The 288,358-nt window shown below is 39.8% G+C and overlaps 5 protein-coding genes across 7 annotated transcripts in view; 2 read left to right on the top strand and 3 right to left on the bottom strand.

Annotated features, from left to right (window-relative positions):
* The window catches only part of PLEKHA8 (pleckstrin homology domain containing A8), a 23,329-nt gene extending 16,752 nt beyond the window's left edge, over positions 1–6,577 (top strand). The window contains exon 14 of the mRNA XM_050890918.1: positions 632–6,577. Within this exon, the coding sequence (XP_050746875.1) occupies positions 632–829 (198 nt within the window). The 3' untranslated portion in view covers positions 830–6,577. The remainder of the gene's footprint in view (positions 1–631) is intronic.
* Positions 6,578–19,394: 12,817 nt separating this feature from the next.
* COLQ (collagen like tail subunit of asymmetric acetylcholinesterase) lies at positions 19,395–61,382 on the bottom strand. Its single transcript, XM_050892222.1, has 17 exons — positions 61,277–61,382; positions 47,789–47,901; positions 45,862–45,966; positions 42,536–42,580; positions 41,797–41,823; positions 40,051–40,122; positions 38,327–38,389; positions 37,265–37,291; positions 36,577–36,621; positions 35,768–35,803; positions 34,771–34,851; positions 30,143–30,239; positions 28,202–28,341; positions 24,637–24,756; positions 23,909–24,029; positions 21,472–21,574; positions 19,395–19,464 (listed from the first exon to the last, which is right to left on the bottom strand). The coding sequence occupies exons 1-17, from the start codon at positions 61,380–61,382 to the stop codon at positions 19,395–19,397; spliced, it is 1,371 nt and encodes a 456-aa protein (XP_050748179.1).
* An 11,518-nt stretch (positions 61,383–72,900) lies between these two features.
* HACL1 (2-hydroxyacyl-CoA lyase 1) lies at positions 72,901–97,607 on the bottom strand. The gene is made up of 17 exons (XM_050892626.1): positions 97,533–97,607; positions 96,316–96,420; positions 90,916–90,956; positions 89,514–89,594; positions 86,471–86,543; positions 85,868–85,945; positions 84,775–84,869; positions 84,181–84,293; positions 82,368–82,503; positions 81,107–81,212; positions 79,619–79,702; positions 79,211–79,312; positions 78,112–78,266; positions 76,532–76,690; positions 76,123–76,230; positions 75,327–75,513; positions 72,901–74,906 (listed from the first exon to the last, which is right to left on the bottom strand). The coding sequence occupies exons 1-17, from the start codon at positions 97,605–97,607 to the stop codon at positions 74,874–74,876; spliced, it is 1,731 nt and encodes a 576-aa protein (XP_050748583.1). The 3' UTR covers positions 72,901–74,873.
* Positions 97,608–97,699: 92 nt separating this feature from the next.
* Positions 97,700–107,599, top strand: BTD (biotinidase). Of its 2 annotated transcripts, none has more exons than XM_050891809.1 (4): positions 97,700–97,785; positions 102,751–102,985; positions 104,524–104,673; positions 106,112–107,599. In XM_050891809.1, exons 1-4 carry the CDS (start codon positions 97,724–97,726, stop codon positions 107,294–107,296), a joined length of 1,632 nt encoding a protein of 543 aa, XP_050747766.1. In that variant the 5' UTR covers positions 97,700–97,723; the 3' UTR covers positions 107,297–107,599. The 2 variants fall into 2 exon arrangements, with proteins under 2 accessions (XP_050747766.1, XP_050747765.1); XM_050891808.1 differs by lacking the exon at positions 97,700–97,785 and adding an exon at positions 97,947–97,993.
* Positions 107,600–117,273: 9,674 nt separating this feature from the next.
* Positions 117,274–196,733, bottom strand: ANKRD28 (ankyrin repeat domain 28). 2 transcript variants are annotated; one of them, XM_050890718.1, is made up of 28 exons: positions 196,473–196,733; positions 195,292–195,375; positions 173,997–174,075; positions 162,862–162,932; positions 159,737–159,937; positions 158,874–158,961; positions 153,831–153,973; positions 152,482–152,694; positions 145,996–146,074; positions 145,425–145,539; positions 144,916–144,998; positions 142,440–142,503; positions 141,064–141,132; positions 139,331–139,471; positions 134,979–135,090; positions 134,306–134,332; positions 133,284–133,358; positions 131,748–131,949; positions 130,212–130,299; positions 129,632–129,749; positions 128,817–129,036; positions 127,343–127,430; positions 127,163–127,246; positions 126,502–126,647; positions 126,243–126,325; positions 126,017–126,099; positions 123,643–123,734; positions 117,274–117,793 (listed from the first exon to the last, which is right to left on the bottom strand). In XM_050890718.1, exons 1-28 carry the CDS (start codon positions 196,596–196,598, stop codon positions 117,507–117,509), a joined length of 3,261 nt encoding a protein of 1,086 aa, XP_050746675.1. In that variant the 5' UTR covers positions 196,599–196,733; the 3' UTR covers positions 117,274–117,506. The 2 variants fall into 2 exon arrangements, with proteins under 2 accessions (XP_050746675.1, XP_050746674.1); XM_050890717.1 differs by having other exon boundaries at positions 196,482–196,733.
* Positions 196,734–288,358: the final 91,625 nt, after the last annotated feature.

The following is a 288,358-nucleotide window of genomic DNA, read 5'->3' as shown; positions in this document are numbered from 1 at the left end:
TTTCAGCACAGTCTTGCAGGGCTATTAAATGAAGAAATGAGGGTTTGAAGTTGCTTTTTTGAGGATTGATCTGTCTTTGGATGTGAGCATTCAAGAAGGGTTAGTGCAGAATGTGTCAGGGAGTTGAAGGAGAATATGTTGGCTAGAGGAAATGGTTTATTTTTGTCCAGTCTGGCAGCTCCCCCTCGTGTCTGTCACTGGAAATTATCACTGAAATTATAAAAGAAAAAAAGAAGAGCCTCATCCAGGCAATCATGACAGAGACTTTGACTGGGAGAAAGAGAAATGTTGGGAAAAGCTTTCTAAAGACTGTTTGGAGAAGGGGACTTCAATGTTGAAGTGTGTGAGACTGGGTTGGGAGCTCCCCTAACAAACTGTACTTTATTTGGGGTTTGTAAGATGTCTTAAACTGGGTATCTATGTAGAGATAATTAAAAAAAAATATATATATATTAGCCTCCCTGTCAGTTAAAAATCTTAACATATGCATGTACACATAAATACATTAAAGCTATGCAATCTAAGTGCAAAGAGGCATGTCTTAGAATGTCTTAGAATTTTTTCGTGGCTTTAGTTAAGTTTCTTTTCCTGTTCTGTTTTGCCAATCTAAAAGCTTTGGTTCCTCTCCCAGTTAGCTTTAAGGGCAGCTCCAACGTACGAAGACTTTGTGGCAGCTCTGTCTGTAGAGGAGTGTGATCCTCAGGAAGAAACATTTTACAAAGGAATGCAGAGGGACCTCAACATTTACTTACCAGCCATGGAAAAGCAGCTAAATATCTTGGACACTCTCTATGAAGTACATGGTTTGGAGTCAGATGAGGTGGTATGACTACAGCAAGACCATGTCTTAAAACTTCAGGGACTGTATCTGTTAACAAAGATTTCTTTCATTTTGGGATTTTTTGGACATCGTTTCTGTTCATTGTATCTTTTCAGGTGGGAAGGGTGTTGTGAGTGTTTTTGGGGGAGGGTATGTATGATTTTTATTTTTTTGTTAACGCTTGTTTTGTGTTTAAATGCAGAGGTACTGTTTCTCTTTGGGTCATAACTATGTCCCTGATGAATGTTCTTGACTGTTTCTGCCCTGCCTGTGCACGTCCCCTTCTCTTCACCTCATAAAAGTGACAGAGCAGAATTTGGCCTTTGCTCCCGTACCTTAGGAGAGAGCCGTGCGTGTAGCGGAGCCATTGGGACATCAACATGGTGCCCAGGCAGGCGCTGCTGGCTCTGGCTCTCCCATGCCCTGTGCCCACTCCCTGCGACGATGTAGGAGGACAGAGGTACTGAGAGTTATTGTTACCCTGGTAGCAGAAGAGAAGGGCAGCTAAATGCCAGCTTATAAGGTACGCAGTGAGTTTATCCCTTAATTTGGGTTGAAGCTTTTTAATGCAGCACCTCCCCAAATATTTTAGAGATCTTCACCACAGGCGTATGTGGGTGATGGTCTGAGCTTCCCCAGGAACCAGCCTTTGAAAGTGGGTGTTGTGTTCCCTGACCAGCTCCCAGGATGTGCCACGTTCTCCCTGTCAGCTCCTGCCAGTGGACCACAAGAAATTTGCTGGCACAGACTGGCAGAGCCCAGCTAATTTCAACAGTGCTTTACACAAGCAATTGAAGATCATGTCCATCCTCCTGGTTTATTAAGGTTTTGGTGGGTTTTTCTATTTTGGGTTTAGGGTTTTCTTAAATCAAATTCAAACAAAAATGTAATACTTGCTTTTAAATTGAATACAGCTAGCAGTTTAAAAAGCAGATTTCATTAAAATCCTTCCTAGGCTGCCATTCTGGGCAGAGACGTCATGAAAGTGGACATGAAATGAGTAAAGCATAGGGGAAGCTAGAATTTGTCACAGAGCCATTACACATTGGGCCAATTACAAACCTTAAAATCTGATGTAGAAGTGACTGGAAATTAAGAAAGTAAGATTTGCCCTTTTTCCCATTTTGCTGATACAGATAAAAATGTGCTCCTTAACACTGCTGCTACTAAAGAGAATAAAGAAGTCCTTTTAGATAGTGACATGGTTAAGGACAAAATTCCTAGTTGTGTTGATGACTAGAAGGCTGCCTGTGTATTATTGACTGCCCATTCAAGGCATAAGCGGGTCTCTCAGTGGTGACCTGGGGCTTCAGGTGGCTTTGTGCAAAGAGTTGAGTTTAAATCATGTGCAGGAGGAGAGAAGACTGTGCTAATGAGGTACTTAGAGTTAGTAAATCTTCATAAATATAGGAGAAGTCAGTGTTGCCGTACTCACAGGAGAAGTACTGGCTTTTGCTAGGCTAAAAACCATGTTGTCAGTAAAATGAATGTACTGCAGGCCTGCTGCCGTGCATTGCTCTGTGACGGGAGCTGCTCTGCATACCGAATACTTGATCCTTTCTAAAGAGCCTAGCATTGTGAGCTTTAAGAAGAGCATATGATGCTTGAAGAAAAGACCAAACATCACACTTGGTGTATAAAGCAAGATACCAGGACTCTAATTTGGCATTTAAACAGTGTGACTTCCTTGTTCCTGTCATCCTCTCTGAGTTGTGCCTATCTGTAGTTCCTACATACTCCAAGAGGAATCAGAAGGATGTGGGGGTTTTAGTTTTTTGGATTTTCTTAAATTAAGTAGTATATGTTTATGTTTGAGTGCAAAGTCAAAACTTTTGACCAAAGCTCCATTCAATTATTTCACTACTTGCAGTGCTAAGAATGAAGCAGACAGCCTTTGGGATTCGGCTGTCTGCTTCTTTTAAGCATGAATGCAAAGAAACCACTCCTGTAGGAGAACAACCAACTCTCAACCCTGTGTGGTTTCCTCAAGGTTTTCAGCTGTTATGTGGGAAACTTTGCTGTAATAGTTTTTAGCTGAATGCTCTGGGAAGGTAATGGAGACCACATTTCCACAAAATATCAGCTGGGGTATGGAGAGAGCAGGAAGAGATCCCTCTTCTCTAGAAATTAACTGTCGGATCATGATGAAAATTGACTTCCCTTTTTGGTCTAAGCTTTTCCAGTAGCAGGAAAGCATATTCAGCACTTAAAGTCTTGGAGGTATTTTGGAGTTTTCTGTTTGTTTGGTTTGGTTTTGTTTTGTTTTTTTAAGTAGCGGGAGAACCACTAGTTTGTTAGTAGTGCATCAGACCCAGTGTTTGATGCAGAAAGTCAGGAGGCTTTATTTCGTAGGCAGAGAACTTAACAGCTTCATTGGGCCATTAGCTTCAGCAATTACTAGCTTCTACCGTTCTTCCTTCTTCTAACAAATAGAGAGTGGTCCACATTGCATACCCTTGAATCAGCATGGCATCATGCCTCAGAGCAGGCTTTCTCTTCTTGCTCTTCTGTGCAAAGTTGGTCTTTCTGAACTCTGGAATTGGTGCTTGAGAACGTTGTTAGGAGACTGCAGCTTCAGGAGACCCCTTTGTGCTTGTTGTTAAACAGGGGACATGTAGAGAAGGAATTGAGCAAGATCTCCTTGCCTTCACGACTTGTACTTCACCATGCACTGCTCTTGCAGGGTGTTGAGCACTTCTAAGACTTACAAATGCTATCTTTCTAGTCAAACCACCACTGAGAAAGAAACCCATGCAGCATGTTGCAGAGCTGAACTCCAAGTTACACGTGTAAGGATGCAACAGACTAGATGACCAAGTGGAAGCAAATACACTGCTAGACAATTCACTTCTTTCTTTTCCTGTGATGTCAGTTTAGCAAGCAGAGAGGATTGCTTTTGATTTTAGTAATTGTAGAGAGCAAGCAACTAACTTTTGGCCTTCAAATTTAGAATTGGAGAGAAGGTCGGTGTTTTCTGTTTGATTTGTTTGGCTCGTTGATTGGTTAGGGTTGGTTGTTTTTGGTTTTTGTTTTTGTTTTTTTTTTTAAATGGCTGACATTTATGAACAACTGACCTGCATACTGGTAGAGGTCCACGTGACTCTCAGATAACAGCACCCTTGCTCTGTATACTTTACATGAACTGCTTTGGTTTCTTAAACTGCACTAGTCTGAAGTTTTGCATCCCGTTCCTTTAGAAATGCTTTCGGCTGTTTCCTTCAATGTCTAACAGTTGCATATTCTCAGGGATTTTACTTAGCCATGGCAAAATAAGAGTAATCACAGCCTTATCCTAGGAGAGTAAGGCTGCATTTTGTGAAATTAGTATAGCTGAGCGTAGAACTGTGATACAGCATATGACACTGACAGTGTCTATCCAGTGCGCATCCTTGCTGAGACGTGGTAAATCCCAAAGCAATCTGATAGAAGTGCTATCTAATACTGAATAATGGCAGTCAGCATATTTGAATAGAGATCATACACACATCTTTGTAATATAGTGCCATTGGCATTAGAGCAGAGCTCTGAAATAATTTCAGTCAAGTTCTGCTTAGCAATGGGAGGCTTTTATTTATTTTATTTATTTTGTTGTTATTTTTTTTTAAATAAACTATGTTCTGGAGCCCCCTCTGCTATTTTAAGACACCATACTCAGTTGCATATTGAAGTTCTGTGACATTACAATTGTAGAATATGAACTGGATACTCAAGTGCTTTAGTGTAAACTTGAGGAGTCATTGAAACATCCCATCTTGACACTGTTGTAATATGGGTCTCCTTTTAACAGATGCACTTAAAGTTAAGGGCCATATACCTTCGCTTACAAGCTTTTTGTAAAGCATCATCAGGGTTTAGGTTACAGCTATTTGCTTTAAAAATGTTTCATAGTTTGAAAAGTGTCACTTGGTTGGATGGATGTATAAAAAGTATGCCCAAAATGTGCTCCAGTTGTTTGCAGCGTGCTTTGGCAAAGGGGTGCGGACCGTTACAGAAAACAGGGTTACATATATATATATATCTGTACACTGGACCTTCTAACCCTTTCTTTTCATTATCACTTCGGCTTTTGTGAAAAACTTTAGGGAACCTTAAACTGCCCTTCAGACACCAGAAAAGATCATTAGCCTGTTCCTACCTGGGTATCTTCCCCTCTCTCCTCACCTGGTCCCCACCTGGTCCCCACCCCTTCCTTTCCTTCCATTGTCATCTGCTTTGCTACCAGAGCTGTTGCTGTTAAGTGGAAGCATCTCTCCATAGGAGCGCAAAGCAGGAAGTTTTGTAAGTGATACAAATGTAAACTTGGAAAATCAGACCTGAATTCTTTGGCAGGCAACCAAACACACAGTCAGATGGAGAATGTGCTGCTCTTCTCTGAAGTTTCTTCCTGGTTTGACCTATTTCACCAGGAAAACCACACCACTTCAAACTTTTAATTTCACCGATGAAATTTAAATTGGGACACTTCAGACTTGGCAGTTCTACCTCTTATGAGTGAAAACACAGGGATTATTTTTTTTTTAATTGATTCATTTCTCTTCTCTTGCCTGCATAGTACAGATAACAAAACAAAAAGAGAAGTGGGGGGGGAATAACTAAATTCATGCCTCGGCTACCTTCTGTAGCCCCTTGGTGAACAAACCCTGCAAACTACTGCATGCTCCAAGCAATATAAAATCACCCTCGTGCAGAAGGGATATCATAGCACACTTCCTGGCTCTGAGCAAGCCCAGGCAGTAGCTGGTCCTGCTCACAGTTCACATAAGGATTTAAGCACTTGCTTTGAAGTTAGAACACAGGCATATGCTTCCCTTAAACACACATGCACCCTCCTACTGGCACTCAGTTCTTCAAAATGTGGTCTTTCGCTATCATGTTTAATATTCCTTTCTTGGTATAGGATTTCTCCCCCCAGATACTCCAGATGTGCTAGAGGTGGATTTAGGGGTTTTTTAATGTATGAAACTTCCTTGTTTTCATATCCTGATTTCTGCTTAACACTAAGTTTGTTAACTTTATTTTGCATTGCAGCATTCAGGGGGTCCAAAACTTAGTAATTCCTTTATTTAAAGCCATCTTGAAAGTTTGAGATTTGTGTCTACTTGAAACTAAACAAGTAAATTGCATTCCAGAATATGGTGACTAAACTGAAAACCAAAGCAGCTTGCTTTTGTGGTTTCCTTTCCTATTTTCTTTTTTCAAGCCAGTTTTGGGCATACATTTTATCTATGTCAAGCTGAGCTTACTGCAAGCCTTACTTATAAAATACATTTAAAGATGAAGAGAAGGTATATTGCCTCACACTTTAAATTTACTTAATTGTAAGGGCTTGTTCATGCCCCCAAAATCACCTCTTCCAGTGTAAGCATTGCACAAATTGTGCTGTCATAAGCAGTTCAGTCTGAAATACTTTGGAGTTTCCAGTCTGCATCATTTCTCAAATCATACAGCATCTGTCTCTTCTTTTGGAGCATTGTTAAGACCTTTGTCGTCAGACTTTTATATTATTTCATTATAATAAACTTATTTTAAATAAGCATGTTTTAAAATCTTGCTTTCTCCTTGCATGGATTTTGTTTCTTTTATTACAATAGAGGGCCTAAAGTGCTCTTCAGGACTGCATCTGTTCTAGGTACTGTGTGAACAGTCGAAAACAGTATGTTTCTGGTTCACAGAAACTACCTGTATGTATCTTTGTACGAAGAATGTTAACACACATGGAACCTGTTTTGATTACAAGAATAAAAGCTGTGTCTGGCGTATGGTTGTGGGTCCTTGGCCAGTGTAAATATGTGAAGGCTGTAGTTACAAAAGCCAGCCTGGCAGTGTGAGAGGAATTTGTATTTTAAAATTGCATGTGTTATTTGTCCTTCTTTTGCCTGGACTTGAATCTCTTCCGTAGAGATTTCAAAGACTTCAGAAACTCCTGTGTGGTCATCTTGAGATGCAGATGAAGACTAGTGCTCCTTAATTAATGTGGGTGCAACATCTCCCTTCCCCCCCCGCCCCCCAACACAGCATGGAGGTGAGAGCAGATCTATGATACCCGATTGTCTCTCTCTAGCAGGGGCAAGTCCCTCTGTTAAATGGCAACATCCAGGCGGAGATCTGTGAAGTGGCGGAGGCATTTTCTCAACGGGAGAAGAGCAGATGAGACTGAGCCCCTGCCTGTGCCTAACCAGCCCTGTGGCGGGGGGGGGAGGATGCATGTGTCCTGTGGCAGCAACAGCAGCACTGCTCAGCTAGAGCTGGCTGTCTCCTGCGGGATGCAGGAGACTCTGAACCCTTCTAATTGCAGTAGGCCCCAGAGCATCAGCTCTGCAAAGGCTGAAAGCTGCATTTGCTTCAGCGAGGGCTGAGCTCTGTCTCACCTGCTGGGGCTGAGCTGGTGGATAGCTGGCAGCTCAGTGAGGGACAAATAGTTTAGAAGGCCTTTCAGGGCAGAGATCACATCCCTCTTTCACCGCTCCAGGGTTTCGTTCATCTTCTCTCCTTCCGAAGGAAATGAGCAGGTTATCAGTCATGAGACCCTGGCAGTTCCAGCTCAATAGCAACAGTTGTGTCACTAATGCTTTTAGAGGTCCCCCTAAGACACAGCCTTGTTCCTGTTCCGTGGGCATGTGGAAATAACTTGGCACGTGGGTGAGCCTGGGTGCCCCTGGCACGAGCTGTCATTGCAGCCGTGGTGCGGATTGCTTTGGTGGTTCTGAAGTGTCAGCTGTGCCACAACGAACCGCTGAGCCCACTTCACTGTATTACCTGGCAGCTCCTCCGAAGCCATCCTGCTACGTGTCACGGTTAGACAGGGCTGCTGCTGGGGCAGAGCTTTGTCCTACGCAGAGTTGGCACTTCTGGTGTTGCTATCTATACTGTGTTATGCTGTACTAGACAACTGTAGCTCTTCACACCGAAACAAAGAGGATGTATGCAGAGGCAGACATTGAAAGCGGTGCAGTCTATCAAAACTTCACTCACGTGCAGCATTATAATGAAGTGTTTCCTTTTCTCGTTTGAAATCACAAGGTGCTGTTCTAGCAGAAAGATGAGGTTTCAGCCTTCCATCCAGGCATGCAGTAAACAAATTGAACAAATGTCCATTTTCACCGGAGAAGTAGCGACTTGCAGCTTGCTGCAGCCATGCAGACAACTTCTTTCCATCGGCATTTTTCGACTGGAGGAGGAAGAGGAGGGATCTAATGGGGTCCATCATGCATCACAGTGTCTACAGACCTGCCCCATAACTGTCAGTACTTTGGCAAAACCCACAATCTGATGCCTCGAAGCCCAGCTTCTAACCATGAGCTGCAATACTGATTTGCCAACCAGCACTGCAGTGTTGTATTTTACAGCTGAAATGTGTCCACAAATAAAGGAGAGCAGAACGTGGTGGCTGTGGCAAGGAGGTCTGTGGCTGTGCAGACGGGCTGTCTGCTAGCATGAGTTGTTAGTTACCTCTGTAAAATGCTCTGCTCTCCTAAGTAGCCGAACACAGACCAGCAGCACTGCACAGATGTGTTCTTACAGAAATCCCATGCACAAAAAGATACCTCCCAGGCAAGTGTCTCCTCACTACAACTTCCACTTGTTAAAAAAAGCAAATCTGTTGCCATTACAGGATCCCAGATAAACTGCAGAAAGAGCCCCAGCTAAAGCTTTGACAGAGTTTGTGATGTTTGTTAGTAAATGTCATGGGCTGTGATAGTGCCTGCTAAATTCCTGTCCCCACAGGAATCTAGATCCATGGTCCCTGCTAAATTCCTGTCCCCAGAGGAATCTAGATCCATGGTCCAAAATAAAAAACGGTGTGCTGAACACGTAGGGTTCATAGGAACACACAGGTGCTGCTGTTGAAATGGGAAGCTCAAAGAGGATGCATTGAAGATTCAGCAATGACCAAAATATCCATAAATATTTTTTTCTTAGGGTTCTCCTATATGGAAAAAGGCTATGTTTTCTGAATGTAAGGGGGAAAGGCAATGCAAGCTCGTAGCACCAAAACTTTGACCAATGCAGCCAGGCAGAGTGAAACCTTTACTGGGTTGGTTTCTTTTTAGCCCAGCTGGAAGCCCTGCTATGCTGGGGGCAGTGTGGGGCTGGTGTGCAGTTTTGCTGCCCTATAGAAATATAAAGCTATTAAAATGCAGAATATGGGACCATAATTCAGTGCTACAGCCTGGATGGAGCACAGGTTTTGAACACCAGTTTAATGTGTTTATGCAAAGCTGTTCCCTGAATCGGAGCCACGAGGAGAAAAGTTTATCATTTGGGAACTGCTAGAGTAAGTGTCAAGCACAAGTGCTAGGACTGAGAAAAGGAAGTGCAGGAGATGCTGCAGTATGCCAGACACTTCCAGACATTGGTGCAACCAAGCTAAGTGTCTGTCTGTCCATCTGGAAGATTTCGTCCCAGATGTTACCATGTATTTTTTCCTAGTATTTCAATACATTGACCCAAATATATTTCTTGATTAACAGATATTTATTCCTCTCCTTCTGTGTCTAACACAGATTTTAGATTTTTTTCTTGTGTGTTATCATTAAAAAAACACATCAGCCTTAGAAAGGTTCCAGCTTCCCTTCCCTGCCCCGTGAGGGAAAGGTTCCCAGAGAAGCTGCAGTGACGGCAGTGCAGGCTCAACCCCTGACTTTGGGGATTAGGGAAAAAGGCTTTTCCAAGTTCCGTTGTGGTCTTGCATTCCCCTAACCTTCACCTTTTACCAGCCTGTATTACTTTGCTGGTGTTCCAGCTTGGAAGGTCTGGTAAAATTTCTCCAGGATCTTTCGCCGTTTACCCACCGCTTTAGCAAGGCGTCATCATTAGTGCAGGAGTTTCGCCTGCAGCAGGAGGAGCTGGAACTGGTGATCCTCATGTCCTTCCAGAGCTGTCAATCAAGGAGCCACTGAGATGCTGCTTCCCTGTCAGGGCCCCCAACAGGTCCTGGTGCCAACCGGCAGCATTTGGCCACTTTCTAAGTGTGTACCTTACTGCTTTCAGCAAGATGCACTGTTGTGTGGCCTGTGCAAAGTCCTGCAGCGATGCCAAAGAGAGAACATGTGACTGTTTTCTCAAAATCAAACAGATCTGAGACTTCAAAATGCATTTTGCATCGATTTGTCTTCATACCAGGGCTCCTGCTCCAGCTATGGCTTTCCGCCAAAATAATTTCCAATCAATTTAGCATCTGTTTCCAGTGTTGGTATTGCCAGCTCATCTGTAGTCTTCAGAGACCAGACGTGCCTCACATAGTTTCCTATAGGTCATAGTTTTCCACTTGCTTTCTTGCTTAGCAGCTGGTACCCAACCTCCTTCCTGCAAGCAAGAAGAAGCTGTGTGCCGTGCAGCCTGTGCCGCCTCTGCCGTGTTGCCACTGCTCGCCTACCCCGCTTTCTCCCTAACGTGACATATGAGCCGTGGTCTCAGGTATTTGACACTCGCTGAGCCCAACGCTCCACGTCCCACGCGTTGAGCAGCAATCAGCTTTCCCAAAACCAATGGAACAAGAAGCTTTGCCCCACGGGCAGGACACACCTGCGTGTGCAGCGGGGTGCTGCGGATGTCTCTGTGAAACCTGTGCCCCTCCGAGCACTGTGGCGGCTGGGAGAGCTTTCTTGCCAAAAACATGGTGGGAGACCCTCGTCAAGAGCAAGAGGCACGCTCTCCCACACAGAGCTTCGTTCTGTTGCCCATGGCCCTTGTGTTGAGGCACCACCAGTCCTGCCTCAGCAGATGCACCAGCCAGGCACAGGGACCTTCTTGCAGGCACTTGTCTGTAAGGAGTCATCCCCCTGTTGGGAACATGCTGAACGTCCCAGTCACACATTGGATCCTGCCAGGACATTTCACAATTTATTTTCTTCAATCCAGCTTATTAAATTCCCCTTCCCCTGCAGTCTTTTCAGGATTCGTATTCTCTCACCCTTAATTTACAGCACACTGTCAGTGTATAAATAGTCACTGCTACTTTTACCCGCCTCACACTTCATCAGTCACCTTGAGCAGGCTGCTCTCCCTGGGGGCTCGAACCAGCCCCTGGGTGGAAGCTGAGGAAAACCCCAGACTATTTCGAAGAACTTGGACATGCTTCTTGTCAGCCAGCCCAAAAGTTTCTTCATGTGGCACTTTCTTTTCTTGTATCGGTCTTTACTTGTGTGGAGAGTTCATACATCCAGGCTACGCTCCTTCTGAAATAGACTCTCTTCAGTCAAAGCTCTCCTGCTTTCGATAAAGTAATTAAATATTAATTTACATTTTCTTAAGCCTGTATCATGAGGCTATCAAGTCATTTTCGTATATTCTCTGAACAGCCTGTGAGTACGTAGCTGTTCTCAGCACGGGGAGAGGATTCATCTGTCCACAGTCATCTTTTTTTGTGCACAGACCATCTCAAAAGGAGCTTTGCTTTCAGCTACTAGAAGAGTAAAGCTTTTTGATACAGATGCTTAGAAACATATGCAAGCAGGATATTCCTGCAAGCATGTAACTTTTCAAAAAAACTATTTGTTATTACCTTTTTCATTAAAAAAGAAAGAAGCAAGGAAATAATCAGTGCTCTGCTGAGGGAGCAGAACTGGGTCTGTGTGGCTGAGGTATCCAGCTGCACACCACAAAATCCAAGCCACTTTCATAGCCATTGCGAGGACATGTCTGCAAGTAAAAAAAATCCTCAAAGCATGCTTCGTAATCAACAGCAAAATGGGCTGTTCATAACCAGAAACAGAACAAATCACTTCCCGGTGATTTCTGTAGGCAAATAATTCAGCACCCACTGCTGGGAGTGCTGCCGCTGTGCCCTTCCGGAGACATAAACAGCGCAGACCTGCCTTAAAGGACTTTTCTTGTGGGGTACAAAGTTTGGTGAAACCAAGAGAGGGTCTGGAAAACTGCCTTAGTTTATATTCCTAAATAAAAGTCAGACAGATCTGATCATTTCTGTAAATCAGAGCTGTCGAGCATGTGTCCCTCAGCCTCAGTGACAACCTTCAGTTGAGCCATAGGTGGGGAGGGTGCGGAGGGGAATTGCGCTCCCAAATGCTGATGCAGTGCCTTGGCCATTGATGCAATAGAAATTGAGAAGTCTTCAATCTTCACATGCAGACCTGCTTACCAAACAGACCACCCTGCTGTGAAACCTGGGCATGGGTGTTGCAGGCAAGGAGAGAAATCCAAGCCACCTGGCATCGCCCGCAGCCGTGCTGCATGGCACTGCAGAAACCCCACTGCTGAGACATCGCTAACCGCCTTTTGGGTGGTTTTGCATTTCGAGGGAAGCTTTGCCTCTCTTTACTCTCCACCTAGAGCCCTGCCGTCCTCAAGGCTGCAAAATACAGGGGCAGTATGGCTAAAGAGAGCATGGGTTTCCCCTTACAAATGGCCTGTCTAACAGATACTTGACTGCTGAATGCAGGAGGAATAATCAAGTTATTTGTATGTCCTTAGGGCTCAGTTCTTCCTTGCCTATACCCGGTACAAACTCTCTTATGTCAACTTATTTGCCCCAAGGGCCAGTCACAGCAGTTCAGTCCTCCCTGCCATGTGGTTACTCCCTGGCAAACCTACAGGACATTATCACTCATCAAATAATAGGATAGTGTAGAGTGGAGAACAAATATTTAACGTCTTTAGATTAGCATAACAGGTTGGTCTCAGACAGCTTAAAGCGGAGCCTGTTGACCCCAGGCAGCAACAGGTATAGCTCCCTGGCTTTATTTAGAAGCTGTAATCCTGCAGCATTTCACACCAGATGTTGTCTTGCTCAAAAAGTCCTGGCACAGATCAAGCCTCTCTGCCCTTCCCTACATCCACTAAGACCAGCGAGATTACCAGCTTCACCCCATTCGTCCCACACTGCTGTTTTGGGGTTACTGCTGGGTTTGAAAACTAGGCTCTGGTCAAATGACAGCGCAACAGTAACTTGCCACTACAGCCACCAGATGGTTTATAATGGTTTATCTGCATGCACTGGAGCATCACAGCTTAAATCTGGCTTTTTATTGTACCTCATGACCAACCTCCCTGTGCTTTTTGGCCCATAATATACACATTTCCACAGGACACTTCGGGACAGTTCAGTTGCCTGAACTATTCTCTGTTTCTTACCTCTAATCAGTCATCCTCCCCTTTAAATCTGGTAACAACTCAAAACCTAAGCAGTCCTCAATATTATCTTGCTTGGTACATCCTGTCCTCAGAGCAGTAGTGCCAGGTAGGTAAGATGGCAGTCCAAATGGAAATGGATAAAAGAAATTATATTGCTATAAAGTGTCAGGGTTGCCATGTTCCCCTATACGTTTGTCCATCAAATAACCTCCGAGAGGAAGGCATGGGAAGCACCAAACATAACCTGCCCCAAATGTCTGACTGGCTCAGTGCAGCCTCCCCCATCTCCTGCATGGATGGTGAGTTTCATGGGGGAATGTGGCCGATGGAAATGAGAAGGGCAGGGAGCAATGGGAGCTCTTCTCTTCCAAACAAAATTCATCGCTAAAAAGTTTCTGGGCCTCCGCAATGGGGCTGGGGAATGGTATGGGGTCCCCAAGCTATTACCTCCTTGCTCCACCAAATTAGAGACACTCTGGTTAAGAGGGCAAAGGAAAATAAGCCTTACATGCCTGTATTTCCACGTCTTAAGTCAGCACTCAGTAGTGGTTCAGTGGGAAATGCCACGGGGTGCCTCTTCCTTCTGGGAGGGTGACAGTGAATAACTGTCATCCCCCCCTGCTCACCCCATGCAGGGGATGCTGAGGACCCTGCAGGTCTCTGTCTCCTCTCCAAGATGAATCCTGAAAGCTTCCTCCCCTGCCTGGCACAAAGGTCAAACACATACATCTTGCCACGGGCTTGGATTTAATGCTGATATCTGTTTGTTCACTTATTAAACAGTGACACTTTAGACTGGCTGAGAGAGGGTCATCAGTTGCCAAGTTTCTAAATATACTAAACGCGCTGCTGTGTGAGGAGGTTAATGTTACCTCCTCTTCCTCCTGGCTGATTTACTGTGCCGTTACCTCAGATTCCTGCTCTGTCGAGGCTCTGCGTTTGTGTTGTCGCACACTAGCCGGGCAGGCTCCCAGTCGCACCTGCAAAACAGCTCGGGGAGTGCTTTGTCCTTCCCTGTGTCCTGCAGGAGATGCCACCCGGTAGCATTGGCCCTGGGGACAGCCCAGCAGACGGCTTTTCCTGAAGAGCGTGAGATGCTCCGATGCACATGTGGCATGAGGCCCCTTCCTGCCCGGAGCACAACGGCCAGAGAGGCTCCGGCTCCCCGCGGTGCCCTGCAGCACCGCTTGGCTTTGCTATGGGAGGCTTTGATGGGTTCAGCTCCATGGTTCTCCTTCCCCCTCCTTTCCCAAAGAAAATGCTGAGCAGCACCCTGTGCAGGGAGGGCTACTTGTTCAGTAGTGGGTGGGAAGGCTGCAGCAAAACCCAGCTGTTTAAACCCTATTCTCTCTCACTCGGGAAGATTATGCATCCAAACCGGACGCTCCATCATATGCACAGGAAACTGTCAGAGTGAATTAAAAGCCCTAAAAGGCCAGGGCTATAACTCAGTGCTTTTTAAGTGCCAAGATTTTGTTGGGGGCGGAGGGAGGGAAGTAGTCACTAATGTAATTTCCATCAGGAGTACACTCCTCTAATATAATTTGGCCTGGCTACCCTTTCAAACGCAGCCTTTCCTTGGCTGGGCTGGTTCAGGGCCATCCTCCTAAATGCCCCAGTAATTACTGGTGCAATGAAAGCATGTGCCCAGGCTTTGCTCTGGCCTCTTCAGACTTGGAGTGACACCAGGCTTCAGCACAGAGGACCCCAGTTTGCAGCAAAGAGCACGTTGCCGGGCATGTAACTTAATGCATTAATACAGTGGGTTTTTTTCACTGACCATGTTCAATAAAGACACAAAATGGCTCATTTGCTTACACTTTGTTCCTTTTCTCTCTTTGATTAAGGTTTGGCAGCACTCAGATGGTCTGCAAGTTGCATGGTCCCTTACCAGATCAATAAGCATCTGTTGTTACTCTGAACCGAATTCCTGATGCCAATTTTACATTCACTAGTTGCCTGCTTTAGTTTGTCTTTCTGCCAGCACCTTACATTGCCTGTAGCAGAGTTCAATAGCCCATTACTCTGTGCTTTCCATGCAAGAGAATGGTTTTCAGGGAAGCAACACTTGCTTTGCCTTATCCATCTCCTTAGGCAAAAGCTATTAGAGGAAGAACTTGAAAGTCTATCACAAAGTGCCCTCTGTTGCCTCACCCTTTGTGAATTAAAACATGTTTTTTCCAACAACTCTTTAAAGATCTTTTTGCAGCATTGCCTTGCCTGCATGATACACTTGAGTATCATCAAAGAATTACAGTACAGCACTGGTTTACTTCTCTTGGGTTTATTTTGGTCTTCTTTTTTTAATACAAGCCCTGACTGTATGTGGCAGCAGAGTGCCAAAGCTATTGAGTTGTTCCCAAAAGCAGCTAACTGGGGACTTATTACTGTTATTACTCATAAACAGCTGGTGCTCAAGGACAGTGCCTCTTCTGGGGGACCGCCAGTTTAAAGATAACCACCAATCCCCTCTCCCCTTGTCCAAATCAGTGGGACTGAAATGGGAATTGCACCGCACCATTTTTAGACATTGAGGTTAGCTTCTCTAAGAAGCCATCCTTTAAGAAGGTAAGAACCATGGGGCTTTGCTGTGACATTTGTGGGGCTGCGACTTGCAGAAGATGTTAGAAAAGGGATGATGTGAGAGGCTGAAAAAGAAGCCAATGAAACCCAGTGCCTGCAGAGCAGCGAGGGCGTTGCAGGGTTTTGGAGGGGCTACAAAGGATATGAACTTTGGTGCCGTTAAAGGAAACCATAAGAACAAAGAAAGGAGGAGATGAGCTGCATAGCCAGATTTATGGGCAAGGACAGGGTTGGCAGCTACAATTTTGAATGATTTGAGGTGAAGAGAGAATGACGTAGGCATTTGGGAAGCCAGAGAGGTGAGTGTCACAGAAGTTGAGCTTTTAGAAAGGACAGGCAGAAAATATACCACCCCAAAGACTCATTCATTCTCTGGCTGTCAATACACTTCCATTTCCCCTGGGGACAGACAGCACTGCCCTTCTCTGTGCCCCGTTGTACACAAAAGCCTTGGGAGGACAGACTTGCCGGCTGCTACTGCAAGGCAGGAGCCTCCTCCTGAAGCCTGGGTGCCGGCTGCTGGGAGCGACCGAACCCTAGGTGCCAACATCGCTGTGCAGATGTCCATCAGCACCCCATGCCATTGCTTTCTGGTTTGCAGCCATCAGCTCAGCCTCTGGTAGGAGTTACAAACCAGCCAGTACATTATGAGGTAGCAGGAGGAGATAATCCCCCAAACGGCAGCCCAAAGCCTTATTGAAAGTAGTCCATGTGACACTGACTACAACCAGAAATCAATGAAAGTGGAGCGGTTCTGCACATGGCGTGTTGCACGGGTCAGTTTGGGGCTGAGGCAGCAGCGAGACCGGGTGCGGGGATGCACAGTCGCACTCCCGGGCTGTGCACGCTGGTGCGCCCGCACAGAGCCGGGTCCAGCGGCAGGCAGGGAGAGGCAGCAGGCGTGGGAGAGGAGGCACTGGTTTTTTTCCCTCCCCAGCATCTTAAACTAGGTAATTATATTTAAAAACTGTGTTGTTAAACCCAAAATGAAATAAGTGAAAGTAAGGATGTAGCACAGCTAAGGTAGCATGATTTATTGACATGAGCTGCTAATACATGCAGTAGGTAACTACATATATTTAATTATATACTAAGTGCAAGCTGGATTTTTGGTATACATTTAATACAGTGCATGGCGTAAGATCATACTGTTTTTCTATTTGTCTACAGTTGCGTTCTAATCATTAGAAAACTCTCCCACAGGCATTTGCTGCTACAAAAGGCCAAGGAACTGAAATACCCCAATTAACTTTTGAACCAGTCTTGGCACAATGTGTTAAGAAACTCAGAGAAGGAGGGAAGATAATTCATAGCATACCAGGCACCATCCAGCTGAAGAATCCCGAAGTAACGATAAAGCAGGTATGTCAGAAATAAGGAGGAAGGATTTCTTTTGTGGCCTTTTAAATAATAAATACTTAACACCTTCCCAGATGTCTTTCTCATGCTTTATCATCTGAGAGGAACAAGACAGTAACGGTAGTAAGAAACTTGTTTCATGTCTTTTTGGGTTTTTTCCTTATACCTTACATTGCTTTCTTTCTGTTAAAATGCTGAATTGTTTGTGCTGTATTAATAAAGTCCATTTAAAATCCATGCTTTGCAAATGTTTTCTGACCAGACTGATACGCCCCTTCCTGAACATGTGCAGCACAGTACGATTCTACCTATGCGATCACATCTCCTGTTTACATTTCCTACCCTCTGTGCACGTAGCTTTGCAACTTCAACGTCCTTTGGAGGCAGGAGCTTTTAAAAATGATGCAACTTAAAACTGAAGGTGAAAGGCCACTGGGATTACCAAATTTCTCAAAGACTCCAGCCTGTTGGGGAGTAGAGGTGAACTCCTTGGAGAAGGTGAGGAGTTCAGATGAAGTGTCTCCAAGCCCAGGATGGTAACATCTGGCAGATGCTGCCAGAGGTTCAGCCGGAGGGTTGGCCAGCAGGACATGCTGCTGGGAGCGTGGCCATCCTCAGGAGCCTCCCGCCGGGATACGTGCTCCCGTGTGGTGTGATGCTGCTGGAACCCATTGCTTGCACAAGCACAGGAAATTAAAAGGCAGCTGTGCTAGTGCCCAGATTTCCAGAGCTTATGGCAAGTTCCTTGCCCCAGTGGTTCCTTGACCTTTTATTAAGACCTCTGTTTAAAAAAAAAAAGGGCAACAAGATGAAAAATTTTGGACTACTGAACAGGGCTACAAATGCTAGTGGCTTGGCTTCATAGCAACATAAATAGCCCAGGTGATAGCCACAAAGAGTACACTAATTTGGTTTTGTTTTTTTTTTAATGGGTGATTTCCAGTATCACTTTTGACATGCAGAGTTAAAGTCTTCTATACAGGTGGTAAAAGCTGTATGCATTTCTTGATTGCTTTAATGCATTATCATTGTAACACAACATCCGCCTTTATTTAACGTTTACAGAAATACCAGTGTAAGTGCAGCTGTTGCAGTGCTGTCACTGGTACAGATAACTCACGCATTTCAAACAGTCGTGTACAGCATTTATCATGAAGCAGAAAAGAGTGGTTTGTATGAAAATAACACCTTGATTTGAGGCTTTTAGTCCTGAATCCTGCACATCCTTTGTTTAATTTTCTTCTGTTATAGACTCTTTTTCACATAACATTTAATATGCTTCCCATGTGAAATTTGCTTTTTAATGCTTGCTAATAAATAAGTATATAATTACTCTGACTCCTATCAGAGCTAATATAGCTGAACAAACTTTCTGAAAGACAAAAATGAATGTACATTACACAGCATGAATGAGCATCCATAAACACCCTACTCCAAGATCTGATTTACAGTGATGATACAAAAGTGAGAACGTACACTGGGGAGTACCCCAGACACAATGGTGGAAACAGCGAGCGGGAGAGAGGGGGGGAGAGGACAAGGTACAACCGGTAATTGAATGATGATGGTCGGGTGGACAAGGGGATGAAAACGAAAGGACCTTCCAGTGTAGAAACCAGAGTGAAGGCAATGTGTATGTGGCACGCTGTGGTTTCAGGCAGGCAACCAACGCTGTCCCAGCCCCTTCGGGGTCACGCGAAGCCCAGCCAGCTTGGCAGAGGTGAAAAATACGGAAATATGCTCCTTCTTTATCTTCCCTCCTTGTCTGATTTTCTCCTGGGAGAGAGCTCCTTGGCTATTTCACAGTTTATTTGTCCAGTTTGGCCTTTGTGGTCTGCAGTTTCAGGCCTCCTGTGACTGCTTGCATTTCCATGCATGCACACAGACACACACAGCCAAGCGTCTTAGCCTGAAGGTGAAGTTAACCAGCTTTTTTGGCTGATTTGCTGATCTTGAAAGCACTTGCTAAAGGGTCTCTGCTCCTTTGACCCACGAAGGTGTATACTTAACCTTAATGTCACTGAAGTCATCACTCGTGGATACAACACTTGCAAAGTTCACATTGTAATAAAAGAGAAAGTCTCTATAAACACCGCATCCAAGGTATGCTTTGTGTTTATGCTGAGAAGGTTTAAAGACAAAAACCCTGAAGAGCTTACATGTAGGTTTAACAGTGCTAAGTTGAGGTAATAGTTACACAATACTCCTGGTTAGTGAAACTCAGTTTCCAGTAGCTTAATGTTGCATTTGTGATGGAGAGCAAGTTGCCATCCACAGCCACATGAAAGTCTTACTGGCAAACAGTGTTTGACATTTCTCTATTAAGACAGGATGCAGTGGTCCTATTTTTTCCCAATCTGACTTAATTTAAAAAAAAAAGGAAAACATCTCAAAATGGCCATCAGCAGCATGACTTCTCTTTGTTTATTTTCACACAGAGGTGGGTGGGGTTTTTTTTTGTACCCGTCCTTCTTGGATAGATGATAGCGTAGCACCTAGCACCCTGCTACATGTGGGATGCTACCCACCTCCGCTCCCCTCATGTGAAGTATCGGCACTGTGTAGAGTCAATGTAGCAGTAAGAAGTGCATCGCAATTTTCCATAAGACCTAAAATAAAAGAGAATATCTCAGTTTCAAAGTGTGCTATAGTTCACATTATATGGTTTCTGGATGTAACTCTCTGTAGGGGTGAAGAACATACTGGAAAATGCCATGTGCAGCAACATATGGGAACCAAAATAAGAAGGTAATTTCCATCAGGGCTCCACTGTGCTCCCCCTTGTCAGCAAAATAACGGTCCAGGAGAAACTATGAGTGATGACTTAATTCCCAGTAATGTCAATTAAAAAAAAATAAAATCCCCACTGGCAGTGGGACTTGAGCGTTTTGCGGGGGTGGGTGCAGGAGGCCTTGGCGCTCATCCACGGGAACTGTGTAATGAAATATCTGAGGCTCTGAGTTAAGTGTTTTTCCAATTACTTCCAATAGCTCCAGCAGGCGTGACTGTGCCTGTCCTTTAACTTATTTTTCATGTACCTGAAATAATGATAGTGACACATGCCCACCTTTGAAATAAAAAAAAAGTAAATGGAAGAGTCCTTGCAAAATAAGAAGAAACAGTGATTTTGTCTTTCTACTGACTTAAACTGAGCTGCAGTGACTCTGCCTACTAAAGACCTGACCAGAGATGTCAATAAAATAAGCATTTTGATGAGTTTTTATTGCTAGCATATGTCTAAGTGAATAAACCATCCATCAGATAATCCACAAGCTGTGGATTAAGCACCCATTAAGCAGGTCCTTAAAACTTTGTCCTTGGATAACCCACATTCTCAGAAAACCAACATAAAATCTGAAGTGAAGGTGTGTGAAATATGAGGAGGGATTTGGGGGCTGGCAAGAGTAGAAAATGGGAAAATCAGTTGCAGCAGAGCTCTTGGAGGAAAGGGTGCTTTGGAACGAAACTCCCATAGGAGAGCCATGCTCACATACTTACCCATTTTACTCATGATTCACAGCTTTTTCTTTAGTTTAGCAGATAATTTGCAGACTGCACACACAAAAATAAAGGATCTCAGTTGCTCTTCACAACCTGATTATGCATGGAAACTGAAATTTCTCAAGCTTTTGTGATGCTATTTTTGGCACCAAACTTCAGACTCTCAGAAGGGAATATTTTTCACAGTAGAAAACAGCTCCACACTGTCTGAAGATGAGATCTCTGTAAAATGTTTCAGGTTGTCAGGTTTGCTGGTCTCGATTTTAGTAATCTCTTACACCAGGAGTGCTCCAACAATTGCAGTGGAAGGATTAGCACAGCATTTGACTTACAAAGACATCCTGTGGTTTCTTATTCCTGTCAATTAGCACGTTATTCTTCCATGAATGATGAGGGCTCTGCACATAATTTCATTTGCAAATTAAATGTTTCCTGTTAGCCAGTAACAATACCTGACAGTTAAATAGAGGTACTGCTGTTGGAGGCAAAATGCTGACCAGAGGAAGCTGCTTAAACAAAGGCAGAGAAGGCAAGTCAACAATAAACAGATGTTTTAAATGAAGGACATCATTGCCAAGCAGATGCATAGCTTTGCATCTGCTATTGAGTGAATTTCCTGGCCTTTGGAAAGGCTGACAGATGACCGGTTGATTCAGGAACAAAGATACCCCTAGAGTACCCATTAACAGTAAGGGCAACAGGAGGTTGTTTGGAGGTTGTGGTTTGGGTTTTTTCTTTTTTCCTTCAGTGTGATCATTTCCTTCTCATGGTCTTTCCTACTCTTGGTATGTTATGGGTGAACGTTAATGCAACGATAATGTCACCAAATGAGGAAATCTTTGCAAGCAATGGGCAAACATATGTCTATGTGACCTTCATTCATTTTGTACAGCAAGAGGCATGTGCTTATTACTGAGAGATGAGATTTCGCCCTTAAAGTCTATGAAACGCAGAAATAATCTGATAGACTCTTTCTGCCCCACTACCTGCAGTGGTCCCAGTGGAACAAGGTTTAAGTGGGTAATACTTTTCTGTTTTAAAGCTGGCAAAGAGAAAAAAGAAAAAGAAAAACAACAAAAAACCTCCGAACCACAGTGGAGACAGCTCATACATACCCAGGGAGATATGTTTTACATGTCAAATATCCAAAATCCTTCCCATCACAGTCTTCAACCCCCTCGTGTCTGTAGCCATCTCCGCAGTAAGCACGGTGGCATCCTAGTGAAAAACACAGAAAGAAATACCTTCAAGGCACTTCAGATGTAAAAGAGGCAGGTGAGGTAAGTGGAGCTAGATTTTTAAGGGTAAAGTATAAAACAAGGCATTTTGGGGAGGGCATCCGGTAAGGACTGTCTTAGGAGGAGCAATATTCTTCACTACAAAGATTATGCTTTTTTTAGCCTAATTTCAATGACCAAGGGAAAGAGTGGATAACTACTAAAAATAATTACTACAGAAACACTAATTAGAACAGCATTTATTCTAATAATTATTATTACCATAGACAATTACTATCAAAACAAAGTAAAGGAAGCATAAAATACAGTTAACATAAATGATGTGGAGAGGTCACAATTTCAAAAAAGCACTCTGAGGTCATTAAGTGGTTTGAAAATCCCAACCTAGACCTTTACCCAATATTGCACAGTATCTGCGTGTGTCTACTGCAAGTGAGTTCCCACTTACGAACAGAATTATGCAGACCTATTGCCTGTCTATCAAAAAAAAAAAAAAAAAAAAAGCCATGATTGCCAAAAAGGTGTTTTTCCCACTGCTGACTCCTACTGACTTGAGCATGAGTGGGCCTTGTGACATTTTTTCATGGTGAACTGGCATGTAGGCTGCAGTAATTTGTGGGTTTGTTTGCTATTTTAAGCAACTGGACTTTGCTTTTGATGTCTTCAACTTTTTGAGTATGACTTTACAACATGAACAAATTAATTTAGCTAAAATCCCTTTGACATCTTCTCAGAGACACTATTAAGCAACTGATTAAAAGGACATGAAAGAATAGGGAGTTTATAAGAGTTGAAGTGAGTTATTTACAAATAGAAATTATTAATTAATTGCACCAAGGATCTGTTTGTTAGAAATTGATGCTTCTAAGAACTACGAGCCTACTTTACAATTAAATCCACTTAGCATTTGGTTAACCTTTTTCTTTTGGTTCAGTCACAAGAGCAGAATGATGACAATGTGCTCATTTCCAAGTAACTCAATGATAACTCTTTGGGCCACATCAGTGTCAGAAGTCTATGTATTGCAAGGCCTTGATCAACCTGAAGCTTTGCCCAGTGTATAGCACAAAGTAACGTGATGTGCCTCCAGGCACACAATGTACAATTTTGCAGGCACTAGAACTAATGAACACTATTTTCCTGCATGCTTGTTCCCTACAGTTGATTGCAAATTCTAATTGAATCATCTTCTCATGCTTGGAGCCTGGAGAGCTCATGCTCTCTCACTGGATTGCTCTGCAGTCAGGCAAGCTTAGAGGGGCAGTTATTTATATGTCTCCCTATACCTGTTGCAACTGAATTGCCTTTGAAATCTCTTTCCTGTTGTCATTGAGAAATTGGCTGGGATTCCTAAGTTATAAGGGGAAGGGTGGTGACGGACAGGTAGATGGGCAAAGTCACATAGAGCGTGGCTGCATACCCCTCATTTTCAAAAAGTCAGGCTAAAAAATGGAGGGCAATATAAATGAAAAAGAAAAATTGCATCTTTCAGTGTTGGCTGATACCTGTTCTGAAATGTGAAGAAGCATCTGTTCTGAAAAGTGAAGAAGCATCCCTTTGCTAGAACCAACAGAGTACCAGACCTGCTGTGTGTCAGCTGTAGATGGTGTAGAGTGCTGCGCTCTGGGGAAGGAATCAAGCGGTAAAAGTAACTGAAAGGTAGAAGTGAAGGTTGCCACAGCTGCTTGTACGCTTGTACGCTCTTCGCTATCCACAACCAGCAAAATGAAAGGAAGCTTGACTACACAGGGATCAGATGTTGTATAAACCTAATTAATAGTGAAGGTAGGGGGCTGACACCTTCCCTATGCAAGTGAATAACAAAATCCAAAGTGGTTTTACTGGACCCAGGATCTAGCTTACTATTACAAACAGCCAGCTTGTGTCTATCCTAAGGGGTTTTGTGCTGCATTGCAAAGGTATGCTACATCTTTTGGCCAGAAAGCCAGCAACCCCTGGGGAAGGTGTGTATGTAAACCAGCTGCTGGATTTGGCCCCTGAACCGCAGTGGTTTTGCACTGACTGCGGACACCTCTGCTCAGTGAGGTACACGGTCCTCAATGAGGATGTATGAGAATTACTTGGCATCACCTCTGTCTTGTGCTGGTGTGTGGCATCCACACGCACGAAGGATCTCAGTTTTCACACTATGGCCATTGTGCATCCCTCTCCCCGTGCCTGCACTCAATCCAGAAACCATGCAAGCTCCCCTGAGTGAAACACTTGTGTGATTTACACAGTAGTGTACGCTGTGGAAACAACTAATGCACCTTCCCTGGTAGAAAGAGGCTGCTCTTGATGCGCCGTAACTTACTTATACAGTCATCCGTCACAACCGCATTGCCATCGTCGCACTCTTCCCCATCCTGTACGATCCCATCTCCACAGGTACCGCCATCCTCGAAGCGGTAATCCACGGGATAGAAAGGGGTGAGCTGGCCAAACAAACACACAGCGGTTACTGAACCAGACCACAAGCAGCCTGGCTAGCAAGCAGAGGTGAAGGGCTGCGGGAGGCAGATCCCGCAACCAGGTTTTCATATCCCGCTATTTGGTGGTTCACAGGGTTTATACAGAATCTGATTCAAAGTCCAGTGGACACAAGAAGGATCCTGCTAATGATTTCAGCAGGACCTAGCTTAGCTCCTTGAAGCAATAACAAAATACATGGTTTTGGTTTGCAGGGTTTGTGATTTTCCACAGCTTCGTACCCTGGTGAGTCTTGCCTTATTTGGTATTAAATAAAAAATGCTCTTTATTATCATAATTCCCTGAACTCAGCCCCAGTTTGTTCACCAGTGAAGCCTGGTTCACAGGCAGGTTAGCAAAACCTGCAACACTGACAAGTTAACGCCTCAGTAATTAAGACTCCTGTGAACAAAAATCACGGCATTATGTACAGTTGTGGCAGTGCTCAAAAATGAGTTTTTTCTCCATTTGCTTCATTGATTCTGTATGACACCTTAAGTACAGAAGTATGTTCCGTATTTAAAAATGAAACATACACTCACGAGTTTTCTGAGACCACAGTCATATTTTCACCTGGACTGGGAGCCATCCAAAGGTATCCTTGAAATATAAAGATCTCTGATCTCTTCTAAAAGCTAAGGCATTTTCGGTGTTTAACCGGTCCAATTCTTCTTGATTATTCACCACAAAAATCTGGAGTGCAGAAAAAGAGGTGATTGGTAACCCTCTCAAGAAGTATTTTGGATTGTCACAGAATCTAGTTTTGCCGACTGACATACGTATCTGCAAATAGGTAAATAATTACACAGAAAAATGGCTTGGTTGTTTTCAGAAACAGAACGGTGTGAGAACTTACAGCCATGGACTGCCAGACCATAAGAGGCTGCTTTGTGACTGGTAAGAAAAGAACTGAGTTTCCAAAGGAGAATGGTCTTTCCTGAGCACCCAGCTATGGCTCCAATGGCCCCTATTTCAAAATGCATATCCACAGGTAATGATCACGCAAATACTCGTGCACAATCATTGCTGAGAAAAACTGTCAGATGCTCTAATGGTTAGATGCTGGAACAATTGTAAAATCTATATGGGCATAAGTGCTTTTTGTGGGTTTGTCTATAATTTTTTAGGCATGCTCATGGCTACAAAATAAATAATGCATTGCTCAATGCAACCTTCACTTATCTTTTACTACTTTGTACAGATTTAATTGGCATTGAAATGCATGTTTCTTTATATGCATATACTTCAGTCTAAAGCCAAGTCTTCAATTAAACAGAAAAAAATTAGTTCAAAATGGAAAAAATAGGACAAGCTGCTCTCTTACCAACTTTTAATGTCTCAGTTACTGAAATTGGCTGTAAGGGGCATTAGGAAATAATCTCTTCCTTCAGCAGCTTAATCAAATTAATTTTAGCAAGATTCAAACCATTTTTAAATTAAGAAAATGCAAATGGAGTGCTTCTGAGCAAAATGCATTCAGGACGGAGCCTGATTCCCACCAGCATAAACAGAATTGGCTCTTTTTAAAACAAATTACCCTGAAATTTTTACATAGCAGAATATTCCCATAGCCCTTGACCAAGGCCAATTTCATTAAAGAAGCATTGAATAAAAATGCCTTCAGCTTGAATGAAAGAAAGCAAAGAAATAGAAAGCCAGCAAAGAACTGATTCTGTAATTGTGTTCAGGACCTCAAGTCTCAGCCCCAGAGCTCTAATTTCTCTTGAAATCAATAGGAGATCTGTGCTCTCTGAATCATTCTGTTACAGATACTGGCCTCTGAAATTGCAAAAGGTTTAAAAACCGGAATGAATCTTAGCCAGTGACAGAAAACCAGCGCTTTGTTTCCTAGCCTCTCCCGTCCTCTAGTAGCCTTGGCACTGGAGGAGTTGACGGGCGAGTGGGTGATTGCACTGGGGATGTGCTGCAGTAGGATGCTGCTCTGGCAAACCATGCGACACCGGGACTGGGGGCCCAGAGCACCACCTCTGGGTCTTTTCCATGTTCAGCTATAGAAATCCTGACAATAGTTTTCAAGTGGTACAAGGCAGGCTTCAAAGCTGCTACATGGGGATCTGAACAGAATAAATAATAGCAATGTTTAAGATCCTGCTCTTGACACTCGAGGGAATAAAACAAATGGGGCAGGCAAACAGGGAGTGCTGCTCTGCAAGTTCTCCACTTCCAGAGCCAAGGCTTGCTTCTTTGCCATCCCGCATTTCTGAGAATGAAATGGCACTTGATCATCACCAAATGAGGGTTTATAGCAATAGTGCAGGGTACTTTTATATTTTAGGTAGTTACACTCTCATTACCATCTTTTAAGACCTAATATGAAACTGTGCCTGATGGAGAAGGAGAGTGATAAGACCTACATAGAATATTGCGAGCCTTATACCTTTTCCTATGAGTTCTCCATGCTGTGAAGTACCTGATAGTTTTTTTGCAATAGCATGCAGTGTGATGTGATATGCGCCTTCATTTCATGCACTTCGTCCTCTCACCATTACGTTTTAAAAACAACGGGGCTTTTTCGTAAAGCAACACAGACAGGGATGAGCGAGCAGCTGACAAGACTTGCAGCACACTGATGCAAAAGATTGAGTTCAATGACCCAGTTTAATGGACAGGGTTGTGTGTATGTCCCTTTCACACGCTGTAACAGCCTTCTGACAACGTGACAGATGGGAAAGTTAACAAAGCTAATTGCTGCTTATTGTCGTTCAGAGACGACCAGACACTGCGCAATATCCACTTCCATGAGTAGAGTGGCTGGGCTATGCTGGTACACAGCAGCAAGGTAGCATTTTCGTTGCTGATTAAGTGCTACAATGCACAGAATAATAAGGCAGGGCTCAGCAGAAGGAAAAGTCCAGAAATAGTATTTACAAAGCCCAAAGGAATCAGAGATGAAAAACTGCTGGGTCACTTTCTACCAATGACTTGTCCTTTGAAGCAGTTTGTCTGATTTGCTCGTAAAAACGCTTTCAAGAAGGCTAGAGATTGAAATTAGCTATATAAAGTGTATGTCTATGGACAGGAGCTCAGAAGTCTGACTCCAGTGGTTTGTGGAGACTCCATTCTGGTTCAAGGTAGAGGGTCTGTGCTTTGGGAGAAAGTTCTATCGTATATGTGAAATGCTTGACCCCAATATTCAATTCTGAAATAACTGTCTTTGCAGAAGAAGATACAAAAAATAAGCAAGAAAGAGATCCTTACTTCACTGACCAATCTGAAATATATTTCAATTTACTGAAATAAAAAGAACAGATTATATATGTACAGTAGGAGATGGAAGAGAACATCCTCAGGCTTGGAAAAAGGTTTCTAAACACTGATACCTTAGGCCAGAAGCTTTATTTTAATGCCAAAGACAAAGCAGAAAAGATTATGTTGGTTAAGTATCGCAGAAGCGGTCGTGAAATGCCTGAAACAATGAAATACTAGAAACAATGGGGCCATTAAGATAGGAACGATGGGAGACCTGAAGCATCAGTGATTAGGTTATCTCGACCTAGGAGAAGTTGCTCAAGATTTGGCAAGCGAGCACAAGGATTACCAAATAAGGAATAAAAGACCAAGAGTTCACCCAGAACACAACCATGAAAATACCGGCAAGGGTCTCCACGACCCCCAGAGACCACCGAAGGAGACCCTTACCAACCCAACATGCACGCATAATAACTATGTGACTATGGTAACCAGTTCCGGGAAATTTGATGAATATGTATGTGATAGGGTAATATAAGCTTTAGCTGATGAAACACAGAGCATGCACGTTGGGTGGAGCGATCCCCCATGCATCTGGCGCTGTAATAAAGAACGCCTGCCTTCTAAAACTTCAAATTAAGTCTTAGAGGGTTCTTTTGTGACCGAATTTATGGTAACAACATGTGCCACGTTACTGATGGTTTGAAACAGCTGCCTTTCAGCACCTCAATCACACAACCCTCAGACTAGTTATGAGACCAAACTCTTCTGCACCGACTGGATCTCGGAGGTTTTGGATACTAGAAATCACACATTGCCCACGTACAGACATCTTCCCTGTTAAATCCAAAATATTAGTGAGTACACCACCTCTTACAATAAAAGTACTTCAGAACCACTCGCATCCTCTCCCAGAAAATCTGCTTACCGCAGGGACTTTTGGATAATTGTGTCCAAACACAGATTCCTCATATGGCGGGTTATTCACATGTTGTGGGGATCTGCAGAGACATCTCCCTGGAGGCCCTGGAAGTCCTCTTTCCCCTTTTGGTCCTATTGCAAATTGCCCTAGGAAGCAAAATACCGGGGGGTTGCCTTGTTAGGAAGTTAATTAATATACAAAACACAAATGCAGCCTTAGTGGAAAAAGTACAGGTCAGGTGGGTATACGCATTTACCTAAGTTTTCAGATACGCGCATCTCCCACCAAATCCACCGGGAACTGAGGGAAGAGATTACCAGAACCACCAATTCCAGCACTTCAGGAAAAAGACCCGAGTTTGTACCACAGTCATATTAGTTCAGATCACTTTTTAAATTTTTCTACCAACTTTACAGAGAAAGAGAGAGACTATTTGCTTAGAATAAATGTCAGCCTGTTTGAAGATACAGAAATTCAGGACATGATGAACACACAGATCACTCTACATCACCTATGCACCAAGTTTAGTAGAGTCAGTCTCTGTATACATCCACAACACATTGTACTTGTGCATTTGTGCAACCACTTGGGCAATGCCGTTTTAGAGGTTTCTGTACAGGAAAACCCAACTAGAAATACAGGACTGCTACAAATAAAAATTTAAAAAAATACTGCTTTTTGACTTTCAAACTTTGGCAAGGATGCATTACTCTGCAGAATTAGACTATGAACCAACATGTTCATAGTGCAAGCAGTGACATCATTGCAGAAAGGTCTTTTAGGATCAGAATTTATATTCTAGAGGAAAAAGATTAACAAGCCTGACACATAAACTTTCTGTGGATGGAATAAAGCCTTTAAAAAGCAATGTCAAGATCCTGGCGGCCTTCCCATTGGCATGGTGAAAATTCTGCCCTCTGAAAACTTCCAGCTAATTTACTCAAGACAAAGATGTTTCGTAATGGGAGACATGAGATACGTGAAGATTTTGAAGCAGATCCCAGCTTCACAGATGTACCATTTCCACCCCACCACGAGACCTCCTGCCCACTGATGTAAGCAAGGGAAGAAAAAGGAAAAGCAAAATGGAAAAGGACATTGAACAGATTGGCTGCAGTACAAGCAGCTATGGTCCATTTGAAGCAACAGTGGCTTCCAGCTGGTTTTGCTTTTCTTTTCAGGTACTTCAGTATATATCCGGGTTGAGAAAACCCTACCTGAGGGCTCACTGTCACTGAACATTGTGGGTTGTGTGCTGTCCTCATGTCTATGCTTGGTCTCACAAGCTGCCCAGAGTTCATGTGCGTGCATAGCTTTGAAGCTGTACAATTATCAGTTACAAGATTTTTCTCGTGATTTCTACAACACACACAGTTGCAGCGAACATAGATCTCCAGCACTTAATTAAAAAGAGAGTTCTTCTCCACTGCCCTTTTTTTCCCTCTGACTCTATCCCTTTCCTTCTCTTCCCTTCTTTCCTCAATGCCATTGTGACTTGAGTCTCATCTGTTTTTCTTTTACAGAGCTGCACAGGGTGAGTATGTCCTGGCTGATTAGAAATCACAGTCTTTCATTGTAAACCAGGATATCTGGAGAAGCAGCAGACCCTTGATGATGGAGATTAACTAGTCCCTCCAAGGCTGCCAGATGGCTTTTCATCATTCCTATCTACCAAAGTCCCACAGGAACCACATAGGCCATGTTTTTAGTTTTATTTGAAACATCAGAAGCCATAAGGTAGGCTTTAAAGTAAGGTATAGGGTCCTTATAATGGACAAGGATGGCATGACTTGCCTTCAGGAGAAATCCTCTCCTTGCTGTCAGTGGAGAAGCAAATGAAGCCCTGCAGCACTTTTTGTAAAGGCGCCTATGTAGGCGTATATGATGAGTCAGGAGGGGCTGGGGAGCAGGGACACTGTTTAGCAGACTACCTGATCTCCTGCTTACCTGATCCTGAAGGTCCAGGGGGGCCTGGCTGGCCAGAAGGACCAGGCCTTCCAGGTGGACCCATGATACCCACAGGTCCAATGTCTCCCTTTAGTCCCTAGGAGAGAGGAGACATCCATTTATTTGCTAAACTGTTAATAATACACAACCTCTTCCAGCCAGCACTGGCTTCCCTTTCAAGAAAGCCAAGACATTTGCCAATAGAAGCATGCAGCATCAGCTTCATAGTCACCACCCCAGGGAAGACGTGCTGTCCTCTTCTATGTGGAGACAGAAAAGCATGTCCAGGCAGGAATTCTGCTCGTAAATGTGAATGGTCCCAGAGATCTGCCCTGTGTGGAGTCAGGAATCACCCTGCTCTGACTTCAATCATTTGATAACCTTTCTTTAAGGATGCCTTTTTACTCCTGATAGCTCTCTAGGAGTCAGTGCAGCTCAGAAAGAAAGGGCTGGTGGAGCTGAAATAGCTGACCCTGAAAATCCTTAGTTACTGCACTAATACACACCAGGGAAAAAAAGAGAAAATTCACTACGGAGTTGGCAAGGGCTTCCACAGTGACATTTCCCAGTCTTAGCGTGTAGTCTTTCAGAAGCATACTGCTGACTTTGAGGCCCACACTGTTTTGTGGGCCTTGACTTTCACTATGGGTATAGCTATGTTAACAAATCATCGCAAGGCAAGCAAGTGCTTGGCTTTACAAAGTGCAAGCTGGTGTGTGGCAACACCATGCTGACAAATGGTGCCCCTCTGGTACCTTATCACTCAGTCAAAATGATGTAAAATTACCTATGGGAGACACGAGCTTACACACAGTTACCATACAGTAGCTAATATTCCGTAAAATCAGCCCTAATTTGCCTCATGGGAGCTTGTTTGTGCAGCCATACCCTCAGGCATTTGGAAGTTTCACCCTAGAACTGTTCAACACCTTCCTATTTTTGCTCCTGAATTTAATATGGTGACACTTATTAGAAATAACTGTATTTATCTTCCTGCTCATATACTCTGCAAGGCTTGGATTTCTCAGCTTTATATTTCAGAAGTGTATTACATAGTTTAAATAGCTGATTTGATTTTTATGTAACAGCATACATTATTTAGTACAACAAAAACGATGTGTACTATGTAAGCTTTCTTTTAATGACAAAGGAGATGGATTCCTTGAAGATGGTGTAATTCCAGGTTAATATGTGCATTCACAGGCGCAGGATGAGCGGTTGCATGTCTAATTTCAGAGTAATGAAGCATATATAGTAATATATGCTAAAATAATTTGTTGTTATATAATATGTTGTATCCCATGCATACGTTTGAATGTCACTTGCACCATTTCAACAGAGGAAGGTTGATTTTGCCATGGCTCATAAAGAACAAATTGAATATTTGCTTTGTTTAATCCTATTAGGTAAGCTCTGTGCCATCAAAATATGCTAGGATTTATGTGAACGTCAGCGATGCTGATCCCTAATTAGTTCTTACATTACGCAACACAGAACTAGCAGACCAGGATTTTGTAGGCCCAAAGAAGTCTGTGGGAAATCTCTTTCCCACACACAATAGCAATCTGGCAGAGGCAAGCCAGCGCCAGTTGGACATGTACTGCCTGAAAACAAGCTGTCTTCTGTGTCTCCTGCTTTGGAGGAATGATTGCTTAATGCTCTCTTGTTTAGCACAGATAGATTAAATAATAATGGCAGAGATTTATATTAAATATTTTTGCCTTGTTTCTTTTCACATGCACCCATGGCATTCAGAGAAGCTTTTCCCATGGACTATATTTCTATTCCTCTCCTCTCTTTCAAAGTAACATTATCATCTAAAGCCCTAAGTCATTCCTCCTTATGAAGACTGAAACCCTAAACTTGCTCCTTAGGGTCAATTCCCAAGTCACAAAGCTTTGGGTGTTATATCTCAGTTAGAGGGCAGCGAGGCTGTGACTTGTGACTCCCACCTCCTGGCCACCTTTTAGGAAGAGCCTGCCCCAGAGGCAGGGGAGAGCTGAAGAAGTCAGTGAGCTGATCAAGACGTATCTCAAAATGGAAGGGGAAGTGACACCTTCCTAATTTAGCTGCTTTTATTTAGGGATGTCAGCTGGATCAAGAGACAGGAAACGGCCCCATGTTGATGGAAACTATCCTCTCAGCTGAACAAACAACAGCCAAACAACTACAGCACTTAAAGGCAGCAGCCAGACCCACAGAGCCTTAAAATGCCACTCTCAAGTTTTTTCAAAGGATTAGAAAAGAAGAAAGGAAACAGCTAGGTCACCAATTACAGAAAGGGAAACCCAGTTTTCATGCAGAAGGTCAATGGTGAAATTGCTTTCAGGGCACCAGAAAGGGGTTTGTGTATTGAGCCTTGGGCCTGGAAATCCTAATTTAGGGCCAGACTGTAGTTCTTTTAGTCACACTGATTGTTGCCTTAAATTATGACATGCCTTATGTCACCACTTTTTGATTAAGACACTGTGTAATGTGACAAAATGTCTAAGGTTAAGTAAGGAGTGCACTGTGTTCAAGCTGATCTGCAGGCGCTGTGTCTTCTCTTTGCCTTGTGCTATGGAAAAATATTCTGTGCGTATCACTTTGCAAGACAGATGAGCACAATTTACAAAAACAACCCAGCAAAGAGCACACATCAGCTTTTAAAACCTGACAAATCAAGGACAAAAAAATATTTCTTGTGGGTCATCTAGCAGACTCACATTGCACATACCTTCCTTACTTGGTGACCTAGTATTCCCTCCCTAACACCCAACTTTTTAATTTTTCCCCACCCTGGCTATTCTTTCACTTCAGATACTAGCTGATGGCATCAGAGCAACAGTGAAGCAGGCATGTGCCTCTGTTTGCAATGCTGGGCATAACCAGACTGCATATAAAATACTTTCAGCTAAGCCCATTAACCACCGCATCTACAAGCTCCTGTATCTGAGCAGATGTACGTTAACACCAGCAACGGTGTAGCAAGAACAGATTCCCTTCCCTGTTAGTCAGCGGAAAGAAACAGGCTCTGCAGGTGGCAATTCAGAGCACCAGGAACTGGTCTCCTTTGTACCCCCAATATCATTGCTTAAAAGAAATACAAAAGGAAATGTGCATTCAAAGAGGCCCATTTGATGACTTGAACAGGTAACTATACCAATATTGCTACCTCCTCCTTGGAAAATGCTACAGTGGAGGAGTCAGTACCAAATTTACACACAATCCTTGGTCTTTACAATTCATCTGAAAGTCTGAAAAAATAGTTCCGCCAGCATAATTATTTTGAGCTCTAAATAAGGACCATTTGTCAACCATCCCATTCCTGAACAGCTTCCATACAAGATTACCATCCCTTAAGGTCACTATGTGTCTTCCTGACCTTTCTCAGAGCAGAAGAATCTGTCCCTGGCATGCAGTACTATGGCAAGAACCGCCATAAAAATATCCAGTCTAACAAATCAATCTTGGTTTAGTGTTAACAGAGGGAATGGGAGAAACAGAGAGGGTGTTTTAGTGCTTTGGTTTTTTGCACTGTGTGTCGGACATCTCCAAGGCCTTGTGGCTCTGCAAGCTGATCTGTGTTGACCAACACTTGGGCCTGGGCAAAGCCTGACTCAAACAAATTGGATGGTGTGGACAGAAAGCATCCTCCAGGCGGGCCCGGCAGCAAGGGCGGAGCCTGAATGGGACACTGGATGCACACTTAGTGCACGTGCTAGAAACCAAGAGGGTATTACAGTGTAATACAGGACTGAGGTTTGGATGTATAGACCAGTGGTTTTCACTGGCACAGACCACATACCAGTTTAATCCATTACAGCATACCATTCTTAGTGTACAGGCAGCTACTGCCAGCGCACACAAGCAGTGTTTTCGCTAGCAGCAGTGTAGCTCTTTGCACTGGTGAGCCAGGGAGAAAATCCGTGGACAGGCAATGGGACCTCCCTTGCAAGATGCTGATGCTGCCTCTCTGCCCAGAGCTGAGGTGAGGGGGAACTAGTTTTTGTAGCATCCACAGCAATCCCTCCCTCATTCAGAGACCCAGAAAGTCAGTGTTTCCCTACAAACCTTCCTTTGCTCATCCCAGGAACCTGTTTTTGCGAGGGGCAGAGGATGGCACCTGGGCAGGCTGAAATGTGTTGAATTTTGGATATATCCCATTTGCCATTGCAGCCTGCCTGTAAATCGAGCAGCCCTGCTCCCTAAGTTAGCTTCAGGGTTGGGATCTACAAAGTGTAGGGCACCACGGCATTACAACCCATGCTGTCTGAGACCTGGACCTCGTGCCAACTCTCTAGCCATCAGATGGGGCTGGGACCATAGCTCTGTGTTGCTTAGGATTCAAAGGAGGGGTTCAAGGTCTGCTCAAGTTGTATTCAACAAGTTCGTTACCAAGGCAGGAAAAATACATCTTCCCCCATGCTGCATGGCCAGGGAGCTGAATGCTACAGATAAGGGTCCAGCCCTAAAGCTGAGACTTTAACTCCTGTGTAGCCCATGCATGCATGTGAGGTGTTTCAGGGCTTCTGTCCACTCCCTGTGTGATAAAGTGCATGGTACCACAAAAGCACAGACTGCACGGTCGTACACCATGACCACATAGTTTCCATGAGTCATGGGAAGAGGAAACACCATGGTCCTACTTGTTTGCCTCGTTTGCCGGGTCTTCCTATAGGTCCTCTGTGTCCTGGTACTCCAGATTGTCCCTTCGGGCCCATCTCTCCCTTGGTGGGTGCAGAGGGAAGGAAGCAGGATATAAGTACATGGTTGTACCTGCCTTATACAAGACAGCAGATGGACAGTGCTTTCATTCACATGATTCCTCTAGATAATGCTGGCACTGTTTCTTTCTCAGAAATCCAAAATTATAATAAAATATTTTAAAACAAGCATAAAGTAAAAAACATCTCTTACAATTTACCCACATTTCCCTGAAAAATCCTTTCCTAAAGAGGAGGCCAAATGAAGAGATCAGAAACATCCTCAGAGACTTGGAGAGGTAAAGGCTAGCAAAACTCTCGGACCGTATCTTGTTTTGCTGTTAAGATGCAAGTGTAATAAAATCACTCAGGGAAAGGGAGGTGAATTCACTCATCTTCTAGCCTCCTTAGAAGCAATCATTATTTTCTTATCCTAATTTCAGAGATACGAAGTGATTATATCATAAAATTATCCTCCTTTAAGCTTTCTATCTATAAGCCAACATCTGAATTTTGATTGTTTTTCAAGTACAGAATAACGATGACATAAAAACTGGTCAGGGTTATCACTGCTATTTATAGTAGTGCCATTTCGATTCAGAGTATCAAGAAGGAAATATTTATTAGCCTCAAGTGAATAAAACCCAAACAATTAGGGCAGTTATGAATCTATAATCAAGAGTTTGAATATGTTAAACAGGAGGAAGATTATCACTAAACCAATGTTCTGGGGAAAAAAGAGAAACAACAACAAACAGTTGAATCTCAGAGTTTTCTCCTAAGATAAAAAGCCTAAAGAATTTGATCAAGTCCAAGAAGTGTTGGTCATTGAGTCAAGCAAGAACTTCAATATCCTATACTTTCCAGGATGTCCCTGAAGACACTCATTGACCCAATGTCAGCACTTAACAGAACTCCCCAACACATCACGCCCACTTACTTTTTGTCCCAGCATTCCAGGGAAGCCTATTTCTCCCTACAAAGTAAAAGGAGAAAAATCATCAAAAAATGTGGCGTGATCTTTGGCAAAGCAGCACTGTCCTTGGAAGGAAGAAAAACAAGTGCCATGTACCGATGTCGATTAGAAAACCCCACACTGTGATTCAGCACTGCAGGTGGTGCAGTAGGTGGAGAATTATAAGCAAAATATTACTGTAAAGCCCCTTGTACGGTAACATGACTCCTCTGTCTTATCCTCTGTCCTGTCCTCTGCTGCCTGCTTCCTCTCCTCCGGCAAAAACATCCCAATTGTGCTTTTGTCTACAGGCAACCGTGCTACCTGGACAACTCCCAAAGCCTGCGTTTGGGAATGGCGTTTCTCCATTTACATCAAAAGCAGTTTACTTTTCCTTTCTTAGTTAAAAGAACCCCCCAAGCCACGAATCTCACTTGTTTTTTCCCCCCTCCCTCACAGCATTATCATATCACCAGCTAAAAGCACTTTGGCAAGCTGTTGTGGGTTCTGGACTGCATAGGCCAGAACAGACTGAGGTTACCTCCAGGGAAATCCCCCTCTGACTCATCAGTCCTGCTATGCGCTGGGGCTGGGGGGCACATGGACACGGAGGCTGCCCCACCGCCCTCCCATCAGGTAGGACCACTGCCTTCCCTTGCCACTCTTGCTCTCCCAGGAAGATGCCTCCAGGCTCCCTTCCTCCATACCGCTCCTGTTTTTTGCTATTCAGAAATATGTTAGTCTTCATGTGCACGTTCAGCTAAAGCTCACAGCCATTCGGAAAAGAAAATTACCTGGTCTCCTTTGGCTCCTTTGTCACCCCTGTCACCTCTGGATCCCTGGAAAGAGATAACAGGGTGACAACAGCTAAATTACTACCATTTCACAAGGAAACAAAAAATTTTTCTCCTACACGAGGCGTTATTTGGAGTCACGCAGAATACAGTAATATCTTCAGAGTGAGGTATATGGTAGATACCCTAAAATGTTTCCTTATTACTTTCATTGATATTATAACAGAATTAAAAGAAAGGCTTGTAGGAAAAGGGACTCATTGTCCCCAGATAATTACTTTAAATACGTGCTTTCCTGGACATAATACTTCCAAACTTGATTTTTTTCCCCAGTTGGCTTCATCCAAGTTCAGGTCCCACTGTAAGGTCTTACAGTAAAAACTGTCTCTGTGCCAAAGTGTGTATAGCCTAAATAAACCAGACCAACAATTAAGGATTATTATACCCATTCTAAAGATGGGCAAACTGTAGTGAGGTGCACTGTAGTAACTTGTTCACAAGAAGCTGGGGTGTAAAACTCACTTTTTCAGCATCCCAAGACTGTGCTCCTTCTTGATGCTCGTTTTCATTTCTCAGTGGGACCTTTAGACTACACTCCATCAAAATTCAATCTCATTTCTACAGTTACTTTTTTTTACATAACCGTTTCCAATTGTTAAATTATACTTTATTCTATTGTCACACTGACCTTTTCTCCTCTAGTTCCAGGAAAACCCTAAAGGGAATGATAGATATTTTAATGCTTCTTGCTTTCAAGATCACCCAAGAAGCCGGACTTTCAAACTTTAAAGTGAAGAAAAAGAACGAAGCACAAATAATTAATTGCATCAACTTGTAAATGCAAATGAATATTTATAGCTTCTAAAATTGCACTGAAACAGAACTATGAAATATGAATTAAAGGCAAGACAACTCAGCCCAAAAGCCAATGTGAAAAAGCCAGGTAAAGTCAGCAGGTTTGATATTGCTTTAAAGTTGAAACAAGGGAAATGAAATGTAACTGAAAGTGAATAAAGCCTTAGATGCCACAATTAATAATCTAAAATAATTTTAGCAATAATCTTCCTCTTCTGGTTTTGTGGGTTTTTTTTTAGTCCCCCCTCCTGTGGAACATCCTTAAATTATACTTAAGTAATCTTCTAGTGAGAAGATTACTATAAAACTGAGTTTCTCTTTAAGAAACATACAATAAATAACGGTGTTCAGTTCTTCTTTCTAGTCCTTTATTTGAATAAACTGATCACATAATTTTTTCAAGTACCTTAAAATGTTGTGGCTTAAATTTATAAAGACAGAGGCTATGCTATAGACAATGATGTGCAGATACTAGAACATCCAGGCCAAATTATGCTTGCTATCCAACTGTCAATACATATGCATAGTTTTAGTAGAGGACCAAAATTATCTCCACAGTCTTAGGAGGTGGGTGGAAAATATCGCAGAAATGATTTAGTGCTGCAGATATACTTAAGAACTCCAGTTTTCTAGTGGGATACAATTATATATGAGTTTTGTTTTTAAAAGAAATCTTTGCATTACAATAATTTATACCAAAGCATTTTTACGAAAAGCCGAAAACACAGCCAAGCCCAACCAGACAACATAACCTTGCCTGAAGGAGAACATATCTTTTTAGCTGTATTAGAAAGATATATCTTGATAAATGCTTTCGAGCAAATTCATGAGGGAAGCAGCTGTCAGCAGAGCGTTAGAAACCAATGTCTGAAAATGCAGCATTTGGTTAACAAACCTTGGAGCCCATTGGTCCTCTTGTACCTGGCAATCCCATCACACCCAACTCTCCCTTTTCACCCTAAAGGGGTCAATAAAGAGAGTTATTGATTGTGGCTCTCTGATGAGGTCATATTTGAATGTCTGACAGTTTAGCGGTTCAGGTTTTATGTCAAATAGTTGAGACAAGCCTGACCTTGGTGTAGCATTGTAGTCAGAGATCTATATTGCAATCGTATTCTGCCTGAGTCCTCATATGTTATCTTATTCTTCTGTTTTGCATATTCTTGGGTGTGTAACTTGTGCTTCAGTTTTGCCAGATGCTTTTAAAGGACACGCAAGCAAATTAGCAGCAGCAGTGCACCCTTTTTCTGCATGAAGGTGCATTGTCTCTACCCAGCATCACTTCCACCGAGTTGCAGAAAAGAAAGGTATTTTGCTGCAAGCCTTTATGGCTTGGGGAGGCATAGTGACTACTTTTATTGTAGTTCTGAGACATTATGTGCTTTACAGTGGTTTGGAGCCAGTAAATCATGAAAAGGCTTTACAACAACTTCTCTGGCTGCTGTGAGCTAATTATATCTAGCGTGAAATACGAAGTAGTCCCCGCAGACATACAGCAGCGTTACCAGCAGAATACAGTTGGCTCTCATTCTCCTTTGACTTTCACTGTCCTAGAAATGGAGAGGATTTTCACATTGGCTGCTGCCCCGGCAGAAGTTCAGAAAAGACTTGAAAAAACAAAGTAGGAGAAATAAACATTGGACCAAGTCTGTGTCAAAGAAAGAGGAGACAAGTAAGGAGACCCAGCTGAAGAAACAGAAGGCACAGAGATGGGCATGAGTAAAAAACCCAAACAGCAGCTTACTAGAGATTTACAGCAAGAAGAGGATGCAGCAAATGCATCACATCCTCTGAGGTGGGGGCACCACTCTTCATGGAGCAAATGAAGAGTCAAAGATTTACTGGAAAATGCAGCTTCGAACTAAACATTGTGTGCAGTCCTTTTGCCTGATGCATACTGGATTGAAGAAAAGCAAGTTATCTCAAAAGTCCCAGTAGAAACTCCATATACTGTGGCTCCTATGAAGAGCTGTATACCTTTTGCATAAGATAATACTCAGTAAAGGACTGTCCTGCAGCTTTTTTATAATAAATGCAGATGAAACAACCGCTCTGCAGTAGCAAAGCATGTCCTGCCATTTCTTTGGCTGTTGGTTATTAAAAATCACAGGAATGAATGTCTGTTTGTATGGAAATGAACTTCCAAGATGTGATCAGCAATCCTCATGGTTTGTGATCTCTTTCTCCTGATACCAGAGGGGTATTCTCCCTCTGATCGCGTAGGCACACAGTTATGCTGCCAAGAACTACACATCCAGGCAAAGACATCATCATAATGAACAGTCATAAAGATGATCAGTTTTGAAACACTGATTCGTGTGACTGTGAGACACCAGTGGTTATCAATGAGTCTTCATTAGATTGATTTTCAATTTCCCTTTGACATATTTTAATCAACCTAAGAAGTGCTACAGGGGCTAGGCTGAAGGTGGAATAACCTAACCCTAGACTGGGCAGGTCTTTGCAGAGCAGCGTAAGAAACGAGACGAGCACAGAGTGTCCTTGCACTGCTGCAGCTTCCCAGCCTCCAGCAGATAGTGGTTTAGAGACTTCCCGAGACAACTGTTCTGTTCAGATCATGGTGTTGAACAGGTTATTCCATGTGAATTTTAGTCTTACCTTCGGTCCCACAGGTCCAGGCCATCCTACTGGTCCTGGCATCCCAGGGACGCCCGGGGCACCTGGTCTACCCTTGAACGGAAAACATGGATTACAATGATTCATGTAACATCATTCCTACACACAGGCCTCCACTGCAGACAGGAGATATGGAGGAATAAAGTCTTTTCAGGAAAAGACTTGCAAATGCTTCTTTACCTTGTTTTTAATACAAAAAATACTATATTATATTCATAATACAGTTTGTGTTGATGCTGCTGGAGGAAGTGTGGGCTCACAGAAATACCAGGTTGTACTGATTCAAATAAGTAGATCAGCTACAGAGTAAATCTACATGCAGTCAAAATAATCATCCTAAAACCCCAGTATCAATAACTTAAATCCTCTTTTAATTTAATAATATGATGTAAATGAAAAAGACCCACATGTAATTATACCAGTATGAATCCAATTTATGTTAAGAACAGAACCAAATCTTTAACTAAGGTACTCCTATTTATATTTACTATTATTCTTATTCTGAATATTCTCATATTACTAGCTATAATTGCTCTTTATTAGCCACTAATATGACCAGCAGTAACTGCATACATACAGTTATTTATCTATTTTAATTACTGCCTGTAAATCACTCTTTCAGTATCTCCTAAAATGCTGCAGATTAGTGCTATTCCACTGCTTTACGTCACTTGACAATATGATCTTAGAAATGTCACCGTGCTTTTAGCAAGAGTTACACTGTTTTATTTCCAACCTGAGCAACTTCTCTTTTGGGACCTACTAGTTTTTGTCAGAAGAGTAAGTACTGATGTACTGTGTTTAAGGTTTGCACTTTGTTGTAGGTTGGTGGGTGACTGTCTCTGAGACGTTACTGTTTTGAACACTTGAATTTATATAAGTAATATTTTTGTTTACTGTAGAGCATTTGCAATTTAGATTAAAGAAAAAGACCTTTTGTTTATGTGTTTCGTATTTATTTGAATTACTGATTGGTAGCTGGTGTTAAAATCCTTTGCATATTATTAGAAGGGTGTTAAAATCCTTGGTATATTATTAGAAGGGTACTTCTTTTCCTGGTTAGTGATTACCCTCTGCATATCTCTGATTTCATCCTGCATTTCTGTCTTCTTTTAAAGTTAATTACATTAAATGGAGGTACTTACTTAGCAACTGAGATAACGTATTCTGTTTCATCACATGTAGGGGCACATATTTTTGACAATGTATCATGGCTCGTATGTCACCAAGCATAGGATTGTAGTCAGCATATTGCATTGGTGCCAAAACTCTGTAAGTGTAATCATTAATGGTTATTCCTCCTTCGGGGGTATTTGGCCGAGCCTCGTTTAGACTTTGGAGGAGTAAAAAGTTTGATTTTGCTTTGGGCTTTTTTTAATACACCTTTTATGATAGCTCCCATACTCTGCTTCCCCTGTCCACAGAGACATAGTTCAGGTAATTTCCCACTCTGTTTTAATTGTCTGGCCAGAGCTGCATGCTTTTTACTGAGGGAATTTGTCGAATTCAAACCAGCTGGGACAGCTCTCCAAGCCAGAGGGCCCAGCTCTCCAGTCCTGCACCCAGAGCTCCCTACCACCCACCCTGGGTACCAGGGGAAGCAGCACAAACAAGTTAAACAACTTCAACATTTGCTAATTTTTATTTAGCTATTGTCTGCACCCCTCTCTGACAGCTGCTATGTGTCAAGTATTAGATGGGTTTCTGAAACAGCACCTCTGTTCATACCTTTCTTCCTGGCCTGCCAATCTCCCCCTGCCAGAGAAAGGAATATGTTAGTCTCACAGGCACCACACGAAGCACAGTGGCTCATTAGTCATTGCATTTATGTTAAAAAAATAAATAAATATTGGGAATATCTTTGTGTTCAAGACTTTGCTTCCAGAGGTAAAATGAGAAGAATTATTTTAACAGAGCTCCTTGGTCTTTCCTGTGTTCTCAGCCCTAAATCTACAGTCATCTCCTTGTATAACAAAGCACGTAATGACATGCCCAGCTTCAGGTATAAGGCTCTTTAAGCATCATCATGGAGCAAATGCTTTGCAGATCTGAAGCCATAACTTAACATATAGGCCAGTTTTAATATCTGAGCTGACCCATACAATTAACACTGCATGGGAGAGCTCTGCTTCTCAAGTCCTCCCAGAGGCACAGGGCGTTCAAAGGCTTTTGGATCAGCAAGATCGCTGACTTGTGCACCTGAGCTGCTTTCTTAACGCATACTCTAGACAGAGGTAGCTATCATGAGAAGCCATAAAAAATATTTCAAGACTGAAAATGAACACTGAAAGACGAAGCTTTAAATTATAGCTTCAAACCAATTCACAGCTTTACATTCAAACTAAAGCAAATCCCCACATCCATAAGGCCCACCATTCACTAAACAGACAAGGAAAAAAGTGAACACCTCCCCCTCCTTTCTTGGCCCCTCAAAGACATACCAAACTCCATAATGACAGACACTTACTTTCTCCCCTTTTGGTCCCATTATACCAGGAATTCCTTGTGGACCCTAGGGAGAAAAGTGAATGCAATTATTAAACTGCATTAGTAAGGGGGCACTGGTGGTTGTCTTCCCTCAACCCTTGACCCTGTAGGTGTCTCCTGGAAACAGTGTGAACCCACAAGGTTGGGGTGTTGGATGTGGTGTTTGAACGTGGCCTCTAAATGCCAGGTCTGTGCCACTGCTGAATGGCAGGCGGGAGAGTTGGACTGACATGAGAAGTGCAGAGGTATCTTCTTGATGAAGAAACCCAGCAAGAAAAAAGGCCTGGGGCAAAGGAAAGACGAGAAGTTATTGGAGTCCTGAAGAATTAGCAACAACGAGGACAGGGAGACACCGTGTCAGCTGGCAAAGGAGGTCAGCCAAAGGGGTGGTAAGGGAAGTGCCATAAAACATGTGGGATGGGCTCTGCAGTGTGGTATGGACATGGAGGATTGCCACCGCTTCTGAATCCTGAAGATATTTCTCTCTCTCAAATGAGGTTGATTCTCCTTTCAGGAGACTTCTTAATCTAGGGAAACCTTGAACCCCATCTCAGAAAAAAAATCAGAAAAACAGTTTTGTTTCTAGAATGCTTCAGTTCACAGACCACCTTTTATTTTTTAATGACTAAGGAAAAAAATACCATGAGCCTGCATCAGAGCAGCATTAGATTCACCATACAAATAATTCACTCCAGGTTTGGATCCTGGCTGTCTTATACTGTCCAAAACATGATGCAAATTGTACATGAATAGGAGCAAAGTATACCCTCAAATGCAGATTACTCCAACTATTTTCATCAGCAGAGTTATTTTAGGTTTTCAATAGTGTAAATCAGAATGCACCCTATTAGAGTCAGAGCCAAACTTTATCTTATTTCTTTCATTTTACCTTAGGTTACACATGGGAGGAATTATGCTCTGAGTTATATCATTACAAATCTAATTCTCCTTCTTATGAAAAAGTGTTAAAATTCAGCTCTGAGTAAGTCAACAGTATGAGTTTTTACAACTCCTTTGAAAGCCATGCAAGCTACAGCAGAAAAGAATTCAGAAGTACTTCTTAGCTATTTTTTTGTAACAGTAGCATTTCTTTTCAGGTGACCATTGTCATAAAGTATTGCCCAGAGGACTGCTGGCTCTAACATTGTCCCGTTACAAGACACAGTCCCATAATTTATAATTAAAAATTCTGAAATCATGTTATACCCACCCTACTGTCTGTCATTGTGATAAAATCTGTGTCCTGGTTTCGGCTGGGATAGAGTTAATTTTCTTCTTAGTAGCTGGTACAGTGCTGTGTTTTGGATTTAGTGTGAGAATAATGTTGATAACACACTGATGTTTTAGTTGTTGCTAACTAGCGCTTATCTTAAGCCAAGGATTTTGCAGTTTTCCATGCTCTGCTAGCAAGCAGGTGTGCAAGAAGCTGGGAGGGAGCAGAGCCAGGACGGCTGACCCGAAATAGCCAAAGGGATATTCCATACCGTAGAACGTCATGCTCACCATATAAACTGGGGGGAGTTGGCTGGGAGGCGCGGATCGCTGCTCGGGCATTGGTCAGTGGGTGGTGAGCAATTGCATTGTGCATCACTGGGGTTTTTTTCTCCCCCCCCCTCCTTTTTTTGTTATATTCCTTTTCATTACTATTATTATAATATTTCATTATTGTTATTGTTAGTATTATATTTTACTTTAGCTATTAAACCGTTCTTATCTCAACCTACGAGTTTTACCTTCTTTCCCGATTCTCCTCCCCATCCCACTGGGAGTGGGGTGGGGAGTGAGGGAGCGGCTGCGTGGTACTTAGCTGCTCGCTGGGGTTAAACCATGACAATCTGCCAGCCTACTCTATTTAAAAATGTTCTTGGAGGGATTGTAGACCATTTGGTTGCAAGATTAATATTATTTATAGCAATGGACCTTGTAGAACAATAGAATTAATATTACTGTTCTTCCAATTTAAGTCAGAGAGAGTATTAAGAAGATTTTTTTAAAAAAAGACAGTCTAGCGAAGGACGAAATAACAACTGCTTCTTTCACATGTACTGCAACTCTGGATCGTGGCCAACCACACTGCAGGGCTGTTTCATAATGCAGAGAAGACTTCTCAATACAGGACAGGACAAATGCTTCCCATCGCCTCTCTCCACACCTCATCATTCACAGGCTAAATGAATCTACCTCATCCGTCTCAGCAAAGACAAAATGGCAGAACAATAAAGCCAAGGTTCATAAAACAAGACTTCGTGGCTTTTACATTGCAACTTCTAGACTATTTACAAATACCTTCTGAAGTATTGACTTCTAAATAATTAAAGCTAAGCTTTTCGCCACATAACTGAACCTTGACTGTGATGTACTGTCCATACTTTTTAAATAGTGTTCGGGCTTGTTAACTTCTCAGGCTGCCAAAGCCTCAGTCGCAGCTTTGCTGCAGCAAAGCTCCCATGCCATGTCTGCTATTAGCTGTATTGTAATAAAACCGGCACCCAGGGGCCTCGAGGAAGATCATTGTCCCAAAGCACCAGGCACAGCACATAGATTGGGGTCACCTGGGCCCCAGGAGAAACTGGAAGTACCTCTCCATGAAAAGTTTCATTTTTCTTTGGAAGGAATGAACTGAAGTGGAAAGGCAGATGGGTGATCTTCTCCACACTACAGAGATGTTCACAAAAACCTTCCTGCTAGAGGTGAACAATTTCCTCAGAAGATTTCTGAATGTACAAATTGTAGAAAATGAAATGGGAGGTCAAAAAGCCTGGCCCAAGGCTACCCAGCAAGTCAGAGGCAGAGATGTTGCAAGTCAAGCTAGGAGATCCCACATCTCCTGAATCCCATCCCACTGCCCACCTGAAGCCCCTCCTTGTCTCCGATGTTTACTGTAGGTGTTTGCCTTCTCAGGGATGTACTCCACTAACATTCAAGTTTATTGCACCTCTTGTGCATCCACTTCACAGGCTCTTTCCCTCACGTAAAGGATAACAGAGTCTAAAGCAAAGAAAAAACTAACAAAGAGCCTCTGAAGGAAGTGATGGCACCTCTGGGATTTTTGATGGGTGCTATCTACTGTAAAACTCCACAAAAATGAAGGGTGAACTTGAAACCGACTGGAGTATGCAAGGCAGGGATGAGAACATAGGGTAAAAAGCCCGCATGATTTATGCATAGTCATATCAAAATGAAATTAAGCCAGAGCTTGGTATGCTTATTAAGTGGTAAAAAGCATTTGCAGATGTTTTACAGCTTTGTAAGGACCTTGGAGCAAGTGAGAGAACGATGTGGTTTAATCACAAATGCATCACTCACCTGGGGGCCAGGAGGCCCTGCAGGGCAATGCAATTCGGGCAGAGAGGAAGCCTGTATTATCTGGAGCTCCTGACACAACTCTTTCATATCCAGGGCAAGCAGCTTCTACGTAACATAAAACATATGAGTGAACATGCAGCCATACGTAGCCTGCCAGAGAAATGCATAAAAAACCAGCCACCAAACTCTACAGCCTCCGGAGAGTTTATTCCCTCCCTTAGGGAGAAACCTAGTGTTTGTCACAAGGTTATCTTCACGGACGCTTGAACATTAGCACTTCAGCATAGCGTCCTGCCCCACACTTCCTCCTCCTCCTCCTCTCCCAGAGGCACATCGCAGCTGGGCTGCCGCACGCCCCTCGGAGCCAGCGTGGGACCCTGGCCTATTCTTAGACCTGATCCTGCTCTCTCCGTCCCACTTTACAAGTAGCAGCTCCTCTCCAAAAATAGTGTCTTTGCTCTAATAATAGTGACTACGCTCAGCGAGGATATAGGCAGCGTGAACTTCGCTCCACAAGATACTAACCTGTAGGCATTCATTCACTGCAGACCAGAGCTGATGCCTTTAATGATCAATGAATGTCTAATCTTTTGACTTCAAAATTAGGCTTGCATGAGCAAACTGGCTTATTTATGTCCTGTGACAAAAGCAACCTCCCCTGGAAATGCAGGTGAACACTGAGCCAGAAACACTGGGTTAACACAACTGATCTTCAAGTGAAAAGCCATTTTCCAGAAAAGTTCCAACTAGAGACTCCAAAGCACAAACTGCTTGTAATGAATTCACGTGGCTCCCACCCTCCTAGTAACTACTTAGTTTTATTTCGGGTTTTTATGGGGGAGATGGTGTGCAGGGTGATTTTATGCTCAGATTACTCTCTAGGCTGCTTGGGGGAATCTCAGGGACCTTGGTCCCAACCTCATCCTCACTGAAGGAGTACACCACATTCCTAAAGAGATCTTGTCTCTGGGTCTCCTTTCTGTGGAAATCAAGGCACAGGGAGGGGAGGGGATGAGGAAGAGGGAGGCAGCTAGATTTTGGTTTGGGGGAATAGCACCCTGAGCTCAATCCTGATCTTTTTGAAGACAATGGAGGATTTTATACTGTATTTTTTCTTAGGTTAGTTCTTGTCAGACATCTTACTAATCATTATTTACATAACACTAGCAATAATTGCAGTATTTGTATATGGTAAATTAATAGTAGAATTAAGAAATAGGAATTACTGAGTAGGTAGAAATGTTCTTAACGTTGGGATGGAAAATATATTGGAGTTACCAGACCCTGGCAATAAGAGTAATTGGGCGAACTGCTATATCATATACCCATTGTATCCTGTATGTTGCATATGTTAACATAAGTGTATGGATACATATCACATAGAGCAGGTACGTGCATAGGTGGGTGAGTGAAAACTCCATACCAGCAACTCAAACACGTCTGTCTTTCTGCAAAATGAAATGGTGGGAATAGATTCCATATGAGTATTTCGGGACCTTCATTTCACCTACTGGGTAAGGCAAATGTGATGCAAAACAGGACACATACATAATGTACACTCTGAAATCATTGTGCAGAGCGGAAAATTGCCTTTCTGTCCTTACTTGGTTTATTGCATTGCCATTTCCTTTAGTTCAGGATTGCCTTACTCTAAGAAAGTTCCTAAAACAGAGTAAGGAGAATATTTTAAGTTAATTGAATTAACTGCCTGAACAAACCCAGTCTCGTTTCATTCCTTGATCTATTTGAAATTTACTTCAAGCCCCAGTCTGGGATGTTGAATGACTGTCCTAACAGAGCCATATCAACACAGCCAGACGGGTTTGCTGAGCGACGCCATGAAGCAGTGCTTGAGAGGATGCTTCAGTCTTTGTCATACATAAAAAGTCATGTAAAAAGAAAAGAAAAGGTCCCGGGCCACACTTACAGTGCTCCAGCCATGCCTGAAGTACGGTGGCGGAAACAGGGGCGGTGGAGGAGGGCCGAGGAGGCAGCACGCTCTGGGGTTGAGCTGTTTCTTCTGTTCCAAACAAGGGAGATCTGTTCAATACAAACACTCATCTGTTGTCTTGAACACCACAAACATTTCTTACAGAATAAAAGGAGTTTCCATTCTCCAGGATTTTCCTACATCCTGTGTGCATTGATTGTAACACTGTAATCCAAGCAGACATTGAAGAAACCAGGTGGTCCCTTAAGTCTGTAAGTTCCTTCTTGTACTGGCTATGCATAGTTTCAAGCTCTTAATGTGGCTGTGACACAGGCTGATTTTGGAAAATTTCAGACAGGCAACATTAGAAAATAGACTGAAACATTTCTCGCTTTCTCTCCCCTCTGTTCCAAAAGTTATTAGAAATAGCATCTTCTGGTTCCCGTTACAGCCCGTGTGCCACCAGGAAGCACTCCGTGCTGTTGCCCACCAACCTTCCCTGTGGACCGAATTGCTTCAGGCACTTCTGTGATAACAGAGTGGGAAGCTCTTCCACAGCACATTTGCTTATATTTCCCCTGGGACTGAAACCAAGTTGCCTTATTTCTGATTCGTGCATCATCCCTAAGAATAAATACTCTGCAACCCAGATTTAGCTGATAGCTTTGTCACAGACTGACTGGTAAGGCAGGATCTCCGTTGTGCTTGGCAATGTATTTAACCTTTTCTAAAAAGTAATCTTCCATCAACAATACAAGAAGCTGTGACCAAAGATTCACAGAGAAAGGATGTGAAGACGATGCATTTATACTGTGGGTTTTTTTCTGAATCTATTTACTCCTTGGGAAACACATCTCTAATCAGGGTGGGGGCCTTCTGCAAAGGTTTTGCCAAGGACAGCAAATATTTATTTATGTCTGTTGGTTTCTTCCTCTGGCTAGTGGCAGATGGAATGGGTGTCTGTGAACTGAAGGGTGGCAGGGAGCCAAATACAGTAGGAAGAAAAGCCTATGGTGAAGTATCTGGTATTAATAGCAAATCTCTAAATTAAGTTTCTAGGAGGACAAACCCAACAAAATTGCTAGATTTGTGTGCAAATCAATCGCAGGCTGGATATTAGTCACATCTCAAAGTAAGGCAAATTTTCTAAGGGACAGAGATACTTCTAGTTTTTTAAATGTCTCAGAAAATGTATTATACCTGTTCCACCATCCTACATTAATGGGACAGCATTTTCTCAGTCCTGATGCACAGAAAAGAGCTGCCCAAAGGAGTGTAATTCAGCAGCATTCAGGAGTAGTTTATGTTATCCAGATTTTTTTCTCTATCAAAACACTATTTGCGATGATACCTTTGAGAAAGGATGCAATGAAAGTCTGAAAGGGTCCATAATGAAGACTCTTTCTCAACTTTTCCTGACAAGCTTGAAGCTCAACGAAAAACTTCAATTTAAGAGAAAGGCAGCAGATTTATAATAAAAAATAGAGATATAGTGTTTCATTTAAAGATTTAAATACATACTAAAAATGCCAACGCCCTTTAAAAAGTAGCAAAGGTTTGAGTTCACCTGTCTCCAGTTCTCACAAGCAATACAATACAAAGATATGTAGAGTTAAGTTCTGTATTGGCTTATCCTGAATTCAGCCACTCTTATGCAGGTGTAATTAAAGTCTTCAATTTTTACCAACCACACATACTTCTGTGATTGTCTTAATTTCAGGATTGTATTTGAACATATTGCATTGGGACTAAATTGCATATTATTAAATCAATGGACAGCTTATAATTTAACAGGGTATAAAATGTGATTATTATTTTATTTTAGGCCACATTCCAACATCATCACTTTCTCTTAGTATTACCTTATTCCATGATCTAGCTACATTTCAATAGGATTATTATCATTCAACAAGAATAAGAATGTCAAAGCTGGCCTGATGTGGCTTAGTTGCTAAGAGATCACTACCAGGCACTGTAGAAAAAGGTTTGCATTACTGCAGTTATACTGCTACTTTAAAAAAAAAAAAAAAAACCAAAACAGTGAGAAGATTAAAGTGTTGTTCTTTAAATATTTTGCAAAGATAAGATTAAATATAGATGCACATCTATAGCTTTAATAGGATGCTTAGCATGTCCTCATGAGTAAAGTCTAGTCCTGGGTTATAAAATATTGGGATTTTCCTTTTTAGCAGCAAAGTCTGAAATTCTGTGGAACAGGTTTTATTGTGAAAAAAACCATAGCTAACCAAGTTGGTAGCAAAATAGCCACTGATTTCAGTCTTTATATTCTTATTCTAATACTACTGTACCACAAGTTAGGTTGAAACCCAATTTAGGTTTGCTGGTATAAATGGTAATAGCATGTACTGATCTCAATGCGGAAACAAGAAAAAATGTATCTAATTACTATTACTATTATATAGGATAGATACCAATTATATAATGATGCAGGTAGTTAATATTTCAGGGGCTCCATCATTAACCATGTCTATGTTCTGGAAGGTGTATTTGTAAAGCAAATATTTAAGAAAAGGCTGGTCCTGGACCCCAGGACCTCCCACACTCAGGTATGGCAGGTGATACAACAGCAGAGGGAGCAAAAAAATGAGTGAGTCACAGAGCAGCTACAGGTATGACTGCTATAATTTGATCTTCCAATAAGCACTGCATTTCATTGGTATGGATTTTGTAACTGTGATAGGTCCAAGATGTACAGCCATTACAGTATTGGCTTGTTTTATATCACAAAAGGGTTACCTTGACAGGCTTACAGGCTCTCTGCAAATGCAATGTATATTTTTAGGCTCCAGGTTAGCTTTGTTGGCTAAACACAGCTTCAGAATACTCCAGTCCCCATCAGTGGAAAAAATCTCAGCCCAAGAATAGGACTGTCATAGATTTCTGTGAAATATGAAGACCCTGCCTACACAGAGCGTGCATTTACATACCTCATATGGAAACTGCTCTTTCAACAGCTTCAATATCAAAGAACGTATTCAATAAGAGAAGGAAGACAAAATGAAAAACTCCTTCTAGGACTTGTCTAAGTGGCAGTTGTTTTCAGAGAACATAAAACTTATAACAGTCAGCTTTAAAATAGAAAGTCTTTACCATTTTCAAACTCAAATTATTTTTGTGGTCCGGACTATATGTTAATCTAGTTCAAGAAAGTGACTATATAAATCTATGGGTATACTGGCAATGGTTGCTTCAGAAAATAACATATTTTAGATAAGCTGTTGCAACGTTTCATTTTGCTCCTGCAGACTGCTTGCTTCTGACCATAGCTGGAATTTGGGAACTCTTATCCGAGATGGTCCAACGCAGAGCCAGAGAAAGGCCTTCACCCAGGCTGAGTCCCCTGGAGCGGGGCTCATATGAGGTCTCTGAGCCCTCGTAGAGCTGATCCTAGAGCTGACCTTCAACCCTACGAACCCCCACAGCTGCAACGGAGGTACCAGAGAAGTGCTGTCCTGGGCTCAAGTTAGACTTACAGGATTTCACTGAAAAAACTCGTAAGTAAACCATGAAAGTGACTTTTATCCTAAAATCACAAAGCTGTAGGCCAGCTATCGGGAGGAAAGGACAAGGAAGAAGATACTTAACATGTGTTTCCCTTCCTATTTGTGACCACAGTCATCCAGCAAGCCCTGACAGGAAGCCGAGCTGCTATCCAAAGGCTTGTCACCCCGACAGCAGCGCTGGTGGCCTGCCCAGCTTGTGACGGGCAGGACTCTGCTAGACGGAGACCTCTGATGGCTGACGCCCCATCACAGGTGCTTCTCCCACTTGGATGGCGCTCAGAATTAATAATAAACGAGCTGGGCAGACTAGTCAGTTAATGAATGTGGGCTTGTCCAGTTGAAACTGAGACTTTCATCTGCTTTGTTGTCGTTCATTCAGGCTCCTCTTTACTGTCCTTGCAAGGAGGGCAGCGCGCCACGGGCCGCAGCCAGCCGGTACCATTCTGTACATCTATTGCAAGGTGACTAAGGCACTTTTAAGTTAGGAAAGTTTAAGAGCTTGTCAAAGGTGCCTTTTGAGAGCCATACAGGTCAAAATCCTTTATTTACAGAGCAGATGCAGGTATTAAGCTCTCCTTTAAAACCCCAAAGACATGCGTCAGCGTTAACAATACATACTTCTTTAAAATGTGTTTTACAAGGCTTTGTGACCCAAAATGTGCCTTATGGACATACAAGACGAGCTGGGAATACAGCTTTTGTCTGGAGCCGGGTCGGACAGTCAGGTTGGTGAATGGTCTGCATCTCTCAGTACTCTTTTGAACTTAGACCTTATAGTTGATGGCCTAAATATATCTTTTCCTATAAACCAGCTAATATAAATATGCCAAAGAAATATAGCAAGCCCTACAGCTTAGGTAATGGTGTCTGTGTGGAGAAGGCAGTGACCCATGAAGCTCCTGTGGGAGTTACAGAATGAGACGTGGGGCTGCAGGTCTCCCCCACTTCTAGTTTCCTCTTGCTTGAAATGGGGCTTCAGAGTCTTTAAGGGACAGAGAAAAGCTGATCAGAAATGAATTCCCCATCCTTCTGACAGAAAATGAAAAAATCCAGCTGAAACCTTGCAAGTTTCTTTTCAGCCAAGAAAAACTCATAAAAATTTGGAAATACTCTGTTTTCAATCCCCAGAGTGGTTACGGGCTGTGGCAGCACTAATGTGTACTTTACCAGCTGGCGCACGCTCAGAAGCTGTCATAATAAATAAATAAATAAATAAATAAAAGTATTTAAAACCAGTTGACATTCAAAAAGCTTGACAATAGCACGAACCCTGGCACGCTGCCTGGATGGCGGATCTCGGTATTCACCCGGCCGGAGAGGCAAGGACTTTCTGTCCTCTGTCCCCACCTAATATTCAGCCCGCGTCCCCCAGCACCTCCTGGTACCTCCTGCATGCTCACAGGCAGCGAGGCCCCAGGTAAGCCCTTCGCAGCCCGGCTGGCGAGCGGTAGGTGGCTGCGTCTTTGCAGGTCAGCCTTAGAAAACACTGCAGAAATGGCAAGATGCAGGAAACCAAAGGGGCATGTGAGATCTTTAAGCGAGGGAAGGGCCTTTTGCTCCCTATAAGCAAATACTTCAGACATTTAATCTGTGCGTATGTGCATGTATGAGGGCAAGGCATATGCCAAAAGATCATATACTTTTCTTTCAGATGGATTGCAGAAGGAAAATTCTGAGATCAGTACAGAGAGAGGAGCATTTGCTTGCGTTGGCTCTGCGCTCCAGTTTCACAAGAACATGAAAATCCCAATAAAATCTGAAGGGTGGAACACTTCAGTGGGTTATAATATGGGTTTATAAAATAAACCCATGGCTTATAAATCCCAATAACCACAACACGGCTATTTTGTGCGATTCTCCTTCTATTGCCTTCTATTTGCAGAGGTCCAGAGCTCTAGACACTGCTAAATCATGTTGACAGATCTATGTGCCCCCCTTCAGTGCATGAGAAACTGAGGCACAGAGAAGTTAAGCAAGTCCCCCAAAGCCATGGATGACTCAATTACAATACCAGAAACAGAGTTCCAGTCTGGTAAATCACAGTATTTCATCTCAGTCATTTTATGAACAGGATTATAAAACTCAACTGCTTGTCACACCAGAACAATATTAGAAATACTCTGAGTATTAAAGCCTAAGAACCTACTACAACCCATAGAAGAGCCTGAAACCCTGAAGATTAATGCAAGATGACTGCTGCGTCAGCCCCGAAAGACTTCTGCGTATCATTCACTGCCACACAATCCTCTCCCACTTTGTCTGTGAGATCAGTAGCAACAAAGCAGAGAGACACGAGTGCTGTCCTTCCACAACTGCAAGATCATAATCTGTCAGTGCTGGCATGGATCAAAAGCGTACTTGACTTTGATGCTGCTCCACCGTATGCTCAGACAGTGCCAGACAAGCCCTACGAGACTGTGGGTGTTGCCGTACGCTCAGAAAGACTTCAGAGAAACGCCTTCAAATTCCTGTTCGAAACTTTGCTACCATGGACTAAATTAATTCCTCGTGACTCCCTCGCTGCAACAGATTCACAGCCCAGCTGACTTTATTCTCCTGCCTTTCACAAAAAATAACTCTGTATTGACTTGGTACTGTAAAAAGCCGTTACCTTTGTAGTTTCAAGAAGCTAAAAAAAAATCCATCAACACTTTTCCCTGGGTAGAAGAAAACTGAAATTGTAGCACTGCCTTTTTTAGACAAAGCATCTCCCTTTACTTGTGTGCATTCCCCAGGCGCATGCATTTATGCATACACTCTTGCCTGTTCCTGGGAGAAACGGTTAACAGCTTCTTTTCTCTTTCACCCACTGTCTCAGCCCTCTTCTGCATTCTTCCTATATCCATCTTCTTATCCCAAAGGCCCTTTTACTGTTACAGTCCTGTGATTACCGAAAGCATCCCTCCAATCTCCTTTTCATTAAAGTGGTGATCCCTTGGAGAGGAGAAAGGAAGAAACAGAACATCTAGGTTGGGGTCTGTTAATTCCTGTGGGTTTTTTTCTCTCTCTCCTATTTCCCCCTACAACTGATGGGCTTTCCCAGTTATCTTCTACCTATTAAGCTGCAATAGGAAATAGGTCTCCTGGACGTGTCCTGGGTGAGTCTTGTGTTGCATTACAGCTGAATGTGCCCCCTGATTTTGCAATCACACGGTATCCTAGCACCAAGAGTTAAAGACTGCAGGGATGCACGGCCTATCCCGACAAAAAACTTCCCTCTATATAAACACAAATGATATTTTTCTGTAGTTTTAACCAGGACTAGCAGTTTCTCTTGCTGCAATCATGCTGCTGGTGCTCCTGTGCCAATACAGCTCATCCATGGGAAGCCTCTGTGTTCCAGATGAACAGGCTTTAAAAACCAAGCAGGCTAAAATGCAAAGTCACAGGTTGTTTCCTCCCTGTGCAGGGGTTTGATAATATTGACAAACACACAAATAAACTGTCTGTAATAGGAGCAGAGGCCTACAAGCACTGTCTGTCTACTAGTACATAGGGAAGAAGCTGATTCTACAGCACTTTGGATTACTTGTCGGTGGAGTTCCCATACTTTCACTGGAAACACCTGATTTTTAGGCAGCTTGCATTGGTGTGCTGGAATTTAAGCCTCCACCACCCAGTCTGGTCACAATAAAAACCTAGTATTCACCAGCATGTCCAATACCTATGGACTACAGATAGTGTTATGCTCAGTCACAGCAATCATACAGCATGGACAAGCTTGCTCAAACCAGTTGGGATCTCCATGCCAGCTGCATCATTGCTTTTAGCTGACGTTCCCTTTTGGACTGGTTGCTGCCTGTCAGAAACATTCACAGGTTATAGAAAAACCTTCAGCTTGGTTACTGCTTCCTTCGCTAGAAAGCCAAGCAAGCGCTGCCTCAGCTCTGTCCCTGGCGGCAGGAGCACTTGTTCACCACAAAATGACTACCTGAAAAATACTGGCTTTGCTTGGGTTGCATCTCCAGAGGAGCTTCCACAGCCCAAAGTTGGACACCTGCCTTATTTCTAACACAAATGTTGCCCCAGAAAAAACATGTGAACTGGCCACAGGTGTAGTCCCAGCTTCCTGCACTTCAGGAGCCCAGGTATCAAACCCGGCTTCTGTATTTCAGGATGCCTCTGCCCCCATCAGCTCACCACATGAAGCCAAATGAGTTGACCTTTATATTAAACCAGGGGGAAGAGGGGAACACAGGGGGGACCACGTGGTCCTTTGACATGAATTTTCTTGAGCGAATGAATGTTCATGATACTCACCTTAAGCAGCATTTAACTGAACCCTTTCCCTTCATTTGCACTATAGTCACTGAACCTTTTTTGTCAAGCCGAGTGCCTTGTCATCCAGTAATGCCACAAGCAGGTCAGAAGCCTCCTTCCCCTCCTGCATGCAAGACCCAGAGCTGTACTTAAGGAGCCTTGTCGCAACCATCTTCCAGCTTCCTCACTAGTGGCTGTGTCCTCTCCTGATTTTTATTTACTGCTGCAAGGCAAATGCCACAACCTCCTGAACTGCCTCTGATGTCCTTTCCTTGTCCCTCACCCACAGGATCAAGTGGGCTTCTACTCATTTGTCTACTGCTAATTTCACAGGACCTCCTGGGGGTCCTTTGCTATTGCGGCTTGCATTGGTCTTCCCCTTGCCCTTCCCGACACGAAGCTGGGTGCAGGCACGAAGTCGTGGACAGGCTGTGCACCAGTGTGGCTGCTCTGCTCTCACCTGACTCAGCACAAGCGTTGCACCATATGCCACCAGAGAAGGGTCTATGAATCCTAAGGTAATTTCATCCCTGAGTATTATCCACAAGCAGGAAACCCCATTTGGGATTCTCACGGGTTGTATCTACCAGGGGAGAAACTACACATAAAGTCAAATCAGGTGCTTCTTTAATCTAACTGTGTTTATTTTAAAGACCCATTTACTTAAAGCAACAGTAACCACACGATACTAGACTGTTATTTTGCTACCAGTCCAAGCCTTTCCCCAGAGGCTGTTCAGGAACTTCCTTCTTTATCAGCTTAGAAGGGTAACCACTACACAACCCTTCTTTTGGCTTATCTTTCTAGCCGCTTATTTGGGCTCTCAAGTGCAAATGGCCAATCCCAAGGTTATTTTTTTCTCTCAAGACGAAGCAATATTCTATTGAAAGAATCTGTTGCCTCCCTTTCAGGCTTCTGTGAGTCACAAACAAGACAGAAAGCTTTTAAATGCCCAGCCAAGTCCAGCCCCAAGACCTTTGCCCAGCTAGATCCACAGCCAGGCGACTGCCTTCTGTTATGGCCAATGATACTTTGTTTTCCTTCTCCTAATGAAGCTGTAGCCTTTCCCAGTGGCTCATTTCCATCAGGAATTTTAATCTAACCAAAGCTTTCCTGCTCATGTGTGTTCCATGAGAAACCCCTTGACCAACGGCGTCAAGATGCTGGGCAGCTCCTGGGTCCATGCTGACTTTCCAGAGCAGAGCCAAGTTTCCAGAGCAGAGCCAGGCTTCCTTCCCTGGATTGATATTTTTGCCCCTCAAAGATTCACCTCTGCTTGCTAGTCACCCTCTGGGCTGTTTTCCCAGTAGGCTCTGGCTGCTGCCTTTGAGAGTCTTCCGGCTTTTACTGTTGGTCTTACTTTAAATTCCTTCTGCATCTTTCTTACTCCTGCAAGCACTCTGATAATTTCTTTCCTTGTGATTTTACATAAATAAATATTTATGATTACTCTCCTTAGAAACAAAAACCATCCACCTGACATCTCTGCTGTCTGTTTTGACAATATTTAGGGTTCCTGCAGGTTGTTTCATTAGAGGAAAAAAAAAAACCCCATGATGGGGTCAGGTATTCCTTTTACAGAAAGGCAGCCAGGATCCCAACTCCCTCAATGTCAGGAATCACCATTTGTTTTCGCGTTTTCTCTCTCCCACTGTTTCTCTCACAAATGCACAACGCCCTCCCGCCCCAGAGCAGCAACTCAGGGGGTACCAAGGTCCCCTCCCTGCGCTGCCCAGCCAAGGCTGCCGCCCTGCACAGCTCCTGTTCCCAACTCGACTTGCCCATCACCGCGGCTCTTACTGCTCCAACAGTGTCGGTCCACAAGAAAGCTGAACTGTTTTCTGCAGCTATCCCACATGAGGTCTGGTTGCAGGTTAATATTCCACCTTCCTGATTCAAAGAGGGGGTGCCACCCGCCCAGTGAGATGTGGTGTTCCTTTTCTTTGGGAAAACAATGGGAAAAAGGCAAAGAAAGCGTGAGGAACACTGCCAGTAGTGCTCAGATGTTACCATCCCATTTCGTTCCTTTAAATTAATCAACCATATTCTTTTTATAGGGCTGTGTATCAATATTGATTGTAGGAGAAAATTCAATCAGGGGATATATTTGTGGCATGTGTAAAAGGCAGTTTGGGTCAGAAGCAGCATTGAGATACTGTTTTTCTTCTCCAGCTGTTGCTGGTAATTTAAATACTTTCCCATCTTTATGCAAAACCTCAGGAAAAAAACCTTCAGCCTCGATGACTAGAATAGAGGAGGAGAAGGAATGAGGGGGAGAGGAAGAGAGCCTTTCTACTACCTGAATTTGGAAGGTGGCTTCCTTCAGGCTCGTTCTTACAAGGTGCAGACCGGTTCACGTAACCCTACCAAAAATGAGTATGAAATTCACGCCTAGTTTTCATCACGTGAGTGCAACCTCCTCAAGTGCACTGTGCAGGAACCTCAGTAGAACAGAGCTCTGAAAAATGGTTATAAAGGACACCATAAACACAGTGGCGTAAGGGTGGGATGCGACAGGTTACCCTGAAAAGAAACCTGTTGTCTCCAGGAGGGTTGAGCTACCCACCCCTTGGGGTCTTTACTGCCACGTGGAACCACAGCCACATGCTTGAGCGTGTCGTATCTAATATTATTCCCTGAAGCATTTCCTCCAGAAACGATGCTTCAGCACCAGGAGACTCAACACTTTGGAGCTGACATGACATTCAAAATACTTCCAGAAACAAGGATGCACTCTTGTTTGAGGCTGATGGGACTATAAGGTGGAGTTGGCAGCAAAACAGACAAAGATCCAGATTATTCTTCTTTCCCCAATTATTCTACACTTTTCCCCCCTACTGGTTGTTTATCTCCGCTTTCCAGTTACTGCTTTGTGACCTGTAAACCTTTTTATTTGTGACCTGTTGCTATGCAAAGATGTGTGAGGACAGAAATAAAAGTACATTTAGCCCAAAAGTTTTCAGACATACCTGGAAAATACCCAAATGCTTTTTCCCAATTATAGGAAAGACAAGTTGTCGCTTAAGAACATCCTCACTGTTAAATGTGATTAGTTCTAGAATTTCCAAGTACGGTGCTGAAATCCATTCTTTAAACTTGAAATTACATCCTGGTGCCAGATACAAGTAATTGACTCAGCTGAGAGTCACAGAACATTTGAGAAACAATTAAAATAACTGAGAATTTAAATGGAATTAATTCACCTTCTGTATCCACTGTGAGATTTCTACCAGAAAATAGAGAACTTTTTGCTTTTTTCTTACGAGATGTTTCTCAAGACGCAGATGCAATCAAAGCACCAAAGGAAGTTTTTATTATGTCATTATTCATACCATATAGCCCCAATTAGCAAGTAATAATGGCGCACAGGTATGTAACAGCTCCCCAAAGTATGGCTCTTAATCCAGCCCTGCGGTTGTGGGATTATGACTGAATCATCTGCCAGACGTTATTTTTTCCACATATTATCAAGTAAACATTCACAATACATTTGTGACAGAAACCTTGCTAAGAGCTTGCTGGGTATAGAGGTGATTTTCAGCGGCTTGGCCAGAAGAGCACAGCGCGGGGCTTCCCCGCGGAGCGGTGCATGGGGTGGCGATTTGCCCAGAGTGCCGCACTGGGAACCAGATTTCCCGATCGGGTTCACACCTTCTCCGAGCCTGAAACCAGAAGCTGTTGGCCTGTGGGAATGGAGGAGGAAGGGGCCGTGGCCAGCTGCAGTCTCTGCCCGGGAGCTGCCCCGGGGTCTCCTGCAGGCAAGTCTCTGGGGCTGCGCTATGGAAAATATTCTACTGCGAAGAGCAGAGTCTGGCATTTTCCTTCATATTTGCCTCTTCTACCACATTTTCAGCAGAGATGATAAGTCTTTCCTCTTCTAAGGGGAAAGTTATTTGTTGAACTGTTATTTTTCAAGAGGACAGTTTAAATGGCTTCTCTAGACACATAAGTGTGTGCCATAGGAGAAAGGCCAGGCCATACAGGTGATGGAAACATGAAATTCTTGTCTGGGTGGCATCTACAAGTGTCAAATAAATGTAAAGCTCTTCAAAACAATTTTTGAGGTCTAATAATTACGTGTTATTGCAAAGCAATTTGGAATGTATCAGAGAAAATAAATCTTGATGATTCCTGTACCTCAGCGTTAACTAATCTCAACATAATGGAAAAAGCATACCCAATTGAACAGAAATGATAACAAATGTAAATGCTTTTTAGCACCCTACAGAGCTTAGTAGAAAAAATTATTAGCTCCTAAAGGTTCGAAAGAATGGATTAAATCGTTTTTCAAAGGATGTACTTCTTCGAACATTAGGCTTCTCTAGATGTTATCATAAAAGCTATCTATCTGAAATGACTACAGAACTATAACGGCTGCGTTATTAAATGCTATAGGGCTTTTCCCCAAAGGATATCTGCATTACTCTTGTGGCCCTCAGCATCTTATTATTTGAATATCTTTAAATGAGTGGACTGTTCAAACCGTTGGGAGTGAAATACAGTGTACTAGCTCTGCACATTTTAAAAGATTTTTTAAAAAACCCGTAGAAGAAATCATGCATACTGTTATTGTTATTTAGTGCAGAAATCTATCGTCTCATCCAAGCTACCCTCCTGATCACCCTTCTCTCTTAAATGCCTTGAATGTAAACCATCTGGCTCTGTGGTCACACCAGACACATTAGAGAGAGAGAGAAAGGCCATGTGTCTTTACATTCATGTCTAAGGTTGATTTTATGTACAGTCTTAAAATGTGCACCCTTTTGGTCACTGTCTTCGTCTGAAAGACACGGGGAGAATCTGTAGGTACAGCTGACCTTGACCTACAAATCTCAGTTGAACCATCTCAAATTTGACACTGAAGGAATCCAGGATGTTAGTTAGAAGCATCTCTATTGACAGATACAGAATAACAGACAGAAAGTGGGAGATAGCAATTTGCCATAAGTTGGTGAAAGTTTCTCAAAGGAGAGATGGAATCAGAGCTCTTGCCAACTTTCCCCTTCCTTTGCACAGAACGTGGCTAAAGGAAAGTCTTGCTGATGAAACTGTAAAATCTATTAAGTGGGATTTCCAGTGCCCTGGCTCAGCTGACAACTATTTTGTTTTGCCTTTGCCTAGCAGGGATTTTCCATGCAGTAGACCCTTGTTTGCTATGTAAGTCATCCGAGTATTTGTTAGTGTCATAGCCAGAGCCAGATGATGTTTATTCTGCTAACACCCAGTCAGACTCCGGCAGCGCTCATTGAGGTCAGGGCTTTATTTATAGAAGCAGATATACATTGAGATTCATTTTCTTTCCCTTGCTGTAATCTACCTAAGCTCATCCAAAATAGAAAGAAACATGCAGACATGCAAGTAATATACTAATTGGGCCAGATCCATGAATTAGCACAGCACCACAGAAGCCAATGGAAAAAAAACATTTTAGAGCAGCTGAGGATCTTGTCTATTATTTCTCAGGGGGAAGGGAAGGGAGGGGTTTAAAACCAGAAATTATAAAACAAAAAGCAAAAACAACCAAGCAACAAAATGTCCCGGCATGTGGCAGAACAGGTCTGCAATGCAAAATCCCTCCACCGAGATCTGCAATTTGAAGTATTTATTTTTTTCTCCTGTGTTCCCAATCACCGGAGAGTGCAAGAATCAGAGTACAGAGAGCTCCAAGCAAGGAAAAGTAACAAGACTTAAAGCAATTTACCTGCTGAAACTGAGAAGACATTGTCAACGTACGCAGTCTGAGATAAAGCAAAGCAGAAGAAAAGCTGCAGGTAAGATCCCCAGACAAGCAGGCTGAGGACCAACATGCTGGCTGCGCCCTGGCAGACTCCAGCTCAGAGGCGCAGGGCTGCTTTGGGGATCTCTCTCTCTCTCTCTCCCCTCGCTCCCTCTCTGCTTTGCCTGCTCTCTGCCTCTTCCCTTGCTGTGGGATGCGTGTGTGTGTCTGTGTGTGTACGTCTCCCCCCCCCCCCCTCCCGCCCCGTGCTTAGGAAGAAAGAATGCCAACCATTTCCCATTAAATCTTCTCCTTACACTAGACATGGTTATATTTAACTCCTGCGCTGGATCAGTTGCCCCTACTGTGGACATTAGCTGCTAAAACTGGGGCATGGGGGATTCTGGTTTTGCTAACAGAAGCAAAAAGGCACTTTGGATAATAATAATGATGAGCAGGAAAGGGAGAAATTATGAACTGGACTATAAACAGCATCCTTGGGTGCAGGCAACCAGACACCGACGTCGAGATGGATAAAATCCATGATTGATCATCTTCTACAGGTCACTAATTGCCTTAATGAGAGAGATGAGCAGTGACCTAACATCTGCTTATCACTGGTAGTTACAAGCGTAGCGTACAAACATTTACAGAGTACATCTCAGGCTGAGGGATGCCACAAAAGCTTCACAAGCCACAGAACAGATTATTATTTAGGATTTAAGTGAAAATGACAGTATCGCTGATAGTGCCAGACATCGTAGGACCGCAAAGAGTTTACTGACAGGGTGCAACAGGTGGAAGAAACAATACATGTGCCATGATGGGGTGAGTGAAACGCTATCAGCTCCGGGGGTGGTGACCATCAACACATCACACAGCACTGTGGGAAGAAAGCAAACCTCTGACTCTCTGAAAAGCAGCGTGTGCCATTGTTACCTGTACAAAAGCTTGGTGTTTCTGTGCCTTATTGCAACTGGCAGGGCTTTGCAAATAGATTTCTGTCCTCTGAATAACTAGCAAAGGGATCCTCCTGTCTGCCTGGAATCTGACAGTGGTTTCCATGAAAAGCAGAGGTACTCCTTCGCTGTGAAAACCGTCATTACTCCCTCTCTTCCAGATGGAGATGGTTTTCTTTGCCCACTGTTTCTTGTTCCTCCCAAGAAAAACATGGAAATCTTTTGGATTAATTATGGAATTGATTTTTTTTTTTCATTTGAGAAAATTACTCATTGACAGAAACAATGACAAGTCCCCCTGGGCATCAACTCCTAGTGAGAATACCACTAAAGGGCAAAGTGATGTATTTCCACAATTCCAGTTAAACAGTCTTGGCTCTTACTTTCAAGACATTGCAAACGTACTAACAAAATATTTCTAGATGTAATGGTTTGATTGGAACAATCACATCTGCCTTATATATTTCTATCCTTAAAGGACATGCTTAATATAACCATTTTGCTTTCTAAAATCTCTTTCCAGTACTGCAACACTTCGGATAACTGAATTTATTTTTTAATTTAATCTACTTTATTCCACTGTCTGTTACTTTTTAGTATTTGGCTATTTTTAGTGAAGATAGCAGTTGGGCCTCTTTCTTCTTTGACCAAGATGATCATAGATTAAGTAAGTGCCATTAGTTCTCTTGGCGTGCTGCATCTCAGAGGGAAAGGCATAGCTCCTGCAAAGTTTATCATGACAAGCCCTAAGTATGTAAGATAAATGTCCAGCTGCCTGATTATAAAGGTAAGCAGTGGACAATCCCCATGCTAGAAGCCTGCATGGATGCTGGAAAAAATTGCTAAAAAGTTAAAATGTCAAGATTTTATCAAAAGATTCACCTCTGAAAACATTTGACCAACTCAATAGCTAGTCAAAGAAACAATTGAGTAATTTCAAATCCTCCTGAAATCCTCCTGTAGTCTTTTAGCAATAGAAAATTTGGTAGAAATTCATAGTATAAAATATGTCCTATTTGACAAGGAAATTAATTAATCCAATAATACCACAAAGAACTAAGATAACACAGTAGGACCCATATCTTTCCCCTCCTCCATCACCCCCTTACCAATTTCAGTTCTTGGTTCTTCAGCCTAGAACAGAAACACACGTTCAGGTAAAAATACAACAACATCTTGCCTGAAGAATATTGCAAGGAATTCTATCATAAACTACATCCACCCTCCGATCTGCTCTAAAGAAGATAGGAACAAGGAATATACCTTTTCGTCGCAAGAGTGAGTGCTATACTGGAGGTGGCCAGAAGTGATACAGAAAGCCAGGGCTGCTTCAGAGTTAAAAACCCCCACATACAGTTAGCTTTGCAGTCAATTCTTAGGTAGAGATATTTTATTCACTTTTTTCAGTGGAGAACCCTGATTAAAATTTGATGGTTTGTCAACATTCTCCTTTCTTTTGACATAGCATCTCCATCACTCTGAAGTCTGAGCCTGTTTGATCTGAACTGGCTCTCAGCCAACGTGAGAGGAAAGCTCTGTAGGCAGATACTCTGCTGTGGAAAACACGCCATCTTCCACAAAAGACTTGAAAGGAGATGTTTGGACTTACATTTGAAGAGACTGCTTCATCATGATGTAGCAGTAGTTCACCAACTCGTTAGTTTTTAGTGGGACCACCATTAGGTCAACATAAAGGAGAGCTCTCGTTACAAGGCAGCAAGCCAGGCCATGTCAAGGTGCAAGCAGTGCGTTTTGTTTCCTCTAATTTTAAGGTATTGGCCTTACCAGCTGAAACTGCTGGCAAGGTTGCTAATGGTTTCAGCGGAAGAAGAAGGAAGTCTGTTGGAAATAAAATGGACAATAGCTGTGGGCTTTTGGCTTTTGACTTAGTCAGGTGACAGTGCACAAGACTGACACTCCATGCTAACTGGCGCTCCACGCTAGATGACAAGGATGTACACCTGGGTACACAGCTTGTTTCTGACCTCCGTGGCATTGGTGCACGTGATAGAGACAATCCTGAGGTGGGAAAGTGTCACGTAGCAGAGTGAGTCTTACACAGTGCAAGAAACTTGACAGACATGTGCTTTCCAGGCCCCTGAGCTATCTATCATCTCTGAACTTCCTCAGTCGAGCAGTGCATTCCTCCAGCTATTCCCATGGGCTCACGAAGCCAATGGAAAGCTTTTGCTCTCTTCAGAGAGCTCTGCACCAGGTAGATAAGGCCAATGCTCTGAGATTAGAGATAAGTCCTTGTCTCTATCATCCAAACAGCAATCAATAACAAAGGATTTTTTTTCCTTTCTTCCGTATTCACTGCAGCTGCTGTTGCTGGTGTAGTGAAAACCCACATTAATTCGACTTCATGGTGCAACCACTGGAGAAGATCCCATAAATATTTGGGAATAAAAATATTTAATTTTTGGGGGAATAAATTAAAAAAAAAAACCCTTAAAATTTTTATATGAAATCATGCTGTTGCTAGAAACTGAAGTAATATATACTGCATAATTCTTACTCTTGTCTCCCCTAGAATTGCTACTTTGATACCAGGAGTAGCATCCATCAAATGGAAATACAATCGCTTCAGCAGTATTTCTATTTCAGATGACAGTAGCTTAAGAAAGAAACACAGCAAAGTTTTCACACTGCAGTTTCTGAGTCTTATAAGATACCCCAATGGTCTAAGTGAGAACAAGGGGTTTTGAGGACTTGACTTTAAAAAATTGTTCCACAGTAAGAACACAAGAAACCGAAATGTCATCTGCAGTTTAGTGCTCAAAGATAAAGACCCCCACAGTTTTATCATAGGGAATCAACTGCAGTTTAAAAAAATCCTATTTTGAGTAGATGCCATAGCAACTAAAAATGTCAAAAGCCAACCAACACATAATGAAAAAACAAGGTCTGCACAGTTTACCTGCTCAGGTAGATGTTGCTTGACCTTTTCAGCCCAGACCTGAGCTCTCAGAAGTGGGTGGAAGAATCTGCTGATGACTCTACCATGTAAACAGAATTTATGAACCTTTTCTATGCAAGAATTAATGAACACCTGTTAAAAAGAAGGCTTCTTCCCAGTCCTATCCACTTCTGGTTGGCAGGTACTCCATCAACAAGCCAAGGGAAAATGAATGGAGTTAAAATATCACCAATCTCAAGGTCCTGTATGAACACAGCTCTAGTTAGAAGGACAAAGATAATCATAGAATCATGGAATAGTTTGTGTTGGAAGGGACCTTTAAAGGTCATCTAGTCCAACCCCCCTACAGTGAGCAGGGACATCTTCAGCTAGATCAGGTTGCTCAGAGCCCTGTCCAGCCTGAGCTTGAATGCTTCCAGGGATGGAGCACCTGCCACCTCTCTAGGCAACCTGTTCCAGTGTTTCACCACCCTCATCGTAAAACATTTCTTCCTTACATCTAGTCTAAATCTACCCTCTTTTAGTTTAAAACCATTATCCCTTGTCCTATTGAGATATTCGATATATAATTGAGACTTTCTAGTTCAAAAGTCTGAAAGCTCTTCTGCTGAGTGGGGCAAAGGTAAAACAGCAACCCAGTGCTAATGCAATAATTCAATAACAGCTTATATCTGCAAAGTAGTACAGAAGAATTCTGTTCGTTCAATTAGTGCGGGAGATGGAAAAGATTCTTTATAATTATGTTTTCCTTGTTAGTTATTTAGCAACAATTGTTTTTCACAATAAAAATACCTGTTCAAGTTTGCACACCTGAATCAGTTATGCCTAACATTTAGATTTAATACTTTGACAACATAGCTAACGTTACTTTGGAAGATGGTATTATCTAAAGTATAAAGGCAGCCGCTGAAGTAAAAAAGATAGTAAGTGCAGAAAAACAACAAATGGCTTCACCAGTTCCTTGCTGGTTTATTTAAATTTAATTCAGAAGCGTGTGTAGGAAGAGACCCACTAACTGTGCGATGAAGTCAATTCAACCACACGATGAAGTTCTGGCTTACTCCACAGCTCCACCCATGTCAGTCACCCAGCCGGGTATCAGGTCACAGGGCAGGTGGCCAGTTAAAGGCAAGCCAGCGCTAGGGAGTCTTCAGATTACCCACTGGATGAACAGGGTGAAGGCAGGACACTGACATCCTGCTGAAGGCAGGACATTGACGTCTACCAACTTCCAAAAGCAACCCCTTTTTGCAAATTAGCCACTTAACGGATGTTTTACTTTGCACAACAAGCCGTGGCCTTCTGGCCTCCTCTTTTCTCTATACTCTGTGTTCGCAGAATGCAAAACTGGCTAAGGCATCTGATTTATTTTTACACCCTTCAGAGGTTATTTGTTTCCAGAGCAGCCCAGCTCTCACTCCGTTTTTAGAATGTTCAGCTCGAAACTCTAACTTTGCACTTTTAGACCTATTTCAAAGGCTCAGTCCTTTACTTTTTTTTCCTCCTATGAGTAATCCCCGTGCATACATTTCTTTTTCTATTGATGATAATGGAACGAACTACAGAACAAGAGAGTTATGGACATCATTAAAGATTATGCGATAATGCCAAGTGACTTCCATCAAAGCGATCAGAAGAATCCCACTGTGGCCTTGTAATGTTGGAAGGCACAACAAAGTAGAACAATTTTAAAACAATAATTCAGCTGCTGACCTTCATAATGTTACTCTTCCTCCCCTTTCCTGTTTCATCTGTCTTTTAGACCTTGCCTTTCAAAGTGCAAATCATTTAGCATTCGCTGTGGGATTGTATAAAATCTTGCACAATGGCATGGCTGCCAGTCACAGCTGAAATATGTCTATATACATAACGTGGTAGACATGCAGAAAGCCTATGCTTCCCTACAATGCATGCACGTGCTGTAAAAATCTATATAGGCAAGAATCCCATGGACTTGCTGAATGTGTTGATCAAATGTGCAGAAAGTTTGATGGCTCCTCCAGATGTTCAGGTACTAGATGGTTATTTGGTGCACACATAGTATGCCAAACACGTTCCCATTGTGCTGTCTCTACTGCACAGGAGCAGACCACCATGCAGAACATGTGATGCTTCTTGGATGAGATGCACTCATCACACATGCTCACAAGTCTGCATAGAATCAAGAGACACATCCAGGATTGCCAGATATTTGGAAATCCTGGACAAACACGCAACATCCTAGAATTATTCATAGAAAAATGTTCCATAGCAAAAAGAAGATGCCCACAGAAATCTATGTGTACAATGGCCTTGACAATGGGAGTCCTGGCCAACTGAGATCTACAGTTACTAGTATGTAAGTAGGTAAATAGCCTTTAACATCCTAGCGCGGTGAATCACACACAAGTTACAGCTATAACCCAGTCTGTTCTTGATATTTACATCTAGAGGAGATGGAAATAGTCTTCAGGGTAATTCTTTCATCTTATTTTCATTTGGATTGTCTACTGCTGTTATTTACTTCTATTAGTAAAGGTCTGCAGAACTCGCCACCTGTACTAGTATCACTGCAGTGTTGCTGGAGGCACAGAACAGAAGAATATCTGGCAGTAATTGGCTCTCATGACTCCTAATTTAAGTGATTTATCATCTAGCTTGCCAAAAAGCCCAATCAATTAAACATCACAACGCACAATCTTCTTTTTTCTCTGTTAACGTTCTTACAGGAAAAAAATATTAACGTTATTGTTTTAATGCTCACACTAGTCTCAAGACTTTTAATTCCCGAGAGCTTCAGGGATGCTGGCAATGCAGCATCCTGTTCCCGATTTTCATACTGCACTACAGCCCATTACACCACCAAGATGTAAGCAAACATGGATCCAAACACCAGTGCATGCACACCTAGGAGAATGCCCCCTCACATAGGCACTGCAGCCTTCTGTAGAGGAACCCCATCAGATCAGTGACCAGAGCACCACCGATTCAGGAAAAGACTTAATCATGAGTGTAACCTCAGGCATGCAAGTGAAGTCAATGAAGCTGCTCCTGAAATGAAGCATGTGCACAGGTGCCTTGCCAAATCAGGGCCTGAAAAAGATTCAGAGACCTTGTCTTCAAAATAGCATGATGCCTCATTTTCCCATGGCTGGTTTTCCTCTCCTCACATGGATACCTCTGGGCACTAAATATTTAGGGATCCTGTGCCTTGCAGAATGCAAAACGAGGAGCAGAGCTGCCCAACCCACTTGGGGAGCAGCAGTAGAGGACAACACTCACGGGTTTATCCAAAGGCCTGACAAAAGAAACAAGATTATAAAGCTGAGGATGGGTAAAGAAATAGGTCACAGTAGAACAGTAGGAAGAAGTAGGAGTATGTTGCCAAATTTGCTTGCCTTTTTTTTTTTTTTTTTTTTTTTTAAGCAAACAGATGGCCACAAGTGCTGACCATGACACTACAGCAAGCAGAACTCAATGACATTGGCACCATACCTCTGGGCTGTTGGGCAGCGCACATCGACGTTTTAAAACTGCTGTGTTTTTGTAAGCTGATGGCAAATTTCATGCTGATTTCAAGGGGTGCTGGGTCAGGCTACGGGTCAAGAGGCTTTGCCTCTCTACAGTGCTTCAAATTTTGAAGTGCAGGCCTCACTCTTACTGCGGTAGCATACAAAATAGCTGGGCACTGCACGTTGCCCAGTCATTCCGGTATGCCAGGGTTGTCGTCTTCCAAACACAGGATAACAGCTGAGCCTAATCAAACTAGACAAAGGCATTTTCCCAGCTCCCTTTGCAGAATCAGGGAGCCATAATTAAGACTGCATTAGCATTTCCATTATAAAGTCCTACTTTTGAAGCTTCAATCATTTGTATTTGAGACATCCTTACCAAGTGGCAATTTGGCACACAGGGATGAAAACTTTGAGAAAAAACAGCTCTTACGCTAAATTCAGTGATAAAGGTCTCACTGATTTCAACTATGTAGAACGAGGCTGTCCTGGTTTCGGCTGGGACAGAGTTAACTTTCTTTTTAGTAGCTGGTACAGTGCTGTGTTTTGGATTTAGTGTGAGAATAATGTTGATAACACGCTGATATTTTAGTTGTTGCTAAGTAGCGCTTATCTTCAGCCAAGGACTTTTCAGTTTCCCATGCTCTGCCAGCAAGCAGGTGTGCAAGAAGCTGGGAGGGAGCAGAGCCGGGGCAGCTGACCTGAACTAGCCAAAGGGGTATTCCATACCATGGAACGTCATGCCCAGTATATAAACAGGGGGGAGTTGGCCGGGAGGCGCGGATCGCGGCTCGGGAACTAACTGGGCATCGGTCAGCGGGTGGTGAGCAATTGCATTGTGCATCACTGGTGTTTTTTTGGTTTTTTGGTTTTTTTTTCCCTTCCTCCCCTCCTTTTTTGTTATATTCCTTTTCATTACTATTATTATTATTATATTTCATTATTACTATTGTTAGTATTATATTTTACTTTAGTTATTAAACTGTTCTTATCTCAACCCACGAGTTTTACTTTTTTTTTTTCCCCTCTTTCCTCCTCCTCACCCCACTGGGAGGGGGAAGGGGGAAGCGGCTGCGTGGTGCTTAGTTGCTGGCTGGTGTTAAACCACGACAGAGGCCCAGCATTAGCTGCTTATCTGAGGTAGCTTAAAATCCCTGGTAGGGCTGAAATATTAATTTTTCCTAACATAATTTTTACTAATTTTCTGAGCACTTGAATGATATCCCTGTTTTTGCAGAGCAAGGAGGAGGTTTATGGCCTGGCTAATGAGGCCTTCACACCTAAATCCCAGCAGCCATGTCTCCTTGCTGTAAGTAGGATACACTGCTTTGGCTGGAACTTGAGGTGTGCCTGCAAGTCCCCCAGTATTGATACCAGCAACTCCCAGCGCCAAGGTCTATAAAATGCCATAGGTGCACATTACCTTAATGACAGTGCCAAGGAGACAGATGACAAGTTCTTCAAACACTTCAAAAAAGTGCCAGCTTTTTTTTTTTTATACTTCTAATGTGCTGATTTCATTAGAGAGGGACTTGTCTCCAGACACTGTGGAGCTCTAGCTTGGATGAGTGCCTGAGGGTATGTTGACACTGCAGTCACCACTGCAGCTGCAAGGTGATGCAGAGGTATGCAAACCCGCTGTAGCTACCATAAGGAGAGCCCAAGGGCCTCTCTGCCCAACAATTTTGTTCTCAGGTAGGCTTGCAGGTTATGCTAAGTTTCATGCTGCAACAGCTACAGGTAGTCACTGCACAAAATTCATGCCCAGGAGTAGTGATTGCTTTCTGGAAGCAAGAGCCACAAAAACTTACGCTGCTGTGCAGACTGGAGGTGTAAGAAGGCTTATATGAGTCTTCCACTATCCTCTGGTGGTAGCTTTATCAACACTAAGTACTAGAGGAAATGTCCCATCAGCTATGTGCAAAGATGTTCTAAGCTGCCAACATTCATGTGTCCATGGTTATTTACACAACCCTAGATGGGTTGCTAATCCATTTCTTCAGCTCCAAAATACAGCAATTCAAATCCTGTCTTCAAAAGCATCCCTTCTCTGCATCCAGTTTAGAATTTGACCCAAGGCATTACACAACTAATTGCTAGTTGGATTTCTCAGACATCCTGTAGCTGACAAAAAGTAAAAAAATTTTGGATTAAACTACTCTATGCAACATTTTCAGTAGTGTGCTTCCTTATCTCCTCTATCACCCCCTTGAAAATATTGATAAAACCAAAAATTTCTTAGAGTATTGACTCAAGCAAGCAAATTGTCATTCTATTAATTTCTCTTACTTATTTCTGCACTATTTCAGGCAGCCTAGAGATTCCTGGAAAGAACAGACACTGAAATAATTCTCATTTATATTAGTGTGTGCCATAATTAGCTGGAAGGGTCTGCTTTACTGAGGGCCTCTTTAAACCTTGTCCATCTGGTTTCAATCAAATCATCAAAAGAAACAGCAAATATCTCCTTCAGAATAGCTGTTTCTTACTCATTACAATATTCAATTTTAAGTAAATAAATTGGCAGAAGTCACATTGCCTGTATGTCATAAAGTCGATCAGCTCTGATACCTGGTCTGACCTCAGAACATCACTAAGTAGGGGAGTGCCAAGCACTCTTTTCTCTACTAAGCACAGCCATCAAGCTCTTTAAATAGCATAAAGAGAACTGCAATGGGGATTTTGATTACAACATATAAAGGAATGACGCAGTCTGGGCAGAAGTCACTCACATTTCTTAATGGGACTTTTACTATAGCTTACAGTGTGTGCTAGTTTCTTAGGTACGGAGTGGCAGGCGTGAAGATGCATTGCTGCTTGTTTTAAGTGTACTTGGGATTTTGCATGTGTGCTTAAAAACAAATCTAGCCAGACCAAGTATACATCTGATGCCTCATCAAAATGGATATATGCTATACTGCCATAACATCTGAAGGCAAGCATACATGACATACACCCAAATGCTCACAGGGCAGACAGTCTACAGAATTCACTGCAGCCTAAAGGTGAAACATAATTATTAAAAAGTTGGTAATTACTGCAAACTAAACCTGTTAGCAAGCTGAGCATACCAAGAGGCGGCAGGAACACATACTCAACACCTTAAGCTATCTCATGAGGTGCTGAGACAGTAACAAACCTTACTTCTTATTCCTTATACCTGGCCATATTGTTGTGGCTGCTGATGGTTTCACCTGCGGTCCCATAGTTAAATTACCTGCTGGGTTTTGGACATCTCTGCAATACCTTTCCTGAGCCACTTGTTGGTCCCAAGTTCCAACCCTTTCATGCATGCCGATATCCTCTCTGAAGAGGACAAGTGCTGCTGGCCTGAACTTCTGGGTTTCCCAACCACATGAACTGAGCAGGCCCCTGTAAGAAAAGTTTTCACAGGAACCAACAAATGATGGAGGTCACCCGTAACAGGTACAGCAAAATTTCAAATATTCTTTATTTATCTGAAAGCCATGATAAGAAAGACTCTAAACACTATCTTCTCCTGGTATGTCTCAGTAAATTACACTCAGTACCTGTTCCACAGCATCTTCTCTCTGCTGAGGCCCAGGCATTTTCTTCCTCTTGAGTCTGTTCAATACCTTTAATTCCATGTTCTGGCCTTGAAGAAAAATTTCCAGTTGGCTAAAGTCAAATGGGTCAGCATTCCCCAAACTTACGACATCTGTAGTTTTTTGCTCCTTTTAATAAAATTGGGACATTTCGGAGATAACTTGTTTCTGTCTCATTTCTGAAACTGTTTTGTCTTTCACACAGTTTCATCTGCCTAACACCCCACTTAGATGCAACTCCATAGTGTGAAACATAGTATCAAGCAGGTAAGCTATATAAACAAAGGAGTACAGACTGCAGTCTCCTTGGTTTTATATGGAAATTGTGCACTCTCTTTTCTCGAAAAACCCTAATTAATAACAACCTAAGAATTTTTATTATATCATGGTATTAGTCTGTTTTATAGCTATAAGAAATGCAGTGTTAATTCTTTTTTGAACTTTTTAAAAGCCCAGGGAAATCCAAACTGATGTTATCAATTACATTACTGCCTCCTCACAGTTTCAAATTCTTTGCTTCCCATTTTCAAGGTGTCTTGACTTATTGAAATGAATTGTGCATGTTATTGTGGTTATTCAAGAACTTTTCTAAAAATCCAACTTAAGCTGATTTCCAACAGCTGACACAAAATGCTGACATCATTCAAATACTCTCATTAAAGGAGAAACAGCATGAAAATCACCTTTTATTAATTTTCAAATATAAACCAAGAATGTCTGCATTTGCTTATCCAATGCAAATGATCTCCCCTGTGGTCAGTCCCAGCATTATCTCTTACAGATATTTTACATCATCACAATGGATTGTGTTTAATCACTGCAACATATTAAAGTCAATTTCTGAGAGTTAAAAAGAAGAATGAAACAAAATCTGTCACAAGATCCAATGTTGCTCCACACTCCTTGCAGAATACCCCAGAGAACATAGCCACTCTGCTGTCTCAGCAGCCTTACACTCATTCATGAGTTCTATCCATTCTATGGATTTTATCTTTTTGCACTTCTTAGCCCTCCTGTGGGTACTACCTTTATTGACTCAAGCATTCATAGTGCCACATGGCTATTCCCACACACATAGCAAGCAGTGATACCTCTAGTCAGACTGTGGTACCCTTGCTTATGTCAGATATGATCTTTCTGCACGAGTGTGCAGAGACATTCCTCTGCCTAACAGTAACCCATGGCCTCGTGCCAGACCGGGGCTGAAGTGCAAAAGCTTGGCTTATTAGTTCTTGCAACAAACCTAACTGTAGGTCAGGATCCCCTGCCTGCCCAGTCCTCCTCTTCCTTGGGTCATCCAAGTGCCTTCCATGAGTTAACTAACACTTAATGTCAATGGAATAATAGACAATAAAGCAATCAATACCCAAATCAGAGCCAGAATTTTCCCTTTTACATATGTAACAACAAAGAACTCCCAGGGCATTTAAGAACAGACGTAAATATAAAGTAACCTGCTTAGTAGTATACTGAACAGTAGTTGCTGTAGACCATGATAGAAGCATAAAGAACTACTTCACTTTTAAAGTCTGAGCTCTAAGTCAGATTGTCAGATGCAACAACAGATGAAAACACAGTAGATACAACCTCAGGTAGGCCAATTATCTGCTTTAAATGTTATCTCTGCATCACAGTCAGTGCGAGTTGGGCACTAAGTTTCTATACAGTAAGTACATTATATGAAGAACCTTTGTTGCACAATTAGCCAGCCACAGCATGAATGCTGGTGGTTGTTTTGTGATGCCAGCCAAACTGAACATTAAGCTCCAGCCTAAGACTTTGTTGTTGTTGTTGTTCTGATGAGGCGGTTTTCTGGTTTTGTTTTGGTTTTTTTTTCTTTTGTTGTTGTTGTGGTTTTTTAAATGCTTCTGATTATAAATATTTACGCTCTATTAATCCTGGAAATCTCACTAATAAATCCAGTCCTGTTTTCAGCCTACAGGGATGATAGTGCCTTTGCAAAGAGCAAAGCTTCAAACAAAAATCTAACATTCTTTTTTTCCTGCAAGAACCGTAAGTCCCAGTTAACAAAAACAAATGCAACAGACAGAAACTCAGCCCTTGAGTAAGTCTGCATTTTTAATACACTACTTCTACCTGCAGCAGAAGCTGAAAAAGCAACCTGTAAAATTATGAAGCAACTATCAACCCAATGGGCTTCAATGCATAACGAGGCCAATCAGCACTTTTTCACAACAAGATGCTTTGTTTTGGTCCTTACAGGACAGTCTCCAACAAGCAGCATGCTGGCGGTCGGTTAAAAACAAAGCTACTATAATTGCAGACTGCCAAAGACTTCTATGTTTCAGTCAGCATAAAACCCTCAGCTTACTCCCTTCGTCCAGAACATCCAAGATTTTAATTCACAAATCTTGATGGGTATGACTCTGAGTAAAAGAAAAAGTATATAATTTTATCATCAGTGTTTCTGTACAATCTGCTAGAAGGCCTGATATACATTCATATGTGTCTTTTTCATTTTACAATTACTTAATTTCAGCATGCAAAGATTCCTCTAGTAGCAGTTCTAAAATCCCACTTTGTTCCAATGCTTATGTAAAATAGAGTTGTACCAGTTCCACTTCTGGAAACCAATTTAGTTTTGCTTAACGCATTGCCTTGCACCACCATTATCTTCATCTTCTACTACAGGTTAGAACGAGTCAGCCAGGGAAATTCCTGGAAGCAAAAAAAACCCAGAATAAAAAAAACATATCAGAATGGACAAACAGTACGAGGAACAGGATACAAATATGTATTAACTACCAGATGGAATCCACAGGAAATAAAGACTGCTCAAAAACGTTTCATCTCATTTTGTCAGGAATGAAAAGGAACAACCATAAATTCTGGAAACAGTCATTAAAGACACTATGCATTAATAATAGCCAACAGAAAAAAAAAACAAACCCCAAACCAAAAGACAAGAAAAGCAGACGGCACAGTGTAAAAGCACCCACTCCTATCTTCCAAATCAAAAGACAATCTTTCTGCCTTGCAACTACCTCTGCCTTCCCTGCAGTTTAAGTGATACTTCCTGAGGATTTCAGAGGCTTGTCCACATGAAACTTGCAGAAAAAAAGGAAAACATACACATACCTGTTTCTTTCTCTCAGACTGTGGATCAATCATTACATTTATAAGAGCAGGTGTTTGCTTGTCAGTCATGCTTGCTTTCAGAGCACTCTGCAATTCTTCTGGCGTTTTAACAAAGTATCCTTTACCTCCAAAGGCAGACATAATTTCCTCATAGTGTGAATTTGGCAGGAGAGAAACAGGAGGTACACTATAATGAAATGGAAAACCTCTGATTAATGGGAGGGAAGAATTGCCAGACTGACCAATTTAATTACTACAGCACTGACTTTAAAGTGTAAGATGATTATTGTGCTGGCCTGATTAATTCTTCTGGGTTGGAAGAACTATGTTTCCTATACCACTTAAGCTATGTTTATAGAGTAGCATACTCATTTTCATCTTCTGGAGACATTCTTGAGCAAAGCTTTAGCCTAGTTCTCTTCGTACAGAGATCTCAGCTCCAGAAGCAGAAGCCCAGTGTAAACTCAGAACACAAGTCTCAGGTAATTTTGGAGATAATCATGATTTTGGAGGTTAGCCCACTATGAACTCTGTACTGTGTGGCCTGAACTGCTGCAGGAACCTGAGACAACTAATAGAGAGTCATCTCTCTGCTGCACTGTTGTGTAAACAGTAGTCTGGAACTAGGTTGGTTGCTTGCTTTTGGTAACTGGTTCTTACTTATACGAACTTAGCCTAGGACTAAGTTCACTTTATGAAAAATCTCAATCTGGATCACAAAGCATTAAAAGTGAAGAGAATGACCATTTTGGTCACTTCTTCCTTAATTAACAGGACATACTTTGAAGATGCTCACCATGTAGCAGGATCTCCAAACTTTAACATTTCCTTCCAGGTATCTGCATCCAAACCAGTGTAAATCCCATTGTTGTTTACTATGATAATCAGGATTGGCAAGTTGTACCTACAAAAAGACGCATTTGGAAGAATTCTGAAATACTCGCACCTTTCTGTAAGATGTTAAAAGTGTTACTTTTCCTTAAAAGGAAAATAAATTAAAAAAAAAAATCACTTCCACCTGAAACATGATCTACTCATCACTGGTAACACATTATGTCACAACAGCATAAAAAAGACCATGTATATTTTTTGGCTTATTTTCACGTGCTGAGGAGTACCCCATCTAACAGCAGCATCCTTGGCCTTCTAGTTAAATTGATGCTGGCAATATATGAAGAGGGTGTTCTTGAGCAAAAAACAGTTACCTGCAAATAGTCTCCACCTCCATCCCAGAAAATCCGAAAGCACTATCTCCTTCTATGCAGATGACTTGCTTTTCAGGTGTTCGGTCTTTAGCTACCATTGCAGCTGCTATAGCAAAACCCAGTCCGACTCCCATTGTTCCAAAAGTACCCGCATCAAGCCTAAAGGGGAGAATACAGAATTACTATCCCTTTATTTCTACTCAAACTGTTAAGTTAATCCATGCCGACTTACCTTCACTTTTAATAATTTGCCGTGTACTATTCAAATACTGTTTCATAAACAATTGCTATAAAGAGATACCAGGTGTATAGATTATTATATTCGGTCAAACATTTGATAAGACTGCAAATGTTTTAAGTGATATAAACATACTGGAACTCTAATTAAAATCAAGAACTCTTATATACTAGTTGTACTACAATAAAGAACTATTCTTGTATGCTTTTAGCTTGCATAGTAACAATATTTCAAAAACATTCAATTACTGTAGAGATAGGCAGACTACAAGAAATCTTTCTATACTTAATTCCTTGAAAATATAACTAGAAGTCTGAAAGCCATTGGTTAAATACTGCTGTTCAAATTTTAATCTTCTGTTCAACTTTTGAAATCTAACTGAAGGCTGTAATTAAGTTAGATCATTTCAGTCAGAAGCACATAATGGATACAAAAGTACATAAAGAACTAGATTATTCTAGCGTTAACTTTTCAAATTTGCTTTCAGATATGTGCAATGCAACCTGAAAAGACAACCATTAACGTTACTGTGCCCTTATTTTAAATAAGGGGGAAAAAAATAAAAAATCTTCCCCCTACTTTACTGGAAGTATGTTTTTGTTGGTTGGTTGGTTTTCTGTTCACAAAGAAGTATTTGGGTTCATTTAGGACTTTAGGGCTACTTTCAAAAGAAGGCACAAGCTTCACAGCCAGATCAGAAGTTTCACCTACCAGACAGAACTCAGTTTTCCCCCCCATTCAAGAAACAGCACTCAATTCCTACTTACATTAAAACTAGACTACACATAATGATTAGAGTGACTTACCAACACTCCCAAATTTGAGTGCCTGCATTTTAGGCATGCAGGTTTACATGAAAGTGTGCCCAATATATAATCCAATTTTCAAAATGAGCTGATTCTTCTTAAGTTTTCCCTGTTTTCAAGTGTGCTTCAAAGAAAAACTCTTTGTACGAATTCTTTTCAGCATGAGAATCCCAACGATTATTTTTATTTTAAATCAATATTTACCACAGACTCTGAGCACAGAAATAAACATCTAGGTCAGGGAATTCAACATGATGCTCCTCACTCACTTCCCACAAAAGAGTGAGAAACTATCACCATTCTGTTGCAGAGCACACAGACAAGTCACAGAGAATTGTTAAACTCTATGACAGGACATCAGTATATGAGTGGAAAACTTCCCTTAACCCCTCTCCCAACATACTAAACTTCTATTTTTTATTTAGAACCTTTAAAAAGGATTACAAAAATTCTGGACCATCATACTTCTCGGCTAAATGAAAACATTTACACATAGATCTAGCCTGTTGAGTCAGCACAACAAAAAAATACCACACCTTTGACGGGGATAGTAATTTGGAAGCATAGTTCGTCCAATGTCCATGGTGTTTGCTCCCTCACTTACTAAGATGCAGTCCTTGGGTATCAGTTCTCTGATGTGATGAAAGACTGTGTAATAATTCATAGGCAGGGATTTCTGTAATGCTAAACCCTTAAAAATAAGAGATATTAGTAACTCCTACGGATAGAATTTATAATAAGGTGCAGAACTGACACAGGTAATAACGACGGAAATAAAACTGCACTCTGCTAGGTAAGGCTGAAGTATTTGGTCTTCCATGCACTACATCAAGGTCACTCCTTCTGTACCTGTCCTGGTGACACAACGTATTTATGAGAGGCTCACTCAGCTCAGCCACCCTTGGACGGCCTATCATTAACAGGAAGCTATTAAAACTCAGTTTAACCTGAGAGGCATGTGAAATTTTTCTGCACATAGGTTTGACTATTGATAACCTTAAGTAAGCTGTCATCTGTGTGCTGGGAGGTAGTTCAGAAGAGTGATCTGCTAGAATGAATTTATTTTAGATCCCAATCTTGAAAAGATGCATCTGAACTTGCAGAATATGAGTTGCATGAAGTTTGGCATATGCCAAGCATCTGTGGTCTTTTGGCCTTACCAGCTACTTGCTTTTAACTTAGATTATACTTCCACCAGCATTGCTAAACAGCTAAACAGCACAATTACAGAAGAAAACTAAGAACGCTTACGCTTCACATAAGCTAGCTTCCCCTTGGAGTACCTGGAGGACCTGTGCATTGCTTAGAAGTCACCGCCCATAATACAGCAGCTCTGGCTGTGGTCTTCTACTACTGGCTTTAAGAACCCAATCCCAAAGTTCAATGACTTCCACACAGTTTGAATTTATACAAAACCTAGAATACTTAACGTACGGTTAAGTATTAAGACTTAACTTACAGTTCATAAGCCTGACAGGAGTAAGCCTGTACCAGAATGGTATAAATTTTCAAAGTCTGGGTGACATGACTGTCAGAAGTAATTGAGGAGCTTGGATATAGACCCGTGACAAAACTGACTATGCATCGGTACCTGTTAAGGCGAGAAACCTCCTCTTTTCTTTAATATAACACTACCTTTGATCTTTCCTCATTGGTCATTATTTTCTCTCTTAGCTTCTTCCACCACTCTGAATTAGAAGGGTATTTCAATGGTCTTTTGCTGAATTCTTCTAAGAGCTGGAACAACATTGAAATGTTGCAGAGATTTCTTTCAACACATTTACAAAAACACCACGAGCATCAAGAATAATGTTATCAAGAAAGATCCCAGCACAATCACAGTAACACTAATCAGAATCTTTAACATTTAATTTAGGAATAGACTGGATGCACAGCATGAATACGTTGCCTGACAAATGGTTTTCCTTGAACAGGTGTTTTTTTTGTTGTTTTTTTTTTTTTTCTTTTTTTAACTGGTAACTTACTTTACATAAATCAGAGGAAATTAAGGTCAAAATAGGAGGACACCTGACATTACGTTACCTGCTTAGTCACGGCGTTTATGTCACCTAATAAAATTGCAGCTGGCCTTACATTATTCCCCAGCTCTTCTGCACAAATATCAATCTATATTTCAAAAAGAAAGACCACCATTAACTCAAGGATATTAAAGAGAATTTTTTTTCAGTTCAAGTGAGGAACATTGTCTAACAATGTCTTCATACCTTGTTTTGGCTGTACAGATAATTTCCTCTGCCTTTCATTGAATGACATCAGGAAATCCTTTATTCAAAGTAAAATCCTATGGTACATACCCATTTTAATAAAAGTTCATATATATACTGTTAAAATTGACTGCTTGCTTCTTTCAAGCTCTTGCAGACAGTATAGAACTTTATTAGAACATTAAAGAGAAGAAGGTGGTGATCTGAGTGATAATTATATGAGAACTAAAAATCTAGGCTTAGGTATACCCTTAGAGTCTATACAAAGCAGTGATTTCCTTACTGACAAAAGTTTGTCTATGCTACTTGGCAGTAAAAATTTGGCTAGTACGAAGAACCTGAAAAGTAAATTGCAACCACTGAAGAAACTTCCCCACTTTCTTTATCAGTGATGTATAAGACCTCTAAAGTTACATGGACTACTAGCTTATGACCAGGTCACACAGACTATGAACTGAATTAGTATAACTAATACTAACCCTTGACAGTGAAAAAAATTATTTTAAGTGAGATGAAAAAATATTTTTCTTTACATTCTTTAGAAAAAGGAAATGTAAAAGATGTATTATTTCACAAGTCAAAAGGAATTCTAGCTTAAAAATTTATGTTATTTCTCTGGAAAAGATGCAGTTTGGAACCTGAGATTATGTTCCAGATCACTGAAGGCAGGCCATTCAGCACACTGAATCAACTACTACTTTTTGATCACAGACTCTAAGGGAGGAGATTTTAAGGACATAAACAATTGAACAACTTGTCTTTCTAGGAGCTGGTAAATTGCCAAATACATTAATTAGTTAAATAGCCTTTCTTCCTCTTTTCTTATTAACATTTCTGAGTGACTGAGCTCTCATAATGACTGACTGGATCTGAAAGTAATTCTATTTCAAAAAAATCCAGCTGAGAGAGTAGTCAAACAGTATGAAAGGTTTCACAATTTCAAGACAATTTGCTTTCAATCACGGAAATTCCAGTGCTCCAAAGATCACAAAAGTATCATGACTTTAATCCTGGATTAGTTGACTACATAGAAGTGTCTGCCCTCCTCATTACAGCAGCACCAAGTTCTTGATAGCTGGAACAACGCTGTAACGATTTTTAGAAAAAAATAAGGAAGTAAAAAAAATAATTAAAGAAATCAGAAGTATTTCTGGAGAACTACCATAACTATATGCACTGTACTGGACTGTCCACAGGGCAGTATTTGCCACATGAAGTACACTACCAAAATAATTTACAATAATTGCTCTAGGCAATGCTGGAACACAGAGGACCTCCTTCACGTAATAATAATTTTCCTGCTTACCTGAATAACCTTTACATCTTGTCGAAACCTTGGTGGAAGACCAAAATGCAAAATCCAATTCAACCTTGCACCAAGCAAGATGATTACATCAGCATCCTGTAATGCCCTAATAAAGGGAAATAAGAGAATCAGATAAGGAGAAATTATTATTAAATTTAATAGTGTGTTCAAAATTAGAAGTAATTCTAACCACCACAGCAAACCCCAGAATATACATATAATCTTTCCTTCCTCTAAGTTGCTTGCTTAGCCCCAAAACCCTGTGTGCTCTTACACAGCCAATCATGAAGCCATTCTTGAGTTCAGGAACTCAAGAAGAAAATTAATTACTGTTTTCCTAATACACTGTGTTTGGGAAAGGAATCGTTACACTAGGAGACTAAAAAGATGCTATAATGATGCTGAGGTTAAAGCAAAAGACTCACTAATGTGACACTGGCAACAGCGGGTGCCAAAATTAAGATTGTTGTGCACCTCTCAGTTTAGACTCCTGTTAATTTACCTTTCAGCTGGGTAGACAATATTTGGTATATTCTTTTATTCTCCATTTTTCTTAACAGCGTGCTTAACAGTGATAAAGCTAAGATGCTCAACAACGGACAGTATTTTAATCTCACAGTATATAAATGCTCCATCTGCAAGCTGACTCTGTGCATATTCATACCTAGTAGGGTTCTTCTAGTCCATTCACATTAATTTTGCCAAAAGCCAAAAAAAGCTCTTATAAATGACTTTAAACATAGTTCTTCAGTGTAGTTTGGAATACCTTATTTATCTTTTTAAATAAAGTGCAACTTAGTGACGGTGTATTGCAAACACCATGCAGAGACAGCACATAGCAAAACTTCAACTGCACTGTGTGCATCTTAAGCTTCTCTTTATGGTGTTAAAATAAAAAGCTATTAGTTTGTCTAGTGCAGTAAGTTAAATGTTTAACATAAACTGTTTGCCAGTTTCATTTTATGTTATGAAATACATACTAACAGCATTGATACATCTACTTGCCATAGGTTTCATAGTTACAGAGTATTAGCTCTCAGATAAAGTATCTTCCTGGCCAGCATTCTAAGCATTGTCAAAAGTGATCCACCTAAATCTGTCGTCTCTTTCCAAGCAAGATCTTCAGTGCTCTAAAATGAGGTGCAAAATGTGGTTGAAAAATTTTTGTTGTATGCATTTTGTCTTCCCTGGCATCTGTAGACCACCACAATTCCTACTTGTTTCTCAGATGTTAGGATTAGAAGCCTTGCTTTATATTTACGTTGATCTTGCTGCAGCTACACAATTTGGATGGTTATCAGGAACTACTCCTTTTGCCATTGGTGTAGGCAAAAAAGGCAGTCCACAAAGGTCCACCAACTTTCTGATGTTGTTTTCAGCATGTGAATAAGCAGCACCTGAATGAAATGAAAGAGACTGCTTAATACTACAGAAACCTACCGTATTCGCTTGAACTTCACTTAACTTGATTACATTAGTGGCAGAAAGAGCACTATTTCCCATTATGAAAGCTGCTTGTTATTTTTCTTTCTGGATAACTCAAAACATAACATGCCAAACTACAGGTATTTGGGTTCAAATTTCCCATATTTTTGACAAAAGCTTTTTTTTTTTAAGACTTCAGCTGAACTATTTAGCTATTTCTGTGAAGCAGGGCAGGGAAAAATCGAGATTTTGTTTATCTAAAATGACAATTTTGAGTGGGTGAAGTTTCGTATTATGGGGCAGAGACTTCCGCAACAGCAACAGGAGAGGACCTTTGTGTTGTGTCACGTCATTTTTTGCTTGCCCCCTGCATGCTGTTGTACCACATGCTCTACAACAATCTGCCCAAACAGGTCTACCATAAGCCTTTAATGAAAAAAGGGAAGCTCAAAGACCTTGTAAAGATATGTGTTTGTGCATACACTTACTGTGATGCTACATTTGGTACCTGGCTGCCAAATTAAGGTTGCCCAGGCAATCTAGAATAACTGACTGGTCCTTGTGCAATGGCTTAAGTCCATGAGTCTTAAATTCTGAAGAATAAACTTCTGTATTTCTTCCAAAAATTCTGCTAACAACAATATACAGCAGGAAGTCCGGATACATTTGTTAAGTAGATACTCAATTGTTGACATCAACAAAACACATATCTATGTATTTTCGAGTTTTCTACCTTTCACTTTCAAAGAACACTCTTTTGTTCATGTGTATCAAGCCAGAGAGAGGAAAAAAACCCTCTCCTGATCTACCTTCTGTCTACTATTTCATTACCTAATCAATGCTAAGATCCATCTCATCTCAATCATTTCACTCCCTGATTAAACATAGAACCTCTCTCCAAGATTGTTGATCTTGGAGAATGATTGTTCCCACATCTGCAGGAAAACAGCCTGGGTGAAACAAGTTGGTTATTTCAATTCTGTTCCTAGCAGACCTGTATCTCCAACAGAAACACCAGTGCAGTGACTAACATTCCACAAGGAGGGACAAAATAAGCGAACCAGCAGAGAGAATAATTATCCTCTATCTTTAGGGACACCTCTATTTCAGGAATGAAATATGCTGGCAGAGTACAATGGAAAGTCTGTAAAACAGCAATAAGAGCAACACCTGCTGTGTTGCTTCATGTCTCCACACAGGTAGGCTGGCACTTTCAGTAAGTCCAAATGGAAAAATGACCTTTGGTTATTCTGATTCTTGCTATATATGCCAGAGCATCAGACAGAGAATATCACTTCTGTATTCCAACAGAATTTGTTTGGAATTTTGGAAGTGATCCCTTGCTATTGGCTCTAGGCTTAAGACAACGGTTATCCGATTTTTTTTCTACTTGTATTTTATCAATTGACTTTTCTCTTAAACTAGATGAAAAAGACAACAGTTACAACAGAATAAAAATATTCTAAAAACAGAGCAGTTTTTAACATCAAATTGCAAAGAGGTTTGTGTTTTTCGGTTTGTTTTTTTGTTTGTTTGTTTAATATGAGAGTGAAAAGGAGATGGCTAACACTTATGGGGAAAAGAAATCACTTTGGTTGCTGTTCTTGTCCCAAACTCATACAGTTCAAAGCTACATCAAAGCACACTACCTTTGCCAATGATTAGCAGAGGCTGCTTGGAATGAGCAATGATAGATGCTGCTTTGGATACAGCAGAGTGTTCAGCTGTGCTGATGGCAGGTGGCAGGCAGCACTCCACGTGCCTGAAAGTCAAGCAAAACAAAAGAGGCTCTTCAAAAAAATTCAAAACAAGAAATGTTGAAAGATAAAACCTATTGTTCAGCATAAAACCACAGTTGCTACACACCGTGTTACTCACGGCATTTATCAGAACAGGATGTATTTTTTTAAAAACAGGCTTTGAAGTTTTTCTTGCATGTTTCTTTAATCTTACAGGTAGTGTTGTTCCAGAGATTTACAAAGTGATGTGATTGTATTACCATCATATTAATTCATTCCTTTTTGCACATTTCATGACAAACTATAAGCTACATCACATTATGACGGAACATTACTTTTAGAGGCTGGATTTTTAGTATCATTTCAACCTTGTGGCAAATTATTTAATCTATTGCTTTTGTTTATCTTTTTCTTGTTCTAAGAAAAGAAAATATAAAAGTAAGTTAAAACTAAAATTTCTTTTATTCAGTGACTTGAAAAACAATGAATATAATCTTTACGCACTTGACAGAGCTCTTATTCACCTGAAGATTCACAAAATCCCCAGGTATGTCAATATAGCAGGAACCTGGACGACCATATATGCTGGTTCTTACAGCCTAGAAAACAGATAATCACTGTTTTAACCACTGTTTGAAAGGATTCTAAAAATCTTTATGTGTAAAAAACAACAAAACCCTTCTGTAGGCAGAGAAGGAACATGCTGTTTCATATTGCTGAACCACTACAGGGAAAGTTCCCATGGATTGATTTATACCAATAAATTCAAGTTTTGATAGCTATTTACATTTTCACCTATATGCCAGCTGAAGCCTTTTAGTAGATGCACAGTATTAGACCGTAAATTCTTTGTTTAATTTCCAATAAGACAACTGCATTATCAGCTGTTGTGTTTGGAAATACTAAATTATTTCATGCTGAATTCTACTTAAAGTAGCACAAACAGAGAATAACCAAGACAACCCATGCCTCCATTTTCTGTTAGTTTTTATTCCAGTTCTTCTATTACAGGTAGATTCTCTGCTGAATTTGCACTTCTGGAAACAGTATCATTGTATGCAGAATTTAGGCTGACATGGCTGAAGTGTTGCTACAGTGCTAGCAAGAGACTTTTGTAACCCTTTCTGAAGCATTGAGATAAGGATGTGTTTTCTCTCACTCTCTCAAAAAAACCACCAAACCAACAACCAAATTCAAAACCCAAACGCAACCATCTCCACCGCCCCCCCTCCAAATCTCCTTCACATCATGAGAGTGCTGAAAGAGCTAACGTTTGTAGTATTACATTTCTAGTTATTGCACCTGTCCCTAAAAGCATTTCTTTCATAAAAATTTTCCAGCTCTGACTGAAGCTAACAAAAAATGCTGCAGGGATCAGTAAGCACCAGATTGGACCAGAATCTACTTCTAATATGTGCCATAGCATTGTTCATAGGAAAAACCTCCCTGGTTGTTAATTTACTCCATCAACCATCACCTAGCATCTGCAGGATCAAACTATTTACAGTAACAACTATTCAAAAAATAAACCCTCAAAACTTATACAGGAGGAGACAGTTACTTGATGTTCTGTTGCTAATCTAGTATTTTTTCATACCTTTTCAATAACAGCAGGAATAACTTCTAGACTGCTTGGGCGGACAGACAGTTTGTTGTACAGCCTACCAGCTTCAACCTGAATAAATGCATATAACCATTATACTGATTTATCAAAGTGATTTGCTCATTTCCGTCTCATTTCAACATGAATAAAATGGAAGAAATGCCAAATGGAAAGCAATAAGCTGAAAACTCCCACACAGAAAAATGCAGCTCCTCAGCTGGTGGAAACTGTCAAAAGCCATACTCATTCCCCTGAGTGCTTAAGGTTTGTTTTTTTTTTTCCCCAGAAAGTGGTGCTTCTTCTCTTGGAAAGTTTATTTTGCTTTCTTCCATCTCAGAACAGACAGACAAAGGCAATTTATACCAGCTGAGAACGTAAAACAGAGCATGAATTCTAACATGAGTATGGACAAAGACATTCCAGATAATCTGCTGTATTTACACAATGTCAATTTTAAACCAGTAGATGGAGCAAATCAACAGCAGTATAAGATCTGTTAGGAAATGTTAATGTTTGGGATTGCTATTCCTACTAATGAAGAAACAACATTAATTATTTAACTGAAACCTATCTGTAAAAAGTTGTATGTCTGTGTACCTGTGGGAATTCTTGGAAAGCTCCCATGGTTTCTTGATTTCTGTCAGAAGAGCCTCCAATAACAATCAAAGGCCTAGAAAAGTATATTAAAAAAAACAAAACACATCCTTAAGCATACATACATTTTTTGCAACTGCAATCACATCTGTAAACTCTCCTTACTTGACTCTCCGGTCAAATCCTACTGCTCTTGGGATGTTATGCACCTTCAGCATCCACAGATCACAACAGGAATAGAAAGTAACCAGCACAATACAGGAGTGGATTCTAAATATCAGCATGTCAGCTGGTAGACTTCCTAGCAGCTTTTGGGTCACTAGTTTTAGGACAGTCTAGCCATATTAAGTGATCTGGATCTAGCATAAAAATTCTAAAACCAAGTCATACTGCTAGCAATTTTCATTTAAATTTGATAACATGGGTGACAAGGTGGTTTGAGAGGAATGACAACAGCTAATCTAAAAAGCTAAAAAGAAGTGATTGATCTAAAAAGTATTAAGATGTCTGTTTGTAAGAGGTATTGTAACATGCACAAACACTAGAACTAAGAAACACAGCAGGAAACAATCTTTTCAGAAAGATTAGATTTTCTTTGTATACAATTTGGAACACAGCAGAAGTTAGCTGACTATCCAACAGCACTTCTCCCTGCATTCAGTTTTTAGTAAAAAACCCCAAAGACCAAAGAGATGAATAAAAAATTAACATGCCTATAAGCAGTCCTGTTCTTAAATTAGTTCATGACTATGGGTTACACATTCCACAGGAGCACATTTTTATTATCATTTCCACAAAACACAATTAATTATTTTCCTACAGTGAATGAAAAGTGGTCTTTTATTCAGTTTGTATTCAGTTTTATTTCAGTTCAGGTCAAACTCCTTAAAATGCTAAATGCTGAGTCAATAAAAGAAAGCTGTCTTATTAATCTGCTTATTCATCCACACTAAATTGAAATATTGGGTCAACAGCTTTCTAGGTGTTTTCTCCTAATTTCTCTTCAGATACAGCCTTTCCTTTGACTGCATTTATCTATACAATGTATTAAGCTGAAACATTTACAGTGTGCTCAATGTATAATCCTAAATTTAATCACCCATAAGATCTGGGGATGTGTGTAGCTAGATCCAAGCTTCATAACCAGGCCATTTCTCTGCCACAAATCAAAAATCACGTTAACAATGCCAGATGTCATGTCATGGAATGGCATGACACCTGGGAGATACCGATGAGGGCTAACCTTGCCCTACAAATTGGTCTCCTCAAGCCACTTCCTTGCAGGGGATGGTATAGAGCAGGAGACTTAACACCTTGTTGCCACAGAAAGGGGAAGACCTCTCTAACTTCTGTTCCCAGCTGCATAATCCACTCCCTCCCTCGCCTAGGTGCTTGATGCTTGCCTGACTGCAGAGTGAGCCGATTTAGATCACTTATCTAACATGACATTACTTATTTTTGCTGGGTTGGCTTTTTGCCAGAATAATGAACTGAATGTGATTGTTGGGGCAGACAAGTGCCAGAGCTGTCAAGAGGGCAAGCAGCAGGAGTACATGGCCAGGAGAAAGGTGTGGAGATGATATGGGCCTACGTCCCTTTTTGCGGCAGGCTGTATTAGATCAGTGTAACCAAACCCCTCAATGTGTATTGTATTTTCATCTCCTTTGTTTTGCTTGGGCTACTCCTGCTCTTCCCTTGCAACACTCCTTCTCTGTAGTGCCTGCCCAAGTACTCATGCTGCTGTCTACTGAAACAGACTAGAAAGCTGATTAGTTAACTCAACAGAAAAATCCCTAGTCTTCCTCTCCAAAGCATAGCACCCTTTCTTATAATGGTAATGCCAGCCAAAAGTAAATGTGAAAGCATGTCTGGGATTCTCAAACACTCAATGGAGGTGCCTACTAATGAAGGAGCCAAGGAAAATTAGTTTCATTAGGCTAAATTCAGCATTTACAAATGCTTACTTCTGTCCTTTTGGCACACGGTGGGCAAAAGGCAAGCCTGATGTGACCAATGAAAAAAAATCATTGGGCAAACACTGTGGTTTGGTCAGTGAAAATGAATCTTCTTACTGTATTGTCAAGTCTTCTGCCAAACTAGATAAGTCACTCCCTTCACCTTTTCCCAGGAGTACAGGTTTATGCAAGATCAAGTCAGGTAAACAGACCTTATCTCAGACACAAATAAGTTTGTGAGAAAACAGAAATGTCTCCTGCAAATCCATAAGCAAGTGCCATGAATGTTTCTTTCTTATAACCAAATCCATGACTGTTCAAAAGCAAGGTTTTCATATGATCTTTTTTTTAATCTAAGGTCACTTCAATCAATAACTCATTTTTTAAAAAAGAATTTTAACTCTACAGGTCTTTTTTTCAAAGTGTCAGAGACTTGATTTGTTAGCGTTCCCATTATCGAGCTTTCCTTGTCCATCAGCCACTGCTAATCTAATGCTCCAGATCATGTGCGCTTGGTATTACCAGAGCTTCTACCCAAAATATCTCATACAGCTTTCTGAACAGCATTCAGTGGCAGACCAGCTAAAGTTGCCATGTCTCAGTGAAGACTTGCGGGAGTAAATGCTATCACTCTGTACATCATTTAATTCAATACTTAATTACTGCTCTAAATGTCCACGTGGGGAGCAAATACGGATTTTAACAATGCAGTTGTCAATTTGTTCACATATGAAATACAATAATTCAAAGGCAACGCGGATTTAAATTTAGAAAAAACCTCTAAGACTCTCCACAATCAATAAAGCATTACAGGTTGAATATCGACTTCACTTTCAAATGTATCCATACAATCAGGTATACTGATAGATTTTCCAATATATGCATAATGGGGTAGGACAAAAAGGAGAATTTTATCCGTAAGAATACAAAAAATGGAACTAAATTACTTTTAGGGTTGATAAATGAAGAATCCCCTTCTCATTACCCACAAGAAAAAGAAGTCCTACACTAAATACTGTGGAGCTCAACATCTGCAACAAATAACAGCAAACAATTATTAGAATTGTAAAGGGAAAACGTAGTTAAATTACCAGCAGTTCATGGTTGCATTCGCCATTCCACCAAGGGCATGTAAAAAACCGGGACCAGACACTACAAGACATACTCCTGGTCTAGAGAAAAAAAGGAAAAAAAAAAAAAAAAAGAAAAAAAAAGGAGGAAAAAAAAAAGGAGATAGAGAGAAAAGGAAAGTGAGCACAGTGAACACTGAATAAATCACCAACAAAAATTAGTACGATGCTGAAATATAAAATACTAAAGTTTTACTCATGTCATCAAAATACATGAACGGCAAGGATTTGTATGAAGGACTAAAGATAGACATGGGAATCAGAAATCATTTAGCAGTATCAACTCAATTGAAAAGGCAAGTGAACAGTTGTTGTGTGCCACCCACATAGAGGTCTGCAACATACGCAGGCTTATCGTAACACAGCTCCTTACTTCTTTTATCACATTTACTCCATCATCTAGCATTTACATGAAATTTGGTAAGCCACTTATGTTTGCAGTTTTCTCAACTTCACTTTAGCACTAGATATCAATGAAGAAAGCTCACAATGGAAGAAGTGCATCTGATTCAAAACATTTTATTACAGTTTAATTCAGGCAGAGGCACTTGTTATTCCAGGTGATGAGATAAAAATGATCATTCTTAACTACTGAGCATTCCTTAGTAGCTTTACAGACTCTTTACATATCCCCCCCCCAAAAAAATCAGCTTACTTCCAGAGGATTATTCAAAGGAAGAAAAACTACAAAACTGTGTAACACAGGTGTCACGCTTGCAGACAGAATAAGGAATGATCACATGCATCATCAGGTCTACATTTGTGAGCAAGCAGACACTAGATGTTTACTTTAGAAAAGGATCCATGGGATACCCAAGAAGCACACCTCAAGTCACAGGCCACAGAATGCTTCCCAACAACATTAAGAGCAAAATGCAGTAAAAGATGAAAAGCTAGTACTTCATGTCAGGAGAAGCATGAGGGAGACTGGAAAGCACATGATCAGTCTCTGTATTGATAAGGTATTTGTTGAACAATACACCCAGATGATGAGATTGAGGTATAGCAGGTCCACCAAGTTGCAACAAACAATGGTGGCATGATTTCTGCCCCTCATACTAATGGTGTTAAGCTACTATTCAGATTAAAGGGGAAAAAAATAAAGCAAGTTGTAACATGGACAATATTATATGAGCTTAAGGACCTCCTTGCTCCTGCCCTGAATCATAGCAACAGAAATATTGATAACTGTTATTTACAGTTATTTAAAAATTCATGTTCCATTTTAACTGCCCTACATCTGCACACACTAAAAACACCCAGCTCCAAAGCAGAAAAATGTTCCTAGCTTCTAACTGTTGAGTCTAACACAGTTAATACTATAAATTATATTATTATAAATATTAATAAATATGGAATGTACCTGCCAGTCAAATATCCAACAGCAGATGCAGCATAACAGGCCTATTGAAAATATTGGAGTTAATTATTATATATACATTTCATGGTATCTTGTACATAACTTTCAACAAAAATACTGAAAATAAGCAGGAACAGATTTCTCCCTGATCATCAGAGCTTAAATGTAAGTAAAAGCACCCCTTCATCCTCCCCATTATAAGGTGTGTTCATGAAGGTTTATGTGAAAAATCTCAAGACTCCTCTCCACATTTCAGGCTCCTGTTGTTCCAGGATATTACATTAGGAGTATCTGGGATTCAAAAAAGAAAAAACAACCACATAAAAGAAAAGCCCTAAAAGCAGGGAAGCAAAATGAATAGAACAACATAAGAAACTTCTGTCTTCCACTGCCTTTTGGACTAACACTGAAGAGGGATTTGCAAGAGAAAGGCAACAAACAGACATCCAGCCATCACTGGAATGACTCATTGTATTTCAGAAATTAAGCAAAAGGTTGAAATCACACGCTGGAGAGATTCATTAGAAGATTAGCGATTGTCTTTTACAAGCTGAGCTGCTGAAGTACTTCTCACTCCATTTCTGGTACCGCATAGCTTTAGCTGCTTTGATATTTTAAAGAAAAATTGTGTTTTGAATAATTTTTACAAAAGTGACACCTATAGCATGTGTTAGCATAGCTTATCAGCACTATTATTACAGAGTATGTTTTTATGCTATTCCTGTAGTAATATTAAACACTCAGATACGAATTTCACCTGGTAACAAGACAATATGTGATCAAGTAGAAACAGAAGCTTACCGGTGACCCAGGAACTCCAAAGGATTCACACGTGAAATTGTCAACTCCCTCATATTCTCATGCTTTTGTCTTGAATTCAGCAAGTTCTAACACTTAATTGAAAAAACTAATTTTGCATTTTTTTTTTAAATTATTTTTTTAAAGTAAGCTCCTGGCCTTATAGCCTGCCTCTTCCATTTTTAAACAGAGAGTTGAGATTTTGTTTTTTAGTTTTATTTGAGTACTACTGTGGTAAGATGAATAAGTAACACAAAAGCTGCTTCTAAAAGTTTACAAAGCTACTAAATATTTTCCTCAAACCTATGAATAATTCTAGGTAACACAGCATGCTAGCAATCTCAGCTTAAATGAGTGAAAACACAGACTTATAAGCTTTTACACAGAAGGAGAAACTGTCTTTGATATCCTCATGCTCCTACAGATACAGACCAACTGTCTGAGCAAAAGTGTGGAGCTTAGTAGAGGAATAATAAGAAACCCTCATTTTCTTTGCCGCATTGGGATAGGGAATTGCTGAAAAAAAAGTACATTGGCAAGAAGAATCTCTAATTTTTATACACCTCTGACATGGAGAAGAAAAACGTCACTAATGTTCAAGAATCAGATAACAATTTGATGACATATCTGTGTGCAAAAGTTTAGAAATATTTGGAGTAGGTATTACTAAAAATCTTATTAATGGAGCTCGAAGCATGGTGTTGAGTTTCCATGGCAATCATGTTTTAGTACTGAGTGGTAAAATAAAGCAGCACATAGAATTTGGGTTCATGTACAGTCACTGCCACTAAAACTTTTACTGCTTCATTCTGCAAGGAAGCAATGTGACTAAAGCTATCTGTATTTAGAGGAGAGGACATTGTAAATAATTTTGAAGGTATACTTAAAAATTTTTTTTGTGTGAACAGGAAGAGCGAAAACCCATTTTACTGATGAACCTTGCACCCTCACCGCTAAAATGTGAGTAACGGCACTCGTTACCTGTTAAGGTCACAACACAGTTGATCAGCTGAAACCAGATCCTTACATTCCTCAGACAGGCAAGAAGGGCGTAGGCATATAAAATGCCATTGCCCACCAAAACTACAATCAACATTAGGAAGAAATGTAGGAAGTCTAGATGTGGGCACTGAACTGAAAGCTTGCAACCACCCATGAGCGCTGCGTTTGAACTGTAGCCAAAGCAGAGGCCTGGTCCTCCCATACACGTAGAAGCACACTAAGCAGGGTTTAATTAGTCTGTTTTCAACTCAAACACAAGCAAACTAATACAACGTAGTGAGTAAACAATGGTTAAGCATTTTTGTACCCAGTGGCCCAGTTAAAACAGTACTGCCATGCCTCGGAGCAGGTCTGAGGCCCTTATGTTAACTGTACCTAATGCTCAATGTTCCAGGACTAGCCTGTAGGGCTTGTGATCAGCTTATGAGAACTTGCTTCATGAACCTGAACTCGGTACACGGTGTCTTTTGCTACCACATACAACTTAAGTGCAGGCCTTGGAGATAAGGACACAGGTTGAAAGCAGTGCTCCCAGAATAATGAACAATTTGCTAATGGCCAGTTACTGGTCACTGAAAAAGTGCAACTTTGAGATCTGGGAAGACACTGTTTTTGCTTTACGTAAAGCAGCAATGGCTACACAAGGGGAAAAACCAAAACAGAACGAAAAAACCCAACAGATGTGCAACAGGATAAGGCACCTGTCTTGGCCTGTGAAAGCACCATCCAGCACCGCACAGTCCATAGTCCAGGCACGGAGGTCAAGGGGTAAGATCTGTTTGGAGACCAAAACGTCTTACAAGAAGAGACCTTGAATCTAAGGAGTGGAGAAAAAATATGCCCACTTTGGCTCCAGCTGCCCTTACTGAAGGGTTCTCGAGCCTGATTCCCTTGACAGCTAGCACCACCAGCGCTAACTACGCTGCACCAGCTCCAGCATATTGTATACTCACGACTAACTTAGGATATGATTATCAAGAAGAGATTGCTTCGAATATGTAGTGATAATTATTATTAAAGATTAAGAACTCAACATTAGCAGTGTGTGTTGTTAATGAATAACAATCTAGAAAAGGGTTTTTTTGAACTTTAAAACCGACCTGGGTTATCAGTCTTCTAAATAATCACAGCGATCTCTAATTACCCAGGGACAGATACACAAAACACACGCCCCTATTGAGTTGCAACACAACTATTCAGTGTTCAAGGGGCATACGGGACACAGGTTAAACTGCTTCTAGCAAACTTATGCCATATTACAGGCCACAGGAGATTAGCTAACGGATACTGGTAGTACTACTTAGCCTTTAACTTCATGCTTTAATCTGGTCTTTCTAGTCAAACAGTTTATTCTGCAGTTTTATGGGCTTTTGCTACATCTGGCCAAGAAATGAGGCAGAAATTCAACCCCTGGAAAAAAACCCTTTGTTTTCCATATATCTCAGATCCTATACAGCTGCCTTCATCAATAAAGGAAGCGGCCGTATACACATCCTCCACAGCCAGACCACACAACTAATAAACTTAATATTTACACATGTCATAGTTCTAATTGTCTAAGTGTATCTTGAATATACTGTGTATAACCTTTTACCGTCTCCTCTGCCAAGCAATTACTCTATGTCTTCACTGAGGACAAAGAACAAAACAAAACCCACTACAAGATATATCTTTGTTCATCCTTTTCCACTCCCCAGAGAAAAGAAACCCTGATATTTTGATGTTAAAACAAGTCTTCATGTTATTGTTATTCCCCCAAGCAAAAGTATCTCACCACTTATACAGCAGAATGTTGCTTGTCTTCTTCACTCTAATAGAAAAGAGTCTAGTAAAGAGTGATAAATAGGACAGCATCTCATTTGGAAGCGCAAAGCAATCTTCTCTGTTAATTACAGACACACGAGGAAATTAATTTTAATCAGGTTAATAACCAAGGCTAAAACTAGAATACTTGCTAAACGGCCTACAGGAATATAAAGACTGTGTTGAATTCCCAGTCCTTCAAAGGAATCAAATACACCTTTTAAACATGTTTGTATGTTTGCCTCTCTCACATGTTACAGATTTTCCACAGAGACATGCATTCCTCTATAAATTCTCACATTCCAATATAAGGATGCAAGGATTAGACAGCAAAAAAATACAGCTCGTGACCACCTGATTTAGGAGAACTACTATTATAATACTTTGTTGATGGCTGGGACAATCCACGAAGGCTAGGAACTACATGGCAGAAAACAGAAAAAGAACACTGCTGCAAAACACAGGCACCTGAACACTGTGCAGGTCCAGAATATTAGGAGTTCCTTGTAAAAGTGGAAAAATTCTAATTAAGTGTTCATAGAGAGACAGGACCCACAAACAAGTTAAAACACAAGAAAAATCTCATGATAAGATAATAATCAAGCAATTTATTTATTTGTTGGCATCAGTTATAGAAAATTGACAAATGTAGCAGAGCAACTCTGAGTATGGAAAGCTGATGGTCCATTTGCTAGCAGTCCAATAGCTAGCAGCTAGCTAGCCAGCTTGTGTAGCTATCCTTGAAAATGAGGTAGAAACCTGAGGTTATTATATTCAACCTCAGCCCACCTAAGAAACTCCTGAATGCTTAAAGAGTTACTACTGGGGAAAACCAAACAAATCCAGAACTAGTGTCATAACATCAAAATGCTAATGAGCTTGAATCTAATTTCTGATACCTAGATAACGAAGTTGAAATATATACAATTAAGAGAGTCTAAGTGTATGCTTGTGCTTGATTTTGAGCATTCAGAAGCATTATAACTTTCTATGGTTTGCTGTTCGGTGAGCTTTTAAAACACAGTTAAGGAAAAAAAGTTATCACAATTATTGAAAACAGTCAGGACAAGTTTATCAGCAGGAAAACCTTCCTCTCTGGGCACTGCAAGAACAGAACAGAGACAAGGAAAAAAATCTAGCTTTTTAGGCCTGTAGGAAATAACTGCTAAGTAAAATATCCTTCTAAGCAAAAAGGAAAGAAGTAGCTAAGAAAGTCCTAAAAAAGCAATTAAAATACTACCAATTAGAGAGAGAGAATAATAATATTGTCCTAATTTGGAAGGGAAGACATCAGCAAAAGAAAATGACAGTAGAAGAATTTAAGGGAAAAGTATATTGGAAAGTCTATAGAAAGCTACAGAAAAACAAAAAACCTGGATGAGCCTCCCAAAAAGCAGCAGACAAAATCTGACAATGTATTACTTGAAGGAGACAAAATTGATCATTTTTTCTTTCTGTATCAGAATGCTCTGTTCAAATTCTGTTTCTCCCTATTTTCATCCTATCTTCTCTCCCTTATTGGAGAAAGACATCTAAAAATGAAAAAAGCTACAATTCCGTTATTAGAAAAGGAGGGGGCACTTAAAAATGGAAGTGGGGAAAGAAGGGCAAAAAGAAGCATCCAACCCAATGCACCAATGCTCTCCCTTATTCCAGAATGACAGTAACTGCGTCTCTACAGGTTCTTTAAAGGAACACTCAGAAACCACATCCTTTCTAGTAAGAAAACGTAAATTGGATTTCATTCCATTGTCAAACAGTTAAAAGAAATGATTGGTCCTACTATAGATATATACTTACAGCTTGTTCATTTCTCATTCCTACATATTTTATTCCAACTGCTTGGGCTGCAATTGCGATTTCAGTGACTGGAATACCAACAATGCCAAACATGTATTCAATATTCTAAAAAGAAAAATGTTAAAAGAAATCAGAATTGTTTCCAAAAGATAGCTTTAATAAGCACATGCCAAAGAGTCATACTAACTACACAGGCAGTCTAAAAATAATTTGTAACAACATATATATTCACATAGAAGTTCACAGGCCACTGTGGAAACATATACAATGCCAGCTGGCATTTACAGCTCAGTCCTCTGTAGTTGTGAAAGCACTGGATTTTGGAGGCCTACAAGCAGAGGAACAATGGTTCAGCCCAGCTCCTTGGTCAACATGTTTAGCGCTTTTTACTGACTACTTCTTACTTGGGACGCCTCTGCTACATCACTTTGCTGTTTCTCAGTATGTCAACTTCACCTGCTCTGAAAATTCTTTGTAGTGTTTCATGTTTCTATGCTTTCACAGAAAATTAACACCAAAAAGGCCCCAAGAAACAACTGGGATAGCACCGTGCCCAAAGAAACTTACAAATAAAAGACTATGCTTATTTTTATTACAACTGAACTACCTTTTCGCCTGTCACACGCCGAACACAAAGTCTCCTGTTAAGACCAGTGTCAGTTCAGCACCATCTCAAGTTTAGAGACAACACAGAGTTTTGATACATGTAAAGGAGGAGCAGGAGGCGCATAAAGTTGCCACAGGAATAGCCGCGGCAAGGGCGGTCGGCGTTGCTTGATGGTAACGGAGGTATCGGGCGAGCTCGGGAAGGGGCAAGCTCGTAAGAAGGAAGGAATAAGTGAAGGGCTGGGGAAAGCCGCACAGGGGTCACCACCTCACGCCTGCCCACGGCGGCACAGGGACCTGGCGGGGCCGGGCCGCTGCCGGGCGGGGCCCGCTCACTGGGCTGCCGCGGCGGGACCTCCCTCCTTCCCACAGAGCGACAGGGCAAGCCCTTCTCGCCCGCTTTGCCCGCCCCCGGCAGAACAGCAGCAGCACCCAGGGTGAGTCCGGCCGCGCACACTCGCTTCTCTCCAGCCCCGCGGGCACCAGTGGCCTGACCCGGCCCGGCCCGGCCCGGCCCAGCCGCCCCCCGCGCCGCGGGGCTGGCGGGAACTGTCCCTGCCCGCTCGCCGTAGGGAAGGTGCTTTGCGGTCCCCCCGCCCCCGTGCTCTTACTTGAGCCTTGAGGGACTCAACGATGAGCTGGGCCCCGCTGACAGCCTCCCCCTCCGCACCGCTCCCGGAGGCCATTCCGGCTCCGCGCAGCCCCGGCCCCCGCACAGGCCGGAGCCGCCCACCGGGGAAGAGGACGGAACAGGACCCCCAGCCGAAGGTCGGGTGCAACTGACTGGCACGCCGCCCGGCCAATGAAACAGCGGAGGGGGCGGGCCCGAGGGCCGCAAATATCCACCCCTGACCCCGCTGGCAGGTCTGGGCGAAGGCTGGGGAAGCCTCCTATTGGCTAAAACGGGCACCCAATCAGAGGCCGGGAGGCGCCTGCCCTCCCTGCGGCCCCACGCAGCCGTAGGCCCGTGGCGGTGCCGAGCGCGGAGCAGCCGCCAGGGGGCGGCGGCGGCTCATCTCGGCTCGGCTCGGCTCGGCTCGGCTCGGTCCGGCGCGTCGCGCGGCGGCGCAGCGTGAGGCTCGTGGCGCGGTGGTGCGCGGGGGGCGGCCGTTAAAGCGGCGGCGGAGCCAACCGCCGGGGCGGCGCGTGCGGAGCCTGGCTCTGAGCGGTTGGGGCGGGGGGCGAGCGGGGCGGCAGGGAGCCGTACGGGCCTGCCTGGCTCCTGTGGGGCGCGGGGGACGTGCGGGCAGCGCTCCCAGCCTCGCCGAGCGATCGGCCTCAAACCGGGGTAGGCGGGAGCGGGTGGTCGGGTTCACTGCCCGGCGCAGGCTCCCGTAAGGCCGCGCTGGGCGTGTGGCAGCTCGACCTCGAAGGCCTGTGGGAGCCGCAGGGCGAACCGCGTTTGTAACTGGGGCGGCCGACCCCGCAGCGTAACACTCCAGCTTTGTGGAGTTGATCAGAGATTGCTGCCACAGAGCAGGGCAAAGTACGGGGTTGTTTGAGATGAAGATACCCGACGCCAGCATTCATGAGGAGGAGCGGGAATGTAGTGTCAGACGGTTCTCCAAAATCCTCACCAAAGGATGGTGCACACCATTTTACCTGGCGCTGCCCATCTTGGCCGCGCCAAGCTTGCATGTGTCCAAGAAGTGACACAGTTAACGATATGTTCTGCCCCACCCTCTGTCTTGTCCGTTGTGCTACCATCTTGAGTTGTTCGAGCTGAACCGCTAATAATGGCAGCATTCAGTTCATCCTCGCGCTGTCAGTAAGATAACATAGATCTTTTAATTATGAGACAAAGTATATTTCAGGAATGCTGTGAAATGTATAAAACTTTTTGCAAAACATGGGATTAGAATGGGCAGCATTCTTTGAAAATAGATTGCGCCTCTGGATAAAAGCCAGGAAACTAGAGCAATGTTATATAATGCATTGCGCGCAAAAGAAAGGTTTTTCAGAAATGGGAATGCAAGATACCTGTTAACATTGAGCTATGATTGCGTTGCTAAAAAACCTTCATAAAAACCTATATAGTGAAATACTGTATAAAATACAGTGCAGCGTATAAAAGCAGTAGACGGGAGGGATCAGTGGAAAAAACTTGAATTTCCCTATATTTTCACATCTATGTAGGGGCTGTTCTGTTATATATTCTATATATTAGAACAGCAGCAACATCACAATTCATGGATATCACTCAATGTAAAAAAGACTTTTAATTATTTTTTGTAGCAAATTTAATATTTTTCCTAGTAATGGTTACTGTTTATGTTACTATAGCTTAACAGGCGTTTGCTAGTAATCACTTAAGAGGTCCCAGACTAGTGCTGTGCTACTTGTTTTTTATAGTCTGCTGGATTCTTCTGAGTATAAAAGTGCTAATAAGCAGGGTATGTATTGCCTTTCTCTGTGTATATATTTATGTGTGGTGAGAGTTGACAAACTTCTAAGTTTCCCAAGCTGTTGAAAAGTGGGTGACTGGATGCTTTACTTCACAATGTACTGAGATAAGATGGTTCTGAAAAACTGAAAAGGAAAACAGTCTGCACTGTGACTGGGGAAAAAAACTTGTATGAATCGGCATCCAAACTTAAACACCAGTCTTTTTACCTTTTATATAGAACTATAACTAGAACACTATGACTGCATGACAGTAATACTGCTATGAAATACTTATATTTGGGTGAGATGATCCTACTGAAGCATATCTGCCAGGCAAAAGACCACATAAATCACAGGAAAAGGCCAGAAAAAGAGATTAAATTATAAAGCATTTCAGTTCATGAAAATTTCTTTTAAAGTCATGGCTCAGGTGAAGTGACAGGTCTGTACACCCTAAACAAATTAACTTCTCTTCAAGGAAAGGATTTATTAGATGGTGTAGCACTTCCCATTAGGGAAAAAAACCCAGAATGTGGCTGAGACTTATTTGGAGTCTCAACAGCCTAAGGGCTGAGTAAACCCTGATGGTATCCTTATTTTGGCTGGAAAGGTTACTATCCCCAAGCCCAGCCCTGGGCCTTGTCACACCTCTCCTTGTGGGAAGCAACCCATTAGATATAGCAGGGTTCTGTTGTTTAAGCTGTCAAATAGGGGAAAGGCATTAGGGAGCACTCACATAAGTGCTCAGCCATCGTCTGTGGGACTAGCAGTAATCACAATCAAGGGTAAGGACTCAGAGGAGTTATTTTAGTTATTAAATTTAGTTGGCCCAGGTTCAGCCAGATGGGATTGTGTAGTTGGATGTTCAGTGCTAAACCTCTTGTGCATCTGAACGAGGAAGGGATTCAGGTTAGTACTTTGAGTGTTTCTGACCACCAGAAAATAAACTGTAGCAGAAAAATGATAATTCTCCAAGCATGTCTGTAAAATACAACATTTTGTAGAAGCCTGTTACCTGTTAATTTTTTTATGTTAGTGTGGTTGGCTTAGAAGGCAAAAAGGCTATTTTTCTAACGCATAGCAATTCCATCCCGTGATCTGAAACTCTCCAACTTTTTCCATCACTAGTAATGATGAATCCTAATTACATCGTAGTTGACAACTTTATGGAGGAATGGCTGACTAGAACCCATTCCTGTCCTAAATAGGCGTTTTGGCTCTGAAGGGATGACAGAAATAGAAAAGACAGTTTTGTCAGTGAAGTGCTGCAACACAGTATGTTTATTTTCAGTGGCTTCCTTAACTGTGAGAGGCTTCCCACTTCTCCTCTCCCTCCCCCTGCAACGGCTTTATATCTTCATGTGTACCTTGGTATTTCATTTGCAAAGCTGAGCTGCATAGGACAAAGTAGGATCCTCTATTCCTCATTCGTGATACACATTGCCAAATCACCCCCCCATAAATACCGAGTGTTTTGCTCAAGATGCAGAATAGCAAGGGTAGCTTATTGTACATCACTTCTCAAAACTGTTTATATAAATGGAGTATCTTTAATACAGCTGTTTACAGAGATGCCAAGGCTTTATTCTGTTTCCATTGTGCTTTAGGTAACTTAAATTTACCTTTGAAGGCATGTATATATGGACATATTGGCAAATTAAAGCTCAAGAGAATATGGATATGTAGTTGAACTTAGCAGCATCTAATAGCTAAGTTACTCCTGGACCCTATAAGTGTTACTACATATTAAAACTTTTTGGTTGAGTGAACAAGTCTTCTGCCTACCATGGGCACTAAGGTTATTATTTTCCTGTCCCACACAGGATTGTGTTGCTATCAAACCAGTGTTGCAAGTAGTGTGTAGAGCTCATTGAAGCAAACAAGTCACCTAAACTAAGATACTAAATGCTTTTTGAATAGCTTTCCTCACACTTCAATTTGGTCATTATTAGATACTAAACCAGTTGGTGTTTCGGGGGGGTGGGGGGGGGAAGCAAGCAGTATTGAGGATTGCTTATTAGCTGCTTTTCATTCTGGAATTTAAGAAAAGAGATATTTTAAGTTAGCTTGCCATAGACTTTTAGGTACAAAACTACATTTAACATAACAAATAAAAATAAAAATGGGTTTAGTTTAAAATTGATCTTTTTTTCCTGCTGAACTCCTAACGAGAACTAGAGAAGGCTCTTCGTGCATGTGTCTTTCAGTCTGTATTTGATTTGGAAAAATTCAGGCAGTTGTGGATCACAAAGATTGAAAGGCACCAAGAGTGTTTTGGAACATTTTTACTCCTTGGATAAGAGTTACCGAAGAGCAAATACAATTTAAAAGTCAGTAACTGAACTTGAAGACTGTGGGCTATCAATATATAGCATCAGTGCATCTCTCCTGCATGTTCTTTCAGCCTCACTGATATTCAAGATTTAATTCCTTAACGATACTAGTAACACTGTGGTGACAAATACAGAATTCTCATATTGTGAGAATAATTCTGAATAACATGGCATTTCTATAGTATTTCTTAAGCATTGCACAGCCATTGACTGTGTCAGTCAGTCCTTGTTCTGTATGAGTATTTTCCCAGCTTGGGAAGTCAAAAGGCTAAATGGGAAGCCCATATTGGAGAGAGTGTCCCAGCCTTCCAGTCTCATCTAATTCTTAATGTCTTTCTAAGAAAAGCTCAGTAATGCAAATTTTCTGCATTTTGTATGGATTTTTGCTTTATTGTTATTACTGTGAAAGCATTTTTAACCTTACCTATCTGCATTGTATAGGAGGAATGCAGATCTGAATTGTGCTCAGCATTTTTATAGATGTTGAAAAAAGCTGCACTGTATGAGACAAATTAGTCTATTAAATTACACATGTGGAGTTGGAATAGAGTGAATCCGTAATCCATCAGGAGAGGCATTTTCATGATGGAAAGATAGATAAATGCAGAAGTAGTGTCTAGTGTAATTCTTTTGGCAATTATCTGTTTCTGAGTTGATAAAATAAGTTCTATTTCTACTTGACTACTAAATATAGTGTCCAAGTAATTTTAGGAAATGCTACTTTTAAATACATCCACCATCACAAAATGGGGGAGAAACTGCAAATTTGCGAGCTGCTTTTAACTTTTCCCAAAGATGTTTTGATATATGGTGCAATAACCTATAAATGAATGCTGAAGTTAAAGGGAGACCAAGCAAGGAGATCAGTAGAACTATATATGAAGCTAAAATGCTTTTAAACAGGACACAGTTATTTAAAGCACCAACGTAGACAGATTTAAGGTTTAAAAACAATATGCACGCAGTCGTTGCATCGGAATTTGAAAACAACGCACTCAGTTCAAACACTGCTAAGAGCCTCAGTTACAGTCCATATTTAAGCGTAAATTTAAATTCCTGGCATGATTTGTTGCTCAGGCTCCCCTCACCCCACCTGGTTTCTTTGCTCTAGATTTATGGCATACACCATGGTGGATCTGTGCTGGAAGCTGTCCGTCTGCTTTTTTTGCTATCAAGTTGTCTCAGGAGGAGTTAAGAGGGAGGGGCATTATGTTGCTGCCGTGTATGAACACGAGTCCATACTGAGTCCTAACCCGACAGCCCTGGTTGATCGACAGTCTGCACTGGAACTCATGGGCAGAAACCTAGACATCTATGAAGAGCAAGTAGTGGCTGCTGCAAGACAGGTATGCCACAGCTTAGTAGCAGTTGCATGTGTCCTATGTATATCTAGAGTAAGTGCTATTTGAGGATAATCTTTCACATTTGTGTTCCCAGGCAACTAAAGCCATATTTATATACGTAACTATGGTCTGGTTTTTCAGACGTTCAGACCGGCCAGCGGCTCTGAAAAAAAATCAGGCCAATTAGCAGCTCGCCTGACTTGAGTTATTCCAAGCTTGGAAGAACACGGCTATAGTTATTTAGTATAGGGAAATTAATTTTCTGTTTTGATCTGAATAGCTAGCTCCTTTCTGTTTTCTTAAATGGAATGTTTTTATTGAAAGATTGTTTTACAGGCAGCTGTCTTTGGGTTTGATTTTATTCCAGTGCCCTCAATGGAAATTCCTGAATGTTTCTAAAAACTAAGGAGGTTAAATGCTTTGGAAATAAATGTTCCACCATTAACATCTTTGTGGAAGTAAAGTTTTCCATTCCTTTCTCCTGCCCTCCATGGAATGGTTCTCAGTCTAAATATATTTAGAGGAGAGAGACTAGTATTTCTGGCTGTTCTTAGGCACAGCCTCCTTTCCTTCCCTTCCCAAGAAAACCCAAAGCTGGTTCTAGTCAGAGGAAGGAGGCATTACTGTCCCTATGCAGAGAAGAATTGACTTGCAAGTTTCACAAATCTGTTGTTCTGGAACAGCAGAATTACTATTTTTATATAATTTGAAAAGATGAATTTTTTTTTTCCCCCCAGACGTTCAGATGACTGGGCATCACAGTCCAGAAGCATAATAGCTATTTTTATGCATTACTGCATCCAAGACACATAAATTATCCCAAAGTCATAGCGTAGATAACACGTTTGAACTGACTTTTGAAAAGTCACAGGAATTTGAGTGACTGATGCTGTGTCTGATTTAAAGGGAATCCACCCCATTTTTAGGAACAGTTCAGACCTCCCTGAACTTCAGGCAGAGCCAGCCTAGCTCTGACATGGCTACATTTCTACCAGAATATGCATTGCTTCCACAGTCAAGCTGTGTCTGAAAACAAGACTCCCAGTACCCTATCCAACCCTATATACCTAATCGAGGTATATAGCCCGGACTAAGTGATGCTGCACCTTTGATGCAGGTACAGCACCTTTGACAAAGTTCATCTGCAAATAGCATAATTCTGAAAAAAAATTAAGACAAATTTTAACATCACCAGTCTTTAAACTGAATGATGTCTTTCTCATGACTCATGTGAATGGAGAATACTTTTGGTAAGAATTTGGATGAAGTCTGCTCTTATTTGCACGCCCTTAAAATAATGGCAAATAGGTTATTTTTTAAGCTAAAGGTATGCATCAGGTTAAATAAACTTTTTTTACACACATAGTTACATCTGCTGTAAAGTCAAAGAAAAGGTATTTTCACACTACATTCTTGTCAAAACATACTTGGGTTATCCTTAACTGTTTTTAGCTCTTTTTACCCATGAGATTCCCTTTTTTCCTTTCATATTTAGGTTGGTTTTGCTTTGCCTACAAAACATGTCGTTGTTTTGCATGCAGGGGGCACAGATCATTGTTTTTCCTGAAGATGGAATCCATGGCTTCAACTTCACCAGAAGGTCCATTTATCCTTACTTAGATTTTGTTCTGCATTCACACTCTGTGAAGTGGAATCCATGCAGAGAGCCGTATTTGTTCAATGACACAGAGGTAAATGTAGGAATGATTTTTGCAAAGAGGTGGAATAACTGAATGCTAGATTTGTGCTCCAAGTGGGAAACTAGCTCTAGTAGTTTTTCTTAGGGAAGTAAGCAAGAAGTTTAACAACTCATAGTACTAGATTCTGTTTTCATGGACTCTCAGTTTATGCTGGTTTCATTCTTAGCAGAGGAGGGTTTTAGATACATACATGCAAGAAGATTAGCTTGTTTATGAGTTGTCTGGATTTGTCATCTCCTCCTCCTCAACCTATGAAATGGTAATTACTCTCTAATAAGATACATTGTGTGTGACTTTATTTTGAACAACATTGTTTTATATAAAATAACATAGCGGTATCTTCACTTCTGATGCATTCTCGTGACTCAGTTTTAATGACTTAATGACATGAGAACATTCTGACTCATGATTGTGTGTAAAATGATTAGCACAAGTAACAGGACTTGACCTGCTGTAATGTAATAGAAGTCACAACTTAGCACAGACCAAGTGTGATTACAGAAGATGTGACTTGCAGATTACAAAAGTAGTATTTTCATCGACTGTTCTGAACCCAAAGTGAAAATAACCATGCTCAGTAGTACAAACTATTTGTTCTTATTAACGTTACAGTAGTCAATATAATGAAAGTAATCATGTATGTGCCTACTAAGCAGAATTTGTGTGCAAACATGAATCACAGTTGTAAATGGTGACCTACTTTGGCCTGTGAATCTTTACTACCAATGATGATGGGCAAGCAAGCAAGAACTTAGTTTGCCATTCAGATCCTATTTGGAGATTGCAGTACTGGCAGTCTTTGGTACAGCTCTCTGTGGTGTGGAAGAAACATCCCAGTAATACTGTAGTCTGTAACTTCTTGTATTTCTTTTCTGTAACTATGCAAAGTCTATCTGCTTACATCTCTGCTTCTCTAAGTTGTAGCTACTAATCACTTTTTTTAAAATTTAGAGTAAATTTAGTTGCAGGAACAAGCCATTGCAGGTGCAAATGATCATTATTAGACATTTGCTGTTCTAAAGGCACACACAGATCAGTTATGCTGCCTTGTCAAAGCTTTCAGTTGACCTATGGTGTTTTAAAGCCATTGGTGCTCCTGCAACAGTCAGAAGTTTCTGAAAATTAACACCCTTGAAATAGAGAGATGTATTTATTTGCTTACTTCTCAGGAAATAAAACCCAGATAATTTTTTTTCAGTGCTATTTTGAAATTGATATCTGAAATACTTTTCAGTCTAGAAGGCTACTGGTTCCAGTAGCTTTCGTCACAAAATCATCAGTATTTTAAAATTTTACAGATATGGTAAAATGTGTTCAATTTCCAGTTGAAAATAATAATTTGAAAAGTATTAAGTAAGTCATAGCTGCTTAAGTAAAACTTACTCCTCCATATTCTGAAGCACTTACATTCCCCCATACTGTTCTCCAGGTTCTTCAGCGTCTGAGCTGCATGGCACTGAAGAACAAAATATTCCTTGTGGCAAACTTAGGAACTAAGCAACCCTGTGAACACACCGATCCTCACTGTCCGTCTGATGGAAGATACCAGTTCAATACCAACGTGGCATTCAACGATGATGGTATGCTGGTAGCCACATATCGCAAACACAATCTGTATTTTGAATACGCTTTTGATACCCCTCGAGAGCCTGACTATAAACTCTTTGATACCCCTTTTGCTGGCAAGTTTGGTATGTTCACTTGCTTTGATATACTCTTTTTTGAGCCTGCAGTGAACCTCATCAGACAATACAATTTGAAACAAGTTGTATATCCGACTGCCTGGATGAACCAGCTCCCGCTCCTGTCTGCTGTAGAATTTCAACAAGCTTTTGCAACAGCTTTCAACGTCAATATTTTAGCAGCTAATATCCACCACCCTACCTTGGGCATGACAGGGAGTGGCATATACACTCCAGTCAAATCGTTCATCTACCACAACATGGAAAGTTATGGTGGCAAGCTCATAGTAGCAGAAATTCCTGTGATTACCACAGATTATAAAACCAATTTGGAGAGTAATGAAATATTAAGAGAGAACTTATATCACTCATGCAAGACTTTTACAAGCACCTCACTGGATGATCAAGTTTGCTTTAAGGAGGGAGAAGAGACGCCCAGCAGAGCATCAGAAAAAGGAAACGAACAGTTACCTCCCGTATTTTATGCAGAAATGATGTATGACAACTTTACTTTCGTTCCTGTATGGGGGGAAAAAGGAGAGCTCCAGGTTTGTGCCAATACCCTTTGTTGTTACTTAAATTATCAGAGAGCTGTTTTAACCGATGAATTATATGCTTTGGGAGTTTTTGATGGGCTCCATACAGTGCATGGCACATACTATGTCCAGGCCTGTGCATTAGTAAAGTGTGGTGGTCTCAGCTTTAGCACTTGTGGACAGGAGGTTACAGATGCCACTGCTCTGATAGATTTCCAGCTATGGGGAAATATGAGTACCCCTTATATCTTTCCGTTACTACTGACATCTGGTATTACCTTGGACTTTGCTGATCACATGGGCTGGAAAAACAACCACTATTTCATAAGCAAAAATAGAACATCATCTGGCCTACTGACAGCTGCTCTATATGGACGATGGTACGAAAAGGACTAGCACAGATATTTGACTGAATCAGAAGACAACTGCCCGTATGTTCAGAGTGTATATCTTAACATAAGTTGTTGAACATCTGTACTTCCTAGAGCTTCAAGTGTGTTTGTTACATGACTGACTGATTAGATTCCGCATTTGAAATGATAAGCGAAGCACTTAACCTAAGAGGCTGCAAGTACAGTCTGTACCGTGGTAGCTTATGTCCTGCCAGAAGTAAAAGAACTGCCTTGCAAAGATAAAGGCTTGTTGTAATGTGTTGAGATGTTTTACATTGGGAAAATAACATTTCTCATTTCAACTGAATTTGTTCCTTTTAATTTAATCCTTTGGTTTTCTGTGGTCCTGGCTAGGAGTGTGGAAATGAATGGAATGGAAAACCATTGCAAAAGGAAGAAAAATAGGAAAGGGAATGAAGACACAAATACCGTGCATGACACACATGAAAATATATATCTATACATACATATGCCTTGTATATGGTGAGGTTCTGATTTCTGGTTAGGGTGCCGTGATTTATTTTTTTTTCTTAGAGTCAAAAACTCCCAGCTGAAATAATTACCATTTACTGGCCACTCGGTTGTCTGTAATCCTGTTAGAAAACTCAGTGAGTTTTCTCATATGCTTTTAACAGTAACTGAATGTCACAGTTGTGAACATGGACGGAACAGCTAGTCTGGGGAAGAGGATATCAAATGATTGTGAGAAACTAGACTGCATTAAGACACAATTTCCAGCCTACTGCGCAAGGAATTGTGTTTAAAGAAAACGTCGGCAATGGGTATCGATGACTATGTTAGGTACTGTTTAAGTACGTTAACTTTCCGTGTTTAAAAGAGAGGTCATTTCAAGACTGTTTTGACTTTAAGACATCTTACACATTGTTCATAAATTCACTCAACAAGAGCTATGAAAAGCACATAATGAATTGTGGGACAGCAAGGTTTTTACATAAATACTTCATGTGCCAGATGGCAGGTTCCTGCTGCTGAATGAGTAAAACACACCATTCTTTCCAGAGCAACAACTAGATTAAGTGCTGTAACTATTGTACTGCGGTGACAAACTGTTCTACTGCAGTGAAGAAGTTGGGAAGAGAATATTCAAAGGATATTAATTTGGGGTTAAATTCAGAGAAGATAATTTATTCTCGGGCGTTATAATTTTGTGTGGTCTTATTGGCCGTTATGACTTCATCTGCGTAATAGCTGTTGAGTAACGGAATAAACACAACTGTTCCTTTGGTGAGTCCTCATGTTCCAGTTGCTCAGTCTGTTAGTCAGGCCGAGAGGAGCAGAGCACTGAGAGCTGTGAGTCTCTGTTTTGATGGTCTGAGTCGGTTCCAAGATGTGTTCAAACTCAAACCACTGTGGCAGCTACAAGTATGTGTACTGAAAGGTGCTCAATAAGCTCCTGCTTTGAATGAACTCACTTTCTGGTTTCAGAAAGCAAAACAACCAAGAAATTGCTGAATTTCTACCTCAGGGTTTCTTAAATATTTACACAAAGTAAGTATATAAATATTGATGATCTTGGGCTCTATCAAACCTTCCTTCTCCCAGCTGTATTACTGTGAGCCAGGACCTAGTCACACTCAGCTTTGATACAGCAACACAACAGGTTTGTTTATCCTGCAGCATATATTGGACAGAAATATGGAGAGGGGAATGTCTGTATCTCATTAGACATAAACTTGCTGATGTAAAAGTAGGCCATCCCACCACAGGATTATTAAAAATGATTAATTCTTTGGCACCCATAGTGGTGTTCTTGCTGAATGCTGCACAAATTCGAGAACATACAAGGTAGAACAGAAAAGCATTCATGATGCTTATTTGTGCTTCTGGTTCTAGTACCATACGACCAAGTGGAAAAGAAAGGAACAATGAAGGGCTGGAGAGTTTCAGCTCTCAGGACAAGCCCCCCCACTCCACTTCGTAGGCTGAAAAACATGCATCCTCTTGCACTAAATACTGTTTCGGATTTAGTTCCAAAGCAGACCGTTATTATCACAATAAATTAGGCTAAACAAGTAAATAGCATTACATGTATTTGCTATGCTTAAGGAAAAAAAAATGTATCATCTGAGAGATACTTGCAAAGTGTGTTCCACAGAGCTATTCTAACTCCAAGTATGTCAAAACTATTAGAAAACAAGACCTTCTGGCCTTACCGTTTGCATGGGGCACGTTGCTCTGTCTCCTCCCTGAGGAGAGCAGGTGTAAGTATTGGAGTGTGTTCTCATACCTCGTTCACTTCAACCAAAAAAGCGGCCCTTAGCAAAGAGACACTGGAAAAAGTGCAACAGACAGTACTGGACACAATGGAGAATTACCAGTAAGTAACTTCCCCCCCCACCATCATGATCTTTGAGTGACAACAGATGTATCCGTTCTGAAACGGGGTGACCAGGCAGTAACCTCCGACACTCACCACCACCGATGGGCGGCCTTTGGAAGTCTGCGCTGGAACAGCAATCCCAGCACTGCTGTGCTGAACGCAGCACCGTCCCCAAACAACCTGGTGTTCACCTGGGTGAAGCTACGTACCGTTTACTGAGGAGGTGTGAGAAGCCTTCAGCAAGGCTGATGTTCACACAGGCAGACTCGTTAACATACTGTAATGCAGCCCATCATCTAATATCTCTTCAATGGATATAGACAGTTTTATTAAAGCTTCCTGAACGGTTTCTGTCTGCGAGTGCAACAAAACCAAACCAACACAAGGATCTCTTGACATAGGGGAAGTACAGCTGAAGTCTAGAACAGATTAAAATCACTCGATCTGTTGACTTAAGTAAAATCAGGATTTGGAAATTTGTACGGACACCAAAAGAACATCCTGTCTGAGACAGACAGCAGGGGATGAGGTCTTTAAAGGGCCTTGACACTGCCCCTGGGAAGGGGAAGACAACCATAGAAACTGTCTGTCCAGGCAGGGGTGACAGCACGCGAGTCAGAGGTGTCGGGGGCTTCTTCATAAGGGATCTGCTGCTTTGCGATTCACATGACCAGTGAGTTTTCCAGGTGAATGTGGGGATGCTCTGATTACAGTGAGAGAAACCACCAGAAAGCACACCGAAGGAACATTTGGCAAACAGGACGTTGGAGTGAAGTTACTGAGAGGCAGGTGAACAGGCTGAGGAACTGGTGTCAGACTGCGACAGTCTGTTCAGATCGGAGATCTTCACAATGCACAAGTGGGCATAAGCTTGTTTAGGCAGATCTCTACGAGTGAAATGAACCGGACTGAAGCAACTGGGCTTCAAGGGCCTCCTGCAATCAACATGGAAGTAAGGAAGCCATCATCATGAGGCACAGCACGGTCTTGCCCAGGCTGTGACCTGTCTTGCAGCATCAGGTATGTAACGAACATCCCAGCATCACAGGAGACCTAAGAGGACCAACGCAAAAAACTGACCGCCCTCTTTGGCTGCTTCAGGCATACCATCTGAAGTGAATAAAAGAGCCAACTGAAAAAAATTACATTTTCAGAACTGTTTCAGAAAGAGGACCCGAACAATGCCTAACCACCACCATGGCACACACGCAGATTCTGTGACTACAAAGAACTACTCCCTACTCCTGCATGTATGTAGGTTAAAAAAAAAACAACCAAAAGTGGTGACAAATGCCATTCCTGGAAACCCCAAATATTCACAGGTTGAAGTGAGAGTTATCGCTCATTAAGTTTTTAATGGTCCGTGGCAATGGAAGTACTTCAGAGATTCACTGTGCTCTCCTTCCTCCCTCCAGTGGGGGGCAGGCATAGGCAACATGGGTCAGAAGTCACAAGACAATAGTGGCACCCACAGCAGATCAAACAAAGGTTGAATTCAGTAAGATGTTAATAGATTCTAAGAAAGATTTTTCAGATTTTAAGAAAACTATGCAGACAGCTTGAATAACAAAGTTTGGCAAGGGATAGGAAATATATGACAGGATAGGACGTGAATCCTTAGATTTTGCTTTAAAACTATTTAAGGTATCTAATCTATTAACATAAAAGAACATCTGAGACCTCAGTGTCTTAAGCTTTCTGAACTAAGTCAACTCCCAGGTACAATGAGAAGAAAACCTGCACGTTTGTCATTTGACAAGGCTTGGAAGCAGGGGTTTGTTTTGTTCTGTTGTGAATCTGAATAACAAAATTGTTGGTTGCTTCTATTGCAGTTTTAATGAAAAAAGAGAATGTAAGGTGTTTTTCTCCTCTCTAAATATTTAGTGACACTAACAATATCAAGACAGCTTGAAAGGCTCTTTAGGTTCCATATTTTTCAACTACATTTACAGTTACATACTGAAATACTGCAGGATTCCTTTCCCAACCTCGGCTTGAAAATTGCTAAAACATAGCATGGAATGGAGGGAGCTCAGTATATCCTAATGTAAAATAAACCACAGCACCAGGGAAGCATGGATAATTTAGATACTGCTTTATTTGAAGACAAATAACAGTACTAAAGAGACTGGGATACGGGGTTGGAAGAGTTGCAAGAAATCTTTAAGTCCCGCAAGTAGGGACACTCATCTTCTTCCCATCAGGAACGTTGAGCTGCGAGATGAGTTGTAGAGGCAGGAAAAAGCCCACAGCTTGAAAATTTTAGTCACATCTGTAACTGTTTTTCCCCAGGGAAAGGAAACCAAAACACACTTGCGATTTTCCCAGGCTGTAGATGACTGAACAACTGAAAGAAATGCTCTTTCCGAGGCTGCCATTTCAGAGAGTTTTTCTCTCAGTAGGTATGAGAGGATACATGGATCAGACCAAGGGCCTGGGTGACATTTACAACGTCCAGCCACGCATTTGCTTCTCCTGTTAAGCACTAAAACGAAGGGATTTTTGTGACAAGGCTTATAGATCATTATAAATGTAACAACAGGATATTTTAAGAATAACCAGTTTTTTGCCATTTCAAATTAATGGACAGTCCTTCCTTTGCACTTAACATTCTTCAAAACGTGGATATTATAGTGAGAAAAGGACTCCAGAAGAAGAAAAAAGCCAATGCTATCAGCTAACAGAGAGGCCTGTATTCAGTCCCTTCACATTAGGTTTCAGTCTGTAAAGGAGACCCATATTTTATAAATTCTTATCTTGTCCAATTTAGTCACAGCTACAGATTTATAAAAAAAAGTTTTAAATCCTAATCTGAAAGAATTCTTCTCCAACTGTCCCATCAGCTCCTGTAGCATATTAAAGGATTATAAGGAAGTCATCACAAATCATTGAGAGATTACTACAAGAGGCAATAATTACCCATCTTGGACTTAAGAATTTGTATGAATTTGCTGGACCAACTTCAAGAATTTAAATACTTTTTCCTGATATTAAAATGGATTTTGCAGAGTTTAAATCCAGACCTATGGAAGTGGTGTTAAAAGTCTAAACTACTTGAGAAGAGATTATAAAGGCCCTTCTCTCCAAGGTTATTAGTCTGATTCCAACCAGGACTGGATTATCGGGAATTACTGTTATCAGGAATCAGTGCTTTTTAACCAAAAGCACGATGGCATTTCTTTTGGGAAGTGGATATGTACCATCAGCAGAGTGACAGGGCGAAGTGGTGGGAGATGAGGAGGGTACTCCTGGCAGCTCCTCCTGCTGCTCCTATAGCTGCCGCCAGGGAAGCCCACGGAGCTCCCTCACCCGCCCTGCGGTACCCTGAGCCAAAGAGGACATCTTCTGGTTCTCTAGAACTGCTGTTTCCATCAACACTTACCCTTTTCATTTAGGTTTCAGTTTTTAAGATGTGAACCTCACTGATCCAAACATGGAATTAAGTAGTATGGGCTCCCTGGACACATCTAGCACTGTTAAAAGTGTTCTGTGATTATGCACGTGAAAAAACTTTACAAGTATATGCTAGACAACAGTCCTTTGTACAGAATTCACTGTTGCTTACAATCTTTCTACAGGCTTATCCTCTCGCCCAGTTATTACATGATTAACAGAAAGGTCACCACAAACTTTTTTTTTTTTTAATAAAGAAGCTGAGCTACCAGAACACTTGTGTTATCTCCAACCGACTGGATTTAATGAACATTCTCTTTTTTTTTTTTCCTTGTAAACTAGAATATAAATAGAGTATGTTATTCTGGATTACTACAGTAGTTGTTGCCTTTAAATTGGCATAATCTCTGGGCAAGACAGGAAGGCTAATTCCTCTCAAAACCAGAATTATTGGGTTGAAGAATCTGTAAACAACATCTCATGCTCCTTTTTAGTCATCTTCCGTACAGCTTAGGTAACACCTTTGGGGTCTTTAGTGCCCTTTGTGTAGATGTTAAAAGAGCAAAACTTTGAAGTAATTAATTTTTAAATACTAACTTTTTTAACCAAACATTTATTAATTCTTTAGCCAGGTAGACAAGTCAGAATTTTAAACAAGAAAGTATACGACCAGACAAAAAACAACCAACCACAACGAAGATCCAAGTTTAAAAAGTGCGTATTTCTAGCTCTGGTTGTTCCAAATATATTTATATGATTACTTTGGAGATCTCTAAGCATGGGGAAGCAATAAAGAGTAACAGGAGGAAATATAAAGCAGGAGACACAGAGAGGTCGATTTTGTAAGAAATTACAAGAAAAATTTTTTGATTACAGTAGGGTCACTCTTGGGGGGGGGGGGGGCCGGGGAGACAGACTGATTCTTCATTTTAACAGCATCCAGCATTTATGCTACCGCACTGCACTCTAAAAGTAACAGCTCAGCCTAGGAGGTTGATACTAACTAACCTGGCATTTTCTCCTGCAGGACATTTATCCTGAGAACTGAAAAACCCATAAAACATCCCAGAAGTCAGAGTCCACAGAAAGCTGAGCAGAGCTGCTTGTCCTCATTCCTGAAGTCCATTCGAGGTTTTTTTTTTTTCCCCAGGATAAAAAGAGTTTCTTTTATTCTAATATACTGCTTCAGTGGTCCAGCCAAGGCTCACTGCTCTCTCTTGGTGAAAATCCAAGAGATTGTTTGGATGAAGATTGTAACAATAACCGGGCCCTGTTCATCCGTACAAAAAGAGGGGGATTTCTTTTAGAAAGATGGAGGTTCCAATACCATTTTCTGGAAATGAACAGGCCGCCACTGAGGTATGAACACTTTTTTTTTTTTTTTTTTTTTAAATAAAAAACCCCCACCAGCCACAGACAGCATTATTTATTTTACAGAAACAAGGAACCTTCTGTTTCTTGACCTCTCATTAAGAAAGTCTTCTCTGACCACAGCAGCATGTTCTTTAAACAAATCACATTCCATTTTTGGAATAAGACCACATTCTAATAATAGTCCCAATTATCACTTACAAGGCACAATTACTGTCCTACCCATACTGCCAGGTAGTAATGGAGTTTTGTTGTTGTTGTTGTTTTTGTTTTGTTTTTTTAAATAGGAACAACCAAATACATGCAAATTGCAATCTACAGGCTCACTGAATAAATTCTAATGATGAGATAGATGAGATACACAAATCATGTAACTCTGAATTCCTAAATGGAATTAACAATTTGTAATAAAAAAAGACAGATCTTCAGCTCTGTAAAGTTCACAAAACTTAACTTAAAAATAATGCAATTTCATGCAGCGAAAAATTTTCCTTCTTCAAGAGGTGAGTAGTAATGAAATGGAAGAGAGAGACTATTTCTGATTGACATAAGGAAACAAAGATGTTCAACAGCACTGTTTTCTGCATTTGCCTGTATTCTGTATCCAAATCTAACTTTTAAACCAACGCCTTCTGAGCTTTTTCTCCTCCACCATCCAGGCACACAGTGGACATGAATAGGTCTCAGTCTCTGCTGCCCTGCTAGTGTTTCAAATAAGACAGGAGCGTCCCTCCCTGTAAACTGCCCAACGGCTACAGACCCCACACACTGAGGTAACAGTGTGTCATCTTGAAGTCAAATAGAAGTTAGCACAGATAATAAAGGCCTATTGATATCATCTTCTCACGTTTCCTTTGAAGCAACAAAAATTGGACAGTTCTATTAACAGAAATATGCAGTCGTTACCTTTCAAATAACAGGCACGCTACTTGGCATTCTGATTCAGATTTTCCACAAGCGTATGAGGAAAAATGGGTCAATGCTGCTTCAACCTTTGTATTTAAATAGATGCAGTGAATCTCAAGACAGGCCAATATGGATCTTTTGAGTGCTGCCTGCATGCTCAGCTGAGGCACTTGAAAGATTCAGAGGGAAGAAAACACAGAAATCACGATCTCCCTGATGTCATCTAATTCTGCTCACAGACAATCATATTGCATATATAAACAATGAGCACAGGCACAAATGGTTAAGAAAGTAATACTTAAAAGGAAGCCTAAAGGAATAATGAAGTAATTTAACATTTAAAATTACTTTAAATAGCTCACCTTCACTTTAGAATTAAAACGCTGGCAAAGCCTTTTGTGAAGTAGATTTTATAAATTCTAACAGTTCAACAAAAGAGACTTTGTCATTAATGCTTAGTAGATACAAATAAATTATTCATTACTAGAACTCACATTTGGGTTTTATTATACTCCATAAAATATACAGGAATCTTGAAGTACTGAAAGAGTGCAGGTAAATACAGTATTCAAGCAGTCACTATTTCTATGTACATGCTCATTAATTCTTCAAAAAACCCACAAAATTATCAAATAGATCAAAATATTGTCCCGTGTTTCCACACTATGTTCAGAAAACCAGCTGATAATTTACAATATCATAAAGATTTCCAGTTTCACAATACAAAAAAGGATAAAAAGGAAATTGGAATCAGTTTGTAGTAATTTATTTGTACTTTACCAGGACATGCAAGGATTCCTTGCATGTACATAAACAAATTCACTTGAAAAGTAACAGTTATAGTTAAAGCGGAGCCAAATAAAGTAAATATTCATATTTAACAGACAAAACTTCAGCTTACTTATGTCAGTTTCTCATTCTTCAGGCAATTAAAAAAACCACAGTAGTCTGTTATAAATTAAAAAAAAAATAATATTCGGGCAAGTCTGAACTACATTACAGGGACCTGTTTCTGCTGTTTATTTTCTAAATGGAGCACAACAAAGATACACAGCTCTTCCCACAGACCAGACACTGTACTTTTTTCTCTAATAGGGAAATATACTTTTAAATTCACCTCCCCCCCCTTGTAACTCCAGGATTAAAAAAAAAAGTGATAGAGATATACAATTTTCATCTTACATACAAATTTATGATGTAAGGAAGTGGACAAATTATTGAACTCTCAGTCACAAGGTTATCAAGACATTTCACTTTTTTATGCAGTTTCATAGTTTCCAAGTTACTAGTGTATTTTTAAATTAAAAAAATCTCAATCCAAACCCCAAAAGTTAAAAAAAAAAAAAATCTAAAACTGTGCAACAATTACTGCTTCCCTCCCACATCTCCCACCCCTTCCCTTGTTTATTACACTGTACATTTTCACCCTGACTTCACCTTGTTAGCTGGTTTAATTTTAGTATTATAAAAGTATGACAAGTTCATTTTCATTTCACCTAAAAGAAAAAGAAAACAAAACTTAAAAGTACATCTGCTTTCTTTCATGGTACATTTAATAGTGTCGGAAGGCTTTCAGATGATTTAAAAAAAAAAAAAAAAATCAACATTTAAAACCAAATCTAAGCTTCTTTTCCAGAAGTAATTAAGGTTTGGTTGAAACAACTTCTCAAATAACCTATTCCAGTTTTCACAAAAACGTATTTAATTAAAAAAAATGCTTAAGTTATTTGGTCCTTTGGCAATTTGCAGCACAAACAATGCCTACTGTACCAAACTCATTTATTGCCTTCAAAATGGTTTTAGTTTTATTGATATTTAAATCTAGCATCCTTTGTGTTGTAGAATAGTGTTGTTCATTTACATCAAGTAGGGTGCCCAGTCTGCAGAAATTACTCCTGGCACCAGAAACAGAATGGTAGAATACAGTTAAATAAAACAGTTTTGACATTCTTTTTTTTTTTTTTTTTTTGCCATGGATTCCAAGTACTTATTCAAGAATTTATGCTTCTTCTGCAAAATATGCTCTTAAAAATCCTCCTAGAGTCTCACAGATTTTTTTTTTTTATATGCAACCAGAATAAAAAAACATCTTCTCAAAGGTCTGTCCTCTTTTTGCATTCAAACACTGATAGCTTTTTTTCAAAAGCACAAGTCTGACCTTCCAGCATGAGGGTTCACTCTTCAGACCTACAAAATGTAGCTTCTAATAGGTCTCAGAATCTGAGTCATTGAGTTCGTCGTCTTCTGTGTATGGGTAGCCACCTTCCCTGCCAATGTTGTTGAAAGTACAGTAAGAGCTATGGTCACTCCTCATGATTGGCAAGGAATCGAAGGTGACAGTTTTTGAGGTGTTGGTGTAATGATTAATGGCATTGAATGTAAGGGAAGGTAACGTGCTGCTCGATGAAACAGGCATCATCGTGGCCAGAATGAGAGCTAGGCAGTCAGCCACATCCTTATTGGGTGCACAGGCCAAAGCTGGTGTGTAACCTAGAAAGTAGAGAAAAAACAAAACCTTCATTTAAAATAAAGACAATGTAAAAATTTCTCCAAGATCATGTCATCTTTCAGCTGCAAAAGTATTTTATATTGCTTAGTTCTGCACTGTTTAAAAAAAAAAAAGAACATAAAATTAAATGTATTATCAATTAGAATTTTTTAACTTTCCATTACAAAAAGAACCCAGAAGTTAGTGGGCTTTGGAGCAGAGATGTAATTGTTTTGTTAAGCACAGTCAGACACTCTAGGCCAGTGAGAAAAGCCTGAATTTGAAAACAGCGAGGAAGTAACCTGGCTGAGGAGAGACAACTAATGGCAGCCAACAGTGGTGGGTGAAGGCATTCACTAGAGAGCCACTGCAGAAACTACAGCTCAACATGGGAACTATTTCTTCATCCAGAAGCTTCCATGTAGCTGTTGATCACAGACAGTTATTTTAATAAGACTGTCCTGTCTCAATAACAAGCTGACTAAAGTATCAGGGCCAGTTAATTGAAAAGGCAAGGTATACAATTTCAATCAACCTATCCTTTATTACAATATACAGTAATATAAACTATGAAGCCAATGTCTAACTTTTATTTGAGGGATATCAATTAAGAAATCCACAGAAGTTTGAGGAAATGCCAGCTGGGTTAGTAGGCTAGAACTTGCAGAAAGAAACTACACCTCTTGGTTGCCCAACTGGTCCGGCCAAACTCCTTCTGCCAGGCAATCCTACTGTGACAACCCCCAAATGCAGGAGGTCTCGGGCTGTGGAATGATTTGCAGTCAGGTCATGTAGCTGTGAAATCTCTTCTGGGTAACTGCAGCTCTAATAATTCTCCAATATTTCTCCTTTTGCAGCTTCCCCCTTCCCTATGTACTTGCCTCTACTCATTAAATGTCAAGAAAAACGCTTCAAATTCTCCTCAGTGGAGATCTGCGCATTGCTCCTGTTTCAGGCTTTAGGCTTAATCATTCAGCAAGGTACCGGAGGATAAGTTTTGGCACAGGTCTCGGGGTATATCTACAACGCCGAGGCACTGCAATTGGTGGTGACAGTAGCAGCTCTAGAAGCAGGGCAGTCGCATAAGTACAACCACAGATAACAGCTAATTCTGCTGCCAAGAAAGTAAGTTCCCTCTACCTGGCTCCACACAGAAGCGGGTGGCCAGATCACCTTGTAGCACCCTTGCAGTATCTCTCGCTGCATGCGACAGATATGCCCACAGTGAGCTGAACAGAAAGACCCATGTTCAGGTACATTTGGAAGTCGGAAGTCCTGCACTACCCCCAGTCCACAACTTAAAGGTGTACAACATCCAGGTAAAAAGCACACAAGTAATTTTAAATAATAGATGGCTTTAAAGCAAACCGCATGATGGATTTCTATCCAGACCTTAGGAAGGCATGGAAAATGAGGCAATGCCTGTTCTACCAGCAAGTGTTTCAACTACTAAGGAATCATCTTTATTGTAGAAGTAGATCCAGGTCAAGTGTTAGGATATTGCTCAGGAGTAGTTATCGTGTTGTACAATTGCACAGAAGTTTTGATCAACTAGGCACATTATGGAAAATAATTGTAGCTAGACATTAAGAAAATGGCAAGCAGGGGACAGACAATCTTGCACTTGAACTATTATTTGCTCAGGACAGACCTTGTGCTTGATGCTTGGAACAGAGTAAGACAACAGTTCCTGCCCAAAGGAGCATACAATCCAAGGAAACACACAGATAATTCAAGCACAAAACGCACCAGCTGACCATGCGATAGGGCCGTACAGAAGTGCAGCGCAGCAGATGTTTTCATTGTTAGTAAGGTATCACAGCACTTAAACAGCTCAGAGTTAACAGTGACAGTCTGCAGAAGAGATACATTTTGAGAGGATTCAGAAGCAAGGGCCAGAGCTTGCTACACTCGGATGAAGACTGCATTTCAGGCACGTCAGGCAGAACAAAAGGCTCAGCATTGATACTCAGATGCACACAATTCAGTATCTACAGTTGCTGGAGATTGTATGAAGGTAAGATGACACACAAAGCAAGTTATTCAAGCTGGCCATACTCGACACCATTTCTTTCACTAACATGATTTGATAAAAGCTCAAAGAAGAAAAACGAGCAGTCACCAGCTACCTTTGAGCATCCCAGTTCATCATAAAAAACATTAAAGGCCAACGTAAAGATTAAACAGATTACTTGCTTCTTTTAAAAGTTCTCTAAAAACTATTTATACTAATATTCGATTGTAGATCTTAAGCTTCTGGCTTTCATAACTAGGAATGAAATATCACAGTTTTATTCTTGCCTTAGATATAGCAAAATGAAGTAACTGCTTGCACCATGAAAGACTGACATCTGTGTCCTCCACCACTATTTTTGTCTATATTATTTTAAAATTATAAGAACAAATTATATTTTTATGTCCCTTAAACAACTGCAAACTGATCATTCATATGGCAGGGCAACAACAGGTATAAATACTTTAAATGTTCTTTTAATAAGATGTTGGTAAAGGTACCAACTCCACTGAAACACTCTTACTCAGTTCTCATATAATGTTCTCCGTAATCTGTACTTGTATTTGCGTAAGCTTTCACAGGACCAAAAAAAAAAAAAAAAACAAAAAACAAAAAACCCCTGCTATCTTCATTTATAAACAGGGCAACAGAAGCAGAGTGAGGTGGAGCAGCTTCCTCGCACAACAGAAAACAGAGCCTAAGTGGTGGACGTGGTCTTAAGACCAGGGCTCCCCCTGCCCAAACGCAGAGCTGCTCCCTCCCCTGGGGCTTGAAAGTTTCCATGAAGGCGCCTACAGGAAAATCAGAGGGTTATTCATGTGGTCAGTGCAAAGACAGTTCTCAAGATAAACTGAATGAAGTCTTACACTTGGGAAAGAGAAGAAAGTCATCTGAGGCGTGAGTCATCTCGTAAGCATTTACAAGAAAAATTCCTTCCAGAAAACTGGAGGTCTCCAATATAAACTAGAATATGAGTAAAGGAAGGCTTGGAAAAGAACTAGACAAAAAAGTTTCTTCCCCCCCCAGCCCTTTTTTTAAAAAAAGCTTGAAAGGCCAATCATCACTGTAATGATGAATCTAGAAAATAAGAGAAACCTCCATGCTATGTCAGTCTCTGGAGTTAAGAGAATGCTTCCTCTCACTACTGTGGTACACATTAATATGACAAATAAAAGACAGACTGTACCAGGAAATTTAGCTAGCCTAGTAAGTTAAATAGTGGGAAAAAACCCAAAAGAAAAAAAACTTGAAAAGTGGGTTGAGTGACCAAAAATAAAACTTCAGCTGGTGTCAAATGAAAGAAAAAGCTAGTAATTTCTTTTAAGACAGGTAAACTTGCATAAGTAATGTAAAATTCAACACAATTTTTGTAGATGTGAGTGATGGCAGTTTCATCAAGACAGGTGTGGAAACATGGGAAAAGAACTGAAAGATTTGCGTGAGAACTGATACAGAGCTGAGAATGAACCCTCAACATGACTACTTTTGGGAAGTATACCGGACAGTTAATTTGCTGTTTCAGTTGCATTTAATCTTTTGAGAACCAAGACGATTACATTTTTCCCAAAGACATTAGTTCTTGAACATCTCAAGAAGCGACCTTACCACATTAAGAGACGCTCTATAACGAAAGCAGTATGACTTCAAATCTAGAGTTTTAAATATCTTATAAATCATTTATAAGCTGAAATGCAGAGAATTGGAGTGATGTTAGTTTTTTTCAAAGCTCATATTTTTCAATAATTTTCTGTAGCCCAGATAAAGCAGCAAAGGACTATTAAGCAGTTTTGTACAGATAGAGATACAAATAGAGACTGCTTGTAAAAAGGGTCAATGCAGCCTTTCTAGAAATGGACAACTTCAAAGACAAAAAGGGGATCACTGCTCCATACCAGCTGAGGTTCTGCTGGTTACATGTTCCGTACGTCAAGACATGCTTCCATGTAAAATACTAACTCAAACTTTACCTCCAATTTCATCTAATTCTATCTGAAACGCCAAGCTTGCGTGGCAGATCACTGTACTTATCTGAGCTATGCTAAAGAGAATGTCAGTGTTGTGATACAAAATATTCCAGCGCTTTTTTCTTCAGTCTGCTTTGCTAAACAGATAGCTTTCACCCCCAAAAATGCATGAATCATACTTTTAAGCCTTTCTAATAAAAAAAAAAATCAGTTTCCTCTATATTTTTACTTTATTAGTATTAAATAAATGTATGTAATTTTTTTTTTTCTTTAGAAACACTTATACTCTAGCAGTAGATGCTAAAATCAAAGACAAGTATACCTAAAGCAGAACCTGGCTATCACTACTGCCAGCTTTTCCATTTAATATAAAAGGTACACTATGGAAACCAAGAAGACTTTTGCAACAGGTTTAGCAAGCCTGCTGACATACTAATATTTCTAAGAATTAAGAAAAGTTTACAGTGACAGGTGAAATAGATTGATAAATCCCATGAAAGTTTCCCTTGCTCTCTCACAACTCTAAGTATTCATCATGTATGAATACTTGCACATACTGTACTTTAAGCTGGCACACTCATCCAACAGAAAAAGAATTCATTATGAATATTCTCAAGGCTGCTTAAAATTTTATAAACAAAGCAATTGCTATTAGAAAGAAAAGAACCACAGTGAGGAACAAGATTAGGTAACACTCAGAGTTACTTTAAAATTTAAATATGAGCAGAATTAAAAAGAAGTTTTAACACGTTGCAGTTAGATCCCCAGGCTGCCAGAGAACTGTGACTTCTATACAAACAACGTTCTTCTCTGTTACGTCAAAGACCCACCCTATCAAAGGACTGGCTGGCTGCACATGAAAAGCCCACAAAAATACAAACACCTCCAGTTAGCATGCTTGTGATGAGAAACAGAAATCAAAAAGATATGTTTTCCAATCTTTTCATTTTAGGGAGTTTCATGTAGCAGTTACCCCTGTCCCCTATTTTAGGCAAGGAATGATCTTTAAATCATCCATGTCACTTTAAGCAGCGTAATTTGAGAAACACACAGAGAAAGTCACAGTAAACATTAAGAGAGGAAAAACTTTCCAAACTGGAAATACAGTTAGAACTATTAATTAGGCACATCCCTTCTGGAAAACAACAACAACAACAAAAACCCCAAAAAGCAAAAAACCCCAATCCCTCCCTGCCCGCCCGCCTGCCCCCCCCCCCAGCTACTGCTTTCATTTAAGACACATTGGGGTATGGCATAAGAGCAGGAGCTCTTACACTTTTAAAAGCACAGCTTTGGAGGGCCACAGATGTCTTACATTAAAATAGGCAAATAAGAGTCAGTAGATCTAATTTTCTTTTGTTCTTACAACATATAGGATTTATTCTCTGTGATAAAGCAGTTACTTTTTCTTACTTCTATGTGCCAAAAAACTCTAAAGAGCCAGAAGCTTGAGACCAGTAACTGAGAGCTCTAATTCATACTCGCTTTTAAAAGCTAACACCAATATACCTACCGTGACAAAATGAATGGCAATTCAATCCAGCTGCTTAACAGCTGAAAGTTATATTTTACTTTGAGCATTATGTTTTTCTGACCATTTTCAGCATGCCAAAGCTAGTGTATTTATAGGGTATACATTATAAAACTACAAACGCAAACCAAACATTTCCATGCCATGACGTGCATTGTTCTGAAAGTTTCCACTCTTACACTTCTGCTGCTTTGCTAAAAATGACCCATCACCAACACATTTTTTTCTATGGGGGAACCTACTGCAAGGCTCATACAAAATTTCTAAAGGGTTACTGCTTTTCAGTGATCTGAGTTTAAAACCACAGTTCCTTATGGGGAAACAAAGTTAAATTTTTCTTACCATTTTCATCTACAGCAAGTACACTTGCTCCCTTCCCTAAAAGCTCTTGAACTACAACCGTTAGTCCATTCCGAGCAGCAACATGCAGAGGTCTGTGAAGACAAGCAAACTCATAGATAAACCTTAGAACAAGATATTAAGTAAGATAGGTAGCCTGCATCTAGTTAAATGATTATTGAAGTATTTATACGTGTATGTTATTTACATATTATATAAATATTGTAGCTATAATAACTAACACGGGAAAAAACAGCAAATCTCTTTTCTTATTGTAAAGAAACTGCACAACAACAATTGTGCACTTTCTTCTTTTTATGGCACCACACAGTGAGGAAGTAACCACTAGAAAAGACCTGCCTGCTTATGAACTTTATCATGTTAAAATGTTAGAAACATCTAGAACCCTACTGTTGATAAATCCTTCACTGAACTGTTGTAACAGATATTGTCACATCTGAGAGTTACTGCATATCACTGGCAATAATAATCAGAATACTAACAGCAGAATGGTAGTCATATTTTATTGCACGTAAATGCTTATAAGAGATGCAGAAGCATTTCATCACTCTGCCTTTTAGAAACAACTATATTCCATTGTGACTAGAGATAAAAAAAAATTATTTTACAGTATAATGCATGAGCAAGAAAAGCAGATTACTTTTCAAAACCTCAAACTATTAACCATAACTTTTGTGGTGACTTGATCTATCAAGGAAAGTGTAGCTTTACCTCAAATATTCTAATTATATCTTTTTGAAATGCAACAGTTTTTCAAAATTGGTTCCCACTGTCTTAAATAAAACCCTACCACCACTCAGCAGGAAACGTAATTATCAGCTTACTTCTGTTCTGCTTTATATTGTTCTTCATTCGTTTTGAGATTCTTAAAATTGTTTGAATTAACTGCGAACTATATTTTGATTTGGAAACAAGTGCCTTACTTAGAGACCAGAAATGCAAAAGATACAGTTGCTTCTGTTTGTATCGATGGTGCTTATATTAAAGTATTAAAATTTAAGAACTACTGCACACCACAGATATACTGAAAAAATACTGTAATTAAAATAATTTTAATACAGAGGCCAACAATTTTAATGCTTATCTTGCCACAAAGTAGGACATTGTTTAAGCTGTTTAGCAAGTCAGTTTAGCTATTAAAAAACATTTGCTAAACCAGTAATATTTTAAACAACTGTTAATCTTGCAATTTATATAAACATTTCATGGAGGTGCGAATATGTACCTATTTTTCCCCATGACATCTCTTGATCAGACTATATGAGCCAAGGCATGTGGGTGGAATTACATGAGCCTGTGGTAGCATACTTTCCCACTTCTGTTCCCATCTCACTTTTGCTTTTCATTCTCTCAAGACATCCCCGCTTCAAGCCAGAAATGAGGCAATCAATCCCTTTCCTGCTTTCTGGTTATTTCATGCTGCCTTAGGTGCACCATGGTGAGCAGCAAGAGCAGAGGAAGAAGTCTTACTATCTTAACTCCTTAGTTCAAGCAGATCTCTAGGAATAGTTGGACAAACTGTAGGAGTTTGAACACGACAGATTCCAGAAGGGATGTAAGGCCAGAGAAATACGCGAGTTGCTTACAAGTTCCAGTGTTTTTTTCCTAAACGATCTGTGATAGCGTTATTAAAGCAGTCTAACAATTCATGTACATAACTCAGCTACACATTAGGTGTCAAATTTTGCCTATAACACATTCTTTAAAAGGAAAAAAATGCAGAAGAGTCATTTTAATAGCCCATCCTGATATATATTCCCCAGTATGACATACCACTACATTTTTAAGTTTTCCTTATGATTGGGCTAACAAAATAGACTTAATTCTACTTGAGAGAAGATCTTCAGGAAGCATTAATACTGTATTCTCCATAATATTTAACAGAAAATAAGTTTTTCATCCTAGTAGGAATAGGTGTCTTCTGCTAACAGAAAGCATGCTGAAGAATAAAAGCATACTTCAGCTAGGATTATTTTTTTATTAGCTAGCTTTGAAGAGCAAGTCTTAGTTTGCCTCAAATGAGTTATTAACTGAAGTGAATTTTAATTGAAAAATTAGATAATTTATAAAACAGAAAAATATTGGTTTACAGGTAATCTCAGTGGATTGCAGTAATACCACACAGGATTCCCTGAATCACAATACTGTCAGATTTATTTATCATTCCTTTCACCCAGCTAAAACTAGAACTTAAAATATGAGCAAAACACTGTTTCACTTCAAGTCGGTTCAACTCTTGGTATTAACCAATTAAAATTCAACCAATTTGGAAAAAAATTCTGAAAAATATTCCTCTGTATGAGCAAGATACACACCAAAACCTCATCTGTAAAACGCACTCACTGCTGATACGTACGTTTGCAAGGCTGCATTGGTGGCATTGATGAGGTTTCTATCCGTAATCTTCTCCAGTATTAACAAGGCACTAGTTTCATGACCCTTAATACAGAACAAACATCTGTCATATAACAAATACTTTTCCAAAATTGCTTTGAATGCCTTTTCAAAGCAACAAGTTAGTGTTTGCAAACAGTGCTTGATAACACAAAGCTCAGCGCTGAGAAGTCAGACTACGCACACACCTTGCTGCAAGCCAAATGGAGTGCTGTGTTCTTAGAACTGTCTTGCAAAGTCAGATCAGCTTTAGCACTGCTAACCAGCACCTCTGGGGAAATAAAGATTTGTATTAACTAAAAGCATATTCCTTAAAGTTTACATTTGTGCAAAATGAAAACATAATTTTGACAAAATATATCCACAAGAACATTAACTATAGGGCAACTTCACCCTCAGTAAGATTAACAAATCTAAGAGCAGAAATATATAAAGCTTTCTCTTTACCAACTGTATTCGTCTGTCCATTTTCTGCAGCCATCATTAAAGGTGTTTTCCCAGAAGAATCTACAGCATTTACTTGAGCATTGTGACTGAGCAGAAGCTGTAGACACTCAACGTGATCTGTAAAAGCTGCTGCATGAAGAGGAGTTCTACAACAGATCAAAAGACAATATGGCCATGTTCAGCCATGCTTTCTACTTTATTTGAAGGGGCATCCTGACTATGATCCTGCAGATACAAAAGACTGGGCAGTCCTTCTTACTGATCCTTTGAAATCAGTATTGCTGGAGTTGTGACTGCTGCCTTTAGAAAGTCATCTTCAAGTTTCAAATTATTCCTTCTATGTAGTTTATAATAGAGTTGATTCAGAAAAAATAAAATATGCATAAAATACCACCCACAAAGTGATACAAGTTAAAACATGCTCAAACTTGCCTACATAATAAAAAGCCAGTTCAAGTTTATTGAATCAGAACAGGATTTTTGAAAATCTAAAATATATTTCTAGCACAGAATAAAAAAAATCTTCAGAGAATAAAAACAGGGGGAAGGGGGAATTAACATAAGGAGTGTATACAAAAAACCCAAATGATTCTAGAATTTAGCAGAGCCACTCTAACTATTATATCACAAACATTCTTCCACTGTGCATTTACACTCTTACCTTCCTTTTGAATCTGTTGAATTTACAATACCAGCACCTAGTGTATCAATTAACATTTCTGCAGCACCTTCATTGTCATTTATCCTATAATGAATTAAACAGGCTGTTATTTACAGAATGATAAATCTTTTGTTAAATACAGCAATGAAATCTATGAAGAATAATTTTGCACTTCCTTACACAGCACAATGCAACGGACTGAAAGAATTTCCTTCCATTTTCTGGAAAACTTCCTGTTCCAGGAGGAGCTCTACACAACTGTCATGACCTAAAGCAAATGTCAGAGTTAGGTATTAAAAAAAACGAACGGAAAGGTCTATTTATGGATTACAACAAAAAATATCTGAATTAGATTCAGCAATATTTTATTTGAAAGTTTCAAAGACACACTGGTTATATTCGATAGGGCTACATTTAGGAACTAAGACATTTTTAGAATCCTGAAAATCAAACTGATATTGTAAACTTTGTGAAATTTAGAAGGGATCTCATGCTGTCTGAAGAACATCCAGAACACTTAATTTATTTCTTTACACCTCCATGTTTCAAACTCTTCTGTACATTCACAACTTAGTGTACATGAAAACGTCTCCACCATTTGAGGTTATTTTTGTTCTGCTGTCTTGCTAAACCCGAAGAAAAAACAAGTCGATAGTCATAACAAAAGCTTAAAAAGAACATGTTCAACCTATCGTATTATTATTTTCAAAATTCTACAGCCTGCTGTTGGTATAGGTAGCTAACAATTGTAACTATCTGTTTGATCTTTGATGCACATATGCAGAGAACCTTAGTGCAACGTTCAATGATGTCTGAAGATTTGTATTTTCAGAAGTCCTGTCAAATTTTCATTCTACAAATCAAACATATTTCAGTTTTGTTTTATTCAGACACTGTGGTCACTCTGAAAATGGACCAAGCTGTAAGAGTTTATTTTATGAATGTGATGAAGAGATGTTATTCTAGTTCAAATTATCAGCGTATTGCCCAGTTGCTTCAGCTGTGAAAACAGTCTAGTTAGTTATTCACTTAAAAATAATTGGTAAAATGAAGCTCTAAACCCTTACTTCTTGATCTTTCTCATGTGACTCAGAGGTGAAATAAATGAGAACCACTACTATGTTGGAAATGAACACACAGAACAAAATCTTTAGCAAAGGAGCTGAATGAATTTCCTACCTTTTAAGGCTTCCCTCACCCCCAAATCCAAGAAAAGTATCAGTGAAGAAAAAAATAAATTCTTATTGAATCACTTTTATATACTTTAGCTTCTTATGCCTATCAAGGTTGATTTGAAGCAAGTTTAAAAAAAGATTTAGTTTGAAACCATTCCTCCCAAGACTCCCTGTGAAGGTTATTTTTTTGGGATGTGTGGCACAGTTCTATCCACAGGTTCTACGCTAAATTGCTTGAAAGACTCCTTCAGGCATAAAACTAAGAAGGCAGTTTAGAAGAAAAATGTAGTACAAAAATAAACACCTCATTATGTATTAGATGTTAATGCATTCTCCCTCAAGATATCATGTCCATCATATTGACTAATACAAACTGAAAGAGGACAGACTTTATATGTTGCTTTTATAAGTAGTAATAACTTCCATCTCAATATCAACAAATACATTTAGACCCGTATTTTAACTTTAATGTATTTTACCATTATAGCAGGCCCAATGCAGTGATGTATAGCCGTGATTGTCTGCTATTGCAGGTACTGCATCCACAGATGTAGCTGACTGCAGGAGAGCTCCTAGAACACCTATATGTCCACATGCAGCCGACAAGTGTATAGGGGTTCGCCCCCTACAGTCTCGTAATAAGGACTTAGCACCATGTTGAAGCAATGCTTCCACACATTCCTCATGCCCGGTAACTGCCTGTGAGAGAGAGACAGGAAATAGGAAGTTTGCAAATACTCATGTATATAAGCCAAGGTGTATAACTGAAGCAAGCAAACTTCAGGCAAGTTCTTACATTTTTAGGTAATAACAAAATAAGCACAGTTATTATTTTTATTCCTGGAAACAGCCATTCTGTTGGAAAAACAGCAATGTATTATAATATTGGTGACAGAATAATTTCTTGGAATAACGCTGAATGAACTGCTAATCTCTAGGGCTTATTCAATTGTCTTATCTGGCAGAGACTAAAAAAAAATATTTGGCATATGGCATACATCACGCTTTTCTTCCTCCCATTAACACTACCCCCACCCCATAACAAAAAACTGTACTCTGGGACCTCTCCACTCAACACTTCACAGCAAGATTAAGAGACTCTAGAAGTCCAAAAGAATTCTGAGGGTATGTAGCAAACAGGCAAAAGCTAGCCTTTTGACAGCAACTAAAAAGACAATTAAAAACTAAGAATGGCAAGACGAGAATGAGAAATTCATTAATACTACATATTAAGTCTGTATTTGAAATTAATATGTATAAAACTGGAAAGGACAGAAAAGGAATATTCTCTTACCCCTCTATGTAATGCCGTCCTTCCCCACTTATCTTTGGCATCTACATTTGCTCCTTTGTTAAGGAGTGAATAAACGCAGTCGGTGTGCCCATTGAGAACTGACAACATTAGAGGAGTCCTAAGCAGAGAGTCAAATAAAGTGTAATCTACATGGAAATTTAAGAGACTAGCACTTAGCTGAAATATAACAACTACTATCCTTCTGGACAACACTTAAAATTTACATCATCAATGATCCTCTCTAGCACTACCTTCACTCCAAGAATGCCACTCATATTTGTTCTTTAGATTCAAGAAAATAAATTAATATCCTCTAATTCAGAAGTCCTGATTAAGTTATAGAATCCATTTTTTCAGCATCTGGGCAATAAGACACATTTTAGTTTCCTCCCAATTGAACAAGAACATTTTTCACTGACAACATTATGTTTATTGCAAAATACAGTCACATTTGTCCTAGTTCAAATATCATCTCCCTTTAAAGTAATAAATTAAAAATCATCAATGTAAAATATTTAGTTTTTCCTATTATAAAATGCAGTAACTTGTGAAGAACAGAGTGTGTATCATTTAAACTCACTGTCCATTTCCATCCTGAATGTCCACTGCATTCTGTGGTTCTGCATTTCCTATCAATAGCCGCAAACATTCTGAGTGACCATTCGTAGCTGTAAAACATCATAAAAATAGGAGTTTTACATTAATTGCCTTTGAGTATACAGCTCAAACAGAACAGTAACCTGCTCAGACTAAAGCTCGTTAGCTTGAGAACCCACTGTACAGCTTTACCATTGTTACAGCTTAAATTAAAAACAAAAAATATGAACACTAGAAAATTACTTCAGAAATCAGGCATTCTCAACTGTATAGTATTAACAGTAATTGATTCCAACTGTCAATTGCCAACAGGATTTTTGTTTTTAAGTGTAAATGAGGTTGCACACAGTAACCATAATTAGAATATATGCTTATACAACATTCACAAGAAGGAATAATTAAATATAGTAAGTAGCATAACTTTTGCTTGTTTTAAGGCACAGGTAAACACATACCTAACCAATCATACACAGATTCTGTTAGCAAGTGTAGCATGGGCATAGTTATGAAATAACAACTGAAATCACATTTAGAAAGAGGGGAAGGAAATGTAATGCATAGAAGTAATTAACCAACCAGTTAAAAAAAAGGAAAAAGAAAAGGAACAAAAAAATTGAGAAATCACATTTAAATGTAACTCATGAAAGATAAATGATTGCTTTTTGGAGGGGAAATTTTCTGACATACAGCTGCTGTATTCAGTCCACATAAGAACAGTGACAATTTATGCTTCTCTAGCTGACAGAAATGCTAACAGAAGTTGGGAGAAGCTAAATCAAACAGAAGAATACAGCTTGTGCTCATGGACAACAAATTAAGTGGTTAGAATGATGATGTTTTGTACATAATGCTCCTTTTACTGCAACATTTCTATAACACCATGACTATAAATGTCAGTTTAAATAAGCCTATTTTCAAAGAGAGGAAAAAAATAAGAATAGAGTATGAATACTAGACTTTGAGAAAAGTAGGTTTATAGAAGTTTTCTAGGAAATGCAGCAAGAAAATATTGCAAAGGATTGCTGTTATTCTGAAAACACTCAGGAGTCATTTAAATCCTTGGAAAGACACCAAAGTATAGTTTTTACATCTCAAACTGACAAAATTCTCCAAGACTCCAGTCATTTTTAGAAGTATTTTACTGCCAAGACAGGCAACACAATTCACGTATCTAAGTTTGGGCCTACAGTTTGGGCTGCGTGAAAGACAAGGAGAGAAACAGGAACATGTCACTGACACCTGTCAGCACAGCTAGTCTAGCTAGTTGAACGGACAAAGACAATGCACCCTTCCAGAGAGCACTGTGGGCAGCACTCCTCGAGCTGAAATGATTTATTGGGTTAACACCGGTTTCTACCCGCAACTGCTTTGTTACACCTTTCTCAGCATAGCATACACCTTAAGAGTCATCATCTATTCCTAAACACCATTTCTTAGAACATTAATGATAGCGACTTCTAAACACAAAGATGATCCGCTTCAAAAATCAAAGTTTCAGAGGTTAGCAGTTAGCACATACCTGCAGCATGTATTGGGGTCCTCTTTACAACATAATCTTTCACCAAGATTGATGCTCCCTGATTAATGAGCACATCTACACATTCCACGTGTCCCTTAAACGCAGCAAGATCCAATGGTGTCCTTCCGTTATTATTCCTCACATCAAGGTCCAGCAGCGACTGTACCAGCACTTCCAGAGCTTGATGGTGGCCATGATAGGCCTACAAGAATAAGAAAATTCTTCAGTTTTCCCATCCTTCGTATTTTTCCCTTTCTTAGTAGGATTATATAAATGAAACTGTGAAGATAGTATTTTTGTTTTAACATGTGGAAGAGCTAGTGATGCAGCATGTAAAGTAGTCACAATAGTTACAACTAATTTAAAAAAAGCCTCACAATTTCAGCAAGAAGGTTGGTGGGTTTTTTCCATTTTATCCTTTCAGTCAGCAACTGAAACTACTTTCAGAAAATCATCTGTCTCCAATTTGTATAACTACCAGTATTTTGAATACTGCATGTTTCACTGCTTTATGTTATAGTTACATCACCCTCAGATTATTTCAAGTAAGGGACATATGCAAACTTAACTAATGCCTATTAGTTTTTTTAATAAAATATTTTAGAAAGAAAAAGCCAGTAAAATTTGTAAGTAAAAATAATACAGTACAAATAGCTACAGTTAACATAACTGGTAGACCAGAATGGACTTAGGGGATGAAGCAGTTAAGAGATCAAAATGGATATACAAAGATAAAAAAATACCATAGAGAATACTCTGTAGGTATGTGTTAAGACAAAGTGTCAAAGTTAGTAACGAAAATAAACATCTACAACTATGGTTTTGTAATTTCCGTAATAAATTTTAAACGTATTCTCATGGATACATAACCTCTGCCCCCAGACAAAACTCATTTCCAGGAACAGTCTCTTCTACCTGCTTTCATTTACCAGTATTAAAGATTACTTTTTACTTTGGCTACATATATATATATATATATATGTATGTACTGCATGAGACTTAGGCTATTTTCAGAAAGTACATTGTGGTTTTTCAATTGCTCGAAGTCTAGTGAAAAGATGAAAGCTACATATTGAGCTGGTTACTCTGTATTTTGAGTATAGACAGTTTAGTCTGTTTAGTTTAGTTATAGTATAGACAGTTTCATCAGGTCCTCTTCTATACCACTCTTTGTGCAAATCTTTCTTAAAGTATTAAGGACAAACATTTCTCATACTAAACAATGATAAGGGTAAAATGATAATGATAAAAAACCAGTCATCATTACTTATAGAACAAGTCTTCTAAAAGTTTCATTAGTATAAATTGTAACATAAATCTTAATTAGAAGATTCCAAATGAAAGCTGTTTCATGACGCAGATTTCAAGTGAAATGCAAAAATTGCCCTGTATAGCTCATTCATGAATATCAGTATGTATTTTTGCGTTTCATTTATTGTTACTGACCTATTTTTAAAAAATCCAGAATGAATAAACCTAAGTCAACAGTTGTTTGCAATTAGATAGGCTATCATCACTAAAGAATGAAATACTTACAGCTAAATGCAGTGGACTTATAGGTGCTCTGTTGTCTGAATCATTCAGCATGTCAGTACCTGATGTTTCCATTAGCTTAGCAGAGAGAGAAAGTCAGAGTGAGTGCAAAAACCCCTCACCTTTAAAAACATTCAGCAATAATTGCTACAGTTTCCAGTATACAGATTGAAAAAATAAAGGAAGAAAAATAGGAAGAATAATATAGGATTACAGTTTCCTCAGGAATTCTAGATCTCCTTCAGCCTTTTAAAGAGTTTGAATTGCAATGACTGCAACCCCTCCCCCATATTCATCTCCTAAGCACAGTTGTTTAATTTTGCATAACAATGCAATAGTTAAATCAGAAACTAATCTAAAATTATTATTTTTCCTGAAGTAGCCATATGAAATAATATAGATGAAATGCATACAAAGGGAAGACAAGGACAGGTGAGAACAGCTGTAGTAGGAAAAAAAAACAACCACCAAGCAAGCATTTAGATTAGGTGAAAAGTCAGCAAGAAAACAATATGAAAAGCCAGAAGGCAGGATTGATTTCTCAGAACAGAAAAACATTTCCCAAAGAGAAGAAATGGACCCAAAAAAGGCACAAGTGTTATAAAATAGGATTAAAATATCTATGTATATATGTTTCTATTTGTTACTTTCAGATGTGTTCTAAAGTTTTAATTCTGGGTCTTTTTCAAGACCATATTGAATTTAATATACCAGTAGAATTAAAATATTCAAAATGTTTGAAGAACAGCAAATACATTCAGATGACTAACTTTTCACTACCACACTTTTATAACATGGTCATATGAATGTTTAAGTAAAAAAAAAAAAAAAAAAAAGGCTTAAAAATAATTTTCTCTTTTAAAATTCTGAATTGCAATTAAATCTAAATTGTAATTGAAATTAAATAATACATCTATGCATTGAAGAAATGGTTGAATAAGTCTACAAATAAGCAGTTATTTTTAAAATTACATGTTCCCTTTTGCTGTACTTTAGTACTTTAACAGTGAGAAATACACACTTACAACATCTAGAGGTGTTTCGCTTGCAATCTGCAATTAAAAACATTCAGAATTCATGTTTGAATACATTTGAATATAAAAGTATAATTTGTATAAAAATACTAAGTTGTATAACACAGAGAAGATAAAATTAGCATATCAAATAACATACACATTTTTGCAAAGGGATTAATAAAAAAACCACCTGAGGCTTTATTATCTAAAATTCTATTATGTGGCTGTTAGTTACTGTAACTACATGAACTATTTTAAAAGGCACCCTTACTTTACAGGTTTTCCCTACATTTTAATTTGCTCCTTCAGATGACATCTGTGAAATTTCTTAACACTTCTCAGTGGGATAACCTGTGGTTATTTTATTTCAGCCATCAGGAAAAAATTTAGCAGTGTATTCTAAGTTAAGAAACAAAACAAAACTAATATCCCACATCCTCAACCAGTTACCTCTTAATCTCAGAATGTATTATCTTTTTAAGCCAGTATCTAGCATCTTAGCTCCTCATCTTGCCCCTGTTTTAAGAGTACCAAGTGCTGAAATATTTAACCTCACAGGGGCTGAAAAACACTATTGACCTAGCTTACAGGTGAAGAACCAAGGTGGAGGAATCCCCTGGCCTCTGCATCATACTCTGTAAGAGCAGCTGTTACAGCGTTCATCTGTGATACATTCTCTTACCAATTCAAGACATAAGCGATGACCATAAGCAGCTGAATAATGAACTGCATTGTATCCTTGTTTGTCTCGGATCCCCGGATTGGCATCGTTTCTGAGCAAGTATTCCAGGCACCTATTTAAATTGACATACGCAACCATATATCTAAATGTTGAATTTCAACTTTATGCTAAGTGATAAATTGTTCCAATTCAATTGGAAAATAGAATACAGCACACAGGAACACTGATTTAATGTACAATATTGGCTAGGACTAGAGAACACCTAACTCATTACAGCAAGTGTTAAGGTCAATCACAAAGCTTCCAAAATTTGAAAGAATCCTTCTCTGCAGACATCCTTCATCCTCTGAATTATCTGGCTTGGTTAAAACTAGTATTTCATGGCTATTTTCCTCCTAGCTAATACAATTGCAGTTACGTTTGTTAATATAAATGATTACTATTTTTGTATGTTTTTCTGTATCAGTATATTCTTCTGTGCTTAATACAGAAGGAAGAGAACCAACAGCTGAGTTCTTCACGGTTCGTATCCAAGAGTCACACACACATACACTTCCACTACCAGACACTAGTTTATTGATTTATTTATATAGTAAACACATTTAGTTGTTGGCATACTTACATTCTACCATTCCTTACTTTCATTACACAAAGTTATAAGGTAGAACATGATCAGCACTGTTTCAACCACAGACACTCAGCCAGGAGGATGAAAAATAGGGTATTAAAGTCAGCTCCCTCTCCCTATTTTTCTGTTTTTAAGAGACTCCATGCATGCACACTACACTATTCCAACTAACAACCCTACTTATTCATAATTTTATGTTGTCTATCATTTCAGCAACATTTTGCAAAGTCATCATCATGACCTTGAACTTGCTGGTGAAGCCATTTGGTTTTCTGAAGTGTACCAACAGGTCACCATCCCTCCTTCTCTCTGGGATTATGAAATACTTCTCCTTTATCAGTTAAATAAAATGCATATGAAGCTAAAAAATACATTATCTTGTCAAATCCAGCTTGGAATCCTTCTTCCTTAGCACAGTTTATCTAAAGGTCTCACAGATTACCATTATCAGTAGTGACAAACGGGCCAGTTGGATACACTGACAATATGAGGGTTTTAGTTCCCATTTATCTCATAGAAAATTGTTTGGTAGAAAGTTAAAGGATATTTCAACATTTGTAGTTGTATGATATGGCTATGCTGTGATGTCATGTGAAAAACTTGCAGTAGGATATGGCAGGTTTAGATTTGAGAGGCAGGAATCCTAACATGACCTCTAATCAATGCTGTTAAGAGTAGAAACTTGATCATTCAAAACCCTGGAGAACATTCAAACCTTGGAGACATACAGGCAGAAATCCTACAAAAGCAGCCATCTCCTGAGGGAAGACAGCATGACCCTGCAACATCAGAACTCTCTGTAAGTTCTTTCAAGGAAGGGCCTGGAGTCAGCAGATGGAACAGTGCAAGTTCATCATCTGAATGAGATCCAGTACCAGCCGCGATGAAATGGAAACACATTTCAACATGAGTAAGACAGCTGAACTGGGTCAAGGGCCCGATAACCTCATGTGCAACAACAGCGATTTGCTGAAGTGAAGACCTGCCATTTGCTTTTCCAGACAAAGGTTGAAAGTAACAAACCAAGTGAGTGAAGATGAAAGGGGCAAAAAGCTGCAGGAAAAACTATGAACAAGGAAGTGTCTAATTACAAAGTACTCTGTCTCATTACAAAGTTGAGAGGAACAGGAGTGATACTAAGGTGCACTCTCACTTTCATCATTTTGTGCCCAGCACAAAGGACAAAAGGACTTAGGTAGGTAGTGAAAAAGGTAAAAATTCTCCAGTTTTAAAGAATAACATATGTAACACAAGATGTAAGTAACTTTACAAGTTCGACGTATCTAATAAAAAGCTACCTGTAAAGCATATCTATGTTTTTAACCAACTAATTCGCATTTTATTTGTCCAGTAAACAAATGCCTGGATTTCATTAATGGCAACCATGCTTGAATGTTTTTATTTGAATTGAAACGGGATGAGATTTCTGAGAAACCAAAGACAAGACAATTTGTCCCATTGAGTCAGAATTACTGTCCTTACATTTTATTTGTCCAATCGTCTAACTTTCTTTGTTAATTTTAATCAATGACTTTGTATTAACATTCATAGCTCATTAATAAATGTTAAACATCACTGGCCTTGGCTACCTAAATTTCTATACTTGTGTACTTTCTACATTTGTGTGCTCACAAAAAACACAATACACTACATACACTGCAGGAAGCGAAGTCTACTAAAAATCCTTGAGTATCCATTCTTTCCAATGCAAAACATATATTTATTTTTGCTGTTTCTTCTCATCCAGAAAAGAGATTAACTTTGCATCTTTTGCATACTTAACTGTCCTCAACAGACCTCTTAAAAGGAGATTAATCAAACTTTCTGAAAGCCCAGATAAGTTAAATTTATTTCCCATTTATTTATTGGTTTACTGTCTATTAAATAATTGTAACATAGAAAGAGCGTGGCATTTTCTCCCCTAAGATGCTGCTTAGTTTCTCTCATTCTGCCATCATGTTTCTCTCTCTAGTCTTGTCAAAATGAGGCTTACTGGTGTTTGTTTCAGATCAGAAGCATTTGTTAAAGATACAAAAGAAACACTTCCAAACAGGAACAAACCAGAACATAATTTTCAACAAAAACATCCCTATCCCTAAAATCTGTCTTTAAAGATGTCTGAACAAAGACTATAAAAATGCACATAAATATCTTCGGAATTTCTATACAGATCATTTCCTGATTTTTTTTTCCAAGCTTTATATTCCAACTCAGTAATAATTTCTAGCTTCATTCCTATTTTGAATATGAGCTGAGCAGTACTGGTTTTCCAGCTGTTACTAATCATCTTGCTGCATCAATATAAAAAGCTTCTCCTCAGGCCATTCTGCTTTGCAGCCCGTCTTCCAGAGAGCCAACTGTTAATCAGAAGGGCAATATCGCGTGGGTTCCAGAAACGATTCTTTGAGTTATCTCCCAAAGCTCTGCAGTATTGCCATCATCATTCTTGCTCGTGCCTTTTATAAGACAGATGGCAAAACGATGTCATCTAAAGAACCATTATAGTTTGGAGGTTTTCAGAGCAACTGTGAAGCTAAAATTAATCCTAGCTCAACTTGGAAGAGGGCAATTAAACTAAAATTATCTCAGCAAACTCCAGCAGGAATTGAAAGTATATCTAAAAAGCAGCAGACAATTTCATTTTGAAATCTGACTTTATATAAAAAAGGCATGTACTTTAAATATTAGTTAAATGGCCATGAAAGTATTCTTTATTTATCCTTCAAAACCCAGTCTGTAAGTTATATGCCACCTCGTTCCTATTGCTACCTGACCTTTTAAAAGGTGCTGTATTAAAACAAGATATGGCACTAAGCAGCACTCTTTTCCAGTGAAGGTGTCACTGTATGCATTTGAAATGCGATGCTGCACACCAGCTTGTTTTGACCTGTGTATGTGAGTGCGTGCACGTGCAACTGGTACTATTCTCAAGTCTCCTCAATACATACAATGTCTGGAGCTTAAGTAACCTCATCAATTTTGTGCTATCTATATAAGCTTTGCATGTAAGCCTTTAAGTCATTAATAACTATGTTAAATATGACCATTAGTTACAAAATAAACACATGCAAGAGACATTTGTGGATTTATGAAAGTTTCTGGATGCATTTCATTAATAAAAGTGTAACTACTTCACAAAAATTTACACTAACAAGAGATAGAGTTGTAATACCAAACATGAATACTTTAATCAAACACCAAAAGGATAAAGCATCTTATACTGAAATGTTGAGTTAATTTCTACCCTGATGTAGGCCTACTGTAACTCACAGTCTAGTTTTACAGTGTATTTCTGACTAACTACACAGATTTTTGGGCAACATTAAGAACCCTCCATAAAACACACCATCCTTCATCAAAATTTGATTTTAAAAGCAAAGTGACCCTACTGCTCACATCTGTCATAACCAACCCCACAAACCATATTTACTCAACCTCTACACAGCAGGTGAGATTAAAAACTCTATTCCCAATGAATTCCTGCATTAGGACATCTGCATTATAGGACATAACAAAAAAATTACAATACATTTTACTATAGGTCATTTTTCTCAGAAATACTTGTTACATAAAATATTTTATATACAACGAACAATCCACTGTCAAGTTTAATCTTTAAAAATATAAAAAATGGATTTGGCAAATCTGAAGGCAGAACATACACAAAATTCACAGCTCAAACGTTTCTAAGGAGAAAGGCTTTAGTACAAAGCATACCACTTACTTTCCATCTGTGTCTGATGCAGCTGCATAGTGCAGAGGTGTACAACCCCTCTCATCAAGGTCATTCACACTAGCTCCAGACCCCACAAGGGCAAACAGGCACTGATAATTACAATTGGCAGCAGCATAATGGAGTGGAGTTCTTTAGTACACATTTAAATAAAAAGTACAATGGTAAATAACAGCAAAACAATATTATAGAGACAGAAAAAGCAAAATAAAAGGAAACTTAAATCCTCCTTACATTTTTTTAACAAGTATTTGTGGTGAAGAATGCATCGTTACAATATTAAAAAACGGGGCCATTCTCTACAGGCCATTTAATAATGCAGACCAATATCTAAGGGATCTATTTGCCAGCCAAAATATGCACAAACTTTGTATTAAGGGAAGCTTTATATGAATTTTCTTGTGTAAACATATAGAGAAAAATCAAGTTTACATTAGAAATACTATTTTTAGTTAAGTAATTTCAAGTCACATGGAAAAATATGGACAAATCTAACAACTGCATAGCAACTACACAAGGTTAAAATAAAACACAACAATTAACAAGTAGACATTTTCAACAAACAGATCAGAATTTTGTCTAAGAGAGGCAAGCATTATTTATTTATTTTTAACTATACTAACATAGCAGAGGTATTGTTAAAGAAAACTTAAAAATATACCTTGTCTTCTTATAACAAAACCATGAAATATTAGTACTGATGAATAATCTCAGAAGAAACTTATTCCAGCTTCAAATACATTCTCTAAATAAACCAGTTTGGATAAAATTTCAAAAGCACCAAGATGACTCAGAATTTCATTTTCTATTTTTAAAAAGAGATTGCTACTATAAATATCTCAATTTTGAGGAGACAGTCAGGCACTTTAAAGTGCCCTACCTCTTCCCTCTCCCTTAAAATTACTTTTTCGCATTTCTCTCCATTTTTAACTATTTTAATCTTTTCCCTCTCCTGAAATAATTGCTCTATATAACAAGCATGTTAAACCAAAAACCAAACCAAACTGACAAAAAAAACCCCAACTTTCAATGACAAAAGTTGTGACAGATAAGTTGTTCCTTTCTCAGGAAAGAATGGAAGTGGAATTTAAAGCAAAATACAACTTTGGATCCATAACATTCTCCTCAAGTCCTACTCCTGCCGTTCACACCCTGGAAAATCATATTTTCCATGATGTGATGTGAGATTTTACACAAGTACTGATCATGCCATCTAAACTTAAATAATCCTACACTAAAAATAGAAATTAATGTCATTCCAAAAGAGTTCAGAGCACGAACAAGGAAACAGAAAGGGATGGACATGATGAAAGGAAAAAGGTGAAGCAGTTATAATAAAATAATGGATTTTTTAATAAAAAAGCTTAGAAATAGCAACAGATTTATAGGTTTGACTAATATATTATTTGGAAAACATCAGTAATGTCCTTGGATGAGAGCAATTTAAACTCATTAGATCCATGTTATAAGCAAAAAAGGCTCATAAAAATTAGAGTTGAATATGGAACTCAGTCTTTAAAAACAAGACTAAACACCTACTTAAAACACAATAAACAAAATATGTTTGTAACTTTTGATAACATATGCTGAAGCATAGTTTATTAGAGACATGTATCTTAAAAAAACATTTAAACTGGAACACACAGACTTGCCCACATAGCAATATGCTACTTCTGTAATACTTTTAACAGCCCTTTACAATATACAAATCCAGAATGTCTTACCTCCCAAATCTGTCCTTTTTGTTGAAGTCTGCACCAGTATTTAGCAGAAGATTTAGGCACTCCAAATTCCTAGTAAATTAATGCAATATTACTTGCGATTGCAAATTTTATTTCCGTAATATTGGCCTCTGCAAATATCAGAAATGCTACACATATATATCTCATACATTATTTTTAATTGAACTGAACTATCATATGAAAATTTTGATAAATATATTTTTATATGTAAAATAGATTTCCTAATTGCAGGACCAAACCAGGAAAGAATACAAATTATTTCAAGTCCATATATAGAAATTTTATTGATATCAAATGGCATGCATAAAAGCACATAAACATTAACCTAATTTAATAGAAATTTCAATTCTTTAAAGCAAACAAACAATAACACCTGAACATCACATGCTTTTTGCTACTAGGATTCCAGCACAGAGGCAAGTTTTCAATGTATATTTCTTAAGGCCAAATATAAATTGCAACATGAATATTTTACTTTTTACTGTAACTCATTTTCAATAAAATATGATCATTATAATAGATGTACAATAATGCTTACAGTTTAAACACTATCTTAGTAACTTTCCTAAACTGGAGATGAATGAGGGAATGTGTCACAAATTATGTGTTTTTATATGAAAAGATAGCACTTTAACCTTAATCATTTGCAAAAAGGATGTATTTATCAAGTATCTTTTGACTTAGAATGATTACTTAACAGTATTACTTAAACAACATTGAAACAGAAAAATGAAAATATCAATATCATGGAGTTCTTGTGTCCCACAAAGTGTATCATGAAATTTATTACCCAATTCTTCCAGGCAATTTTGAGTAGCTGCTATAGAAAACCTACAATACAATAACAATAATCAATATGGATCACAACTCAAGTGATGAGCAAGTAGTTCTGACTACTTCATCCACCTAAACTCTGGAATTTAATTATGGCTTTTAATTTAGTTAGGTTGATCTTTTGTTTATGGATATGGCAAAAACATATTTCCCAAAGTTGCTGTTTTCCACCTCATGTCCTACAGTGATCTTAGCTGGGCATGCCATCTTTGAATGCTGTAAATTCTAAAAATCATATCATTATCCATGGGAATTTAAAATAAAATTCAGTTCATCCCCAAACATAAACCTAAAGCAAGGCTGATGATACTTGGACACTGTACTCCAATAATTACTTACTGAGCTGAATATTTATTTTTATTGTTTGTAGACAGAATCCATCTTGAAATTATTTTAATGTTTACATAAATTCCAAAGGGAGAGGGCAGAAAAAGCACAGAGAGGAAATAATAAAAAAGAACAGGAATGATCAGCAACTGAAAAAACAACACTAAATATGAAAGCATGAATGCTTTTTTACATACCCTCCAGCTGCAGCTGCATGAAGGCAAGTCCTGCCAAAATCATCTGGTGTGTCAATATCAAAACCTACAAATCAAGTATTTTGTGAAATCATTACGTAACACCACCTTTCACAAAACTGCTCTCATCTACTTTTAAGAGAAATGCTTGCTAAGCAAACTTAACAGCTATTTGCAAAAAAGCACTTAAGCACTGGAAATTTACTTAATTTGAAACACATCCTTGCTATTCATAATATTTTGAAAAACAGGCATTCAAGTAAAACTGAAAGGGATAAAAGACAGTTAGCTGCACTGAGGCAAGAAGCTCTATTTTTTCCTACCCTATTTGCCTGCTAATATTTCTGTGTAATTTAGTACTGAATATAAAATATATGAAGGTAAGAGGAAAATCTAAAAATATGCTAGAATTTATCAGTGTTATGCAGAGATTTTTTTTTTTTTTTTTAAATAAAGAGGGGAATGTCAGCATTACTAAATCCAGAAGCTACTGAAATTTCATCCTTGAGTTTAGCTCTTTAGTCCCAGAGAAAGAACTTTGTTAAGCTGGAGTGAAGGCTGTAAATAGCAATTACTTACAGAGGAGCCCTTTAGAGAACATTGTAGTTTTCTCTTCCCAAAATGTGTGAACTATGGAACTTCAAATTTGACATCACAAACTTTAACTGTGCAATTCCATATCCAACCATATACTTTGACACAAAGATGACTATTCAAATGCGGTTTCAAAGCTACATTTTTGATTTGAGAAAACTACTATGTTCTCCTAAGAGTCTTGCTTTTGTGTAACAGGACTGATTCATTACATCTCCAGTTTTGGTACTTTTGCCTGGGAATGCGATTTTTTTTTTTTTCCCCCTTTTTAAGAATTGTTCAACAACAATAAATAGTGAACAACACAGGATGTGTTATTCAAGAGTACTACTATTCAAGACTGTTTTCCTACTCCATATCCCCCAAATCAATTTTGTATGCGCTACTACGTTCTCCTCCCATTTCAATAGGCAGTGATATACAGCAAACAATTTAAGAGAGTTTACCAATCTGATTTGAAAAGTAGTCTTTGATGTCTTTCCACATCCCTAGGTTGCTTGTCTAACACCACTAAGTACTTAAATGTCATTCAGTACTAGGACAAGGCAGACTGATGTTTTTTTTTTTTTTTTTTTTTTTTTAAGGTCTGCACATCAATATTAATGAATTTAAAAACCAGAGATTCTTAATTTACATAAATGACTCTTCCTCCCAAAACCCAAAGGGCACATAGTCTGCAGACACCAATCCCCACACCAAGAGCATGTACTTATAAGCTGTTAGCAGTATCTAGTCTTTCCAGTCTGATCTGCTCCAGGCTAGATTTACATCCAAGTTTGCTCAACTCATGTAAAAGTCACAGAAACCACTTGCAAGTCTTCCGCAGGGATTCCTTTGCCATACTGAATCTCCAGTAAGGGCACAGCCAGCACAGCACCATGTGCAGAAAGGAGAAAGAGCCAGAGTGTTCCTCATTTTGAGCGCATCCAATTGAAATACAGTCAGCTATAGGACAGTTCTTTCCTGGAGCGACTCCTTGCAAGCTTGTCCATGACAGGACAGTGAAATAAAAAGCCTTCCCGGTGGTAGTTTTAGTTATACTCCTTTAGTTCTCCCAGGCTTCCCTAGCAGACAATATAAAGCTGGGGAAGCAACTTCTCACTCTTCCTTTTCCCCAACCCTCTGCCCCCTACTTTTCTTTTTTCAAAAAAAACATGAAGTGCCTTCAGATTAATGTAGAACCATTTAGTTTCTTCTTCTTCTTCTTCTGTTTCTGAAGGTTCCACAATCCTTCAGACAAATCTACTTTCTCAGAATTGCAATGGTTCAAAGAGCTCAGAATTCACACCAGAGCAGACTCTGGACAACAAGGGAAGTAATAACCTTACAACCCTCTGCAACTTCAGGGAGGAATCAAACAATGAAAGCAAAGCGCAGTTCGGGTTGCATTTAATTAACAATAAACCACCAATGCAACAGTTTTTTAATGTAGCAGTCCACAGAGTCTTCAGAGCTATTAGGTGCCCACTACAGGAATAGATAGGAATAGACCAATCTGTATTAAGCTAAAGACATCACGGAAGGTAAATGGAGGATGCCGCATGAAGTCATTTAAGAGGACATTAGTTTTTCTCCTTGAAGTTGCATTATGGTCTGAACCAGTCATCCCACCTCTACGGCCAACTTAAAATGCACAGACACAACATTTAAAAAGTTAGAGATGCATTATTTCAATTTGGATTTTTTTTTTTTTAAATTACTTCCGTAAAAGTTTGCATTCACTTTAACTATGGACTGTCCATTAAAAAAACAAGCACTGGCCCAAGGCTACTAGTAAACTATAAAGATTTTTACGTATTACTAAATTAAGACTTAATTAAAAGCTATTCTATGGAATAAAAAACAAAGTACAAAGCAGCCATAAGATTTTTAAAGAGTATCCTACCTGATGAGAGGAGCTTTCTGCAGCAGTCTGAAAATCCACTTAATGCTGCCAAATGGAGAGGAAACATCCCATGTATACCCCGCCTAAGATACACCATAATCAGGTATCACAGTTTCATTACAATTAAAATAAAACAAACATGACTGTGTGCCAAAGTGCACGTCCATGGTGGGTTCAGCAAACCACCTAATTAGAATACTGAGCCTTAGGAAAACTCCACATATTAAACGCTTTCTTACAAGCTAGCAGGATGCATTAAGTCAGTGCAACAGCCTATTAAAACTTTCAGAGCTTTTACTTCAAATACATTAGAGGAAAATCTATTTCTTTTTGTACAAACTGCAGTGTACTGAGTAGCTACTTAAAAAGTATGGTACAGGATAACACACAAAGTATTTCCTATTTCAAGTTGAAGACGATATTAAAAAAAAACCATACTAGTCTTGTTAATCTAATAAATACATTTCTAAATTCTCTCAGCTTGCATTCATGTCAGTAAAGTTACCTACTTTGCAGTGTCAGCACCACTCGTAATCAGAGTGTTGATTAATAGCTCATGGCCATATCTAGCTGCTATGTGCAAAGGAGTATTTCCATTCTTATCTTCACAGTCTATTTCAGCTCCTATAATAAAAAGTAATTACTAGGTAAGAACATATGTAGGTATACAGATACTTTTGTTAGAAAAACAGCACTGATGATGAGTTAAGCAACATTAATAATTGTCCATGAATGACTACTTTGGTTTTAAAAATCTATACAGCTTTCAGTGGTATTCAGTATTAATAATAAGCAAAATAGAGAGAAGCATTTTATTATGTAACGATATGGGACAAACTTTCTGCAACCTGGGTTATGGAAAAGAAAAGAATATATTTTCCTGCATTCTGAAAAATAAACAGTTCTTCAATGTAACTTATCAAACTTTATAAGCAGATACGTCAGACTCCACCATCAACTGAACTACTACTGGACATTGGATATGAAAAAAAATTCAGTATGTTGTTATCAATACAAGAGAAGGAAAATATCCATAATACTGGAAAGCTGATGACAAAACTACTCTCTCCCCCTTTTTACCATTTTGAATGATGGTTTGAGATCTTGAAAATCTACCATGGATCGCTGTCATGTGCAAAGGTGTTTTCCCATCTTTACTCTGGAAAAGAAAAAAAACCCCAGTTTACTTATGGCCAGTAATAGCAATCCACCAGAACTGACAAAAAAAAAGAAAAAGGACATCCTTTTACTTTCTTCTCTTCCCTCTACTCCCTCCTTTAAATTGTTTCTATGCACTTCTGCAAGACGGATGCTGGCAGCGACAAGTCAACATGACATGGCAAGCTTTTCAGAAAAGCCGCTCTTAATCACTCTTCCAGCTGTAAGTGACAACTCAGTGATGCCCACTCACTCACAGTTACGCCCTTAGGATAATCACTCAAGAGGATGATGACAGCACACAACTTTAACAACAAGCCTGTGTCCAACTCTTCCCCTGCCCAAGTTTAAAACAAAACAATGCTTCTTTAAATTGTTTCTTGAAAGAAAATAGCTGTATAGAGGTTTACATATTATATCAGAAGACCACACATTAAAAAGCTCATGTGTTTCATGGAAATTTCTGTAAAGTGATATTTGTAAGCAATTTATCACAAACCACAAGTAATCCTGGGGTAGAACTATTCAACTGTAATTGGTACTATACATTTGACACACATATCAAATGTGCACTTAGTCATTCACCCAGTAAAGATGTCCTTCAAGCAGGCCAACAGTAATGCATAAGAGAATTTCAATTTTTAACAGCACAATCTTAATGCACTTACAAAACCAGTTTTTTTCTGTTATTATTACTTGTCCTGGTTTCGGCCATGTCCAGCCAAAACCAGGACATTACTTTAGGATGATTTTTTTTTCCCCTGTACTTTATCATAGGTAATGGGAAAGCTTTACTGCAGAAAAAAGTTCCTACAAATGCACACAAAAAATTGCAAAATGACACTCTCAGAAAATAAAACCACTCTTGGATGCACATGCATGCCAAATCTTTAAATTTTAAATGTTGGCTTTGAAGAGTATGAAATGTTGACAAAATACAAAGTTAAAAAAGACAAAGACGGTAGGGTGAACATAAGATATGAACATATGTATTGAAATATCACGAATTGCTGTCGTGCAAAAGTGTCTTCCCATCTTTACTCTTCCTTTGGAACCAAATGGCAAAGCTTCTATGGATGCGTGACTGAAAGTCTGCTGGAGACCCTTTTAGACAGAGTTGGATGTGGAATTTTTAGTTGTGTCACTGCACAGAGCAGCATACACCACCTAGAACAATGCAATTATGGGAAACATTGTCTTCTCAGACCTAGATTGAAAGAAATAAAACACTTGATAATGACAGCCAAGTTGTCTCCAGATGTTTCAGCTAGCAGATTTCTTTGACCATAAATAATCCAAAAGACACATCCACATATCCATAGCAGATGCAAAGAAACAGAAAATGGGGTTGAAATCCACTTGAGGAATTGGACAATTGATCTTACTTCTGTCATTGGAGGCCTTAAGAAAAGGCCAAATAAACACATCATAAGTGACGACTTCTCCAAGCAATCTCTATGCTCTGATTTTCTTACAAAGAGAATTTTCTTCTAATGTCTACCTTTCATCTTTCTCCCCATGGTTTAGTTCTACTCTCTTTATCCAACCATTAATATTCTCTGTGTCCAATTATTTTCCTCCTTTAAAACGTTGTTACACATCTGGTGTCTCCTTCCCTCACTCTTCTCCTGTAAGCTGAAGAATCAATTCATTTAAAGAAAAATGATGATATAAAATAAGCTTAGTTGGAGCGAGTGACCAAAAGCTGCTCTGGTAACTAATGTTCTAAACTTTAAAAGGGGAAGCTAAGTAAGGAAATAAATTAGTGAAGTAACAGACAGAAGAATTTAAGAGCTCAGATAAAGAAGTCTGCAATTTCACTGGCTCAGAGATGCTAAATCTGTATCTCAAAGGAAGGCTAACGAAGAGTAAGAAGATGGAGCAGAAAAATGTAGATCCAAGTCTCACTGAGCACATTAATAAAGTACCTTACAAAGACGTAAGAATAACTCAAGGTGACAGTATTAGAAGCTAAGGAGCATGGCGGTCAAGTGAGAACCCTCACAAGACAACTAGAGTAACATCTTGCAAAGGACAGCAAAATCAGCTACAAAATAATGTTCCAGCTGTAAATGAAAAACCACAGTACAATCAATAATGGATTTTTAGATTTACTCTGCTCAAATTTACTTAAAAATGCACTTAATGTAGATTTCTAAGACAATGGATTTGATTATCCACAGTGCCTCTCTTCAGTCTAACAGTCTCGGGTTCCTTTGCAACCCAGGAATAACATAACATGCAATTGTTTATCAACATATACACATAGAACAGGTATAAAATTAAATGAAGGTGATAATTTCCATGTTGAAGCTGAACTGCTAGGTATAGGATTGCAATCAGAATTCCCTTCTTAGACACTGTCACTAGGGAAAGATATACAGAATCAGAACCAGTAGCCAAAGAGTTCTTTAAGCAATGAAACAGCAAGGCTCTATTTATTGAGCAAAGTACTGTTTCCTGAGATGCCAGGAGGTTGGACTGCATAAGCAAGGAGCTATCTTCAAAACTTTTGCTTCAATTTCCATTTTTTATGCCTTTAAGGTCTTCTATCTAAATATTAAGTTAACTACAGCTGTCTGATTTTATGAGATCAGATAGGACCAGAGCACGATAGAACAGCTATGGGCTAATGAGAACTTTTGTTATCTTCACTGAAACTCAATTAAGTGTGGTAATAGGAAAGAAATCACCCAAGTCTCCTCTATGACTAGAGAAAACATATCCACAAAATACTTAAGATCATATGAAATTTGCTAAGAACAGTAATTGCTATTAGACAGAAAGAATTAACACACAGCACAAGGTGTTCTATCAAGTGATTACTCGGATATTAACTGTACTCAGACTACTGAGCTTTACTGAGGGTCAGGGGAAATGTAGGTCTATCATGTCCCAGCATTCCTCCAAGTGAAATTTCCCCCTAGCAATAATTCTTATGTTCTAGTATCACCAATGGAAGTAAAATACTTTTTCTATTTAGGTCACTGAATTTTCAGGCAGCAAGGGGGCCCATAAAACAATTAATACTGTCCCATTACGTACTCATTTCAACATGTTCTTCCATGCATGGAGATCCTGAACAGTGAGGAAAGTGTGCTGCAGTAATGAGCAATACTTCACAGGATTCACTCACTGTTCTACAGTACTATATGGCACTGACAACGCTACAAAAACAAGTATGAAATGATGTCCTCTGCCTACAGAGGTGATAAAAAGCATGTAACATATTTCTACTGTTCCATTATCTTCTGCTACATATTCCCTTCTTTTGCCCTCCCCACTAGGTCATCCACAGCAGAAAGTGCTCTAATAGTACTGTCTAGTCTGCACCTGGATTACCATGCATACCCACTCTGTTACCTCTAAAAACACAGAAACACTTGTACATGGGAGGGAACTATTGAATGAGATTACACAAGCAATATAATTATGATGAAAAATCAATCTTATAACAATTGTAAGAACTACTTTGAACTTCAGCCTCAGTATTTGGAAACTGAACAGGCTTGGTTTCAATAAATACCTAGTAAGAATGCTCTAAAAGCACCCCATTTTAACTCTACAAATTATTTTTAGCTACACAGCATATTCTAATTCAATTTCCCTTTGCTATTTTTTAGGGATTGTTCTTCTGATTAAATCCAAGATTTATCCTTATAGGCCTTTCCAGGAAGCAGAAGTTGACTTGGAAATCATTTTCTTTTGCCTCAGTTCTTGCACTTTTCAACAGTGCAAGTGGTAAGTTTTCATATACAAAGTAAGGCTGTTCACACCTTCAGGCGCAAATTCACAAGCCAAATTCAGTCATACCGGCATAAATCCACAGAAATGCTATTAACAATTACAACGGAGACACATGATGTGCAAACGGGATAAATGCTGTTTTCAAGCTATAATTGCTTAAAATCCCTACACAACCCTACTTGCTTAATTTTGCACTTAAGTATTGATACTTAATCAAATCAAGCATTTTAATTACAGACAACCTATAGTTAAAGCTACTAACCCTTTCCACTGTAAAGACATTTTCTTCTGAAGCAGGCTAACTTCAGTAGCCAAATCTTTACTAAGCTGAAATTCTCAGCTCTCCAATATGCTTCAGGCTGCACTTCCCAGCCCCATGACTATCGTGTTTCAGAAAAAATGATTCTGTCATCTCAGAGTAAGCTTAAGAGAAAACCTGGGTTTAGCCATACTAAATCTTCTAAGGGTTTTTTTTTTTTTTTTTTTTAAGTTACAGAAACCGACAAACCTACACTTCGGATCCTATAACTAAAATCAAATGGGAAGGAAAGCAACAATACATCTCTGATGTTAAAACATCTTCTGTCACCTCCAAAAAAAAAGTTCACCCACATTATAAACTTCAAAGAATTCAGGAACTCTGCCAGTCACTTTGAAAGTATTAGCCATTCTTTGCACAATTTCTAAGGCTATTTAGTGTTATAACTGACTAAATGTAGTCAGTATTCACCATATGTAAAACAAAGATTCTTATTTTAAGTTCAAACATAAAGATTACTATAATCTTTACCAGTGTTTAATTATCCTAATAGAATGTTGGAAGTTTTTCATTTTCATTCCTAACCTACAATTAAGGTGTATTTGAAAATGAATAGCCAAAAAACCCCAACCACCATTACTTGCTGCACATCTTTCTGAAATGAAGCCCTCCCCACTTCTTTCTTCTACATCAGAAATATGCACAAAGTCATGAACCCTTGCAACCCAGCATATAGGAAAACAATAATTCTTTGTTTGGTAATATTTATGTTTCTCTCTGTTCTTAATTGTGTAAGTAACATATGGACACATAATCATTAGTATAATTAACATTTTGGGATTATTTTCATGACAGAACATACGTTATGGAGAAATGATGTTTCAAGAATGTAGGGCAGAAGTCAGCCCTGTAAGGCTAAACCCTCAGTCATATCCAGTCTGGGACACTCTGCAGAGCAGAAAGCTGGCAACAAAAATAAATGGACTGTGACCTGTGTATTTTAGGACAAGTTGGCAATAAACCCTGTAGCACAGCTCTTTACTTCTCCAGGGCACTTTGGTGATGAACTTTTCCACAACTGAGTTCAAGTATGTTTTCATTAAATAAGCTGCACATTTAAATATATGTAAAAGTGAGCAGTAACATACAACTAAGATTTTTCCACACCAAATAGCTTATGTTTAAATTACTCCCAAATTTTCAGTGGGCTACAGATTTTGTACTAACAATAGATATAAAATTGTATTTTAGAATTAGTTAGCTGAAAATCAGTGTGAATATCTTACATGAAATGAGCCACAAACCCCATGATTTTTAACAGAAATGTTAGCTGTTCTAATATTCACCTCTTATCCAGATTGTGCTGAAATTCAGGATAACACTATTAAACAGATTTATTTATTTATTTTTAAGAAACAAAAGGATAGATAATTCTCTTCCTACCACATGTGGGCAACAGTACAGGCAATTAGATATTTTGTAAGAGGAACACTTGGACTCTTCATTCCACATACCCGTTTCCCACTTCCCCCAGCCTGAAACCTGTCAAGAAACCAGATACTGCCACTGAATATTTCTGAATACAGTTAAGTTTTCATTACTAGAGTAAAAATCAACTTAATACAAAACAAGAGGTCCCACATCTCTCTCACATCTCAAGACCTTACCCTACACATTTGAGAAGATAATAAAACATAGGTTATAGTTTGCTTTTATGCTTGTGCGGATTAGAAATTCTACCTACACTAAGACTGAATTCTAAGGAATATTCTGCAGCCAAACACTTGTGACTAAGTAGAGATGTAAAACATACACTGACTGCTCACAAAGTTTTGCTGGAGTAATTAAAAAAACAGGTGTTTAAGACTTTCCATTGGCCTAATCTACTTACCTTTGTATTTTTAATACACCCTTCACAACTCTCCCTAATTAATTAGATTTTAGGATATTACATTATCAGCTCTCCAACTGCTCCAGCAATTAGCCTGTTCATACACATTTCTCTGAAATATCCTTGATTTTTGTTAATGCTGCTTATTTATAAAAACATGGTTTTTTGCATTTTTCCATATGACTTGCTCTTACTCATATGGATAGACTAGGGAAGACAAATTATGTGGAATTCTGACATTTAAATACAATCAAGATTGACCAGACGGTATTGTCATCTTTCTTCTTTATCCTTTTGGGTTATTTACTACATCCCATTGAGGTTTTCAGATTCAGATCAAGTTCCTTGAAGCAACATACTGGCTCATTTTTTCTATAGTACTTTTCACGGAAGTTATCCATCAATCAGTGCGAACTTCTAAATGTTACCGTAACAATGATTTTGAAAAATTACTTCTAATAAAGACGTACTGCATCTTAAAGAGTGAATGGATGACCTTGGATTCACCTACCTTCATATTTACATCTGCTCCGTTACAGACCAAAAGCTCTAAACACAATGCTCCATGTGTTGACGCAGCAGCAAAATGCAAAGGTGTAAACCCCTTCTCATTCATTTGATTTACATTAGCACCGCAGTCTATGAGTTCATTCACTACAACGTCTTGCCCGTTGTAGCAAGCTACATGGAGAGGAGTATTTCCATAGGCATTTGGTTCATTCATCTATCACAGAAAAAAAACCCAAGATTAGTTAGTAGGCAAAAACCTGTATTACTGCAGCATTTAATTACGACAAAGAAAAATCTCATGTCATGAGACAACTTCTTCATTATGTTTTGGAACTCTTCAAAACCAGAAATTAAACGCAAGTTCTGGATGTTATACTTTGATCAAGGCGTGTGTACCGGGGAAGAGTACGATTGCTTTACAAGTGAGCCAACGTCCTCCTATTGTCTCCACACCAGTTTCCTGTATGCTGTACGCAACTTGACAGAACTCACATATGGAAAAAATGTCAACAGTGGCAATTTGCACAGACACTACAGACTAAGTACAGCATGGACCTTTATCATTTTTCAACAGCATTTGTGGGTTTCTGTTAAAAACAGAGGCCAAAAGGGACTTTTTTTTTTTTTCAGGACACACACACACACACGAACGACAGGGACGAATGACACATGATGACGACAGGGGGGCATATGGAAGTAGAATTTGTTGTTGTGCACAACATAACTGAATTCTGATCTGCTTCTCAAAACAGAACTTTGGCAGCATTCTCCAGCCTTGTAAGACTAAAATGTGATGCACAATGTAGATTTCTTAGACAGTTTCACAGTTTGTTGTTAACACACTTTCTACATGCAGGTACTGTACAGCCTTTTTATTTATTTTGCATTTCAATATTAATATGGCCTTCCTTACTGTAGTATTGAAGTTTCTCACAATTTTTAGTATTTCCCAAAATACTTTCTGTGGTGTAAGTCAGTAAAATGTATATTTTACAAATAACTGAAGCAAAAGAGTTTAATTTCCTGCAGTTCAAAAAGGATTGTGTGGCAAAGCTAGGAACGGAATTCCTATTTCCTGAGTTCCAGTCCAATGAAGAGTAAGAAATACCAAATGAACAAAAAACTACTAAATACAAATTTATTCCCAAACAACTGTGCAAAATCTGCAAGGCTTTTAAGTTCCTTGGGGGAATGAGGTTTTATAACAAAAAAAGTATGTGAGCGAAGATCTTTGGAAAAACTATTTTCACTATATCATAACCTGCCCCTAAATAAACAGTGTGCTACAATACTAACAAGAGCATTCAAACAACAAAAAAATATGTATCACTTTGTTTTATTCTTCCTTACATCAACTCCAAGATCCAGAAGATATTTGACTACACTGATCATTCCACTAGATGCTGCAGCATGTAAGGGTGTATACGATTTCTTGTCTTTGCATGTCACTTCAGCTCCGTGGGTCACAAGTAATTTCACAACTTCAATATGACCTAAAAGAATAAAGACAAAAAGAATGAAGCTGCTTTTTATATTAAGCAGCACAATTTTACGAACTTAATAATGTGCAATTGTTATAACACGAACAAGACATTATTCATTTGGACCTAATCTGGAAAATAAAGAATTGTTCTTGTATTCTAATTGTATCATGAACTATGAAAGCAACATAAAATATTCATCTCTAGAAGAGAGTATTTCCACATACCCCCTCCAATAAACATAGTATTTATACTGCAAAAATAGTCTTGTATATTAAAAAAAAAAAATCTTGTCTTCTGCTTACACAGAAGTATTTTTTGGGAAGACTTGACAACTAGAGAGGTGAAATAACTTTGTAATTATTAAACATTTACTGCAAATTTCTTTTAACAACTTGAGAGAGAATGTGACTGTCAGTCTTCCACCTTCACCTCAACTGCAAACACACCCATTAAGGTTTTCAAGGCCTTCAGCATAAACTTTGAAAAAATTACACAACCATGAAAAGAAGAAAATATTCTGTTTTTAAATAAAAATATATCCCCCCCCAATCCAGCTTCCTTTACTTGCAAAGCCTTTAAAATGTTGACCCAAATCATACAGGATTTAGCAAAGCTCTACTTTCAGAACTGACTCAGGCCTCTGAGGAACCGTAGCCTTTTGAAAGCATCAACTATTCTCCTAAATCACTGGGAGGAGAGTAAGAGTCGAGTGGGATCATGGGGAAGGGATGACCTGGGGGAAGTTCCAGGTAAGAAGGTGGAAAAGAGAAGGGAGGGCGGGCAGCCCACCCTGAAGTAGCGGGCAGTCACTCTCACTGCCAGCTCTGTGGCTGGGCCAGGGGGCCCAACACTGCACCACTGCTGCAAAGGGCAACCAGCTTTCCCCTTCACCATGCCCGCACGCTCCCCCACTAGCTCGCATGCAGTTGTGACACTGCAAGCTAAGAGAAAAGCTATGAAAACGGGGTTACCAAAAAAATCTTGTCATTCTTGCTCAATTGTTAATTTAACCGCCAAACAAGTCAATCACTGAAAACACAGGGATAATCATGACAAAGTCTGCAGAATAAAGGAGCACACTTGAGTTAAACAGACCATGATACATTTAGTGCTTTACCTTTGTAACTGACCCATAGACAGATGCAGGATTCTTTGGTCTACCTTTCAAGTGACACCCTTACCGTAGTTAAAAAAGTGGCGAGGGGCACACTGAATACCTATGCTTACCCAGTCAGACACGTAAGTAAAAAGTATCAAATCCAGCCTTCAGTTTAAGTGCTTCATAAAAACTGAGGGTCTTTGCTTTATCAGTGACTAAGAGAATTTGCAAAAGTTTGAATAGCAAGTGTCTACCCAAAGGAATACAGACAAAGCTATTTTGATAAACAAGCAGTCACCATGATATCTACCTTCATGCTGCATGCACAACAACATACAAAACGACATTTCACCTAGCTATACCAATCAGAAAGAGAGTTTACCAGTGCAATGTGAAGTGCTGCAATATTTCACTTCTGAATTACTTGAGTATTGTAGGAAGGAAGAGAAAGATAAATGGAAACATGATACTCATCTTCTGGCCCAAATATATTGGGGCAAGAATGAAAACCAGCCCTATGTGAGAGACAGAAGATACTGAGAGCAGTGAAGGAAGAGAGACACTGAACAGAACAGTGGCAGAAAAACTTTGAAGAGAAGAAAAAAAAACCAAAAATCCCTGACCTGCATTGAAAATGCAAGCAGCAATCAGTGGAAGACACTCAAACAGAAGAGCAAGGTACTTGAAGTGGGAAGCGCTGAGGAGACATCTCGGTACACTAATGAGGGCGACGCTAGCATGCAAGAATGAAAGTCCATTTTAGTCGCAGCATTGCAGCCGGACAGCAATGGAGCCGGGTGAAAAGCAGGAAGGAAGGGAAACAATGGATATAACCCTAGAAAGTTATTTATAGTAGAGTGACGAAAAGCATGACTTCTTTTTTATTCTATGGTCAGTTTTATATGGTGTAAAAGCTGTAAGGCTTTCTTCAAACAATTGGAGCAGTGTAAAACGGCTCTAAATTGTGAGAGAGAATGTCACAGGTTTTTCTCCCTTGTTTGAAGACTTTCAAAAGCTTTTTCTACTCTATTGTCTGCAAGGATATTTAGGTTTACCAACATCAGATAAATTACATTTTTCCCACGCAAACACTGTTCATTAACAGAGTTTCCTATTAATAGCCTATGAAACAGCATTGACTAAAATTGGAATAAATGTAGCTCATCTGAAAAATAAAAAACTTTCTCTCATCTAGGTGAGCACAAGCCAGAAAACATCTCTGTCCTCTCACTGACGCTCGTCAGATCTCTGCCATCTCATGCACAAATTTCATTCAACAAAATTTTGCAAATAATCACGTTAAGGTAAGGTGGTTGGACAGTCTGTCACAGACATTGCTTTGCATATGTAAGTAGATTACAAAATAATACAAAATATCGCAAAGAACATTGGATCAATAATGAAGATTGTTCTTTAACTTCTTGGTTTCAAGTACTGGTATCAGTACTTGAAGTGCAGTATCATACAGCTTCAAATTATATGTTAGAGTATTAACACTGTGACGATCACTTCCTAATTCACTGGCACGTTCAAGTCTTTTCCTCTGAAGACAGCTCATCAGGGTCCCATTGTTGTTTTTAGCATTTCACATATGGATTTCACAGCCTTATTTTACATTGCTATCAGATTATTTCAGACCTGTATTGTCAGGGACATAAGACTAATGTGAAATTGGCCTGAAACACATAGTTGTGCAAAGACAACGGTTAGTAATTCCACTTTTGTGTGACTCCAGGTGTTTGTGAGAAGATCACTTTTACAACCGTTGAGAGCTTACAAACAAGCCCAATTTCGTAAATGTGTGGTTTTGCATTTGTAGAGACCAGAATTCTCAGTCCTCGGACAAAAGCACATTTCATACAATGAACAACTCATTATCAACCCCCAAAACTCAGCGTAAGGTTTTTGGCGACCGTATTTAAATAGGTACTGCCCCACATTCTCCTGCTCTTTTGTTTTGCTCAGTATGTGAGTTTAAAATTGTATTTCCACTTTTAAGTTACTGTTTCCATTTATCCTTTCCTGGCAAGACTGGGAAACATTGCTTGGATAAATGTAACAACTCCAAAGCAGTTACGTAAGATACTCAATGCCACAGAATCACAGATAAGAAATATGTTTAATTAGCAACCTTCAGTCTGTTTTTAAGAACCACTCCCCACGCATACACGTTGCACAGCATTATGACTATTTATAAGTAATTCTCTGATTCATAATCATGAGCATTAATACCAAACTGCATATTGAAGGGCATTTTGCCTAAGATCAGACCTCCAAGGCAGAGCTATCCTGGACTTAAGAGATGTCAACGTAATGAGTCCATGTAATTACCTAGTTTATGTGTGTTTGTTTTTTGGTTTGATATCAGATACAGTAAAATTAGTTTGTTTTATTCAAGGAAGGGACAGTATAGAAATTAGTCTCCTTGTACATTAACTTAAATGTTTGTCAAAAATACAAGGTGCTCCTTTATAAACTCTCTATATAAAGGTTTTCACTGAGACAGTCATTCCAAGTAGTATTTTCCTCTTATAATTGGAACAAAAACCTTCACATCTTTAGGTCACCTCTGAAAAAAAAAAAAAAAGGTGCCATAAATAATAGGACCATGTTCTCTTCCTGACTATTCTTCTCCTTAAGTTTCCTAAGATGGCATCTTAGGCATATAGATACGTATTTTTTGGAGAACTTAAAATTCAGGAAAATGCAGATCATCAAAACACAACAGGAACAAAAAATTACATAAAACAAAGTCTTATTTCCCCATTTCATCTTCGAAGAAATTCCCAGGCACGCAGATTCATACAATACTGATGCTACTGCTTTTATTCTTCTCCCTTGGCTGGATAAAATTATGGAGCAATAAGCTAAAACACTGTCTAACAATCAAGACCATGGAATCATCTCAACTGGCTTCTTCCTGAAATTGATACTGAAACTTAATTGTTCACGACTCATATATGACACGTTGCATGTGTTCAAGGGCATTTTTAGCCATTTTCTGGAAGTTAAAAGAGGCATTACGTGTTTTGGCTTCTGAGTAGGTACAACATATTCTGCAATGACAAATACAATCTGCAGTTGCATGTGAATTACTTAGAAACAAAGTGATTAGCCAAAGCTAAGAAGTCTCTGTCAGTGTCAGCCTAGAACTCTTAATCTGCATTTTCTGTGATTCACCTTCCAATGGTTTGTACTGCTCATATTTTAAATGAACCTTGAGATACAAAGGTCTACTATTTATTACACCTATGCTGAAGAAAACAATTCCTACCACTTAATAAGATGAAAGTATGATAAAAGGCAATGAAGTACATTACTGTGACCGTACTGCCATGCATTGGTCAATACCATGAGAACAATAATTATTCACTCCTGGAATAAGAATGGCAAGGCAAGAATTTGGAGTTTTAGAGATGAAATAATATTCTTTTAAAATACAATCCCCAAGGTTGGTGTAATGATCCTCTGTTTCAGGTGCCCCTTGTATTAATTGCTTACCTTCTATTTAGCATTATCACAAAAGTTTTCGTCTATGATTAGACTCCTGCTGACTGAGGAACATAGTTCCTTCGTTTTAAAGAACAAAATTACTTACCTTACTTTTTCCAACAAATTGATTTTTCTCACCATAAAACCACATTTACAAGGCAATTTGAAGTATACTATTAATGGTTTTCTGGCAGACACACAGATAACCTCACTGCTTACAATGTAAATATTTTTCCTAGAAATATATAAAACCATTAAACATAAGGAGAATTTTTTTTTTTACTACCACAATAGTAATCAACTGAAATATGTACATACCCATATACGCTGCCCAATGTATAGCTCGTCTGTCTTTCTTGTCAAATGCATTAATATTGGCCCCTCTAGACAACAGTAAGCTGACCATCTGAGATAAACAGAAAGAAAAGAAATCCTCCATTCATAATGGAAAACTCTGCTTAAAGTTAGACAAAGAAAATCACAGAAGAAAATAAAAATATATGCGTTTTCAAACAATTTAAATGTGTTGTTTTTTTGAATATTCCATAAGCTTGAAAAAACTGGCTGCCCACCCTGGCAGCAATAACGAAGTGACTGTAAGGAACACAAAATTCGATGTCAACAAAAACATTTCCCAGTTAAATATGGCAAAGCTGTGGAATCTTTGAAATCTTCAGGCAATTACTGAGGGATTCACTAAAGGTAATCACTAAAAGCAAGCCTATTACCAATTTGTCTCCAATTACCTATACACAATTACAATGGGAATTTCTCAGCAGTCATTTTTCAGGGCTTGAAAACTAGCAAGTTAGAGCTTATTACACGTATTTCCTCCACATTTCAGTGACAACACATTCCATATGTTCACTATCTACTGAACTGAAAAATATCCTCTTTTTTCCATTTTAAATTTATCTATTACTAGTTTAATTCCACTTAATTCAGGCAAATTTGCTTCTGTCTTAAGACAGGTGAACACTGTAATAACCTTCCTACTAAATGATGTAACATGTATTTTCTACAACCATTCTGTACACAGATGCACACAAAAGACAAAATCAAAACAGGGATTGGGGTTTTTTGAGAGGATGGGGGAAACATGATTTTAAACTGAGAAACTAAGCATCAGAAATGTGAGGGACAGAACAACGAGTGGGAAACAAGCTAAAAATAACTCTTACCTCAACATGTCCACTGAAGGCTGCATGATGCAATGCAGTTCTGCCCGCTCGATCAGACACATTTACGTTGCTTAGGAGAGGCACCAAAGCTTCAGCACATTTCACAGCTTTGTTTGCAGCTGCTATATGTAGGGGCGTCTGCCAGTTTTTATCACGAGCATTGACATCCGCTGAATGCTTTAACAACACCTGAACAGCATCCTGAAAGCATTTACAAAAAACCCAAGCCACTTAGTAAAGATCTGAAATGCCAGCCTTAAATCCAAGGACAGTATAATGGAATAGAACTATTTACAATTTGTTCTTTTCTAAACATCACCTTATGCTTTGGGATTTGTACTTTATCATAAATCCAGATTTGGGGATGTTCTCAAGAACATGAGCAATATACTCCCTACAGGATTCAACTGAATCAACCATTTCCAGGTCTTTTATCCAGTTCCTTAAGCCAGCTGGCAAATTGTTTTGTCATCACAACTAACTTCCAAAGCTCAGTAAACCTCCTTAGGATTTCTTCCATTGCTAAGGATTAGTGAAGTACTATGAACTTATAATGCATTTTCATCAATTTGCCACAAAAAATTTTTGAACTGTCGAAGTCTAGAAACGGCAGAGACAAGAACACCTTATTAAATGTACATTTAGAGAATCACAGATAAAACAGAGCATGGTCACAAAAAGTTTCAACATATACTGTTGCAACACTGAAAACTGTTTCAAAATGTCGCACTGAATTCCATCTCACAAAAAGATTATTCATTTCCTTTTGTTAAAAGTACAAGCTGTGAAAATCTGACAAATAAGACCGTAATTCTTACAGGAAGATAAACAAATCCCATTAAAATATGTGCACACAACTGGAATGCATTAAAAAAAAAAAATCTGTTGGCAATATCAGCATGACAATGAATACTGCATTTTACTTCAACTCCGTGACCTTCCCACAATTCACTAATTACTTTCAGTGACTCCCAACTCAAACACTGAGCACGCAAATAAATGGTTGGCACATTGAACTTAGAACATGTTACCACAAGTAGTTACTGGATTGAATTACACTGTGGTATGATAGCTAGGTATTTTTCTCAGCTACGAGCATAATGCTAACACGTAATTCTATTTATTACAATAAATTATATTTAAAATGTTCAAATTTCTTCTACTGTCAATAAAAAAGAAAACAGCAACAAACATAAAAGTGAAAATACTGCATCACAGGCTTGTAATTTAAATGAGAAATGGAACAGCTCTTCTATTCTCAAAGAAACTTCAGCAGATTTAGTACTCAAAATCTAATCAATATTTTGAATTTTTGTCTTTTTTGAACCAAATATTAAGAAAAACTATAATCAGAACAAGGAAATTTTAGAACAGCTATTACCCCTTTTGTCGAAGGAAGCACCACAGTACTAGTATAAAAATAATGTATCTTATATTTTTATGCACATATGCATTAACGAATTTCAAAAATTAGTGAATCTGCTTAGGGTTTCTTCCCCCTCCCCCCCCCCCCCCCCCAAAGTACAGCAGGCACACAAATATAAAGGCCTGGAGCACGATCATCTTGACATGAAGTTGCTTGAACTTGTGCAGTTGACAGCTAAATCCATAATTCCAGCTATTTTGCATGTTTCAATGTCCTTGTTTAACTGCAGCTGTCCTTGCTTCAAGAGTAAGTCCAGATGTTTCACTGAAATCATTATCAAGAGTTTTTTCATTACAGCTTTTTTTCATCTAATGCCCAAAACCCATGCATGTCTGTCAGCTGGAAAACAGTGCCTACACGTATCAACCGCGTATGTGGGCTCCTATGACTTACTGTGTTTATAAATAGAAAATTCTGACAAGCACCTACCATCGCCTTTTGGGTAAATAGTCTGATTGGTTTACATGTGTTGTTTGCCTTTGGTTAGTATTTTGTTTAAAATATTCGACATTTTAAAAAATATGATCATGGTTGCATTTCTTGAAGTTATCATTTAGGTCCAGTTTGTCTGCATCACTCCTCTCTGCAAGCGTTACTGATATAAGGAGCTTTACTGTCCCTCAGCTCTGAAGAATGCAGCATTTGGTGCTTTGGTCAGCTCCCAAAGGAGCAGCCTAAAAATACCTCAAGAACAACAAATAGCATTTGGGAATAAGGCACCCTCAAAGATTCATTTTCAAACACTGTTTTGAATAACACAATCTCCACATAACTTAGCTAATAACGCTAGTGACAAAATATTGCAATTTATCCAGGGATTTCAAAAGCAAAAACTGAAACAAGTCTTGTTTAGATAGTTTGTGGATCAAATACTTGAAGTTCAATGCCTGTCAAAACCAAAATATTCAATTCCATCTTCTCAAACAAAAATTTACACAGAATCTTTAAAAAATTTGAGACGTACTGAAATGAGCATCGATTTGACTCAGGATCTCAAAGGAGATAGTTTTGCATAAACTCTTCCACATAACAAGCTCAGCATTTCTCTGTTTTGATCTTCTACAGGCATTTAAAATTTTTATTAGGACATCAACAATAGAGGAACAATAACAAAGTTATTTCTTACATTACTATATTCTCACAACTGTGTAACTGGTAGACTTCAAAAAACTTTCTACATATTTCATTTATAACTTTTAAAGTTATTTTCAATACTATCATTACTCATTGTTTTTTTAAAAAAAAGATGTTTGCAGGCCTTATAGAACCATTTATTTCTTCAATGCCTGAACAGACAAGCATGTAAAAAAAAAAAAAAAAAAAGAAGAAATGCAAAGATTATGCTGTAAAAGCTGTACTAAATCTTAGTTCATCTCTACTTCCCTCACGCTAAACCATTCTAGTTACCTTAAGAGAAGTAAACTGGACTTGAGAACACTGCATGCAGAATCCTCTGCTAGGGAAATGGCAGAGAGCAAAGCTGAGAACTGGAAGTTTATAGTTTTCCCCCTTTCTTCCTACTTAGGCATGTGATATATATACACACACATACCCTCAACAGGTTAAACAAACTGTTGCAAAAATGTTCTGCAATTCCAAACATTTGGAGTAGTTTCACTTTGTAAAAACCGAACAAAGAACAGAATGTAATTTGAGATGTCTTGTTCTAACACAAAGCAGTCGGAAAAAAAAAGCATACCTCACTACAAGATGCCACAGCTCTGTGTAAAGGAGTCAACCATTTGCTGTCTTTGGCATTAACTCTAGCTCCTGTAACAAAAAATAAGAATAACAGAAAATTATAATATATTTACAGAAAGATGTAAATATTTTCAAGTACAGAGACAGAACTATTGGAAGATACTTATTCTACACTCATTAATACAGCATGATGCCAAAAATGGAAAGGAGTCTTTTCTCCAGCTGAAGTCCACCCTTTGAGGAAATTCTTTTGACACTGCACACGTAATACTCTTCCATCAAAGCGCACTCATCTTCTTACACTAGGTAATCCTCTATAATCTTTTGCACTTCCAAAGGCACATAAAAGACTGTTGGGTAAGAAAGATGGATGCCTTGCCTTCATTCAGGAACAAAAATCTCATACTTTCCCAATATAGTTGAAATTCTCCATTAAAATAGAGAAAGATGCTACATTTATTCCCCATGCCTCCAGTTTCCTTGTGGTTGGCGAGTCTGATGCACAGGTATATAGAATGCTGCTGCTTCTTCTACTGGGAATTTGGGAATGAATCTTCTCTACTCCACGAGGTCACCCAGCCCACTTCACGACCTCTTGGACCTCCCTTCATGAGCTTGACTGTAACAACCACACCTCTCTGCTTCTAAAAGCATACCCGAGAAACAGGTAAATTCCCTGCCCCCAGGAAAAAAGGTCACACAAACATCTGTAAGGGACACAAGCCTGGGTTTGGATTTTAATTTTTTTCTTAATAATAAAAGGAAAGAAGGATCTGGGCATTTTTCCCTGAAGGAAGCAACTGAACTACATTCTAACTTCCAGTGAACTTCAACAAACAAAAAAACTTAATGATTAAGCTTAATGATTTCATTTCTTATTGATATATACACACACACATATATGTATACATGTATATATGTGTGCATATACACACACATATATAACCTTATGGTTTTTTTATACCTTGAGTGGAAATTTAGCCATCTTTATTTGAAAGCTGCTGAGATTTTAGGGATGTGATAGCTTAGAAAAAATGTTACATTTTTGAAAAAATAGTTTGGAAATACTGTTGGAAAGAGTTCATAGAGCAATATATGATATCACACGGTAACATTAATGCTACATGGTCAGAGCTTATTAACTTCTCAGGCTAAACACAATATTGTTATGTCCAAACCAACTTTAATTTTTTCTATGCAAAGAACAGAAAAGGATGGAAGGCCAGTAAGACACAAAATGTCAAACAGGCTGCTGGTCAGGATACTCAGCTGAGAGACAGAGTATTTTGATCGCAGTCTCCCAGACCTGCACCAGCAAAGAAGTCTCTCCCAGTCCAGCTGAACAACCTGGCCAAGAAACTTAGCAGTCTGTACAAAATTGTGGTTGTATATACTAAGCAAACCAAAGATTTGAAGTCAATTCTCTGAGCTAATCAGTTTCTAGTCAATCCATCCCTTTCAGGCTGAAGAACACAACATGGAAGCTGATGCTGGATCCAGACTCCCACTTTGACCCTAGGTCTTCCAAGTGCCAGAGCGAGCCTGAGGTCTAATTGCTGGCTACAATTTCAGGGATTTTCCTTGTTCCTTATCCAAATTTCAGAAGCTTTGGGTGTCATCCTATTCCAAGTTCAAGTGTTTTTGAAAAATAAGTTTGAAGGAATGGGAAAAAAAAGTCCAAGTCCATTTGAAGAAACCGCCCACAATCTAAAAAAAGTTTAAGAGACTTAATCTTACCATAAATATGATCTTTTGTCAACCATCATAAGGACCTAGTGTACTGCACTGTATCATGTATCATAACACAATGTACTGTATCAAATTCTGCACAGAACTCGAGCAAAAAAAGAATCTGAGGATTCTAAAAGTCACCAGAAATGTCTTAGGATTTTTGGTAATCCTTCCCAAAAGACAATAACCTGAATGATCAGTAAGTGAGAATATAATCAATATATTTCAAACGTATCTGTAATTCTCGATTGTCTTCCAGGTTATTGTTAGCCACGCCTTGTTTTTAACAGACGAGACAAAATGGCACTCCAAGCTCCACCTGACTTCACATCTACAGCCAACAACGAAGGAATGAAGACTTTCAAAGTATAACTGATTTCTATTTCTAATTTTAGGATACAAATGTCTTTGAAGTGTTTTAAAGGAATTAAGGGAGTTACTAGGTCACTAATGACCATCCTGATTTTCCTCAGGAAAATGCATTTGCAAGAGTTGAGGTCAGGTCAGATCTACCCAGGTGATGAAGCCTGAGATAGGAGAAGCACCATGCCCAGCAGAAGGGGAGAAATGCATATTTCCACTCCAAGGAAGCGGCAGTTACCTAAGCTCTAGTGAAAATGTGCTTAGAGTCCAAGCCGTGTTTATGGGTTCAGCTAAGTTGTTCATTGCCATTTCTGGTACTTTAACACACAGCCTAAAAATTGCATCAAAAGGGAGCAGGAATAAATACAAAAAGATACTGTACAAAAGGTTTTCCCAGGGGTAAGTTAATCAAACTTCCTAGGACTAAAGGAAAGAATATCTGAAAGTGTTTGTTGTTTCTGGTAAGAAAGAAAATCAGCATTGGCCAAAGAAATACCTAAGGAAATTTGAAGCAATATCTAGAAGTAACGTGGTCCACTCAAAGAACAAAATCAACGCAACAATATCTGCCCCTATGCCATAAGTGATCTTCCACTCAAAGAAGCAAGAAAGCCTAGGTCTAGTACATCCCATAGTTAAATTAGTGTAATATGTAGACACTAAAATAAGTTAACTTTTCAAATGCACAAAAAATTTGTAGATTCTCTGACAAAGGAAAAAAACAAAATTGACTTTTAACAAAAGATCTAAACCTCTGATGGTCTTACTTAAGAACGAACCACAAAGCTTGTTTTTTCCCCCGACAACAAACAACTCTTAAAGGAGTTCCAAAATTGTGAGATTGAAAGACAAAGTTTTTAAGTAATAATCAGAATAAGCATACTACCAAAAACCGCATATGCACTATTAACATGGGAATCGGGAGATCTATAGCTCTAGATACGTTAAACAAAATAATATTTTAAATTAACACAGAGATACTTCCTCCTTAAATTTCTCCAAGACAACAAACTGCCAAGAATGATGCAAATTTCATAAAACAGCTTCTCCAAACAGCCTTGTATCTGAGGACATAATCCCCCTCTAGGCTGTTCTTTACTCCCTAGCACATGATTTGGGGAAAATGTTACCGTTCCTCCCTCCCCTTTCAGATGGTGTCCACGAGACATAAAGCTCCCTCAAACCCATCATACTCCTACCATGCAACAGTGAGGAAGTTTACAGACTTCATCCTCTGGGGTAAAGCTCTACTCCAGGTCATTGCAAATAAATGTTAGAAAATACACTACACCTTTACTGAATATCTTTTGCTTAAAGATGATTTGCTTCACGGTTTGCTTAAAGACAGTTTGAACACATGTATGTATATAATTCACTGTACAACACTGCCGATGCAATATTATCTCTGTGAAGCTCAACCTGCTGATGTGTTAACCAGGGCATTTCTCACATTTCAAATGCCTTCAAATGCCAGTTATGCAGCAGTTTGCTCTTCCAAAACATAGTGCAGCGTACCGCAATCCCCAATTTGTAAAAACAAAAAAAGCAAACAAAAAAACCCCCACCACACTGGAGCTTCCTGTTTATTAAAACTGCTCAAATATTTCATTTGTTTAATGTAAAATTTCTTATATGTAAATTCTTTTAATGCCATAGAGCTTGCAGGAAAAGGATTTGGGGGCTTGCCAGAGATATCAAATACAATACTGCAACACAAATACCCATCATCTTTGCTTGAACTTAAGAACTGATTATGTAAATGACACTCCCCTAAAACTGCACCTTCCAAACAAACCAACTTACTCTTCCATGTTGGTGCACTAAACCGAAATATTAACAAGATCTTCCCTTTCATCACCAACTTTGCTAGTACAGCCTAGTAAGTTTACACATCTAGGCAAATGTGAAAGCAGCATTTTTGCTCTGCAAAAAGGGAGGGGGAGGGGCAGGGGAGGAAGGGGAGAGAGAAGTATTACATACTTTTCTTCCCTCCTCCTTGAATCTTACATTTCATTTTGCAAAGTTGCATTCACAAGACTGACAATCAGAAAGACATTTTATTTAATAAATCTAGTACAGAAGCTACTAAAAAACTCAGTAATGCTTACTTTTAGCAAATTTATGTTCCAAGAGACACAGTTTCCAACTTGATACATGCACTGATTTACAGAACGATCCTGGAAGCTTTAATTATATCAGTCCATATCTGGCAACTGCACATTTAAATGTGCTATTAGCCACCAATACCTGGACATAGGTTTCTGCAATCTAGTTGCTACTTCATTGGTGTCAATATCCTTATGTTCAAGTAAGAGCTAGCATCTCAACCACCTCTTGAAGAGATGGGCAATGAATGACTGGGCAGGATATGCTGCAAGGAACAGCCACACACCTCCTCCTTCATCCATAAAGTGCCACACAACTATATACAGCTGAGTCTCAGCACATCACCTCTGTGTTCCTCTAAGAACTTCTGCTGTGACTCTCTTCCCAAGCTACTCTGCACCAGAACTCTTCCTATTTGTAAATGTCCTCAGAAGACTAATGAATGCAGTGGCTACATTACTTATGCGTCACTAGTTGGAAACAGATTCAGAAAAGAAATACAACAGAACTGACAAGACATTTTCATCATCGCTCGCGGTACTGACTTAAGTACCAAATTGCCTTCCACTATTCTATTTGTAGTCTGTATTTTTAGACTGTCAAGGACAGCATTTTCCTTTGTTATTGTACAAGATGTGCTAGCGATCGAACAATACCATAATATAAGCAAATAAAGCAAAAATGTTTTCATTCACATATGCAATACAGACACCTGATGTTCAGTATTTGAAGCTCTGAAATGTTTATTTAGAAGTAAAAGATGTAAATAAGATCTTTAGCTTGCATTTAAAAAAAGCTAACAAACTTTGTCTTAATAACTAGTATAATGAAATAATTTTAGGAATGATCTTTGCACAAGTTAGGAAGATCCCAGGTATAAATCACTGAGAATAACCAGCAGTCCTACTGTAATTAGATTCTATTTAATTATTTTCCTAAGGGCTAGTACTTCAAGTGGCAAGCAGAAATTCTCAGACTACAGTGGCGAACGAACAGATGGAGAAGAAAACTTTCCCTTAGATAGAAAAATACGTGAACATTCAGGAGGAGATACAGAAAACATTTGTAAAGTAAAAGAAGATTTGAGATATGAATTGGAGCAATCACTAACAGAAATCTAGGGTAATTTCCTATCAAAAACTTGGATACTTAGAAAATTATTGCTGCAAAAATAATGCATATGACCTTATTGAGAGAAAGCTTCTTCCTATTTATAAGCTAAATCCATAGTAGAGAACCTATAGAATAGTGAAAAAAAATCTGAGAGGGACAGGACTGGAGTATCTTTTGACCAGCCACAATGATGTTTCAACAACAGTTTTTACTTTTATTGTTTAAAACAAACAAACAAAACCCAACACAAAACCAACCAACCAAAAAAAAACAAAACCAAAAAACACATGGAGATACACTGGCCACAAAAGGGGGGAAAACTACAATCAAGTCAAAGCCATCCTCCAGAAATTCATGGTCTTGTCAATATAAGAAGTCCATTTCCTTTCAGAACTTCATAGTTTCTGCCGCATCCCAGCCACCACCTCCTTGAGCTTCAGAGAGCAACACGAGGTTCTCGGACTCCTCGAGCTACTGAATGCTTCTACCTTTTCATAAGTCAACTTCATTTTCTCTCTCAAATAGTGTCAGAGCTACTTTCTTCACAGCAACTGACTGTTAGTGCTGCCAGAGGGAAGTTAAGACAGCTCGAAAAAGAAAACAGCGGCCAACATCATTGTCAAAAGAAGAGGAAGCGGCCAAAAGATACAGCCAGTGTAAAAGGAGCCCCTGTGAAACACCTTCGGCATGTGAGTACATCTGCAATCCAAACAAAGGGAGCTTCATGCAGCTCCTATTTTTGCAGCGATAGCCTTTCAACAGCTGAGCTGTGCGACCGTCATCGCATGGACTTTTAATACTTGCATAGCTTCAGAATTACATGAAGGAAACGCAGGTAGAGCGGAATAATATTGGAGGGTCTTTACTATCCTCCAAAATCTGTTATTACTCTAACAATAGTTTTCCAGTGTCAGCATGATTCTTACATTTTCCAGCTGACCCAGAGGACAGCACAACAAAAACTCGTGGGCTACCAAACCTTAATGAGATTGAGTTTGACCACACACTCATGTACACTGAGCTCCATGCAGTGAAAATTCTGGGTTAAACAAACATAACTGTGTTGTGTTAGTATTTAAGTATCAATGCAATATAGTAACTAAATCTATTCAAAAGAGAACAGATAAATCAGATGTTTATTTGCATGAAGTGTGTTGATTTCAGTGACAGCAATAATAGTCTGCATGGTATTTTAAAGAAAACACATGAAAAAAGTTACTAATCAAAAGAACACATTCTGGGATCACACTAATCTGTCCTGCTCCTCACACCTCACTTGCCTCCAGAATAGACTCTGATGGCATTAAAAAAAGCATAGGACTGTCCTGCTTTCGGCTGGGACAGAGTTAACTTTCTTTTTAGTAACTGGTACAGTGCTGTGTTTTGGATTTAGTGTGAGAATGATGTTGATAACACTCTGATGTTTTAGTTGTTGCTAAGTAGCGCTTATCTTAAGTCAAGGACTTTTCAGTTTCCCATGCTCTGCCAGCAAGCAGGTGTGCAAGGAGCTGGGAGGGAGCAGAGCCGGGGCAGCTGACCTGAACTAGCCAAAGGGGTATTCCATACCATGGAACGTCATGCCCAGTATATAAACAGGGGGGAGTTGGCCGGGAGGTGCGGATTGCAGCTCTGGCATCGGTCAGCGGGTGGTGAGCAATTACATTGTGCATCACTGGGTTTTTTTCCTTCCCCCCCCCCTTCCTTTTTTTGTTGCATTCCTTTTCATTACTATTATTATATTTCATTATTACTATTGTTAGTATTATATTTTACTTTAGTTATTAAACTGTTCTTATCTCAACCCACGAGTTTTACTTTTTTTTTTCCTTTGCTTTCCTCCTCCTCACCCCACTGGGAGGGGGAAACGGCTGCATGGTGCTGAGTTGCTGACTGGGGTTAAACCACGACAAGGACAAACAGAAAGAATGATTTTTATAAAGCAAGAAGCCTCCCCACAACAGTTCACGTGCAGGACTTAACTGAAAGAAGGGCTTGATTTTTTTTAATCAGGACTTCTTGGAAAGAACAAGAAGTTGGACATTCAGTTAATTAAGACTTAATTATTTCACTTTTCTACTTCTCAGTAGTCTGCCATCAAGTATTTACACAATTAAAGTCAGTGCAGTTATGCAAAGTAGACAGATGTATTTGTGCACCAGGATGCAGAGTTGTACGTACATCATAAAAATACAACTGTGATGGGTGTTACCACTCTTCACAGAGCAATACAAAAAAGAAAATGCTTCTAAAACTGTGACTGTCAAGTGACTAAAATATAAACTTTTGTTCCATCATTCTGTATACCATCTTCATGCCTCTATTTACTGTTTACCTACTCTCCTAACAAATTTAGGAAAGCCAATTGCTTATCTAGCTACAATTTAACAGGGAGAGATGATTTGAATATTTAGACTTCCACAGACCATAGTCATATGAGAATTTGCTGGCAAGACGTTCACATCCTCAGGGGACGAGTTTCTTAGTAAGTTCAGTGAAGCACTGTCTCAAGATAAAAAACAAAAGGCAATCTAAATGTCCAGCCCCAAACTGGAGTCACTGAAGCAATTTTCTTTACTGTTCAGAGTCTGTATCCAAACCATCACCTTCAGGTCCCTTGCCCAGGTGAAAGACTACAATAGGAGAGGTCACAGAGCAACCCTGAGGTTTGGTGAGAAAATATCTCAAGAATTCAAAAACTAAGTAAGTATGCTTGTAAGACTGAAAACTTATTCCACAGAAGTCTGCAAATAGGCTGAATCGGTTATATCTTCAGAATGTGCAATATGGGTTGCTTAGGTCTATAGCAAAGTAATATAAAGATATTGTAACAGCAATGTATGATCCAAAATACATACTTGAAAGCAACGTGGATCCCCTGGAGTGGGATGCAAAAGACGTTCCAATCAAATTAAAAAACTATGTCTAGGTAACATATGATACACACTTTAACTAAGAATAGAGAATAATGAGAAAGAATCAGGTAAAAGCCACTGAGTAGTGGAAAGATTAATACTGACTTCAGTAATTTTGAGGTCCAGTTTCAAGAAAGAATAAAAAAGTCAAAGCAAACAGTCTTTATAGGATAGCTTGCACAGCAGGAAAACTGTAAAGTGGTTCCTAGTAACACTGCAGCAAAACTACATTAGAGGACACTACCAGTTGCAAAGCCAAGCTCTCACAAGGTGAGAAATGCTAGGATGAAAGCAGTCTACACTGCCTAATTAAATCCCTTGTGCAAATATATCACAATAAGTCAATTAAAGCCACATACAAAATTTTTTACATGCAAATTTACTGTACAGAGGAGATTATTGAATAAATAACATTTCTGAACAACAAACTATTCTCTCATTGTTCAAAAAGAGGTCTTGCAACATGGCAAGCGTTCTTCAAACCTTGCTGTGGTAACAGATGTTCTTTATTTGCTCCCTAATGCCCATCTATTATGACAAAATGTAACATTATATATCTGTCTCAAAGGAGAGATTTGATTTCCAGCTGAAACACAGTAGATGAATTTTCTGTATCTTTATGAAATGGAGAGGATAAACACACTTAACGTCTGTTCCCCGTCTTCCAATTAAGGGAGTTAAAAGAAAAATCTTGGCTTGTGCATTGAGACACCTAGACCTGATTTCTCAGAGTAGCTGCTGGTGCAGCACTTCAGATACAGCTGTGAGCGCTCACACTTCACAAACCACGAAGATTTCAAATCCAGCATTCAGAAATGAGGAAGACTAAATCGGTGACTACTTTTTAAAGAGTCTGGTTTAAGCTGCTTGACCAAAACCACAGCTTGCAAGCAGGTAATATACAGATTAGTGCCCAAGTACAGCACAGCCTTTCAAACTGAACAGCCTTAACACCCAGACATCACCTTCTCATCCTGCAATTAATGCCCCTCTTCATTCACTCACAAATGCACCAAAAACTGGCATCTGTGCCTCCTTCACTGTACCACCCCGACTCATTCAGCGGAGCCCCTCCCTGTGAAATTCATGACGCTGTGCTTCTACAGCAAGGCACAAACACGTAACTGAAGTCCACAGCATAGCACATGAGCACAGCAAGGTTAGACTGATACTGCCTATACATTCCACAGCTTTCAAAGCTTTTGATTTTGCAACTACTTAATGCGTTTTGTGTAAGTATATCTTGATTTTAATTAAATAAATGTTATCTGAGACATATCAATGCCTCCCTGTCTTCCTGAACAATCTGCAGACACAGCAGCGCCCCACAACCTCTCCTCCACGCAACAGCTCAACTTTAGACTATTTGTACAGGCCTAATTCTTAGTTCTTCACTTCCCTCCTTTGTTCTCCAATTTTTCTTACACTTATCCCCAGGCTATGTGCCCAAACAGCATGACTAACCTTTCTTCCCCTACTGCCATCCCCCAATCAGGATCTTGTTTCATTAATATCTGAACTAGAATCTCACTCCTTCCATAAGCCCTTTGCCCAAGAGAGAGATATTTTCTTCAATCACAGTTCTGGTGACTGGACTCTGTTCACCCAAAACAGTCAGAAGCTTCACTCCCCAAAGTAGCTTACTTTGCAAAGTTTATAACATGGTTAGTTGTTTTGGGTTTTTGTTTGGTTTTGTTTTAATCACTGTGAAAACCCAAAGAAAAAGAAATATCCTTGCCAAATCCAAGATCCTTTTTCAGAAGAAAGGGGTCATTATATATTTTTAAGAGTCACCAGAACTTGGTTTTTTTCTTGATAGGGAAAAACAGCACCTTCTCAGCAACACAGGTGAACTCTTCTGGACAAATTACCACTACAAAATATTTCCATGAGAAATATATATAAAAAAAATATACATAATGTTATATTAATTAATAAAGTATATATAATTATATAGAGTACATATATATATAATGAGAAGATTGTATCTTGCTAAATTATAACAAATTAAATCGTGCCTGGCAACTTTGATTGAAAATCTGGAAGTGACTCCTACAATCTTAAAAGTGACATTTCCTTAAAGCAAAATTTGTTACTAAAGGTTGATGGGGAGGGTGTATGTGGGGGTGGAAATAGCCAGCTTTGCACAGGTAAGGTGTGCCATTAAGCAGACTGAAGATGAAAGTAGTTCTATGGGACTGCTACAAGTTTTAATCTTTCTATTTAACCTTAAAGCTCCATATCATGAATTCAACCTCAAGCTACCTGATGGGCAGATCTGTCCAATATCAAAGACAATCAATTCAGTATCTCAGTCATGAAGTTCTGCTTTCAGGTTTAGTTTCTTGGTTTTCTACCTTTTTTTTTTTTAAAAAAAAAGACGGAAGTATACTGTTTACAGAACTTGCACTTTGTCTTAGTACAAATAAATAGAAAAAAAGACAAGAGATTTTAAAATTTTCAGCTGATCCCCATTATATTCTATGCATTTAAGCCAACAGCAAAGGATACTTTAAAAAGTAATATAACCAACTCTGGATGCCATCTTCTATGTTCAACTTTAATTGTTTTTCTGAAGGCCATTTCAGAACCAAAGCAATGATGCTACTTCTACCTATAACATACACTATTACTTCTTTAAACTAGAGTTAAACTACCTAAAGCTGATCAAGCTACAAATAGAAATAGCTATAACTGAGAAAGCTTTCTACAAAGAAATATTTTAGGGCAGAACTACACAGTATTATAACACTGATAAGTCTGGAAACCAAAATTTCAGTACAAACATCTTTAACTTCTAGTACATTAAATATCTCAATAAAAGCTACACAGACTAAGATGTACATACATATTTCTTTGGATGTGCATAGAGTTATTTTTTTTTTCCATTAACAGGAACAGAACATACCAGATAAAATAAGTAGTTCAATAATTTCTGCATCTCCCAGATAGGCAGCAGCATGTAAAGGGGTCCTTTTCTCATTATCCTGTGGTAAGAGGGGGGAAAAAAGGTTTTATTTAAAATAAAAAAGTATGGTTTAGCATTCTGTATGAGTTATGAAAAAACACTGCATAAAAGTGCATCTTCCAAATATTGTACATTTTATATTTTAGAAAACATAATTACTCTAAAGATGTTAGTCACATTTACTAAGACAAGCATGCTTCTCCCTAAGGAACTCTTAATACCTACATAGTCAACTAGTGTTTTCCTGACATACACAGATTGACAGATGCTCATCACATCTTTAGATTAACCCATCAGTTAGAAATCACCATTCACTTGTCTCCACAGACAGGAACTTGAGGCTGTCCTACACAGTTAAAAATGGTGTGTCACCTTCATACGCAACAATCAGTGAGAAACATTTTTTTCTGGAAAGGTTAGTTAGTTTCAGCAGTTATTTTTTAAATAGAAAATAGAAAAGAAGCTGGAGTGAGTAGGGGCAAAAATACTGAAATCCAACTTCCACTGTTTTGTTTACTGTAAATAAGCCATGAGAAGGTAGAGATGCAATTTATTTTGCAGAAAACACTCTGGAGGATGCAAGTAAGACCCAGCACTTTTGATCAGTTCAGGCTGATCTAAGGTCCTTTTGAAGGTACAAGTAAGAGAACTTACTTAGCCATACACAATATATACATACTGATGAAGATTCACTGCTGAAAGACTAGCACAAATTATTTTTCAACTCTTTCAGGATCAGTGCCAATTTCCCTGCACCAGCTTATAGCTTAATCAGAAAAATAAGATCACTTTCACATCACAGTGAGTGATAAAAATGAACAAGAACCAACCAGTTTGCTCTCTGAGGGAAGGCCGCTGAGAAATCAGAAAAAGAGATGGATCATCAGTCAGCATCCCGGTTCTGGCTTAAGCTCTGCTTAGATGTCTAGATCTTTTTAGTAGAGTTTCAAATACACCAGGGGTGAGGGATCAAGATTATAAGCAGCAAGGAATTTTAAATCGCAAGACAATTCTATTAATTCAACTGTTGTGTCACAACCATGGTAAAATTAACGTACATTTTAATTGTCATTTCATTGTGAAAAGCATTTCTCTCCCTTGACAAAAATAACCTTACTCAGTGAATCCCTACTTGAGAGCTAGGAGCATGCAAGAAGAAAATTAAAGTTCATGGCAGGAGAGATCTGATAGCAAAACTAGAGCTGAGACCCAAAAAGTCACTTCTAAAACATAAAAGACAATTTCAGAACTTAGAACATTCAACCCCTCTCAAGACAACACCACCACACACACAACCACTTGCCCCAAACAACCTACTCCCTGTTTAGTCCTTGCCCAGAAGAAGTTGAAGTTACACAGTCAGCATCTTATCAATGTTTCCTAACATAATTTTTTGAATTACACACAAGTAATTCAAAATTGAGCAGTGCAAACCTGACACTGATGCACCCTGAATAAGGAATCAATACTACTTACTTATCACTAACACCACATAATGTCTCACAGCACCAATTACTTGCCAGTATGTCTCAATTACAGATTACACATTTACGGCAAAAAAGACAGCCCCTGCCACCAAGGACTTGCCATCTAGGGGAAAAAAAATTAAAAAGACAGACAGGAAGCACAAGGAAGAAAGTAATACACACAGTAAACTTGCTTCCCAATCCCAAAGGCACTAAAGACCAGCCAGCAATGAAAATCAGTTTTCACTCCTCAAGTCTGGAAGAGCAGAACTACTATAGCTACTTAATATTCCACAACCCCATTTAAGCCTTTTTGATAATGCTAAAGAGCCTCTAACCTACAGATTAAGGAACACAGAAAAATGAGTATGATATTATACTGTCTGCAATTTCATTGTAGAATTAGAGAAAATAAGATGGGCCATGAGTATGTCCTTCTGTAGAGACAGTATTCACTCAGGGACACAAGCAAAAACTGCATTCCCCACTTAAAGGGCAAAACTCATTATTATCAAAATTTTCATCACATTTGTTGTGGTGCTGGTTTGGTTTGGGTTGGTTTTTTTTACATCTCAGTGACAGAAGTCATGCAAGTAACCAATCAGAAATCTTCCAATAAAATGGTGGTGAGAAGGGAACTGTTTGTCTAGAAAAATGCTAATCACCAAACCCTAAATATATTTTCCCGAAACATCCATGGTCCAAATTTCTGATAAATTTGAGTCATGCTTATCCAAAATCCAACCTCTACTAATGGAAACTGTTGAGCATCCTGAAACCACCAAGATACAAACATGAAAGCACCTCGAACACAAGCAACATTTCCACTCCAGCGCTCCTATGTTTCCAAGCTGTCTGTTTCCAGTCATGCAAGTATTTCAGTTTTGCTGCTTTTAAGCTGACAGCTTGAAAATACTCAAAGCCCAACTCCCATTTCTGCAGCAGGGAGTACAAACTGGGAGGGTACGTATGCAGGAGGCTGGCAGAGACTTCCCTGCTCTACAGCACCAGGGCAGCCCTGCCGGGATGCTCATGGCTTGTCATCTTCTGGGTCAACTCCAGAGCTTGGTATTTCAACAATCCCAAGCCCCAGGGTCTCTATCAACCACAAGCATTCTGCATGCTGAGGGTGCTTTGACAGATGCCCTGACTTTCTTTTCCCTAGTTTCACAGCTGGCACTTTTTGATGCTTCCAAACAATTTTTTTTTAAATTTAGCTTCTCTGAGAAAGTTTTTGCTTTAGTATTTAAGAATCTGTTTTTCAGAACTTCTTACAAAAGCACAAATGCTGCATTCAGCGAGCTCTCATCAGTATGCAGAGGTCTTTGCTTCCATTAAAAGAAAATTCTGATTTTGTTCCATCTGAAGTCTTACATTTTATTGGTGAATTTTAATAAATGAAATCTGAGTAAAATTAAGGAGAATTCTGTATTTTAAATGCTACTAAAGCACTGCTATACAGATCAACTACTTTTTATTAAAAAACAGTAATCATTTGATGAACAAATTTCATCTGCAAATACAAACTACTGCATACAAAGCATTACAGTAAATAACACTAATCAAGCTTTCAGTTTTAACAAGCAACTTTGGAAGCAGACATCTTGCAGCACTGATATATCATACTAATATAAATACTGGCCCTAGTGTTGTTCCTTTAATTTCATAAACTTAAATGACACTCAAAGAAACATTTCAAGAGAGAAGGGGTTTTGTACATAAAAGTCACCATTACACAGAATGTAAAACCTAACACTGTTGGTACTATTTAGTTCCAAATATCGCAGTATTACTGCGGTATTCGACAACACAGAAAAGCAAGTATTGTGCCATCTTCATTTTCCAATTTAAAAATCCCCAAGGCAAATGGGACTATTACAACTCTAAATCAGTTGTAATGTTAGTAAGGAAACACATAACACTAATTGCATTAGGCAGGTTTTACATAGTTGAAAGAGAATGTTGGTATTCCAGTAGAAACAACAAAGGAATTTATATTCCTAATAAGAAACTCCAAAGTTTAATTCCAGATACTGGTCAACACTGTCAACAAACTAAAAAGCAATAAAAAGGGCTTGGTCCTTAAGGAAATCAGTTTTCAGAATGACAGTTCTGTGTCACAAAAACCCCAACATCATATTTATATGTGCCTTTGGATTGCATTACATGAAAAACATATAATCTTTCTATTTGCAGTACTTCCATTTCTCATTTCCCAAACATTTCACCTACACAGGAGTTTCTATAAGGATTACGACATGAGAAATGCGTAGAAGGCCTTATGACCCCGTTAAAACCAAATTTGGAATAAAGTGACAAGGATAGTGGTGCCACAAGCTTCATAAGTCCCCTAAGCTAGAACAAGGGTAATGGCCACCTTTGTTTCATCTTACCTAAAACATAGGCTTTAATTGTTTTGCTGGTTATTTCATGGATCAAAACTTCTAGAACTGACAAATCTATGGCTAATTTAAATATGCAACATTCAAATCTGCCTCTTTTTAAAGCAGTAAGTGTCCTTTGAGATATAACTATTCCTGGTCTGGGTTCTATCTCAGCAATTGATTTAGAATAACTACATACAACTACAGAGAGTTTTAAGGAGCTAGATGCCTTAAAGGCACATCTCTGTTATCCTGTACATATCCAGTAACACTGTTGTAACCTGACTACGGCTTCCCCAAGAGTATATTAGAATATAACTTCAATTTGCCCTTCAAATAGTTCAACATCTACTGATCTGAAATCTTTGAATTAAAGCATTTTTTGGAAAAGCATGAATGCAGCTTCCCCCTTCATAAAAACTCCTCTTTATCCTATCTGCTCTTCAAAACCAAATTTTGCAGTAACACTTTAAAATACTCTCATTATTTCATGATCACACTTACAAAATATCATTTAATAGGTGTTTTCTGCTGTATCACTTGTCAGCTGTCTCCTTCAATACCATCTGTTCCTGGCAGAAATCAACCCTAAATACACAATCATAAATCTTGAAAGAGTTTCAATTCCAACATACCCTGTAATAGCTTTAATAAACATTCCTTGTAAGTGAAACTATTTTTAAATATAACACTTCGTGTATTTTTCAGTTAGGTTAGAGAGATAGGACTATTCAACCAGCATGATTTGTAACTCCTAGGTTCACAGATAATGTATAAGAGCATGATTACAAAATACTTCCAATTCTTTGATAGTGTCCAATACCACAGAGGTCTCTCCCAGTGTGAAGTCCCAGTGCTACAGAGTCACTAGAACGCTGAATTTTATCTGCAGATTTTGCTGCAGTTTTTAGAATTATCATTTTGTAAGGCAGAATAACTGTCTACTCTAAATAAATTTTTTGTTCCTCCACACAAATAAGAACACATTTAAATATTTGGCAGTTATGTTCCAACTTTAAATGTCACAAAAGTTTATTTTAGGTACATAATTCTATAATTGAGGCCACTAACTCTTTGGAATTATGTCTAACCACAAAGCAGTATCTTAAAAACATATAACTTAACTAGAACTTGAAAATTAGTTATATTATTGTCAACTGAAAGTAGAAGAAAAAGATTAAGTATTAGGCTTTCAAAACTTGTAAATCTGTGACAAATTAATTTTGTATCCCTACCTTGAGTGTAATCACTTTAGATTTTTCCCCCAATATTTAACTCAATTCTCAGAACTTCACATTGTCAAAAAATTAACAAATTTCTAACTAATTTGGCTAACATAATTTTTAGAAGCAGACCTCTATTTTCTCACCATATTTCAAATTGAAGATGCAGCTCCAATATAGTGAGCAAGCCTAACAAGCTACAATAATGGTCTTCTGCATGCTTAAAAACAGGAGGAAAGCATGCCATTAACCACAAAAAATAATGCATATTACATAGCTAACCACAAAGTATCCTTTGAAGCCAGATGACAGACACACAGTCGTTGACATGACGAGATTTGTCATGCTGACTCCATTAATTTCTTGAACTAACGCTCATGCTGCTATTTGCATAAACACTTGTACTGCATTTGAAAGGAAGATTTTTTTGAAAGCCCAGTATTCAACTTTCACTAATCAGACTTCATCACTACACATTACATTCCAGGACATATCCTCTTCATGCCATCTATTAGGACAGACCAAAACCAGACTTCCAAGCCATCACAAAAAACTGAGGAGGAATCTTTGCCCTCTTGCTTATTACGACAGCAGTAACCAATGACTCTAGAGACCTTGTCTTGTAGGAGAAAAGAAGTCTCTTTAGCAACAAGGGTCACATCAGCCGTAATCTGCCAAACCCCAGTGTTGTTTCTAGTTAAGATCTTCAGTACCAAGTTAATAGTGCTCTTTGACTTGATTCCAGATAATAACAATAAAAACTGTCACACTGTGGATTAAACCACTAAATCATTTGCTTGTGAGTGCCACGGTAGCTTGTGGAGACCTTAAAAAAATTAGATGGCAGTGGCAGGTATACAGTAGAAAATAAAAGGTAAGTCAGAAGAGAACTACAAAGCAACCTGGAAAAAGGTCACAAGAGCACCATTTTAGGAAAGACTAAGAGTTTATACAAACATATAAACGTCACTCTAAGCATACATGTTCCTTGAGAGCACAAGCTCACAATTTTCTGAATTGCCACAAGAAAAAAAAAAATTAAAAAACCCAATCCCGTAACAAGGTAATTTTTAGTGGATCTACGTTGACACAAAAAGCAACCAGCAAACATAGTACTTTTAAGATCTTAGAAGAAAAGACTATTAGCTACATAACTGCAAAGGAGACACTAACTCTCCTCTCCAAAATTTGATTTTCCAAATCAAAATCAAACGCTCAGCAACCGCAAATGAACAGACCATAGAGCTGTTCAGGTTTCGCATATGGGCATATTTCAGAAACAGGAAAGAAGTTTAACTTGTGTCTGGCTGAACGGGCAAAAGAGGGAGGACCCCACACTGAGTGACATTAAAAACTACAGAAATGGGAAAACTGATCTATTCTGATTTCGTCACTAACCACAGTGATAAAAGGCTAAGAAATTCAGCTATAAAAACTTCTGAGCTATATCCACATCTCCACCATGAGAAATGAACAAACAAGAACAACAGAATGAACATTGATCAGGAAACCTCCTTCCCTGGGACAATAAGGTATTTGGTGAGATGGTGAGAGGTTTATGGGAAAAAAAATAAGTATCACAGACACATCCTAAACTGGAGTTTTAGAGTCTATAACAATGGTGACCAATCGTAATGCACTTCATAACAGAACAGCTGTCCCTTCCTTTTCAGGCTATTGAACATCCCAGGCAACCATGTTTCTTCCCTAACACGAAACCTGGAGTGTATTTGAAGTCTCACAGAAAAATAGCAGGTCAAACATTTGAGTTTTACCTTTACCTAGAGGAGAGCAGAATGACACTGCCTGTTGCATACCATTCCACATTACAGGGACACAAAGATAAATGGGAATCCCCACCAAGGGGGAGGCAGGGAAGAATTCACGTTGCACGGCTTTGCTCTCTGGACATACTTTGCAATCCCAAAGGCATCCTCATTTAACCTGATGCCTCCAGGCATTTTTAAAAAGCAATTTCTGCGATTGAATTTGAAGTTCAAGTTCACAGAACAGCACTAAAATCCATGGAAAATAATTTACTTCCCATTCAGCTAATGATTATTTTATTCTACTCAAATAACAAAACTAAAACTGATAAAAAACTTTATCCTCACTGAACCATTACACACAATTCATACACAAAATAAAATCTTATAAATAAAAAGCACATTGAAAGTTTGGTTCCTTTCTAAAATGCCTGAACAGTAAGAGCAATCTGGTGGGAATCATTAAAACTAAGTTTGCACAGAAAAAACATCAAGCGTTCATATACATTATAGTGACATATTATAGTGGAATATTGACTTATATTCAACCACCTCATTAAAAATTTCTTTTTAAAAACAAATAAGATAGCTCAGTTGTATCTTTCTAGTATTTTTGTTTTTAAGTAACACCTGGAAATACCTTTAATAAAAATGCACAAATAACATCAAGGGTTCAAGTTACTTGCGCAAACATCAGATGCCAAAGTGCTCTTGTCCAAAAGGTGATCTCGTCTTTAATATTGGCACTCAGTAGAACAACTTGACAGGAAGGGGATGGGAGAAAATCTGCTGTTTTAACATTCATTGAATCCCAAACTTTAATGGCCATAGCAACTTAGGGAAGTGTAATTCTGAATGCAAGTTGGTACTGCGCTACAAAAAAGATCGGCAAAAAAAGTAAACTGAAGTTCAGAACAATTCATATTGTTAAATAACACTATTCTGGACATCTTTTTATAAAATTAACTCTTCAAATGCTAGCTGTCTTACGTCACAAGCATTAGGCACAAAACACCATTCAGGTGTAACTGTTTGAAGCCCTGTCCAGTTAAAACAGTGGCACCAAAAGAAAGACACACAAAAATAAAAAGAAGTGAGTCACATTTAGTGCAAGGAACAGCTATTGAGCTTCAACTCTATCTATGGTTATGCTGGCTGGACCCCACAGCCAGCTAAACTCTCCATCAGAGAACGAGAGTACAAATTTCTCATTTAAAAGATGTACACTAAAAAAAAAGTTATTTTGATGTGGTTAAGATGTTTAAACAGTGAGATTCAGTTCATGAGTATGCCTTGCTTTCAAGAAGGCCTTTCTGAAGTACTAAATCTTCAAAAACATGCTGTTTTACTAAGAAAACTGATAAAATTTTGTAGAATACAGAGTGTTTCTTTTTTCATTTGGTTTCTGGAAGACCATTATTTTTGTCTGCCAATGACAAGAGAGAATTAAGTTATATTTCCTACTTTTGTTAGAAGTTATGTTACTCCTAAATGTGAAAAATTATCAATAACAACACATAGGAGGACAAGAGGGCTTGAGGTATTCTGGTAGGCATTGCATCGTTATTTCTCATAACTAAAGAGGTACACAGCAAGAAGATTTTCTGACTTGCGGTCAAGTATTTCAAGAGACATATTTTGAAACAACCCAACATCTATGTATTTTTCCACTTCCAAGTAATTAATCTCAAAAACATCTCTCTCCAATTTTTGTTTTTTGAAAGTACTAAGTCAGGGTGCTTTTTGGAAATACACATCTTCTCATACCCTTTAACCTTTATGTTCCATGCAGGTTTTGTAATGTTGCTGTCACTGTTACAATCCTCGCTGGTCAGGTTTTCAAATTCATGTACAGAACAAGCACAGCTTGTAAGAAAAGCTGAACCTAGGTCTCTATTCTATAAAAGTGTCTACATAACTTCTTTTGCCCAAATTACAAAGGCTAGGATTCCTTGTGAGTGAACTCAAGCACCCATCTGGGTATCGGATAAGGACCTGAATAACTGAGCAGGTTTTGTGAGCTGCTCCTTTTCACTGGAAGTTCCAACATCAAGAATTTGGTCCTATTTATCACTAATAAAGGCCACTGAATTCTTGCCCAACACATGGAACGAATAAAGAGCTATTCTCTACCCTTTGATAAGGGCAACTTGATCTCACAGTACAGCTGAGACATTTTGGATGTATTTTCCTTCTTTTAGCTCAGGAATTAAAACAGAGCAACTTTTAGGACCAAGACTATTTGTTAATATACTAGATCATTGGGGCAGGGAGGGTGGGGGACAGCAAAACCCCCCATAATTAAAAAGTACCCACCCACAAACCTCTATAGCATTCAAAACTATGCTATATTTAAAAAACCAGATACAATAATATCTCATTAAAAAATACATTCCCCTGGTTTTACTGTTCCCAAATGCCAATTACATGATTTGTAAACATTTACCTGGTATGTATGGCAGAAAAAACCCCCCAGTTTTTAATCGGAATGCAGTTGCTGATAAGAAAAATTATAAATAAATCTGAAACTATCTTTGAAAAAAATAAAGCAGTACGTGAAAACAATGGACCTTCCATAATGAGAGTACAGTGATGTGGAGCACATTACATAACCCAGCCTACACTCGTAGAGCGGGCTGAACGAGGGACAGTGACTGCCTCGTCTTACTCCGTCATCTATCTGTAATATTTGAGGACACAAGTAAGAAAATATGCCAAGGGAGAAAACAGTACAATACAGGCTCTGTTTATGCTCCAGTGAAAGATCACACGACACTAGGTAAGGTATGCACATCTCCATCCAGTTTAAATCCACCACATTACATTCGGGCCAATGACGCTTTTGTTCAGAAAAGCTGGGGTTTCTGCCTTTTTCATTGCAAAGGCTAGTGCTAGAATGACAACCCTATACGTGTCTGATGTAAATCAGGTATTCGTCTCACTAACTGCATTGTATTGGTGACAGGAAAAGATGCGGTTTTCAGGTTGTGTGTTTAGCGTTAGCACCTCTTCTTGGAGCAAGCTAAAACATTTTGCTTGTGCGTGTTAAGTTAAATAGCTTCATAAAGTAAGGTCACCTAGCTGCAGTACCCGAAGTCCTTCTGTTAAGAGACCCTTGCACCATTCTGAACATCTGACTCAGAGCAGCATACCACACAATCTATGCTAATACAAATTGTTAGGCAAGAAAAATCCTGCAGAATATATCTATTCTGAAGAATTAAAATGAGAGTCAAAAAACCCCTCCACCCAACAATAAGTGCCTGCAACAGAAAACAAAAAGTCCCAACATTGATCACAAAAGAAACCCAACAGAAAGCCTCTGCTAGCGAGGATCAAGACTCCTCCAAAAGCGCTGGTAACCTTAGGATCAAAGTATTTTATTTGCACTATTCCTTAGGCTAAGTGAATAGGGGATAAGCTTAGAAGATAACTGTCATTATAGGAAGAGCTAGCAGCAACTAAAGCAAGACATTTGCACTCCTTCGAGACAATAAGTCAGCATCATGTAATTTATTTTTAAGTTACCATAATTACATATATACATGTGTATATAACTAGTGTTTCATGCAAATAAAAACTGAAATGAAATTAATGATCAGGAAGGATGATAATAAAGTAGGACTTTAATAAAGACTGAAAAGAGAACAGAATCCCGCTGGTTTTAGAGACGGAAAGGTACAGGCTGATATCATAGGCCTGAGAAAATTCCCCTCAAACTTCATATCCCAGACAGACATTGTATCTGAACTTTTGGGGCTTACTCTTCAGTAAGGACTCAGAGATCCTTCATTGCAATGAACTTGCAGTTCATTTGTCCTGAGACTTGATACCAGCATGAGCCTTTCCAGGCCCTACAGCCACCTACCGATAGTCGACAAGAGCCCTCCTCCTTGGGCATTTATGGGATAGCCCGCCCTACGACATGTAGCAAACAAATGAGAAACGCTTTCTTTTCCCAGTTTTTGATACACATCCATCCTTTTATTAGCGTAGATTTAAGGAACTTAAAAGGTGTATCTACCGTGTGTAGAGTCTGTGTACAAGGGCCAAACTGGACAAAGGAAATGATGGTGTTTACTGATAGCGCATTAGATATTCCACAGTAGATATGTAAGATAGCTTTAACCATTTGCAAAGTGGAGAAAATTGTCTTGTTCAAAGGTATGTTGCATATGTATAAAGAGTTTTCACCCAGAAAGTTACTGCAAATAATCAGTAAATTCAAATCCTATCTTGCTTTTACCAGCAATGCATTCTTTAAGGACTGTGTCGATCTTGGAAGTTAATGCACATTAAGTCTACTGAGCTTTTTTCTTCTCTCTGCTTTCAGTGGGGATGTTCTGTTCTCAAATACCAATCCTTTGCGTGACAGGCACAGCAACTGCCAGGAGTAACCCCAGTAAGCTCTAACTATTCAAGACCTTGCCTCTAGCTTGTTTTGTAAAATCAGCAGGAAATGCAGAACTTCAATTACCCTTTGAAGGTTACAATCTTAAGTAATAATCACTAAAAGTAATATGGCAAATCAGACATGATCTACAAAATCATTCACTAAGAATCACACAGGAGACTCAAACACAAAATTCTTGAAACACATTTAAATTTGATCTAATTATTCATGGTTCTCTACATCAATGTCAATTTTTCAATGTTAAAGAAATAACAATGACTGAAACAAAACCTGTCTGTCAAATCCCCAATTACTGTAAAACAAATTCAGTGTACAGCCACTACAGTAAAAACCCTGCCATGCAGACATCCAAGCTTGTTTGCCCAGTTTAGCAAACAGTATAACCATATTAGCATAGTACTAGGCGAGCTTACTAGACGTGATGCAAAGGAGGATATATTAGCCTGAGTAGCACACCACACTAGTATTAATTCATACTAAGTCTCTAAAGAATATTTCTTATTACCTGTACAAGGCAGCACCATGCCATGTAAGCACATTCTTCTTTTCAGAGTCCTACCCTTTGCTTTACAATGGTAACTTTTTGAGAGCTACCATCCACAGAATCCACTGTACCAGGTAGCAATTTCTTGATGTTAGTCAGATTATCCCATAACTCTGTTGAAGGTTTGTTTATATCACTCTTATTAGAGTGATAACTCAATATATCTGAAAATCTCATTTGCACAGGCTAAATACAGTGTTATTGACATGAAACAAGGAATTATTCATCTTTGGACTGGCAAGGTTCTCTCATTAAGAGTTTCGATTCTGAAGAAAAATGCTTAATTGTACAGATTTGTATTTAAAACATTCTGAATCTGTTTCAACACCAGAAGAGGAACTCAACACCATTTGGACGCACTTTATATTGAGGCTGAAAAACATGATTCACTCTAAACCACTAAAAAGGAAATAAGATACCTGATTATTCATTACAGATGACATGCTTGAAAAACATTCCACATTAATGAACAGGAAATCCACAACTTCAAAGTTAAATAACAGTAAATAACTGCTATATTATGAATTTAAACCTTCTTTGAGTAGCTGGTGGATACTCTTTACAATATACAACTTGCAGCAAGTTTCCACAACACTCGGAAGAATTAGGTCTCCAAAGTTCTCCATTTCTGGAATCAGTCAGGCTTCAGATCCATGGATCGAACAGCCTCATATCAGATCCTTTAGAAGTGGAAGAAGCTTTCCTATAGGAAAAGCTTCCCTAAATTCCCTGCAGCAAAGTTTCTTCTTATCCCTTCAGATACATAACATGAATATTCATGTTATGTAAGAACCGACTTAATTGTTTACCAAAATAACCCCTGGACATTCCCATATGGTAGTGCTGAACTCCACCTACTCCCTTAAAAACACCTCATTAAAACTTGAGCATGTTTAGTGGCAAGATGCTTTACAAGCTAACTTTGTATCTTGTTAATAAAACACCACACACATTTGCTTGTGCTATTCACATAATGCCCTTCTAAAAACCAACTCCTAGACCTTCTTGCACACAGGATACTTCAGCACCACATTAAAACTGATGCATGGGTGTCGGTTCTGAGCAGGCAGAACCCGCTCCTGTCTGCACAGGACCACAAACACTCTCCCCAAATATAGGATTCTTCACAGAATTTTCCTGCTATTCTTCAGATGTGAAGAAATTTCAATTACGTGAACGCTTTATAAAGCAGGAGAGTCTCATGACTCATCATTTCATCAGGCTGGTCACACAGGAAATGGGGGTTCCTGTTTGTGGTGGAAACATTAAAAAAGTTTGTTATAGAGACTATCTAGAAGCAGAAAGCAATACTGTACATTGACATGCACATTGGACAAAAGTTCAAGCAAAAGTTTAAGGAGAAAGAAACATCTTGCTCTCATTCTACAGCTGTATTTTATTAGAAGTCTGTGGACAAACAGGATAGAGAAGATGACTGCTACCATTAGTCTCTGAGATTATATACTATTTTCTTCTCTCCCATTCATACAAAAAATATATTTACATATACTTCATGCAAAATGAAAACATACCAAATTAAATAAAGCCATTAACTATTTAAAACGCCTCTATCTAATTACAAAAGCTCTGTCAATTCTTATTAGAGATCTCTTCTGAGTAAGAGATAGGTATAATTATTGTTATTTAGATGCGTAACAAAAATCCTTCAATAAACAGTTAGCAGTGGAAGCATCTAAAGGCACACTCAGCTTGTTTTGTGACTTATGCCCATCCTGACTTCACCTGCTCTCTGCGAGGTCTCACTGGCCCCCATTTGCCCAATACAAGATTTCTCAGACTCTGCTCCAGCACTTGTGGCTGGGTTCCAGGCAGAGGCTGCCAGGCAGGAGCTGCTGCACTGAGTCAAGGCCTATGTTTCTCAGCAGTGGTTTTCTACTGGAGGGATTCTCATGATTAGTCTTTGTTTATACAGAAACATTTTATTTCCTCTCTGACCTCCTACAGTTATTTCAAAGAACTGTTCTCACTGTCAATTCATGACATGCTTACTGTCATTAGCATTAGATATAGCTACCATTTTTAAAAAAAAATATATATATACAGACACATTTTATATATAACTTATATGCATATATATAGGCACACACACGTACATAAGTGTCTTTTCAATATACAGTTCTTATTTGCAGGAAAACTCCCAGCGAGTCACTGTGCTTAATAATCCAAAGGATGAAACTGAATTAAAATAACTAGTACCAAACTCTGTTATAAATCATCCTATGTTCTCATCATATTGAAAAGTCTTTCAAACTCACAAATACCTGTAATATTATCCCCCAAATTTGCTACACTCTAAACTGGAAATAAAAACAGATTAAAAATAATGTTCAACCAAGCAGAAACGTTTCTAGTGGGAAAATCCCAACTCCAAAGTTGAACAGAATTTTAAATAGATAATTTGGAAAATTAGTGAGCAGTTTTAAAACATTTTTTCCTCTAGATCTGACCGATAAAACCTGATGTTATAAATCTTAAGAATCACACTAGCTATAACTAGCACATTATATAAGATGGGAAACCAAAATTTGTCCTCATTCTAAATCTCTCTGACGAAAAAAAGTGTTCTCAGTAGTGGAAAACATGCAAATATTTCTGTGTACTTTATTAATGCATCAAAAGTCACCATTTTTCACTAAATACTTCTTTGCTATGATTAGAGACTCAAGATATTACAACATTTTTGGAGAGAAGGTCTTAAATTTGTTTTTAATATGTCTAAATTGTGCACTCCTCCAAGATATTATTACAGCTACACATTCACATTGTCAGTCTAGACAGTTCAAGTTACAATAATTACAGTGTCTCTTTATTAAATGCTTGTCTGCAATTGGAAATTAGCAAAAGACCCAATTAAAAAAAAAGGTGACTGGTACTTTTAAAAAAAGAAAAAGGTACACTGGATTGAAACTCTCTAGCAACGACCACAACTAAGAAAGGAAGAGTTCATACCCTGACCTATTAAGATAGGAACTAAAAAATAAATAAATTGTGCTTTTCAGAATATTTTACTATTTTCTGGATGCCCTTTTAATTCCTCCCTCACATTCAAATCAGCAAACCAGAAGTTAAGAGCGCTGCCTGCACAGTCTGTCCTGCCAGGGAATACAATAAGATGCTGCTCCACAGTACCAAACACGTTAGTGCAAGTTTTTGTTGCCAACTCCAGCTGCCAACAAAATGTCCTTCATACAAACAGTCTACGTTGCCTGCAGGAACCTGACAAAATCGTTACCAACACTGGGTCTGATGCATGCCTGGGACAAACAGACTAGTCAACAAACCCATAATCTCTCACCTCTTCAGAAACACAGCTTGAAGAGTTAAAAACTGTGCACAATTCCTGCTTAGCCTTTGCTACATTATGCTAGCTTTTAACTACTATTATTCTCACCAGTTTAAATACAAAAGCCACACAGTATCTTTGATCCGATTGCCAGAAGCTTTATCTAGTAACAAGAGGTGTTATAGATGAATTGGCCTGGAAAATGATTTCCCTGCAAGCATACTCCGGGTGGACCAAACCACAAACCATTACAAAACATCACAACTCTTTTTTTTTTTTTTCCTGATCAATGCTTACAGTTTTCCTGAAGTGGAAAGGAGTATGATTCGGACACACCTGCCTTACCGTTGGTTTTATCTGGCCCATGCAAATCTCTGTGCAAAACCATCGAAGTTTTCCCCACTGTTTTAAAAACTATTTCCACTCCCTCTTAAAAACAGCCTCCCTGAACCCCCTGCAAAAGCACAGAAACATGGTATTGCAGATGAACCACCACTATTTGAAAAGCATCACGTATTAACCTGCTCTGAGCAACTTCTTCCAGTTGTCCCAACCAGCAAATTCTTACACTAATGTGACTCTGAAGTTACAAAAGGCACAACTCAAACACTTTATGCATAGCAATTAATGCAGAAAGAGGTTTTTAGAGGCATAGATATGTCAAAATAAAGTGAATTTACATTTATAGTTGTATGCATGCACACTTTTTATAAAAAAAAAAAAACACAACACCAAAAAACCCCACATTAGTCATTGGTAAAATAATTGGCTACAGAAAGATAACGAACATAAAGGTAAAAAAATTCCTAAAGATTATTTTTACCTCATTACACATTATGGCTTTTTGTTTATTTGCATTTAAGCAAGTCCATGATATTTACTTATGTAAGATTCTTTACATTTGGAGATACTTCAATGTAATTGCTGAATTAGACAGCAGTTACAGTTTTCCACGTAATGACATACATAAAAATTCTTTTAATGTATGAAATAGGTACAGAATTTATTTGTATGACCAGAACGTTGAACTCTACTAAATTTTGTAGCATGTTCCATATTTCAGCCAAGTAATTCAGGCTTTCCTGTTCTACAGAGCACTCTCAACTCTGCAGAAAAAAACCAGTTACCCCACAGTTCAACCCACAAGGTTAAATATAAAGATGAAAGCCAGGAGACCATACATTCATTACCTATTTTTAATTTTTAACCTCTTTTAGGCCTTTGCTGACCAACACCAGCATCACAAAGAATCTTTCTTGGTTTTTAAACTGTGCTTTAATTTTCATTATTCATTCCTAAATTACTAGGATATTTGAGACCCTCGATAATCTAATTCTCCCAGTACCCAGACCCAGTGCTGTATGAGAAGTCCTAGACTTGTCACTAGACTAACAAACCAATTTTCCTCCTCTTTCAGTATATGAAATGACCTGCAGAGTAAGATAAATTAAAAAATCAACAGGAGATCACATAAGACTTCATATCTTATCCTGGAACAACATCCAGCAACATTCTCCTCGTACGCAAATAACACAAAGAAGTAGTTATGCAAACCCACATTTGGCAGGACTGGGAATGGAGCCCATATCTCTACTTCAACAGCCATCCAGGCAGCAACCCTATTGCTCAAAATAACGAAGTCAGAAACATACACTTAGCCCTCCTATTTGTACCTAGCAGTTTGGTGCTATTGGATCATACCCCTTGTCAGTCCCAGGAACAAAACTTGGGATTTATGGGCAACGCTTCATTGCTACCTAATACAGGTGGGGGCTAAAGAGGGCAGACAAGATTGTCTGGTTCTATGGTTTGGTTTTGTTTTCCCTTCTTGCCAAAATAGTAGCACAGGTGAGCTTTTATTTTATTTTTTGGTTACTTACTATAGAAAAGAGCCATTAAATTAAGAGCTCTCCTGGATGGCCAATAGCCTGGAATAGAAATCATACAGATAACCCTGATTGCTAAGTCCTTGGTAGAGTATGTGGAATTTCATTTTCTCATCTTACATTTTATGTTGGAAAAAAAACCACCAACTGACACATAAAGCAGCTGTAAAATATGTTTCATAGTTTAAATCTATTTTAATCTCACAAAGCACAATGAGCAGTAAGATACAGGTGTTTCATGTTTAAGTCACTTATCACATATATCAATATCACTATTTTAAATAGGAGCAGTAGGTGCTTTTAAACATTGGTAGAGATCTGTATGATTTTGGGATTCCTCCAAAAAGAGTGCTTGTTTGGCTTTAGCTTGAGAAGAGCAAGGGACACACTGACACCAGTTCCAGAGAGGATCAGATGTTTATCCCCTCAGCTAAGATCAAGTGCAATCAGGTTATAAAAACTGTGTATTGGGTTACCTGAAGTATCACTTTTCATGGCAAGAAATATTATTCTAACAGGTCTAGGAGGAGGGAAAATTGTTCTGATTTTGAACAATCATTTCAATAGTCAGATCTGCAACCTTTACATCATTTTTGACAGTGAGCTGGTATTCCCTCCACAGAATTATATTCTTAACAAATAGCTGAGACAAAATATTCCATTTTTATGATCTTTTAAACTGAACATACATCATAAAAGTTTTGGTTACAAACAGAAATGGCACAGTGTGCAACAGTAATAGGCCTCCAAATCTTAAAAAAGAAACAAACAAATGCTGATTTATAAAAGGCAATGCTGAAATCTTTTAGTTAGCTAAAACTAACTGCTGAAAAGTACATAAAATTCAAACCAGCCACTAATCTAATCAGCAAGAGCAGGAAATGTTGAGGATCCCCATTTACTAATAAAGAGATATTAAATGTGTCAGTTATCACACAAGATTTTCCTTACTGCCAAGTCTCCAAAGCTCAGGATGGTACCAAGAAATAATTTTTTTTAACATATATATACATATACACACACCCAGAGCATAGCAAGAGCCATGCGTACAACAGAAACTGTATCAGGCTTGACATGTGATGTGTGTGATTTAAGCCTGATTCATGAAACAAGCAGCTAGTTTCTCAAGCTTTCTTGGGGAAAGGGAGGGAGAAGCAACCCCTTCCCCTCCATTTTTTCCATTAATTGGAGCCTCAAGAGAGTTCACCTTCCAAATAATACATTTGAACAAAGTTCCTATAAATCAGTTTTATCTATAAAAAAGCTGCACACTTCCAACTTGCAGAGAAAGGTAAGCCTTTTTGAACCACAGTTTAAGCAGCTAGGGATACAGTCAATTTGCTCTTTCTTCATAAAAGATTACAACTGCAGAGTGGAATACAATACACGCTTTCTAAATCTAGACTGAGCCTGTGACTCAAGAAGGCTGGTGTGGCATGAACAGAGAACAATCTTCTTCCTGAAAAAGCCCGTTTGCTATCAGTACATCATCTTACAGTTGCACACAGCAACTCATGTTATGAAAGGCCACCCATCTCAGAATCTTTCTAAATATAACACTATGGTAGAAGACATCATCTGTTTTAGGAACAATGCTCTAATACAGCCCAACCTGGGTGCAATCTTTAGATATTATCATAATATCAGTTACCACAGCCTAGCTTTGCAAAGCCATATACACAGACTCAACTCACTTAGCTTTAAAAGAGTGTTCAGCCAATTGCGATTAATGTTAAAGATAACATACCCCGAAAGTAAAAAGGTAAATGAAGCTGGATGACAACAGAAGGAAAAAAACCACCCACGTTTCATCAAGACACTAACAACTTTCCTAGATGAATGTCACTGTCACAACAAAGACCTACAACAGCTCTATCTTCAGTTCACTTCTGGGCAAAATTAATTTGCAGAACCCTGCTAGGTCTCCAGTTACAGAGTCCAACCCACACTCAGGGGAAGGGAGGAAGGAAGGAATCTCAACTATTAGAATACAAACTGCAAAATAATTAGTTGCTCTTGAGAAGGGGAAATTACTCTGCAGAGGCATTGGAGGGAATGACTCTGGAATTCAAACAACTGTACTGAAGCACTTGGATAGCGAAGTGGAAAAAATCCAACGTATACACTGGTCTAATACAATCCACAACGGTCAAAACAGTTTATCACGGTCCTTCTCTTTATTAGGAAATATACATAACCATTTTTTTCACTTTTTCCCTCCTTCTGTCCACACCAATTTATAACACATAACTAAGGGGACAACTTTGGATCTAGACTATGTAGGGATGTATTATCTCCAGCCAAGTACATACAGCAAATGAAAAACCCAAGGAAAAGAACAAAACACACACACAGACAGACACAAAGAAAAATCCACTAGGCAGTTTAATTCATTTCTACCAAACAATGGGAGAATTTATACGCTCGTTTAGTCCCAACAAACAGTGTTTTAAGGGATGTATGTGAATTTAATATTAAATACTGTAGTAGGACTAGGACTGCCATGGTAGGAAGGAGTGGTCACGTGTGATAAGCATCTGCCTATGCTGAAGAAGGTAGCTGTGAAAAAACAACATATTTGTTCTGGATGGCTTCTAAATACACCTTGGCTGTTACTAGCCTAAGATGCACACACATTCTTTTAAAGGGAGATGTATCCATAGAAAGGAATAAAAAAATTAAGATGTAAAGTATAAAAAAAACCTCAGATTTTGAATATTCTACCTACAATATTTTTCTTCACTGTAACTACCTGGCAGTCTAAAGTAACCCTCTTCAAAGGCATCAAACAATTACAGCACATCTGCTAACTTTGTATTTATGGGCAACCGTTTGACAAAGCTTGAGATAGAACAAAAACCAAAACCAAACCACTACCACATACATACTGAAATCTAGCAGAGGCTTTTGTAACAGATAATGAAAAAAGCCGAAAGATACTAACCTAACTTTGTTTACAGGCACTATAGCTATGAATGCTAAACCTGACTTACATATGGAGGAATATAAATGAAATATAAACTAATCAGCTTTTAAAAATAAAAATGGCAATGTGACCAGAGTGTACATATAAAGAGACTGGAAGGATACACAGCTAATGCTCTCAGAACTAAACAGAAGATTAAGTCTTTTCATATTATATAATCCATCATACAATCTTGCTAAAGAACATGCAAAACTACTGAAAGAGGAAAAAAGTCCAACCTTACCAAACAAAACTTTAGATTTGACAGCATGTTTACTTATACAGGGTCCTACTCAAGCTCTTCAAGGCAATGGGAGGGCTCCCTTATACTTCAGCTGACATTGATCAGATATAAATTCTGCAGAATGCTTTTAAATGTCAAAATACACATACAAAACTAAATATTTGCTTTTGGTTTACCTCTCTCAAGAAGAAAGTGTAAACAATTATCATGGTCTTACACCAGCCACTATGTAGCATCTAGATGTTAGCCTTTGCCTTTTAGCATCACTCTTGTTCTGATGCATTTGGAGGAGAAACAGCTACATACATTCCCATAGTGTTAAGCCCTAAATGGTTTATGTCAGTCTGCTTTAATAATCCAAGCAATTTCTAATCAATGTAAAGAGTTGATGCTATACTATCTTGCATAGTGTCAAACATGCTTATTAGAATTTTAATAGAAAGTAAATACAGTAACTGCATGCTGTTCAAATCTTGAATTTCACCCAATGGAACAAACTCAATTTCATTTCAGCACAATTTTTAAGTTTGCAGTGTCTGAGTTTGCAGCACCACAAACAGGAAATATAAACACAATTTCTCATTTTTACTTATTAATACAATCATTAGGCTTCCCTTTTTAAAATTCACTATTAAACCTGCCTACTGAAACTCCAGACTACTTTCTTATGTCTAATGTATACTATATACTGTATTTAATTAAAAAAGAATCAAAGTCTACATAGCATCACACTTAACCAGTCTAACTTTCTGAAAAGTCTGATGCAACTATATAAACAAACTTTTCAGTTACCCAAGCACTGCAGAACTAACATTTGAAAGGAATATAGAATTAGGTCTTTACTATCAACACAAATCTACAAAGCTACACTCCTCCTTCCTAGTAGTAAGTGTATGTATAGGCTTTACTTTGCCTATTACATAAAAGCAATAAAATTTAAAACATTGCTAATTCGTGAGCTGTAAAGTGATTAGTACAGCAGAAAGCTATATTAAAACAAAATTAAAATGTACTCAAAGCTAATGATGTTTGTTTTTACCTGAAAATTAACATCTTCTTTCTTAAATATCAGTGCTCGAACTTCATCAGGATCTCCATTAAATATAGCTTGAACCAATGGTGGCTGAAATGAAGAAAAAACACATCTTAGAATATAACCCCATTTTAGTTTTTAGTGATACTCATATGTTTTTTTGATATATAACACAAACACAAGATAATGACAAACAAAACACCCCAAGCAGTGAAATAAAGAAACCAGCAACAGTATTTAGAATTGAAGAAATTCCAAGTTTTTAAAACCTCAAACACATGAACATACTCTAAGTCAATGAAATAAAAAAAAAAAAAGGGGGGGGGGGGGGGGGGGGGGGGGGCAGAAGACTAGTTTCTAACAGCCGAAAAGGGAACTCCTCATAATAAAATTAGGGCTGACATTACTTGCTGCAAATTCTATACAATATAAGCAAACAAACCCTTTTTATATCAGCAAGTGACTAAAGTTATTAGAAGTTTTTCACCTGCTAGATCAAGTGGGAAAGCAAAGTGCATCAGATAAGTATGGTAACAAATTCACACTCACATACATCTATTACTAAATATAGTAGGATTTCTTAGTAAGTAAGAAAAGCTGCTGAGGTATGCTAGGAAGATTTAAGTCAGTCACTTGACAAAATAAAATAATTTAAAGCAATAAAAGCATAGTCCCCAGTGCTGATCATTTCCAGAAAGTGGTAACTTGAATCTAATAGTTACATCAAGATTATGACTTACGCTATTTTTTATTTTAGCTTAGAATTGCTCTTGCTTGATATACACTATATACTCTATCAGTTCTCAAAATAAACACAGCATATTATTGCAATACAATGATTACATCAGTTTCTAAAGTGGTACTGCATAAATGTACCATTGAGGAATGAGGAGTGGAGCAGGGAAAAACCATTTACTTCAAATACAGTTTACCAATCCCTCTAAAAATCCTCTGCTATTACACAAGAGTTGAGATCAGTTATTGCTGCACCATAAAGTTACATGAAAAGGAATGGGCCCTTGCAAATATTAATTCTACAACTAAGTTTCAACTTTTTCCCTCTCTAGTATAGGCAGTTTTTACCACCTTGTATTATTTCAACATCATGCATATTCATGTTAATCTTAAAAAGATTACTATCGGTATTTGCAACAGTATTATAAGCAGGAAATATGCCAACAAACAACATGCCTTACCAGCACGTTTCCAGAGGGCGATGGACGTAAAGATACACTTTCCTGAGGTAATTTGGAAATAAATGTGGGAGAATCATCTTCCACCTCCTCCAAAACAACAATACAGACTCGACTCATTCGATCCGTTTGAGGAAGCAAAAGCAAACAAAAAAATGCCAGCAACAGTATTTTTGGAACCAGACCGCAGGTATCGCAATGGGGACCATAGAGGAAATACTTTCACCTGTTTCACATGCCCTCACAAACTTGTGAGTGCTACTGCTGGTGTATTAGCATTTAAAAAAGGACATTCCAATCCCCCCTTGCACTTCATTTTTCAGATTTAAACACCTTGAGACGTTCAATACAATGCTGAAAAAAAGTTGTTCTTTTTAAAATAAAATTTCCCTAGGCATCAAAACCACAATAATGAAACTGTGGAACAGCTGATAAAAATATCCCAAGATCCAATTCCATTCGAACAGCACTCACTGTCACACACAGCTGTCCTTTCACAAGCAAATTTGTCTGTTAATGTCACAACTTCCACAGCGTCCTTCTACCCCCACAGTGAAATCATTGTTGCAGAAGACACGACACCGTCCTATCGAGGACGGAACAAGGAACAATTGCCCTGAGAGAGACGGCCGCAGCTATACCCACTCCTGCAAGGTCAGTTTTAAATCAACCGTCACAGGCTTTCTGGTGACTGAAAATAAACGCGCCTTCTGATCATTCTGTCATTCTACAGCTTCCTTTCTCAATGTCAAAATCAGTCCAGCCAGAAAAATGCATCTCGTTTCCAGCAGTTATTCAGGACCTGCTTAGAGGAAAATAATTCTTTCCCATGCAAGAAAAATATCTGCAACGTACAGCACGGCTGCAGTACATTTACATGCGATGAGTCAGACCACAGGGACAATGAACTCCTTGAATAATACTGCCAGTTGAATCCAGCCTCCCCAAACGACAGCAACGCAGTCGGCGTTACTCCATCAGGGACACAAGCAATGCGGAGCGTTCATTTTTCCTTCACCGGGCAGTAGCTCTGGCTTCTCCATCAGGGAACGTGTTATGCAGAAATACTGTTGAGGAAGAATGCTTCAGTACAACAAGCTAGCTACTGCACACAAAAGCTCAAATTACTGCCTTAGACTTCTTCTGCAAAAGCAGTTCATCACTCAAGTGTTTCTTTTGATCACCATGTGAATGCAGTTCCCATGATAGTCTTCATTCAGATTGAGGGGGAGAGGAAAAAAAGGAAAAAAAAAAAAAAATCAGACTCCGTACATCTTCTCTGAGCCAACTTCTTTATCCGAACATCTGTCACTGTGCCAACCTGATTCTCCTCTTCAGTTACAGCTTCTGCTTATCAGTTTTTTCCTTGACAAATTAAATTATACAATCAGCAGATAGCCTTGCAAAGCTCAAAAAAAAGCCTGGCTGTCGGAGCTGGTCATTAAAAGCCCGTAGGAGCAGAGCACAAACCACCGCCACGGCAGCATTCCCACTGAGCAGCAGCCTGGCGAGCAGCGACTGCAGCCTGGCAGGATGAAATGCCTAGTAATGCTCACATGTCACACTTACCAGAGAACCCAGCCACTGCTCCCACTGCAACTTCCTCCGGCACCAAAAAAAAAAAAGCGCCTTTTTCTTTTTTTGGGGGGCAGTCTTTGCCGTTACGTCTGTGCCAGTTCTGTGACTAACGCAGCTGAAAATGTAAAAATCCTATAACTGAAGAAAGAGGGACTGTTTAATATTTTCCACTAAAAGCCGCAAAGAAATCTGGTGTACTGGCTCTGCTGACTAACAACAATTTAGGCAGTAAACAATTCCAGCATTTTAACTGCTTTCATATGGCACTGGTCAAAACCAGGAAAACAGTCCTCGCTTAACTCACTGAAGACAAGAAACTCCCTACATAAATACTCTGAAAATTAAATGAAAGTAAAATATCTCTTAATCGGTTGACTATTAAAAAGCCAGCTATTAATGAACGAACCCATTTTTTTTGCAACTAGACAAACATACCCTCAGCTTGAAAAAAATTACATCGAGTATAATTTAAAGATAATAATATTAAAATTATAAGATTAATATTATAATAATATAACATAATAAAAATATAATATAAAGCTCTACAACTTGCTGAATAAATATTTCAGCTTGAATCTGCCTAAACGGTGCTGGCTTGTGGGTGTATTATGTAAATGGCTTCTGTCAAAGTTGCTGGATAAGCTTCAGCGCTACAGGAACAGAGGGAGAGTTTTTGTTCCTGCTGTGCAGTATGAAGGCACTTCTAATGTCCTTTAGTGGCTGGTAAGATCAGAATTTGTCAATGGTGAACAAGTTTCTAGCTCTTCAATAAAACATTTGCACTCAGGTTTCACACATGAACCCAGGCAGAGAGAAAGACAGGTTTAAGTGGTATATTAAATGGTTTGGCTATTAATAGACATATTGAATTCCCACCTTTGGGGGCCACAGGCAGGAAAGGCTCACATCACCACTCTTGAAATTATGATAGCTTCACTGCAACATCATAAATTGCTTAACACACACCTACTGACACTACATGCAGGTGAAGGTTTTTGTAAGTGCGAAAGAGTACCTTAGCCTAGGGCTCCCTGAGCTCAGGACTGCTGGCCTGGCAGAATATAGCACCAATTTCTGATTCACCATGAAATTTCAGATTCAAATTTCCCAAGTGTTCTCATTTACAGCATGTGACTAACAAACATAATTATAAATATATTCTGTTCATTATAGAGTCCAGTTGTTTTGGAATTTCATACTTTTGGTCTTAATTATGAAAAAGCAATGGTTTGTACACTACACTGCTTTGTTCTAGCATTTCAACCATTTATTAAAAAGAAACAATACAGATTCACATGAATACATATGACAACTCATATTCTTCTTGGCCACAGCAAAACCAGTTTAAATAAAAACACAGACATCCTCAAGGCTCATCTACTGCAACACCCTACTGTCTGCTAAGGAACACAGCAACCACAACCTAGAAAATATTTTGCTTTCTATTTGTGAAAAATGCCTTAAGGAATAGACACTGTAGCTTACTTGCATAACTAAACATTCATTTCTAAAACAACAAAAAAAAATCAGATTTTAAGTCTAAAAGTGAAGTACACTGACAAAATGCATACCTAGGTTTCATACGATACACACACACACACACTTGTTAGATAATGGTTTTCTAGCTAAGCCCATATGTTTAGTGCAAATGAATACTTTTCGACAGTCAGTACATTTATATAGTAAGCAAATGCTAAGGGTTCCACACGCTTTCTTTGGAATTACCAACTGGACATGTTGCTAGACAGAGATAATGACCAATTTAGTTCAAATTATCTGAAAGTGGTCCATTTTTGACCTTTGCAATTAATACTCCAAAATACGCTTTAAAAAATCAGCTAGAAATTCAATAGTGACCTTAAAAAAGTATAGGACTTCACACTCAGTTAATTGTGAAAATTCAGAAGAGTTAAGAATATTTTAATCTACTCTGATAATTCTTCTAGAAATCTTATATAATTAAAATAAAATTAATATAAACTATTTCCAAAAGCAAGTTAACATATTATATCTTGCATAACATATATTTTTGAATGGTGACATTACTACAGTCAAAGAGTTAAAAGCCAATACGTCACAGTTTGCATCAAAAAGAGAACTAACACAACAGAGTCAATATTATATTGATCTTGATAGCAATCTAAACCATGTAAGCAAGTGTCCTGGTTTCGGCTAGGACAGAGTTAATTTTCTTCCTAGTAGCTGGTATAGTGCAGTGTTCTGGATTTAGTAGGAAAATAATGTTGAGAACACACTGACGTTTTTAGTTGTTGCTAAGTAGTCTTTATACTAAGTCAAGGATTTTTCAGCTTCTCACGTCCAGCCAGCGAGAAGGCTGAAGGGGCAAAGAAGCTGGGAGGGGACACAGCCAGGACAGGTAACCCAAACTAGCCAAAGGAATATTCCATACCATATGACATCATGTCTAGTGCATAAACTGGGAGGAGTTGGCCAGGAGGGGCGGATCACTGCTCAAGAACTAAATGGGCATCGGTTGGTGAATGGTGAGCAACTGCATTGTGCATCACTTGCTTTGTATATTCTAATTCTTCTAGTATTATTATTGTCATTTTATTATTATTATTTTTCCTTCCTTTCTGTCCTATTAAACTGTCCTTATCTCAACCCACGAGGTTTTTTGTTTTTCGATTCTCTCCCCCATCCCACTGGGTGGGGGGAGTGAGCAAGTGGCTGCATGGTGCTTAGTTGCCGGCTGGGGTTAAACCACGACAGCAAGCAGACAAAAAAAACCTATTCACGCTAGGAATGTGTGTGTGTGCAATTACTTCCATAACCAAATGATAACCTAGTGTTCTAGAAACATTTAACTTTTGCTTACAATGAACTAGCACTTGAAGGTTACTTAAAAGAACAATCTTCCCCCCCTCCCATCCCCTTCAACTGAAAGTACTGCCTTCACCTCAATGCAAATACCATCTTTAAATCACCTCTTCTTTCAGCTTCAAAAAATCATCCAAGGTATCCTCTGGTGTGCAAAATACAAGTTTCAGAATAGCTGTTAGGTAGCATTAGAAAGCCAAATGCTGAAGTTCACAATTCTACTGGAAGAAACCAAACTAATGTTTCAGTTTTTCAGCAGATTATCTAGACTAATAACTTTCAGTGCAGGAGAAGAGATAATAGTAAGAGATAATGGAAACAGAGTAAATTCAAGAGGATTAATTTAAGCCTCCTCTCCCCATACTAATTTAGGAATCGTAACGGATCTTTGCGAAGGTATGAAGAACATAAACTGAAAAGCTTTTTTTTGAGATGCAGTGTATCTTAATAAAACTTAAAATAAAAGAAGACAGCAGGTCATCAGCATCCATCTTCTCCAAATGTCACATATTTCCAATCAGAAAGCTTATTAAACAAGGAGTAGGAAAGAAGAGTCGAAAATGGCCTAACAAAAAAAAAAGAAAAAAAGAATGCCACGTCTACTGGGGCTCGAGGGGTACCTATCCGATCACAGTATCTAATTGTTAGCAAAGGAGGATCTCCATACTTAACTCTAAAATTCTAAGGAGTGCAACGGAGAGACAATAAAAAGTTTAAGTGGACAACAGTGAGGATATGCATTTTTGCAAAAAAGCTTTTGTGTTGACATGATAGCTTTTTGCAAATTAAAAAAAAAAAAAAAAATGTAATTTTCAAACTACACTTACCTTTGAGTACATCAAGTTCCAAGAGTCCTTCATGGGTGCATATTATATTACAAAAATGCAACCTGAAGGTTAAAACATGGCTGACAGCAGCCATGTCTACACCAGACAGAAAAAACACAAACTCTGAATCAGCTAAAAATAGCAACCTTTTCTATAGATCTACCCTTTTCTCAAGGAACTGATGAGCAGGAGACTGTAGCAGCACTGCTGATGACACCAAAAACCTCACCAAAGGACATTCAATATCAACAAACCTACCCACATAAAGATTTCTCTCTTGCCAATCAGTATTTACCAAGTCTCTTTTGGGCTGAGATTAATCCAACTGGTTTCATTTAATATTTTGTACAATTAAGGATCTAGGAAAGGAAGGAAATTGTTCTGTCACATCCCAGTAAAAATGAAAAAAATTAGAACCAAGTAAGTCTTATGAATTATTTTTTAAACAATCTGTATCAGGTCTGCAAGGCAAAGACCTATGGATTTCTTCAGAAGATAAAGACTGCTTATAATAGCTACAAGTACATAGGCATGTCCCAGTATAAGCAGATTTTTGTATCATTTAGCTAGAATATTTACTAAAATGTTGCCCACATATAGACAGAGATCAGTGTTCAGCATCATCATGAATATAAGCTACAATACTTCTAAAAGTCTTGTGAGTCACTCATCTGAACTCCTCTGCTGTTTCCTCCCCACTCCTGAGGGAATGAGGTGGAGTCAGGAAAGAGAACAGTCTAAAGCAACAAGAAATTACTACCTTTCTTCCCAATTTTGCTCTGTATTCCAGAGCATATGCACAGCTGGGATGCAGAAAAAGGAGAGTAGTTTTAACCTCTGGACTCCACATTTCTGCTTCCAAGGACAAGCAAAATAGCTTCGCTTGCACCTCCCAGATACCACAGGGACTACTTTGTCTCATGCAAGTATATAGCCTCTATTAATCTACAAAACTATTTTATGTAGTCATGTATTTTCTTTGAATTAAGACTTTGCAATTAATAAAATCCAGTAACTGAATACTTATCTCAACAAAAACTGAGACACATATATGACAAAGAAGAAAAATAATCCAGCATTCATTCTAACTTTCTCTATTGGAACAGCGTAAGAAAAATTAATCACAAACAGACATTTTGCATTATTAAGTATACAAATTAAGTTTACATCTCAATCGAACTGTAACCTTTTAAAAATACTTCAGAAATATCACCTGACCAAGAGCAATAAAATATCTTAAAAGTGTTAAAAGTCTACTAAGCAATTTTCTGTTTAAGACTTCTTGCACATTTTATACATCTGAACTATACATTGGTAGAGAAACTCTGGGCTGAAGCACCTTACAACCACCATAGTACAAGATAAACCAATCCCTTTAAAAGAATTTATCTCTGATATCCAAAATATGGAGTCTAGTAATCAGAAAAAAAATGAGAACTGAGGACAGACATTCCTAAAAACCAGAAAAGTAAATACAAGTCCTATTTCTTTTTAAAGAAAGTAGAAATCTGAGGGAACAGCATCTTCCCTCACAATTTCCTAGCTAGGATGTCACCCATGACACTTCCCTTTTTATTAAGGCCAGATTTAACTTCACTGGCAGGAGTTTACTTTTTGTGCTCTTTTAGTGTACAACCCTGTAATCAGAATCAACAATCCATTCTTACATTAACAAACAGTACATAAAAGAAGTCCTCCGGTCTGTCTGACTTCAGATTCTCAAGGTACTTTATAAAAAAAGTGTACATGCTCTGGTTGGGGGCTCCTATTGATTCACCAGCTGCATCTAACAGCAGCCGCCTCCCTGTCTTTTGACCAACAGGGAAGGCAGCTATTACACCCAACAGCTTTCCTAAACAACAACCGTACAAGTCTGACGGTGGAATTGTCAGTCTTATAAAATTAACTAGAAGTCAAAATAACTCCTGTTTCAGGGAAGAGAGACCACAAAAAGATGCATCTATCCACACATGTTGTTATGGATAGTTAAGATAATTCCGCATCTATGAAGACAGACAAATAGATATAGACAAACTACTTTAGGTAGTGTGGTGTGGGTTTTGGACAGGAGATTGGTTGGTTTTAAAGCAACTTTTCTTTTTGGGAGAAGGTAAGTGACAGAGACAGCTTTTGTTGAAAAATGGAGAAGATTATCTCAAAATATCAGCTCAGTCAAAGAGAGAAGCAGGCAAAACACTTTAGCATTTGTTAAACCCACACAAACCCACAATTATTAGCTGTACACTTAAGGTTTTTTGCAAGTATGACAGCTTTTAAAAAATGTTTTCATAATACGAAAAGCAAGGCCCACAGATTGGTTACAGGTATTTTCACTTGTTGGCAGAGCAAAGGCAGAAAAGCCACCAATAGCAGGAATACTTCTGGCCTCCTTAGTTCCTTCCAGCTCAGACCATGTCCACAGCCAATTTTGTTTTCTGGCACTTAAAACAGCATCAATTACAATAATAACTACCATATCCTTCCAGGAATAATTACTGAAGGCAGCAATTTCAGCTGTGCATACCAGCTCTAAAAGCAGAGTTGAAGGAAACAAACAAAACAAAAATCAAAGGCTCAGTCTCAGCAGCCCCTGTTTGCTCTTTCACATGTCAACTGTCCTCTCCCAGCACTACCCAGCCAGTTGCTGGGAGGTGAGACTGGACAGGAACGCAACAATAGCAGAGCAAAAATAACAACCCAGAGACACTGGAAGACATCAACCCACTGTCACAGCTGGCATTGACAGCATGATGCTTCAGGAAGCAATGCTATTACATCTTCCCAAGGAGAAGAAACAGATAAAGATAGCTTGGCTGGAGCAAATGAACGACTGCAGAATTCCTAATCTTAGTTTTATATCATCTATCACATCGCCTTGAAAGTGTTTATACCAATAGTGCACACACTCTTATGAATTAACTAAAACATGATCCTACTAAATTGTATTAGGGCAGCTGGTAAAACAATCGAGAGAATTCCCTTTGGGCACGCGGGCGCACGCATACACCGAGAAGAATTAGTGCATCTCCTTTGATCTACTTTTCTACTGATCTATAGTCATGCTCTAAAGATGAGCACAGGAAGTGCTGATTTTATGTATTTCCCCTTTGAAAATTTCTTCCTGCAATACTGCTTCTGCAGAGAATACAGAATCAAGCTCATCGTTTACTACAAAAAAACCCCTAACCCACATGACAAAAGGTCATCGTAACATTGTCTTATTTTCACCATACAATAGGCTTGCTTTTCCCTCTTCAGTAGGTATTCTGGGGCTTGCAAACACAGTGCATGGTCTGGGCTTCAAAGACAGATGCTATAATGCACAAGATCACCACAGGCCTCTCAGAGGCTGCATCCTTGAATATCAGTAGATCTCCTTCGGGCTCTCTAAAGTATGGTATTGAAGGCTTAACAGCTTGTTCTTGCTCTGATGCACCAAAACCCATTCCCAATGCCTGTATCCCAAGGAAAAGAAGCAATTCTCACCTACCAGCTGCTTAATCAAAAAAAACCCTGAGTGTGATCTTTCATTGTTACATGGGAAAAGAACAAGTTCCAACTTCCCTGGATTCGGATGCTTTTTTGGTTTGTTTTTTTAACTGCTGTTTCTCCAGCAGATGATTAGGAACACATTACATTTGGTCTGTAGGGCCAGTCAGCTTCCCCACTGAGGCTCATTTACCTGTATGGGCTACAAGACAATAACCTTTATCCTCACTTTGCTTTTTTCTTAACTTTGGTTCTTTTGCTGAAGGCTGAAAACGCCCTTAAAGGAAAGGCAGCACAATGCAACATGCCCAGATTCAGCACTGGACAGTGCTGGTGTTGAGATTGAAAATTAGGAAATTCTACCTGGAGCCAAGAAACCTGGAATAAAGTTTATCATTTCCTCATTAAAACTCTGCTAGATTGCCATACTGCTGAGCTTCTGAAGAAGCAAATGTTAATCAGGTAGATTTCTAGAAATGATAGTTGCTCTGCTGCCTATGACGTGTGACCAATCTGATTCTATCACTAGCTCCACTCTAAATTATGACATATAAAAGCTGTCATTGCAGCATGTTTGATGAGCTTGGAATGACAGACAAATCAGTTACTCCTTTCCAAGTCACATCAAGGTTATTCCTCCCCATACTGTTTTTTAATGCAGATGTGCCGTTCTCCTCCTTTTCCCCTTCTCTTCACCCTATAAAATTCATTAGCTAACTAATTTTTTTCAGCACCATTTCATTTACACTGGAGTATGTATCGCTTTTGAGTTGTACTCCAAGTTATGTAGAAAGAACAGAGACCTGAATTTGACTAAGAGCATAAGAACCTACGGAAGAGATTCAGGTTCATGAAAGATGTTTTCATTTTAGCAGATAAGAACAGCAGCAGGTAGCCATATAAAAATATAACACAAATCCTTGTATTCTACAAGACCTTCTACAAACTTGAAAAGCGATTCTAATGACTGAATCTTTATCCCATACCACTTAACAGAATTTAGGTAAAAGTCAAGTCAGTTATGCCAGTCAGTAGAGAGCTTTCACAGTTTTATGTCACCAACCACATCAATCCTCGTGGGTAAGTTGCCGTGGTTACAAAATGTTTGCTTTTATACGTTTGTCTGAAATTCCTATGGAATTCCCACACAGCCAAAACCAACTCCTGTTGGGAGTGCTCCACCAACATTTAAGCACTTGAGTCAGAAACGCATACTGCTTCCGCTCAGACTATTATCTGGGAAACACTAAAAAAATGATTCATACCATTTTGAGCCATGGAAGGGAGGAAACAAACATCACATTCAACTATTTAAAACCTTCAGTGATGACTCACATCAGCTTAGGACGTTTCCAGAATCGGCTGCTTTTCTAAAGTAACAAATTGCTGTAGACTATTGAAGAAAATAAGCTGTTGACTATTCAAGAAAATAAACAAGACCAATCAGCTTTCAACAGAACCATTCAACTATCAAAGAAGGAATAAAAGGGGAAGAGTTGGGGATTTTTTTGCCCCCTCCAAAACAAAACACAAAACCCGAGAAGCTCAGTGGATCGTATCTCTGTAGGCCGAGGTTAGAAAACCCACCAACTCCCAACTGATAATTACACCTATTTAAGTTTGATTTTAGCTGTATTTGCAAATATCAGCTTGGAGATTCTGCTACAGCAAGTCCGTTACCTGCCTTGTCTCAGCCGTATTAGTGGGGTTTTATCTTAGCTTATGTTTTGCTTGGACTCACACGGTTGTGTGATTTCAGCAGCCAGTACTAACAAAACTTTAATCCAGTCACAGGGGCAACAAGATATAACCAATTAAGAGTAAAGAAATACGAACAGCTTGTGAAAAGCTAAGAATTGAGCACAGCAATGCATCCAAAGAAGTGTTATAGAGCACTCATTGGCCTCCAGTGATTAAATGACCATGAGGGGAAGTAACAAGGGTTGGACTGAGGAAGGAAAAAAAAAAAAAAACCACAACCTAAGTAGGAGCAACTATATAATATAGATTGCTTTTTCCCTACCAGAAGGGCACTGGGAAGAGGACACTTTGCATAGAAGCAATTCATGTCTAACACTTCCAAGTCTGGCCATCTTAGGGAAGAAAAGTTAAATTAGCTTCAAATGTCTGTCTGCTATTCACTCATAAGCATAACATTCTGATAAAAGAACTAAGAAGCATTATCAGGAGGAAACACTATATTTAGAATGACAGAGCGATAGCAGCAAATGTTTTCTCAGAAGACCACACAATTTCTACCACTCAAAACATAGCTCTGATTTTGTCAACAAGAAAAGGACAACAAAATCTACTCCTTCAAATCACCTATTCTACATTTTTGTCATTTCTCCTAGTAGAAAGTTTGGGAAGTCAGTAATACTGGGGGGAGGAAGAGGCTGAAATACTAAATAGCTCCAAAATTCTCAAGAAAGAAAAAAAAATTGTTGCCTTTCAATTTTCTGTTCAGATTTTCCTACTCGTTAGTCATGTGATGGCACAATCTGCCTACAGCCCAGGCTCCCCCTCCCTGTCCCACCCAGGGAAGAGTGCTGTTGCAGGTGGTGGGGGTGCTCAGTGGTGAGGGTTTTTTTTCCAGGATGGGGTTTGGGAGGGGAGGGTGCTGAATATATTGATTAATTTTCTTTAAAAGATTTAAAAGTTTTCTTTTAAAGATTTAGAAAAATCAGATTCTCTCTTGCAGAAGAGTTATAAGAGTTGAAATAAAATTATATATATTTAAGTAGTATAATACTAAAAATGCATATAACATTCCTACCAGTGCAATACTTTTAATACAGTTTTGGGCAGATATGAATAGACTGCAACCACAGAAGCCACAGTTCTGCTGGCTTGCTCACATGTGGGATTTTGTTTCCATACATACTAGGGACTCAAAATACTATATGCAAGTGAGCAAAATGAATTCTAGTTGCTATGGATACCACCACATTTATGTATTTCATCTCTCTTCAGTATGTAAACACTCAGCATCACTGTATATAAATTATTCTGATTCTCTTTAAAATAGTGTGGGTCAATAGCTGCCTTGTATCAGGATTTGCTGTTTGGGGGAAGCTAAATTTCCTAGAAGTTTTTAGGAACCCCTTACACCTCCCTCGTGTCCAAGAAAGAACTCCTTTCTGGCAACTGGAAACACTCTGGAAAACACAGCTGGATAAAATCCACATATTCACACACACATACGCACACTACTACGGGATGAGACAGCTCATCTGAATCCTCTGTAGCTGCCAAAATGGATGGCTTTTCCCAAAACTGAGCAAGGAGAAATACAGCAGCAGCCAAGAATCTTACCCGGCTGCTTCAAACCTTGCAAAGAGTCCTCCCCTCCATGCCCACCAGGGAAGTAGCTCCCAGGAGGGCTCTTATACATGCCTTCAGGATAAGAGCATGTAAGCAACCTTTATTCTTAGAAATTACTTTTGCTATCAATTTTTCAATTCTGTTATTTAGAAGATTAAAAAGTGCCTTCCTTAAAAAGCTGAGTAGTCCATTACTGAATTAAATATCATAAAATATAACAAAGTATTAATTTAGAACACTAATGAAAGTTTTACTAGCCTAGAAATTTATTTGGTTTTTGTTCGTTTGGGGTTTTGGGTGTTGGTGGTTTTTTTTTTTTTTTTAAAGTGACACTGAGGAAGTGGATGAGTCTGATTTTAACTGCAGGCCGCCAGAGAGACTCTTCACTCCTCCCTTCCCCACATGATCCTTGCACACTCACATCCCCTTCCTGAGCCAGCACAGGCACTGGTGTGATCCAATCGCCCCTATTAATTTTTTTTTTTTTGCTGGTGAATTATTTGAGCCAGCTCATCATGGGCTGACAGCTGACACAGAAGCAGTGGGAGCATTCAAACTGCTCGCTGCAACAGAAAGGGATGCAATTGCTTTGCAAAACCACACCCATAAGCTGAGGTCCCTTCATCAACAATATATCAGAACTACTTCATTCCTTGTATTTTCCTTAAAATATCTCAAAACAGCCTTCTTGACACCTGAACTTTTCCAAACTTGGACACTATTACAATCAAGTGTATCACTCATGAAATTCTTTCCAATGACACAAAAACTTACTTATGCGAAGAACTCAAGTTTCTCTCCCATGATTCAATATATAAATCACTCCTAGTAAGTTTCTTTAAAAAAAAAAAAAAAAGACTATTTCACAACATAGAAATTTCACAGATTATGTTAATCAAACTGTCTCTACAATACTAACAGTATTTATAAAGCATATGGCAATAAGAACAGGCTAGAGAATTTTAGGGCCCAGTTTTCAAAAAATGCACACAAAAACAATTATGCATGCAGAATTCACATGGGAACAATTTAGGTATTACCATACAAGCACAACAAGGTAGTTAACAACTTTACAGAACCATCCATTCATGATTTAAAAGTTAAACCTGTGGTCTGTCTTTTTTCATTCAGGATTATTTTGGGGTTCCTTTCTTCCAAAATCTTCCTAACACTGGCTTCAATCAGTGATTTATTCAATTAAGATGACACCTAGAGGAGAACCTGCAAAGTAAATTTTGGCATTCCTAAAAGCCAACAAAATGCTTTACAAAGGAGTACTTATAATATAAAACCAGAAAGATGGTATCAAAACAGAATACATAATACACGTGAGCAGTACATTATTTATTTAAAACATTAAGAAAATTAACTTCTATATACCCTTGCCTCTAAAAATCCATAGGCTTAGGTATCTTAGAATCTACAAATAACTGAATCCCATTCAGCAAACATGTAGGTACAAAAAGGGAAAGTATCTGCTCAAGTTTTTGCAGAAATGAGGCCACAGAACATCTTGTATCCAACTGTCTTCTACCACTTTTTGGCAAGGTAACTTATTTTATAAAAGCACTATGAAAAACAAAAATCAGGTTTCTATAAAATATAAATGTACTGAGTTTTATAAATATGTTAGGAACACTGTAACATTTAGTAACAAAAAGTCAAGAATATCATTTAGAATATCCCTATTTGATTTCATCTTATGTACCAAGCTGTGCAAAGTCTTCCCCAGAAAACTCTACTAATGCAACCAGCCTACTCAAAATGTATGACAATCAAGAGAGAATGCCACTGAACTCCTAAATAGTTTTGTAAACTAAACCAAAATCTAGAAATCCATCAATGAACTTACACATCTTGTTTAAAAAACACCACACACATTATTATGAAAATGCAACCTTTAAGTCATGCAGATAGAAATTTCTGGAGTCTTGACTCAGCTGTTGTCGCCTTCTCTCCTGCAAATTATTTCAGGCCCCAGAAAATAAAGGCAACTGACTATTTTTTCAGAAGGAAGCGTTGATCTCCCAGGTTTCTTCTTGGATGTACACTGACACCTCATGGACATTTAAAAATTTTTTAAGGTCTACTCTTTTAGTTTTGTTTTTCTCTCTGTTTTTAAAACTCCAATCACTTTTTCCTTTTTTTTTTTTCCCCTAAATGTCCAATTGTCCTCTTCAGAAATGTACAGGACATTATTTGGGCTATTGCTAATTTTTTCTTAATAAAAAACTACTCGGCATTCATTTTGGATGAGCAGTGGGGGCTCATCCCCCCCTCCCCAAACACTGAACCATGGAACACAAAGACAAGGTACCTCTCTCCAGCTTCAGCCCCTCCAAACTGCAGAGAAGCAACCACAGACCCTGTAACTCCTTGCAGAACAGAGAGACCAGGAAGAAAAACAGGACAAATGTCATATGAAGAATGAGACTGTAAGTGTTCTTCCCCAAATGACAGAAACTAGCTCTGAATAATTTTCTGGGGCTACGCAGAAGCCCTTTATTCTTTGAAGTCCATGAAAGCCTTCATAGTTACACACATAATTACCTAAGAATATTAACAAAATTCACCATTTCCAGTTCAATTTATGGCAAAGTAGCAATAAGCTTTGTTTAGCACTGTTGTACCACAGAAAACAAAGGTAAAAGGCGAGGTTCCTTCCAGATTCTCATTCTGGAGTAGAAGTATGTTACCTTTCACTTTTCCCAACAGGCTAACATGTATGAAAAAACCCCTCTGTCATTTCTTCTTTCTTGATTGAGGAAGGAGAACAACAACAACAACAACCAACCCCAAAAAACCAAAATCCACACACGAAGGAAAAAGTCTGTAGCAATCTATGTAAATAGTCAAGTCACACATGATACATCTCAAGACTGATAAACTGACAAACTGCTCCTTGCTAAATAAAATTATAAAGTCCTTAACAGTGAAAATTAATATAAATGTAATAAGCATTATAGGCCTATTTGCTAGGGGTATTACCAGACTCTTCTAAAATACTGTAGAGCTAATTCAATTAACAATATCCACAAAATATTAATATGCAGGGGGGAAAAAAATACTTATTCTTTTGAAATACTTATCTTTACCTAAATATGCAAGACAAAGCCACTTAAAGGATATTGTTAGTTCTTAAAAATGAAAAGAAGCTCCATTATGTCATTTCTTTAGGGGTGCTACTTCAAATTTCTTGATCTTGTAAAAAAGAACACTTCAATTTTGTTTTCTAAAGTATTTACAGCATTCCTGAACACAATATTTAAATATTTTGGCAAAATCTGTAAGGCTTTGTGGGTTTTTTCATTTAAATAAAACTATTACAAACAAATGTCAAAAACCAAAAAGACTTTACCTCATCTATTTCCCGTGCCTAAGGGAAGAGGAAAAGATTCTCAAGTATTTACTCTTTGCTTAATATAAGCTTTGTTTTATATTTCTTTTGAAGTGGAATTCCTGTAGCATTAAAACCAAATCAAGAAGGACAAAAAGATTGACTTTCCATCCCAGAGGAACATCCCATCAATGCCTTGTCCCATAGGGCTCCTGGCTTTAACAGAGATGGAACAAGCAAACTGCCAGTCTGCGTATTCTCCCAACACATTCCCTCCCACCCCAGCCAAAAAGCAGCAGCTGGTAAATTCCATTCATCATGGAAGAGAGTATATTTTTCAGTCATTACTATCACCATCTGGTCAACGACAAGGGAAATATCACACCTATTCTCATTTATAAAAGATTAAAATTAGGTCATCTTGAAGTACGCACTTGAGAAAGAATCTGATGTAACACACTTAAACTAAAGCTTATTTTGCTCCACACATATATATTAAAGAGCTGCTAGTAACATCTGCAGAAATGGTAGACCACACTAACTGCCATAAGCATGTGGCTTTGTAACTCAGCCAAACTTCAGACTCACGTTTTCTGCATCAGGTGCCAGAATCAGTTAAAGACCATGGGGGGGAAATCAGCTATTGCTAAGATGACGAGAAAAATAAATTTTATCTTCATCAGTTCAACCCACGCTGGTACCAATTTAAGTTATAGCACCACACTATTTTGTAGCTGGTACATGCAACTTTGAAAGGTCAAAGAAACATGCACCATTCTGGTACCCATTACATACAAATAATGGACTTATGTTTTGTGGTTTTATTATTATTGGGCTGTCAAAATCAGCCCAAGTTTCCTTGAGTTAAAGTCTCTTACCTGTAGACTACAAATGTTTTCAAATAGCTTGTAGCTGTCTGGCAACCTAGTTTTCTGAATAATTTACCCCAAAAGAACAATTTCCAGCCACAAACAATTCCCATAACCTGTAAAAAGTGGACTAGTAAGCTCCATCCAAAAACTAATTACTCATCCTTCAGCAACTGCAGTTTTTGGAAATATTTTAGCTAGCACTGTATTTCTAAATAAGGCTGTGCACCGCTTTTGTATTTGCACAAGGTATATCAGCAACCATGGCTTTCAGTTTCCTAACTAAATCACTATTAACCATTATCTTTACAGCCACTTCATCCCCAAGAAGACATAACGAGGAGACAGGGAAACCAACACTTCTCCCCACCACCTGGAAGTCAAGACATTTTCCCCTAACAGTCTGATTTGCACTTAAGTTGTTCCAGTTTGATTCCTGTCCAGCACAGGTCAGGCGAGAAAAAAACCCAACAAATACATAAAACTGGAAAAGATCAGATGAGGGGACAGGTCTGTAACCCGAAGCTTCACACAGGCTCCAACTCCTACCAAATTATGGGAGACATCTACACCACAAAGCAGCTTGGCCTCCAGATTCCTAGCACATGAGGTTAAGGAACTAAGAGAAGCTGCAGCTCTTCAAAACTGTAAAAATACAACTGGTACCAGCAGTACAGAACAGAACCCACTTGATTATTATATGTACCTAAGGAGATTTAACAGGATGATTAGAGAGGTACAAAATCCACTTGACTATACAGGGAAAGAGATGTTGGGGAAAATGAGAGAAAGTCAGGTTCTTTGGGGCACTTCAACAATGCTATGAACAGTTTTACTACTGGAAAACAGTGAAAATACAGCCACCTTTCTCCCTGTGAGGATTAACTTAAATCGTACCCCTCAGAAAGGTACAAAGTGTCTTAAAAATGAAGCAGGCCCCTACTGGGTTTCACAGCACAGTACCAAATCAGGATGCAAAAGCTGACTGCATAGACTGATGGGAGCAGGCAGAGGTTCTGCAAATCTCAGCATGTTCTCTACTAAGGGATGCCTATTTTTAATCTAATTACACTTTTGTATCAATAAACTGAAGCATCTTTGGGTTTAGGGTCTTTTGCTGGTTCTGTTTTTTGTGGTTTTTTTTTGGTTGGTTTGTTTGTTTTAAGGTTGGTATCTTGATTTTTTTCTTTAAATATCAACAAAATGGTTCAGATTCAAGAAGGAAAAAACCTACTCACTCAAGCTAGCTTTCACCTGGAAATTAACTCAACTGCATGTTAGGAACTTCACTATACTCAAGTATATATCAATACAGAACTTATCCATACTTGGTAAGCAGTTTACCTTGAGCTTTAGCAGTAAAAAGCAGTTACACAGCTTCTCAGTGAAAATTAAGGTCTACAAGGGGGTGGGGAGGAATGAAAACAAAAACAAAACACAAAAACCCACACCACCAATGCAAATCCTGATGCCTAATCATTAGGTTACCAGGCCCAACTTTGGATATAAAGTTGGCAACTTTCTGGGGCAAGCAGATGCAAAAATATTTAACAGCAAGATACACCTCCTCGTTGGTAGCAAAGTTATAACAAAGAATTCCTTATAGAGGAGGCTTTTGAAAATATCAGCCACAGCCCATAATAAATAGGTACACAAACTGAACAGTTTGGGGAGGTTGTTCTCATGAAGATCTTAGAGAGTTCTGTGTGTCATTTCTCTCCTGATGCTGAGCATGAGTTCAGCTATCTATTCAGATGAAATTCTGAATATAATTTACCTTGAAACCCTGAAAAAGACATAATCATCCTAACCATATGACAACTATCAGAAACCGAACACCTCTGTGCAAATCATAGCAGCTACAGAAACATTCAGACAAAACAAAAGGAGTATAGCGGAATCATCTGAAGTCCCTACTAGTCTCGATAGGAATGCCTGTCTTGCAAAAGAGGTCTTCAATCAAATAGTACCAGTTTTTACAATTTTGCTGCAAATCCTGCAAGTATATAGTCAGGAATGCCCACAAAAACCTTACCAACCAAAGACACTGTTAAGCTCTGCGATTAAAGGGTCTTGCTGAACACCACTCACGAGGGAGATGTCTTCCAACACACTAACTGGAGTGCCCCCAGTAGCCTAACCCAGGCCCTGTCCATGGTACTTGACCAGAAGCAGCCCAGCTGCTGGGGGCACGGGCTGCGGGGCTGCCCAAAGTCTCAACAGGGCTAGCTCAGCTCTGGGTGGGCTGTGAAAAACAAATGACTACTACTTGCTTCAATTTTATAAACAGACCTGCCCATATGGAGCTCTGAGACAAATCATAGCTTTGTTTTTTGATTTTGAAAGTCACATGGTTAGGAAGGGGAAATGCATAGAGAAAGGAGGATTAGATTACAAGCAAGAAAGGTCTTAATGAACGAAGGTTCATGCCCCACACCATTAAAGCAAAAGCTTCCAGCAACTGAAACTACTATTCATGCCAACCTCCCCCCCTTCCTCATCCAGTAAGAGAAAGTTGTTGACTGTGGAGAGAAGTACTAAAACTACTCCTCTTACACCCAGCAACACTTCCTCTGCTTAGAATTCTATCACACTACCATGAACGTTTAGAATGCAAAGTTCTACCAAAATTGTTCTATATCATTGTTACTGCTCCCAGAACCAGGTGCTTTCAAAGAGAAATAATATAAGCAATGCATCTTTTTATTATTGCTAATAAGTATTACTGCTGTTGGTTTCTATGTCACAGTCTGCACTATGGAGGCATGAGGAACAGGGTAAGACCATGCTGAGTGAGAACAGACTCCATTTTCTAACCTGGTGGTAGCAACACATAAAAAACCATGCAGGTGCTGCTTCTTTCAGGGTAGAGGCCACCCTCAATACAGAACCAGTACAATTAAAAAAAAAATTATAAAAAAAATCAGAACTGATGAACATGCAGCCTGTTGATTAAAACTGGCTTCTTCAGCTTTTATTCACCAGTAATTGTTAGAGTCTGAAGTGATGTACAGTAGCTTCTCAGGTAAATTTACTTTTGAAGTCAAGTACCAAAAACTTCACCACTTTTCCAAAATCAAGAATAGTCTACATACAACCGGTTCTTTCCCAATAAATAGACATGGAAAAGATGACATTTACATGTCCTCGAAGCTCTTATTTTCTTCACTATGCCAGGTTTACGTATTCTTCCCTCCATAAAGGCTTCAGATTACCAAGAGGAATCAACAAAAACTAGTATAACAGCTTAAAAGTGTTTTGCACTCAACAGCAAGCAGCTGGTTCTTTGGTTGAGACCTATACTAAAAAATTTTCCAGTAAACCTATGCAAGTTAGGAAGGACAATGGCTTTATACCACTGAAGTGGTTATGGAAGTAAACTCTAATGAAGACTTCTGTCAACACAGCCTACTTTGTACAGAGAATCTGTAGATGCTACACTAGCAATACTACTGTAAGATAATCTCCCCTAGGGGAAGGCTTGACACTAATGCTCTTTTTGTCATTTCTGAACTACTTTTAAGTGCAAACAAACATTCTCGATGTATTTTCCCATGCTAGGAGGAAAAAAGGAAGTAGCTGAACTAGAGCCTAAACTGGAAGGCAATAGCCCACTCAAGAGTCACTGTCACGATTAAACAGGAAAACAGACCCCTAATAAAAAAAAAAAAACAAAAAACCACACACACACAAAACCCCAACCACCTGTCATTTCACATGAAACGATGTTTAGTGTTGAAACTGGAACATACAAAACAGAGCCAGGAATCTGAAGCAAAAAAAATCATATAAGAAATCACAGTGTATGCAACTTCAGGTATAAAGCTAACACACATCCAAGGCACTAAAGCAGTAATGGAAGTTTACTTGTGTTCTCTTAAAGACTTCCACCACCAATCACCTGCTGTATCAACTCAAGGCTTCAAACAATTTTTCTCATGGCTTTATACAATCCAGGAACTATCAAAATAAATACAGGCAACAAAAAAAAGTGCCACCACAAACCAGATGATCTCATACAGTTTGCTCATTTTCTTGCTATAAAAGTTAAATTACAGGCATCACTTCCTGACAAGTTTACATTTTTTTTTGTTTATCCATTTTATTTACATGCCAAAATAGCTAGTTATTGTAGTTACCTTCTTCCAAAAATGCAAAGGACAGAAATACTGCATACAAAACACTAGCTCAAATTACTGAGTGTACTGGTGTTGGCTGGGATAGTGTTAATTTTCTTCACAGCAGCTTGAATGGTGCTATGTTTTGGATTTGTGATGGAAACAGTGTTGATAACACAGGGATGTTTTAGTTATTGCTGAGCAGTGCTTGCACAGAGTCAAGGCCTTTTCTGCTTCTCACACTGCCCCACCAATGAGTAGGCTGGTGATACGAACGAAGCTGGAGGGTACAGAGCTAGGACAGCTGACCCCACTGACCAAAGGGATATCCCCGACCATATGACATCATGCTCAGCATATAAAGCTAGGGGAAGGAGGAGGAAGTGGGGAATGTTTGGAGTGACAACATTTGTCTTCCCAAGTAATTGTTATGCGTGATGAAGCCCTGCTCTCCTGGAGATGGCTGAACACCTGCCTGCCGATGGCAAGTAGTGAATGAATTCCTTGTTTTGCTTTGCTTGTGCGCACAGCTTTTGCTTTACCTATTAAACTGTCTTTATCGCAACCCACGACTTTTCTCATTTTTACCTTTCCAATTCTCTCCCCCATTCAGCTGGGGGGGGGGGGGGGGGGGAGTGAGCAAGCAGCTGTGTAAGGCTGAGCTACCCGCTGGGGTTAAACCAAGCTAGAAAATGGCAGAATTAAGGTAACAGGCAACCTTGACACATTTACCTTAAACAGCATAAAGATACTGCTTAATTACACGTTCCTACTACTTTGTGAGTTAGGGACATAAGTATTTTTCAATTAAGAAGTCTATCCACAATTCCAGCTCCCCAAGATCTCTAAACAGTTTGGATATTTCCTTTATAGGTCAACTCTCTAAGGGGGACCAGTGAAACTTATGTCATATAACACATGCTGGATTTAATTAAATTTACTTGTGTTATTTCAATAAATAACACAAGCACTTGAAGAACATCAGGAAAACAAGGAAATACAAAACAGAAATGCCATACAGCATTTAATAAAATTACACAAAAATTTCTTACCATGAAAAATGCCACGTGACTAGGTGCAGTAGTGTTTACGCAGCATGAGAAAGATTAACAATGGAGTTGAAATGGCCACAGGCAAAATTAATTCCTAATTTACATGAAAAAAATTTCAGAACTTAAATCCTCTTTCACTAGGATTAAATATAACCCAATAGATCTCAAGCTGGATATATTTTACAGGAATGACTACTGTCAACGCAGAATTAAAGGTTTTAAGTATGTTAAAACTGTTGTTTACAGAGACAAACAAAACCATACCTTGGATTATTATTAATTTTTTCGTTTGCAAAATAAGAAGCACAATTGGCATATTGATACACCAATACTTCTTGGGACAGAACTTGCAGCGTAGTCAGCAAAATGTGAGATCTCCCATGCCAGAGAGGAGGTCTCTGGAAGTTTCAATGTATTTATATAAAAACAGTTGTAGTCTTCACTGCTAGTGGGTTTTACTGACGGATTTCTTTTTTGTGGACCAAAACGAAGGAATCAATATTTTTCCCTCCTCCGCTTATCTGTGATGTTTACAAAGAAAGCCTAGCCTTCATGGATGCCTCATTTCCACCCAGGGAGGAGGGGTGAAGCAAACCTCAAAAGATTCAGCTTTCATAGATAACAGTGCATATAGAATTAAGGCGAATGGAAAGGTAACAGTTGTGGTAAGCAGGTGCAGAATCTTCTAAAATAACTGTATCATTACAACATTGTTTAGTTGAGTCTTAATGATAAATTAATTACTCAGGTCAAAAAACAATCCTCAGTCACCTTTCCAAACTGGGCAGAGTTGCACATAACATATTCAGCCCCAATGTAGCCAAGGAGAAAGAGGGACTACCACTGTAGTTACATGTCCCCAGTGTTTTCTTTGTGCTGCCACTGCAGTTATCTTACCGTCCCCTTAAGCTGACCTAGAGAGCCCAACTGGCAGAAAGCTAAAACTGTTTTTTGCTAATTCAGCCCCCAAACTGGCCTACTGTAAGATCAGCTGAACACCAGTGCAAGAGGACAGCTAGGAAACTCACAAGGGAGGGATATGAAGGGAGACTACCTTTTCTAACATGGGCTTGAAGTTACTATCTTTTTCAACAGCACTTAAAGTAGCTTTGCTAATCTGTGCAGATGCATCTTGGCTACTGGTCACATCTACAATTCAGACCTTTAATCACGTTCCCAAATAATGCTGTAACTGAAGTCTTACTTTATGTTCTTAGAAAGAAAGTATAATTTCACTGCTCAGCAATTTTTATAGAGCTCAAGTCTATAAGGACCAGATGATAAATAGTGTAACATAATCAATGGTACTTAATCAGGGGTAATGCATCATCTTTTCTGTAATTTCTGCACACACACCCCCCATCATTCCTGCCCACACACAGTGCTCAGCAGAAGGTAAAGTAGACAGCATACCTCAGATGTGAGAGCTGCACAGACGTGAGGTCACCCTCAGTATCGCATGATCACCCCCACTCCACCTGCAACACTCTCCTCTTACCCACATCAATATTCTTCATCTTACCAAGCAATTTTTGCTTAGATTAGCACAGTGAAGTATTTTGAGCACTTTGAGTATTGGTCACAGCATTAGTTTAATATACTGATTATTTTTATAAGATTGTTCATCAAAAGATACCCTGAAAAGAAATGTCTAACAGGATTCAAAATTTGTTTCTATAATATATTGCACATTTTCAGATCTGACAAATATTGTTTTCTGATCTCAGCATTTTTATACTTGATCTTTATGTTCAGATTTGTGCTTATATTATATTGTTTCAAACCAAAGATTATTTCCAATAACTGACAGAAATGTAGACTCTCTAAACTGAAGAGAACGATGAAAAAAAGCTTTGTTTTGATGATTCTTCTATCCTAGAAATTTCAGTCAGACTGTCCAAACAGTCATGTTACTCCAAGTAATAATTTGGAATATTATATGCGAATGTACAAAAAGTGCAAAGTAATATTCTAACTTTTTCAGTTTGAAAGAATGAAAAGAGCGAGCACGATTGGTGGAAATCACTCTTAAAAAAAGCAGCAATATCAAGTTTTGTCACTTGATGGCAGCACACCAAAGAAAATCAACACACTTGACCAAGACCACCAAATTTCTTACCAGCATATATTCCTTTACATCTCTCATACAAGTGCCAGAATTCCTGGAAGGCTCTAGTTACTTCACAAATTTAAGACAGGCACCTAAATTTTTGAGACTACTGACTTCACATTCAAGTAGACATTAAAGGCTCAAAATCAAGAGCCCTACTTCAGTCTTTCTGACTGATGGTTACAGGTTCACCTACCTCCACCAAAACTGCCAAACGTGTGCTAAACAGGATTCCCAAGCAGGTGCAAGCATGGGCAAGCAAACAGAAGCAATACTTGAAAGCCTGATGTCCTGACGGTGCTAACTGTTCATTCAAACCGAACTAAACAGGGGACTCGGATCCAGATGCACCATCAATTTGGATTTTACCTTCTCCCCATGCTGCCAGAAACGGCCTACCAACACACCAGAAAACTCATGACAGTAATTGGAACTTCTCCTACCAGCATCTCTTCCACCACCTGAAACTGTTGCCAGCATTACACATGAAAGGGAGCACCACATGCAGTAAATACCTCACAGTGCTATTATAGTCATTGACAACAAACCAGAACTGAGTCTTTACCCATTTAAGTAATTGATGTTAAGCAAAGGTTAGACTTAATTAAATTAATAATATTTAATAATAATTAAACAACTCAACCAACACATCCAAGAAATGTTTGAAACTACTACTACTGAAGCAGGAAGGAGATGTAATGAGAACACAAAGATCTGCTGGCTTCCTTCTTCTCTTATTAATGTTGTAGCAAAGGCTCATTTACCACATGGGTAACACAGGATGGCTATCTTTTCTCTCAAACTGATCTTGTACATAGGCATGTACATACAAAATACCATGTTTTATTTCTGTAACCACATGATAAACAGCTTTATTTTGCACTATTTGTACTCTACATGCCAAACTTACCAATGGCTAACAATAAAATCACCATATGCTATCACATCATTAACACACAAGTTGCAATAACAGTTCTTTTACATTTATTTTCTATATGTTAAGTCTTGATTAGTATCATTTCAAGATTTTAAACACAGTCATTTCTTAATAATGATCCCATGCAAAAGCAACTAAAAAAGTCTTTATAGTACTATATTTTTTTCATACCATACATAAGCTGATACTATTCAAATACTTGACCTCTGGAACAAAGAATTTAAGTTTAAGAGAGCAAACTATTCTTATTCAAGCTTTAGGGAGACTGAGTCATCACTTTAAGCCAAGCATTAAGAAATACACTCCACGTGAATCACAGAAGAGCAACTGTGACATTTATAAAATAAATTCAAGTAGAGAAGATAAGCTTTCCCTCCTTTCCCCCCACCTGACCAAATAGCTTATTGTTGTCTAGTACACATGCAGTCTGGTATGGCCCTTCAATTTGATCAGCTTTATTAAAACTACCCTTTCATTGGGACACATATACCCACACAAAATGACTTAGCCTAATCCAGCATAATAGCAAAAAGATAAAATGGAGACCAAGAGGGAGAGATGAAAGCGAACACAGAAAGCAAGAGAAGCACAGCAGTTTGCCATTAGAGGGAGTATGAGCCTTAGACAAAAGTGTTTAGCTTCCAGATGAGAGCAGACATGCAGCTCTGGGGCGATTATAAACACCTACACAGGTTTAAGGGAGGGCTGGTCCTCCAAATTTTTGTTGATAAACAGCATATATGGGAAACAGCTGCAAAAAACCAAAGTTGTTGTTGAAAAACAGAGCTACTATACAGTTTTTATATCTAGCAGACAAGGCCATGGGACAATGAACAACAACTTCCAAGTTTTGCCCCTTTAAATTAGTAATATTAAAAAAAAGTTAGGAAAAAGGTGTTCCTGATCCTTTTTCTCAGTAAACTTACTGCCTTCAAAAAGAAAAAAGGATACTGTATCGCAACATGGAGCTTGATTTTGGGTCTGACTGAAGTGAAAAGGGACAAGTTGAACAAATAAGGCACTTGACTATACACCAGCCTGTGCTTTATCCCATGCTCTCACTTCCCCTTTGCTGCTGTTCAGTGCCAAGTGTGACTTCAACACACCGCATGCTCCTCAGCATTACCTGTAAAAGCAGATCCTCAGCTGAGGCGTAAATAAAAGAGGAGAGAATGATCCTAACAAAAAAGAAAATAACACCCTCCCCCCCCCCAACACATAAGTTCATAAGTCTCCTTTTCTATCTCTGCTGCTAAAGAGGGAAGAGAAGCCATTTTTCAGCATATTCAAGACCTACCGGATAAGGTCTAGTCAACACTGAAGCTCTATCAGGCTCAGCCTATTTGAGAAGGGAAAATGTTTGCTGATTTACTTGTGTCCCAAGTTGCAGAATACACTAGCTTCCTAATACACTAGGAAAAAATAGTTACCTATGTTTCAGGGGTACTGAAGAAGTAGCGGAGTATGGTTACAGTACCTCAGGGTATTTTCTAGATCCAAGTGGTGGAGCAATTTTCTTAGGTAATCTTCATTTCTCCTATTTAAAAGTGGCCTCAGCAAGATCAGCAGAAGTCTGGCATCTTTTAAAAATTAAGACAACTGCATTTTAGTCGGAGCGGGTGGGGGAAGACTGCATGCCCAATTTTAAAAGGAAGGTGAACTAAAGTCTGATTGAATTATAGCAAAATAATTCTAGTTGGGGTGGGGGGAGGGAAACACTGTCTTTTTCACAGGAATCAAAAGCTGGAGGCACATACTTGGTGTTAAGTACCTCGCCTGCTTAGGACAAGTGTAAATGAGTCATACCATCTGTACTCACATTCAAAGGATAGTCTGGCAAGATAGCAGGGAGAACACAAAGCAATATGACGCTCTGCTCTTAATGTTATGGAAGTAGTTAAAGCTGGGGAGTAGAGGAAGACTTATCAGTTAAAACAAGAACTACCTACAGTAATAGACACTGAACACCTTATTCTCTGAATTTACAATTATTTGTAGAATTCTACCCAGTAATCTACAGTACTACAGAGATACCTATACACTCACGTATAAAGACACTGCAGAGGCTGATTAATGCTGTATTTCATATGAATATATTTATCTCACAGAATAATGCAACAGACAATCAAAGTAGAAAGTAAATAGATTGGAGCAAGAAGTCATTCCGGAACATCAATAATTCAGAGAGAAGCTATTTAAGAAAACCATTTGTTACAAAGACAAGACAAAATGCATTGACAAAGAAAAAAAAAAACCCTACCAACAGAATCAACACTGGCAAGCAGCCTTCTAAACGAAGTTGTACTGAGCAGAGTAAAAACAATAACCATATCAGAAGAAACAAGGACCTCGGAAAAACACAGCATGAGACAAATCCCAGCAAAGGGGGCTGAAGCCTCATCCAAAAAGATGACTCGTGGCAGTATCTGAGTGAAGGCGGACAAAGCCACTGCCAGCATCTGGAGCAACGTGCCACAGAAGGTTGCTATTCCCAACACAGCTGTGTGGGTGGGGGACCCGAATTCATGGAAGTCATAACCAAGGTGTAAAGGCTTATCATGAAACAAATTACTAATACTGGAAAAACGTGCAAAGTTCGGGTTTCTTTGTTTTTCTTTTAAAGAATCCTGGAAAGTTAAACTATGTGGAAGGCTGAACTTACCAACTTTTTTTTTGTTATAATAAAAGCAATATATTTTAAAATACAAAACTAAGCTTTACTTTGGATCTCAGGATATGTAAGTCAATGTATTTGGCACCTAACACTCCATCTTTTACATCAGATGACAGTCTGCAGTACTAAATGATGCTAAAGACTGTTTCAACGTAGGACAAACACATAGCTTATTTATGATGGTTACATTTAAACTAGAGTACTTACAGGAAGGACACCAAGTTCTCCCAAAGATATTCCTGGGTATCTCAGGGGCTGGAAGGGGGAGAATAGACATCCATCTGCTGTCCCAAAATACTTGTGATAATTTGTTTGTATTTATACCAAGCTTTGAGGAGCATTAAATGTACAACTAATTTAAAATGGTATCTCACTTTCTCCTAGTTTTCATGCCTTCATCTTTTAGTTATATGAGAAAATTGTTCACTATCTTAAAAAAAAAAAACAAAAAGAAACCTGATCCACTTATGTTGGTTTATTTACTTGATCCTCTAACTTTTTTGTTGGTTAAAATCAGGCATGTTATTTCAGAGCATTCTGTAGTTTATATTAATAGCATTTACAACTCCCAGCAGGTTTAGCAGCAGCAGATATTCATGAGGATGTCTGCCCCCAGTAATCACAGTTCACAAGTAGGTACATTAACATAAAACCAGTATCATTAATATATATGTCCAGCTGTGAGCTGAGTTGATTTGGGGGGAGGAGAGGATGTGAAGGGGTAGGAGGATGCTATGCCATACCATTTCCTCAGTGACTACCTATTTACCAAGGACTACTGCTCGGAGGAGCTTCACAGGCAAATGAAGCAGTAACTCAAGCTGTTTCATTATGAATCAGCAGAACTGTCAGAGATCATGGCAAAAGTATTATACCATTTTTAAATAAAAGTAGATTCAAAAATAGATTTAAGAGCACTCCTGCTGTTGAATCCTACTTAATGATTTCCTATTCAGAAAAAAAAGCTTTGAGCTTGAACAGTTCCCTAGCATAAAACAAGAGGTGAAATAACGAATCCACAAGCCTGGAGAATCATGAATCTATGAAGCATCCCAAATGACGTAAGTGAAAACACTTGTTGATCCTCTGATGTTCACACCACTACTAAAAATGAAAAATGATCACGGCAGAAGAGGAGTAAGATCCTCTAGAGATTCCAGGAGTCTTTACCTACACGTTATTTCAGTGTGTGCACATGTATCTCTTCAAACAATAATGGCATATACAAAAAGCCAAACCAACTTTAAAATTTCTTATGATATACCTGGGATTGACACAGCTTTAAAAAAAACCAAACTACTGCAGCTCAGATACCATTTTTACGGCCCTCAATGTCGCTTTTACAATTCTTTTTGTTAAGTACTTCAGAAAGAATTCCAATTTAAAAAATTGGAAAGAAAGCAAAGCAAGCAGAAGATTAATTCTGATCTGACATAACATTAAGAGGACAGATAAAAAGGTAGACAATAGCACTGCTCCTTAAGCTGAGGGAACAAATCTTTCAATACTGTTTCGCCCATCTTTTAGCAAGGTAATTATCTGGATAAAAATAAGGTAGTGTGCTATAAGTCACAGCAGTTCATATATAAGTCAACCCATCAAGAAGGTTCACAACCAGTACAGATTTTTTAGAACCTACAGCTACTTTTCAAAAACACTGTACTTTAATAAGACCAGAAAGAGTAATGCTTTCCAATGTGAACAGATGCTTGTCACATTCAAAGAAGAGATGACAATTCAAGAAGTGATGTTCATACGTGTTAAGATCAAAAGAAGAAAACACAGGTTCAGAGCTATTTAAGTCCACTTTTGTCCATAGTAGGTTACCTTTCCAAGGTTACAGTTTGGCTTCACAGAAACCTCAGTGCTCGAAACACAAGAGGACTGAAGAGTTAAAACCCCTCACATTATTACTATGGAACAGTGACTTTCTGGTACACAGCTGTCACATATTTTAGAACATCCAGGGGAAAAAAAGTTAAAAATCGGATTGGGTAGAGGGAGGAAAGCATCACATACTTCAGGTATCTGCCAAGGAGCAAAGATTAGACTTGGTCAATAGTATTTATAGGATAGCAGGGTGGCAGTTGCTGAGGGAATCTTGTACCCACACATCACCTTTAAGAATTTGGTTTTTAATTCATGGGTTTTAATCATCACAATTTAATTTCCACGTGTCTGAATTCTAACATTTCCAGCCAAACTAATATGAGGGTGACAAAAACAGGAAGAAAGGTTAGGAGCATTTTAGAAAATACTGTGAACTTACACACCTGTCAGAAAGAATGATAAAACATAAATCCTATTTCAAACAAAAGAATATGCATTTGCAAAATGAAATTAAGTGATAGGAAACATTCAGCTCATGCACTAACAGGAACAAATCATCATAGGTAAAAACCTCCTTGGAGTTGTTTCCCCCTCTCCGAAAGGAAAGCAATACATTTTAAGAGAGTAATTTTTGAGTAATTTTTGAAAGCAAAAATAGAAGTGCATCCAGATGGCCTCACTGGATCTTTCGTGAGGAAGTACTATAACACATATGGAATAACAGTGCATGCGGTCATTTCTCTACTACCAGGGCCAGCAACCCAAACAGCAGTTGTTGTCTTAAGCCAGGTAATAGCCCTACCAGAGGGGATGCGATACTGGACCTGATGGTCACCAACGCAAGTGAGCTAATCGGTAACGTCAAGACTGGAGGCAGCCTGGGCTGCAGCGATCATGCACTGGTGGAGTTCGCAGTCCTGAGGGATACGGGTCAGGTGAAGAGTAAAGTCAGGACCCTGAGTTTTAGGAAAGCAAAATTCCAGCTGTTCAAGGAGTTCGTCAATAGGACCCCCTGGGAAACTGCCCTCAGGGACAAGGGAGCAGAACAGAGCTGGCAGATCTCTAAGGGTGCCTTCCATAGAGTGCAAGAGCTCTCGATCCCCAGGTGTAAGAAATCAGGAAAGGAAGGCAAGAGACCAGCATGGCTGAGTCAAGACCTGCTGGTCAACCTAAAGGGCAAAGAAGAAAATGCACTGGCAGTGGAAGCAGGGACAGGTATCCTGGGAAGAGTATAGGGATGCTGCCCAGTTGTGTAGGGATGGGGTCAAGGCCAAGGCACGGCTGGAGCTGAACTTGGCAAGGGATGCAAAGAATAGTAAGAAGGGCTTCTACAGGTATGTCAGCCAGAAAAGGAAGGTCAAACAAAGTGTACGCCCCTCCCTCCCCCCAGTTTACTAGTTACATGACTAGCAAACTGGTAACAACAGAGAAGGCTAAGGTACTCAACAATTTTTTTTGCCTCAGTCTTCACTGGCAACCTCTCTTCCCACATCTCTTGAGTGGACGGACCGCAAGACAGGGACTGGGGGAGCAAAGTCCTTCCACTGTAAGAGGAGATCAGGTTCGTGACCACCTGAGGAACCTGAACATAGCGAAGTCTATGGGACATGATGAGATGCATCCCAGAGTCCTGAGGGAACTGGCTGATGAAGTTGCCAAGCCACTCTCCATGACATTTGAAAAGTCATGGCAGTCAGGTGAAATCCCTGGACTTCAGGTCACTGGAAAAATGGAAACATTGCACTGATTTTTAAAAAGGGTAGAAAGGAGGACCCTGGGAACTACCAACCTGTCAGCCTCACCTCCATGCCTGGGAAGATCATGAAACAGATCCTCCTAGAAGCTATGCTAAGGCACATGGAGGACAGGGAGGTGATTTGAGACAGCCAGCATGGCTTCACCAAGGGGAAGTCCTGCCTGACCAACCTAGTGGCCTTCTACGATGGAGTGACTACATCAGTGGACAAGGGAAGAGCTACAGATGTGGTCTATCTGGACTTCTGTAAGGCCTTTGACACAGTCCCCCACAACATCCTTCTCTCTAAATTGGAGAGAGAGGGATTTGATGAGTGGACTGTTCAGTGGATGAGGAATTGACTGGATGATTGTATCCAGAGGGTAGTGGTCAACAATTCAATGTCCAGATGGAGATCAGTGACAAGTGGTGTCCCTCAGGGGTCCGTATTGGGACGAGTACTGTTTAATATCTTCATTAGTGACATCATAGACAGTGGGATTGAGTGCACTCTCAGCAAGTTTGCAGACAACACCAAACTGAGTGGTGCGGTTGACATGCTGGAGGGATGGGATGCCATCCAGAAGGACCTGGATAAGCTTGAGAAGTGGGCCCATGTGAACCTCATGTGGTTCAACGAGGCCAAGTGCAAGGTCTTGCACCTGGGTCAGGGCAACCCCCAGTATCAATACAGGCTGGAGGATGACGGGATTGAGAGCAACCCTGTGGAGAAGGACTTGGGGGTACTGGTGGATGAAAAACTGGACATGAGCCAACAATGTGTGCTCGCAGCCCAGAAAGCCAGCCACATCCTGGGCTGCATCAAAAAAAGCGTGGCCAGCAGGTCGGGGCTGATTCTGCCCCTCTGCTCTGGTGAGACCCCACATGGAGTACTGCCTCCAGCTCTGGAGTCCTCAGCACAGGAAAGACATGGCCCTGTTGGAGCAGGTCCAGAGGAGGGCTACAAAAATGATCAGAGGGATGGAACACCTCTCCTATGAGGAAAGGTTGAGTTGGGGTTGTTCAGCCTGGAGAAGAGAATGCTCCAGGGAGACCTTACTGCAGCCTTTCACTACTTAAAGGGGGCTTACAAGGAAGACGGGGACAAACTTTTTAGCAGGGCCTGTTGCGATAGGACAAGGGGTAATGGTTTTAAACTAAAAGAGGGTAGATTTAGACTAGATATAAGGAAGAAATTTTTTACGATGAGGGTGGTGAAACACTGGAACAGGTTGCCCAGAGGGGTGGTAGATGCCCCATCCCTGGAAACATTCAAGATCAGGCTGGACAGGGCTCTGAGCAACCTGATCTAGCTGAAGACGTCCCTGCTCATTGCAGGGGGGATTGGACTAGATGACCTTTAAAGGTCCCTTCCAACCCAAACTATTCTATGATTCTATTCTATGATTCTTAATCCTATTGACTATGTCTTCAAAAGGCCATTTAAAAAGAGACAGAAAAACATAGCAAAACACATGGAATAAGCAGCTCTCTGAACAGACTTAACAGTCTGCAATTTCATATAAACATTTCCAGCACTGCTAATGCACATCCTTTTTTGTTGTCTTAACAGCCTTGAGGCTATTGTTACAGGACAAAAACATGGCTTTAAGATGGGACACAAGAAGCGTCATGTCATGGTTTAACCCCAGCCAGCAACTAAGCACCACGCAGACGCTCGCTCACTCCCCCCACCCAGTGGGGAGTAAAACTCGTGGGTTAAGATAGAGACAGTTTAATAGGACAGAAAGGAAGAAACTAACAATAATGGTAATAATAATAAAAAAATGACAATAATAATACTAGAAGAATTAGAATATACAAAGCAAGTGACGCACAATGCAATTGCTCACCATTCGCCAACCGATGCCCATTTAGTTCCCAAGCAGCGATCCGCCCCTCCTGGCCAACTCTCCCCAGTTTATATACTGGGCATGACGCCATATGGTATGGAATATTCCTTTGGCCAGTTCGGGTTACCTGTCCTGGCTGTGTCCCCTCCCAGCTTCTTGTGCCCCTTCAGCCTTCTCACTGGCTGTGTGTGAGAAGCTGAAAAATCCTTGACTTGGTATAGACACTACTTAGCAACAACTAAAAACATCAGTGTGTTATCAAGATTATTCTCACACTAAATCCAAAACATAACACTATACCAGCTACTAGGAAGAAAATTAACTCTATCCCAGCCAAAACCAGGACAAGCCAGAATCAACTATTTCACTTGGAACAGTGGTGTTAACTGTATCCATACAAGCTTTTGATACAGCTCAATGATCTACAGCTTTTACTTCCCCAAAATGCAAGCTCTAAAAGAGAACTAGCCGACAGACTCAGAGGCATATTTTCAGCATATGGATGTAGCAGCACCTCACCTTACAAGAGGCCCAAATCAGTCAATGACAGGTAAGATATCTAAGCAAAAAGTATGATTTGCATTTTCCAGCTCAGTGTGGTTCCATGGGAAATGCAGAGGATGTTTCCACACACTTCAGAACCTTCTTCCTCCAGGGAAGAACCCAGTTGCTTGGAGAGGATGCACAGCCCAACAGCCAAACATCTCCTTTACCTGTACTCTGCCAATCACTTAGAGCTTAAGTCATGACTGTCACTTCCACATGAACGCAAGAGGACAATTGGCTTTGTTACCTGTCACGCACAACTGCCATAGCTGATTCCACTACATAAATACAGCCTGCAAAGGGAGGAAGGTCAGGTGTCTCTGACTGCCAGAAGCCAGTCATCTTCTCTATCTGGTCAGAGGACTGCTGTGCATAAAAGCACAATTTAAGTTCAGCAGCATGTGGTCATTACAGAAAAAAAGGATTTCTGCAAGGCAAATTAAGGAGTAAAAAAATTATTTTAAAAAATACTATTACATTTCACAGACAATGGAATACTGAAAGGGGTGTGAAAAAGACAGGTTAACTGTTACAGCTAAGCCCACCTGCATGGTGGATACAGACATTCCCAGGAAAATTAATCCCAACTAAGTAATGCCATCAATCTAAAGCAGATCACTTAAATCAAACCAAGCTCTTACTTATTTATAGTTAAAGTGGCATTACATTGACTAAACAGAATTCACTTCCAAAGTACATTTGGTTACCTCCAAATACCTAGGTGCAGTGCTCTTAAAAATAAAATGAGTCAGATTTTTCCTTGACAGACAGGAACCCAAGGAGAATTGTGCCACATGAAAATTGAATGTTTTTCACTTCTTCAGGGGTGAGGAGGATAGGGGTCGGATGGGAAAAGGTTGGGAGAAGACGACCTTCCGAACATGCAACTGAAAAGCCATATGCACTAAACAGGGTGTGACCCAAAAAAAACCAAAATCAGAGACAAAAGAATCACCCTATAAAAATGAATATTCCAGCAAACATACCACATCTCTCCACAGCAGCAAAGCAGCGCTCTAGCAATTTCTCTGCCCTCAGCCCTAGACTGCTTAAATCCCTCCACAGGGAGGAGACAAGTAAGCTGCCACTAAATACTTGTGAAGAATACACTACCTCACCAGGCATACCCCTCTTCAGAACAGACAGCCGACTGCTTTACTAACACTTTTTCAACTAATTTCTACCTGTGTTTAGATGAAGGGCAGACCCAGTCAAATCAAAGTGAATTATCTTGGTTTGTATTTTTGCTTTTTGTATGCATTTAAATAGCACGCGATAACCTTTACAATGCATTAATTACCTCACTTTTATTACTTTTGCTATACTTTTTAATTTATGATTTTATCAAGGCATTTAATAAAACCAGAAAATAAAAAAATATTTTAAGTTGTTTTAATTACATGTGCCTCTAATTAAAAAGCTTCCAAAAATGTCTCGAGTTCAGCAGTCATTGTATGAAGGAAATACTATGGACAGTTAGTGAGCTGAATCAATCACTTGGGGTTGGTCACAAAGTCTGTGAAAATTTTAGGATTAGTACAATTCTGTCAGACTTCACTTTGTAAGAGAAGCTTTTCTTTTCCCCAGCTTCTTCTGGTTTTCAACACTGAACAAATCAAGTAAGAGGAGTAATTGTAAAGAAAATACCATTTGTTCCAGAAGACGCTACTGTTGTCTAATGCCGCTTTCAAACAGTGAACTTTCACAAACTCGTTCCAAGTGCTTAGCTCATGACTTCCGTCCGTGAAGCAGTTCGAATTCAATCCTTTGGCAACAAATACATACTACTTAAGCATTATTTTTTTTAATTCTCTGAATGCAAGTAGATGCTATACTTAGATCTTAACAAGTTATATTAATTTATTTCCCTAATGTAATTTTTAAATTAAAAATTTCCCTGTCCTGTTCTCTACATCCTCAAGCTGAACATTCCCTCAAAGTTCCCACAATCCATGCCAATAAACCACATTGAAAATAGATTAACCTTTTGTCTAGTCTTATCACTGAGAACCTTTGTACAACATAATACAAAAAGCACAACAGAAAGTACTCTGTATCTCTTACAAGATAGGGAACATTAAGTACAGAATAGCAAAAAAATTACCATAAATGTCATTTAATTCACAATGTTGAACCTGATTTTTAAACACTAATTGCCACATATTACAGGTGTTCTCAAAACTTGGCATACTTTCAATAACTTTCATTTATTTCAGCATAGCAAAAAAGATTCTGCTATCCTCTCATACTCCCTCCTCTTACAAAGAAAATCTAGAATCAGACACTTAGGTAAGCTTTCTTAAATATCAAACTACTTTTCTTATTAAGACCTTGCAAAATACTTATTTATTAAATGTTTGTCAGTCTGGTTTTTTCCCCCTGCATCCCAGTGTTCATTTGTTTATGTTTTACACTTTTATGTCACCCATTTGGGTTTTGACACCTACTGGGAGCAGGACTGATACTATCCTCCAGTCACCTGCTCTAGAGCCCACAGCAGAGACAGCTGACCTACTCATGAAGCAGCCCCTGAATGACTGCCTAAGAATTTTAGGTAAACATAAAAAAATTTTGAAGTGGTGCTGATGAGCAGTTTCAAGAACAAGCATGAAACAGAAGCTGTAACCTGACCTTCACTGAGCCTTCCCTGCTTGCTTCTAAAAAAAAATAATTTAAAAAAAAAGAAAAAAAAAAAAGATGAGGGCTAGGGGCCCTGACTTAAATCTTCCATATTCTTTGCTTTTTAGCTCAAAATACTTATAACAGATATCTTGTAACAAACATACAGGTGATATGTAGACAACTACTTGTGTGGAGACTGTTAAGTGCAATTTTATTACACCCTTATTTTCCAAGGTAATTATTCCCAGTGCATTCTTACAGTCAAAAGACACGCACAATTTTTTTTTCTAAACCAAGCTTTGTAGTTTTATCATTGTTTATTCCAGAAATTAAACCAGAGTCAAATGCATGAATAGCCTCATCCATAACCCACTGAATTAAACAGCTTTGCAGCAGGATCAAACTGGGAAACGGAATAAAGTGAGGAATAGTCCACCTTGATAAGGTTTTCATTAATGGCAATTCAAAATGCTATCTTTTCTAGCTGCTGATAAAAAATATTTGCACAACCAATGCACTTATGTTGTGGTATCCATACAACCATACTAGGTGACATGTGGAATATAAACCAACAAGTTTAACTGTTATTTTATATTTCAATTTCCTATAGAGCTGAGATGAAAAATTTTCTTCCATTACAGAAGACTTAAATTTATTCTTAGACTGACATGCTTCATTAATTACTATTTGTAGAGAACTGACCAATTACTATTTTAGTTTATTTCAACTTAGTCACTTTTCTACGAGCATATTTTCTTATTAGATATTTCCCTACCCCAAGCATATCTCTTTGTGCAGGGAGATAGAGGGATCACTAGTCACAACAGGCATGACTCCAAGCTGTCACTGGATGGTGTCCAAGAATTAGAGCTGCACACACAGAAGCATACAAGGGAGTTAAGTTGAAGGGCTTTCTGTCCATACATGTTTCTATGAGGGAAAAGGCTGCAGCAAGTTCAGATTACTTTTGGCATAGTTTTCAGGTAACTGGACTACCTGAACACGATCTTATACTTTCACTGTAACCTCTTGAGAAGAGATGGAAGGCAAGAGAAAGTCTTTTTGATGTCATTTTCAGAGCTCCAGTTGTAAAACTCTGAGTAGCAGAGCACATGATTAGCCTAAGAGGGGAGAAAAACAACTTTAAAAGAAAGTTGTTGAAACTGCAAGAAAACTAGCACGCAGTTGTCATATCAGAGATGGGAAAAAGCTGAGGTTCCTGAAAGGCAGCGCATGTGGTAAACAAGTATGTTACAGAAGAACTTTTCTTGTTTCAGTGTTTTCATAGTGTAAGTCAACACGAGATGTTATAAATAGAAGCAGACATCCTTAAGACCCTAGGTTCTCTCACAATTAAAGAGGAATTCACAACCACACTCAAACCCCAAAACAATCAGGAACCAGACAAGAAAATTAAGCACATTGCTGAGTTTCAAAACACATTCTAAGAAGTTTCAGGCCAACAGCATTGAAGTTACTTTCCCAGAGAGCAAGGTCCAAGGCAGCCTACACTCACCCCCCAGCCCCCAAACCAAAGGACACTCACAGAAGACACCTCTTCTGTGATTACAGAACTTCTGTCACAAAGGAAGACATTAGAGTAAGTTTATCTGAGCCAAAACACTCCTTTCTAGTTTCTACTTAGGAAAATTTTCAAGGAACAACTTTGCAGTCATATGCTAACCTAAATAATTTGTCTCTCCCCTCCCTTTTCACCACTTTGCAGAAGAAAAGAATGAGCGACTGCTTAAGCTCAGCTGCAACCAAATATCAAACCACGGCCTTAGGCAGGAGATTAGAAGCCAGTGAGTTTCAATCATTATTGTTAGAAACTTTGCAAATGAAAAAAACCAACCCAAGGAGAAGCATGTCATTAAACTCCAGCCTAAAATTATGAAACTCCTATCCTTTCATGAAAATTTACCTACTCCACATGACTTAAAGATCGGGATTCATTCAGGCAACATACTCCGTTTCTCACACACACACACGTCCTACCCTACACCAGAAATATGTTAGCATTCAGTAGTTCACGTATCTGTATTTCCTTATCCTATCTGTCAGCTGAAAATGTTGGCCTTCACTGTGGTAGATAATTTCTAAGTCACATAATTAGCACAGTTTTGGCTGTTAATTAACCTCTTAAAAGAGGAACAGAATAACAAGAAAAACATATGCTAGTGTTTCTGCCTGTACTGAACCTTGTTTGTTACAGGTCATTTCCATTGTTTCTTACCTAGTGAAAAAAACAAGACAGTGCAAATACACACCAAAGCACTTGCCACCTCACTTCTGCAGCCACACCATACACTATGCAAAGTAAGAACTTGGCATTTTGAGCAGGCATCCTGTGATGATGCATTGCTTACAGCCATGCTACATGTCACTGCACTCCACACAAGAGTAGGTCATGAAATCTTGAGGTCAAATTACATCATTCCAACAATTCCTCCTCTTTTCTTCAATTACCCATCCTACTTTTACAAGTTACTCTTCCCAAAAATAAGTGGTGTCAGGCAACACACAGGAAGCACTAGACAGCACTGTAGTCATGATATATATATTAAAAAAAGGGGGGCTTTTGTGAACATGTCTAACACACGTGTTTCAGTAGAGGCAATAAGGGCTCCCACAGCATAGAAGGCTGAACTCCAGCAGACATTTCTGAGATCTTTTCTGCAGGCACATTCATTCTGTCTTTGGGTTCAGTTAACTGTGGTCGACTGCCGTCACAATACTGAGCTTCAGGCCTAGAAGATTTATTTCTGCTTGTGGTCATTCAGGAGGTAAAGAGCCAATTTTCTAAAGAACTTACTCCAGAACGACAGTTCCAAAACAACTTTGAAACACCTCCAACCAGCACGGAGGAGAGCACTGCTAATACTGGTATGGCAAGCTTCCAGGGAAGGGGAGCTGAACTTCTCCTCTGACAGTCTCCACAGACACCGCTGGCATCGCTATTCCTCCTGTCATTCAAACAGATACTATTTATTTGGCTTATGTAAGTTCCAGCGAAGAACTTCATAGAAGGAAACGTGTATCTCTGCTCCCCCATGTAAGGGGTTGGACGTCGAGACAGGAAACCAGTGCGATACCCTAAACGCTTATGGTATTTTCTACAGCCATTGCAACAGCAAAAGAGAGACTTCCAGATGAAGCTTAGGTTGAAATGCAAAGATGTAATCAACAGCTTTTTAACAGTTATGCTAATTTTTCTGCAAAATTCTTCTACTACTTGTGGGCACAGAGTCATGAACCACGGTACTTCCACTTTGATGCTAGTAGTTATTATTTAATTACGTATGCAATAAGTTTAATTACTGATTACTAAAGCAGTTTTAACACATATGCAGAGCACTGCAGGAATTTTATCAACCTTCAGGTGAGGAAACCTCACAACTAATCTGTTCAAATGCAAACTCTGAAAAATATCACTTTTTTAAAACAATTATGGCTTGTTAAATGTTGTGAGTCTTAAAAAAAAGCCAATTCACAATGTGCAAAGTCGAAGCCCTTTCAAAAATAAAAGATGCGGCTGCATGCAGCTATATTTGCCCTTCCAAGACAGCAAATTTGATATACTTGACCTAAAACCATTTTTTGCATCTCTGGGTGTAGAAAAACAGTAGAAAGCACTCTCTTCCCTATATTATTCACAGTGTTAGTTCAAGATTATAGATGCTGGGAGAGTCCCCTTCCTGTGCTGTAGAAAGGTGCAGCAGGTAGAAAAAGGAACCAATGTCTTGAAGTCATTGCAAACAGAGCTCCACAGGGTAGCTGGATACCTGTTAGTTTTTGGATGATCCTTGACTATGAAGCTCTTAAGTTCATCAAAAGAGGAGCTTTGCTGTTCACTGATACTGACAATCTGTGATATCCTAACCATTTTTGTCCTTCTCATTCTCACTCTAGTGCTTTACAAATCCCTTCACCTTTCTTTTGCTCTCGTTATGAACACCTTCAAAGAACTCCTCTCTTGAGCTCTATTTCTTCTGGAGTAGATTAACTTGACTATTTACATCCCTGATTGCATTAATTGTAATTTGTTAAACTTATGGTAAAAAGAAGAATAGACAAATGTCTATGGACAAGTCATAAAATGTTACTTATTCTTCATTTGAAGAGTTCTATTTTAATAGGCTTCTCAGTCTGTGATCTAAGTAGTGTTAAATAATAATCTTTAAATGGCTGTGTGCTTGTGGATGGAAAGAAACAGAAAACATAACATAATGGGGTAGGAGTGGAAGAAATAAATGATGAGCTGGGTGGTTACTATAGGATCAGGAATGATGCAGGACAGTAATGGCATTTGCAACCTTGCAGGTGACAGAGAAGTGAGAAGAGAAAGTGTTCTACAAGTCCTCCTCAACACTGAAAATTATCCCCCAGAATGAAAGAACACTTAAAAAAAGCAACAGATACAGCAAAGCTGTAAAACAAAATACTGCTCCTGGAACTGAGACAGGAGCAAAGGAAATGAAAGCTATCAGGCAGTACCAATACACGTTTCTAATTTGGCAAAGAGACTGCACAGCAACATAATATTAAGCATAAGACCTCTTTCTATTGATCCTCATGTTTTAGCAAACATAGCAAGAACTGAACAGAACTCTGCAGTTACAAAGGAATGGAGGCAAGGGGTAGGGAATTCCATTAACGTGCTCTTTCTGAAGTGTCCTTGTACCATGGCTTGGGACATTTCACTAATTCAAAACAATGAGTAATAATGTAACCAGAAAAATAATGTTAGCATTTTGTTTTTCTTCATCTGCTTATTTTATGTGTGCTTTTCCTTCGTTTTAACCAACCAACAATACTTTGTGGGGTGACGCTGGTGAGAGAATGAAATGTTAGCAGAGGTCGAGAAAAAGCAACAGACACCACACCGAGATCTGAGGCAGGGAAGAGACATCGAATGCTCAGGATGAAAAGACTTTGCATAGACTACCTGCCCACTATCACGAGCAATGGACCGAAGAAGCAGATGACCTAAAGATGGGACAGGGAAGGAGAGAATACCAATTACCCCTAAAATTATACAAAACTGAGTCTGCAGTGATGGATTTAAATGACTACATTAAGCATTAGTTACAGATTATGTTAGTATATAAACAACTACAGAACTTTCAGAAAGTGTTCCCCCCGCCCCACCCTGTTCAGTTGTCTGTGACTCAAGTACTTCCTTCAGCTATGAGCCAGGTAGATCCTTCGTCTCTCGTGCTGCCTGCCACTGGATAACCAGGTTCCTGAATGGAAGATTCAACTTCCTCCCTGTTAGAGGTACCAGTATAGATGGAGCTATCAAAATGTAGAGGACAAACAGCAAAATCTTGAAACAAAACACTGAATTCTTCACGATTGCTAGAAATTCTGTAAGCTCTAAAAAGGCTCATTTTGGCCTCATTGCTTTAACTACTGCAATTTCATTCCCATTTTGTCATGCTAACTAGAACCCTTGCTTCTGTCCCCTTCTCTTCCTTCATTACTGTTCTATCTTCACTTTGCCAAAGTAAAAAAAAATCCAGATGTACCCACGCTTTCTGCTCTGTACCGGATGGAAGTGAAGTACAGGATTTCAGCACAAAGTGAGAGTGAACCTCAAGCATGATTGCAGAATGACCAAGAATAACTTATAGACAAATGCTCATTAGCTGGAATTAGGAAGGCCATTAAGTGACAGTTCATTGTTTGAAAGTATGGAAACATTAAACATTTAGGATGGCTTCGTAACAGTTCAGGAGACAGTCAGAAATAGACTAACCCACGCAAACAGGCAAAGTTTTGTACAAAACCTGAACATTCACTAAGTTCTCCTAATATGAGTCAGTTTACAATTAAGAGGCATTCTTTCCTACTCTGGGGCAGGAAAGCTTTTTTCCCCCCAGCCCTGTAAATGTCGTTCTGAAGTTTAACAACATAAGCTTAAGCAAAGTGATTTTTTTTCTTGTTTTACCCAAAACCCCAGTGTTAGAATAGGCAAACCTTTGCTTTACACTCCTCAAATTCAAATATAGTTACAGTAATCTAGTGAGAAAAACATTTAAGTGTTCAGGCTGCCCTAAATAGGTAGGCTTTAGTCATGTAAACAACAGTCTACTTACACGGTATTGTTCACTCAATTCACATACATACATTACTGTAGAAATAATCAATGAAAATCTAAGATTATATTCAATTCACAGTAAAGAGCATCTCATTACTATAGGAGAGAAGTCATTAGGTGCTTCAGCTAACAAGTAGTTCCTCAATCTACAAGGATGCTGCAGACCAACTATTTTGCCCCTCTTTCATTTGCATATCACTGCTGGTGCTTCCTCTTTAACTCTCTGCACCCACCCGGCTGGCTACAAGTCTCATCTTCCTTTCTCTCCCAACTACTCAGTCCCACCACTCTTGCATTACCTCTGATTTTTGTGCTGAAATGGGTCAGTGCTGTATAATTCATCAACACCTGAGCACTCACAAATAAATTAACATGGTTAAACTGGTATATTGCCACTCCTTGGCAAGAGTGCTAGTGTCATTATGAAGGAGAGGAAGAATAACATTCCCTGATATTTTGGAGCTTAAATACTAAGATCCTGTCCTCATTTGCACAAAGGATAACACCAAGACACATTATTTCAGATTCATCTTCAAATGCCAGATTAGAACTTGTCCTCCACCCCCAAGAACAAAGGAAAACAAAACCCCTAAGAATCAGCACTGTAAGCATGCTCCCAGCACTTAGCAGTGGACTGCTTTGTTTATTTTTTTTATTGATGTGAAATGTTTTGTGATTCGTATTATGATACAGGTTATTTAAACACAAACATTATAAATAACTTTGAAACAGTTAGTCACTGTAACTAAGGCAACGAGCCTCCCACTCAATTTCCAGAAATAGGAAGAGAGGAATAGAGGTAAGAACAAAATAAAAAGTTGGCAGGAGCAAGAAAACAAATGATCAGATATTAGTTTGACCTCAGGAAGGCCCAGCTGACTAGAGAAAAATAAAAGGTACAGCAGCTGAGAAACTAACTGATAAGAGATGAAGAGGAGGATATGAGGTATATAATACCAGAGATATTTAATTTCAGTCATCTTATTCCACAACCCATTTCAGTGAATGGAAACAATGACAGAAATTTGGGAACGTAACAATCCACATCAGATAGCAGATTGCTAGTTCAGAGTCTCAACCGCTACTAGTTTCCTACAGGAATCATTGAATTTTTGTGGGTGCTAAGGAAGTCACTTCTTCATACGCAAGCGCACATTTGCCTCCAAGTAATGGTCACAAACCTTTGATGCTATCTACATGAATAGACCTTTATACCCTCACAGAAGGCCACTGAGTTAACAGAATCTGCCATAAGGATCTGACTGCAGAATCAAGGCTTGCTTTGTTTCTCCTCCACCTTTTTTTTTTTTTCTTCTTTTTTTAAAAAAAGTTTATATTCTTGACTGAGATGAACTGCTTGTTCACAAGTCAAAAGTTCCTGAGTTATCATCAGGGAATCTGATCCCCCCAAACGAACACATGTAGAACCAGGTTCTCTCAACACATTCTAATGGATGGGCTGGTAATTACTTCGTATAACAAGATAAACAGAGTTCAAGTTACTGAAAGTTTTCCATCAATTAAAGAAACTTAGCTTTTCAGTACATGCGAGTTCTTAGCCTGGGAACACGAGAATTAACAGTAAGAAGGTGTCTTGACAAGTATTAAGACTTCCTAATTTAGTTATCTTGTATACAGTTAAAACAGATTAGATGCAAATTTTAGGAAGAATGTGTGACAGAGAATAGAGCACAAAGAGTGGTCTGAACTTGGACAAGATTCCCAAAAGTAACGTTTTTTTAAAGAACAGTAACTTTAAAGTAACTTCTACCAAAAAAATTAAACACATATCTCATTAGTCTATGTCTGAACAGAATTTGTAGAGCAATACCATGTAATTCCATTCCCACCATACCCTTCCCTCATTGAACAGCAGCAGCTCCTTTTCATCGCCACAGGAGACCATTCCTCCTCTTAGTGTAACAAGGAACTAGTTGGGACATTTATTCTTGGCATGAATTCTAAAAGAATGAAGTCTAACGCTGGCAGTAATGAAAATAGCAACCATAGAGGCATTCAGAGCGTTCACTATGACACTGCAAACATTTGTTTAACTGCCAATTGAACAAGATCCATCTTAGCTAAGAGAAAGATATAAACGGGCAATAAAGAAGTCAGTGCTCACACTGTTCAAGGACTTTCAAGATAAGTGGTCACTCTAATATCCTCATGCAGTTGTTCATACTCTGATCCTTTCCACTCACATCTGACTTCTGGGAATAAATGCATTGCCTCAAGCCCAGTCTAGTAGTCATACAGAAAAATCCCATACAAATTCCTTTCAAATGCCCATTATTTTAAGCGCTAAGATTTCTTCCTATTACATATCTAAGATTCAGAGAAAACAGGAAATGCATAATTAAAACTACGACGTACTGAAAGAAAAAAATAAAGCTTTACCAACTATAATGACGCTGCATCCAATGAGCTTTGCCACAAATAGTTATATAGATGCAAAATTAAAAAAAAAAATTCAGCCAATTTTGATCAGAGCTTCATGCATTTCAACAAAACTATACTGAAATGTAGGCTTATGCTAGCCTAAAAGACGACCTCTAGGCACATACACAGGTAAGGCTTGTAACAGAAAAGCAACGAATCCCCCTGTTGTTAGGCAATCCAAATTTCACCTACCCACTAAGAAAAACTAGGCTGTCAATTACTCCTTAGGTGTAAGAGAGATTAACTTGCAACCCTTTAAAGCAAGAATTTACCTTTTCTGGGAAACAGTTAATGTACCTAGAAACTACGACGGAACACCAAAAAACCAGAAGACACTTAGCCTTTCACAGTTAGCTATGCAGAGTTGAGAGGGCTTTTATACCGGAGACGAAGGCACACCATTATGGAGACTCACACGCAAGCTACTCCTTTTTCTCCCCCCCCCCCCAAGGTCTGATAAAACATCAGTGAACCTTGACCTAAACTTTGCTTTCAATGTAGTTTCTTACAGGAGAGTACCACCGTGTTTCAGGAAGAAACAAACTTTTATAGCCTCCCTCTCACTGGGCATTGTAGTATTTAAAGCAGCTTCGCATCTAGAAGAACCTGGTATACAAGCACCAATCTATGAAGATAGTACGAAGGCAAACAAACTGAAGAGCAAACACCTTAATCATACAGTACACTTACTACATTTTTCATCTCTACCTTGAATGACTTAACCTTCAGTGACAGAATTTGCAGATTTGCTTCCTCTGTTTTTAAACATGTCCATCCAACATTGCACAACAAACCAAAAGCAACAAGAACAATCTACAGCTTCTAACTTGACACTTGAATGATTGCTCTTTCTATCCCAGAGTTAAAGTTTGCTATTGAGCATTACAGGTATCTACTTTGCTCAATATAGTTCAATTTAGCTTCAAATGCTATTTTTGCAAATATGGCTTATGGGGTTTTTTGATACCTAATATACTTTGAAAGCAAACATAAGTCCCTTCTGAAAGTGCAATGTACACCCTGAATTATTTCAAAACTTCGAAAGATATTCCTGCCTCGTAGGATTGCAAAGCAATAAAGCTCAAGCAGCGCTAACACAAATTGGTAGGGAATGTACCTGCTGGCTGCTCGTTGAACCCAAGGAAAGGCCTACTCTTCTCAGTGCATGGAAAACGTTTATTCTGAAAGTTAAACGTATCAAATCAGCCTCCAAAGACAACCAAATATTTGAGCTTCACAAACACATTAAACATCTGTAGGATCAAAGTTTTGTTTATCAGTGTACTAAGTAAATTAAATCAACTGCAAGCGGAACTGGGATTTTACCCTCCGAGTTCAACTAAGAGCCTGAGAGCAGAATTCCTCACCTCACTGTAAGTTCTCTTTTACGCTAGCTTGCAGTAACTTGAAAAACTAAACCAAGTGTAAGAAAATATCAAGCTGCTTGTATGCCCTAAGTCTGCCTCTCCCAAGCATAATTCTGACATTTAAATAAGTAACGCAGAGCCCTTCTACATTATCAAAGAACAAAATCAACAGGTTTATGTTGATTTTGGAAAAAAATAATCTTGAGAATAACATTAAAGTATACTTAATTTAGTAGAATTTTTGTTCCAGAAAGTTATTAATCTGACTGTTGCAGAAGAAAACTAGCAAATCACTTCCCTCCTTCATACTAGCTGAACAGTACAAACAACAGACCAGCCTTTGCACTCCCCCATGAAACACAGCCACCACTGAAGACAGACAAGACTCACTATAGGGACTACCAATGCACATGACAACTTACTTTATTCCAAATGAACGCATCACTATGAAGCAAAGTATATGGTTCAAGCAAAGAAGAAGCATGTTTCATGAAATACTGAAGATAAAACACCTCTACCTTCATATAGTACCACAGGTTGGTTTTTATAATGAGCAGGTGGTATAATCTTAGCACAGCATCTAGTCCTGAAGTCGACATCTTGCAGCATACTGTGCAAGAACACTGACCTGGAGGAATTCTCTGTAATTGGAAAAGCTGAGATATTTCACATTAATATGATTCCTCATGATTTTCAGCATTCTTAAAGAAAGCAATTTTAACAGAATTTAGTTTGTAATAACTGATTTATCAAGCAACTGTCACCTATCCAGCAGAAATACAGCTGCTGCTAAAAATCACTCCCTCCACAAAAGCCTCTTCAAAAGCAGCACTCCGCTCCCTCCCTTCTCTGCCTCCTTTCCCTGCCCCTAGCACCTCCCTTTTAAGTGAGAGAACACTTCAATTCCCAGTGTACCCGTGCACCTTTACAGATCCATGAAGCCGCTAAAAAAATCCACCTCATACTTCCTCATGAAAACTTGCATTACGATAGAAGCTGAAAGCCTCACATGCATTACTCTGTCAGACTAGTGGTCCCACATAGTCCAATATTTCACCTCAGCATCAGTCAATAGCAGGGTCCTTCCCAGAAGAAAAGTTCTGAAATAAAGTACTTTCATGTTAACATAATCACGATGGGTTTTTTGCGAGTTATTTCACAATGGTTACTTGCAGAAGAGTTGTAGTTTGTATTTCTTGGTTTTAACAGAAGGGCTTATTTAATAGAAGAGATGAACAAGTGTTCATTTCTGTGGAGAGCCTCCCATAGAAGAGCAGTAATGAAGCCTAAAAAGAAACCTAACTCAAAGACACTAAGTGTATTTTGGGTCCGCAATCGTTGCTCATTCATAGATGAAGTTCTAAAAAAATTAGGAGACTTCACTAAGTTTACATACAATACAGCAGGACATAAAGATCCCAGCCCCATATTGCTAAACATTTTTTTAGAACAAAATCCCAAGGGACCATGCAACCTAAGTGTAAAAAGACAGAGGTATACGCAGACTGATGAAAGGACTAGCAGGTAACCATGAGCTGATACTGATCAGCATAATAAACAGACATAGGATACCAGTTGCCTAACCACTGCCAAGTTTCTAGGTGTTTTTTTTCCTGTGGGGCTTTTTTGTTTGGGGGGGGGCGGTGGTCGCCAAGCATTACAGTCAGTTATCTTAAGGAAGAGTATCAAGGAGACCAGCCACAGGGTGTACGAGTTTTTACAGAGACTTTGGTCTAACACGCATGAAAAGACGAGAAAATACATTTCCTAGCAAGCATCTTTTTACAAGCGGCAAACTGGCAGAGCAGACCCTCCCACCTTTGTATCTTGATACTGCACAGGAGACAATAGGTAGGACAGGGGAGACACCAGAAAAGGACAGAGCAGCGAAGACAAGTATTTTTCATAAGCTGGGATGGAAACCGAAGAGTCTAGCAAACAAAGAAGGGTGTGATGTGATGAAAGCAACAAACCACTGAAGGCAGGAAAAACCTTCTGTTTTTCAGAAGGGGAGCCCGGACTCGGGAAAGGTTTGTCAAGACCACGGAGAAGAAAGATACAGCAGCCGAACAAAAGATTTTAAAGGCCTGAAAGGGAAAGGTGGTGCGTGAAGGGACGAGCAGGCAGCTCTCGGGCACGTGAAACTGCGAAGGGCAGCACTGCCTCGGTCCGGGTCCGGGAGGAGAGGAGAGGAGCCAGCTCCCGTTCCCAGGCGCGCCGCCTTCCGCCGCGGCTCCCGAGCCGCCGCAGCCGGGTGCCTGCGGACCGATCCCCCTCACACGGGGCAGTCCCTCAGGCCCAGGCCCCCTCACGCTACCCCAGCGACCTTTCCCTTCCCAAAACACAGGCGCGACGCAGGGCTGGCCCGGGGGAGCCCGCAGACCCCCTCGTCACCCCTCCCGGGCCCCTCCTCCGCTCCGCACGGCACGGACCCGCGGCCGGGGCAGCCCCGCGCGGGCAGGGCGCCGTGCCCGCCCTCCCTCCCTCCCTTCGCCCCGCAGCCGGCCCGCCGCCGCGGCGGGGAGGGCAGGGCAGGGAGCGGGCGGGTTCCCGCAGCCACCTGTTAGGCCCGATACCTGCGCGGGGCGGCGGCCCCCGCCCGCCCAGCGGGGCCACCGAGGGGGGCACCGGCGCCTGCACCGGGAGCACATGGCGCCTCCCGCCGCCGGGCGGGCGCCACCCAGCCCCGTCCCCGCCGGGCCGCGGCAGCAGCCATGCTGCCTCCCCCTGCCCGCCGCCTGTCACACACACACACACGCACGCACAAGCACACCACAGCGAGGAGGGGGCGGGGAAGGGCGCACAGCCGCCGCGCCCGGCGGCACCGGGAGAGGAGGGGAGGGGAGAGGCGGGCGACAGCAGCCGCCCCCGCGCACCCACCTGCTCGCGGAGTTTGAGGAACACCATGGCGAGGCCGCCACACCGACCGGCCGCCGCCTCCGGCCGCCAACGACTCGGCTCCGCTCACCGCCCCGCCCCCCCCCCCCGCCGTCCGCGCGCCGGCCACGCCCCCCCTCCTCGCCCGCCGCCGCCGCCGCGGCCGCCGGCGCCACCCCGCGCCGGGGCCTCACGCCGAACTCGCGGGCGGCGGCGCACGGCGGGCCCGCCAGGGGCGGGGCCTTCCCCCACCCCGCCCCCGGCCCCGCCCCGCCGCCCCGCCCCGCCGCTCTCCTCGCGCTCCCGAGGAGCTTCCTGAATTAACCGCCCGCCGGCATCAAAGGCGCTCGCCCGCGCCGCCGGCCGCGGCCCCGGCCCGCACCACCAAGGGCGGTGCTGATTGGCCCGCAAGAGGCGGGGCGGAGTAAGGGCGGCGCTGATTGGTGGGGCGGGCGAGGCGGGCTGGCAGCGGGAGATAACGTGAGCTGGGCACATAGGGGCAGGAGGGCGGCGGGGCTGGGCCGGGCCGGGGCACGGTGAGGCACGGGGGAGCAGCGGTTCCCTTAGCAATTCGCTGTGGTTTCCCCAGGCCTGGTGCCGGCGACCTGGTGAGAAAAGCCGCGGGACGGGCGTTATCGGCACAGCCGGGCTCGGGGCTTGGCCCGAGGCGGGAGTCCTCCGGCACCACTCGACCAAAGGCAGCACTCAGCCTCTGGTCCCCCCGGGGGAAGGGTCCAGCACCTGCCCGTGGGCCTCCGGGTATGCAGCTCACCTGCTGCCCCAGAGCTGGTGCGAGCAGCTTCGCTGCTGAGGGGAGAAAGCGTCGCCCCGCTCCCGCCTATTTATGTCAGAAACATGTTGCAGAATTGTGGTCTCTTCTGCTTGCAGCTCTGCTAGTGGGGCGTTGTGTTACGCCCCGGGGGTCATCGAGGCCCAACACGGGTGCTGGTGTAGGTGAGGAGTTGCACTGTACTCCCCTCTTGTCTCCTGGCAGAGGTGCCCATTGCAGACCCTGGCTTCAAATGTTCATTGGCATGGGAGGAAGGAGGAGCAGCAGTAGAACTGACATGGTGCTGGGTAGCGTGAACAGGCCAAATAAAGGCACAAAGAGACGCTTCAACGAATTATCAAATGGTGAGATGGAGTGGCCATATACAGATAGAATACAGAAGATAATCAATTCTAAAAAGAGAAAGATTATTTCACTATGTATTAAATGTTCATCTTTTTTTGGCAGAGGATCAGTAGAAATGTCACCTGCGTAATTCTCGTATTTTGAGAAGTAATTTACGGGCTTGGCAGTCGGCCTCTGTCCATCAAACACAAAGAACATCTTCATAGATAGGACTTTAAAAACCTCTCGTGAAAGGAACAAAAAGCAGCGTGCAGAACACTGAAACTAGGTGAAGTGTTGCTCTTCCGTAAAATAACACTTCAGCCAGCCAGCCCAGCATAATAACTATGATTTGGAAGGGTTATTTTCTCCTGAAATTTGATCCACCCCCACCCCCCCACCACCCCCCCATAACAGACTGAAGAGACTGGGTTTTTTGGAATTGCATACTGCTACAGACAACACTGATATGAATCTTTTAAGTTTCTTGACTTTCCTGTAGCTTCAAAATAGCCTGTGACTTCTGTGTGTTAACACTCCACATGTAGTTAAATCTACTTAGACTTTAGTATTACCTTAAGAAGAAAGTGAGTTTAAGTGTTTAAAGTTTTAAGTGTTTAAGAGTTTAAAGCAACTAAGTGTATTCTGTGTGAACACTTATTTGTGTGTTTTGCCCCCACTCATGCGCTTGTTGATTCCAGTAGGAGCCTGGCACATGAACATGTTCTCTTGATGACTGGCAACGTGAGAACAGAAGGGTTTTCTATAGGTGCTAGCTGAGGCAGATCTTTCGTTATCTTTGAATACTAGTGGCCTGATGGGGTGTGCTTGTTTATGTTATTTTAACCTGTTGAGATTGCAATCCTATTTTACCAGGCAAAGGAAAAAAACTGAACATTGTCACACTTTCTAAATCAATTTTGTTGACATCTAGATATGTCCAGAAATGCTGATTATGGTAGGTAAATGTTTTAGTTAATTTCAAATAGCCTCCTATTTTAGTACTTGTGCATTGTACCTACCTTTTTTTGTTGTTGTTTGTGAATAGAAACGTATTGTATGCAAATACGAAACAGGTAGGTTTTGACACTATGCAAAATCGTTGAGGACTGTGATAACAACGTGGTAAAGAGGCTGATGGTTGTGGAAATCAGAGATAATTTTATCAATGCAGTCAGTGAAGGAGAAAATGACACCAGGAAACTTTGCCTTTGTCTGTCCTCAAATTAGACTGCTCCTTTTCAAAGCGAAAAGAATGTCTGGGAGCTGATAAAGTTCTGCTTCCTCCTGTGAAGCTTATCAGTTTATGGAGTTACTCAGAAAAACATCTACTTTCAGTTCACCCGCTATTTAGAATAATTTCTGTATTTAGACAAGTCATCATACATAAAAATGTCGCACCTGGAATCACTAGCACCTCTTGCAGCTTGGAGCCAGGCACTGTTTCAGTAGGGGAAGGTGCATCTTTATTTTATTGCTTCCCCGGCTCTTTACTCCAATACTCAGGCTATAGCTAGGGACCAGGCCTGTTGGTTTTACCATATGTACTTAAATATGTCATCAACCGACTGAACTCTGACCCAAGATAATTGTTTTTTTTCTGTCAGTTATAAGATAACATAGTATGAAAAAGTTTAAGTGGTAAAACATGGAAGTTACAGTATCGATCCTGGAGATACCCGACTTTCAGTTTAAGCACGAGTGGTTGTTGAGATGGCTTACGTACACGAAGGTGGATAACGCAGAAGTGGGGAATTTTCTGAGCATTGTTTCTCTGATACCAATCAGTGGATACTTTTTCTCAAGTCACAGTATAAATTGTCCTATTCTTACTCTGCGTAAAACCGTCCAAATGGTTATTACAACTGGAACAAAAAATATGAGAATATCACCAACAATATTATCTGATCTACTAGTGTCCCACAAAATACAGTAGTTGATTGCAGAGCAATAGAAATAATAGAAATGAAACCTCAAAAGTTAAATGTAACAAAGTGCTGTAAGGAAGTGAGCACTTCTTGTTCATTTATTACCATATATTTCAGGGTAACTTCACCTATGTTATTTTTAAATGCTGTGTTACAAGGTAGGTGACTGTCCAGGCGTCCCTTAGGAACATTAACAGAATGTTTCACAGAAGTCTATGAGTATTGACATACAAACATACTGAAAGCCACGACATTTCTGATAATGTTCAGAATGTACATCTGCAGAAGTTAGAAATTTCCGCAATACTTTTTAAATCGGTTTGTAAGTTATTAGCAACATAGCTCTCCTGAGGGCACACTTTCAGCAGAGTGCGATAGGCTTTGACTGCACGGCTCCCATTAATGTTAATGTTAAATCTTCACGCTGTAACTTATCCCACAGTATGTAACACTACCCAGTGTTTTAAAGATAGGACCATATGTGCTGCACTGAAATACATAATGGGATCGAATTGAAGAGACCGTAGAAACCTCATACTGGAGATACTTTGTGAACTCATCTGAAACATGCTCATGATTTATTTAGTTTGCCAGGAATGCCTGTATACTTAGCTCTTTCTAACCAAGGGTTTCAACCCCAGCGAAGTAGGTATTTTTCCTTTTTTCATTCTTCTACATGGGTAAACAGGCACAGAGGTCGACAGATTTACACAAGGTCATGGCGTGAGTCACTGCCGTGGCTAGGAATAGAATCCAGGAGACCTGATTGCCACTGCCCTCTTCCAAACACTGTCCCGTACTCCTAAATCAAAGCATGGCTAATTTTATTTTCGCACAGAATACAAGGTGTCTGAAATCAATATAATGTTGTCATTTCCTGCGGAGGGATGCATTTATCTTTATGACCCTGAATCAGCATTACTCGGGAGCTAGTTTTCCGAGGGAAACCACACTCATTTTATAATGGTATGCTGGGAGCATCATCATAAAGGTTTTTACACATGCTGTGACACATTTTATCCATCAACATCTAAAACAGTCAAGGTTTTGTAATTCTGTCCCAGAGATTACATTTTGAATCATTGGCTGTTCATAGTTACTGATTGCAATGGAAACATATTGACTATCATAATGGCATCATCAATCAAACATCATCGATTGGCATTTCTAAAGCACCATTATGCTTATGGATGCTCATTTGACCAATTTTGTCCCTGTTTGGTGCAGACAGGAGGAGAGAGAACTCATGTGCCCCCTTTTTCAAAGAACAAAATTAATAACCGGGGAAGGGTAGGGCAAATATGAGTGTCCTTTGTACAATCAGCAAGCGGCAGGGGCCTGCCAAACAGCTGTAAGTTCCTATCAGTCATGTATTCTAAGGAAATTCAAGTGGAAGTGAGAGAAAACAGAAAATTAAGAATATATAGAGTGAAGCAACAATGGTAAGAAGTTATATTACTTGCATTTTGATGGGAAAAATGTTGTGGGGTGTTTGCAAGATGTTTGGTGTGTCCTTATGCTGCCTAATTGCTAGTGTTACTGGTAAAGAATATATTAAAGAAGGGGATACAAAGGTGGCTTTTACAAAGGTAGCAATTTTGGCTTGAACTTGCATATTAGAAATCTTGTTCACTTAACATTTCTTCTAGTTTAAATAACGTGCAACTTTTTTTCTCTATAAAATTAAATTTATCTCCTTCAGCAGGATAAAGTAGAGTCCAAAAGAGGCATAAGAAAGGTGTAAAGGACCCTGGGCTCTGGGCTGACTTGTACACAGAGGAGAATTTTATCCCAAATCTTCTTATGATTTCTTTTTCTATTAAGTCTCAAAACTGTCCAAACATTAGTGAAAAGAAGTTGTACACCTTTGGGAATGCGATCATAAAAGACTATTAATTCTGAGTAGCTGTAAAGCCAAAATTAATCTAATAAAAATTAAAGAAATAAATTGTACTTTTAAACTTCACTGAGACACGGAAAGAGAAAGAAAAGCTATAATTAACATATTTTCTAGTATTAGCACATCCCAAGATGACTCCTCCTTAAAACACTGTGAATATCAGCACCCTTACACATTCTGACATCAACTTACCTTGAATTAGTGTTTATAGAATAGAAAAGAATATTTTGTTATATATTTCTTTATATAAACAAAATAGAATATTTTATTAATATTTATTTAACAAAATATTGTTTTGTTTATATAAATAAACAAATGCCTCAAAATGTCCTTTTGCTGTGCTCATTGTACCTCAGAATGGACAGTATTGACTAACTGGAAACTCTAGTGGGATGTGATCTTGCAAATTATTTTTTCAGGCTTGGCCAGTTCTTCAAAGAGTAACACCCAAAGTGAAGCACAAAAGGGAATGAGTTTTGGTCAGTCATCTTGGCTAGGCGAAAGCTTAATGCACCATAAGAGTCTTGTTGGGAGGTTTTACATGACCTGCTACACTGGGATATTTTGTTAAAGATGCATTTCACGAGCGCTCTAGCAAAGTATTAAGTGGAAAAATAAGTGGAAGTAGTGGAAGTATTAAAGTGGAAATGCTGATTTTCATGTGAGAAGCAAAATAAAGGTTCTGACTTCTGAATGAGAAGTTTCTGAGCATCCGAACCCCTTACTTTCTGATGATGGATGATGTAATTCTAATATCCCAGCCAGCTGCTCGTTTAGGGAAGAGGATTTCTGCATATATAAATTTCCTCTCCTGATGAGCTAGAGATGCCTTATTGACTACATCCTCTGCTTTTTGCTTTCAGAGTGGTTTGGTTTCAATTGTGGGAAAGTGATTCCAGTGTATAGTTTACATATTTGGTTATACAGCACTTAAGTGGTCACCGGGGCGGGGGCTGGGGGAGTGAAGGAAAAGACATTTTTTCAAGTAGCCAGATTCCAGTTGAAATGAGACCTCTGAAAATTAGCTACATGTAACACAACGTGAGCTCAGAAAGGAGGACAATTTGGGATTCTGCTTTCACAAGTTCCCCTTTCACACCCAATACTGCGGGAGTAGGTGCCATGAAAATGGGGACAGTGTGTCCTGTGAAGAAGGGCGAAGATGAAGAAAAGCTTGTTTTACCAATACCACAGTTGCTGCAGTAATGGTCAACTTTCTCAGCTCTCATTCCCCTCAAGACTGCAATATAAACCAAAATGCAGCAACTAGACACATGTATTCTCACCTAGTGATAATTTATTGCCTGCTGCCATTTTATGTAAATGGCTATTACACATACAAATGTAGGAAAGCAGCTGCATTGCCATGCATTGAGAACCTCAGATAAAACTTTTAAGTTCATAAAATACACTTACAGGCTCCTTAATTGCTACAGCAGAGAGCATTTCATTGTCCAAACACAGTGGAAGGATGATCACTGTACATCCATTGTGGAATAGAGTCTATCATAAAGCATATCCGTCTTTAAAGCTGTTTTTTTCTTGAAGTAAAATTTTTTTTAATACTTTGATGGTGTACATGAGCCTACAGCCACACAGATATGTATGTAAACTCTTCTCAGATAAATACTTTTATCATCTAAAGGAATAAAGTGCTTGAGGCAGAAGACAGGAATCTCTGGGAAATACACTACTGTGATGAATATATTTGTCAACCGAGTGCTACAGTGATGAATTTCAGGGAAGATGAAAAGGTTTTTCATGACAGCAAGAAATTTGTAACTCAAAGAAGAAAAAATGAAGCAAACAGTTTGCACTTATCTTTGTGTCTTAATAGACAACCTTATTCCTGTTTTCACGATGTTGTCTTCATTCTCATGCTAAAGGATTTCCATTTGTATAAAATATTAAAAAGAAATGGAGTCATACAGGTAAGGGTTAGTACTCTTGTCACTTGCAGCAGTTAGAGAACCTAATATACGGTTATTTTAGTCTGAGGTTTTTCATTAGTATTGATTCTAGAGCTGCTTTGGACCTGACAGTTGACATGCACAGAGAAAATGCATCAAAACACCTACAACTTCATTATTAATTACGATTTGATAACTTGCTTCCCCACCCTCCTCTAGAACGTATGCCACAACAAATGAAATCAGAAAGGCGCTTCAGCTCTTTGGTAGCTGGGTCTGCCACTACAGCACTGAAGTCAGTGTTTGTTTTCTTTTAGTAGGTGCAAAGATTGAGCCCTGAACGCGAGCAAGCTGCAGGTGGTGTGTTTTCTGTTCAGGATCTGTACCGGTGACCATGCTCTCCCTCCTTACCTGCCACAGCCTGAGTTTCTTAACTTGTAAGGCATGCTGCATAACCTGTATTTTCATTTTTTAAATAGCGAAGTATTATACTTTGCTTGGAAAAGTGGAGAGAATAACCTCCAGATCAGCCAGCACTGGGATGAATGTAATTAAAGCTCTTTTACTGAAGACATTAACACCAAATATTCCCTAAAGTACTGACTGTAGAGTTCTACGTTGCCATGAGGTGAATTTGCTAAATTTAAATGTATATACACAGAAATAGCATAATTAAATTGAAATATTGGAAAAGTTCCATGGAACATATTTGGCAATGGTCCTGTACAGGCTACTGGTCTGTGCAATATAGTGTTGATTTAGGGCAAGACTTTGTATTTACACGCATGCCCATTAGTAAGTGAAGCAAAATGTGAACATGTATTGAAAATGCTGCACACAGAGGGGATTTTTGTTTCTAAACCGCAGGTTTTCCAATTATATAAAATATTCTAAAATGAATTTATTAAGTTTTCAAGAATTTTGTCATGCAGTCATACTGTGGAATTTAAAACACCTTGTGTTATCACAGTAGGTTTTAAGTTGAATGTCCTCCAAAATATGAATCTTGGAGGAGAATTGCCATTAGACCTGCCATATATACAATGCTAAGTAGCATCCTCCTCGCATTTGAAATGTGGCTCAGACACACCCACCCACACATAACTATACGTTGTACCCATATAAATATATATATTTCCTTACTGCTGTCATTTAGAGCAGGCATTTGGCTGTATGTGGAAGTTTTCCTTTTACTGTTTTTATTATTTGCGTTAGTGTTATAGCTAAGATTTCCTGCCATTAGTTTCTTTTGCAACTTTCTATAAATATCAAAGCGACACACTTCCAGCTGGAGAGAGTCCATTTCAGCAGTAGCCACCATACAAGCACAAAACAAAAAGGCAGTTTCTCTCCCACAGATCATGCCCTGCAAGCCTAAGGCAAGCGGCAGCGGTGCGGGATGTGGAGACGAGGCAGCAGTGGTGGCTGGTGTCAGCTCATGGGGAACCTGACTGGCATCGGGTGCTCACAGGCGTGATGATGGGTCAGGGTTGTGGCTGGCTTAGCTTTTGGTGGGCTCCCCGCCACGGGCAGGGCTGCACGACTGCCGACACCTGCGGCAAAGGGGCAGGAGTGCCTGAAGGGTGGCAGACGAGGCTTGTGGGGGTCCCTCCTGCTGGGGGGTTTTATGGAGGAGGTTACGGCTGTGGCACTACCCAGCCAAAAGTCAGAGCTGCTGACCCACCTAGGGTGATTTCAAAGGTCTGAAACGTTTGTGATGGGGACAAACCAGTGAGGTCAAGGTGAATGAAATCTGGCCGTGCTTTTAACACTTCCAGAAAATAAATATGTCCATCAGAGCATCACAGGGCATAAAGAGCCCCGAAACCACAGCTCCCTGGCAGCTCTTTGGCAGAGGAAAGCAAGCCTTTTTGCTGCATGGTGCCTCAGCCTGTGGTGCACATTCCCCAGCCGCCCAGAACAGCCAGCCACTAACCTTGCACTGCGGCTGGTCGGAGCAATGGACCAGCTCTACTGCGTGATTGCATCTGGTGTTAGAGATTATTAATAACTTCTCTTGCAGAGACTGGCTAGAATTGTGCATCTCCTTGTGCCGAGCAAATCAAAATAAAATCTGGCTCAAAAGTTCTTTTACTGGTGTATTGGGTTTGCATGGCAAGGTTTTGGTAGCAGGGGGGGCTTCTGTGAGAAGCTGCTAGAAGCTTCCCCTGTGTCCAATAAAGCCAATGTCAGCCGGCTCCAAGTTGGATCCACTGCTGGCCAAGGCCAAGCCAATCGGCAACGGTGGTAGCACCTCTGGGATAACATATTTAAGAAAGGGAAGAAAAGTTACTGTGCAGCAGCAATTGCAGCTAGAGAGAGGAGTGAGAAGATGTGAGAGAAACAGCTCTGGAGACACCAAGGTCAGTGAAGAAGGAGGGGGAGGAGGTGCTCCAGGCACCGGAGCAGAGATTCCCCTGCAGCCCGTGGTGAAGACCATGGTGAGGCAGGCTGTCCCCCTGCGGCCCATGGAGGTCCACAGTGGAGCAGCTATCCACCTGCAGCCCGTGGAGGACCCCACGCCGGAGCAGGTGGATGCCCGAAGGAGGCTGTGACCCCATGGGAAGCCCACACTGGAGCAGGTTTGCTGGCAGGACTTGTGACCCCGCGGGGGACCCACGCTGGAGCAGTCTGCTCCTGAAGGACTGCACCCATGGAAGGGACCCATGCTGGAGCAGTTCGTGAAGAGCTGTAGCCCGTGGGAAGGACTCACGTTGGAGAAGTTTGTGGAGGACTGTCTCCTGTGGGAGGGACTCCACGCTCGAGCAGGGGAAGAGTGTGAGGAGTCCTCCCCCTGAGGAGGAAGGAGCGGCAGAGACAACGTGTGATGAACTGACCGCAACCCCCATTCCCCGTCCCCCTGCACCGCTCGGTGGGGTGGAGGTAGAGAAAATCAGGAGTAAAGTTAAACCCGGCAAGAAGGGAGGGGTGGGGGGAAGGTGTTTTTAAGATTTGGTTTTATTTCTCATTATCCTACTCTGATTTGACTGGTAATAAATTATTTTTTTTTTCTCCAAGTTGAGTCTGTTTTGCCCGTGACAGTATTGGTGAGTGATCTCCCTGTCCTTATCTCGACCCACGAGCCTTTCGTTGTATCTTCTCTCCCCTCTCCAGCTGAGGAGGGGGAGTGATAGAGCGGCTTTGGTGGGCACCTGGCATCCAGCCAGGGTCAACCCACCACAACTGGCTAATACCTTTGCTCTTCCCCCGCGGAAAAACCCAGCGCAAACCCCTTCACCTGACATCTGGTACAAACATTTACATCTTCAGGGCTGAGGACACTGTACCACCACCCTCTCAGCATGGAAACCCCGCGATGCCCTCCGCACTGATGTGACCAGCTCCTGCGTAAAAGGGGCCGTGGCTGCTCAGCCCATTGTTAACAGGTACATACAATTACTCACAAGGCAAAGCAAAAGTACTGTGCAAGGCAAAGTGATTTTGGCTGGGAATCAAGTATTCATCCACCTGAAATCAGTGTTTGTGTTCTTTTAGTAGGCTTTTGGACAGGCTCGCATGAGGCTGAGCCATGTGAGGACGCACAGTAGAGGAAGGGAGGGAAGAAGAAAGTTGGCACTTCAGTTAAGGTAATAAAAAGCTGCATATCTCAATCCAGGATGTAGGTCTGCGTGTATATATTGGCAGGTTTGCATGTATTGAGCTGCAGATTTTCCCCTGTGCAATCATTCTTGTGATTTCTCTTGGACCATCAGCTATTCCGAGCTGGAACCGTCTCCCGATAGCCAATTTTCCAACTCTGTCAAAACACTTCAGTGGCATAATAAATAATACATATGGGCATACTCTGATCAACCATAAAGCCAAGAGGAGATATCCGTAATCTGAAACTTTTACTAGTTCACGGAAGGTTTTGGTCTTCAGAGGCTTTGCAAAATTAAATCAGCAGAGTAGGGGGAAGCAGTATTTCCCGAGGATGACCGACTTGGCAGGCTCCAGAGCAGGACGTGACCCAAACCGGTGTGTGTGTGGCATACCAGCGGATTGACGGCTCAGGAGCTCGCCTGCCGGCGCTGGGCACCTGCAGGTGCCTGCAGCCTGGGGATCACGCAGCTCACCCAGGGCTGGCAGTGAGGAATCATGGCCAGTGCCAGGCAGCGGGCGCCCGCAACGGCAGCCTGGAAAGTATTGATCGAGTTATCTTCCAGCTTCATTTTTCTGATATACAAGTGTCAGATGTGCTAGGTAGATGTACTATGTAGATGAACAGCCACCAAGATAAGACTGGGTATATTTTCTGAACAGCATGAAAATCTCAGTTTATGGTTGTATCAAAGAAAGAATCTAGTCCCTGTGTTTGAAAAGTCTAAGAATGCGTACATTCAGTATCATCTCATGTATCTTAAAGTCTAAGACTGCACCAAGGAAATAAAAAAATACCACATTTCTGATTTTTAAAGACCTCGTGACTTCTGCAGGCCTGACTCAGGATTTCTGAATGCTTGGGGTTGGCACTACTCTCGTTTTCATTATCACACAGCCCCTTTTTCCAGCTCCCCCAGGCCAGCACAGTGCTCTTCCATGTTGAGAAATGCCAGGGTGGGTGAAGGGAGCTACCAGCTCTCCCCTCACTCTTTCCCATTCCTCAGCAGAGGAGTCTCGCAGTGAGGCTGTGGTTTCATGTGAGCTGGTGTAATCAGCCCCCCACTGCTGCCACCCCTCCCTACTGGGGATGTGAGCATCCCCAGAGGCACCGCCAAGCACCCGCTTCTGCTACCTGGTCAGCCAGGCTGAAAAATACCTTTTTTCTTTCTGCTTTGGTTTTTTTTTTTTTTCTTTTTTTTTTCCTGAGTGATCTTCTACTCAGACCTGTCCACTGAGCCAGCTCATTGCACGGCCACAGAAATAATCCTACCAGCAATGGTCAAGGACAGCACGGGGCTGGGAGAGAGGGGTGGGAGCCATGGGACTGCTTCCGCTGGCTGCTGCCAGAATGCACGTGTGTGAAATTGCATCCTGTTAGCGACACTGGGATGTCTTGGGGCGCTCGCTGCTTGAACTGGAGCCCTTTGGCCCTTGTTAAATGTGCTTTTTAATGAGTATGGTAGACAGAATCTTTGCATTTTTTCTTCCTACTGAAACAATGTAAAGAAGCTGTGAGATGGCTGGTGATTGTTCACGTCAAAACAAACACTTTTGCGCAGGACACAACACATTTCCTTTGAAACATACAGGAAAGTGATATTAATTACCTCACCAGTTCCATATGTATCTGGTTCCTCGTTTTTGATCCAGAGCTATCCTGCTTCTGTTTGACTCATTGATTCAAAACGTCAGGCTTAAGAAAACTCTGGAGAGCAAACAAGGAAATCCTCGCTATCCCATTTGTAACATAAACTTAGATTTTATTTCCTTTCTTCCAAAAATAAAGAAAAAAAAAGAAATGTAAATCCCTTTTCTTATATCGGTTTAATTTAGTAATAATAAAAGTATTCTATTTGCATTCACACTGACATATTTAGTGCTGTTTTTAAATACCCTTATTAAGTCTAACCATCCTCCCAAAAATATATTTGCATTTAACAGTGTTTTACAGTACCCCATAGCTTACTCTTTATGATATATCAAAAGAAATATGGCATGCTTTCTTTGCTGTCTCCCACAGTAGTCTAATAAAGAAAATGGAGAAACCAATTTTCTCCTCCAATATGTGTCCCAAAGACATTTTAAGGGAGCCTGTGGTCTTTTCTGAGATTATATTTTACATTTACATTCAGTGTTCTAGTCCCCTTTGGGTTAAGAAAAAAAAACAACCTTAATTTGAAAACATGGAATATCTTCAAATCATTTAATTGCATGGTCAAGGTATGGGAAGGGATAAATTAGCTTGAGGATGGCAAGGGACAAAGAACTAGCTGAAAAACTACTAGCTCTCCATTACTATCATGTCTCTCTTAATTTCTAGCACGTGACAAATCTGGGTATAATACTGTAGCTGCTAAGCCCTGTGACTTGAGGATAGATCCCTACAATTCTTGGGTAACTGAATGGCAGGGACCTAGTGCTGGAGACCTTTCTCCAGAAAGAAGTCCTGGCTGCCCTCCAGAACGTGCACCTGGGTTTCTACCTGCGGAAGCTAAAGCCAGCGCTGGATTAGCTTTCGTCTTCGTAAATTGTCGGTAGGTAGTCAGTGTCCTCACCTGGACAGGGGAACTTGGCAGCCCTCAGGTCTCACCGGTTGTACACAGCTGCGTGTACACATACTGTAGCACTAGCAAAAATGCTGTTTTTCATAATTTCAGTATTCCTTATTGCATAATACACAAACATTTATATGATGTTAAATCTGCATAGCACATATATAAATATATATTTTATATATATATAAAGAAAAATTGTTATATTTATCTAACAACTGAAATGGCTTCTAAAAAGAAAAAAAAAGTACAAGTCAGGTTCTGCAATCCTCTTCAGCATCCTTGCACTAGCCTTCCAGTGCAAAATTGTCTCAAAGCAGTACACCCGCTTCTTGGTGCATCCAGGGAAAAAAAGAAAAAGAAAGAAGTGTGGAGTCCTGAGGGGTTTATGTTGCAGTGCAAGGCTGGCTGGAGTAAGACGGGGCAGTTGGGACATCCTTGAAACTCCAGCAATCTCCAAGTACAGGTTGGGGCTCTCAAAAGCTATTGCCATTGTCAGAAACTATTTGGCTGTTCTAGTCTATATCCCTGGACTCAGGGACAAGCCAGTGCATGGCTTTGTACCCTGCTTGCTGGTTTTGCCCTGCTGGATGCTCAGCTGCATTTGGGCATTTACCTCAAAAAGGAAAACAAAAAATCTAAGAAGAAAGCTGCTGCTAACAGAACCATGTAGTTCAATGTGGTTAGAGTGATGCTACACCTTATTTCCAAGATCACATAGTCAGTGGCTACATTTTGCATGCAGGTAACAGAAAAAGCTGAAATTCGGTTTCTAGGGAAAGAACAAACCTATTAGATGATCAAGGGAAGCTAGAGAACTGATCAGGATAAATCTAAAAGAACAGTGTAAATCCATTAAGCGGGTAATTGTCTATGTGTGAAAACCTTATTTTAGATACTACACTTTTCTTGTAGTAATACTGACACAGCACTATAAAATTTAGGGCTTCTTTTCATGTCTGCTCCATCCCAGTGGGATCTCCGCCTGAAATACTGCTCCAAGGGATACAGCACATAATCAGTCCCTTTGAAACAGCTTCAGTAATGCTGAATCCATATACGTGCGGATGCCAATTATGCTAATAAAACTGCAATGGGACCGTGCTTCTTGCCATTTTCTAACAGTGCTGTAAAACTATTGTCACACTCAGCAACTAAATTCGTGTAGCATACGACCACACAGAGTACTGAAACTTACTGCATGGTGGACGTGATGCCAAATGTTCCCAAAACCTAAGCCTGTAAAAAACCAAAGCAAGCAACAGGTAACTGTAGAAAATCTGGGATTTTTTTCCCCATGTTCACTTTTCTACTTTTCCTATATTCATATGTCCAGAAGATGCAAGGCTAATCCAAACAATGTTTATACCGTCCTCCTTTCTTGCTCCTTGTTTCCCTACAAGGCAATGCTCCATCCTGAGGAGAAGGCACTGGGAAACCATAGTGGGCTAGCAAAAGTTCAAGATGCCCCTGAGAAAAACAAAGGCACATATTTAACATCTTGTTTCCAGTTCCTCTTTTAGGCTGATAAGATCTCTTTCAGAAATACGGCATTCATGCCTTGGCTAGGCATTGCTTTAGGCTTAGGCAGGACCACTCACATGTTGTTTCTCTTTCCCTCTCTTGCGTCCTCTCACACAGCGGGTCCTGTGGCAAGGACAGCTCTTCTTCCCAGGCAAAAAGTGGGAGTTTCAAAGTCTACATATTAAAATACCTACATTCCCCCCCGCCCTTAAAATGCCCTTTGACTAGAAGCTGCACATACTTTCTGTAGGCATAGCTCCAAAACAAATGCCTCAATCAGGAGGCCAAGGAACTGAATCTAAAGACTTAAATTTCAGCAGAGGGTAGTAGCATATGGCCTCAGCGCATCACCTCAGGCTGTAATTTCAATTCAGATTTGCATATTAGATGGACAGTATATATTTTTGCATAAATGACATGCACACCTGTGCATGCTTAGAGTTTAGAGTTTCTCCATCAACCCTATAGAAATCTCTTTACAGCCTGGCAATAGTATTATCATCTCTGCAATACATCACGGGCCAAGGTACAAATCAGCTTATGTGAACAACACTATTAAGGCTACTATAAAATCCTGCTGAGCACACTTTTAGGGTGTGGTGGGAGTAATTAATATAGATCATGAGAAGACACAGACAGGAATATGGATTCGTCAGGAATAAAAACTTTCACACATGATCAGTCAGGAAAAGAGAAAATGGCAATGCAAGATTGGCCAGTTTTTACATTATTGGGCTATTATTTCTTGCATCATTGGAAAGGCCTTCCTTACTAATTTTTTTCAACATTAAATCCTATCAGCATCACTACGGTTCCAGAACTGCAGTGTTTCAGCAGCCTTTCATCCCTTCTTCATGTACACTTATTACAAATACTACAGTCTCAAGGAAACAGCTTTGAAATCACCATTGCTACAAATGCATCCGCCTTCAAGTCTGTCATCACTTTGTAGACCATGAAAATTGCAGTCTGCAATCTTTTTGTAAAATCAATGAAAACCTACAAATATTAACCTTTTGTTTAGTTTATAAAACAATAATGTGCTGTCATGTTTTCCCATCCTCTCAGCTGCCTTTGAAGGCACGTCTCACTAATGACACTAATTCCAGCAGAGGTGACGGATGCTTGGAATTACCGCTGTAGTCAATGGCTGGCAGCTTTTCTGGGGATAGACTTCATTCTCTGTCATGCCTGCAAATCCATGCTGATGTTCCTCCCTTACTTCACCGGGCGTTGGTTGAAGAGCAAAGGCAACCTACAGTGGTGGGGGTCCCTGAGCTCACGGTCCCTGAGTCACCTGCTCTGCCCCTGCTCCACAGACTGCAGAGCTGTTCCTGAAGCAGTTCCTAAACTCTTGCCACTTACAGCCTGTCATTTGAAAATGTATCTTCACAAGTTTCAAAATGAGGTAGAAATACTAATCTTGTCCGGTGTCCTGACATTCACTATGCCTTTTCTTGAGTCTGAGCCCAGAGATGTGCTATGATATTTGATCATTAGGCTGCTCAGATGCCCCAAACACAAAGTAATTTCCAAAATTAAGTTTCCAGGCACTGACATTACCACGTAGTGCTGACAATGTTCAGAAAACTAATATTTATTTTTCTCAAAAAAAAAAAAATTGAAAATATTAAACATTATTTGCTTAACTGGTTCTATATTATTATTTCTGTCTTACATACAGCTCTATTTTAACTTAATTATGTTTGCCATCTGCTCAATACTCTAAAAAAGGATTTGCTTAGAAAAAAGAGCTGCCTTCTCTACCACCGGTAGCATTGCCTTTGACTCCAGAGCAAAGGGGCAAACAGCTGTCAGTACCTGAGGGAGTGCTCAGGAGGAAATGTCTCCATTTGAAGAAGAGGAGCAAGGACATGACATCCCCCCATAGCAAGGCAGACCCTTCCCTCTGCATTTCACTGTAGGCTTCAGCTTCCCATCCTCAGCCCTGAACTGGAGCTAGATATTGTATGAGAGGTTGCTTGTGCAGCCTAGGCTTGAGGAGTACGCTAAACAGCAAATAGCTAAGAAGTGTTACATTGCTCAAGTGTTTCTGAGGATCATACTGTTTCTACATATGATCTGAACTGCTCATTAGAAATGTTGAGACACACACACGGAATAAAATGCCCTCAGAAAAACCTCATACGTCATACCCGGAGTTGCAAAGATACGTACAAAGAATGCAGAAATATACAGATGGGAGGAATAAAGGTATGTGGAAAACACAACAATTGTATGGAATTTGCCTATACCTTATGCTATTTGAAGCTTGAGTATCGATTTCATCATTCCTTGCTTGCTACTCACTGCTGCCACCACGTGTTACCACAATTCTTTTCTGAAATAATAATGCCCCTTGAAATAGAGATGCGTATACTGCTGTGGGCGAGAAGGACCTGAAAATTGTTAAGACAGTACCCAAGAGAAAAGATATGAAATGGGCAAACCATTCCTTGGTAGACTGAGCATTGCTGGAAACAGTATAACAAACTTCAGAAGAGCCCCATATAAGCAAAAGCATCGAATTCTGAATTCAGGATTCACGTTATTTAATACCAGTAGAGTTTATGGATGTGTGTTAGGAAGTGCCAGGCTAGTGCAAGTACATACACTGACAGTCTCTCTCTCCCCCATGCCTTCCCTTTGCACTGGGATCTTTTGTCATGCTTTTCGGGAATGACAAATGCATTAATAATGAACAAATGTGGACTGTGCAGGAAAGCAGTTTCTTCCTAATTCCCCTGATCTGGTAGTGTGCCTGTTCCCTAAGGAATGAAAGCCAGTCTTCCAGTTTGGGCTTATTAAGAATAATTGTGGATATTTTTACTGTCAGTACAAATGACTAATTAAAAGATTTTTGACATTTGCTGTGTCTCCATGATACAAAATGTGGGTAAGTTTTACCCATGTCATTACACACTGCATTAAAAATGAATGAGGGTCAGACCTAGTAGAACAGCAAATTCTTACAAGCTAAACTTCCCCCAGTGTGTCTTGATTCTCTGCTAAATTTATTTCATTTTAAATAACTCTTTAAGGATGACATTTAAGTGACAATCTGTTGATAGCTAATCACAAGCTTACAGCATATCATTTCAATGGAATATCTTGATATGTGAGTTAAGGTTCGTGTAACAATTTGCTGGTTTATGGTCCTGTTGAGGGAAACAGGGAGCATATGCACGGCTTAGCTGTTCTCTCTTCCCTCTGTCTTGCAAGGTCTGAAAGCACATGCCTAGGTATAGATGCAGCGTTACCAGTTCTCACGTTGGTTAATGTGTTACCAGCACATACTCCTGGGCCAAGGAATGATTTCAGAATAACAGCTTGCATTTAAAACACAAAAGCAAGTTTAGTTTCCAGCTTTTGTGACTGAGAGATAATGGATGGATAAGTCTGGCTCCAAACCAAGAATGATGCTGAAGATGTGTATTAAATCATGTGACATTTTAGCCACTCATGTTTCTGAGACTGCTTATGCATATGACACTACTGAAAGTTTGTCTAAAGTCAATGGTCCTCTACACACGCGTCCTTGCAGCTGAACCTGTGTTTATATACCTTGCTGGATCAGCGTGCTGGGAAACAATAGGGAGATAATGCTCGGTCAGGACTTGATGAAGAGGAGAGGAAATGGGAAAGACACAGATATGAAGGTCTGAACTTGCTTTGGATAAAATGTAACCTATTTAGGAATTACTCCTGCTTTTGCACAACATTTTTAATTCCAGTGCCTGTAAGGAGGTTTTTGAGAAAACAGAACCAGGGTTTTCACAGTGGTGCATGGCAAGGGCACATGAGAAAACAGACATAGCTTGAAAGAGGAGATGCTCTGACTGGATATAAGGAAACATCATGAGGGCAATCGAGCATGGGCAGATGCCACCCAGAGAGGTTGTGCCGTCTCTGTCCTTGGAGTTTTTCAAGACTTGACTGGATAAAGCCCTGAGCACTCTGATCTACACTTGTAGCTGACTGCTTTGTGAGGAGGTTGGACAGGAGTCCTCCAGAGGTCCCTTTCCAGTTGGGTTGCCCCATGATGCTGTGATGCTATGGGCTTAAATGACAGCAAAAGCAGACTTCAGCAGTGTTGAAAAGTAACCATCACACACTAACATTAAAGCCTATATTTTAATAAACAGGACAGATTGAAGTAGTTAGCCTGTGTTTTCAAGGGTCAGTTTTCAAAGAAACATTAAAAAATGTGGGACTCCCATTTTATTCTGTGGGGCAGGAACACCTTTATCGATGGGAGGAGAGAACGGAAGGAAACTCTGACTTGATTTGGTGTCAGTGTAATGCTACTGTAGGCATCACCCCTGTGATTACCCTGTGTCCTACTGAGATGTTTTAAAAAATACGGAAAGTACAAGGTCACTTCTGCAATAGGACCTAGGTCCCTCAGATGGAATGAAGTTCATTATTTTGAGCCCCAGTGCTTTCTACTGCCAACCCTCTTTGACATGGCATACTCTTCATACGTGCCCCAGTTTTGGGCCTGATGGCAGACACCTAGCAGTCTGTCTCAGGCTGTCCCTGATATTATGTAATTAATATTCCATTTTCTTCTATTCTTTCTTCTATTTCCACCTCATCATGAAGTGCTTTGTTATAACATACTTGCCTATTGCTTACTGCCCAACTACTGGCCCTTAGTGAAGCAAGAAGAGAAGAGAACGCAAACATCAGGAGTGTCCTATCATTAAAAAAATGAGACTGTATTTGATTTCACTTTCTAGAACAGTGGCGGTAAACCACTACTTCCAACTGATGGAGTCATGACATTTTCTACTTGAGGGACAAGACAGAGGAGACTTAGGTCCTCAGTTTTGTGCTATTGTCTCTGACTCTTGGTTAAGGTTTTATGTCATTACAATGATGCTATGCTGACATATATTCTTTTGTGTTTGGCAGAGGGAAGTGCTTGTGGCTCCACTAATTTACTTCAAAGCTGATGTGGGTGTCCTGAGTGCTCTATAATCTTGAAACAACCAGTGTTGCCTTGTTGGAGCTCTCACTACAGCATTTGACAGAAAACAGAAAAGAAAAAAAAGTGTGTATTTTGGAGGATATGAAGGGATTCAAATCATTTTAGAAGGATAAATAAAGGCAACGTTTCTTGAACAGGGTAATCCATATGAGACTTTCCTACCAAGTACAAAAGGATCTACATCAGCTACCTCTAGGGCAAGTCTCAAAAATATTGCAAATGATTTAGGCAGTCATTAAATATGACCTTTGTTCTTGGCAGCAGCACAAGGAAAGCAAGAAATAATTAAGCAAGCAACTGTTGAAAGCACTACTGACCGATTTCAACACTGAGTTTGTTTTCTGCTGCGAGCTGTTTTTGCCTCTCGTTGTTTCATTTTCCCATGTTGAAAGTAAGACAAAAATGTCATTTTAGTGTCTACAAATCTCATTATGGTAATTAGCATTATACATTTAGAATTGGCATAAATTATTTTCATGCATACTGCAGCACCCGCATTACTGTTTATATTTTTATGTTTCTGGGTTATGAATTTTTTAGTAATTCTCTAGAATCTGCCAAGTAAGGTACAGTGTATTGCTGAGTTCTGGAAAAAAGGCAGCACTGGGCCAAACGCTCCTTCAAGGCATAAGAAATGAATAAGAAAAGTCTTTTGGTGTTTTGCCCCTTCATCTCACTGAGCAGAACCAAAACAGTCTAACTGCTCAAAGAATAGCATTGGACATCTGCCCTGACTACTGACAGGTCCTAAAAAGGCTTTCCAAAATGCCTAAGCTACCAAACTCCTCTTGATTCTCATGAAATCAGGCAGCTCAGCACTTGGAAAATCCCATTAGGATCCAGATTCTTTAAGATATTTAAGCAGTTGTACAAAGATTCAGATGCTTTTAACATAAGAACCCAAACACATTTTATTTTTAGACATCTACTGAAAAAACTGGCCCCTTTTCTCTTACCGTAAACACTTGCAGTGAGATGCAATACAGCAAAATACACATGGGGAACCTCTTTTAAGCAAATATGTTACAGGCTAGTTTACCTTGAATATCTTTTTTCTCATCTCAGTTTTTATGAATGAGAGAGAATATTTCTTGACATTATAAAAATTATGAATTTGAATAGGTTTTGAATCTTTAGATCTATTACAGCAGACCCTTACTGGGATATTGCAGTGGGAAGATGATGGCACTATCTACCCTGATAAAAGGACAGAAAACAAAAAATTGCAGGCATTAGAAGTTCCAGGAACTCAAGTATTGAAGTAACAACAAATTCTTTCTGTGTAAATAGTAAAAACTGGACAGAATGGTAGGTCCTACTAGAAATTCAACCAAAAATAGAAGTCTGTTGTGTATAATCACTTCTATTCCATTGTTTACCTATCCCAATTTCATTCTAATAATTGCAATCAAATTAATTAACATGCACCAATTAAAATCTCTCACAAATTGAATAGAAATGAACAATGTCATAAAGCTGTGAAAAGTCAAACGTTGCTCTTGAGTGCTGCGAGCACAGGCCAAGAAGAGTACGGATCTGGTGGAGAAAGCCAGGGTGAAAGCAACAAATAATGCTACGTTATCAGACACTGTGTTTTATAAGCACAGGTTAAAAGAATTTGAGTTATCTTGTCAAGCAAGGAGAAGAACTAGAGGGGGGATGCGATACCTCTTGAAGTATATAAATGGTTAGAGAAGTGGAATGAACTACTATTTATTGGAATATCCCCTGTGGAGAGGATGAGACCTAAAGGGCTTCAAATGCAGCATGGAAGACTTAGATTAGATATTAGGAGATAAAATGTTTAACTGTAAGGGCTAGTTGGAGACAGGACTAGGAGGCCTGGAGGGGCTGTGCACTTACCACCAGCGAGTGGCCTTAATAACATCTGCCAGATGTGGGAAAGGTCTGGCTGGCTCTGCCACAAGGCAAAAGGATAGACTAGATGAGCTCTTGGACTCCCTTCCAGCCCTCATTGCTGCGATTCTGAGATTCGTCATGCTGGAAAGCCTTTCTGTAATTATTTTGACCAGCAACATTAGTTCCCATATCAAAGCCATTTTATTCATGGGATGCATGAGCACATGGGGATAGAAGTTCTCTGAGGAGTGGAGCATTGCATCCGTCATTTTATTATCATTTGTTTCTGAGTTCTAACACAGTGCTGTGGTCTAACTCAAGAAACTTGTGAGTTATCAAGAGCCCTGTTAGTAGAAAGCATCTGGTTTAGTTCAATGTTTTGAAGGTTAGAGGCTAGATGCTCAGCAGTAGCTTCATTTCTGTGGCATAAAGGGTCACTGAGAGGCTAGCTTATGCCAAAAAAAATTAAGTTCTATTATTTTTTTCTTAAGATAACATTAAGAGAACCATTTTTTATAAATCTTTAAATAATGAATGAGCTTTCCTCCATTATTTCACAATGTGTACCCTTAAATAGCATGCCATTATGCTAGTCACATCGTAAAATTAAACTGATTAGAAACAAGTTAAATAACTGATATAGTTTAATAGTCCATGTAAGTAAAATACAAATGGTAAGCAAATAACTTTAAAAGTAATAAATAGGTCTAATACTGACATTGTGTCATACTGAAGCTAATTTTTAGAAACACGGATGACGATTTGCTTAAAAAAACGCAGTTTAACCTTGACAGTGAATACAGCTTTCAAGCCAGCCAGAGGAGATAGAAGCATGAAGTTATATTCCCAGATACCTGTGTTATTTTGGAAAACAGTGCCTTATGTGCAAGGGAATGTTTCCCCAGCATCAAAGCGTGAATATAAACCAGTGGCGTCTGAAAGGGAATGCCTACATGTGCACATACTGATCTGGGGCTTTCTTTGGTCTTTCAGATATAGGAAGACAAGAACCTGAGATGAAATCTAGTCCTAGGAAGAGGTGCTCTATATGTTGCTGATATTCCCCTGGACTCCAAGACTAAGCTACTTTACCTGAACTCTCATCTTTGTATATTCTCCTTCAAGAGCAGTCCTCCACCGCTCTTACAGGAGTTCAGTTTCCTGTGCCTCCACCTTCCTGAATATATGCCAGTTTAAATAAGAAAACTGCTGTGTGCATTTCCGTATAATCGGAAAAAGATCTCCCATCTTCCTTCCTACAGAGCACTTTAAATGCCACATCCCAGCCTGGCATTTATCGACAGAGACAAAAGCTACTGACATAGTTTATCATCAGCCTCCCCCCTGCTCCCGGGAGAGGCTGAGGATGCAATACAGCCGCTTGGGCAGTCCCATGCTGTTACTGTATGCAATCCTGCTAGAGAACAGGCACTGACGGTGCTCAAACACTGATGCAGAAAGAGCCCTTCTCAATGTTCCCAAAAACTTCCTAGCCCCATAGCCCCATGCCCGAGGATACCTTCCTGGGTTGTCCTTCCCAAGAGGTCTGGCCCACCACTTCCATTCCGTCCCTTGGCATGAACTGTGTTTGGATACTGTCTGCCCCTCCCTGCTCCTACCTACCCAGGAGGCTGGAGTCATTATATCCTGTCTTTCTGCATTTTTTGATTCTGCGCTTCATCAACACTCTTTTCTGCAAATGGTTGGCATTTGCAGATTGGTTTTCCCTCAGCATGTTGAAAGAGCTGCTAGCCTTGTGGAAGACATCAGCTCAGAACATAAGAACATCTGATAAAATGCACTATGAAGTCCATTAAACTCCCATCATGGTTTGTCCTCTGTCATTAATAAGGTTGTTACTGCATCTCATGTTTATCATCACACCCTCCTCTTGAAAGACCTGTCTGGAAGCATTTAATGTTTTTACAGCTCATCTCAGAGATTTTTTTTTACCTTATTCACCAGCTATTCAATTCTGTTGTGCATTGTAGCACAAGAAGAAGGTCCCCATCACAATTTCCCAAAGAATGAGCATAAGATTCAAAGTTAGATGTCAAAGTGCATTCACTGATAGCTATTTAAGGGAGCAAGCAGGGTTTATTCTCTTACTAACCAGTATTTTCTTATTCTTGGGTTAATGACAAGTCCATCAGATCCTGTTGCTCACCAAAAGCTATAATGAGAAACAAAATCTAGATGAGACCATTTCTATTATTCTATAGTGTGTAAGGTTAATGTCCTGTACTTTGAAATAACTCTCATTTAATTTCTATAGGACTTTAGTAGCGTAAAACATATTATATTCCCTGGATAAGTAAGTAATTATGTTCTTGTAGCTTAAAGCAGAATCATCCACTTTTTAGAAAAAAAAAATTAAAGCTATGATAATGAATAAGGAAGGATAATTCAAGCTACGCTTTTTGTTTCTTACTACCCTGGCATCCTTCCTTCTACTCTTTTCTGTTCAGCTTGAGTGATTTGACTTCCTAAGCCAATTCTTTAGCTAAACTAGTGCTCTAATTTTAGGTTTATCATATGGCCTGCAAGACATTTTCTTTGTGTGATTCTGCAGTGTGGTTGCCATACAGTCATTACTGTGTTGGGGGTCAGAAGAAGAAAGAACATTTAGACTCTTTTTCTAATTCATTCTGTGTATATTTGCAAGGAATTTAGTTCCAAAGAAGCTCTAAATAATAAAATGCATGGCCTCACAACATGCTGCAAAGTGCTCATTATTTGGTATCCTAATACCCTCTGACTGCTTTTGCAAACAGATGCTCCAAATACTGTTCTTAATTAAATATCAAGGGTTGGATTCAAATGTTGGTCCATGCCAGCAGAAGATAGCACAAATCTTGGCACCAGGCCCTGATCCAACAAAAGGATGGTTGTGAATGCCTGAAACACTTACAGGCTCCCCTCTCTTGTGGGCAGACTTGCCAGACGTCAGGATATGATGCAAAGAGTCTGGATTTTGGGGTGTTTCTCAGGTGTCAAGGTGGTAGTGCAGTCCAGGTGGCTGCTTGACAGCGTGACTTGTGTACGCTTTGGACATGTTGCTCTCCAGTCAGGCTGGAGAGAGCTGCTTAGTCATATCATCAACAACCACCACTACAAAGCTGTTGAAACTTTTAATGAAGATATAGGAGTTAAAGTCACTGAAGGAAGAACTATGAACTGAGCTTTTACTTAAACAATGCCTCTCTTTTCCTTATCACCTTGCGAGATTTCTTCTGTTTAATAATGGATGTGCCATAGTTTTTAGATAGTAATGGAGATGGTAAAAGATTTATTTTGGGGGTGGGGACTGGCTCTTAATACTCAGATTTTTGGTGTTTGGTCTTGACAATGAGAGGAGATAAAACACTGGGAAGAGAGGCAAAGAAAAGGAAAGCGCAGGTAGCAAAAGGATCTTTTGTTTGAGCTGATGACTTCTGAACCACATCAACATTGCACAGTGTAACCTTTCTCAAGAAGACTAAGTAGCTGTGCAGAGCACCATGACTGTACAACCTTACTGGTCTGGTACCAGAGACTTCAAAGATTTCCAAAGATTCAGCATTTCAGATTTTCAAAGATTTAGCATTTACCTGCAGTGTCAGGGCTGAAGAAAAGCAAGGACATAGCACCATCAGATCAGCCATTGCATAATATATACTAATCCAGCTGAAGCAAAGATATATTTTTTTAGATCATTTCTTCTCATGGGTTCACAGCTCTGTTGGAAAAAGATTTAATCTTGGACAGCAAGGCTAAACTCTTTAAGCAAGAGGCACGTACAAAATGAGGAGAACAGAAAAGGAGCAGGAAACAAAAATAAAAATGGAGGAAGGGGCAGAAACGTGATTTTGCCAGCTCAGTTGCTTCTTGGTTCCCTTCTCAGGCTCACTGGTCAAGTTATTTCTTTGGCTTAACTGGATACCCTGGGCTCAAAGTCATGGGTAGCCTGGGGCTGAGGAGCTAATAGAGCTAGAAAGCTTTCCAGGCTGCCTGTTCTCCCAGCCTCTGTCAGACTATTAACCTCCCCAAAGGTCTATTACCTACTTTCCAACACAGAAATTTTAGTCAACTCATTAACATCCAATACTTTTTTTATTTAAAAGCCATAGTGTTACCATTGTCCTTTGTGTAGTATGAAGTAGGGTTTTACTTATTTTTAACTTTGCTGCCTTTTATGCACAAATTCGTAGAGCAAACTGATTCAAAGTTTTATTTGCTTTACAGGTCTATATACCCTCACCCCAAACTGAGGCACCTCAGTCTACCATCTGCCTTTCCTCAGCATGTATAAACACAATTTCTAAGGCAGAGAGATCTGAGTGGTGCCTCTTCTCCCTTCACCGCTGAGTCTTAGAGGAAAACTTCCAGGAGAAGCAAGCCTGAGACTCCAGCTGGTGAGAGCAGCCAAAGCAAGGCTTTCTGGATGCTCAGAAAACATTTTATTTGTGTATCACTCTTTCTCTGCTGTGTGCTGGCTGGCTCTGGTGTTGCCTCTGTTGTGATTGCTTCACCTCTATATCACTCATTCATCGATCTGTTCTTTTCCCTTCTTTCACCTTTTCTATTCAGAGTCATCCTCATTTCACAATTTTCTTTCTGTTTATCTGATTTCCTCCTAATTCAACCCATCACAAAGGAGAGGGGAAGAACACCTGTGGAGCAAACATCCTAATTTTTGCCATCATTCCAGTGAACCTCATTGCTTATGCATTCTACCTCTTTCCCTATCCCATTTATGTCTAATCTACCTCTATTTCAAGCTGTGTAGTACAGAGATTGCCTATGACTTTTTGTTTGTACAAGGATGCCTCATTCATATTTGGTCCATAGTCAGCATTAGAATAACTTGTTAATGCTTAACACAGACACAGAGTCAAACTAAGCAGGACCAGCACTGTAGGACTTCATGATATTCTAAAGAAAAAGCACTTGTATTCTAATCCCAGTTTTACTTTATTGGCTCCTTAGTTTCAGGCACTGGGAAAAATCTTCAGTGGCTGCATTTTACCAATCTACTGTTTGCTTCCATGCTCAAGTGTAGTTTAAGGCTTATGACCCTCATGGAAAAAGATGCCCCTTTTTGGTGGAGAATTGGATGCTTAGCACAGCAGAAGCAATAAAATTCAGGAACTGGGGATGCACACTCGAGTATTCCTGAAAAATTTACACTGATCCTGTCTCCTTGAATGGAAATGGTCACAAAAGGCTTGCAGGCAGTTCCTGCTTGGAGAAGGCATCTCTGCCTTTTTCTCACCAGATCTGTTGTGTAGAAATCCCTGAAGAAAATTGGAGGCACAGCTCTAAGGTGGTAATGCCTTTTCTCCCGCATCTCCACTGGCATTTTTAAGCATTGTCCCAGGCTTTTTACCAAGCCCATCTGTTCTACTTTATGCCACTTCTCTGCAATATAAGAGAACTAGAGGGCTTCTACTGGGAGGCAAAGCAGAGTGCAATTATCCTCTTACAATATCCTCACACTATCCTTCTCTGGGTGCAGTTTACTGCTTGGCATCCTAGTGGAGTTTCACCCTGGGTGTGTATTCGGCAGTCTTCAGGGCTAACACACTGTCCATGAACAACTCCTGAACAGCAAACCATAACCATGATTAAGGAATGGGAGTGATCCATGCTTGGAAGGATTTTGGCAGCAAAGGTACGAACACATGCGTAGACCTGACAGATGCTATGGAGAAAACAGCTACAAGATAGGCTGGGGGCAGTGCTGTCGGTGCGTGGGGCTGCTGCACGTAGACTTGGACCCCCAGACTGAAAGGGCCTCTGGAGTCCAGCAGCCAGTGTCATGTATTTCCCCACCAGGGTGCAAATGCTGAGGAAAGTAACATGAAGAGGGAAAAAAAGCGTGAGCGCACAAATTTATGAAAACTCCAATATGTGATTATACAAAATGCAAGGTGTGGCTGGAAGTATGTGTTTTCTCATTAAGATGACTTTCACATGATTACAAGCAAACAACCAGAGCTAAATCTGTCATCGTGCAATCAATTTGTCATATTTTTTTCCTATTTTGGTTTTGTGTGTGTGTCTACCTGCAAAAAGGGAAAATCAGGTGAGGAAAAGGGAGCATATAAAAAAAATAATCTAACAAGACTGACTGTATTCCCTCTAACAATTTCCCTTTAACAAAGAAAGAGAATTTAGTGTTGACATGCAGCTTATTTCTACCACAGCCAGATAAGAAATGACATTCCTGCCAAGCATTACAAGACCATCCCAGTCAACAAACTCTTTTACATGTCCAACTTCATGGTGTCTTATCAGCAATGAATTGCATTCCTAGTGGGTCAATAAAGAGTTTTCAACATGCCAGAATAAGGACTAGTTTTCACAAGTCCACTCGGTGGACAAGCAAAACCAAGATACTCAGTGCAAGCTGCTTTGAACAGTCAGCTATGTAATGGTGAGTTTTAAAATTGTGAGGGGTTGTTGTGTGCACCTCCACAAAGACAAAGCTGTTGCTTTGTATGTCAGTTATTTCTGACTACTTTTCTCTTTCCACCCAATTAGTTTGCATGTCTGGCAGAGTGCAACTAACTGCCTTTTTGAGTATAAACAAGGTCTTAAACCATTTTTTTTCTTTCTATGCAGAAATGAAGAAAAATATTTATTATATCAACTTGGAGTTACAAGAACAAACAACATGACTGGCAGAAAGTTTTAAAAGAATTGTGAAATTTTTGGCATTGAAGAGCTAAAGCAATCACAGAATCAGAGTGTAGTGGAAATGACCTAGGAACTTCGGAAGGACTCAGCCCTTTTGATTCATCCTTGCAGTGCACGTCCAGAAATGTTGAAATCCTGCTAAACAGGCTCCTATTTATCTGCAAAAATATATTACTCAAGTGGCAGTGACAGTATTGACACAGTATTGCAGTGTTATTCAGTATTGTCTGCAATTCTTTTTGGATAAGAAAAGTAAAACGTGATTCATTTAGTGTGCCCCCTTCCCCAGATATATATGGTGCCATTCAGTTGATTTTTACAGTGCAACATACAGAAGACCAAATCCCAGTGAGGTAGTTTCAGGAATTTATCACTTATGGCAACAGCTATGGTATATTGTGGCAATTAGCAGTTTGCAAGAATAGAATGTCTCTCCTTCAGAGCACCATGGTCATGACAATGCATCAACTATACGAGGACATTACACACTTTTATAGGCACAATTAAAAGGATTGAATGAGTTTGCTGAATATATTCTCTGTATGGGGTAATGCTTAACTGTAATCATTGTATATTGAGTGAAGCATGCAAGTTATCTCGCGTGACCTGATTAGTCAGAAATAGTGTTTCCACTCTTTGGAATGAGATTGTTATCAGTTGCAATAAAACAAGCAAGACTATACTTGATGTGAACTGTGTGCTGCTAGCATCGTCAAGTCTTTGAACTTGTATATAAAACATTTGAGAGACTAACTCTAAGAAACTGAAATGGAGGTAAAGCAAACAGCTTCAGAACCTGATTATGACAGCAATGAAGGTATGAGATAATGAATTCGTTTTGGGAGAGCCACTAGCAGAACTGCTTCTCAAAGAAACAAGAAGTGTTGATTTTGTCTGTACCCTAAAGCAGGCCAGTTTTAGCCTGATTACTTTGTCCCTCATCTACACCGATTTCTGTAAGGTATACGTCAAGTTCTTCTATCAGGAATTTGCTAGACTCAAATGTGCTTGATCATATGACTGTTTACCGCACGGAGGTGCTCCCCTGCCAACCTCTGATCTCGGCTTATGCTTTACTTCGATTTATCTATACAGGGCAGTTGCCAGAAGCTGGAGCCTACCTCCAGCTTGGGTTGGGGTGGGCTCCCTCCCCCAGCTCTCGCTGCACCTGGAGGCCCCACGCTTCCCCTTTCACCTGGACTGTGGTCCTTCTAGTTTCCCCATTCTCTAATTGCAGAGAAATGGTTATTTCTGGGAAAAGGCATGTCCTTCAAGGGTCATTCTTTCCTCTTGTGGAAGGAGCTGGGTGATAGCAAGGACAGCAGGGCACTTATTCTGACTCCTCATGCCTTCTCCTTTGCTTCTGCCTTTATCCTCATTTGAGGCTCTTCTGCTGAGCCTCCAAGAGGCACCTCATAATGAACTCTGTCCTCTCAGATTAAACTTTTTTCCCAAAGTTGGTGCCCATTATTTTGATGCAGCGTCTCTGATTCTCAAGTGTGAACACTTTAATATCACAAAGGTCTCTGGGTCCAGGGTTTGGCTGCCCTGTCTCCTTCCTTCTGTCTCAGTCACTCCTTATCCATGGGGTTCAAGTACTTTCTCATCCCAAAGGCTTTATCTAACATCAGCCATCTCTCAGTTTCACAACTTTTCAGCCAGTACTGCTGGTTTTCCATCCAGCCTGTCCTCCTGCCCCATCCAAATATCTTTGGCATTGTCTCCTCCAACCAGAGTAGTCCAAACACATACAGCTATCTAGGATACTGGGTGCCGCCTGCATCACTCTAACCAAGACCTTTCTTGTCCTTGATGAGAGGCAGTCCTTTCAAACACATCAGTGAGTACTTCTAGGCCACTTTACTTCGCTGCCATTTTATTCGTTGGTGTCTCCTCCCCCTGGAAATCCCTACCATGGTCACTGTTACTCTGTCTGCAGGCCAGACATTTACCACCACAACTTCTCTGCTGTATTTCCTCCTGCCATTTCTGTAATGCCACTTACCTCTCCACGCATTTTTCTTTGGGGAAGGCCAACTGCAATACCACTGTCTGGAGCTCTTCCTTGCAAGCAGCAGTGTATTATTCAAGTATGGTGGCCTCTGATAGTTCAATGTTTCAGTAAATCAACAGTTCAAAAGTTTCTATAAAGCAAAGCCAGTTCCAGCACCACAAGGTCATTTTATGCAGGATCCCTTTTCTGCAGATTGCCAAATCTCTCCTCCTGTCAGACTAGTGAGTCCCAAGATTTCACCTTGTGCCCATCTGCTTTTCCCACCCTTGTGTACCAAAGACCCGATCTTCATTAAAAGTCAACCCAAATGTCTCCCCAGTTCTCCTTCTTGACTGGCTTTCAACTATTGCCTCACAACTTTTGGCATCTGGTTGCTGGCAGCCGTTCATGCACTACTGCCTTCCTGAACCTAAAGTCCCGTATTCACATACTTTTTACCCGACTCCTGGTCACACACTCCCTGGGGGTGGCACCAGAGACAGGCGGCCACTTTTCAAGGGTTCAGGTCTCTAGTGCAGTGCCTTCTGGTCCTGCTACCAATGTTAATAGACTGGTAAAGGAAGAGTCTTCTTTAAAGATAAAACTGATTAAAAAATTACTTTCAGAGATGTGTGCCACGAACAAGACTAAACTTTCTGTCATAGGACAATGGGACACTAACATTTGTTCACTAAGTTCACAAGGAATTGAATAAATGCAGAAAAATAGCCATAAAGAGCTAGTCTTTGCAAAGGCACTGTCCGTGGGTCAAGAAGTCCCTGCACAGCACATTGCTAGCGCCTGTGTGAGTATTTCGGGGAAGCATTGCTATATGGTTGCCCTATTATATTCTTCCCTTGGCTTGCATTATTGCCGACAGTCAGAAACGAGACACTGAGCCAGCTGGATCTCTGCCTGATCACCTTATAGTATTTTAAATTTCTACGTTATAAGACTATACTTACAAGTGTTAAATATTTCCAGGAAGTTTTTGGATGTACTGAGAAAGCAAAAATGAAGATTCAAAGGTGTCTCGAAGTTAAAAGCTTGAATGACAGAGCTGTTGATTACACATCAAAGCGACAAAACAGAAAGGACCGGAGAAGACTTTGAAAGAAAAACCTGTTCATTTTTGGTCATCATAAGCTGGCAGGTCATTTAGGGTCACTCGCTAGAAGTAGTTTCTCTGATTTTCAGTTTCTGGTTTCTGATATTGAGATCTGGAAATTTAGAAAGTTGCCGCTAATTAAAAAACGGAGCTAATACAGAAATAAACCCCAGAAATTGAAAGGGAATTTACAGACTTTGCAACTGCCCCTTGCTTGTTTGTATTCCTGAGACAAATTCAGACAGAAATATTGGAAACCTGTTTACTGAACAAGCAAAGCTGTGGAGCTGAGCACGTTCTGAGAGCAAACGAGCACTTTGTTCATCGTTAACCGACTGAAGCCCGACAGTGCTGAGACAATCCCTTTGTTGAGAGGATCAGACAAGGCAGTTTATAGGAGCCTGACAGCCCAGCTTGCACAGCTTTGCTGGCTTAATTAACACACTTCTGCTCCCAGGGAGGAGGGAGCCTCCGCACCGATGGAAAGAGCCCCACAACTGCTTCCAAAGCCACCGAAGTGCCACCAGCTCAGATGCTTTACCAGAGGGCTGGCTAGCATCACAGGCTGCAGCTTTCCCTTTTTACTCCAGTGAGTACCTAGGAGGGGAAAGCAAATCTGTTTCCTGATAAAGAGCGATTCAACGCAGGCTGTTTGTCTTCTCCTTGCTATGTCAGTGATAGGGCATTTGGCTGTGTCTTCCAGTATACCTTTTGTGTACAAAATACCTGATATACATATGTGATTTGGCTTTGCTCTCGCACAGATGTGTGCGAGAGCAAACACAGCTAGCTCAGGTGACTCATTGGGTGTTGCTAGAGCTAACTAAAAGAAGTAAGTTTGACGAGGATGTGTTCAGGTCCCAAGTTCATGTCTAAGTTTGTCTGAGGCACAGCAGTTCGAGAGGAAAGGTGGAAGTCAGCATTCCCAGAGTCTAGATCAGAGCGGTGGCATGTGCCTGAGCTGGGGCAGAGCTCCTAGGAGAGGGCACAACAGCAGTGCCTGCTGGCCAGAGAGCCTGGCCAGCCCCATCTGCCCACTGGTGCACATCAGCTGTCCTGCTAAGAGCCCCACGGCACTAGGAAGGGAGCGAGCAACAGGTCTGGGGCTGCCCCACAAGCTGGAGAAGGGACTGCTGATGCTGCTTTCTTTAGTGCTGGCACATGGCTCTGCTGTCAGCTGGGGTTGCTTGAATGAAAGGAATTTTAAAGAATTTGGGTCAGTTCAGTTTTCTGCACAGAGGATGCAAGTGCTTGGTGCTTTACCTGGGTGTAATATGAACAATCCCTATATCCCTCTGTGAGACAACTTGTTCTGAACAAACTTGCTGTATCGCTTCAGTGTGCTCGAGGCTGTTGTTTTGTTTCTAATTATTTTTATTTCAGCAGCACCTCAAAGACCTTACCACAACCAGGGCACCATCTTCTTAGCAATACAGAATGTAAAATAGCGCCTTCGCCAAAGAGATGGTGATCTCAGTATGTCTTGGAGGCTGAAGGGAGGATAGGAGGAAGAAAAGGTGCAATGCAGCAAGGCTCTTGCTCACAGGCATCCATCAGTTTAATGGCTGAGAGGAGACTGGAAGCCGAGTTTCCTGGCACTGTGGCATGCACCCACTTTTCCAGTCACCCCAATCTGCACTTTTGGTGATTAACGTGGAATTTGTCCTCTCATCCATGGTGTGTAGGAAGAGCAGACCTTTGTGGCTGGGCAGGCTGCCTGAGAACTGCTTTTTTAAACACATCAAATCAGCCGTTCTCGCTGTCAGGATATCACCTCACAAACATTCGTATAAGAGCTAGTCCAGAACAACCATCAAAGAGAAGGAGCAACTTAAAGCTAGGTCTGACTCCATAACCCTCCCCAGATAAACAAGCCCTGATTTGCAACCCCTCCAAATCCCAGGCTTGAGTGAATACAGCTAAAAAGATGACAGCTATATCTTCAGAAGAATTTGGGGTAACTCTGCAGTGGAAATTTCCTTCTACAACAAATCCAGTGGGAGAGAAGAGGAAATGTGTGGTGCAGGCCACAACTATCACTAGCAACATCTCTGCCACCCTCTTCCGCAAAGTTTTGACCCCAAAAAGGGAGAAGTGCCAGACAGTCAGAAAATACTCCTTATATTGTGATTTTAAAGGAAGTGCTCAAAATACTGCGGTGATGGACGGCATTATAAGATACTCAAGGTTACATTAGGAAATGAACTACTTTAAAATGAGGAACGACCATGTGAACTGGCAATCACATCTCATTCAGCATGCTGTTATTTATCTATCACCAGAAGCACACATGGTGTTCAGCAGACAAAGGAAAAGATAAAAACCCTGCAGCATGAGTTTGTTAATCATAATTAGGCATAATCAGATTGGAAGATACTTTGTCAATTATTTTTGTTTTATTGTGCTGTGTTATATTTGTTGGAAAATGCCAATTTATTAAAAGGGAAAGATTTTGCAGAGAAAGACTTACATAAATGAATTTCCCATGCAACTTTGTTGAAAGAAAACGTTCATACAAGGAAATGCTTTAGACATCTCTAAATGAAAACATTTGCGTGTGAAATTAGCCTTTTGCTCTTACATGTAAGTTTATGTATGTTAAAAATACACCATCACATTTAACAGAGAGTCAATGAAAGCTTGCGGAGTGATCACAAGTAAGCTTTGTGATAATTTCTCTTAGCGTAAGGATCTTTGTTTTTCACCCCGCTTTGGTGTACAACACGTTCTATAAACTGCCTATTGCTATAATTTTTTTGATAATGTGATGCGGTGAGGCATGAAACCGTATCAAGAACAGGGGTCAGGATAGTGCTGGGTGGCAGAGGCTGACTGAGAGAATCACACGGGCTTAGAAACACAGACAGGTTACAGATCGCGCGGGCTGAGAGCCATCCAGGCAGAGCAGTAGTGTAAGAAACGTCATGGAGTTTCTCCTGGAAAGAGACCAAAGGAGCCTCAGGGCCGGGTGAATTGACAGGGCTTAGGGGAAGAGGGGCAGCGGGGGAGCACAGTACGATACAGAGTGTATTGCTAAGGAAATGGCTGAGCCAGGAAAGGATGTGCTATAAGGAAATGTCAGCATGAATATTTCATGTGTTGACCCTTTTTGTAGTTTCAACGTCTTAAAAGACAGTGACTGTAATTGACGTTAGACTCTGGGTAGAGAATGTAATTCCTATCCCAGGAGACTGATGTACATTATCCAAAAAAATGCGGCTCTTGGCTATGTTCTGCAAGGTGACATGCATTGCTAAATGTATTCACTGAAGGAGCACCATCATTATCTGCCTGAACCTTAATTTCCATGGAATGTCACCCCTGCACTTTTTTTCTTCCTAGCTAATGTTGCAGTTTCATATATAAGGGCACTTCTGGAACAGAAAGGTATAAGATGACTCAGTAGATGCAGGTTGAAACGAGGCGAGTTTAGACTACAAATTAGCTAAGGCATTTTTGCTTATCAGTGAAGGTAAGTAAACATTAATGAGGGCTGTAGTGGATTTTCCACAATTGGAAAGCTTAACATTATAATTGGTTGTTTTTCTAGCACCAAACACTGCTAATGAATTTTGAACAGGAATTAAAAGAGGGTCATTCTTTGGTCTGTGTTATATGCGAGACCAGACTAGTCCCTTCTGGCCTAAGTTGTTGATTACCCTAAAGCAAACTCTCCTGCCCTTAATAAGAAGAAATTTGTGAACTGAAAGCTAACTGCATATGCCTCAGGTTCTAGCAAAACCCTTTTATACTAAAAGCTATTTCCCTGGCTGTAGTCTGTATAAAATAGCATCCTACGTACAGAATATGCATTGGAGACCTTTAAATTATATACCCTCTGGTAGTTGACGCAGCATCTAATGGACTCATCTAGCATAGGAGTGAAAACAATACGTGCTATGAAAAGGTTTATGCACAGACCCTTGTATAGGCTAGAATAGCTTCTTTTCCATGTTTTGAGATCACAGTCCCTGCTGTCCTTACCTGTGAAATCTCTCAAGCAGAGCTCCCGTCTGCCGGCACCCCAGGCTCCATAGAGGTGCCAGGACCTCGCATTTTTGGAGTGCAGGACTGGGGCTCTTGCTGCTCTCTGGGCTGCCTGAGCTGTCTCACTGTTGGAGAAGCCTTTCAGTGAGGAACTGTTGCCAAGACTGGCCCTCTGCTCCATACCAACAGAGCTTTACTACTAGACGTGTTCCTTGTGCCGCTCCTATAGCATGCAAGGAGCGCATACAGGAACTAGCCAGCAGATTGTCCCCATAGACACACATCCATCAAGTGAGCCAAAGAGCCTGCATCAATGGCCCTGCTTGTCCAAGCAATCCAAGGCACGGAAGTTCATGTGCCAGAGGCTTGTAAATGGAGCTCTGCATGCACTGAGAGCACAGAGCCCTCTTGTGAAGGGGCTGGGCAGAGAGCATCATCTAGGTGACCTAGAAGAGAGGGGGTTACCAGGGAATCTCTGCCATGAAGACAACCATGAGCGAGGTTGCGTGCTCTCCTCATCCACCCAGCCACCCTGGGAGCTGTAAGTGCAGCACAGGCACAGAGCACTAAAGGACCTGGAGACTACTCTTGTTGCTGAAAGTTAGGCACTTATTGAAGCGCTTTGCTGGATCAAAGCCCTTGTACTAGAGACTTCTTCAGCAAATAGTACAATGCCATTGTCTCATGTGGCACTTTACACCAACCTGTACAGTCAGTTTCTCTCTAGGAGCTATAATGAGAAAGCCGATATGTATCAGGTAGAAGATGGAAGAATAAATCCCAAAGTTTGCCTTTACCTCGCTTTAGTTTCATCAAAACTTCCCTGTTGTCATCAAAGGGAAGTTGTTTGTTCCAAGTCAATTTAAATATTAATATAGGCTAAAATGCAGGAAAAACCAAAACCAAGGAAAACATTTTACTAATCTATAAACTACACAGAGCAAACTGCCAACTGGGAATAATGCTAAATGGGCACTTTAAGCTACTCTGTGGAATATGAGTTTAATCAATTCAGTCCAAGCCACGTTAGTCTCATAAAAGCTGAGAGTAGCATTTTCTCCCAAGGGTTTCCTTTGAGGGATGTTCCTCTCAGAGTGCAGTATCACAGAGGCAATTAAGGATGATAATGTTTTTTGCATATACTAAGCAACTGATGAGTCAACATTGATCAAGACATGCTTTCATCATTTTTTTTTTAAAATGCACTTCCAAGTTCACAGTATAGTTGTTGTCACCGAGCTGACAGAAGTAGTAATGACGGGTGAAAATTATTGTACCACGACCCTGTGAACTATTTTTGACAAGCAAATACTTTCCAGGAAGCTAGTAGGGAAAAAAATAGTGTTCTTATTAATAGTCTGTGCTCTTATTCAGGTGGAAGACAAGGTGGGTATGCTATGAGCCTTTCTAGCATCATTGGCACATTCTTACTCTTCCCTCCCAGATTAATTGGTATTAATGTTCCCAGGTCTCAGTGATGGTTGCAGGCTCATTACAGGTGCTGCTTTGCTTGTATATCATTGCTGTCCCACAATCATATAATTTATTGCTTAGAAAGGATTTCTGGATGTTTTCCCAGATGTAAAATCACAGAGGCTTATATTTAGCACTCCAGCTGACGACAACCCTACCTGCATACATTCTCTCTCTCTCTCTCACACACTCACACACTTGGCTTTGAACTCTGACATTTATCTTATGTCATAAATTCCTTCAATTAACCAACACAGTGCATTAGTATAATTGTTAGTCCTGGCCTGAATTCTCTTTTGGAATAGCTAAGCAGAATTGTAGTAATGTTGTTGTAGTTCATATCATATATACAGTCTGCTAATAGGCATTTAAGGAGTTATTGGTGAAGGTCTTGCTATGGTAATGCTCTTGCTTCAAGGTTATTTATATAAAAAGGTGTCTAGTCTTTGTAAAGAAAAACTGTGCATACCTCTGTGCTTCCTGCACAATAACGTGATGTATTACCTTTCCCTCTGAAGTTATCATCTTGGCTTCTCTATATAAAGTTTCAGCCCATTAGGACAATTGAGGCCTTAAAACAAATGAAAAGATTTATTCCAAGGTGCTCTTGAAAGTGCAGGGCCATAAAATGGGAACAGAAAAACCAGCATGATCAGAAGCAGTCCAGTTCTGGACTCATTTGCTTATGTCAGACTTTTTCATCCTTTAGACACCGAACTGCAAGATGATCCAATATTAACTAAAGTTTGGGAAACTTATGGCATCACCCAGAAACACACAGTTCAGAGGAGAGTGAAACTCCCGTCATGTTCCTAACTATCCGGTTCAACTTTGGGGAGAGAATTTTTTCCCACATGAAAAGACACAAAAGAATCTGGAAATGCTACCAAGCACCACTGGATCATCACAAGGTGGAACTTCCATCAGCAACATTGCCTGTCAGTTGGTTCTAAAAGGTTTGCTTTAAGTTACTATGCTAAATCCCAGGGCCTGAGTGCCCAAACAGCTACTAGATGATGGTAGGGACAGAGTGTGTACCAATCTTGTCGCTTTTTTGACAGGGAGCCAAGAAATCATTTTTCACAGTTGGTGGAGTGAGGGTTTTTAGAGCAGCAGAGTTCACATGTCTCCTGTCCTAACACATTGCTAGGAGAGCCTAAGAGCTCTGCAGGACTGCCTGTCTTCATCGTATTGATCCCTGCTGCAGCAAACACAACAGAGAAACACCTTTAATTAAATAATCACCCACCCTCAAGTCCATCAGTTATTGCTGAATCACATCTGTTTGAACGCTAAAATGATGTTTTGTCAGATGTTTTCAACAGCCTTTTCTAGTCAATCCAGCGTTGTTTCACATGGAAAGGGCAAAGGACTTGCTTGGTTAGAGTGACTTATTCCAGACGTGGAGTATTCACACCCAGAGTAATAATTAACATACTCTCAAGAAGGCATGGGGGAGTGGGGGGGTGAGGGGGCTGGGAGACTTTCCATTGCTCTGGGATAATAGCCTTAGTCACACTTTACAGTACCGTGCCATTTCCACGAATTTACCCATAGCGAATCATTTGTTTCTAGGGTGATTCATAGCCACGGCTGCTTCCCGTCTTCCTGGGGGCTTTCTGCAGCATGAGGCTTCTCACAGTCTTGGCAAGACCCATGCCCGAAGAGCGCTGTCACCAGCATCCAAGCCGGGCTTCTTTTCTGGCGAGAGCGGGTGACAAGGGCGGCAGGCTGAACAATGGATGCTCCTCCACAAGCAGATTAGCCAGGCCCTGCGGAACATCATGTATCTTTTAAGGGATGCTGTCAAGAAGAAAACGGCAGGTCAAATCCTTGGTGAGAGCAAATCAGCCCAGCTGCGTCAGCTGCACTGCGGTTGGTGGAGCGGCGCCAGCTGATAGGAGCCGAGGATCTGACCCCGTCTATCTAGGAAAAACAGTGTGTATCTGGGGTTTGAACAATGCTGGCGAAGGGATTACTGGAATCAAAAGGAGCGTAAGCTTTTTGCTCACTTTTCACCACTTGTGCGGTTTCCCATACGCTGTGCTGGAGTGCCGATGCTGGGCAGGTCTGGCCTCTGTGAACGCATTTTTGGCTCTCGTGGGATTGCAAAATGACCACTGTAACGAGGCTTTGTCACTAAGATTAGAAAAAGCTGCAAAAAGTTCTCAAGCACGCTGAATTTCTATTACACAGAAGGCTGTATTCCATCCCTTCTCTCTTCAGGTGAAGCAGACCTGACACTGAGGAACAGCAGCAGCAGCAGAATTTGCTACCCTGTGCCACCCCAGCCCGCTGGCACCCGCTGGGGACCCCCGAAGGATGTGATGCTGCTGCAGCTCTGCTGCGGGGGTAGCAGAGAGAGGAGGGGACGGACCCTCCCGCCCCCCCCGCAAGCCACAAACGCGATGTTCTCTGCGGGAACATCAAGTCCATTTTGAGGACTGACAGAAATGTCATAGCACATTGCAAGTGCTTTCAACCCCTCACCAGAAATAAAACACATGTCAGGTCACAGAAGGCTGGTTTTGCTCTTACGAACAGTGCCGGCTGTTGTCTGGCTGCGCAGGACCTCCCAGCCCCTCCAAAGGCATTTTTGATGCCAAGGAAACAGCATTTTATAAAAACGCTTCCCTCTTTCTCCCTCTCAGAGGGTTTTTTTTTTGGTCACTCAAGCCTAAAATAAAAGGTCCAGCTAGCTGGAGCCTGTTGCTTCAGGTACAGCTTCATTTGCTGGGGTTTTGGTATCACTCAAACCAGGATTTTTCTAGCTTTCATGGATTGTGGCTAAACTTTTTGCACAGTTTGTCCTTCAGAAGTTCCCAGATGTCTCAGCTGACACTTCTCTGGCATATATTTCAGGGGAAGAAAGATGTAAAAAACCCCTGTCACTCATCTGACTGGATTTTTTCTTGCTACCGTGCTATAATAGTGTTGATAAATACTGAGGAAAATTGGCATCAGCTCCACTTTTCTCCCTGACTGCCAGGACATGTCCAGTTTCAGTTTGCTGGGTGATGTGCAAACTTTGTTGGCAGGTGGCATGTATGGTTTTGTCCGCAGTTTTGGCCTGCTCTTTTTCCCATTCATTTTACCTCCAGAATTTAGAGGGTTTCCCAGAAGTTACTTTTGATTCTCTGACGCTGGGCAGACAGCATACTAACAATCATGTTTAATGGTAGGTTTCCAATTAATGCTTCTTATTTAGTGATCTAGTTGCCAAAGGCTGTTTGTTTTATTAATTCTGCGGAAAATCTGCCCTGATCATTTGCCTGGATCTATTCAGTACTTAAACCGTGAAATCAATTTTAATAGGTCTTAAGGGATGTGTGTGTAACCCATCATATGTCCCCAAGTGTGTCTGATTCCCAAATGAGGTAAATCAGGCCCATTAGTCTGTGGCTAATATTTTGCTTGATAAAGTAGGCATCATGCATTTATGAACCAGAAAGCAAAGTGTCTTAAGTCTGTACAGATCCAGTTAAGAAACAAACTGTTAAGTTGAGCACTGAAACAGGTCCATGCTTTTGGCAAATCAGCTGGAGGCATCTGTATCACGCTGACACAGGTTTGTATCAGCCTTCTGCCTCCAGATGGATTTGAACCTAGAGGTATTTGAGGTTTTCCACAAGAGTGTTTCTGCTTTCCATCTTTTCAGGACAAGCAGAGTGGCTTCTCTGGGTTGCCCCATGCAGAGACAGTCCGGAGACGGCCTGGGGAACCGAGTACCTGATGCCTCTGAGCTCATTAAAGACCTTACAGGATTGCTTACAGATGTAGAGGCTTGTCCCATTGCATTTGGCCAAACATTTTTCTCTTCACTTTCATTAAGTATCAAAATACTTGGGCCTTTAGCTTATGGGATTAGTGACCACTCTCTGCTCCACTTGCGGCACTGCCCAGCATGACCAAGTCTGGGAAATCTTACATGCTGCTACTCAGACACTTCCCTAGATGCAATGGTCTTCCCAGAAAAAGGGATTTCCATTTCTGCATTTCCATACTGCCTGGCTGAGAAGCTGAAACTGCCCTTTAAGATAATTCAGGTGGTAAGAAGTGGTGGCAAATTAAGACTGCACTTACTACAGAGCACAACTGAGAGGGCTTAGTCAGAGGAAGGCACCCACCTGTAATGTTAACTATTTTCCTGTTATCTCCGTACTTTTTGTGTCTGCAGGCTCTCCTGGGTTCCACACAGCTACTGCAGTTTCTATATATTTCCTCCTCACGCATGATCAGTGGCAACACATCTTTTTTGTAACCGATAATCTGGTTACTGCAAGAAGGCAGGCCGATGCATGTGGGTTTTCTTTTATCGGTAGCTTTTGAAGCAATCAGTCACAGTTTTCTAAAGACTGCCTCAAATGAGCGTCAGTCCCACTATTAATAATTTGATTTCAAGGTGAGCTCAGGGGCATGGCAAGTCCCCAGCACAGTAATTACTTGGGGTGCTTAAGAGCAATGAGAGCTCCTGGAAAATTTGATAGAGTACTAATTATATCAGAAAGGTTTTTAATGATTACTTTCTGTACAACGATGGAGGAACAAAATAAGGCATATATTCTGCATATATCCTGAGTGCTTGCAAATAAATTTTCTTGCATGAGGGGCCTCATGGGTGCTCTAATAAGAAATATCTCAGCCCTCACAGGAGCTCTGGCTTAGTCAGGATCAACAAGCAACTGCACCTCAGTTGTGGCACTACCCGAATTCTGTACGTCCCTACTTTCAGAGCCTCAGTTTCTCTCTCCATCTCTCAACACCAACAGAGCATCAATCTTTTTTAAACAACACTTCCTATGCCAGCTATCAACCCTCTAATCAAAACCTTCCTTTCTTTTTTTTTAAATGTCCTTCGTGCTCTTTCTGTGATATACACAGGGCCCTGATTCAGTCCCCTTGTATAGTGCACCCTTGTTCTTGTTGGTAAATGAAGTAGGAGTGTGGAAGTGTTTCCAAGATCAAGGGCAGAATGATCTTCCTACTCCAGATGGGCATTATTTGTTAAAGACTGTTTTAAAATAAACCAACCCTTATCGCCCAATAACATATAACCCAGAACATTTCTGTGGCCCTTTTTACTTTTTACAAGCTGCTAAATTTTACATATTTTCAACAATTGAGTTCCTAAGTGTACAGGAACTTAACTAATAAATCTAAAATCAGAATATTGTAATTTAAATGGACCAGTAGATATCATCACATAATATCAGGAAACGAGCCAGTCCTTCCATTTTAATTTTGCATTGAAATAAATGTATTCCAACAATATTACTGAAGGTAAACTGCAGAGGTGCTGGGATGTGATGGATTTATTAAGATACACCATGTACTTTTTATATGAAAATATCCTCTAGAATCTGTGAAGTTTAACAGATTCTTGTATTATAAAGATTAATTATTCATAAATAATTTCACTTACACGTTTGACACTTCATAAAGTATAATTTCCAGTAAGATGAGCATTTTTGAGAGGATCTTCTCTTTGAAGAGAAGTGTAAATAGTCATATGTTGATATTACAAAACTGAGCTTTTCATTATAGTAGAATCAGCTGGAATCCAAATGCAGTGGTCCTAAATTTGTCCTATGCTTCAGAAGGATAAGGAATATATCCCTTGCATAGCAAATAATTTAAAGTCCAATTTCTAAGCCCCTTTTTAAAGTTAATAGAGCTCTTGCCCTATCTGAGGACATTTGGTGAAGGATGATAATCTAACTACTTCAAATCTTCATTCCCCAAAAAATGTCCTAACTTTGATGTGCTGGTTATTGCCTTGTTCATGGCATTTGGTAAACAGTAAGACTGGAGAGGTTCACACTTGGTCTTCTGTAACCAGGCACCTCAGTCAGTATGAGGTGCCTGAATGAATGGCCTCGTCCGCACAAGAGCTGAGCTCATTCTGCTGCTGCCAAAGAAAACTGCAGCAGCTCCATTTACTTCAAGGGGAGTTGGAAATACGGAGCATCTTCTGAAAAATCAGGCTGCTCATATCCAATGCATATGTGTAGGCTTGGAAATTTTGGCCAGAGTGCTTTACTTCATTTTATTCACCTGCACCTGATCTCATGCAACCAGCGAGACTGTGCTGTAAGGGAGGAGTGCAATTGCACAAGCCAGCACACATTTGTGCAAGAACAACCACAGGAGGAAACACCTGGATACCACCACTCTCAGCGAGCCATTTTAATACCATCTGTGGTTTTTTTTAAACTACAGATGGACTGTGATTTTTAAGCGAATTCCTTCTTCCCAAGCAACACTCTTTGAAACACTGCCTGTAACAGCACTTGCTTGTCCACTGCTGTAAAGCAGATATTATTGATCAACCCACTAACATGTCCCTTGGTTCCTAGGGCGATTTCACATGTATGGACATTTCTGTCCCATAGTCTTTTAGCAAACTTGGGTAATATCCACAGCAATTCTAGCACCCCCTCCAAAAATGAAGAGAGTAATGTGAGCCGCATGTCACGGCCACGTGAAGCCTGTTCACTGCAAAGCAGAGAGGTCTGGCGCAGCAGGACAGAGCAGACCCCAAGGAGAAGCCCATTCAGGCACTGGGAAGGAACAGCCACCCACAGGTACGAGGTGGCCTCCTCAAGGCTGGTAGATTTGGAACTATTCAGGTAGCTTACTCAGGTAAAATACGTCGCTCTTCCTTTCTTTAAGACAGTGTGATGTTCTTCAGTGCTTAAGCACTACATCTGTTGTCTCTTTTTT

This window comes from Gymnogyps californianus, chromosome 2 (genome assembly GCF_018139145.2).
Source record: "Gymnogyps californianus isolate 813 chromosome 2, ASM1813914v2, whole genome shotgun sequence".
Classification (NCBI taxonomy): Eukaryota; Metazoa; Chordata; class Aves; order Accipitriformes; family Cathartidae; genus Gymnogyps; species Gymnogyps californianus.
This window is presented reverse-complemented; position numbering and strand designations above follow the sequence as displayed.

What these genes read in the sequence shown, in the direction of transcription:
- COLQ (XM_050892222.1), bottom strand. Translation starts at nt 61,382, where the DNA reads ATGTTGGTCCTCAGCCTGCTTGTCTGGGGATCTTACCTGCAGCTTTTC. An exon ending in TGGGACCAAAAGGGGAGAAA is followed by an intron (nt 41,824 to 42,535) that starts GTAAGTGTCTGT and finishes TTTCTCTGGCAG; the next exon opens with GGGGAGATTGGCAGGCCAGG. An exon ending in CTGGAATGCTGGGACAAAAA is followed by an intron (nt 34,852 to 35,767) that starts GTAAGTGGGCGT and finishes GCACCCACCAAG; the next exon opens with GGAGAGATGGGCCCGAAGGG.
- HACL1 (XM_050892626.1), bottom strand. Translation starts at nt 97,607, where the DNA reads ATGGCCTCCGGGAGCGGTGCGGAGGGGGAGGCTGTCAGCGGGGCCCAG. An exon ending in GTTGGATATTTGACTGGCAG is followed by an intron (nt 89,595 to 90,915) that starts GTACATTCCATA and finishes TTTTTTCTCTAG; the next exon opens with ACCAGGAGTATGTCTTGTAG. An exon ending in AAGATGTAAAGGTTATTCAG is followed by an intron (nt 79,703 to 81,106) that starts GTAAGCAGGAAA and finishes TTTGAAATATAG; the next exon opens with ATTGATATTTGTGCAGAAGA.
- BTD (XM_050891809.1), top strand. Translation starts at nt 97,724, where the DNA reads ATGAAACAGCGGAGGGGGCGGGCCCGAGGGCCGCAAATATCCACCCCT. An exon ending in ACCCCTGACCCCGCTGGCAG is followed by an intron (nt 97,786 to 102,750) that starts GTCTGGGCGAAG and finishes TCTTTGCTCTAG; the next exon opens with ATTTATGGCATACACCATGG. An exon ending in TAGTGGCTGCTGCAAGACAG is followed by an intron (nt 102,986 to 104,523) that starts GTATGCCACAGC and finishes TTTTGCATGCAG; the next exon opens with GGGGCACAGATCATTGTTTT.
- ANKRD28 (XM_050890718.1), bottom strand. Translation starts at nt 196,598, where the DNA reads ATGAGTCGAGTCTGTATTGTTGTTTTGGAGGAGGTGGAAGATGATTCT. An exon ending in TAAGTCCACTGCATTTAGCT is followed by an intron (nt 131,950 to 133,283) that starts GTAAGTATTTCA and finishes TTATTCTTGTAG; the next exon opens with GCCTATCATGGCCACCATCA. An exon ending in TCCATTTGGCTTGCAGCAAG is followed by an intron (nt 126,100 to 126,242) that starts GTGTGTGCGTAG and finishes TTCTGTATTAAG; the next exon opens with GGTCATGAAACTAGTGCCTT.